At 42.2% G+C, this 288,358-nt stretch overlaps 4 protein-coding genes across 7 annotated transcripts; 3 read left to right on the top strand and 1 right to left on the bottom strand.

Annotated features, from left to right (window-relative positions):
* Positions 1–61,753: 61,753 nt before the first annotated feature.
* Positions 61,754–74,818, top strand: glp2r (glucagon-like peptide 2 receptor). Its single transcript, XM_075457997.1, has 13 exons — positions 61,754–62,269; positions 63,720–63,819; positions 63,901–64,005; positions 64,953–65,074; positions 65,234–65,340; positions 66,638–66,794; positions 67,754–67,913; positions 68,056–68,116; positions 68,509–68,575; positions 68,805–68,893; positions 69,356–69,494; positions 69,588–69,629; positions 71,365–74,818. The coding sequence occupies exons 1-13, from the start codon at positions 62,198–62,200 to the stop codon at positions 71,731–71,733; spliced, it is 1,590 nt and encodes a 529-aa protein (XP_075314112.1). The 5' UTR covers positions 61,754–62,197; the 3' UTR covers positions 71,734–74,818.
* A 23,286-nt stretch (positions 74,819–98,104) lies between these two features.
* Positions 98,105–102,081, top strand: pts (6-pyruvoyltetrahydropterin synthase). Its single transcript, XM_075457077.1, has 6 exons — positions 98,105–98,311; positions 99,529–99,608; positions 99,719–99,741; positions 99,871–99,927; positions 101,456–101,526; positions 101,622–102,081. Exons 1-6 carry the CDS (start codon positions 98,220–98,222, stop codon positions 101,743–101,745), a joined length of 447 nt encoding a protein of 148 aa, XP_075313192.1. The 5' UTR covers positions 98,105–98,219; the 3' UTR covers positions 101,746–102,081.
* Positions 102,082–128,092: 26,011 nt separating this feature from the next.
* Positions 128,093–212,731, top strand: LOC142374012 (myosin heavy chain, skeletal muscle). Of its 3 annotated transcripts, none has more exons than XM_075457502.1 (23): positions 128,093–128,279; positions 158,510–158,737; positions 165,596–165,700; positions 170,355–170,441; positions 170,911–171,050; positions 174,244–174,334; positions 188,243–188,299; positions 192,683–192,769; positions 192,910–193,155; positions 193,266–193,383; positions 194,590–194,717; positions 194,806–195,002; positions 195,243–195,375; positions 195,452–195,668; positions 196,422–196,558; positions 199,130–199,233; positions 204,559–204,751; positions 204,840–205,043; positions 205,125–205,250; positions 205,324–205,494; positions 208,689–208,889; positions 208,957–209,103; positions 211,518–212,731. In XM_075457502.1, the coding sequence occupies exons 1-23, from the start codon at positions 128,196–128,198 to the stop codon at positions 211,668–211,670; spliced, it is 3,354 nt and encodes a 1,117-aa protein (XP_075313617.1). In that variant the 5' UTR covers positions 128,093–128,195; the 3' UTR covers positions 211,671–212,731. The 3 variants fall into 3 exon arrangements, with proteins under 3 accessions (XP_075313617.1, XP_075313616.1, XP_075313618.1); XM_075457501.1 differs by lacking the exon at positions 128,093–128,279 and adding an exon at positions 154,723–155,325; XM_075457503.1 differs by lacking the exons at positions 128,093–128,279; positions 158,510–158,737; positions 165,596–165,700; ... (1 more) ...; positions 170,911–171,050; positions 174,244–174,334 and adding an exon at positions 184,658–184,760.
* Positions 212,732–215,961: 3,230 nt separating this feature from the next.
* Positions 215,962–284,103, bottom strand: gas7b (growth arrest-specific 7b). Of its 2 annotated transcripts, XM_075457505.1 has the most exons (15): positions 283,684–284,103; positions 268,706–268,783; positions 259,025–259,142; positions 250,636–250,713; positions 248,962–249,050; positions 246,051–246,104; positions 240,566–240,655; positions 238,649–238,764; positions 238,341–238,415; positions 232,000–232,078; positions 227,314–227,442; positions 226,700–226,823; positions 220,658–220,737; positions 220,468–220,566; positions 215,962–216,282 (listed from the first exon to the last, which is right to left on the bottom strand). In XM_075457505.1, the coding sequence occupies exons 1-15, from the start codon at positions 283,861–283,863 to the stop codon at positions 216,169–216,171; spliced, it is 1,503 nt and encodes a 500-aa protein (XP_075313620.1). In that variant the 5' UTR covers positions 283,864–284,103; the 3' UTR covers positions 215,962–216,168. The 2 variants fall into 2 exon arrangements, with proteins under 2 accessions (XP_075313620.1, XP_075313621.1); XM_075457506.1 differs by lacking the exon at positions 268,706–268,783.
* Positions 284,104–288,358: the final 4,255 nt, after the last annotated feature.

The raw sequence follows: 288,358 nt of genomic DNA, 5'->3' as shown, positions 1-288,358 counted from the left end.
TGAAATCCGTTCTGATGGTTTTTTAATGGTGAATATCCTGAAGGACCACCAGCATGTCATTCATTTCTTCAGATGGGTCGACGAACTGCTCATGACCATGGATGCATTAACAAGAACTGAATACAAGGTAACAGCCTACAGTGGCGTCACCCAAAAAATATAGATTAGTAATATTCAAGCAAATAAAGAACAAGAACCTGAATTTTCTGCAAATTTGACCATGTTGATTAATGTCCATCTGAACCTAGATGATAGGGGGCAGACACTTCCCATTGGCTCCCACTAGTTGTCACACAGCTTTTGTAGACTTTTGAGACATGGAATTATTTTGATCATTTTGACTGTATTGTTTGTAACGTATGGTATTATATATTTGGAGGTATGTAAAGAGTAGAGTACAGAACAGAGTACAAGCATCAAAGACTGACTGACCTTGATTCATGTACACTACTTTCTAAAAGGAGAAGGTGAATTGGATAGGGTTGTAAGCTTGCAGAGGGCGGAGCACATGTGAGATTTACCAACTGAAAACATAGAAAGGAAACAGTTCAACCAGCTGATCTGGGTTGAAGTTGAGATCAGCTGATGTGATGGTCCAGTGTTACCTATGCTAAAGGAATAGATAAAAGAAGCACTGAAGCTCTTACAATGGTGGCTACTCCGATACTTGGGAAACCCTGCTCTAGATGCTTCAGCTTGAGCCATGGATACATCTCCCTGAACCTAATCACCGCAGAGCGTGCCTCCTGTTACTGATCCAACTTACCACCAGCCAACTGGATGGTGGAGTAGAAGGTAAAACTGCTGCATAGTTTGGTTCTTATAACTTCAGGGTGTCGCACCATTTTTGTTGCATAATGCATTTGCTCATTAGTGTTTCGCCTGACAGCTTTGTTGCTTTTATATTGTTAAGCCCTAAATTACAATACACCCAAAACACAACCTTTTTTTTCTCTTTAAAGCAACAGCCTGTAAAAATCTCTGTTACTCCTCTTTTTGTACCATGGTTTAATTTCTTAAAGGGATAGTTCGCCTCTTTTGACATGAAGCTGTATGACATCCCATATTAGCAACATCATTTATGAACATTGACTTACCCCCCGCTGCGTCCTGTGAGCAGAGTTCCAGCCTCGTTTTGGTGTTGATGAAGGTAGTTGGCTGGGGTCCCGAAAATAAAGCGTTTTGCTTCTCAAAACGATATGCGTTCAAAAGAGTAATACATTTGCATCACAAAATCGTTATCCAGAAAAAGTCAGACCTCACAATCGCTTGGCGCTATTTTTGCCTCCCTTCATATCAATGCGTTCAGCCACCTGCCGATAGCCGCACCTGTCACGGTGTTTACTGCTCGGTCTGCACTTCGGTCTGCACAGTTTACACAGCACGCAGTGATACGAAGGGAGAGAGAAATAGCGCCAAGCGATTGTGAGGTCTGACTTTTTCTGGATAACGATTTTGTGATGCAAACGTATTACTCTTTTGAACGCATATTGTTTTGAGAAGCAAAACGCTTTATTTTCGGGACCCCAGCCAACTAGCCGGACTACCTTCGTCAACGCCAAAACGAGGCTGGAACTCGGCTCACAGGACGCAGCAGCCCCTCTTTCAGTTTTTTGAAAGAGGGGCTGGTTGAGTGGTCTTAGGCTGAACATGATGAAATCTTATTTTGTCTGTGAAAGATCATCTCCAACATGCTTCACCCCTCAGTGTATCTTTGTAATTATAAAATATTTGCCACAATCAGTCTTGTGTCACACATTAGAGGAGGAATTCAGGAGGTTTGACTTCTGCAAGTAAAACTCCATTTTGTTCTTTATATACATATATTTGAGTGAATTCCCCTCAGGAACTTTCGTTTTAAAACCACCAAGTCCCCGTGGACGTGTGGAGAAAGACTTGCTCTGCTTGGAACATAGAGATCAGCAAAGCAGCCTCAGAAAGAGCATTCAAGTTCCCAACACAAAATATGCAAATATGTTTCCTTGTGTACTGTAATGAACACTATGCCTTCACATGACTCAGAACTACTGGGTATTCTTCAAACTGTAAATTCTCCTTCATCTTTCAAAAGAAAGGACTGTCAGAATGATTCATGTGGTACTGTTGGTTACATGATGAGGGACAAAGAAGCATTTAATATCAGATGAGTGTTTTAACACAATCTTCAAGTTTTTTATCATTTTAATCTTAACCTGGATGAATTGAAGGCAATGATGGTGAGCATCGGGAGCAGTAGAGCGGATTTTACGTATTCTCTATACAGTCACATATGCAGTACAACTCCAAATCAAAAAAAGTTGGGACATTATGGAAAATAGAAAAAAAAAGGATTCTTACATATAATAGTTTACCGTACTTTTATTTTTTTGCAGACAGTATGAACCCAAGATATTTCATGTTTTAGGCCAATTTAAGGCGAGTAATAAGGTAAAAAAAAAAGTCATCAGGTGATTGTCATCTCCATGGGATCGCCTGCTCAATAACTGAACTATTTAAAAACAACCCTCTACAGTGCAGAATATTATCAAACCACTGAAAGAGTTTTTAAACTCTTAAAAGAACTCTTAGGGAATCTTGAAGAATCTAGGGATTCTTTAAGACCATACTCTCTTAAAAGGATAGAAGGAGACACAGTTGAAGCTTTTAATGGAGATTTATTCAAGTGCTTTGGTTGGATGTACATGACATGCATTCATTCAAAAGAGAGCCCATCCAATGCTAGACAAACAACTTCTTAATGATTATAGAGGATTGTAAATGAATCACATGGATTTCATATATGATTATGTTTTTTTCCTGATTCGTCTACTATCTGACTTCCTTACTTAATGCTGACCAAACATCTAAATTTTATATATTTTATATTTTCCCTTGTATTGGTGACTTGTTGCCATCCTGCTCAAAATAACCTGTTTTAGTTACCATACACTGGCCTCCTGCCTGTCACAAGTCGACACAGATCTGCATCTAGCTGCTTTCTATGCTTGGTGCAGAGCCACTTACATGCACAAATACAGCTCAATGAACCACATTTCATAATAACAACCATTTAAGCGAATATAAATGGCAAGTTAGCAAGTCTAAGTCAGACACCCGTGGTCCTGCGTCCAGATATAAATAGTTGATATGACCACATGGACATGGGATTACTGTGCAAAAAATTTATCAAACATTTGTGAGTTATATTCACAAATACCATCTGAAACTTTACTGTGCAAACTATACGCCTGATGTTAACCTGTTCCGGAGGCAGCATCAACTTAGCTGGGCATGGAGGCATCTGGGATGGACAATCACACAGTGGAAACCTGTATTGTGGTCAGACCAATCAGTATTCCAGATTCTTTTGGAATAGAAATGGTAGCTGGTTACTATTAGAAATGGACCATCCAGATGTTATCAGCGGCAATTCCAAAAACCAAGCTCAGTGATGGTTTGGAGTTGTAACAGGGATCTTGGCAAAGCTCATTTACAGCTCTGTGAGATTTTAGAGCAGCAGCTAGATAAGATCTTTCCTAAGAACGTCCATGGATTTTTCAACAAGACACAGTAAAGCCCCATTCTGCGAACATTACAAAGGCATCGCTGAGGAGAGGAGGGTTCTGGACTGGCCGGTCCTGATCCGTCTCCAACGGAGGTTGTTGGAGAATTTTTAAATGATAAATGCATAAAAAACAACCAAATATTGTTGCTCACCTTAAGAAGTTGTTCAATGCCATAATGCTTTTTAAGTGTTGCGAGAAGAAGCGGCAATATTACATATTACTTAATAAAATAAAAGCTCCACTATTTCAAATTTTTGGTGGAATTTTTTTGCAGGATTGAAATGTAAAATTACATTTTTTTTAATAGCAAATGAAATGAGTTGATAAGAAAACATGGAATATCTTGGTTTCGTGCTGTCTGCATTCAAATGAAAGTCAAAGTAAATGTAAAAGTAACAGCATTTTTTATTCGCATTTTCCATACTTTCCCACCTTTTTCTGACTAGGGGTGGTGTATTTATTCAGTTTATTCAAGACTGTTCAATATTCTTTGTAATGATTTTTTGTTGTTGTTGTTGTTGTTTGTTTATTTTGTTAAACGGTGTCATACACCGAAAAAGGTGCCCAGCCCGCATGGTCTACAAGACATCTGTGATAATGATAGTGTTTTAAAGTCTTGTTTGAAATAGGGTTTGCAGATTGTAGGAGCTGTACAGAGAATTCAAGGTCTAAAAACCCAGGATTAATTTGTCACTATCGTAACCATGACCATGGGCCCTTAATTGGAATGAGTGAGAATTGAAACTCAGCTGAAAGCAGCTGAAATGAAGTGTGCGTGTTTGATGATAGGTATGGTGGATTTATCATCTGAGAGAAAGTGCGATCCTGAATGCCTCAGCTGCTTAAGCTGTCCCAGAGGTCTGCTGGTTCTTTGGCACTCCAGAGCATCGTAATAATCCACTTACATGTGGAGTCATGAAAACAATCAGTCTTCACTGCTCAAGCTAATTCACTAACAACACAGGAAGGTTGCCAAAGCTCTGAGCGACAGGTTGTTGGGGCCTCCCTGAGTCCAAATACCAAAAAAGATGCAGTGTTGTTCAGCACACATGAAGAAGTCAGTTTTAACTCAATCATCAAAATCCAGTGACACTGTCACTCAGATTTATATTGACTTTTTTTTTTAGCATCAGCACATCATCTTTTTGCAACAAAGCCCACATTTTGTGAGTACACAGCTTTATATTTCCACATTAGTATCAGCTAATAGAACCTTGCCTCTTACAGAAGAAAATCAGCTTCATTAATCCTGAAAAATTTAACTGAGTGCACTCTTGCTTGAGTAATACGTAATTTAACAGATAGCAGGACATAATTTGGATAAGCATGGTCAAGTCAAACCTCTATTGTTTGATAAATGTAGCCAATTATTCCATGCAATGGACTATGCAGACCCACAGATTCCCTAACCCAGACTCAGGAGACAGTCAAAACAAGAAATTCTCATATGTAATAAATGAATAATCAACAATACCACAATTATTAATCTTGTGTTTAGCCCATTTCTTGTCCTAAACCTTTAGCTCCTCTGAAGCTACATCAGTCTGTGTATTTAAGATTTCCATGTCATAGACATTGAGTACCACCTAAAAAATGTGACACATTTACTTATTCTTTTTTAATGAACTGATGTGTCCAGACTTTTGAGTGATCCTGTGAACAGTACAGTAACGTGTTGTGTCTAAATCTAACCATGGCAACAGGCAAAATGGCATCCATGAGAGTGGCAGGGGTGTTGCAAGAGAATCTATTTCAGCCTTAATATGGTAGTTTTCTAACCAAACTAATGTCATTGCTTAAACCCAATCAGAAAGGGACACAACTGTGGACTGAATGCAACTATGGGTGGAAAAAGCTGTTCTCATATGTCCTTAAAGTTGCTTTTTGAATGAATGAACGATTCAAAATGTAATAGCACAGTAATGCTGTGCCATCCATGTGATAATATTCATCTAAGTCGCATTTCCTTCCTTCTGCTTGTAGATGCGCTACCTTACAGGATACCATTATGGTTTGTCCTGACAGGTATGAGTACAGAACACATATAGTCATATCAATGGGAGAAGTTGTTATTTTTACCACAGGCCATACTGTTATAATTCGAGCAGAATCTGGTTTGGCATTCACTTGCTGAAACCTTTCCTGAAAAACACACTGAGTGGCAGCATCTAATGCTGCCACTCAGTGTGTTTTTTATATATATATATATATATATATACACGTGACTCGCTACATTCACAGCAGAGTAACTAATTAATGAATCAATAAAACAGAGAGTGAGCTTAAATAAAGGCATTCATTTTGCAGCACAATGTGAAAACCACATAGATGTTTGAGATGCTTGCTTGTTTTCATATTGACCAGAAACTATTTGTCATAAACACAAGTCCATTGATGTTTGTATGTGCCTGGCAGATAAATGCATTTCTCTCTGTACAGTTTGCAGGGAGGGGGCCCTCAGAATAACAGCTGATTGAAGGCATGGATAGCTTTGATATAAGAGCTCCAGTGTGGATGAGCCTCTCTGAAGTAGCTACATGTGGAGCCTGCTGGGCTCTCTTTCAATTCCAAAGGTAGCTCTTTGTAGGAGGGAGGGTCTCTTTCAATCCAAATGACCTATTTCGGTATCTGTTGTTCCTGGATCTGAATGGGGAGCATGAGAATGATTTGGGAAGGTTTTACTGTGCACTTTAAAGCCAGTTATGGCCCTGTCACACTGTTGCGTATGAGAGAAGCATATGAGTTGCGTATGAAAATTATCACTCATACGCTGGTATACGCTGACATACGCCAGGGGAACGTTAGGCATAGGTTGTATACGTTTCAAGCACGCTGGCATACGTTGGCATACGCTGAGGCAGAAATACATTTTTGAACATGCTCAAAACTTTTGTGCGTATGGTTAATACGCTAAGCATACGCTAGGCATACGCTGAATACGCTAGAGGTACGATATAGGTACGTTACTGATAGGTCGAGAACGCTGGACATAAATTGCCATATGTTGGCATGAAGGTGTACCGTACAGCTAGCGTATTTATAGCCTCCGCCCGTCTGCCGCCTCCATCTCCGCCAGACGGACGGAGATGGAGGCGGCAGGCAACCGATGATTCACGGGAGCGGTCAGGAGGAGGAGTTGGAGATCTTGATCGCTCAGAAGCATGTAACTCATCAGCCGCAGGTGCATCAGGCATTTCAGCAGGTTTGGGTGAGAATGATTCTTGTGTTTTTTTGCCTTTTCCTCGGCCCAGGGCCCGGGCAAACGACGATTGCTTCTTGGGAGGCATGATCGAGATGAATGTCTCGAGAGATGTTGATAGCGCGTCGTCTACTGCAATAATGGAGCAATGTGGAAAGGCTGCTGATATAGGCGCGTTGAAACGTACGCTGGGCATGCGCAGTTCATATGCTACTCATACGCTAGTCATTTTTTATTTTCAAGGACTTTTCGTGCGTATGAAAATTATATTATTAATTTTCATACGCAACTCATACGCTTCTCTCATACGCAAAAGTGTGACAGGGCCTTTACCTGGAATAATGTAATGTATAGTGTGTGTTTTTTTTTGGGGGGGGGGGTAAACTATTACACTGACTACTACTGTGAATTAAATACTGTTGCAGAATAAAATGACTGACAGTAAGTTGGAAGGCAATGGTGTTGCTTGGCTGTGAATGCAGAGAAATACCAAGAAGTCCTGTAAGCTACTGCCACAGCAGATGTCATCCTTAAAGGGGAAGTTCGGTTCTTTTGAACCTGGACCTTATTTCTGGCATAAAATACGTTCATCATCTCACTGATAACAGTTTGGGGGAAGTCGGCGTCCTTCTCATTGTAATTTAGCCATTAATCCGATTCTTTCAGTGCCATGTAACCCCACTGACTGTCCTTCTGAGTCCTGATTCCTTACTTTGTCACAGTGCTTTCATCTGCGATAGTTAGTATTAGTTAGGCACTAAAAGGTCATAGTTTGGGTTAGAATTAATGTACAAGTTTTACATGTTAGAAAATACATGGTTTGACGGTTAAAAAAAAATCAACACAGTTTACACATTTTTTTATTCATGCCTCCCTAGTCATGTCAGGGGAACTTCATTGTGCTTTGTATCGGATATGATGCTGGTGCTTTTCAAATGTACATTTGTGATGTACATCATGTAATTGATGTGACGTATAATATGTACATAAATGTAACTATTCAAGTAGCATGCTGACAAATATTTGCCTGATTGGCCTTCAGTTGGCACTTATGGATCTCACTGAAAGTGCCACAGCAGCAACAATAAAGGTAAATATGGCAGGTTGACACTGATACAAATAATTTGATATATCAACACTTTTGGTAGTGAATTTGTAAAATCTTTATGAAAAAGGCACACACGGTGTCACAGTTAGGCTCAAAATGGTGATTTTAGTGACCTTTGGGAGAATCTTAAAGAAAAAGAGCCCCTCAAATTTGTAATTTCAGCTGGAATTCACTAAGCATTGTATATGTCATGAAGCAACAGAACCAGAGGGAACATCAAACTAACACAGCGGGGTAAAACAACCAGTCATTCATCATTTCAGTCAGAATTCACAGATACAAAGAAACACCCTACTCTGTTGCTCACCAGCTATACTTGCAGTACAGTCACACAAATCTCATGCAGACACTCATCATACTTTTAAATGTTACCACTCAAAGTAAGAACAAGCTAATTTGATAGAGTTAGAAAACAATGCACAATCAGACAGCATCAAACAAAACATCCATGGGGGCCAAACAAAGGGAACGTTGCTGGCTTGCTGCTGTTTAGGCTTGCTGTTAAAAGAAGCTGTAACTTAAGGAGAAAGAAGCTGTGATTCCTTTTTCTCTCTCTTTTTTTTCCCTAAGAATATGTGGCTTCTTATGACTTACTTTGCTCTTAAGGCCTGTCCCACTGTCTCAGAAAAGATGAAAGAACACACTAACACCAGGGTACCCTGTCGAGAATATGTGCAGATGAAAGATCGCTCCATTATCTCAAGCTGTCCTCTCTCTGCATCCATTGCTAACCCACTCACTGGTTAAAAGTGTGAAAATTTGCGGTGCTCTCAGCTGGTTAACTTGCTGCTTATCATCTTAAATTACTTGGACAGCTTGTTGCTTGTGCTCTTTTTTGTGTCTTAATGAAAGGAATTTCAAAGATCTAGAATTGGAGGTGACTGGCAACCTATCCAGGGTGTAGCCTACCCCGCCTCTCACCCAATGACAGCTGGGTTAGGCTCCAGCCCCCCGCAACCCTGAGTTGGATTGAGCGGGTATACAGAAAATGGATGGATGGATGGATGAATAGTCACTTCATTACATAATATTGCAGTGTGCATTTACAATGGGCAAATTTTACAAAAAACTTTTATTGACTCAAAAGAAGCATGACACTGAAACCAGAAAGGGGAAAAGAGGAAAATGTTAAATAAATTAAAAATCAAAGGTTGTGGCGTACTCTGAAGCCACTGTGGGTTCTTTCAGCATATATATACTCCGAGACTGTGGGACGGTACGTCAACACTTTATAAGTAATGCTCTTGTGGAATCTTTCACGTCTCCCAGGGTTGGAGCTGCAGACTTGACCTGTGGTTGGCACTGTCCTCGTTTACTGGGCCCTAAATGTAGGTAAATACAGCTTAAAAAAAACAACACATTACATTATGTCCTTATTTGTTTAAGCTAAATGCAGAAGTAGCCTGTGAAAAACTAAGTACACTCCATAATTCAGTAGCTTTTAGAATATCCTTTAACAGCAACTCAGCAAATCAGGAACATCCCTCGTTGTCCCACATTGGCTGCCACTAAAACCTTCTCAGCAGGATGTTAGAAAGACTTTACAGATTTAGGAACAAGTTTTTTTCTTGGTACGCCATTCTGAATGAAACATTAATCAGGCCCTCAGGAAGCATCCCTTTTCCGTGCCCTGTATCATGTTCTTTTCAGGGGAGTTACGTGTTTGACTTATGAAGGCTAGCCGCAAATTCAACATGGCAGACTCACCAGGTGTTGGCAATCGCTCATCAACCATCCAGATCCACATATAAGGCGCTCCTTCCTGGGCTCTACCGGTTCGTCAGCAAGCTGCATCCCACCACCTCCCCATCTCCACCCGATGTCTCAAGTCCTAGACATCTCCTTCCTTCGTATGACTCCGCCACCAGGTTCGGGTCCCAAAGGGGGGGAAGATATTCAGCATCTATCTCCCTATGCCGGACTTGCAAGCTCACAGCGGTTCAGCTTGCATGTCCTCTGCCAGGGCCCGAGCGCCAAAGAAATATTGACAATAAACCTTGCAATTGTCTCCTATCTCTCCGTGTGAGTCTCTCCAGGTTGAAATTCAGTGTCACTGTTTGTCAAAGTCCATATGAGTAGTTGCTGTCAGACTGTTCTTACACCACAGTGACATGGTGAAAATGCATTCCAGTTTGAATGATTTGTGTAGTCCTTCTGCTGTTTGGGAATAATCACAAATCAATACTTCACACATCTCATTTCAAGCGAAAATGGGTCTGGTGTGATTAAATCTCCAGAAAGCAGAGCACAGTGAATATGAGTACTGCTGTGTACTGTTGCTGCAAGGAAAAATGACAGTTTCCTCCACATGGATCATTACCTTACTTACAGATACCATAGGTTCTGTACACTTTTTCATGAAGATATCATCATACTGGAACATGTAATCACAGTTAATGGATGTTTTAATTTATCCAAGACCATGCTTTTTTGCTTGAATTTAATTTGAACTACTCCTATAAAAAACTTCAAAGATGGGAAGCACAAGACTGATGTGAGTGTAAAAGAGATACCAAAACTATTAATTTCAGGAGAATTAAACAAAGGCTGGCAAATAATGAAGCACATAGAATCTTTGTGGAAAAGAAAGCACACCTTTTACAGTTCACAGGTTTTACGTATTTGGACATAAATAGATGGATCTGGTCCTTACCAAGTCTTAAAATTTCATAAATACAACCTCAGATGAACAACACGATGCATGTGTTAGCCTAGCTAAACCTCTTGGTAAGGCCCATAACCATGAAAACAACAGTTAGAGAGTAAAACGTTTTTTATTTTTTTATTTACAACAGCGTTAGCATTCTGTAGGTGGTTGGCAGAACCTAAATCAGACTACTGGGCAGTAGGACAATAAAAAACACTCGATGACACACTTCATGCAATTAAAACACTGTCAGTAAAACCATGCAAATAAAAGTCCACGTGCCCAGCCTCTGTCTCCCGATACTACTACCACGGCTACGAGATGCTTTGGCTCAGGGTTACAAACAGAACAGCCCCTATTAAGGGGCACTCTGTACTCCCCCCACCGGACACGATCGACCGCCTTCTCCAAGTCCACAAAACACATGTAGACAGGTTGGGCAAACTCCCATGCACCCTCTCGGACCCTGCTGAGGGTGTAGAGCTGGTCCACTGTTCCACGGCCAGGATAAAAACCACACTGCTCCTCCTGAATCCGAGATTCGACTATCTGACGGATTCTCCTCTCCAGTACCCTCATGCGAGGAGTTTTTCCAGCCAACCTCTCTGTTGCCCCCTTCCCCAACAGAGAGGTGACATCACACGTCCCAAGAGCCAGCTTCAGTAACCGAGGCTCAGACCACCAAGGCCTTTGTCTGCTACCCAACTCACAATGCACCCAACATAGCTCCCAGAATCATTGGGACACGCAAACCCCTCCACCACGACAAGGTGACAGCTCACAGGGGCAATAAAACAAGCAATAAACTAGCCCAAATCATCAGCCCTCCACCACCGTGCTTGACAGTTGGTATGAGGTGTTTGTGCTGATATGCTGTTTGATTTTCACCAAACATGGTGCTGTGCATTATCACCAAATGTCAATTTTGGTCTGCTCTGTCCAAAGGACATTGTTCCAGAAGTCTTGTGGTTTCAGATGGAACTTTGCAAACCTAAGCTGTGCAGCCATGTTATTTTTAGAGAGAAGAGGCTTTCTCCTGCAACCCCTCCAAACAAGCCCTTGGATTTTTTGCACAGTCTGACATTGATTGAATGTCCACTCTTGGTAAAATTCAAAACTGTCTTGAATATTTTCCACATGTGAATAATCTCTCTCATTGTAAAACGATGGATTCTTAATAATTTGGAAATGGTCTTATACCCCTTCCCAGATTGATGGGCTGCATCATTGCAGAGATCATTGCTGATATATTTCCTCCTTGGCATTGTGTTAACACACACTTGAATGCTACAGAGCAGCAAACTGACAAATCGTCCACTGTTATAGAAGTGGAAACACTTGTGGATGATTGTTGAATCTTATCTTCCTATGGAAGCAGTATGGGTGGACTTTTTCACACACTTTTCCTGCATTTGGCTTCAATTTAGTGAGATAAATAATTAATTATGTGTAATATATCTTGTGTTGTTGTTCAGCTGAGTTCATGTTTACCTCATTCTCACATATTTCGTGTAGTATGTGGTTTAAATAAAAAAAATCTGGAGACAACTTCTTTTTCCTTTTTCCTTCCTGTTGACAAGGTTGAGTAATTGTTGGCCTACATTATATCAATGTCTCTCACGTGGTCTCCTTCAGGCTGGCTGCATCTCGGCTTACTTTGATATGTAAACCACCTCCTCAGCACCCTGTAGGTGTACAGCTCATTCTCTGTCTGTCTGCCCTCGACACCTGCTCCAGTTTTTGTGCTAATCCTTTGGCGAGACACTCACAAGATCATGAAAATGGATAACATATCCTCGAAGTAATGCATGCATAGTTCACACCACCTGCCCTGAATGTAATTGTGCAGTTGACTGATCAAATCCAGAAAATATTTGATATCTAGGACATTTGGAAGACTGTCTTGACGACAGAGACAGGTTCTGATGCTAAAATGATTCAAAATCAGTATTGTATGTGCCCTAAAATTTGTAATCTATTGAATGATTAATGATGCTGATGAAGTGTGAATGTGAAATTTGGCAGATTGTCCTTACTAATGACTTAGCAATGCAAGTTCTTTTTTTGTCTCTCTACATTTAATATCTTTCCTCCTCTTGTCTCATTTCCATTTCCCATATTCTCTTTTTTCTATTCCTTTCTTCCCTCCTCTCTGGTCTCTTCCTTTCCTCCACGATTTAAAACTACATGAAGTAGTGATGAAATAAATGGTAAGGCATACTCAAAGATGGATGAGATTAAAAGTTTTGGAAGGGATTCTAATGAAGGCTAGCCGCAAATTCAACATGGCAGACTCACCAGCTGTCTCCAATCGCTCATCAACCGTCCAGGTCCAGATATAAGATGCTCCTTCTTGGGTTCTACCTGTTCGCCAGCAGCTGCATCCCACCACCTTCCCATCTCCACCCGGTGTCTCCAGGTCCTCGGCATCTCCTTCCTTCGTACGACTCCGCCACCAGGTTCGGGTCCCGGGGGGATGATATCCAGCATCTATCTCCCTATGCCGGAGTTTCAAGCTCACAGCGGTTCAGCTTGCATGTCCGCAGCCGGGGCCCGAGCGCCAAAGAAATCTTGTTAATAAAACTTTACAATTGTCTCCCTATCTCTCCGTGTGAGTCTCCCCAGGTTGAAATGCCATAAGCTCAATTTTTCTTGCAATTTCTGTAGCTCGGCTGGTTTATAAATAATTACTGTAGTTAGTGGGATTGCTGTTAACATGCTAGTATATCGAAAATATTACAGCGAGAGGCAGTCACAACAGCACTAACGCTAATAAGGACATTTTCGGAAAGCTTCTGAGAATTGAGAAAATTTTAGCACCCAGAAAAGCAGCATTTGTAGACAAAATTGGCTAAATCAGGTAGCTAGATGTCAGATGTGGAGCAAGGTAGCTTATTATTTAGAAGCTAACGCAGTATATGTCGGTGTGAGGCCTAAATCTTTATCAGCCATGGTGTCTGAAAAATGGTTAAAAATATATATATACTGCTCAAAAAAATAAAGGGAACACCTAAACAACACAATGTAACTCCAAGTCAATCACACTTCTGTGAAATCAACGTTCCAGTTAGGAAGCAACACTGATTGTGAATCAGTTTCACCTGCTGTTGTGCAAAGGGAACAGACAACAGGTGGAAATGAGAGGCAATTAGCAAGACCACTCCTATAAAGGAGTGGTTCTGCAGGTGGTGACCACAGACCATTTCTCTGTTCTCATCTTTTCTGGCTGATGTTTTGGCCACTTTTGCATTTTGTCAGTGCTCTCACCCCTCAAGGTAGCATGAGGCGGTGTCTACAACCCACAGAAGCTGCTCAGGTAGTGCAGCTCATCCAGGATGGCACATCAATGCAAGCTGTGGCAAGAAGGTTTGCTGTGTCTCTCAGCACAGTGTCCAGAGGAGGAAATACCAGGAGAGAGGCCAGTACAAGATTCAAGATTCAAGATTCAAGATTTATTGTCATTTGTACAGAGAGACACTGGGTCATACTATACATTGAAATTCTTGGTGATGAGGCATCGCCAACAGCATTAAATAAATTGAGAAGGGTGAATGAAAACAAAGGAAGAAGATAAAGTACAAAAATTGTGCATAAAAAAAAAAAAATATATATATATATATATATATATATATATATATATAGGTGGACTTATACAGGTGGAAATATGTACACAGATAAAGTGGCTGAGTGCCAATGAATTACTGGTTGAGTAGCCTGATGGCCTGGGGGAAGAAACTGTTCTTTAATCTGCTAGTCCGAGCCTGGATGCTCCAGTAGCGTCTACCAGATGGCAGAAGGTTGAACAGTCCATATGAGGGGTGGCTATGGTCCTTAGTGATTTTCCGTGCTTTTCTCAGGCATCTTGTGTGGTAGAAACAGACTCCATGAGGGTGGTATGAGGGTCCGACATCCACAAGTAGGGCTTGTGCTTACAGACCAACACCATGCAGGGCGATTGGCATTTTCCAGAGAACACCGAGAGTGGCAGATTTGCCATTGGTGCCCTGTGCTCTTCACGGAGGAGAGCAGGTTCACACTGAGCACATGTGACAGAGTCTGGAGACGCCGTGGAGGACGTTCTGCTGTAGGGATGGGAATCGAAAACCGGTTTTTGTTGAGAACTGGTTCCCAGTGTTTCAATTCCTTGGAATCGTTTGGCGATTTTGCAAACAATTCCCTTATTGATTCCAGTGGGCGCGAATGACGTCACCACGCAATGTTGCGTGGCGAGTCCAATGCAGCCAACAGTCAACAGTAAACATGGCGCCCAAGCGGTACAAACGCTCGAAAGTTTGATTACACATCCCTAAAATAGACGACAACAGGGCAACTTGTAAAGTGAATATTTCACCAAAGGGAGGAAAAACTACCAACATGCAATAACTATGAATGAATGATTAACGTCGGTGAATCTGAACCCAGCAACGTTAGCAACGTTAGCATGTCCTCGGCTAACACTGCAGGTAACTAACTAACTAACAAACACTGCCTATCATGTTAGCGCCATTTGCCTCATTGTAAAAGCTGCTGTTAGTAACGATTAAGGTTAAATGAATGCCTTCTCAGGCATTACATTTAGATGAAATCATGAGAGACAGAGCCTGACTGGCTCAGAGCCAGAGGCTGGTGGTACTACCCCCAGTTCACCTCTACCTCCAGCTTCTCCTTTCACCAGAGCAGGCAAGAGTTAAATTACCCAGGCCATGATAGACCAATGTGGACCTCACCGTTGTTGGGTTTGTAAGGTCATGACTCGTGTTACTTCTAAACTAAACAAAGTTGATGCTAATCGACCGGTTTGTTGTCCTTTTTCTCCAAATGAGAATCGATAAGGGAACCGACAAAGAACCGAATCGTTAAGCAGAATCGAAAATGGAATTGGAATCGTAAAAATCTTATCAATTCCCATCCCTATTCTGCTGCCTGCAACATCCTCCAGCATGACCGGTTTGGCGGTGGGTCAGTAATGGTGTGGGGAGGCATTTCTTTGGAGGGCCGCACAGCACTCCATGTGCTAGCCAGAGGTACCCTGACTGCCATTAGGTTCTGCGATGAGATCTTCAGGCCCATTGTGAGCCCATATGCTGGTGCAGTGGGCCCTGAGTTTCTTCTGCATGACAATGCTTGGCCTCATGTGGCTGAAGTGTGTCAGCAGTTCCTGCACAATGAAGGCATTGATGCTATGGACCGGCCCGCCTGTTCCCCAGACCAGAATCCAATCCAGCACATCTGGGACATCATGTCTCGTTCCATCCACCAACGCCACGTTGCACCACAGGCTGTCCAGGAGTTGACTGATGTTTTAATCTAGGTCTGGGAAGAAATCCTCAGGAGAACATCCGCCGCCTCATCAGGAGCATGCCCAGGCGTTGTAGGGAGGTCATGCAGGCACGTGGAGGCCACACACACTGCTGAGCCTCATGTTGACTTGTCTTGAGGAATTTCCACTTAAGTTGGATCAGCCTGTAATGTGATTTTCCACTTTTATTTTGAGTATAATTCCAAATGCAGACCTCCATGGAATAATAATTTTGAATTATATTGATAATTTTTATGTTATTTTGTTCGCAATGCATTCCACTATGTAATGAATAACGATTTTCAACTGGAATATTTCATTCATTGAGATCTAGGAAGCGTTATTTTAGTGTTCCCTTTATTTTTTTTTTAATCGGTTAATGGACACCACAATTTAGTTAACAGTCTGTTCACATCATCAGTTATTTTCAAATGTGTGGTATGTGTATGATATTCCCATAATATCATACACCTTTGACACCAATTCTGTGCGCCAAGAAGTAAGAAGTCATATCCTGGATACCACATAGAATAGAAAAAAAAAAAAAACACTTCAATTTTTTTTTCGCTTTGGTGGTGGCAATGTTTGACCACTTCGATAATGGGAAACATAAATATTGTTGGAGTTTTTACATCATTCTTACAGATGGGAGATATTGCAACTTGAGGAAGTGTCACGGCTGGGTGCCTAGCCAACTCCCAAAAAGGACCCAAAAGCAGACGCAGAAGACTGGGAGAATTAGAGTTAAAACAGAATTCATTCACAGGTGCGTAGTGTTGGAAGCCAGAGGGAGGATCCGAGGAAACGTGGAACTCCGAGAGGAGGGAGACGGTGAGTGAGGAGCCAATAAGGTCATTTATCCTGACAAAGGTAGTGATCAGTTCTTACTGGGTCCAGGTGGGAATCCAGAATTGAAGGGGAGGATACTGGCTGTGGTTCTGAGTCGGCGGCAGGCAGGTAGGGGAAACAGGAATCCAACAATGTATGCTAAGTCCTTAGCATGGGAATCCAGATTGAGGAGAATAGACGACGGAAGCGGTACTGAAGAAAAACAAGAAGGCAAGGTAAGTACTACAAAATGACTTTCTCTGGAAAAGTGAGACAATCTGGTGAAGGCTGGTTGCTCCTGCAGCCCCTTAAAGCGATACTCCGGAGTAGATTCAACCTGGGGTCATTTGAACCGTGATATCCAGCCAAGTAGCCCACCCGCAGTTTTTTCGATATTGGCTGAACATCAGCTGAGTTACTGAGTTATCCCGAATAGCTTCGTACAAGCGTTAATGGATCTCCAAAATTACCACACTAAAATCACATGCCATGACACCAAACTTCTACAGTAGTACAAATATGGTCTGTACTCACAAAACGATGCATTTGGAAGTTTGAAAATAGTCCAGGAGTTTATTATTATCAACACAAGCCTGATAGCTTTTCTGCTGCTAAAGCTGCGTCGACGTCACTTCTGGAGCTGGGAGCTTCAAAGTAAGATGAGGGTTGATCTACTACTGTAGACAACAAAGCAAGGCTGCTCAATTTCTCCATTGATAAAATAATTTCACAACTCTACAACATAAAAATTCATAAAAAAAACATGTAGAATATAGCATATACTTTGTTGTCTACAGTAGTAGATTAACCCTCATCTTACTTTGAAGCTCCCAGCTCCCAGAAGTGACGTTGACGCAGCTTTAGCAGCAGAAAAGCTATCAGGCTTGTGTTGATAATAATAAACTCCTGGACTATTTTCAAACTTCCAAATGCATCGTTTTGTGAGTACAGACCATATTTGTACTACTGTAGAAGTTTGGTGTCATGGCATGTGATTTTAGTGGGGTAATTTTGGAGATACTGCCAGGATCCATTAACCCTTGCACGAAGCTATTCGGGATAACTCAGTAACTCAGCTGATGTTCAGCCAATATCGAAAAAAACTGCGGGTGGGCTACTTGGCTGGATATCACGGTTCAAATGACCCCAGGTTGAATCTACTCCGGAGTATCGCTTTAAGACTGTGTCCTGATGAGGACAAACGAGGAACAGGTGTGAAGGCAGGAGCAAACCAGACTCCTCCCTGGACTTCCTGGAAACCTGCTCAGCCCCACCTAAGGCCCAGAAACCACAACAACAACACAGCCAAGCATGACTGTGACAAGATGAGAGATCTTCTTGCCGTGAAATTGACTCATTTTGTGTCAGAGTGAGTACATCTACCCACCTACCACCAGTGTCATTGACAAAATAAGGAAATTATAGATATTAAGAAAAGGAAGGTAGGACCTTGAATCTCATAAAAACTAAATATAAATATTGCTACAGAGCATATGGTTTGAAATTCAGATAGGGTGCAGTAAAGCTTATGAAGCAAAAACATCAATGAATGATGCCATATCAAGTGGAATTTCAGTAGAAATAATTTGGGGACTGTCCATTCAAATCAGTATAACATTTTATAATCTCTTATTCAAAATTTACAGATGACATAAATATATTCCTCATGGCAAGTATCTCAAACACGTCAGGACTTTCTGTGATGAATTTCAAGAGTGGGCATTCAAGCTCATCTTGTCTTATTCATAAACCCACTGACACCAGTGGAAAAACCTGAAGAAATGAGGAACGATGGCAAATGTAGTCGTGGGTAAGTACAAGAAAAAGCTGTATGACAGATGAATGAATGAATGACCCATTTTCCAGTCTCACTTCTCTGAGTCAGTCTTCCCTGATTGTCTCTTTACCTCCAGCACAATGCAGTCTGATTTCATCCCCTCCTCTTCTCTCATTGTGCATGATGACTGAAAGGATAATAAGGAAGAAGACACCTGTAATCAGAATTGGTTTCGGGGACAGGAAAGTAATTTATGATTTATTTTCTCTGCTGTGTTTTGTGTCAGTGGGGAATTCAGGGCTCTTACCTGAGTTTGTCATGTCTCTGAGCTTTTGTCTTGTTTTTAGTTCCTGTTTAGTTTTTTTAAGTTTTGTCATGTCGTTGTTTTAAGCTCAGGTCTAGTCTTTAGTTTTTCCATGTTACCCCGGCATCAGCTTCACTCATGTCACCAATCACTCCCTCAGTATTTAGTTTCCAGGTTTCCCATGCACCATTGCCAGATCCTACCCCGTCACCCATGATAGACCCGGCACATGTTAGTCACCGTTATTCAAGTCAGGTTTGTTCTTTTGAGTTTTTTTCACAGTCATAGTCAAGTTTTGTTTTTCATAGTTTTTAGTTTTGTAATCCGGCCCTTGTGTTGTATTTTTGGAAGTAAACCAAGTTTTGTTTTTTGGAATCTGCATCCGTGTCCTCCCTCCACGCCACGACACCATAACCCAACGTGACACAGTTCAATTTTGGTTGTATGCTGATATCACACAGACAGTTTATAGCAAATGTCTCATTGAGTGTATTCAAGACTTTTATTTTTTATTCATTAATCATCACAAAATGGTACTAAAATGAAACACAATCATGTTCATGCATCTGTGGAATTAGCTAGCAATGTCCTTTTCAGTAAATATGGAGGCATGAATGTTTATTTGTCATGTAAATATCAGGATGTAAGACAAAAAAAACTTAGTTTATAACTACATGAAGACCCCATGGTCAGTTTACATTCAGTGATGAACATTGTTAACTATCTAGTGGACCTGAAGTTAAGTTTTTTTTTTTTTTTTTTTTGTATTTAAATTTTTTTTTCAGACTTGAGGCAAATAAAGGCGTAGAATTAAGTGACATCTAGAGACAGATTGGTTTAGATTTTTAAAGGTACATCTTAACAAATCACAAGACTTGGAACAATGTTAAGAAACATAAATACATCAAGTTCAAGTTTCAGAAATGCGTGTTGTTACTGTGCGAAGGAGTTTTATCTAAATTTATCAAAGAATTAAAAGTACATTACTGTATGTGCATTTTCTAGGAGTTCAAACATTTTAATCTGTCAGTTTTAAAACTGAACTGACAGATATTATTGCTGCTCCTCCTTAGGTTCAACATGATAGATTCCAGACCTTTTTAAAGAAAAGTAAATGTGCAACTAACCTTCACTTAGCCAGTCTTATAATTCTAATATCCCTCTTCAAGAAAAAATGTTCTGTACAGTGATGCAGCTGACGGTGGTCTCAGTGGTATTTCATGCTAATAAAACTGGAATAAACCTTTGTTACACTTGTTGTTCTTTCATAATTCCAGCAGCCACACATAGATCGAATAATTACACCTCCAGGACAGAATGCAAACACATTGAATCTCAGCCCCAGTTTATTGATCAACAGCCAACCTTTAACCATTAGTTGCAGGACTCTATCAGAACAAACACAATGGGATATCTGTATTAGACATTCAGACACATACAATTTGTTTCCAGCCTTTTACTGGAGCTCTTGTATTTACCTCACAGTCCACTGTATGTATGTTTACTGATTCACTCTTGTCTATTTTGAGGAGTGCATAAGATGCCTGCTGTGCTGCTAATTGTAATAACCACAATTAAAGTGGGTGGGAATGGCTTTAATAAACTCACAGTGTGTGTGTGTGTCTGTGACTGATTGCATTGCCTTTGATAACTTCCAGAATCAGTGTGTAATTACTAATTAAGCTGGATAATTAGGACATAATTAAGTGTTGACAATTTAGATTTGAAAAACTGACTGGCAGGGGAAGAAGTTATCTTATTTGTTTTTTAAGTTTGACAGCTCCACAGTGGTGAGTGAGCGAGTGTCATAGTGTCCCAGTTAAACTGCAGTTCTGACTTGCACAGCTGAGGCAACACTGCCCCCTTCAGGTGACTTCTCTGTTAGCAATCTGCAGGCAGGGGAAAACACAAATAAATCATTTAGCTTTGTTGTTTTGGTTTTCTGTGTTTTTTGTATTGTTAACTTATTTCTCTTGCATTCTAAACAGGGAAGAAAGAGAGAGAGACACAGAGAGATACCACTTTTCAGTTTCCTAAAGAAGTTTTCCAACACACAAGAGGCTGCATTATCCATCCATTTGCTGGATGTGCCTCTGTGTACAAGGGTAAGCCTGAGCCTAGAGAATGTACACAGAGTACAGCTGTGATGTTTTGTTTACTCCCTTTATAGTTTTTACAGGTACTCACAATAACAGATCATAAACGAAAGAGAAAGGGAAAAACTGAGAAAAAAGAAAGTGTTTGCACATGCTTCATATCTTAGTGAAAATAGGAAATAAAGCCCCCTTAAAAAGCAAACAAACAGAAAAATGAATTGATATATGGAAGTGTACTTACAATTCTGCTGTTGGTTGCTCAGGAATAAGTGCCCTTTTGCTTTTCTGAAAAACGATCAGTCCTGAAGTAACAATGACTAAAAAAATAAATGATAATCGTGTTTGTGCAGAATAGATTGAGGATTTAAGCCTGTCCTTAGCAGGAATTTTCAGACTGACTGACAGTCAAATCTCATAAATCTGTTTCAAATTCCTCAGGTATATATTATTTAATTTTTTTTTTCTAATGGGTTTATGTGAGATCATTTAATGTCAACCCTATTATCTGGTACATTCCAGAACTGACTTATTTAACAAGTTGTGGCATCGTCTATGTTCCTGGAGGCAAAGCTGCTTTCTCTGGTTTGTTATTTACTATTTTTTACGTTTTTCTCTACTTACCATACTTTCGTCAATATAAATAGTTATATACAGTGGATCCAGTTTATGATAAGTAGACAATTTTGAGCAAAAAATGAACATGGCCACAAAGCCAGTGACCTGAAGTCGAGGTGAATTGGGTCCAGTCCGGAAACCTCCTGCAAGATTCAAAGATTCAAAGTTTGCACAGTAATAACATGTTTCCCTGTCCAATGAAAAGCTTACTTTGCTGTCTGCAAGAATGCCTGTCAAAGGAGTGAAAAAAAGCTACAGTAGAAAAAGCAATATGCAGTAAAAAAAAATAAAAATGCTATATGCAAAATACAAATAACAGAAGAAAAATAATAAATATATATACACTGAATAGTGCAACAATTTAGTAGCTGTTATGTGTTACACAGGCTTACACAGAAATCTGCTTTCATGACAATGATGTTACATTCCACAACTGTAGAGGGAGCCAAAGAGCAAAAATAGAGTTTGGCTCCGAAGAATCTCTGACTCCCATTCAAAAAGCTCTTCATTTTTAAAACCCACTTGTCATTATGATGAATTAGTTAGATTCACTCTGTCTTAAGAATGTATTAATAGTACTTTAGTAGAAAGTTTAATAAAAAAGTTTAATAGTAGAAAGAATCAAATCTTAAAACAAATCCTACAGCACACACAGTCCTACAGCATACACAGTCCTACAGCACACACAATCCTACAGCACACACAGTCCTACAGCACACACAGTCCTACAGCACACACAGTCCTACAGCACATACAATCCTACAGCACACACAGTCCTACAGCACACACAATCCTACAGCACACATAGTCCTACAGCACACACAGTCCTACAGCACACACAGTCCTTCAGCACACACAGTCCTACAGCACACACAGTCCTACAGCACACACAGTCCTTCAGCACACACAGTCCTACAGCACACATAGTCCTACAGCACACACAATCCTACAGCACACACAATCCTACAGCACACATAGTCCTACAGCACACACAGTCCTACAGCACACATAGTCCTACAGCACACATAGTCCTACAGCACACATAGTCCTACAGCACACACAGTCCTACAGCACACATAGTCCTACAGCACACATAGTCCTACAGCACACACAATCCTACAGCACACATAGTCCTACAGCACACACAGTCCTACAGCACACATAGTCCTACAGCACACACAGTCCTACAGCACACATAGTCCTACAGCACACATAGTCCTACAGCACACACAATCCTACAGCACACATAGTCCTACAGCACACACAGTCCTACAGCACACATAGTCCTACAGCACACATAGTCCTACAGCACACACAATCCTACAGCACACATAGTCCTACAGCACACACAGTCCTACAGCACACATAGTCCTACAGCACACATAGTCCTACAGCACACAGTCCTACAGCACACATAGTCCTACAGCACACATAGTCCTACAGCACACATAGTCCTACAGCACACACAATCCTACAGCACACATAGTCCTACAGCACACACAGTCCTACAGCACACATAGTCCTACAGCACACACAGTCCTACAGCACACATAGTCCTACAGCACACATAGTCCTACAGAACACACAATCCTACAGCACACATAGTCCTACAGCATACACAGTCCTACAGCACACATAGTCCTACAGCACACATAGTCCTACAGCACACACAATCCTACAGCACACATAGTCCTACAGCACACACAGTCCTACAGCACACATAGTCCTACAGCACACACAGTCCTACAGCACACATAGTCCTACAGCACACATAGTCCTACAGCACACACAATCCTACAGCACACATAGTCCTACAGCACACACAGTCCTACAGCACACACAGTCCTACAGCACACACAATCCTACAGCACACACAATCCTACAGCACACATAGTCCTACAGCACACACAGTCCTACAGCACACACAGTCCTACAGCACACACAATCCTACAGCACACACAGTCCTACAGCACACACAATCCTACAGCACACATAGTCCTACAGCACACACAGTCCTACAGCACACACAATCCTACAGCACACACAGTCCTACAGCACACACAGTCCTACAGCACACACAATCCTACAGCACACACAGTTCTACAGCACACACAGTCCTACAGCACACATAGTCCTACAGCACACACAGTCCTACAGCACACACAATCCTACAGCACACACAGTCCTACAGCACACACAATCCTACAGCACACACAATCCTACAGCACACACAATCCTACAGCACACATAGTCCTACAGCACACACAGTCCTACAGCACACACAATCCTACAGCACACACACTCCTACAGCACACACAGTCCTACAGCACACACAGTCCTAAAGCACACACAGTCCTACAGCACACACAGTCCTACAGCACACATAGTCCTACAGCACACATAGTCCTACAGCACACACAGTCCTAAAGCACACACAGTCCTACAGCACACACAGTCCTACAGCACACACAGTCCTACAGCACACACAGTCCTACAGCACACACAGTCCTACAGCACACACAGTCCTACAGCACACATAGTCCTACAGCACACATAGTCCTACAGCACACACAATCCTACAGCACACACAGTCCTACAGCACACACAATCCTACAGCACACACAATCCTACAGCACACACAATCCTACAGCACACATAGTCCTACAGCACACACAGTCCTACAGCACACACAATCCTACAGCACACACACTCCTACAGCACACACAGTCCTACAGCACACACAGTCCTAAAGCACACACAGTCCTACAGCACACACAGTCCTACAGCACACATAGTCCTACAGCACACACAGTCCTACAGCACACACAGTCCTACAGCACACACAATCCTACAGCACACACAGTCCTACAGCACACACAGTCCTACAGCACACACAGTCCTACAGCACACACAGTCCTACAGCACACACAGTCCTACAGCACACACAATCCTACAGCACACACAGTTCTACAGCACACACAGTCCTACAGCACACACAGTCCTACAGCACACACAGTCCTACAGCACACACAGTCCTACAGCACACACAATCCTACAGCACACACAGTCCTACAGCACACACAGTCCTACAGCACACACAGTCCTACAGCACACACAGTCCTACAGCACACACAATCCTACAGCACACACAGTTCTACAGCACACACAGTCCTACAGCACACACAGTCCTACAGCACACACAGTCCTACAGCACACACAGTCCTACAGCACACACAATCCTACAGCACACACAGTCCTACAGCACACACAGTCCTACAGCACACACAATCCTACAGCACACACACTCCTACAGCACACACAGTCCTACAGCACACACAGTCCTAAAGCACACACAGTCCTACAGCACACACAGTCCTACAGCACACATAGTCCTACAGCACACACAGTCCTACAGCACACACAGTCCTACAGCACACATAGTCCTACAGCACACATAGTCCTACAGCACATACATACCTGCATTTAAAACTTGAGAGCCCTGAGCTAGCGATCAAAGCAGTTACCACTCCTAAAGGTACACAACCTTGAAACGCTCCAAGACCTACCATTTTCAGTCAGAGTGGGAAGAAGATTATTATTTTTTTTTTTTCTCATTCAAAGCCAGTGTGTTGATTTGCATTGCAACGGTGGCGTTGGCAAAGAAAGTGAATCTGGAGCGGCATTTGAAAAACTACGAGAGAGATTTTCCCGCAAAAACGCCTTTGCGCGCCACAAAAGTTGCGGGATTTGAAAGGGACTTGCAGCACGGCAGTCAGTCTTCACCAAACCGAAATTGTGAAAGAAGCCTTTCTCGAGGCAGCGGATAGCCTTTTTGACGACTTTAAAAATAAAACCGAGATTGTGAAGGCCATTAAAGAAGTGCAACTCTCCTGCAATACTACCACAAGGCGATGTTAGGGAATGGCTGTGGATGTGGAGGAGAAACTGAGGAAGGATGTGAGTGCTTTTCCCTCCAATTTGATGAGTCAACTGATATGGTGGATGTGGCACAATTGTGTGTTTTCATCAGGATGGGTTTTGAAGACATGAGCACCAAGGAAGAGCTGCTCACCATTTTGCCATTAAAATGACACACCAGAGGGGAGGATATTTTCAATGCCTTCATGGGATTTGTTAGCGAGACAAAACTGCCGCTCTTCAAGCTGATCTCCATCACAACTGACGGGGTGCCTGCTATGTTGGGCCGCAGCAGTGGGTTCATTGCACAGTGCAAAGACAGTGAATCTTTCCCGGATTTCCTGAACTATCATTGTATAATTCACCAGCCAGCATTGTGTGGAAAGATTTTAAATATGAAAGAAGTGATGGATATTGCAAGGAAGATTGTGTGCAGAGAAGGCTTTTCCGTGCTCACTTGGAGGAGAATGATGCTGAGCACACAGACCTGATGTTAATAGGTAAATTTTTGGCCACATTTACGGAGCTCCTGCCTGAAATCAAGGACTTCCTGAAGCTTTCAAAACATGTGGATTACCATACAAAGCTAGAGGACCACTAGTGGCTTTTAGATTTATCTTTCCTCACTGATCTCACTGGCGAGCTCAATTAATTAAATTTAGAGCAGCAGGGTAAGGGTTAAGATGTTGTCAACAACATGAGTTCAGTGAGCACGTTTAAAAGCAAGCTACAGCTGATGTCAAGCAGGCTGCAGCGTGGTAACCTGCGCAACTTCCCTCACATGCAAGCAGAACTACAACGTCAAGGTAAAGGTGTGACACAGCTGGACAGTGCACGTTATGAGGAGCATGGTCACAGCATCTTGTCAGAGTTTGAGAGGCGTTTTACTGAATTTGCATCCATTGAGCCAGCTATATGTGTTATCCATTTGGTGCAGGAATTGATGTTGATGACATTGCCACCAAATTCAAATCACTTTTCGACCTGGAAAGCTCCACCCTTGCGGATGAGATTCTGACATTGCAAAATGACATTGAGATCAAAGCCAGATCGACATCCACTCAACCTGGAGAGCATGTAGTGTTCTAGAAACTACTGGTGGTGGAGAAGTATCCCAATCTCAAAAGATGTGCTTTGAACCTGACAGCTCTTTTTGGATCAACTTATTTGTGCGAGTCTGCTTTCTCGCACATGAAAATCATCAAGTCCAAGTACAGATCAAAAATGACTGATGACCACCTTGCAGCCTGCCTACGCCTTGCATCCAGCTCCTACACTCCTGACTACGAAAAGCTAGCCTCCTTCTCCCAGTGCCAGGTTTCCCACTAGGGTAGGAAGTGATTTCCAGCTGCTCTATGTGCCTTTAATTGCCCAAATAATATTTTTTGTTTAATTGAATTGATTTGATTGATTGATTTTCTCAGAGATTTTCTCTACCTGTTTTGTATCTGGTTTATTTTTCTGTTTGGTTCATAATAAGGTTAATTTTGGTTAGTTACTACAGGCTGGAAATGATGTGAGTGTGTTTGCTATGTTGACACTGGACTCGTAGATCTCGGGAGGTTTGTTTACTCCCTGGCTGTGTGGGCTCCTTCCTGTGTGTTGGGCGCACCCGCTTTGCCCTGCGTCCCAGGGGTGGGGTGCATGCGCCTTGCCCTCGGCAGGGTTGTGATGCAGGTGTGGGGGTCCGGGGTGCTACCCTCCTTCCTTACAGACCACAACACAAACTTTCACACATTCATCCATACGCACCACAGTACACCTTACACATACACCACCTGTCATTGTCTGTCTTCTGTCTATGTCTTTATCTGTCCTGTCCTTTTATGTTCCACTGTCGGCGATTCTAGTCCTCTCTAACTAAATCAAGGTTTTTTTAATCAATAAAGCTTGTCAGATTAGATGGTCAAAGAGGGCTGATGAAGGACACACTCACCATCACTTTTACCTATGCACAAGAAAAATTGCATATACAAGAAAAACATCTTGCCAGACCTTGGCACCAACCATTGATATATATGCAGACAGTGGGAAAAAAATGGTTGCTATTAATGCCATAATAGCTATTTGCTAACCATTGCAGAATCTTACTTGAGTTAACATTGAGTTTGTTTTAAACACAGTAGATACTCATGAAATGACAGCTCCCACGCACTGGACAAAACTCACTGTAATAAATACTTACACAACTGTCTTGTGGTTTTGAGACGTTTGAGACGGATGTTTTCTTTTTAAATACCCGTGCATCGCTTTTGCATTGCTGTGGTCTCTTTTTAAGAAATGTCCACAGATGAGACCAAAGTGGAGATGTTAACCAAACACATCAGCACAAACACCTCATACCAATTTGCAAGCACGGTGGTGGAGGGCTGATGATTTGGGCTTGTTTTGTAACCACATGACCTGAAGATCTTGCAGTCATTAGGCTTATTCACATGTAATGTCCAAACCGGGAGGGATTGAACACCTCTGTGCAACTGGTTGCTGGACTTCCTGACCGGAAGACCACAGGCAGTCCGGGTCGGTTGCAACGCATCCTGCACCATCACACTGAACACAGGGGCCCCCCACGGATGCGTGCTCAGCCCTAAACAACTCAACAACTGCACACCAACACACAGCAGCAACCTCTTCATCAAGTTTGTGGATGATACCACTGTGGTGGGGCTCATCAACAACAACGATGAGTCAAACAACAGGGATGAGTTGAACCAACTGGCCACGCGGTGCAGAGACAACAATCTCTCTCTTAATGACGAGAAGACGAAGGAGATTGTTGTCGACTTCTGGAGAGCCCCCACCCATCACTTTCCACTGACCATAAACAGTGGAGAGAGTTAGCAGCAACAAGTTCCTGGGTGTGCACCTCACTGAGGACCTCTCTTGGAGCAGCAACACCGCATCACTGGCCAGGAAAGCTCAGCAGTGCCTCTACTTCCTCTGCAGCCTAAAGCCTCGTTTCCACTATGCAGCACTATGTATGGGTCGGTTCACAATGGTACGGTACGGTACGGGTCGGGTCGGGTCGCTTTGGGGTCAGCTTGCGTTCCCACTGTACAAAGGGGATCCTCAGGGGTGGGCGGAGTGCGTGCCGAAGCGTAAATAGCAAATAACAGCAAATAACAAATAACATCCATAATTTCGAACCACCTCCAAGCTTCTTCAGCTTAATGCGACACTGGCTCGCGGCCCGGTTGAAACCACTCTCTTTTTGGTTTGGCACAGCGCCATCGAGCTCCCGCTGCACAGCCTCCTCACCAACAACGGAGAGCAGAGCCTGAAACCGGTCCTGTGTGCTCGGTACCCCAAGCAGAAGGGTTACAAAAATGGTAACGGGTTCCATGGGACCGGTACGCTTTCGTGGTAATGGAAACACTGAAATAAGCGAACCGTTCTGAACCGACCCGTACCGGACTGCATCCTGCAGGAAGACCCTGCAGAGGATAGTGAGAGCAGCTGAGAGGATCATCGGCACCCCTCTCCCGTCCCTCCAAGACATCTACAACACACACCTGGCCCGCAAAGCACTCAGCATTGCTGGTGACTTCACCTATCCCACCCACTGCTTCTTCAGCCTCCTGCCTTCCGGGAGGAGAATGAGGAGCCTCTGGGCGAGAACCAGCAGACTGAGAGACAGCTTCATCCACCAGGCTGTCAGGATGGTGAACTCTCTCCCAGCACTGCCCCCCCCCTCCTTCTCTGCCCCCTGCCCCCACAAACTCTGGAACCTGCCCCCCCCAAACCAAACCAAATTGCACTGTGCACAGTCTATTACTGTACACTAACTGTACATAGCTCACTGTCTATACTGTTATTCTGTTTACACTGTCATGTGCCATATTTATACAGATTTGGCACTGCATTTTCTTATATCTTATATATTCTTTTAATATATTTTTTTATCTTCTACTTTATATTTTATTTCATGTTTATTGCTGTTTGCACCAGGGATAAGAGGGAAGTGCTATTTCAATTCTCTGCATGTCCTATACATATGGCAGGATTGATAATAAAGTTGACTTGACTTCACTTGATTCATCTTGTTGCCTATCAGCGTCATGTTTGAAAGCATAGATGCGGCATGGGGAGTTGAAGTTGATTTGCCACTGATATTCCTCTGAGCTGGCAAGGGAGGGAGCATCAGAGGGGAAACAGGCTATGGGAAGCAAAAAGCACCATTCTAAACAACAAATCTGTGTTCAACAAAGCTGCTTTTGCAACACTGGCTTGATATGTGTAAGCACACACTGAGGTAGGGCTAACCTGCTTCTGTCTGCCATGTGTAAATTACTAAGGGGAAACAGCGGAAGGTTGACAAGGACATCTTTTTTTTCGCCTACAAGCTGATGTTCGACATTTAAAGCTTGGCTGAATTTAAATCATGCATGAAGACTATGATCACAAACACAGCAAGGGTGAAAAAATATAAACTCCATGTAATATGTTCATGTGATATTCTACGGTTTTGAACGTAAATTCTAAATCATCAATGTAAGTACGGCTGTGAGTACATGTAGTGGAGTAAAAATCATCCATCCATCCATCCATTATCTCTACCGCTGAATCCGTCGATCGGGTCGCGGGCGGGCTGGAGCCTATCCCAGCAGTCAATGGGCGAGAGGCGGGGTACACCCTGGACAGGCCGCCAGTCCATCGCAGGGCCACATAGAGACAAACGAGACAAACAACCATGCACGCTCACACTCACTCCTAAGGACAATTTAGAGATGCCAATCAACCTAACATGCATGATTTTTTTGGACAGTGGGAGGAAGCCGGAGTACCTGGAGAGAACCCACGCATACACGGGGAGAACATGCAAACTCCACACAGAAAGGCCCTAGCTGGGTGTTGAACCTGGAACCTTCTTGCTGTGAGGCGACGGTGCTAACCACCACACCACCGTGCAGCCTGGAGTTAAAAATTAATTGACATTCAATTAAGTGTATGCAAAAAAAAGTGCAGAAAAAAAATATAAGTACTTACATAAAAGGGGTAGAAATTACAATGCTGAAGAGAAAACAAGCCTAAGAGGCTCATTTGAAGTCAAACTGAAACATTGAGGAACATCTGCTCAAAACACGGTTGGAATTCATTCCATAAGTGTGGTAGAAAAATATAATTTTCTATGAACAAAAGTGCCTTTAAAAAGTTTTACGTGATGAAATTTCCCATCTCCTCATCAAAGCCTTGTTAGGTCAATGCCATACAGTAGGTGGCAGTGCGGTCCATGATGGAACTAAGATGGACGTCATCGCTGCAAGTTAAAGATATGCGTGGAGTAAACAAGACGAGGCTGGCTGACCTTTAGCTGATGCCATGGGAGAATCTCTCCAGCTGATGGCGTCTTTGAGGTTTGTTGAGGTTTTGTTTGCAATCAGTAATTTTCCACTTGAGCAGCAAGGTGTGAAAGACATGAACACGTGGAACGAACAGGGAGACCCACCACACTGCACTTAGGCAGATTGATACAGAGGTGATACAGGCTGATGTGCAGCAGCAGCAAGGGGCTGTTTGGGAACGTTAAATGCTGACATCTGACACCATTGTAGGTCTGCACACTGTCTCTGTGAACATGGCTGTTAGGGTGGAACCTTATCTTCAGCCATTATGTAATGGGAAATGGTCTGCCATTGGATTTGTAATCCTTCTGGTAAAAAGAATGCAGAGCTAGGCCCCACCTTCCAACTTCAATGGAAGGATTCATGGGAGCTGACTCGTACTTAGTCACGTCTATTGTCAGGGTCATGTTCTGGGACGAACTGAAGTTATTAAGAGGGATGGAGAGAGGGGGGGAGTTTTCCTGTTTCTAAGTAGTAGACACTTGTGGCCAAATCTGGGCAGGATGGGAGAAACGGCACAAAAAGATCTGGAGCCCCGGGGTCTGGACCCGGGCCGAGAGCAGAGAGAAAAGTGAATATGTTTATGTTGGGGAATTCACTGCAGAGGAATTCTGAAGGGATGCAGGATGAGAGTTGATCTCTATCAACATCATTTTTTTTCACCGGGTGTTGAATATCCATATCCAGCAAAAGTGTCGGAAAGCGAATCAAAGGTGGACATGAAACACAAAAAAAAATAAGATTTTTGGACTGACTGAGCAGTCTCAGGCATATTAGTATAAATCGGTGTTCGCTATAAAAAAAGAACAAATGCAGAACTCTTATTATTTCTTCTCCACTGTGTACACACATACCTTCTGTAAGAAGTGAATGTAACCACTATGATGAGCTGAAGGTTTAAGTTTGGCATTTTGTCGATATTTTTTGGGTCTCATTAAAATTGGAACTGAGCTAACCTGGACAAGAAGTTAAAACTGGAGTGTGATACTTGGAAGATACTGTAAATAGACAAAAACACATATATTTATAGGCCTAATATCTTTTCAAACATGGAATTATATTAACATTGATCATAGAAAGGAAATTTAGCGAATGACACCGTAGCAGCCAGCCTCTAGTGGCTGTCAGTGGTATTGTATTTCAAAGGACCTCTGAATCCTTGCGTTATCTGCGTCTGGCAAAATAAGTGGTATTTAAATCCATGGCCAAGACGTCATCCAACAGCAAACAAGGACATAAGGTCTATGGCTACGTAAGAGAACATAAATATCCAGCGCAGAGGGGAGCAGTGGTTTAAATGTTGTATTCAACAAGTGAAACCAGAGCATCATGTTGATAAAAATGTAAACAAATCCAGCACAGTTCTATCTCAGTTAGACATGTTTTAATGTGTTTAGACTACTTAAAAACCTGCATTTAAATTAAAACTGACACACCATATTTTTTCTTGTTACATTGATACTTTCAACGAGCATCTGAGCTTTACACATTAAGATATACATTACCAATTGACATTAAGTTATTTTAGTGACTTGAGCAAATTAACTACTCTGAGTATGCAGTCTGAGTTAGCTTTCTCAGTATAAAACCCAACAGTTCAACAAGCTGAGTGTGCTCTGACAAGGCAACATAATTACTAATAAGACTTTTCTTCACTGAAGTCTGTCCTATACAACTAATCTCCAAAAGCAGCTGTATTTAGAAGCAATCATAACTGCAACATCGTGGCTTTTTGTATGTAATAACTTAATGAGGAAAAACCAGCATACCTTCTCTCAATATAAACTGATACCACACAGTCTGAGCGAAAATAATGTCTCCTTTGGAGATACATTGGAATGGAATTCTATTTGTCAGGCTAAGAACATTGAAAAATTGCTTTTACAAAACTTAACATCCATTCGGTGTTCCAGCAAAGTGTTCTTGTTCGTCTGGATATTCTGCAGACCTCGCTGCAATACGCTTCCATTGGAAACACTTTCTGTTGAAAAAATAGTACCTATCAAACCTTTTGACAGATAAATAACCGGGACAATGTCTTCTGAATGAACCCAGCTTGGTTACATTTAGCACAAGTCTAACTCCACTCACCTCTGCGGTGTGAGAGTGTTACGGAAGATTATTTTTAAAACTGCTACACACACTTTATTCACTGATTCTGTATTATGTGCATTTCCAGTTTGCAAATAAAACAGTTGAACACAGTTTAAATGTTGCAAAATCTGTCAAGGTTCACAGATTTCTGATTCTTCCTCTACAATAGTTTACCAGACTGGAGACTGGAGAATTGGCACCACCAGCTGTTTAGCTTTATCGGTCTGGCTTGCATTTTGCTTTTCTTTTCTGAAGTGGCGGGAAAAATGCAAAGAATTATCAGCTGAATATGTGGATTTAAAGCTTTTGGTTTTACAGCCAAGGTGTTTTGGTTTTCCCTTTCTCATTACCCTTTTTTTGTCACAGTTTTTCTTGTGAAAAAGCTCAGATAATAGCTCTGAATATCTACTGACAAAGTAAGTGGGAACACAGAAGCTGAAGAGCCAGATATTTGCCTCAGAAGCTGGTGGAGACCAAATCAGAGCTTAAAGGAGACTGAATATTGGATTTAGATGCAACTGTAAGAATGATATTAATAATTATTTAGATATTATACATTTTTATCAGTGTAGGTTCACCATAACAGAGCTATTTAATTAAGTCAAATATAAAACTTTGTTTTATGACAATGAGCTCGCCTTTCAGAGCTTTTGGAGGTAGAAGCAATGTCTGACACTCTTCAGCACTACTTGCCCTAAACAACTACTTGAAAGAAGACCTTTAGTTTATTGCTCTTCCATAAATAATCCTGATGCATTGAAACCTTCTGAAATAGTGAGTTTCCCTTTCCATTCGATCCATCACTGTGAGCTGTAACCTCGCGCAGCCTTATTGTCTAAACCTCTGTCAACCGACCAGAGAAATAAAATAAAACCAATCTCAGTAAACTTGGTCTTACAACAGCATCCAAACCTTGGACGTGTTCCTGTGACAATGTGGTTACTCCCCTCTGATCCCTTTGTTTGACAAAGCCTCTGCTGTTTCTCTTCCCTAAAAGAGACTCCAGGCAGACGCTCCACCGATGCTCCCTCACTCAGCTGACATGCTCTCCAGACTCCAGAGTTCATTGGCCACAGAGATAAAGAAGCCTGGAATGGTTTCAATCAAGGTTGTGAATGCAGCTTTCGGGGCTGTTTGTTCTGTATGCCACAGCTGGGCTGCTCCACGTTACACATAGCACAGACTAAACTCCGTACTCCAGGGATATTATAACTAAACATACTGGTTCAGTATGATCCACAATCCCTCTCCCCTTCAGCAGAGACAGCCTGAAGGCTATTAAGAGCACGGATACTTACCAGTATGTGTCGCACGCGCGGGTCCCAAAATTAAATAAATGTAGATAACACCAGAATGAGATTTCACTGTTGACAAATGGGCAGCCACAGAAATTTGGGGTTCACTGTAATATTTATTCCAGATCAAATATAAAAGACAGTAGACTAAAACGAAATAAGCAATAGGCTGAAAAACCCAATAAAATGCGCCGATCAAAAATAATAAAAAGCCATAGGTTAAAACCATTAAAATATAACAAATAAAAGAGGATAAAAAGCGGCTAAACAAATAAAGTGCAGTAGTCAACGGCCCAAGGAGTCTTCAAATGGGCTTCAAGGTCCAGTGAGACGAGGTGAGGGTGTGGTCAGATCAATTGCCTTCGGATAGTTAATAAAAGTCCAGCATTAAAATATCAATTGCATGCAAAACGTCCACCACACATCATGCAACACAAGCTCCACAAAACAATCTTAAGGTCACAGATGATGCATGCATTAAAGATCCACTTCCATCGTTATTTCATTTACAAATATACATATTACTGTGGTCACCACTATGATTGAATGCATTGTGCATCGTTTCTGTCAAAAATATCGTCCTTGTCTCCTTGTTTCAAGCTGTTTTGTGTGAGCTAGAATTGGCCTGTGTGGCAAACGACTGGCTTTTCCGGGTTTCCTCATGAATATCCGCAACGTGACAATAAGGCACCTCTGATTGGTTTCTAAAAAAAAAAACACGTCACGGGGCACACCCCCTAGACCCCAGCTGAGCTGTGCCACTGCCAGCCCGCAGCACGCTATGTTTGAACTGTGCCCGGAGTTTCTTGCTGCACTGCAATGATTGGCAATCACTGCTGTGAATTTGTGAAAGTTGGCGGATAAAATCATGTCTTCATGTCTTCATGTATTCGCACCGCCTTACTCGCGCGATTATTGCCGCGGGTGTAAATTGAATTTACTCGCCTTATTCGCGCGAGTAAAAAACGAGCGAATAGCTCAAGGGGCTCTCCATTTCATTCTCTCATCAACCATGGCTGATATAAGTACCATCGCGTCCTTGTACCTGCTGTGGCAGTCCGAGATTCGTCTGAAACACACACGCCGTCGTGTCTGGGTTAGGGTTGGGCGATGTCTTCTTAATTGGCAGAAGACGATGTTTACAGTGAAACATCGTGATGGACGATGATATCGGCGGCGGCGGCGAGGGGGGGGGCTACGACTCATGATCTAATAATAATAATAAAATTATGATCAAATAATAATAATAAAACGGTAGTATATAAGCTACATGGTGATGATTCTACACAGAGTTCCCAGGCTTTATAAAGCCCCTTACAGCTATAGCTGTAAGGGGGAAAAAACATCCTTCCATTGCGTTTGAATGCCAGAATGTCACTATCCCATAGATAGCCTACTTATATATAATATATAATAATAATCTACTAACAACGGCAATTTAATGGTAATACATTTAAAACTATATATTTTGTTTTACTAATGCGCTCTTGCGCTTTGGCGCGCTGCGCGTCATAAAAAGCTCCCGTTCCATTCCGTTTGAATTTTAACGGTTAAAAGCATCCGTTTTATTCCGTTAGAGGCTCATTTCATTTCAACAGCTGGCAACCTACCATGACGCAGGTGTTGGTTGGAAAGAAGGGCACCACTTTGCCTATTTGGAATTTCTTTGGTATTGAACCAGATGAGCGTGGGCTGCCAAAAGATTTAAATAAATGTGTCTGTAAGATTTGCGCATCTGTGGTCCGTGCCAAAGATGGACAGACAACAAATCTACGCGATCACCTGCGTGTTCACCATCCTGAAGAATATGCAATGATCAACGTGTCCGTGCGCTCAGGGCTTGCCAAAAAAACGCAACCGACCATATCTGGGATGTTTGCGAAAAGCACTAAATATAAAACTGACAGGAAGGAGCTGACAGGTGTTGTAACTCGCTACCTGGCCAAAGAAATGGTATCGTTTAACACGGTCGAGAAGCCCACTTTCAAGGCACACCTTTAACAGGCAGTACGAGTTGCCAGCCTTTGCACTGCAAAGTTAATGCTTTAGCTGAAGTTGAACGTCATACCACCTTTTCTGTTGACAATGAGCAAGTTTCCCGACGCACTACGAGCAGTTAGCGTGAATAACATGAAATGTTTGACGTGGGAAAAACGAAGACAAGCTGTAACCTAGACATAATACCCTAATAATAATAATAATAATAATAATAATAATAAATTAAATAAGAATAAGCCAATTAGGCATATTTGTAGCATAGGCTATTTTAATTTCCATGCCTGACTCTAATTCATATTAGTTATATATATTCCTTAAAAAAAAAAAAAAAAAAAAAAAAAAAGTGGGCGTGGCATCACGATGGTTACCATTCATCGTGATGGTGGGTCATAAATGACGATCGTCCATCGGCACAACCCTAGTCTGGGTCAGTGACATCATCCGGTGGTGCATTCAGCTCGGAGAATTTCACCGCCTTCTCCAGGAGTTCCGTCTGGATGACGGCCGCTTCCAGCGGTATTTCAGGCTCACCAGGACCCAGTTTGATGACCTGCTCGGGAGGATCGGTGCCGTGATCTCTCGGCAGGACACCAACTACAGGCGCTACAGGTTTATTTTTTTATTTTATTTATTTTATTTAGTCAGGGACCATGTGCAAAGTACATTAATTACAAAGTAAAGAGATGACCTGCACCAGATTGTAGTTTAGAAGCTAATTCCCATCTGCATGTCACAGACACGACTCCATTTCAACTGCGGAGCGCCTGTCCATCAGATTAGCTGTGGCCATGCCATACAAGGCTATGGGCGAGGCTTACGACCGAGTGATGAATCAAAGTTTCGCCTTCTCTCACTCGCTCATTTGTCTGTGTCTCTAAGTGGGTTGACCCTTCAATGACCAGTGCAGCCCAAGTAGATCGAATTACACTTTGGCGCGGCGCATACTCATGACTTGTTGTGACCTACCACATTTTAAAATGAGTGACACAAAAGTGGTTTCCAGCGAAAGTTGGCCTTTAAAATAACACTCCCAAATATATCCTATATAAAAACACAATAAAAAGCATTGATCTACCAGTTCACATATGCTGTCGCTGGATGGGTGAAGGAATCATGGATATGGCAACAGGACCCAAAGAAATAAAATTTTAAACGTGTGGTTTTGGTAATAGTTTACCGTTAACGTTACCCTGATTGTGTTAGCTAATTGTTAGCTCCGGCGCTAAAAACTTGCGAGTTTGTTTACATTCACACTTTAGCTCGCTGCCAGCTGACATCCATGCTTTATCATCCATGAAGTGAAAGGTATGTGCGACTTTTCATGTAAACTAGACTGTTTGTTGTTAACTCAGATCATGCCAGTGGTCTCTTCTTATAGCAGCCAACCATTTATTCCATTTATACCGGTCCTTTGGGATGGAATAAAACTGCATTTCAGGCTTTCTTTGTCGACTGCTAACACAGCCAACAGCACAACACATTCCTGGCATCTTTCAAATAACGTCAATTTTCGGTCTCTCGCTGATTTTCCTCCTACTCCACTTGTTCTGGTAACGTAATAAAACACTCTAACCTTTGACCTGAGTGCTGTGGGCGGACACAAATATGGCAGTGCGAAAATACTGTGGTAATATAATAATGTGGTCTTGATGAATGTCTGACGAATTTGCGTGATGATGTCATGTGCACGCTTCGTATTTTGGCTCAGAATGTTTCCAACATGGCGTCGAGGCAGAAGCTCTCCAAAGTTTGGTTATATTATAAAGTTGTATTTAACCAGCTCAACGACTTTCTGAATGAAAGTGGAAGTCTTGATAACTTTCAATCAGGCTTCAGACGTCATCACAGCACTGAAACAGCTCTGGTCAAAGTGTTAAACGACATTAGGTTGAATACTGATTCTGGTAATGTTTCAGTACTGGTTCTGTTGGACCTCAGCGCTGCGTTTGATACTGTAGATCATAGAATCCTGTTGCACAGGCTGGAAAACTGGGTTGGACTTTCTGGAGCGGTCCTTAACTGGTTCAGGTCCTATTTAGAAGGCCGGAGTTATTTTGTTACTATTGGCAGCTATGAATCTGAGCGAGTGGCCATGACTTGTGGAGTCCCCCAGGGGTCAATTCTTGGACCTCTTCTGTTTAACTTGTATATGCTCCCTTTGGGTCAGATATTGCAGAATTTTAACATCAATTATCACAGTTATGCAGACGATACACAGCTTTATGTGTCTCTGTCACCGGACGACTGCAGCCCAGCAGACGTTCTGTGTCAGTGTCTGGAGGAAGTAAACACCTGGATGAGAGAGAATTTTCTACAATTAAATGAAGACAAAACTGAGATCATTCTGTTTGGTAGCAAAGAGAAGAGGGTCAGCGTTGGTAAATATCTTGAGACTCGGGACCTTATAATCACTGACCAAGTTCGTAACCTCGGAGTGTTGATGGACTCAGATCTGACTTTCAGCAGCCACATCAAAGCTGTCACCAAGGCAGCTTTTTACCACCTCAGAAATATCAACAGAATTAAAGGTTTCCTCTCCCAAAAAGACCAGGAGAAACTCATCCATGCATTCATCTCCAGTAGACTCGATTACTGTAATGCTCTTTTAACTGGACTTCCCAAAAAGAGCATTAAACATCTGCAGCTCATCCAGAACGCTGCTGCTAGAGTTTTAACCCGGACTAAGAGATCTGAACACATCACACCAGTTTTAAAATCTTTACACTGGCTTCCAGTCAGTCATAGAATAGATTTTAAAAGCCTGCTGATGGTTTACAAATCCCAGAATGGTTTAGGCCCAAAATACATCTGTGATATGTTCAGAGAATATAAACCCAGCAGAGCTCTTAGATCCAAGGACTCAGGTCAGCTGGTCCAGTCCAGAGTCCAGACTAAAAATGGAGAAGCAGCATTTAGCTGTTATGCTGCAAACAAGTGGAACAAACTGCCAGTGGAGATTAAACTTTCACCAAATGTAGACATTTTTAAATCCAGGTTAAAAACATTTCTTTTCTCATGTGTCTATGCATGAAATATCTTTTAACTTATCTAGACTGTTGCCTGATTTTAAATTCATTTAAATGATTTTATTTGTTTCTCTTTATATTATTTTATGTATTTTTAATGCTTCTTGCACTCCCTGCTGCAATGCTTTTATTTTATGTAAAGCACTTTGAACTGTTTGTACATGAAATGTGCTATACAAATAAATTTGATTTGATTTGATTTGATATTTCACTAAAAAGGACAATACTAGGGCCAGTTGCAACACGTGCAGAGCTTTGATCAAATCAAAGGGGGGAAGAAGGGGGCGCTCGTGTGCTGTAATGGAGTAGACGTATTTTTCCTTAGCTCCGTGCTGCTACCTCCATTTTCTTAAACTACTGCACCCGAATATTATATTTTTTGCTTCCCTGTCGCTGTCCTGCATCGTAATCGGCTGCACCTTGTTTTTATGCTATGCCTAAGAAAGACGAAGGCAAAAAGATGACATTCTCTGTTCTGGCACCCCAATGGTGGAACGGTCTCCCGACTGATGTAAGGACAGCTGAGTCGCTGCCCATCTTTCGCCGCAGGCTGAAAACCCATCTCTTCAGGAAACACTACCCTGATCCACCCTCTTAGGACATCACCTGCTTCGTCCTAGCTCCTTGCGCACTTATTTGTTTCCTAAATTGTCTTTGTTTTCTAAATTGTCTTCCCATTTGTCTGGGTACCTAACTTACCGCACTTACTCTAGCACTAGTTATGCTCTTAGCTGTTTGGTTTTGGAAAGAAATGCACTTATGATTTCTTGTGACCTGAAGTTCTTTTGCCTACCGATGTGGAACACACTTATTTTAAGTTGCTTTAGATAAAAGCGTCTGCAAAATTACCTTAATGTAATGACATCCCAAGCCCGTCTGCTGCTAATGCCGGTGCTATATTAGTCGCTATCGCTAGCCATGGTATCGAGCTCGTCAAGATTTGCACGCTTGTGGATGACCTGAAGAAGTCAATGGAGGGGCGCCTTGACTCAATCGAAGCATGCCTATCCACTCTTCAAAGAGTGAAGCTGAGCACTGCCTGGATGACATGGATGAGGCTCTCTCGGCCACCGATAGCTGCATCGTGGTGCTGGAGGCCACATGCAGTGATTTATCGATGGCTAATGGGCTCCTCAAAGCTAAAGTGAATAAGGGCCGCTCTCATAAGCTTAACGTCAGGATAGTGGGCATTAAAGAGGGAGAAGAAAATGGTCACCCAACTGAGTTTCTCTCGCGGCTGATACTGGAGCTTCTTGGCCAGGATAACTTCACCAAGCCCATCAAAATCGATCGGGCCCACCGCAGCCTGAGGCCGAAGCCACTCGCTAACAAACGACCGCTGATCATCATTGCAAGAATCCATAACGACAGCGACCTGGTCAGTATCCTCCAACTCAGCCGCCAACAAGCCCTGCTACAGTTTGTGGACAACTCTAAGCTTCGGAATTTTTGGGATGACATTTTCCACTTGTTATATACAGTAAACAGTTGATCCCTGACAGTCTTCTGATAATACTGGGCTGTTCCAACTTCTCTCTCACTTTTCCCTCATCATTACATCATTACAAAGCCCTCATGTTCGTCATGGTCGTAGCAAAACGAGTCATTCTTAGAAAATGGAAATCAGTTTCTCCTCCCTGTTATATAAAATGGTTGAATGATATGGTTTCCTGTATTTATCTGGAAGAAATTTGATATACTCTGTCAGACACTCATCACAAGTTTCTTTAAGTCTGGGGACCCTTTATTGAGTATATTAGAAACGACAGGCATCATCCTCCAGACTAGCTACAGTGGACACCATTACTCTGTCTCATTCTTTTTTGTACTGACCTCATCGTGCTTTGCACAGCCAAGCTACTAATCTCCTTGACTTTACCTGGTCCTGGCTCTTTGGACTCTTTCTCGGACTTTAAAATCCATCTCTGTATCTTTGATTTGTATGCACTGATATGTACAACTGTAACCTTTGCATGTCTATATTCCTGTGGGCTGACAGTTTGTTTTGTTGTATATTTTTTGTGTTTTATATGTGGTTTATACCTGAAAAACTTTATAAATAAAGTATTAAAACAAATGAAAGGGGGGAAATACCTCCAACATGCTGAAACATTTGACCACACAGCATGCAATTACTTTGCACGAATATAAAGTCTTTGACACGCTGCTAAGGCCCAATCCCAATTCTATTTTCCTACCCCTTCGCCTACCCCTCACCCCTACCCCTCGCCCCTTCGAACGTAGGGGCAGGCGGAGGGCTGAAAACATACTCCTTCGAATTGGGACAGCACTTCACACTCACGAACGTAATAAGTCTGCGCCGTCAGTTGTTACGTAACCAAAAGCGACAGCTTTAGCCAGAAGTAAACAAACATGACTGCTGCAGTGGTGTTCGCGCTGTCCTGGGCTATTCGGATATTTTTAGAAATATCTGCGTCGAATCGACGGAGTGCCATCAGGTGAAGGCGTCTTCGACATCTGGGAGCATTGCTGGATCTTGTTACGGTTTGTACAATGAGAAATTAATGCAAATAACACGTGTGAGTGAGCAGCTGGTAGCTTCCAGAGCCGGCGTGTGAATATGATTGTGTGTGTGTGTGTTTGAAAGTGCTTCTAACTGTACATTTGTGATATCGTGTAATATAGAAACAATTTGCTTGTCTCGTTGGATTTGCTGATTTATTGACTGGAGTAATATCCTAACCTGGCTAACCTAGCTGAAAACATAAGCTAACGTTTAGCCTTTGTTACTCGCCTCGTTCCGTTTGGGATAAACATGCACCTCATGCGTTTTTGAAGCGGTTTTCTTTGTACCAGGTTCAGATTTGATGACATAAATAAATGCACTGCATTGTGTGTGCTATCAATGTGTTGGTTTGGGAGGATGAAAGCCTGATCTTTCCATGTTTTTCTTTCCAGCAGACGGGTCATCCTACAAATTATTGCCGATTGGACCACAACATAAAATGATCTGTTAAGATGTTATTGTTTTGTTTGAGAATGTACCCCATTTTTTTTGTTATCCCTTGTATAATAAATATATTCATACTAATATCCGTTCCAGTCGTTAATATGATGTTGATGTGATAATCATGCTCACAAACCTTTTGTCCTTAATTTTATTAGGCTCACATTACAGACTGGTAAGGCAGCTTATTTTCAGAAATAACAGCTTAAAGTGTCTGCTGTAAAGTGTGTGGTGCAAATATGGACAATAAACAGTATGAATATAAACGGGAGGTGCTGCATGGGCTCAGTGATGTTCTGGGGGAACAAGACACGACATGACATTATAGCATGCACTTTCATCCATTGTAAAAAATTAAAAAAAGGTGTTTCAGAATGCGGTAGTGGTGGCTGTGTGTACAATAGGTGCATGGCGCATCAACTCACCGTAAAGTTTGTCTATCATGCGCTCAAACAGAGCTAAAAAGCGCTCCGTTTTCTGCTCGTGGCGCTTCTGCTCCTTCAGGTTCTCCTGTATCAGGTAATCCATTATGGGATTGGACTTCCTACTTCTTTTTGGGGATGGGGATGACTTTAGAAACAGATCTTCGTTTTCGGCGCTAAACCTGATCAGGCTCTTTGTGCTTGAGTCCCTGTGAATCAGTCACGTATATGAATACTTGTGATAATAGGTAGCGAAATGACGCTCATGTCACTCAAAAGGAACTTCTCTATGGTTAACCAACTACATTGCTTGTAAATACTTGTGTTACAATTTAAAAAACGACAACTCTTTCGCAGCACCTTCACATGCATTGACCGATTACTCCATGTAAAATAGCGACTTTTCCCATGTGCGTTTATATCAGAAAATAACTACACATTGCCACCATATTAAACTCACACAATACACCAGTTATCACAACCTAAAACGATTAAAACAGTTAAATTATGGCAAAAAAATAGAAGAACTTACATTTGTGTGGTGCTCTTGCTTCTGCCATTTTTAAAAAGACTCGCGATCTCCCGGTAGTCGCGTTGTACTCTGGGAAATATATCATACCCCTTCAAACGGAGTCTGCCTGGCCGAAGCCCTCCGTTTCAAGGGCTACAACGTAGGGGTAGGGTTAAGGGGAAGGGCTTTGGAAGAGCATTGGGACAACACTACCCCTACACGTGAACGCGCAAAACGGAGGGGAAGGGGTAAGGGGTAGGGCCAAGGGGTGAATTGGGATTGGGCCTAAGTGATGGCGGCAACTCTCGTGCGGGAGCTTGTGGCACAGCGTCTTCCATCTCAAAAGTCCCAGGAAACACAGGGCTGTCAAGTCTCACGCAATAGCCGCATTCGGACAGAGAAGTTCTAAGATCTATGAACTGCCCTTCCCCAGGGGAACTGTTTCATTTTGCATTCGCACATGAGTCGGTACCTTGATAGGGACTAATGCGGCGCAACCGTCTGCGACAGCGACGTGTTACTTTAGCGCCACATTAAACAACAAAACAAAACCCGCGAAAAGTAAGGAGAGAAGAAAAATACCACCAAGAAGCTAATATGGAGAGTGGGGAGGCTATCGTGTTCATGGTCTGCATGATGGTGATATTAACCATGGACGATCACATCGGGCGTCTAACATGGAGGCTGGAAGAGCTCACAGAGAGAGTCAGGACGAAGGATGGAGCGCAGGCTATACTTCTTGGTTTCATGAAGGAAGGAGAGCAGAGCGCCGCAGACAAAGGAGACAACGTGTAAGTTTAACTTATTAAACACACGCTAGTTGTGTTCGTGTCGTATGAGGAAACATTTCAGCCGTTATTCTACGGTTTGCGTTGAGTAGATTAGGAACATGAAGAAGCGGAAATCTGACAAGGGGCGGAGCTACCAACCACCAAACACCTCCGTCAGATGTGTTCCTATAGAACCCTGAAAAGACCCAGCTGAGGAGAAGGAGCTAAAATGGTTACAGGAACAGAGGGTCATGGTCCCTAGTTCCTGTATGTCCGAATGCGGGAAAAAATGGCCCCGTTCCTGGAAAGGTTATAGGAACTGCAAAAGGTTCCAACAGTGGGAATGCGCCTATAGAGCGTGACAGTCACGCTTTTCGGTCTTTTGTCACGCACTCCAGCCACACATTGTATTTCTCACGCTGAAAAAAATTACAAGATAAATTTCTCTGCCGCGCCGCTATCGCTATGGAAACGGCAGAAAACAAGCACGTCTCCCATGAGTCTGAGCAGAGCAGTTATTAATTAACAACAACAACACTAATAATAATATTATTAATGAAAGACCCCAATTTCTGCGACCCGTATTACTTCTAGGTCCTGTTGATTGTAATAATGTTAGCGACATGCTATATGAATAATTTCCATCTGATATTAACATTTAGTTGACGAGTACTGGAAGAGTGAGGCTCAGAGGCAGAATCAGAGGCAGGCTCAGAGGCAGGATCAGAAGCAGGCTCCCGCATACCTGTAGCTACCCCTTTCATCGAGTCAGGAAAAAGTAAAATGACAGAAGCGAAAATAGATAAAATGTTGGTGCATACTTGAAATTAAAGTGTTACTGCAACCAAAACCATTTGTACTATATATAACTGGATGAGAATCGATAAGGGAATCGATAATGGAACCAGAATTGCTAAATTCTTAACAATTCCCATCCCTACATATATATGTATATATTAGGGCTGGGCAAGTTAACTCGTTATTATCGCGTTAACTTGTTAGTTATTTAACGCCGATAAATATTTTATCGCGCATTAACGCAGTTTTCTTTTAAATTATTCTTTTTTTTTAATTCAAAAATTTTTTGGGGCTTATGTGCCTTTGATTGATAGGAAGCAGGGGGCAGAGAGAGGGGGAACGACATGCAGCACAGGGCCGTCCGATACGGGACTCAAACCGGGGCCAGCTGCAGCGAGGACTATAGCCTCTTGTACATGGGGCACCTGCTCAACTCACTACGCCACAGACCACCCCTGTTTTATTATTTATTTTATTATTGTAAAACTCTGTTGCTCACAGGCTTTTATTTTGTAAAAGTCTGTTGCTGTCTGCTGTGGAACCGGAAAAAAGAAAGTAATCGGTGGATCCACCAAACATGGAGAAGGGTACGGAACTTTTACTCGGCCATTTTCATTTCAAAGTTCTTCCAGACGGCGGAGTCGACAGAACCAAAGTCATCTGTAAACACTGCCAAGTTGAATTGTCTTCTCAGCGTAGTAGTTCCAGTCTAAAATATCACTTAAAGGCAAAACACACAACTGATAGCAGCAAGTCATTCAAGGAAACAGACAGTGGAGCGAGGCTTCTACATAAAAACTACAGAAAGATGCTGATGTTAAAAGTGTGTTTGCACAACAAATGTTATGGTACTTTCATTCATATGGCAGCACATTTAAAATAAAACTAAATGCTTAAAGCTATACACTACTTTTGAATTAATTTTTGGATTTTTTGCGTACAAATGCGATAAATCTTTATTAATCGGGGAAATTATGTGATTAATTAGATTAAAATTTTTAATCGTTGCCCAGCCCTAGTATATATACTTCATTCTAGTGCTAGTGAGTGCAGTCTCACTTCAGAATGTGCAACTGCTATATTGGCCCATTCATCCATCCATTTTCTATACCTGGAGCCTATCCCAGCTGTCATTGGGCAAGAGGTGGGGTACACCCTGCACAGATCTCAGTCCGTCACAGAGACAAACGAGACCAAAAACCACACATACTCACTATCACTCCTAGAGTAAAATTAGAAAGGAAGCCAGAGTACCCGGAGAAAGCCCACGCATACATGGGGAGCACATGCAAACTCCACACAGGAAAGCCCCATTTTTTTTATTTTTAAGGTTTACAACTTTGTTGTACCTAAGTACAGTAAGCCCCATTTGACCCACATTTTTAACTTCACTATCAGTTGCATCTGGTTAGGGTCACAGTTAGGCTGAGATATTAAAAAATTCATGGTTAGAGCGAGACATCACATTATGTGAACGGTTCCTTATACTAAATCAAAGAATCAAAGTACAACACTGGAATCTTACAATTTTGCTGCCAGTGTTGTGGCAGGTTTTAATGTTGGGGGCAAACATTGGTATTACTTCTGTGTGAGCGAGCTGGGAATCACTGACCTTCTGATTGCTCATCATCCGAAAAGTAATGCAAAAAAGAAAGAATTAATTCTAACTTATGATTACACTGTATCCTCACCACTGTAAAATGGGCGCTCTGTCACCACATGTTCACCAAACTCTTCATCTAACTCTTGAGAACTCTTGATAAGGCAGTTTTCTACAAAACAAATGACAGTGCTCTTTTAAAGTCTTTTATTCCACCTTGCATTTGGTGCATAGTACATTTTACAAAATAAATACATGACTACCACGTACACAGTGGACAAAGAATTGGAGAAAAAAGGTGCTTCAAAGGGGGCCAAAGATTGGTCGCCCAAGGCCAAGACTGGATGAAGATACCATGGGCCCTAAATGTGACAAAAACTGAAGAACTTTGCACCAAACTACAAATTGATTATCAGTTTTCTTCTAAAAATCAAATGAATAAAAGCAGGTATTTTCCTTCTGAGATGAATAAATGTAGATGAATTTTCACATGGGCTTCAGGTACACAGGCCTAGAAATACGTTTGTATTTTTTGGAAAAAATAGAAAAATAAAATGGCTTCCTTTTGGAAAAAAAAATTCTGTTTTTGATAAAACATTTGCTCACATAAATCCAACATGCCCGGTTGGATGCTTTTACAAAAATGGACGATCTTTCTATTTGTATCACGATTGTCAAACTTCACCTGGCAGATAGAAGGGCATACTGAGGCAAGAACTGAGAGACATAGAAATTGATAGAAACACAAATTCCATTAAATGATCAAATGTTTTTGCCACCCAGACAAGCTGCTAGATGACTTTAGGGCATCTTCTGCAATTCTGCAAAAACTCTGCTGCTTTCAACATGACTTCTGCATCTTTCTTTTTTTTAAAGCAACAACTTCTATAGCTAAATGATCCCCCTGAGCACTGTGTTATCAGGCCCTTTAATAGATAAATATGCACTGTTCTCATAGATCTTAAAGAATATAAGACATTATTACAACACTCATCAGACCACAGTGACCTTGCAGCGGCACTGAATCAGTTACATCTTAACAATTTGTTTGCTCAGAGTGTGTTTGACAGTTTTCTCCTGAGGCAGCGTTGTGTTGCATCCTTACGCCCTGCTAAGAGTGTTGTTATCATCTACTTCGGCTTTAAGAACAAACAAAATAGAGAAACAGAGCTGGAATGAAACGGCAGGCCAACAAAATGTCCCGCACCATCAAGTGTGTGTACACAGAGCTGCCACGAGGAGCAGATAAACGCGTTAAATATTAATTATCTGATCGCTATCTTGTGGCCTGAGCATAACAGAACCGATGCTTCATAGGTGAAAGCACGAGGATGAGACATTCCGTTGAGAAAATGCCAACACACAAAATAACCAAAAAGATGATGCATGATATTTTTTGTTCAGCAACAAAGGAATGGGAAATATTTAAATCCATATTCCGTAAACCTCCTTTGAGCATGCCTTTTTCTTATCAAAGCTAAACCGTTCACCTGCTTCAACATGTTGTGGTTATCTTTAGTCCACATAAACATGTCAGCAACTTTTTATAACCCCTCTTCCAAATATAAACTATCCAGATGAATAAACAAGTTTGATTACAATCACTGTTCTGGCTAATAAATTATTTCTAATGGTTTTTAACAAGTGAGCATCTTAATTTAAACTTTCTCATGAAAAGTATAGTCCATTCTTTTTTAATAAATTCATGTGTGATAATATTCTGGTCGAAAATCCCAGTGGAAAAGTTGTGTGGTTAATGTGACCATGTGAGGTTATTTGCCCTGTGTTTAGACTGTGGTGATGAGTGTGTGTTTGGGAGAATGTAAATGGGTGATAAATCTCTGGAGTTCTGGGCTGACAAGCCTTCTGCCTCCCCGGGTCCTCTCTGTTTTCCTACAACAGAGCTAATCTCTCCCTTCATCTCCAGCAGGGGCCTCCCATAAAATCTTGTGTCACTAATAGGAATTTAGATTTTATGTGACTGTTACATATTTACCAGTAAATGAAATCAACAGATCCATGTGGTGATGGTGGACTGGGTCTCTGCATCTCTGGATAAAGACGGGGGGAGTGGGTGGTGAAGGTGGATGATGTAAAGGGTGAGAAACAGCAATAATTTTGTGCCATGTTAGCCTGAGGAGATTTCGAGCTGCTGAACGAGTATTAGAGGGTTGAGCCGTGTGTCACAGCCCTGTTAACAGCTTCAATGTGTTTTGTCCAACCCCAGAGCCTCACTGCAATTAGAAAATCGCCTTCAGCTATACTTTAGAAGACAGCTGTATGGACACTATACCATCACTGCAAATAAAAAAACAACCCGCTGTATGATACTAAAATTAGACTGCAGTTTACATCAGTGGTGGAAAAGTACCAACTGATCAAAGGCTTGTATTTAGATCCCCTTTCCTCCTACAGTATTCTAGGCATGCTTTATATTTACTTATCCTGTGCCACTAATGAGTCAGACCAGGAAATGTGATGTCATGACTACCAAAGTCAAGGATTTCTCTGTTAGCTTAGCAATTTATCTCCATCAGCTCATTCCATTGAAACTCATTTGCTGTATGTTTGTGTCACATGCTTCCTTATTAGCCCAAATTATAAGCACATGAAGGCAAATGCATTGCTCGGTCTCAAAAAATGAAGTCGTGTTGCTGTGGAGCTCCCATTATGGCACTCACCGACGCAGTGCTTGAACTGGCTGCTTATGTTAAGATTATCACATCAAGTTTTTCTAAAAGAGAACATCAACAACAAATCTCTTCCATTGGGGGAAAACAAAATCTTTTTTGGTACTTAGGGGCATACATTTGGGTGTCTGAAGTCACAAATAACCCCAAAACACAGAAAAAATACAACCCTGGCACTATCTTGGCCCAGTTAAAAGCTGGACTTGTGAAGAAACTATTCCACACTGGACAGAGTGGCGACGAGCTGTCTGACATCTCTGACAAAGCAGTGCCAGAGGCTAATATTCAGTCATAGCTATACCTACAGCCTCACTATAGATGCTGCCTTGGCTTCTGCTGTGTCTGCTGATGCTGGGAACTGAAGGAACAATCGGTCTGACTCATGATGTAATTGTCTATGCCTTTCTTGACTCTCAAAAAGTTGAACTTTTCTTCAACTGTTAACTGCAAGATATGCTGGGAAGATTAAGCAATGGACCAATATTTCAATTCAACACAAGACAGTCCCCCATTCAAAGTGAAAAAGAAGCAACACCTGGAACCTGCCAAGGCTCCAGCCTCTTTGCAACCATGAATTGTATTCAGCAGTTGTAAAAAATGGATGGATGGATAAACTGCACGATATGCTGGCAAGATTAAGCAATAGACACACAATTTAAATCAGCAACACAAGACATCTCAAACTCTGATTTCATCGTGAGTGACCCTCTATCTATGAGGGCAGTTATTTTTTCCTTTATTAGACACCTTTTGAAATACTGTGGAGGTCCCAAAGTTGGTGATTGTAATGGCTTAGTTTTGCCACTGTAACATCAATATGCAGCACAAAGAGACTAATACAAGGATCTGTAAGAATGTTCAAGCAAAATCGCAGCTACAGAGATACATCTGACAATGCTGGATGAGCATCTGTGTGTAAATACAGTCATATTTATGCCAGCTAATCCGATAACGAGCAGGAAGCCATTGGAGCCAACACTGGTGTTAAATGATTGATCCAGGTGAGTGTGTACATCTTGTGCCAGCTGCAGCCTACAAAGCCATTTATATATTTTGTATTTATTTCGGATCAGTTTCTGACCTCCAAAACATAGGAAACACAAGCCACAAGAAAACTATCAGAAAAATCTTACAAAGTTTATAAAGTAACATAACCTTCGTTTTGTTTTCATTAAAATTCAGAAAGTTTTAAATTCAACCACACTTTGATGTCAGATAGAAAAATGGGACATTTATTTATTTATTGTTTTGTCTGGCTAGCTGCAAATACTTATGTAGGAGCCATTATCCCTCAGTTTATTTATTTTGCAATTTCTTAATGCCTGCAATTGTTGTATTTTTGTGAGACTATGCCCCCTACAGGCAAAAGAAGCTTATAAATTGGGAGGCTACCTGGAGGAGGCGTGGCTGACTGGGAGCGCAGACTCTTTGACCTTGGCTTGCTGTGACTCACCTCAATTCAATTCAATTCAATTCAATTCATTTTTATTTATATAGCGCCAAATACAACAAATGTCATCTCAAGGCACTTAGATAGTAAGTCCAATTCAAGCCAATTGGAATTCAATTAATTAATAATAATCATAATTCATAAAATAATCCAATTTGTTCATATAGAGCCAATTCAAAAACAATTTCCTAGCTAAGAAAACCAACAGATTGCACTGAAAACTTTTTGTTTTTCGGTCCAATCTCCCGGCCTGAGCGTGCCTGAGGCGACTGTGGAGAGAAACGACTCCCTTTTAACAGGAAGAAACCTCTGGCAGAACCAGACTCAGGAAGGGTGGCCATCCGCCTCGACCAGTTGGGGTTTGAGAAGACAGAAAGGGGGGGGGAGGGGGGAGGGGGGGAGGGGGCCGCGGCGGCGGCGGCACTGTAACACCATTCAAAGGATATCTGTTGGAACAGGGAAAGACCAGTTAATGACCACAATAATATCACATATACATAAAGAGAGTAAAGTGAGGAAAGGTGTGACAGATGAGGCCCCCCAGCAGTCTAGGCCTATAGCAGCTTAACTATGGGATGTTTCAGGATTACCTGAGCCATCCCTATTCAAGGTAAACACAAGAAACTTGTGCTAACGAAAAAATAAATAATAAAATAAAGGACCAGACTCAGTGAGTAATTCCCTATACTCCCTATATAGATCTGCTCCTCACACCACAACAACCATCTTTTTACAGCCACAAGCTACCTCAGCCTCTCACCAACTGCACACCAGTCACAGCGGGGTGGGGATGCAAACCCTGGTTCAGGTAGGGGGAGAAATAAAAGAGGTAAGATAAGCGGGAATGGGATTCAAACCCTGGTTCGGGTAGGGGGTAATGAAAGTATAGAGGGTGCCAGAGGTGGAGGCAGGACAAGACACACTAGCAGACACACTATCAGATTCAACAGACCTATCTATAAGCTTTATAAAAAAGGAAAGTTTTAAGCCTGGTCTTAAAAGTGGAAAGGGTGTCTGCTTCCCGGACATTTACTGGCAGCTTATTCCACAATAGAGGGGCCTGATAACTGAAGGCTCTGCCTCCCATTCTACTTTTAGAAACTCTGGGAACCTCAAGTAAACCTGCAGTTTGGGAACGAAGTGCTCTGTTAGGAAAATATCTTACAATGAGATCATTAAGATATGATGGAGCTCGGTCATTAAGAGCTTTATATGTAAGGAGAAGAATCTTAAATTCTATTCTGAATTTAACAGGGAGCCAATGAAGAGAAGCTAAAACTGGAGAAATATGATCTCTCCTGTTAGTTCTCATCAGAACTCTGGCTGCAGCATTTTGGATCAACTGGAGGCTTTTCAGAGAATATGTGGGACAGCCCAATAATAAAGAATTACAGTAATCCAATCTTGAAGTAACAAATGCATGAATTAGTTTTTCTGCATCACTCTGAGACAAGATGTTCCTGATTTTAACAATATTACGAAGGTGAAAGAAGGCAGTCCTAGAAACCTGTTTTATATGCGAGTTAAAGGATAAATTCTGGTCAAAAATAACTCCAAGGTTCCTCACTGTAGAACTAGAAGCCAAGGAAATACCATCTAGAGTAATTATATAGCTAGACAATTTCTCCCTGAAACGCTCAGGTCCAAAGATAACGACTTCAGTTTTGTCTGAATTAAGAAGCAGACAGTTCTGAGTCATCCAGGTCTTTATGTCTTTAAGACATGCTTGTAGTCTGACCAACCTATTGGGCTCATCTGGTTTTATAGATAAGTACAGCTGAGTATCATCAGCATAGCAATGGAAATTTATGCCATGCTGTCTAATAATGTTACCTAATGGAAGCATGTATAAAGTGAAAAGAATCGGTCCAAGCACAGAACCCTGGGGAACTCCATGACTTACTCTGGTGTGTGAGGAAGATTCTTCATTTACAAGAACAAACTGAAATCTATCAGATAAATATGACTTAAACCAGCCTAATGCAGTTCCTTTAATCCCAATAACATGTTCAAGTCTGTGTAATAAGATACTGTAATCGACCGTATCAAATGCAGCACTGAGATTCAACAGGACAAGCACAGACACAAGTCCGCTATCAGAGGCTAAGAGGAGATCATTGGTAACTTTCAGCAGTGCAGTTTCTGTGCTATGATGCACTCTGAATCCTGACTGAAACTCTTCAAACAGATTATTTCTGTGTAAGTGATCACAAAGCTGAGCTGCAACTATTTTTTCAAGAACTTTAGACATAAAAGGGAGATTGGATATAGGTCTATAATGAGCCTGCGCTGTTGAACATTGTATTTATTTAATCTCCAGTGTGTCTTTATTTTCTTTTATTTTCAATGGCTAAAGGAGCCTCATTTGATTTGTAATTTTGAACAACTTTAAGAAACTAAAAGCAAAACATCAACTTCAACTATTGTCTGTCTTCCTGGATTTTTGGTCACTCAAACACAAGCGTCAAAAGGTTGTCAGTCACCACCAAAAAAGGGACAAAACAAATGGACTTTTAAAATAGGATAATTTGTCAATTCAACTTACTTACCAAAACTTAAAAAGGCAAAAAAGGGAAAATTAAGTAAAAACAAAAAGAAAAGAAAACAGAAGCCATCAGCTAATATTAAATCCTAAATGATGCCACTTAATGTGTTTCTGTTCTTAGAATCAAACATCTATTTCCTCTGTGCGCCACACTGATGTGCTTCTGATGCTGTTACATGGCTACGGAGCGATGCGGTGCCTGGAGCTGTGTCTGCTATTGACTGAGGCAGGCCGGTGGACAGGATGTTCCTGAGCGTCCCCGGGCTCCGGGGCTCTCTCTCTGTGGCCCTCGGCTTGTTTGTTTTTCCGGCTGAGAGCTGCCACCATTTGCCCCCCCACCCCTCTCTGCCCCAAGCATCGCTTTGCCTCAGCTAGAATGTAAACATGAAGAGGGTACGTCACATGTACTGTTCAGTATGCAAAAAGCAAGTGCAGGTTCATTTTTTCATTTTTCTTTTTGTCCCTTGGCTCTAAAACAACAAAGCTGCCTAATGTATTTACAGCATCTTCACACCGTTCTGCCTCCTTACCAAGAAATGTTTGCACACTTCATGTGAAAAATGGCCAAAGCTGCCTCCTAAACACAGTGGGGCAGGCCTGCAGCCATCACAGACCCAAACAGTTTACACACCGGAAGCACAACATGTTTAAGCTTGCACATAGCACCTGTCTTGTCTGCTAAACACTCTCTAACCCATTTGTAGGAGATCGTAAACATTTGTGGGGCTGTGTTTGCCAAATACGTGTAAGAACGGCATCTCCCCACTTCAGCCAAAGGACTGACCTGTGCTGAGGTGGAGCTGCAGGGAGGAAATACACATAAATGTGCCTGACCTTTTACAACTTTCCCTTGAAATACCCTCCCGGAATTCATGGGTGTTTGTGTGAGACTAAGGCTTGATTTATTTCTGTTAACATGTTCATAACTGTCAGTTTGATTAGTGGGGAAAGAGAATGGGTTATGTAATTACACTGCAACTTTTTGAACATTTTCACTTTTGCTTTTTAAAGGTCAGAATAACCTTTTAAGGTCAAATGTGAACTATTGTTAAAGAAACTGGAGACCACACCTTTTTTAGTTTCAAACTTTTCTTCTGTTTTCACTTGCTCTTTATTTCTGCTTTCAAATGATAATTGATGAATTGTAAGCAGTTTGTTAGGTTTAGGTATTACCAACTACTTGCTTAGGTTTAGGAAAATGTTGCTTGCCTTAAAACATCTTTCAGCTATTGTTAGACATCTGATGTTAACCTTGTTTCTGTTTACCTGCTTTGGCAAGATCCACAGTAAATGTTAGGCAGGTGTTTTTCATAGGTTTACGATGTATGAAGCCATGTTTGAGACTGTTATCAATACACTGAAATTATGAGGTAGGAGCGCTAAGCCATGGCAATGTCTGCTCCTGTATCTTACGTATTATTTTCTTTTGTTTTACACCACCTAACTTATAAATTAAGTCATTAATTAATTCACACTAATCTACAAGTGTAAATTAGCTTGGTTGAGAGTGCCATGACAATTAAGAACTCATCCAAAGCGATACATGAATAACTTGAGTGGGATAGGAAACAATTTAAAGAATGAATTTGTGAATTTGTTAATCAGTTGTTCCCTCATCATGATGGCACTTTGATGGGGCGGTCCGGGGGGTCTTCTGGCATGTTGTCTGCCTGGGCTAGTTCATGCCTTCTCTGGGCTATAGAGCATTTTGGGTTGCACCACCTGTTCCGACATCCCACCATTCCGACATGGCTTTCCATATAAGGAAATGTGCGTCACTCAACAGATAACAGTCCTTTCTTTCTGTCCATGCATTTCACATGTTTTAAGACATGTGTACAGATGTGATACAGTCTTTAAAAGCGTAATTAAAGCCTCTCCCCCTCTCTCTCTCTTACAAAATAAAAGCCTGTGAACAACAGACTTTTACAAAATAAAAGCCTGTGAGCAATAGACTTTTACAATAATAAAATAAATAATAAAACCTGCGTTAATGCGTAATAAAATATTTATCGACATTAAATAATTAACGAGTTAACGCAATAATAATGAGTTAACTGCCCAGCCCTATTAATATTACTATCATGCAGACCATGAACACGATAGCTTCTTGGTGGTGTTTTTTTCTTCTCTCCTTACTTTTCGCGGGTTTTGTTTTGTTTTGTTTTGTTTTGTTGTTGAGTGTGGCCTTCAAGGTTCCGACTCATCTGCGAATGCAAAATGAAACCTGGGGAAGGGCAGTTCAGAGAACAAAATTCGAGGTGCACAGTTATTAGAACTGCGTTCTTAGAACTTCTCTGTCTAAATACGGCTGAAGTCTCCCACAACAATGATCAACCTGGCCCCCACGACCCCAGAGACCACCAGACGCCTGAAGCCACACAGCACACACCCAGAGTAGCGGGACAGCAACCCCCAACGCCCACTATGTGATAAAGCTAATCATCGGAGACTAGACAGAATGAAATTCAGCCAATTGATGTTTATAGTGCAGTGACACTATAGTGTTTCTTATATGCTTGGAGGTGGAGGGAGAGGTGGGGGCGGCGGCACTGTAACACCATTCAAAGGATATCTGTTGGAACAGGGAAACACGAGTTAATGACCACAATAATATCACATATACATAAAGAGAGTAAAGTGAGGAAAGGTGTGACAGATGAGGCCCCCCAGCAGTCTAGGCCTATAGCAGCTTAACTATGGGATGTTTCAGGATTACCTGAGCCATCCCTATTCAAGGTAAACACAAGAAACTTGTGCTAACGAAAAAATAAATAATAAAATAAAGGACCAGACTCAGTGAGTAATTCCCTATACTCCCTATATAGATCTGCTCCTCACACCACAACAACCATCTTTTTACAGCCACAAGCTACCTCAGCCTCTCACCAACTGCACACCAGTCACAGCGGGGTGGGGATGCAAACCCTGGTTCGGGTAGGGGGAGAAATAAAAGAGGTAAGATAAGCGGGAATGGGATTCAAACCCTGGTTCGGGTAGGGGGTAATGAATGTATAGAGGGTGCCAGAGGTGGAGGCAGAACAAGACACACTAGCAGATACACTATCAGATTCAACAGACCTAACTATAAGCTTTATAAAAAAGGAAAGTTTTAAGCCTGGTCTTAAAAGTGGAAAGGGTGTCTGCTTCCCGGACATTTACTGGCAGCTTATTCCACAATAGAGGGGCCTGATAACTGAAGGCTCTGCCTCCCAAAACTGGAGAAAAATTATCTCTCCTGTTAGTTCTCATCAAAACTCTGGCTGCAGCATTTTGGATCAGCTGAAGGCTTTTCAGAGAATATGTGGGACAGCCCAATAATAAAGAATTACAGTAGTCCAATTTTGAAGTAACAAATGCATGAATTAGTTTTTCTGCATCACTCTGAGACAAGATGTTCCTGATTTTAACAATATTACGAAGGTGAAAGAAGGCAGTCCTAGAAACCTGTTTTATATGCGAGTCAAATGATAAGTTCTGGTCAAAAATAACTCCAAGGTTCCTCACTGTATAACTAGAAGCCAAGGAAATACCATCTAGAGTAACTATATAGCTAGACAATTTCTCCCTGAAACGCTCAGGTCCAAAGATAACGACTTCAGTTTTGTCTGAATTTAGAAGCAGACAGTTCTGAGTCATCCAGGTCTTTATGTCATTAAGACATGCATGTAGTCTGACCAACCTATTGGGTTCATCTGGTTTTATAGATAAGTACAGCTGAGTATCATCAGCATAGCAATGGAAATTTATGCCATGCTGTCTAATAATGTTACCTAATGGAAGCATGTATAAAGTAAAAAGAATCGGTCCAAGCACAGAACCCTGGGGAACTCCATGACTTACTCTGGTGTGTGAGGAAGATTCTTCATTTACAAGAACAAACTGAAATCTATCAGATAAATATGACTTAAACCAGCCTAATGCAGTTCCTTTAATCCCAATAACATGTTCAAGTCTGTGTAATAAGATACTGTGATCGACCGTATCAAATGCAGCACTGAGATCCAACAGGACAAGCACAGACACAAGTCCGCTATCAGAGGCTAAGAGGAGATCATTGGTAACTTTCAGCAGTGCAGTTTCTGTGCTATGATGCACTCTGAATCCTGACTGAAACTCTTCAAACAGATTATTTCTGTGTAAATGATCACAAAGCTGAGCTGCAACTATTTTTTCAAGAACTTTAGACATAAAAGGGAGATTGGATATAGGTCTATAATTAGCTAACACTTCTGAATCAAGAGTAGGTTTTTTTAGTAAAGGTTTAATTACAGCAACCTTAAAAGTCTGAGGTACATATCCTGTCAACAAAGACAGATTGATCAAATCCAATATGGAAGTGTCAATTAATGGGAAAACCTCCTTGAACAGTCTGGTTGGGATTGGGTCTAAAACACAAGTTGATGGTTTAGAAGAGACTATTGCTGTTGTTAGTTCAGAGAGATCAACTGGACAGAAGCCGTCTAAATACAAATCAGGTTCTAAAGATACTTCTAAAGCTGCTGTACTTGATGATACATCACTGATAATAGTGGGAAGGACTCCATCAATCTTCTCTCTGATAGAAACAATTTTTTTAATAAAGAAGCTCATGAAATCATCACTGCTGAGAGTTAAAGGAATAACTGGCTCAGCAGAGCTCGGACTCTTAGTCAGACTGGCTACAGTGCTGAAAAGAAACCTGGGATTATTCTTATTCTCTTCTATCAATGATGAATAATAAGCAGTTCTAGCTTTACGAAGGGCTTTCTTATCCATTGTTAAACTATCTTTCCAGACTAACTGAGACTCTTCTAAATTAGAGGAACACCACTGTCTCTCCAGCTTTCTTGCAGTCTGCTTTAAAGCACGCAGCTGTGAATTATACCAAGGAGCCAACCTCTTCTGACCGATTACCTTCCTTTTCAGAGGGGCAACATTGTCCAGTGCTGTACGCATTGAAACTATAGTGCTGTCAACAAGAGAGTCAAGTGCTGCTGGAGTAAAGTTTAGGTAGTCATCCTCTGTCATATCTGCACATGGCAGTGAAGAAAAGGATGATGGAATTAATTCTTTAAATCTGGTTACAGCATCCTGCATCTTGGGTAGTTTGAGTATGAGTAGTAACCTCATGATGCATGCTCAACATTTCGGCGAATCTAGTATGCATCCGGGAACTTCTCGCTTACTCAAACTCGCATACTAACTCAGGAAGTTAGTATGAGTAGTAGGAGTAGTAGGAGAAGTATACGGTTTCGAGCACAGCCTAAGTCAGGGATGTCCAAAGTGGGTCCTTGAGGGCCGCTGTCCTGCAGGTTTTAGATGTTTCCCTGCTTCAGATTAAATGGATTTCCTGAAAAGATTGTTAAATTGTGCACAAGCCTGCTAATGATGCATTGACATCCCTGGACTAAGTCTTTAGAAGGATCCTTGACACTGGAACAGTGTCTGCGAGATTTGATGACGTAGCATCCTTGCATCCTTGAATCGGTACCCATTAAGGATAATAGCTTGCTAACTTGTGACTGTAACTTCTGTGTCTGATAGCTTGTAATATGATCAGCAAAATATTTATTAATATAAAATGCTGTGTCACTTACTAAATGTCAGAAATGAATGATATAGGGCAATAAAAAACACATTGTGATTTTCACTTGGAAAAATTTGGTTTGTTAATGTGTTAGCCAAGCAGTTAGCTTCATTGTAAGTCAAAACAAATTCAGCTCTTCTTGCTCTGTTTTCGTCTCTGACAACAAGAAAAATATCTGCCTCTTTTACACTACAGCCCAAATAGTTTTAATTTGTTAGATAGTTGTGTTGTCTACCATTTGGAGGTAAGCTGGTAGTGTAACTGCTTGCTGTTGCTAAAAGGTTGGTGATAATGATTCGACCAATATTTCATGGCTAGATAAATAAAATAATGAGCTACAACACTCTTCAGTATCTGTAGATCTGATGGATATTAAGACCTAAACTCACGTTACACAAAGGTATTTGTCAAAATGAAAATATTGAATAAAATAGCTTCTCATTTGACCGCTGAAATATCTACTGCAAATGAATGAGGAGGTTTCAAGTATCAGAACAGTCTGGAGGTTTCAAAATGAGCACATTTGAACTCTCAGATTAGCCTTCCGTAGGAGCTTCAGTTTCTTTCTTCTCACTGAGCCCACATTTAATCCACCACGCTAGAACCCTGGGGCTATGAGTGTATCTTAAACTGCTTTACCATCGAAATCTTTTCGAATTATGAAAAAAAAAAGTGATCTATGTGTATTCCCTCTGCCTAGAGCCTTGTTTTCACAGTCTGTTATTTTGACACAGTGAGGATATATGCCATAGCTGTATATTACCATGCTTATAGAGCTGAGAGAAATTCAATTCCACCCTTTGTTTTGTATTAGAGTCACAGATAATGGCACAGCTGGCACACAGTGAGGTCTTCAAACAAAGATAAGTCACACATTTTTCTCTGCAGAGGATTCTGTCACAACCGTGCCAAAGGAACATTTGAAAGGTTTAGTATCATGAAATAAAAACACAATTATTATTCCGCACGATGCATCACAACTGTTTATTCCTTCTATCCGAAGCAGATAAGCGTGTTTCTCACATGCATATTGCTTTTGTCTTCAAGTAATGTTGCCTCTCACTTTTCACTGGCAGTCAAGAGGATTTATATTTGATATTGAGAATATGAGATTATCTAAGTCCCATTTCTATATGTTTATCCCCACAGGAAAATAACGACTGTAAATGTCTGATGATTTAAAGCTGCGTGGATGGGTATTTCTCACTTTAGATTTAAGTAATATATCAGTCTAGCAGTTATAGCAGACAGAGGAACTTTCATTAGATTCAAGGTGAATATATTGCTACCACATACAGTACTGTCACAAAAAGTGACTTTGAACTGTTAACAGTTTGTCTTTAGTTACCTAAAAGTAATAATAGATCCATCAATCCATTTTCCGTACCTGCTCAGGTACAAACCTGATTTTGCAAAGTTCTTCTTAGAATTTTTTGGGGGATGTTTTGGGTTATTTGAACTGTTTTTGATATGAAACCTTGTTTGACTACACAGGCACCAGACTGAAAAGTTGCTTTCTACCATAGCTACAAACCTCAGATGGGTATAATCCCAGAAACTCACAGCAAAGCTCACATGCTTGCACCTTATATTGTATAAATAAGGCATCATATCCGCATGAGAAGGATGAAGGGTGGCAGCGGAACATTTTTTTGGAACTCAATCCAGACTTTTTTTTTTCTTGGTGTATGTTTTGACTAATGTAGGCTACTATTTTCTTACACATTAAAAGTACTTCTTAAAGTAATAGCATCATAGTTAAAATTAAATTAAAATTGATGTCCATTTGGTTTAGTCACCACAGCTAGGCTTATGGAAAGATCAATACTTTGGCTTTACTTACAGCCTTTCACTGCCCCACAGGTTCCCCGTTAAAGGGGAACTCCGGGGCATTTGAAGCGTGTTTCCATTGCTAGAGGTTGTCAAATACTGATAGTAGGACACAGAGAGGTGCGTATCTGCGCTCCCTGTGTGGAGATCGCTCTGTCCGCACAGCATGTCATGCGAGGCTAATACGTGGTGGCTAAGGGGCAAGCGCTAACCCTTCCACGTAAAACAACAACTTGCACACTGCAGAAACGTCACACCACTTTATAAACCATCCGACAATAAAGTCACAAGCCTTACCATCAAAACCATATGCATGGTTCTCACATCACTGGCATGGGGACGTTACAAAACAACTTTATAAACAGCATGTAACACACCGGTTAGTTGTACGCTCGCGCATGTGAAAGCCCAAAAGAGTCGATGGAGAATAATCCCATATACAAAACAATTATATTCTCTAGAAAAACTGCGTTCAAGTATTTAAAACATTACAACAATACATGCCCAGTAATATTCTTGTAATGTTTTAAATACTTGAACACAGTTTTTCTAGAGAATATAATTGTTTTGTATATGGGATTATTCTCCATCGACTCTTTTGGGCTTTCACATGCGCGAGCCTACAACCAGCCGGTGAGTTACATGCTGTTTCTAAAGTTGTTTTGTAACGTCCCCATGCCAGTAATGTGAGAACCATGCATATGGTTTTGATGGTAAGGCTTGTGACTTTATTGTCGGATGGGTTATAAAGTGGTGTGACGTTTCTGCAGTGTGCAAGTTGTTGTTTTACGTGGAAGGGTTAGCGCTTGCCCCTTAGCCACCACGTATTAGCCTCGCATGACATGCTGTGCGGACAGAGCGATCTCCACACAGGGAGCGCAGATACGCACCTCTCTGTGTCCTACTATCAGTATTTGACAACCTCTAGCAATGGAAACGCGCTTCAAATGCCCCGGAGTTCCCCTTTAAGTGTCAGTGTCTTTGTAAGTGCTGTGAATAAGAGAAGCGGAAAAGGTGACACATGCCTTCTCAATTATGTAGAATCTTGTTTAATTATTACATTATGGTTTGTCTAAAACTATGTAATGAGACGGGTTTTGTGCGAGGCATGAGGCTCGTGCTGGCTCTTAAGGCTCTTTGCTCTCCCATTCCCTTTCCTCCGTTTGGCTTCAGTTCTGTTAGTTTACACTTAGATCCCCATTAAAGTCAGAGATGATGCCCAGTTACTGTGTGAGATAGCTAAACAGAAGGGAAAGATTTAGCGCCTTCCCAACATGTTATCTACTGGTGTTTGTTTGCATGTATTATCATTTGAAATGGTCATTTCTACATTAGAAGAGGCCTATTTGCTTTTGTATGATCAGTTTTCCTGGACAACAAAGTTAGTCCAGTTATATAGCCGGCTCTGTCCAGGCCTTATCTTGATTGGTTAGGGGATGACGGGGTGGGAGAGGCGATCTGGCTATGAGGATCTCAGGCGCTCTCAGTTGCGCTCTGTCTATAGGGAATACAGACAGATCCACCTCCTGCACAGCCTGAGAGTTCCTACAGAACAGATATGGACTAATTTGCCTGTAATAACTATCTTAGTCTGTCACTGAGAGGTGTAATAGCTCATTGATAGATTCATACAGTTGCTTGGAGTTCCTTGAAAATTTATTGGGATAAGAAGATTTTAAGGAATAATGAAGAAAACTGGTTAAAGTTGGACATCAGCTTTGACAAACATCACAGTCACAAGAGTTCTAGCGAATCAACCAATCATCCCAAAAAATTCTCTATGGAGTAACCTGGGTGGAGGTTAAGCTCAACCGCCCATGACCTTCCTTCGGTGCAAGTAAGAAGCAGAGCAAGGATAAGTGAGGGGCTCGGGGACTCCAAGGAACAGGTATGAAGCGTCAGACCAGCCAAGAGACCAGAAATCCACCGTTTTCAATGTGAACACACTGCATCATGCCACCCCTGCTGCCAACCTGGCACAAGAAGATCAAACTCCTGCTCCTCCTTAATATCTTCAACTATCAGGTACAGTTTTAAGCTCCATAGCCACTTCCTAACAATTCAGAAAAAAGAAAAAAAAATCTCCTTTACTTGTTTATGCCACATTTATCTGCTTAAAACTTTGAAAAAGACTAGCAGCTGGGCAGAAATAAATAATACAGTATGTGTCATAATTGAATCATAAATTGACATCGAGTTTGAGCCACAGGGGGGCCCACTATTAGCAGACTATTTCAGAACCTTCTGCTCGCCTGAAAATACTGCTTGAGTTCTATTTCTTTACTCTTTTGTATCTGTTAAATTAAAAAAGTGTTAATGACTTAATAAATAAGTGTGTTTAAAGGTTTATCACTTGAAAATAAAAGTCCACAACAATCTCCAGCATGATATGGAAAAATAAAAAATATAGCTCTGCATGAGATGATCTCACTGAACTGAAACGCTCTCCATCAGCCGGCTCACACGGCAAATGTTTTTGTCGCTCAGGTGGCTGGATGCAGAGTTCAGTTTCTGATTTTATGTGAGTGTGAAAAGTGAGTGAGTGTTTGGCCAAGATGGGAGGGCCACTGCCATCAGCTTTGGCACTGAACTAACAGGGGGTCAGTTCACATTGTGCACATCGTGTATAAGTGGAGAGGCGTGTTTGCATTGCTGCTGGTATGACACTAATGCAGGGAGCCCAGCTGAGAAATGGCTTGGATCAAATGCAGATTACATGAAGGCGGAAACGTTCCCTCTGTAACAGAAGAGGCTTCTGATTAGATACTGCCTCCAAGTGGATAGATATGGATACAACAGCATCCTGTACACACTGCATCTACTCCAGACTGCAGATACTGTAAATGAATTACTGCAACATAACGTTCAATAAAACAACTCACTGCATATCATCATTAAATCAGCGTGACATTTATAACATTATCATTTATAGTTCTCAGCTATAAACTTATTTTCATCAGAACAGCAGATGAAACCTCTCAGTTCCGGCTCAGTAAACTGCTCAAAGATGCACAAATTATTATTTCCACTAGAAAAACCACTCAAATGTCGATGTCAATAGGGTTGCTTCTACTGTATCAGCAGACCTCTCAGATCACTGCCACCCATCTCAGAAGGTTTTGCAACATTTTCACATGTCAGTTTGTGTTAACGTCAATGGAGGAGCCATAAAAAATACGACCAAAACGGAGCTAAAAGGAAAGTGAATTCTGGACTTATGTTTTCACATCATTTCTGAAGGGTCTTCATTAGATTTATTTAGCTGAATGTGGGATCTGTGTTGCGCATATGGGAATGAAAATGTTATGAATCCATCTTTGGACAGCAATTCAAATTTAAATTGTAACTCAAATGTAATATTCAACACTGGACCATGTCAGCCTCTTACATATAGATTACTAATATTGAGACATAATGCAGGAATCAAACTAGTCAAGTAATAACTCTTCTCTCACTTTCCTCTGAATCCACATAGAAGGTGACTGGCTCGCTGCTTGAAAGTCTCATTTCCAAACGGACTGAATACTGGGAGAACTGCAACAAAACCCTGACAACGGCTGCTTTTCCAAACAATGGTAAGCTTCTGCCCAGAATTGAATTAATCTTGATTTTTTTTTAAAGGACATAAAATGCTCAGACATGGTCTTTTATTGCAGGAAGTTACTGTAAAGGAACGTTTGACATGTTTGTGTGCTGGCCCCACTCATCTCCTGGGAACGTGTCTGTCCCCTGTCCCTCTTTCCTACCATGGATCGGTGACGGTAATGTTGTGTTTGATCGTTTCTAATTGTACTGATCTATGACATCACCAGTTGAAAATAACTTTATTACATTAAGTACATTTTGTGCTTCCCATAGTTAATTTGTCAGTGTATTTACTGCCAACAGTGCCACAGTGTATCACAACACAGGCCTCTGCACGCACTTGCCTCAGGAACATGTGTTTAGCTGTGGAGATAAATGCTTTAATTCTAGATAATTTATATGCTTATGAATGTTAGCATTGTGTCAGTTTATATTTAGTTTTTCAAGGGGGGTGGAAGGCTGATGATTAGGACTTGTTCTGCAGCCACAGGAGCTGGGCACCTTGCAGTCATTGAGTCCACCATCAACTCCTCTGTAAAATGAAATATTCTCGAGTGAGATGTGAGGCCGTCTGTCCGACAGCTAAAGCTGGGCTGAAAGTGGCTCATCAACAGGACAAAGATCCCAAACACAGCAGCAGATCTACAGCAGAATGTGTGAAAAAGAAAAGAATCGAGGTGTTACAATGGCAAAGAGTTTGGTTCTCTGACAGCAGGAGCAAAATATAAGCAAGCACAGGTTTATTGTGAATTTAGCCATGCTGAAAAAAGATTAGAGCTGACACAAGGCAGAAATCAATTAAGGTGTGCAGTTTACATTTGCTCAGTTGTGCATAACTGGATCCAGTGATATTTGGTAGCTTTTGTTGTAACTTCAATCAACAACTTTAAAGCACTCAGAGTATAAACGCAGATGCAAATAGCAAATATTTGTGGAGGTGACTGAGTGGCTGTTGTAATGAAAAATAATACTATGATGGTGGTTCTGCCAAAAGGCTCTCACACTACAAAAAACAGCCCTCTGAAAAGTGAAAAAAAAAATCACCCTGCCTTTTCAGTCAGCCTCTCTTCCTACTGCAGTGGAGGGGAAGCTGAAGCTGAAGCTGTCTTTCAATTACCTGCAGATGACACCAGGAGGGCACGTCGGGAATGCTTAGAAAACGGGAGCTGGCGACAGATGGAGAACTCCTCCGAGCCCTGGCGGGATGAATCTGAATGTGTGGAGGACCATTACTTTAAAGACGAGGTGAGGAGCAAAGTTTCAGGTGGGTGTTTGAGCTGAGAACTTTTTGCATAAAAGCTTAAATGATTCCACAAAAACCACCAGGCAATGTTTGCTTGTCTGTCAGAAACAAAAGAGGAGATGTTTTACCATCTCCACCAATTTTCTCCCGTGTGTGTCCAGGAAGATGAAATGTTTCGCCTCACAGCCCTCAGGCTCATCTCCATCATTGGCTATTCCCTGTCCCTGTTCTCCCTCACTCTGGCTATGCTCCTCATGGGAATGCTGAGGTCAGTTTTTAACAGAAAAACTAAACTTTCTTATGCTCATGCAAAGTTTACACTTTTAAAACGTGTCTGTTTATTCGACTGAGCTTTGAGCTTTCTGAAGGTCTTTCATAGTTTTTCTTTGGACATTGGCAGCTTTTTCACTCATTTTCAATCCAGTCCTTGTGTCTGAGCATTTTCAGAGGAATATTTCATTTTATTTGTTTAGCTGGAGTCATGTAACAGATAACTTAGCAAAGGAAAAAAAATCCCAATTTGTTCCCATTTCTTTAGTTTCATCTATGGAAAATGCCAAAGATAACACAAGCAAGGTGATTCCTAAAGAGGTATTTACTGAAAACTTGGCGTATCTCAGCATTGTGTGCAGTGTGTCCTTAAAACATTTGAAGAAACTGCTGTCAGGCCTAAAAAAACTATCCACAGCAGATGAACAGTATCTGAAAGTGGTGTCCTTAAGAAAGAGGGGAAAAAAATGCTACTGTTCACTGAAACCTCATCGGTCTCCATGGAAGGGTGGCTGTCAAGAAGCCGTTCTTAAGGAAGGGAAACAGGGAGAAAAGGCTGAGCTGTGCCAAAACACACAAGAAGTGGACTGAAACTCAGTGGCAGCAGGTCTGATGAAGGGATGAATCCTCCCCAGCTCGTCTGAGAGGGTTCAGGCTGAGTTGGAGGAGAAAGGAGCTCAGAGCAGATATTCCCTTTAAAGCTCCTTAGAAATATGCAAACTCCGTTTTTGTATTCTGTTTCGTATTTGTGTTTAAATTTGTGCATAGTTCAATAAATTGTTGCACCAACTTCCCATTTTCCTGTTAAAATAAAAAAAATTAAGGGTGGCTCCAGACTTTTAAATAGTTCTGTAACTTAGACACACATTGTCATTATCTGCTATTTTCTTTTCTTTGGATGTTTTTTTTCCATCAATTTTGATGTTGGTTTTTCACCCTAAACTCTGTGTTTATCCTGGAGGCCAAGCAAATCTGCTGAATGGATTTCCCTCCTGATAAAACATATGAAAGGTCAAAAATGATAAGGTGTTTATTATTCACATCCTGTTTCACTCGTCATGATGTACTGTTGCTTCCATAACCATGACATGATATTTAAAAAGATATTTACTTGACTATGAATCTGATCAGTCATTACTAACGACATTATGAAGCAGAAGGAAGCATTTCCATGTTCTCTGATCGTTTGTCACATCCTCCTGTGTTATGACATGTGCGCTCAGTAATGCTTTTAAAGCTGCACAGGAAGCACAGATCAATGCCTTCCTCAGACTGCTCCTGTATCTGCTTACCAGGAAGCTCCACTGTACTAGAAACTACATCCACATGAATCTGTTCCTGTCGTTCATCCTGAGGGCTGCGGCCGTCATTTCGAAAGAAATCATACTGCACGTCATGTATTCCAACCTACCCAAGGACGACCCTGGATGGAACTCCTACTCCAGCTCCGTGGTACACTCACAACTACCACATTCTTCATGTATAGGCAGATTATTAACCTTTTTTTTTTCTCAGTGGTAGCTAGGGATGGGAATCGAGAACCGGTTCTTGTTGAGAACCGGTTCCCAGTGTTTCAATTCCTTGGAATCGTTTGGCGATTTTGCAAACGATTCCCTTATCGATTCCAGTGGGCGCGAATGACGTCACCACGCAACATTGCGTGGCGAGTCCAGTGCAGCCAGCAGTCAACAGTAAACATGGCGCCCAAGCGGTACAAACGCTCAAAAGTTTGGTTACACATCCCTAAAAAAGACGACAACAGGGCAACTTGCAAAGTGAATATTTCATCTAAGGGAGGAAATACTACCAACATGCAATAACTATGAATGAATGATTAACGTCGGTGAATCTGAACCCAGCAACGTTAGCAACGTTAGCATGTCCTCGGCTAACACTGCAGGTAACTAACAAACAAACACTGCCTATCATGTTAGCGCCATTTGCCTCATTGTAAAAGCTGCTGTTAGTAACGGTTAAGGTTAAATGAATGCCTTCTCAGGCGTTACATTTAGATGAAATCATGAGAGGCAGAGCCTGACTGGCTCAGAGCCAGAGGCTGGTGGTACTACCCCCAGTTCACGTCTACCTCCAGCTTCTCCTTTCACCAGAGCAGGCAAGAGTTAAATTACCCAGGCCAGGATAGACCAATGTGGACCTCACCGTTGTTGGGTTTGTGAGGTCATGACTCGTGTTACTTCTAAACTAAACAAAGTTGATGCTCATCGACCGGTTTGTTGTCCTTTTTCTCCAAATGAGAATCGATAAGGGAACCGATAAAGAACCGAATCGTTAAGCAGAATTGAAAATGGAATTGGAATCGTAAAAATCTTATCAATTCCCATCCCTAGTGATAGCTGTGTCCACTGTGGACTATTTCAAGACTTATGCAGCTGAAATGTATTTTTCAACAGAAAGCGCTGATATGCAAATCCTCCAAAGTGTGCATGGAGTACTTTTCGGCCTGTAACTACTTCTGGCTCTTAGTGGAGGCCATTTTCCTTCACACGCTGCTCTTCACCGCTGTGCTGACCAAGAGGCGCCTGCTGAAGAAGTACATGCTGCTAGGATGGGGTAAGTCATGGACTCAGGACTCTGCAAATCCAGATACACATTTTCAATGCTTAGTGTGTAAACAGGAAAGCTTTTTTTAAATGGATTTAAATTTGAGGACAAATGAATATAAAATTAATCTTTTGTCGTTGCAACTTTTCAGGAACTCCTGTCTTGTTTGTGACACCTTGGATAGTCATAAAGATTCTATATGAAAACACAGGGTAAGTATTTTAACACAAACGCTCAAAGCCAAATGCCTTGCTGTGGAAAATGCACAACAAAAGAAATGAAAAGCAAATGGGCAGAAACAGGAGCCAGTGTTTGTGACCAAACTGTAAGAAACTGGTTGACGGAAATGGGATTTATAAACAGAGAAGCCAAATTAACCATCACCTAAACAGAAGAAAACAAGGTTACAGTGGGCTGAAGAGAAGCTGCCATGGACTGTGGATAACTGGGGGAAAGTAATATTTAAAGATGAATCAAAATCCTCCAAGAGTAGCCATTCCATATTATTTGCCGGGGGGAGTGCATGCTTCATAACGAATTACTGAAATTAAACTGATTAGAATGTTCATAATTGCTTGACTTGTATTTTTTATTCCCCCCTAAGATGCTGGCCAATTGTGAACAGATGGTTCTGGTGGATAATCAGGGGCCCCATTACTTTATCAGTGCTGGTAAGAGGCATTTCTGAAATGCATGGTTACATTAGTTACAGATTCAGCATGTTGCACTGCGGTGCAAGACATGACATATATTTTGGTTTCGTTGTTCCTGTCTTGTGCACGCATGTGACGATGTGGGGAAGCTGCTGCAGTCACAAGCACAGCTGATATGAACTATTATGCAGCAAGAACTCTTTTTGCTGTGCATTTAATCTAAATTTACCTCGGATGTTGGTTACAGGTCATTTTCTTCATATTCATCAAGATTCTGATGCTTCTGCTGTCCAAGCTGAAAGCAGATCAGGTGAAATTCACGGACTACAGATACAGGTATTTAGGACTGTTACTGCCTCCACAACCAAATGGGAGAGTTTGACATTTACCTCCAAAGTTTTGGTCTCCAAACTGCAGAGTTGGTTCCTTATTTAACAGTAAAATGTTAATAACATACCCCTAATTTAACTGTTTAACTGTCCCCATAAGCTCTGACCAGAAATGTTATGGTCATTTATGAACAAAAAAACTAAACTTTCTTATGCTCATGCAAAGTTTTAAAACGTCTCTGTTTATTCGACTGAGCTTTTAAGTTTCAATCATATTTTTTCTTAGCTGTAAAGATGCTGAACTTTTTTTCTTTTTTAAATCTGTGATCTAGGATTCAGTAACCAGATCACCATAGATATCAGGCCACCCTAATTTAACTGTCTCCCCCATAAGCTCTGACCAGAAATGTTAAAAACTCATATAACAGTACAAATATTTAGTTTTTTGGTTTTTTTCCATCTCCATCAGCTTAGCCAGAGCAACACTGGTGCTTATTCCTCTGCTGGGAATCCATGAAGTGGTCTTTACGGTGTTGATCGATGAATGTGTTGAGGGCAGCAGTCGCTATGCTCGGAACTTCATCAACCTCACTCTCAGCTCTTTCCAGGTAACCCGGGAAACACTGATTCTGAATGTAATAAGAAATTTTCTTTGTTCTGAAGTAAGTCACAACTCTAAAATTTGCAATGTGCATTTTCAGGGATTCTTTGTTGCCGTGCTGTACTGTTTTGCAAACGGAGAGGTATGACTTATTTAATTATTTAATTATTTAATTTCCCTCTGGGATAAATAAAGTATTTTTGAATTTGAATTGAATTGAATTGACTTACTCTCAATTTATTGTAACACATAGAAAAGCAGGGAAGGAGTTGGAATGTTGTGTTTGCCACAAGCAGTAGATTAGGCTGCCGGATTGTGGTGTAAAAATGTACAGAAATCTGCTGGAGACAACAGAATTAGGTCATATTAGTTTAATCAGAGAGCAACATTACATTTTGAGTCGTTGGAATATTTCCTGCCCTTAGTCAGAGAGAGTATGCAGTAAATCCTTTTTTTTCCCACAAAAGAAACTCGACCAACATCGGATTAAATCTCCCGTCTCCCAGTTACATTAATACTCAGGACATGGCAGCATCTCTTTTTCCATTTACTTAAAAGCATTTTTATTTTAGTTTTCTCATTTCAATGTATCTTTTTTTGTATCAGGAGTTATCAACTAAATCAGGAAGATGTATTTTGAATTGTTTGTAAGAGAAAAGAAAATATGCTAGAAATGATAAAATAAAGGTTTCCCTTTTTATGAAACTAACAATAAATCCATAAAATGATAAAGACAATTTCAATCCAAAAGCTGCTGTATGCTGAAGTCCTATGTCAAAGTTTCATGGCCCCTTACATCGACATAACAGTCAGCTGTTGGGAGCGTCTCAGTGAATGTGTCTCTTTTGCTCTTTCATTGGGTAAGGGTCTTATGTACCAAAATAACAAAGATCCAGCAGCAACAACAGACCCCCTGCTGGGGCTTATCACATCAGCAGCTTCTGAATAAACAAAATAGCACTTTAAAGCACCGCAAAGACAACTCCCAACTTCCAAACTTACATAGTTTGCCAGTGCAGGAGGAGGCAGCAATATGTTTGCTATACAATATGGAAAACAGGATGACGTGTACACTGAAAAAAACAACTCATAAGATTTATGTAAAAAACCCTTTGTAAGTATTTGTACTCAAATGATTTAACTAATATTTAATGCTGCTAAATCAAGTAACACTCACTTGCCAGTATCAAGTAAATTTTACTTACCATAAAACGTAACAGTTTTGAAGATATTAAGTAACATTTACTTAATTACATCTAAGTTTTAAATTATGTTTATTTAAAAAAAATAAGTAAAGTTTACTTGTTTCTCATAGGCATGAACATCATTTTATTCAAAATTCAAAATTTTAAGTAAATTTTATATATCTGTAGTATTTGCTGTTATGAAGTAACTTAGCAGATTTTAACGATACACTTTCAGAGTAAAGTTAAGTAGTATTTCTAGGTTTATGTACATACAACTATTAAACATTTAAATTGTATGAGGAAACCTAAGTAAAACTTACTCTTCCCCCATAATTCATGTATTACGTTAATAAAATGTTTAATTTTACTTAAGAAGCTCTAGTTCTTACCGAATCTTAAAAATACAAGGTAGAAATGATGACAGTTACTCTAATAGAGCTCACTTCACCAAACAGTCACTTTTTTCAGTGTATAAAGATGTGTAAGGATGTGTAAAAAGAAAAAAAAACGTTTTCTCAAACAACTACACATTTTCAGATTTCCTCAGAACTCTATTTCCCCGTCCATAAGTCCCAATTAAAGTAAAACAGATGTCAATTTTTGTTTTTAAAAATCATTCAGAAAAACTTTAACCATCTCATGTGTGTTATAGATGTAATGGTAAAACTGGGAACTCCTTATCTTGTCCAGGTCCAAGCTGAACTTAAAAAGCGCTGGCAGCTTTTCTTGTTCACCAACCACTTCAAAGTCAGATCCTGTTTTCGAGGAGCTCCCCTCAAACACCTGTGGAAATGTACTCGAGGCCAGCACCCACAGTGCTCACGACAGTGTGACTCCTACGACGAGGGTGGCACCTCAACAACTCACCCCCACTTGCTTCAGGTGGCTGTGCATGGAGGTGGTGGGGCGCTTGGACTGGGAGAAATTAAAGGTCAGGGGCTGAAGGGCTATGACGTACCAGGGCTCGACTTTCTCACCAGGAAGAGTCTTTCCAGTAGCGACGGTGAGATGACGCTCGGGGAGACCATGGAGGAGATTCTTGAGGAGAGCCAGTTCTGATCTCAGATGGTCAAAACTGAATGTATGATTTCAATTCACTCTGCCTACCTTCAGAAAGGCTGTGCATTATTCCAGGGCCAAATGACCAACTTGGTTAAATTAGGCCATTCTTTTGCAGTGCTCCAATGCCTCATGTACTCAGACAGGCCAAGAGGAGTCTGAAGCAGAGTCAATTCCTACCACTCCCACAGCTGCCATGGTTGTTACCCTGCACATATGTGACAGTGTCCTCTGCAGGGAGGGCTTCTTTAGATGCAGAGCCCAGACACAGCAGAGAGGGAGGGACCTGCAAGTTTAACCAAGTTCCCATAGGTGCGTTATTAACTTCTTTTGCAATATTACTGTAACCTTGTGGGCTCTGTTCTTAAATCGAAACTTTCTGTATTAATATACTTGACTGTATATAATGATCTCACATTCCAAAATGTTGACAAAAATTCTAACTAGTTGACATAAAAAAAACCTACACGCTAGTCTCACCCTGTAGCTCATCCATGCACCACCCTCACAGGGTTTTGCTGGCATAACGACTATATAAGGGCTCGTTGACGCACTACTGCAAATTTTGAGCTAAAATCTTACATATAAGACACTCCAAATCTTTTACTGACAGAAGAAAGGGTCATTTGATTCCATATGTTGGGAAGAAAAGTGCTGGATATGGCATTGTTGAATTATGTATGATCACCAGTAACTTGACTTTTTAACCTGCAGCGTGATTCCATTTAATTCAATTCAACAATACTTTATTAATCGCTGCAGGGAAATTATGTCACTGCAGTATTAATTATTGTAATTAAAGATATGCTTTTGCTATAGATAGATAAAATAAATCAGCTGACACACATGTAGAAAGATGAAGTGTAGCGAAGTGCAGAGAACGGTGTGCTAGAAAGATCACCATCAGTTGGTTGGGTGTTGTTTGACAACAACTTTGCTGAGTGAACTCCCTCAGTAGACAACATGGATAGGAACTCATAGCCAACAGTTCAACATGTGAGGTGCAGAGGTGCACCTTCTCATTGAAATGTCCAGGATTACACATCTGTTATTAACATACTCTGTAATCCTCCTCCTTCACTGTTACATCTTTGTCTGCAGTGTCTGCAGTGTTAAAGTTGTTCCTCGTATCTCTTCCTGATCTTCCTGCTGTGTCCTCATCAGGGCTCCAAGCATGTGCATTTTATCTGCAAGTGATCTCACACTTCCAATGATGATCAAGGGTACAAATGGTTGAACGTTCTATCATCTTTTCCTCCATTTTGTTCCTGCTCTGCATCCTAGACGTCTCCTCTAAAACCAATCTTGATTTGAGGTCTTTTTCCAGGCATTTCTTGGGCTTTGGAAAGCTCAGTTAGCTACTCCAACAGGTTAACAACTTTCCTGTTGCCATGGTTATACATCATAGCAGCACAGCAGACAAACCAGCACAAAGAATGTTTCATAAAGACATAGTATGTCCAGCAGGCTGCCTGCCTCTAGGGCTGCACCATTCTGCTGCGTGAGTGCATAAAGTCACCATTGGCAGTAACCTCTTAAGTTCCCATATTTTGAGTTTTATATAGATGCTTGCAACAGCTCAGATAAACACTGCAAGTGGGAGAGATTTGAGTCTATGGAGCGGGGGTCATCAGAAGTCCAGGGCTGTTAGGACCCTGGTGCCCAAACAGGTTAATGCAGCTGAACCTTCATCCCACTGGTGATGGTTCAGTCGATACATCCTGCATGCCACTCTGAACTGGCATCGTTGGTAACATTTCCTGGGAATATAAGACATTTTTGGAGATTTACACATTTTTGCAGTGTTTTTTTACAAATTTGTGTAGATATAAAAAAGAAGAGATAAAATGTTTACTGAAAAAAAAAAGACTAAAAAACATTGATTGTATACAAAAGATTGACTTACTGTACTGTATTCTCTGGGTCTGGAAAGTGAAGCCAGTGCAGATGTAACTTAAACTTTCCTTCTTTCTAATGGCCCACTGGGTGTGCCCTCCTTGTAATCTGTGGTTATCCCATTAAAGAGTCTTATTCGATTTAGGGCACATCTACCTTGACACTACTATTGTGTGCTCACTTAGTGTCCCTTTGCTCACAATGAGGAGTCTCAAAGAGCCAAGATGGTAAGTGTGCAAAAGTTTCAAAACAGTCATTCATAAAAGCGGAGGATGACGTAACAGTGACTATGTCCATCTTTTATGTTGTCTACGCTTAGAAATATACGTTGAATAATTTCCTACTGCGATGTCGTTAACATGTATTTCTTTAAAAATCCGTTCTTATCTGATACAGCAATGCAGCCTCACACTAGAATGTGTGACAGCTACGTTTGCTCACTGTACAAAATGTAGCAGTTTCACGACAAAGGCTACAAAATTACTTCTCTTTCTAGTTACAGAATTGTTATGTTTACTTCTGCCTTTCAAAATCGTAACATATTCAGTAGCTTTTTCTGTTTCCGACTTTGCTGTCAGTCGTAGTTGGTATGGGTAGGAATAAAATACAAATAGGACTAATATAACCATCTCACAATTTCTGGGTCTTTACTGTGACACTATTATGGTTTGAACATGTGGGCAAACATGCCTGTTACATGTTTTGTTGTGAGACTGGGATAGATACAGAGGCTTTGTTCTAAGGTCATAAACAGTTCAGCCAGCGATGAATGTTATGTGATTTCAGTGTAAGGATACAGCGAATGGGATATACTTAGTAGAATTTAATGTTCACCTTTTATATTTTCACTCACACAGTGAACTTTATCCAATACAAATGTAACAGCAGTATTTATAATTTTTTATACAGTCGTGTTTTATTTACCATGTAAAATACAACAAATTACTATGTTAGGCCAGTTACAAATATCCAAATGATACATCATCTGGAAATGTGCATATAAATACAATGTATTTGTTGTCTGAATGTGAATAATAATGAATGCAAAGGACCTATGTGCAGCAGATTTTATAGGCTTTTCTTGTATTTCTATTCTTGTGAAGCTTAAAATGTACTGAATGCACAGTTGTACAGATAAAACCATCAAATGTTTGTACATGTAGACTCACAGCAATGTATGTGCACAAATAAAACAACAGTTACATTTTCATGAAATGCCTTCTCCCTCCTCCCTTTCCAACTACATTTGAAACTATGAATCAGAAAGAAAATATTTCTATGTACACCTATAATTGGATAACTAAACAGGTCACTACAGGGTCTGAAAATTCATGGGATCCTGGTCCTAAAGCTCTCTATGGAGAAACATGCAATATTTAATGTTGGAAAGTCAGGCAAATGATTTACAAAGAGACAACAGATAACAATCAAACAACTTCACAGACTCACAATTTTTTGATCAAAAAGACGCAAAAGACAGCTACAAAGAGATTAAAAATGATTGCACAGATGTAAAAGAACCATGAATACAGAAAAAAACTACAAAGAGATTTACAAACAATTCCAGAGTTGATGACAGACCCAAATCAGATATACAGAGATTCAGAACTAGCACAGGGAGACCCAAAATGTCACGCGAAACATACAAAACCACCATGGAAATATGAAAGATCACAAAGAACCAGTGACACGGAATAACTGCAGACATAAAGTAAACATCAAGACAAAAACAATCCTAAAAGAAAGAAAAAGACAGCAGAGATCCAGAAAATGACCAAAAAAGAATGCCACCATGAGATGACACAATGACATCACAGAATCCCTGTCATGTGACTGAGACCTCAATGTTTATGCTCACCAGGTTGAGAGCGGTGGCGTGCACAAAAATTGAGGTCATAATGCTGTTTCGGCCATTTTTTGTGAGCTGTCGTACGCTTCTGATTGGTATCAGGTTCTGATTTACCTACTTGCTTGGTTCTACTAACTAGACTCTCTTGATCTGATAAGTTGAAATGATCCTGTAATGAAAAGAAGTACAGTTGCCTTTTTTTTTATTTGTTAGGACTACCATGTCCTGAGAATCGTCGTTAGTAGTTAGTTTTGGCCCTGATAACTGTAAACCCCCCTTATTCCACATGTTATGAAAGTCTTTAATATGAATGTGTTTAAATCAGAGTAAATGTACAAGTTAATGTCTCCAGCCACAGGTAAATATGTTAATGTTTGCAAAGCGAAGATTAATGTAATTTCGAATTCCTGGCTTTTAATAATATTACTTTCTGCACAAAATTGAATTCACACCAAATTTCATACAGTGTTCCTCTAACACCAGACAGTACCCAGAATCATTACCATGCCATCAACATCCCAGTGACTTCAGATTGCTCCTGCCAGCTATATTTTCCCATTTTGTTCCAATCACAATAGTTTTGTTGGGGTCTGGGAGTTCTCCCTTTGTTTTCGGCTGCTGTTTTTTCCCTTCTCCAGTAGGTGGCGCCTCTACTCTGGCTGGCAGAGGACTCACAGGTGTATCTCATCAGACCTCATCAGGAGAGAGCTTAAGAGGAGCCTGCTACCAGCACCACTTCGCCAGAGTGTTAACCCATGTGGTATGTGCTCCAGCCCTTTTCCTTGCTTCTCTATAGAAGCCAACTTACGATCGTTTGTTCACTTCTCCAGGTCCTCTTCCGAATTCAAAGGCTTTTTCCAGAAACCTTGCCAGTTCTCGTTTTCCTGCGTGTCTCCAAGTTTGCCTCACCTCCAGAGGTTCCATGCTGGCAGCTGCCTCTTAAGCTCATCTGGATTTCCATCATCATCAGTCGAACCCTGCTCACCCTCTCGCCAGCCAGAAGACATCCACCTGCGCCACCTACACTCCCTGGATCAAACATTCACCTCCAAGCAGCTTCTCAGGATCACCCTATCATCAGTGCTCAACTTCCAGACCTCACTCATCTCTCCCTGGCGGTTACTCACCATCCCCTCAGAAAGCAATAACCTCCGTCTTCACTCAGCTCTTTTCATTCCTGTTTTACTAACTCCTACTCCTCCAAACAGTGGATGACCATACCTGTTCTTCTAGTTCCCGAGCAACAATTCCTGTTCATCATTCACCCTTTAACAACATTTTGAAACGTTCTTTTGTCTCCTGAGTGTGTTCTGCATGTGGGCCTAACTAAGCTTAAAACATGACAGAACACTCTGGCCAAGCAGACCCAGCAGACACACTCAGGAGGGCTCTCTCTGATCACCATCAGCAACTCCAGACCCACAAATCGAACAGACGAACAGCAGCAACAGACCAATAAACAAATCCAACAAATGGCGGATTTCCTCCAGAAGACCCAGGTCAGTTCTTCATCCCCACCTCCAGATAGCGCATCCAGTTCGCCGGCCTCACAGCAGGTATTCCACTCTCGTGATGTCACTTGTCCTAACCCAGAGAAGTTTACTGGGGAGGAAGATAATTGTGGAGGATTCTTACTGCAATGCTCACTTATTTTTAATCTTATTTTTAATAATTCTAGCTACTCGGTTAGATAACAGAATCAGGGAAAGAAGGATGTCTAAATTGGAGAGATTTGCTGTGAGACCCCATTTCTCTCCAGGGTCAACTACTCCACCCTGGTCATCTGGCAGTTTCACCCCTCCTGAACCAGAACCCATGCAGATTGGTTGGGCCCATCTTACCCCAGAGGAACGGCAGAGACGGAGAGAATCAAACCTTTGCATCTATTGTGGTTCATCCAATCATCTCATCGCTTCTTGTCCTACTCGGCCAAAAGAGATGGTCCGCCGGTTGTAATGGGGAAACCTGCGGACCAACCTTCTACCTCCAAGTCCCCACAATTCACTTTACCTGCAACCATCCTTGTTCACTCTCTCAGTTACAGTTTATCTGCTCTCATTGACTCTGGCTGTGAACAGAACCTCATTGATCAAGAATTCGTCCGTCAAGTTCAGATTCCCACTGTCTCTTTCCACTCCACTGCATGTCTCCGCTCTCAATGGAAGGGCGTTACCTCAGGTAACTCATCAAACTAAGCCCTTGGAGTTGGTCATCTCTGGTAACCATAGAGAATTCATTTCGCTCTTCGTGTTTCCCATAAAGCAGACAGCCATTGTTTTGGGGTACAATTGGTTGCAACAACATAATCCTCATTTGAACTGGTCTGAGCTCCGTATAAACTCCTGGTCTACAAACTGTCTCTCTACATGTTTACAGGCGGCCGTTCTTCCAAGCCTGCCCCCGGTGATTCCTGATGATGCAGACCTCATCGACTTGCCCCAGGTTCCAGACGAGTATCATGACCTCAAACAAGCCTTCAGCAAAAGCAAGGCACTATCCTTACCTCCACATCGTCCCTATGATTGCGCCATCGAACTCCTGCCCGGCGCCCCGCTGCCAACCAGTAGATTATACAACATCTCCCGTTCTGAAAGACAAGCCATGGAAACATACATCAACAAGTCCCTCGCCACTGGGATAATCCGACACTCATCCTCACCGTTGGGGGCGGGCTTCTTCTTTGTGGGGAAGAAAGACGGGTCCCATTGCCCATTTATTGATTACCGTGGATTAAACCTCATCACCATCAAGAATAAGTATCCTCTTCCCCTTATTTCATCTGCATTTAAGCCAGTCCAAGAATCCACCCTTTTCTCCAAACTGGATCTCCGTAATGCTTACCACCTTGTCAGAATCCGCCAGGGAGATGAATGGAAGACCGCCTTCAAAACACCCATCGGACATTTCGGATACCTAGTCATGCTCTTTGGACTTTGCAATGCACCAGCAGTTTTCCAAGCACTTGTCAATGACATCCTCAGAGATTTCCTGAACCTCTTTGTTTTTGTTTACCTGGATGATATTCTTATTTATTCCAAAAACCTCACTGATCACCGCCGTCATGTCCGTCTAGTCCTTCAACGGCTTCTAGAAAATTGACTGTTCATCAAAGCAGAGAAGTGCGAATTCCACAAGTCATCAGTCACCTTCCTTGGATTCATTCTCGAGGGTGGGCAGGTTCGATCGGACCCCGACAAGATACAAGCCGTCCTGGACTGGCCCACTCCGGACTCCCGTAAACAACTTCAAAGTTTTCTGGGTTTTGCCAATTTCTATCGTCGTTTCATCCGTAACTACAGCCAAACAGCTGCTCCCCTCACCGCTCTCACCTCTACCAAGACAGTCTTCACCTGGACACAAAGAGCCAACTCAGCCTTTCTCACACTCAAGGAGAAATTTTCCCAAGCACCCATCCTCATCCATCCTAATCCGTTGAAGCAGTTCATCTTGGAGGTGGACTCATCAGATACCGGGGTGGGAGCTGTTCTCTCTCAACATTCAGATTCTGACGAAAGGATTCATCCTTGCGCCTTCTTCTCCCGGAGATTGACTCCCGCTGAAAGAAATTACAATGTTGGTGACCGTGAGCTGCTTGCTATAAAATTGGCTCTTGAAGAGTGGCGTCACTGGCTGGAGGGCACCGAGCAACCTGTGCTGGTCTGGACCGATCACAAGAATCTTTCCTATCTCTCATCAGCTAAACGCTTAAACTCCCGACATTCCCGTTGGTCTTTGTTCTTCTCCACATTCAACTTGAATATCTCCTACCGCCCCGGTTCTAAAAACAACAAACCTGATGCACTGTCCAGACAATACTCATCCGACGAAGTTGACAAGGAACCTGCCCCCATTCTTCCTCCTAGCTGTATCTTTGGCTCCCTCACATGGGAGATTGAGGATCTCGTACATCAAGCTCTACAAGACGAACCTGATCCTGGTACCGGTCCACCTAACAGAACCTTCCTCCCCACCTCAGTCCGTTCCCGTCTCATCCATTGGTTCCATTCATCAAAGTTCTCAGCTCATCCCGATTCTAGCCGCACTATCGCTCTCATTTCAAGACGCTTCTGGTGGCCATCCATTCATAAGGATGTCAAGGAATATGTTTCAGCCTGCTTCGTCTGTGCCCGCAATAAATCATCTCACAAACCCCCTGCTGGATTACTTCAACCTCTCTTCATACCAAAATGACCTTGGTCTCACATTGCTCTCGACTTCGTCACCGGCCTCCCAGTCTCACAAGGTATGCCCACCATTCTCACAGTTGTTGATCGTTTCTCGAAAGCCTGTCACCTTGTCTCCCTCAGAAAACTCCCATCCGCCTTCCAAACAGCTCAGCTCCTGGTAAAACACGTTCTCCGTCTACATGGCATCCCCTTGGAAATTCTCCCTGATCGTGGTCCCCAGTTCATCTCCCAGGTCTGGAAACAGTTTTGTGCTGCTCTTACTGCTAAGGTTTCACTGACATCCGGTTATCACCCTCAATCGAATGGACAAACCGAACGCATGAACCAGGAACTTGAGTCGACCCTCAGATGTCTCACTTCCACAAATCCCACTGACTGGAATAAGTTTTTGCCATGGGTGGAGTATGCCCACAATTCACATGTCTCTGCAGCTACTGGTCTATCACCTTTTGAAGTTTCCCTCGGCCATCAACGACCACTTTTTCCATCCGATGAAAGAGACATTTCTGTTCCCTCGGTCCACCATCACATCTGCCGCTGCAAGCATATTTGGTCCAACACTATCACAGCTCTCCAACGCACTGCTGAACAGAACCGGAGATTTGCAGACAGGAAACGTGCACCTGCACCGCAGTACTCCCCTGGTCAGAGGGTTTGGCTCTCATCACGTGATATCCCTCTAAAGTCCATCTCAAGGAAACTCGCTCCACGTTACATTGGTCCGTACAAGATTGAATCCATAATCAGTCCATCAGCACTCCGTCTCCGCTTACCCTCAAACCTCCGCATTCATCCTACTTTTCATGTTTCCCAGATCAAGCCTGTCCAGACCAGTACATTGTGCCCTCCAGCCGAACCCCCTCCACCCGCCCGGGACTTTGAGGGGCACCCAGTCTACTCGGTCTGAAGGATCGCGGACTCCCGTCGGCGGGGTCGTAGCTGGCAGTACCTCGTCGATTGGGAGGGCTACGGTCCTGAGGACCGCTCCTGGGTGCCCCGTTCTTTTATCTGTGACCCTTCACTGATTACAGATTACCTCTCTTCGCTCCCTTCCACATCTTCTGGGCCGCCAGGCGGCAGCCGTTGAGGGGGGATGATGTTGGGGTCTGGGAGTTCTCCCTTTGTTTTCGGCTGCTGTTTTTTCCCTTCTCCAGTAGGTGGCGCCTCTACTCTGGCTGGCAGAGGACTCACAGGTGTATCTCATCAGACCTCATCAGGAGAGAGCTTAAGAGGAGCCTGCTACCAGCACCACTTCGCCAGAGTGTTAACCCATGTGGTATGTGCTCCAGCCCTTTTCCTTGCTTCTCTATAGAAGCCAACTTACGATCGTTTGTTCCCTTCTCCAGGTCCTCTTCCGAATTCAAAGGCTTTTTCCAGAAACCTTGCCAGTTCTCGTTTTCCTGCGTGTCTCCAAGTTTGCCTCACCTCCAGAGGTTCCATGCTGGCAGCTGCCTCTTAAGCTCATCTGGATTTCCATCATCATCAGTCGAACCCTGCTCACCCTCTCGCCAGCCAGAAGACATCCACCTGCGCCACCTACACTCCCTGGATCAAACATTCACCTCCAAGCAGCTTGTCAGGATCACCCTATCATCAGTGCTCAACTTCCAGACCTCACTCATCTCTCCCTGGCGGTTACTCACCATCCCCTCAGTAAGTAATAACCTCAGTCTTCACTCAAGCTCTTTTCATTCCTGTTTTACTAACTCCTACTCCTCCAAACAGTGGATGACCATACCCGTTCTTCCAGTTCCCGAGCAACAATTCATGTTCATCATTCACCCTTTAAAATATACATTTTGAAACGTTCTTTTGTCTCCTGAGTGTGTTCTGCATGTGGGCCTAACTAAGCTTAAAACATGACAAGTTTGTTGTGCTCTGTATCTATAACTGCTGTGTATGTTATTTGTGTTTGTTTATATATTTCTTACGTATGTGGTTTATTTGTTGCGCAGGGGACGCAATTTACAAAAGGAAGAAAACGAAAGATTTAAGAAGTTCACACTAAGTTATAAGTTCACGCTAAGTTATAAGGTATAAGCCAAGTATTTTTGATTTTTGGAAGATATTTTTTGGTTTTGATAAGACTCATTCCCCCTGGTTTATGTGCAGCCAGCGTTATGTGTATTTTGTTTCTCGTCGTTCTGTTTGGTTTTAACGTGTCAATTTTGTATTTAATGATTATGTGTTTATTTGTATTGTATAATACAGATCGACGGTGGATTGATAATCAGGAGGTGAAGTTGACGAGAGGGAGAGAAATAAATCCATCAGTATAAAGGACCGGTGTTGCTTATTTCCTGGAGGGAGTGATAGTATCCTCACTTATACCTCCCTCACTATGAAACCTGACCTGATGCAATCTACATTTAGCATGCCTACATGATTGCTCAACTCAGTTTATCCAACTATAAAGAAGCAGCACAAACATGTTTGCTGAAAAAGCGCATTTTTAAGCCATTTTCATATCAAACCATTTCTTCTTTATTTCGGTGACATGGAATTAACAGCACTCTTAATTGCTTCCCATTTCTTGGCTTTAGCAGGTCCCGTAGTTCCACTGCTGACACTGCTAAAAATGACAGATTTTCCTTTTTGGATCTCTGAAAGCAGAACTTCAGTGTCAGAGCCCATAAAGTTGTTCTTTTTGCGCCTTGATGCCATTTTCATGACTCAACACTTCCTGGCACAGGAAAGAGGAAGCATTGCCTTATATGGTTTCATTTTGGGCGTGGAGTATGCACATCTACTATCCACGTGCACTTAAATACGCACGGATGGCATTCATCATTTATACAGGTCGTTTACACACTTTTTCCAGAGTTAAGAGCATTTGTTGAATCTGACATGGTGTGTTCGTACGAGACCTTCGTATGAAAAAAGTAAGAGAAATTTAGAATAAAGATACGAAAATGTCCATTGAGGCCCATTGTCTTTGTAATCTTCCTACCATTTTCTAGTTTATCATTTCCTCTGTTCCTTTGAAAATGTCCTAGTTCACTGTTTCCCAGTGCCTCTTTATTTCTTTGTCATTCTTCAGACTTGTAAATTTAATCAGGACTAAACCTTTTTCTATATTTTTCCTCCCCGTTTGCCACGCTGATCCCCTCTGTGACCACTATCTGTTGAATAAAGTTGGCTTTTTGTAAACATATTCTCGTGACAGATCATAAAATTCAGAAAAATACGTAGCATTTTTACAATAAAGGTTCAAAATCATACAATAGCTTTATTGTCCTTGCTTAGTTATCTACTGTGTTAGAACTCTGTCAGGCCAGGAATATACTTGCCCATGCTCTGAGGGCCCTTCCTGTCTGCTCCTGAACTCTGGAATGGGTGGTGGTTGTGGCCCCCTTCCCGCATTATTAACTAAAATTCATGTAAAACCCATGCCATGTATTTTGCACGCACGTACACACACACACACACATACACACACAATCACACACCTGCACACCCACTCATTCACTCACATCCTCACGCTACAGCTGCCGTGTAACCATAGTTTTCATATGCTTGTTGCTGGTGACATTGTTGCTGTTTGTTTGTTTCTTTTGTTTTTTTCACCATTCATCTTTTTGCAGGTGCTCCAGATGGTGCTGCTCGTAGCCGTTGTGTGTGTGTTTTTTTTCCTCCACAGATGCAGCAGCTAGTTTATGGTTCTATCCAGGGTTGGGGAGTAATGGATTACATGTAACGGCGTTACGGTAAAAGGATACAAAATAAAAGTGACTGTAATCCATTACAGTACAAGAAAAAACGATGTACTCAGATTACAGTTACATTCAGTGAGAATGGGGGTTACTTAACAGGATTACAATTTGTGCGAGGTTGCATCTTTGGCCCCTTTTAATTATTTAATTATTAATTGATTTATTGATTTATTATTAATTTATATTATTGCTGCAGCTTGTATGGTTTGGGCTTTTCGTCGGTATCATTTGGCATCTGCGCTGTTACGTAATGACGACAGTAGCGTTCGTGACCTGACCTTGCTTCCCTGCTGGAAGTTCAACATCGCTAGTCGTCACAACGTTAATCTTGCAGTGACAGAAGTACAGAGCGGTATGTAACCCAGAGTGGTAGTCGTTCGTTGGAGCAATGGAGAAAAATGCATTTACTGGGTGGAAATTTAACAAGCATTTTATATTCAATGAAGCGAAGGGCGGCTTGTGCAGTGCCGGTTGTGCCTGCCCAAAGTGCAAGTCTTGTCATCATCAAAAGACTCAACATCAAACTTGAAGAAACACCTTCAGGTAAGACTGTTAATATTCAGCGTGCGTCAGCACTTGCAGGTCGTACATTCTCTGGAAAAAATATCATGGGATGGGGAGGCTTTCTTTTCAAAACATTGGTATTGTCAGGCCCTTAATGGCCTTGTTGAGTCATTTTATAAGAGTCATTTTTATTTGTTTGTCTCTCCAATTTGAATTGGTAGTAGGTGTAGAGAAAGTGTCTGTAAGTCTGTTTCGAGCTAGCCATCGACTGGCTAACAACTAGCAACTATAGTATACTAGTTATACCACTTCAATTACATATATTGTGCTTCGCCTTACTGTATGGGCATTCGTTAAAAATGCATCTCCACTTAGTGGTCTTATTGTGTATTTAGCCTAATCTGGCAAAAGTTGTTGGTAGATGTAGACAAGCTAGCTGGACGAACATCCTGGCCAGTCAAGATCACAGTAGTTCTAGCTGTCTGCTAGTCAAGGGTGTCAAGGGCACACAGATTAGCTTTGGTATCCGCCTTATTTCTTTTCGGACATAATCATATATTAAAGGCGGGGTAGGGGATCTTTTTCTGAAATACTCTTCACACCCCCATTGCAACCAATTAATTAAAAGTTTTGACACAAATATGAAAAGTTTTAGTGGCCTCTAGAACGTACAATCTAGGAAAAACAGTATCCAATCATTGTGAACGGACCGTTCACAATGATTGGATTCTGATGCCGTCTATCAAACTGCAATCTGCTCCTCCCTCCCCCCCCTTCCCCCTGTGCGCGTACCCTGCTCCGTGAACGAATTACGCGTCCAGAAGCTTGGCAGGAAGCTAAACTAGAGCCAGCTTGGCTAGCACCTAGCATTATTAAACGTATAGTTAGCATAAACTAAATACTAAATACGGCAACGATCGATGCTTGCTGTCAGAACAGCGCTCGTGCACCTTCGTGCTCGTGCGCGTTCATGTACTCTAGAGGCGTGCCTTCGGGGGGAAAGTGAAGAAAAGGGTTGGGACTTTTTACCTGTGTATTTTCAAAATGCAGCTTCACTGGACTCAAAATCCAGGATCTCCTACCCTACCTTTAAAATTTGGTCCATGCACGAGAGTCGACTGGTTGTTGCTTAATGCATTCATAAACTTAACCTGAGGTTCTGAAAAGAGAATACTGCATAGCGAATTATGACTCGGAAAAAGCATTCCACTCTAGCACTAGTTCTAGATAATGAATGAGAGCTTGGAATTTATGAATGGCTTCATTGTGCATTCATGTGCATGAAACGCGCGGAGTAGCAGATTTACAAACGCACCATATCAGCACGTTTTACAGATGTCACGACCGTTTCAGAGTTAATCCTCATATGTTCTTGGATAGTCAAATTAAATAATAAAAATTTTATAAGAACAGCTCCGATATTAAAATAATGCTTAGTGAATGTTAAGTGTTCATATGCACTTTTCACGTTGGCTTTTGGTATTTACCCTCATAATTGATAAGAATAGCACATGAATATTCTTAATCTGTCCAGACTAGTGGGGAGATCTTGATATATTTTTTTTCATAGTGAAATTAGGCTGTTGGAATGTATTCTTTCCCATGAGACATTGTATGCAATGTGCTAGTGTTATGGTTTTCATGAACATAAAGTAAATTATTGCTACTTTAAACATATAATTATTAATCATTGTATATTTCTTCTATCTTTTTTCTCTCTCTTTTCAGAGGAAGCATCCAGGCGTTCATCTGAAAGGCACGTTTAGTCCATCTGAAGGAAGATGACCTGGCAGGCAGTTCTACCCCAGCAGCTACTCAACCCCCCTTGAAGCAAGCAAGGATCACGCCAGCGTTGAATGTATCACAGGAAAGTGTAAACAAGCTGGTATTTGATTTCGTGGTTGATGATGTGCAGTGCTTTTCAGTGGTGGAGCAGCCATCATTCCGCAAGCTGGTTCTAGGTCTCAGTGGTGGAAAAAAAACAATGCGTCGAAAGACTTTAATGCAGCGGATTGATGAAGAGTTTGCCAAAATGAAGCAGTCTGTTATGTCTAAACTCATTGATGTGGAGAGTGTCTGCACCACAGCAGACATCTGGTCAGCCCAAACCCGTAGCTACTTTGGAGTTACATGTCATTGGATTGACAAACACACATTAGAGAGGTGTTCTGCTGCTTTGGCCCGCACCCGCCTTAAAGGATAGACACACATACGATGCAGTTGCATCTAAACTGAACGAAATCCATGCAGAACACAAAATTCAGACCAAAGTCAGATCCACTGTCACTGACAATGGCAGCAATTTTGTAAAAGCATTTAGGGAATATGGTGTTAGTGAGGAGGAAGACGATGGTGGTGATGGTGTGACATTTGTAGATGTCAGTACTCTTCTTCAAGAAGAGGAAGATGAGCAGTTTTTTCTTCCACAACACCAGCGCTGTGCAGCTCATACAATAAATTTAATAGCTACTAATGAGGTTCACAAGGCAGGTGGTAATGGGCCATCACGCAAGTTATATAGGAGTGCAACAGCAAAGTGCTCGTCTATCTGGACCAAAGCACATAGATCTTCATTGGCTGCCGAGGCCATTCAGGAGATTGCAAAAATGCAATTCATTGTCCCATCAATAACCCGATGGAGTTCAGAATTCAGGGCCATCTCAAAAGTTGTACAACTTTCAGAAGAACAGCTAAGGGCCATTTGTGATAAGCTTGATACACCAATGTTCCACCCACAAGAGGCTGCATTCCTCAAAGAATACTGTGAAGCTCTGCAGCCTTTAGCGTCAGCGATTGACATTCTCCAGGGTGAGAACAAATGTTTCTTAGGATTTGTTGTCCCCACTTTACTGAGCCTGAAGGCAAAGCAGTCGGAAAAGTTGACACATGTCATTTACACGGCACATATTATCACCACTATCATTAGTATCATTACTATCATTATCATTGGTTACCATGGAGACGGCGCCGCGGATGGCTGCCTCGGTACTTCGCTCTCTCGTGTTTTTTACGTTTTTGTGCATTTGTCGTGTTTTCTGTGCTCCTTCTCTGGTCACTTACTCCAGAGAAGAACTCCTAAACATTGGTATAACCACCAGCAAAGTTTTTTCTTCGGTTCTCATCGATCCGGAAAACTTAACAGAACTACTCATTGGAGGAGCAGCAGCTCTCTGTGGTCTCCGCTGGAGACGCCGGACACATCGGGGGAAGCGAGCCGGCGCACTTGTCAGATTGCGGCAGCGGGGGTTTCGCACTGCGCTCCCGTCTATTCACCTGGCCAACGTCCGCTCTCTGGCGAACAAGGTGGACGAACTGCAGCTCCTCAATACAACCAACACGGACTTCAACAGATCTGCTGCCTTGTGCTTCACCGAAACCTGGCTTGGTGAGCACATCCCGGACACTGCTCTCTACCTGCCTGGATTTCACCTGCACCGAGCGGACCGGATAACGGAGCTTACGGGGAAAACGAGGGGAGGCGGAATCTGCTTTTACATTAACGAAGGTTGGTGTACTGATGTCACGGTCCTAAACAAATCATGCAGTCCTCAACTAGAAACACTCTTCATCAACTGTAAACCGTTCTATTCGCCGCGGGAGTTTTCCTCGTTTGTTCTGGTCGGAGTCTACATCCCTCCTCAGGCCTGTGTTACTGAGGCGTTACAACACCTGGCCCACCAGATTAATAACGTGGAGAAAAAACACCCGGACTCTCTGCTCATTGTTTTGGGGGACTTTAACAGAGCAAACCTCAGCCACGAACTGCCAAAATATAAACAGCATATTAAGTGTCCCACCAGGGACACAAACACTCTGGACCACTGTTACACTGTTTTTAAGAACTCATATAACTCTGTCCCCCGTGCAGCCCTGGGACTCTCTGACCACTGCATGGTTCATCTTATCCCGACCTACAGGCAGAAGCTGAAATCTGCTAAGCCTGTGGTCAAGACGGTGAGGAGATGGACCAACAACGCCAAAGTGGAATTACAAGCCTGCTTTGACTGCACTGATTGGAGTGTTTTTGAGACTGCAGCCTCAGACCTGCATGAACTGACTGATACCGTGACATCTTACATCAGTTTTTGTGAGGACATGTGTGTGCCCACCAAAACCTTCCGCACATACAGCAACAACAAACCCTGGTTCACTGCAAAACTCAGGCAACTTCGTCAGGCCAAGGAGGAGGCCTACAGAAGTGGGGACAGAGTCCTGTACAACCAGGCCAGAAACACGCTGACAATGGAGGTGAAAGCAGCCAAGAGGAGCTACGCTGAAAAGATTAAAAACAGCCTTTCAGCCAACGATCCAGCGTCAGTGTGGAGAGGCCTGCAGACCATCACCAACTACAGGAGACCATCCCCAAACACTGCAGCGAATCATCAACTGGCTGACGAGCTGAATGTGTTCTACTGCAGGTTTGACACATTCACACCTCTCCACCTCCCCCCCCCATTGACATCACCTGCCACTCTGCCACCTCTCCCCTCTGACCCCCCACCAGCACTCACGATCTGTGAAGAGGATGTTCTGTCAGTCTTTCACAGACAAAAGATCAGGAAGGCACCCGGCCCAGACGGTGTGTCACCTTCCTGCCTGAAGGTCTGCGCTGACCAACTGGCCCCCATCTTCACCCGGATCTTCAACAGATCCCTGGAGCTGTGCGAAGTCCCCTCATGCTTCAAACTCTCCACAATAATCCCGGTCCCCAAGAAACCCACCATCACAGGACTGAACGACTACAGGCCTGTTGCCCTCACATCTGTAGTCATGAAGTCCTTCGAGAGACTGGTGTTGGGGTACCTGAAGGACATTACAGACCCCCTGCTGGACCCCCTGCAGTTCGCCTACCGAGCGAACAGGTCAGCGGATGATGCCGTCAACATGGGACTGCACTACATCCTGCAACACCTCGACTCTGCAGGGACGTACGCCAGGATCCTGTTTGTCGACTTCAGTTCGGCGTTCAACACCATCGTCCCAGCCATCCTCCGCAACAAACTCACCCAGCTCACTGTGCCCTCCTCAACCTGTCAGTGGATTACAAACTTCCTGACTGACAGGAAGCAGCAGGTGAGGCTGAGGAGCATCACATCCAGCACCCGGACCATCAGCACAGGTGCCCCCCAGGGGTGTGTACTCTCCCCACTGCTCTTCTCCCTTTACACCAACGACTGCACCTCAAGAGACCCGTCTGTTAAACTCCTGAAGTTTGCAGATGACACAACAGTCATCGGCCTCATCCGGGACGGTGATGAGTCTGCATACAGACGGGAGGTTGAACGGCTGGTCTGCTGGTGTGGTCAGAACAATCTGGAGCTGAACACGCTAAAAACAGTGGAGATGACAGTGGACTTTAGGAGAAGCCCCCCCACTCTGCCACCCATCACCATCACCAACAACGCAGTGTCTGCTGTGGAATCCTTCAGGTTTCTGGGCCCCACAATCTCTCAGGACCTGAAGTGGGAGACCAACACAGTCACTACCATCAAAAAGGCACAGCAGAGGTTGTACTTCCTGCGGCAGCTCAGGAAGCTCAACCTACCTAAGGAGCTGCTGATCCAGTTTTACACCGCCATTGTTCAGTCTGTTCTCTGTTCATCCATCACCGTTTGGTTCGGATCAACCACCAAACAGGAAAAAAACAGACTGCAATGGACAATAAGGTCTGCAGAGAAGATTATTGGTGTCAGCCTGCCCTCCATCCAGGATCTGTACCTGTCCAGAGTCAGGAAACGGGCAGGTTACATCTCTGCAGACCCATCACACCCTGGACACAAACTGTTTAAACTCCTACCTTCTGCAAGGCGCTACAGAACTCTGTACGCCAAAACAACAAGACACAGGAACAGTTTCTTCCCTCAGGCTGTCTCTGTGTTAAACAGCTAAAACCGGACTTCAGTGTTTCATCCCTGCACCATGCACCAATTTGCACTTCTGATTTAATCTTGTTCTATGTCTATTTTTTTGTCTATTTTTTTGTAATTGTTGCACTAAAGAGAGTGAGGTGTAACCGGAGTCAAATTCCTCGTGTGTGTCCACATACCTGGCAATAAAAAGCGATTCTGATTCTGATTCTGATTCTGATTAACGCTGTAGATAAGAGGTTTGGATCAGTGTTAGCCTGTCATGAAGCACAAATGGCAACTACAACCTTGCCAAAGTTCCGTTTATGTTGGCTCAGCCCTGACAAAAGAGATGAAATGAGAAGAATGCTGCTGCAGGAAGCTGTTGCACTAGAACAACAACAACAACAACAACAACAGGGTCCAGTTGAAATGACAAATGATGACACTGCAAGATCTGATGAATTTTTTGTGTTTGGAAATGACACATGTAGTACATCTGACCGTACAGCTTATGATGAAGTCAGAAAGTACTTGGAGGATTCAGATAACAGTATTAAATCACTTCAGGCATTTCCCATCATTAAGCAGCTTTTTATCAAGTACAATACCACATTGCCATCCAGTGCTCCAGTAGAGCGCCTGTTTAGTCTAGGACGTAAAATTTTGACTCCATCTCGAAACCGAATGACCGATATCCACATGGAACAGGCCATGCTGCTCCGTTACAACAAACAGCACTATGCTGATCTTTAGATCTTTATTCTTGACACTAAATAACACTAAATAGTGGCATCCAGAGTTATAATGCTGCTACACTCAGGTGTATTTTTTTTAAATTGCATTTGTTTCATTGCATTGAGTGTTTTAAATGCAAATGTTAAGTGACTTTACTAGTGTCCACAGTTGTATTGCTGGTCTAACACAGTGATTGTGTGATTTTGGAAAACTATGGTTTTTACCATTTTGATTTTGAATGATATGCTATTTTTGTCAACATTCCATTGACTGTTGAATGTTCAATGACTAACTGACTACCCATCCATCGTCCATCTTAATTCTTCTTGAACTGTATGGTGCCATGTTTTTTTTTTTACAATTTTACAAGCAAGGGTGTGCAAAGAAAAATTAAATGTGATGTAAAAGTCTTACTTTGCTTATTTATTACTAGAGCACTTCATTGTCATTGCACATGTATTAATGAAATGCAGTTTGGCATCTTATCAAGTGTAACACGTGCAGATTGTACAGCATGCAGTATTTAGAGATATCCATCCATCCATCCATCATCTTCCGCTGGTCCGGGGATCGGGTCGCGGGGGCAGCAGCTTGAGCAAAGAGACCCAGACGTCCCTGTCCCCGGCCACTTCCTCCAGCTCTTCTGGGGGGACCCCGAGGCGTTCCCAGGCCAGCCGAGAAACATAGTCTCTCCAACGTATCCTGGGTCTTCCCCGGGGCCTCCTCCCAGTGGGACGGGCCCGGAACACCTCACCGGGGAGGCGTCCAGGAGACATTCTCACTAGATGCCCGAGCCACCTCATTTGACTCCTCTCGATGCGGAGGAGCAGCGGTTCTACTCCAAGCCCCTCCCGGATGACCGAGCTTCTCACCCTATCTCTAAGGGAGAGCCCAGACACCCTGCGGAGAAAACTCATTTCGGGCGCTTGTATTCGCGATCTCGTTCTTTCGGTCACTACCCACAGCTCGTGACCATAGGTGAGGAAAGGAACATAGATTGACCGGTAAATCGAGAGCTTCGCCTTCTGGCTCAGGTCCTTCTTCACCACGACGGGCCGGTGCAGAGCCCGCATCACTGCAGACGCCGCACCGATCCGTCTGTCAATCTCCTGCTCCATTCGTCCCCCACTCGTGAACAAGACCCCGAGATACTTGAACTCCTCCACTTGGGGAAGGATCTCATTCCCGACCCGGAGAGAGCATTCCACCCTTTTCCGGCCGAAGACCATGGTCTCGGATTTGGAGGTGCTGATTCTCATCCCAGCCGCTTCACACTCGGCTGCAAACCGCTCCAGTGAGAGCTGAAGGTCACGGCCTGAGGACGCCAACAGAACCAAATCGTCCGCAAAAAGCAGAGACCCGATTCTGAGGTCGCCAAACCTGACCCCCTCAATGCCCTGGCTGCGCCTAGAAATTCTGTCCATAAAAATTATGAACAGAATCGGTGACAGAGGGCAGCCCTGACGGAGTCCAACCCTCACAGGAAACATGTCCGACTTACTGCCGGCAATGCGGACCAAACTCTGACACCGGTCATACAGAGACCGAACAGCCCATATCAAGGAGTCCGGCACTCAATACTCCCGGAGCACCCCCCACAAGAGTCCCCGAGGGACACGGTCGAACGCCTTCTCCAAGTCCACAAAACACATGTAGACCGGTTAGGCGAACTCCCATGCACCCTCCAGGATCCTGCAGAGGGTATAGAGCTGGTCCACTGTTGCACGGCCAGGACGAAAACCACACTGCACCTCCTGAATCCGAGATTCGACTATCTGTCGGATCCTCCTCTCCAGTACCCCCGAAAAGACCTTACCAGGGAGGCTGAGGAGTGTGATCCCCCTATAGTTGGAACACACCCTCCGGTCCCCCTTTTTAAAGAGGGGGACCACCACCCCGATCTGCCAGTCCAGAGGCACTGCCCCCGATGTCCACGCGATGCTGCAGAGGCGTGTCAACCAAGACAGCCCCACAACATCCAGAGCCTTGAGGAACTCAGGACGGACCTCATCCACCCCCGGGGCCTTGCCACCGAGGAGTTTTTTGACCACCTCGGCGACCTCAGCCCCAGAGATGGGAGGTCCCACGTCCGAGCTCCCCAACCCTGCTTCCTCATCGGAAGGTGTGTCGGTAGGATTGAGGAGGCCCTCGAAGTACTCCCCCCACCAACTCACGACGTCCCTAGTTGAGGTCAGCAGAGCCCCGCCCCCACCATACACGGTGTTGACGGTGCACCACTTTCCCCCCCCTGAGCCGCTGGATGGTGGACCAGAATTTCCACGAGGCCGTCCGGAAGTCGTTCTCCATGGCCTCCCCGAACTCCTCCCAAGCCCGAGTTTTTGCCTCAGCAACCACCGAGGCCGCGTTCCGCTTGGCCTGTCGGTACCCATCAGCTGCTTCCAGAGTCCCACTGGCCAAAAAGGCCCGATAGGACTCCTTCTTCAGCTTGACGGCCTCCCTCACCACTGGTGTCCACCAGCGGGTTCGGGGATTGCCGCCACGACAGGCACCGACCACCTTACAGCCACAGCTCCGGTCGGCCGCCTCAACAATGGAGGCACGGAACATGGCCCATTCGGGCTCAATGTCCCCCACCTCCCCCGGGACATGGTTGAAGCTCTGCCGGACGTGGGAGTTGAAACTCCTCCTTACAGGGGATTCCGCCAGCCGTTCCCAACAGACCCTCACAATACGTTTGGGCCTGCCAGGTCTGACCGGCTTCCTCCCCCACCAGCGGAGCCAACTCACCACCAGGTGGTGATCAGTTGACAGCTCCGCCCCTCTCTTCACCCGAGTGTCCAGGACATACGGCCGCAAGTCCGACGATACAACCACAAAGTCGATCATCGAGCTGCGGCCTAGGGTGTCCTGGTGCCAAGTGGACACCCTTATGCCTGAACATGGTGTTCGTTATGGACAGTCCGTGACGAGCACAGAAGTCCAACAACAAAACACCACTCTGATTCAGATCGGGGGGGCCGTTCCTCCCAATCACGCCCCTCCAGGTCTCACTGTCATTGCCCACGTGAGCATTGAAGTCCCCCAGCAGGACGAGGGAGTCTCCCGGAGGAGCACTCTCCAGTGCCTCCTCCAGGGACTCCAAAAAGGGTGGGTACTCTGAACTGCCGTTCGGTGCATAGGCACAAACAACAGTCAGGACCCGTCCCCCCACCCTAAGGCGGAGGGAGGCTACCCTCTCGTCTACCGGGGTGAACCCCAATGTACAGGCGCACAGCCGGGGGGCAATAAGTATGCCCACACCTGCTCTACGCCTCTCACCGCGGGCAACTCCAGAGTGGAAGAGAGTCCAACCCCTCTCGAGGAGGCTGGTTCCGGAGCCCAAGCCATGCGTCGAGGTGAGTCCGACTATATCTAGCCGGAACCGCTCAGCCTCGCGCACCAGCTCAGGCTCCTTCCCCAGCAGAGAGGTGACGTTCCACGTCCCAAGAGCCAGCTTCAGTAGCCGAGGATCAGACCGCCAAGGTCCCCGCCTTCAGCTGCCGCCCAGCTCACACTGCACCCGACCCCCATGGCCCCTCCCACGGGTGGTGAGCCTGTCGGAAGGGGGATCCGTGTCATTTCTTCGGGCTGTGCCCGACCGAGCCCCACGGGCACAGACCCGGCCACCAGGCGCTCGCCGGCGGGCCCCACCCCTGGGCCTGGCTCCAGGGGGAGGCCCCGGTAACCCGCGTCCGGGCAAGGGAACACGGTGTCCAAACATAGTGTTCATCATAGGGGTTTTGTGAGCTGTTCTTTGTCTGGTCCCTCATCTAGGATCTGTTTGCCATGGGTGACCCTACCAGGGGCTTAAAGCCCCAGACAACATAGCTCCCAGACTCATTGGGGCACGCAAACCCCCCCATCACAGTAAGGTGACAGCTCACGGGGAGCTGTCACCTTAGAGATAAAATGCAGTTATTTACAGCTAGGAAGGAAAGATGGTTAATAGATGTGTGCAGAATAGATAAATTACCTAGGGAAATGCATGGATGTGCAGAGAATGTATAATGTAGTTATGGCAGTACAATGAAAAGAAAAATAGCATGGTATAAATAAATGTGATAAATACAGATGGAATCATACAGATAATATACAGATTATCCTATACCATAAATAGGTAAAAGTAATCCAAAAGTAATTAGTTACATTACATTTTAAAAGTAATCCAAAAAGTTACACTACAATTACATTTTAAACAAGGTAACTTGTAACTGTAACGGATTACATTTTTAAAGTAACTTACCCAACACTGGTTCTATCTCCTTTCTTTTACCCTCCCTCTCCCTCTTTCTTTCATTCCCCTTTCATTTAAAATTGAAGTATAATAAATAAAAAGAAATACTAAGAAAAAATATTTACAATGGTGCTGCAAACTATGATGAGAACACTGGCTCTATGGGCTTTGGCTTTGCTGATGCGTGTGGCTGGGAGTACAGAAAAAAAGGAAACGATTGAAATCTGCTGTCAGCAGGTGACATCTCAGTGGACAACATGAGCAGAAACTCACAGCTAACAGTTCAACACCTGGGGTTCAGAGACGCTCTCAGCACTATTTTTCAAAATTACACCATTTGTTGTTAAGCAGTCCCTCCTCCTTTTCTGTTACCCTTCAGTCTGCAGTCTCTGTGGCCTTAAAGACAGGTAGAGGATGATTGGAGTCTGGAATATCTTCCAGCTGCCATGTCTCAGTGGAACACTGCACACCAGATATCCCCTCATCAGAGCTCCAGGCTCATCCAATTTGTTTGCCATAGATCTCTCTTGTGATGATTAAGGGAGCACATGATCTAAGCTTTCGTTCCGTTTTACTTCGGCCTACAAGACATCTCTTTTTCTTCTCATCTGGACTTGGGGTATTTTTCTGTGCATTATTTGGGCTTTGGAAATCTCATTCGGCTGCTCTCACATAAACACTGCCTCATTAGCATGGTTGCCCATCAGTTTTACCAGCAGAAATGACTTCAGTTGCACAACATCCAAACCAGGGTGGAAAATGTTTTTGTTTGTTTCATGGAAAAAAGCTGATCAGAAAATTTCAAGACGATATAGAGAAATACACAATATGATCAGAGCCATTGCCACACCTTGTCGCTGGTCCGGTGCCAATCTAAAACTCGATATAGTTATTATTGACATTTTTAGACTGAGCTAAGTTCATAAATGGTCTCACATCAGATATTCCATTTGTTCCGCCTTTTGGAAAAACTGTCAAATTCCCCACAGAACTTATGTATCTAAGCTCTACAACATCTCAAATAAGTGATTCTTTAGAGAACTGATGCAGGATGTCCTCATCCTGGGAGGCCTGCCTCTGGGCATATAACTTCAACAAATAATTCTGTTTGGTTCACAGTCAAATGCTCAGAATTGAAACAACATCAGAACAGATAAGGTGACCTGTGAACTGCTAGTGTAGCAGAGGTGTTTAGCAACATATCAGTCTTCTATTGTCTGTTTCAATCTGTTTCAATATATATCTAGATCTAAAAACACACATTTAACTCATTAGTACAGAAACAGTACCACCCACAACCTTTATATTTCATGTTTTAGTACCAAAATGATAAGAAAGAAAAGGAAAAAGATGCACAACTAAAAAGGCAAATTCTGACTTTGGCAGAATGGCCTCTGATGACTCTCACATGACTCCCAGGAGGTCTCCAAAACTGATACGTGAACTTAAAAGTGTGAAGAAACCATGAAAAACAAGATTATTAACAACACGCTTCTAGCAAAAAAGTCAGCTTTACAAATGTCCAAGTGTGCACAGCTAAGTTTGTGAGATTCTGAATTTTAAAGTCAATATTGGTAAGAACGCCTTTATTCTTCAACAAAGTCTGAGCCTTCTTAGACAAACATCCTTGTCATTTTCAGTCCAGTTCTTGAGTCATTTGGCAAACCTCAGTCTTCTCTCTTTTTCAATTAAATTAAATTCAATTAATTTTTATTTATATAGCGCCAAATACAACAAATGTCATCTCAAGGCACTTAAATAATAAAGTCCAATTCAACCCAATTGGAATTCAATTCATTGTAATCATAATTATTTATAAAATAATCCAATTCATTCATATAACATATAATTCAAAAACAATTTCCTAGCAAAGGAAACCAACAGATTGCACCGAAACTTGTCTTCAGTCCAATCTCCCGTCCTGAGCGTGCCTGAGGCGACTGTGGAGAGAAACGACTCCCTTTTAACAGGAAGAAACCTCTGGCAGAACCAGACTCAGGAAGGGTGGCCATCCCCCTCGACCAGCTGGGGTTTGAGAAGACAGAAAGGGGGGGGAAAAACCACTGTAACACCATTGAAAGGATATCTGTTGGAACAGGGAAACACGAGTTAATGACCACAATAATGTCACATATACATAATATCATTTCAGACATTAAACGGGGGGAAAAAGAGAGTAAAGTGAGGAAAGGTGTGACAGATGAGGCCCCCCAGCAGTCTAGGCCTATAGCAGCTTAACTATGGGATGTTTCAGGATCACCTGAGCCATCCCTAACTATAAGCTTTATCAAAAAGGAAAGTTTTAAGCCTGGTCTTAAAAGTGGAAAGGGTGTCTGCTTCCCGGACATTTACTGGCAGCTTATTCCACAAGAGAGGGAATAAGCTGCAAGTAAACCTGCAGTTTTGTTTCTTGACAGCCTCCCCTCCATGGAGAACATTTCCGATGAGGCTTTAATGAGCAGTGGATGGATCAGCTGAAGGTCCGGATGTCTCTCAGGTCCTGTGTCAGGTCTTTACTGGAGTTTTTTTTTTTGCATTTCAGGTCCTGTGTCAGGTCTTTACTGGAGTTTTTTTTTGCATTTCCTAATAACATCACTTTCAGATCTGTTTATCTGCTGCTGTAAATAGTGTTTTTCAAGGCTTGCCACTTCTTTGTTCACACAGGCGTGAGGCAGGGTTCACTCTGGACAGGTCACAGGTCCATCATGGGGCCAACACAGAGACAAACGAAGGGAAGAGCCACACATACTCACACTGGCCCCTTCGGTCAGTTTAGAATCACAAATGATCCTGACACGTATGTTTTTGGACTGTGGGAGAAAGCTGGAGTGCCAGAAGAGAAGTCACGAATACACGGGGAGAACACGCAAAACCCCACACAGGAAGGGCCCTGCCGAGATTCAAACCAGGACCCCTGTTGTTGTAAGGCTAGAGTAGAAGTATACTGTGAAAGTGAGATGGGGGGGGGGGATACTAGTGTGCAGAACTAATACCTCACAAATTCTAAAATTGTTACAGAACAGAAAATAATTAAATTGATAATTAATGAATAAAAAAATGCAGCAGTATTTTAAGAATGGGATATATAAAAGCATCATATCCAAATCAGTTCACCATAATGATAGCTTCCCAAATATCTTCTGCAAGTTACTTCGGCATTCATACTTTGAGCTCATGTGACTCAGCCAAACTTTGATTACCATCTGCTCTTAAACGCTCAATTTAAGCAGAGAACAACCACAAGGTCATTTGTTAAGAAATTTGATCAAGAGAGGACTTTACAACACAATAATACAGCGTACATGCTTTGCTGTGACTAAACCATGTTCAACCTTAGGGCTTCTACCTCCGCGTGTGGGACATGTGACCTGTATTTACGCCCTGAAATTAGCCAATGACGGGCAGGGTGAGTCACAAGGGGCGGGGCTTTTGACAGCAGCCTGTTGGTTTTAACTCGTCTCGCTTTGGCATCAGCGTTTTATTCTTCATCCCCATCCTGTGTCTGTGCTCGTTCCGATCATGGCCGAATCCTCCACGAGCAATAACGCGGCGGAACGCATCGGATACATCACCCGAGTCCAGAGCTTCAGCGCCTGTCACAGACTCCACAGGTACCCGCCGTCCTCCCGCTGCTGTTGGCCGAGCGAAGCGACTTCCAAGGGCGGCTGTGTCTGCAGTGGACGCCGAATGAAACGAACAGTCACCCAGCCGCGGGGGGTTCCAATAGAACAGTTCGCTGCTGTCGTTTTTATAATAAACGAGTGAAAGTGAGGGGAAATTGGTTGTGTATTACACTGAAGCTCGCGCTGAACTGAAGAACGATGAACGTCGAACAGGAAACAAAGTGCATACCAGGGGCGATTTTAGGATCTGGTCTTTAGGGGGGCCCAGCCCCCAGTGCTCACAGAGGCACATTATTTCTCACTAATTGAGGCGAACTAGTACATTTGTAAATTTTGGAGCCGTATTAGTTTTGCTTTGAGTAGTGTTTTCCCCTACAACATTCAATTTTGACCTCTTCATTTCAAAAGACTGTGGCTTGACAGGGATAACAGAGAGCCTGAGACAAATATTGAAGATAACATTTATTTTGGGAGTAAAGGGTTAAAACAAAAACAAATGCTAGAAAATAAATAAAATGGTCGCTAAAATAATGCATCCTTGAGCAAAAAAAGAAAAGTTTTTGCATAATACAATATTTTAAAAATGTCCTGAGCCAGGGGGTGCCGAGCTATCTCACGGTGGTGCCATGGCACCACTAAAAATACCCTAGCCTCGCCCCTGGTGCATACAGTTCTGAGCAATCAGAGCGAAGTGTGAGAAATCCCCTGTGTTCCTGCCTACCTAACGGTTCACAGCGTAGCTAACTCAGAGTTGAGGCTTTGGTATCATTTTCATGGGATTAGTAGTTTGTCAAAAGCATTTACCAGCCGCGAAGCTAACGCTGCCTTCACGTGCATCCGTTCCTATCATAAAAATAATGACTTGTGAAAAAGGCGTTACAGAAGAAAGAAAGAACCAGTAATTAAGACGATAGTATTTCTAATTTTCCTCACTGTAGTGCGAAGTATCTTGTAGTCTCACTTCTTACCATGTTACTTTTTGGATAATCTTAATTGCATGTTTATAATGTCCTAATCTGTGTATACTGCTGCAAATCCAAAATGTAATTATTGTTTTAAAAGCTAAAAATGGTTGAGTATGAGTTGTACACGTAGGCAGCAATGTCAATAAGCCCCTGATTCATTTCCTTGTTTGATATATAAAATCACTGGTCCATAACTTATTCCATGTGTCCATGTGGTTTTGCTTGCTTCTGTTGTTTCAGCATTCACCTGAGTGACGAGGAGAATAAAAAAGTCTTTGGGAAGTGCAACAATCCCAACGGTCATGGGCACAACTACAAAGGTTTGTTGTGCGTCTTCACCTGTTTTACATCTAATATTTCTGAACAAACTCTGTGGAGCTGCTGTTTTTCTGCTCTCCTATTCAGTCAGTGCTTTTGTTTCACTCCACAGTGGAGGTAACGGTGCGCGGGAAGGTGAGTATCAAACAGACATTCAAATGAAGAATTCTGGTCCAACTTAACTAGGAAGGGAAGCTGAGTCCCAGACGACCTGGCCCATATCAGGCACTCTTTAACCCTTGGATCCTGTGTATACGTTGGCAGATCGATCGTCTTACCGGCATGGTCATGAACCTAACCGACCTCAAGAAGTATATTGAGGTAAAACTATCTTAAACTCGTTATCTTTTTGTTAGCTGAAGCATGGGGAACCAACATTCTGAATGTCAACTCTCCTTCAAAAAGATATCATTTGACATTTGGTCAAATGGTCTTTTGGTTTTGTAATGGCTGTTGTGGAGGCTGAGAGGAAATTGAGTATTCACGCTGTCATGTTTCATGTTGCATATCCTATTTGATCAATCGATGTGTCGATTTGAAGGCAAGGCAAGTTTATTTGTATAGCACAATTCAACTACAGGGCGATTCAAAGTGCTTTACAGATACATTAAAACAGTAGAAATAAAAAGCATGATTTAAATTTAAAAAAAGAAAGAAAGAAATAAGAACAATAGATAAAATCAGTTGTTAAAATGTGATTAAGTTTTTAGCTTTATTCAAATGCAGCTGAAAATAGGTGTGTCTTCAACCTGGACTTAAATACACAGAGTGTTTCAGCTGATCTGAGGCTGATTTGAATATACTTTGTCAGTGCTGTGTTCTGAAGTTTGACATTTTCTGTTTTTTTATGGGTTGTTGTTGTTTTCAAAGGGTGAAATTCCCTCAGCAGTCCACTTCTTCCACATCCAAGCTGCAACTTCAACTCCTTGATGCTGAGCTTGTCTTAGTGATGTAGTTCTTGTTTTTGTTCCAGTTGTTTTGCACGAAACTGGAAGAGGCATAGACAAACATTAAAATGAATCCATTCCTCATTTTGGATTTTATTTTAGTAAAAATGACTTGTTTAGTTTTTATACTATGTTAACGAGCTAGTCTTTTACTTTGAATGGGCTTAACCGGCTAAGCACGTGTACTCTGAAACAGGTTCAGCATATCCTGGATATGTTTAGATTATCTGGCTAATAGTTATGGTGATAAGAGCTGAAGACCGATATTTAAAAAAATAAAAAATGACAGATATTCAGTTTACTATTTTTTCAAATATATTTGAGAGGTTTTGCTTGGTTTTATTGACTAAGGTCTGATTCCATATGTGTGAAGCTTGCTTCGTGGTTGTAACTCAGTTGTGACATCTGAGGAGGCGGCAGATCTGATTGGATCTGTGAATTACACATTTGCAGATAGAAAGTACCACAAGAGATGGGATTGTCTTATATCTGAGTCTCCTGAGTTGGCAGTCTCTTCAGATGCCTACATAAATGAGCTCAAGCACAGAAAAAGAAAGTATTTTCATCATATGCCCACTTTAAACAGTGAAAGAAGGCAAAAACACACAAATACTGCAGAGTTGGTTAATGATTACTTTCAAGTTACTCTCTATCACCAACCACCTTTACAACACATAAAGACATAAATGCCATTCTTGGTATGAAATATGAGCAAGTGCAGCTTAATGGGGGAAACTGCTGCGTTACAAAAGTGGTTTGAAAAGTTGCTTTTTGAAAACGTTTTCGGCAGAAATAAAACAATTTTAGACTTTTGTGCAGCATTTTCTCCACGTCTCGGCTTGAGTGTTTTTTTTTTCTTCCAAATCTTAACTGATTAAAACACAAACTTATCCTCCCAACAGAAGGTCATCATGACTCCACTGGACCACAGAAATCTGGATAAGGACGTTCCTTACTTTGCTAGCGTTGCCAGGTGTGTAGTGTCTCAAAGTCATTTTGACAGCACTTTTCTGACCAACTCCACATGTGTATTCAGATCGTCTTATTCTTTCTCTTTTGCTGTTAAAGCACAACGGAAAACGTGGCTGTTTACATTTGGGACAACATGGCGAAGATACTTCCCCCTAACCTGCTCTACGAGATCAAGATTTACGAGACCGATAACAACATTGTTGTATATCGAGGAGAGTAAACGTCCAAGTGCCGACTTTGCTCGAGTAGCCCCGAAAGTGCCGTCAATCTTTGTTTATGTAGCTCCTCTGTCTGGCTTCAGGTGCCCACAGACCCTGATTACTCCAACAGATAAAACCTGTTGAAGACTCAGAGATGACATTGTTACTTTTACATTCCCATGATTTTTGTAGCAAGTCCAGAAGTTTGGTATTCTTACAGAATGTTTACTTTTGTTAAGGCAGATGAGATTATTTAGAACAGTGACGTCCTTTTTGAGTTGTGAACTCATTAAAACAATGCATGAAGTCTCAGTATTGTTTCATGAAAATAAACAATTTCAACATAACTATGAAAACAGCTGTTCTTTTCTTTTTTTTACCATCATCTTCCTTCGACTGTCTGCAGTTACTTATTCCCTGCTTCCGAAGGGTGCAGACGTGTCTCTGCTTCCTCCTGCTGCTTATCGCTTTATTTGCTTTTAAATCATTTTACTTCTTTCCACAAGACTTGGATATAATTTTATTCTTTTTCTTTTAAGTGAACCAAGACTTTTTAAAAATCATTTTTATTCTTTTTACAACTTATCTGACGAGCCAGTGACTACAAACCTTTCAACAAGCCCTGTGAAAGCTGTCGGATATATCAACAAGAAATTTGGGCGCTACAAGTAAGGATTTTTGCCTTAGAAACTGAAATGGGACTTCATGAAACGCTCCCAATGGAATCCAGTGGTAAGAAGTCCACATTTACTTCCAAAGGAAAGGGTGAAAAAACTGCTACCTCCAACTTAAAGCTAAATGATACAGTGTCTTTTCCAAGACTCTGTAAAGACACGTATGATGGACTTGGTGCTAAGCCGAAGAATCGTCAAACTGTTGGTATCAACAGAGAATATGTAACATCACCCGGAATAAAGTTAACAAACAGATTTTTACCACTGTCAGAGCCAAATGTGACTGAGTTGTAGCGTTACCGGGTATTTATATACCTATTAAATATAAGGATTTATGAGATGTTCTTACAGTCTCAAATAAACCTTACCTCGAATTCAGGGCACCACCTACCTAGGTTTTGACTTAATTTAAGTCACAGTCAGGTAGGAAAACTGTTCGAAATCTTACGATCCTGGTGTTAAATTAATTAATAATCAATTAATAATCAATTAATATTCAGTCTCATATCTCGCTACTTTCGTGAAGTTCTCGTTTGGTTGGACAGACATTACGTAAAGAAAGCATACGACACAATCTGTGATTATAACATATATATAGATATATGAACTGTTTATTACAATGATATGATCTTAGACATGAACCTTTAAACAAACAGGAGATGCATGGAATATGGGTGATTATATAAAACACTTAGTGAATATAAAATAAAATATGGGGAATGGGGAGATACTGGATGTATTCAAATAGTTTGGGTTGGCTGACTATTTGACGCTAAATACTGACATTTCGGATTAATTTATCATTCTGTGAAAGCCTCGAGACATCCATCAAACCCACTTTAAGGTGAAAACGGGTCGGTCTTACTGTGCTGAAGTTCTGTTTAGTCGGAACACGGCAGCGGCCACGTGGGGTCCGAGGGGACTTCTCTTCCGTTCTCTGGGCCTTCCTGGCTGTCGTGGCTGACTTTTTAGCTTCTCAGTTGCTTCTTTCCACCGGGAAACGGGGACGATGGTGTTGAGGGCTTTGCTGTTAGATGATCGAATCTTCTGATGTCAGTGGGTCCGTTGCTTCTCTGATGAAGTGAACTTAAGTTCACAGAAGATTAATAAAAGGTTGCTTGGAGTTGGCTTTCTTGGTAGGAAAAGGTGATGATGGCGTGAAACAGCGGAGGTTAGGACGTGCGACGTAGAAGGACGTGGATGGCGAGGGACGAACAAAAACACGTAAAACGTGCATCTTCAGAGTATTTCAATCTGTTTCTTTGTTCGGGTCTTTCTTTCTCGTCTCCGGGGTCTCACTGGGTTCTGGAGGGTCTCCTCCGGTCGTCCGCTGCATCGTTATCCACACGTCCTTCCGTTCTCTCCTGAGATTATGGGAAAACTCCCAAACTCTAGAGAGCTCTTCTCTTCTGCTTAAACCATCTCCAAAACTCTCTGAGCAGCTGTTCTCTGCTCAAATCTCCTTCTGAAACTCTGGGTTGGAACCCTTCTGGAACAAGAGGCAAGAAGCAAGAGAGCAGACGCCTGAAGCGAGCCAGCAAACGAGAGAACTAGAGAGAGCGTGTTTTCCGCGGGTTCCGGGTTTTGACTCTCGGAGGCGGGGCTTACACTACTTTTTCAGCCAATGACATGCTTGAACTGTGTGCATGTCTGTGTAAGGTGATCTGTGCTATATGGGGATTTCTGGATTTAGACAAAGAAAACTCTTATTTCTCCATTACTCCCATCTCATAGAACATTTGTCTCGGTGATTCTGAAAACACCACATCTTGTTAAGATATGCAGATTAAAGATATAACATAGACTTGTAATATAAAGACATCAAAATAACACACATGATAAAGACAATTATGACTTTCAAAATTCAGATGAATATCTATGAAATCGTGACATATGAATAGTGAATCACACAATGCTAATTTTCTGTGTTAACAATGGGGACACCAAACAAATACCAAATAGATACCGAAGGGACATCGTTAGAAGTTACTAGTTGCCTATATTGTCCATTTTACTGAGTCCTCTGGGATTTAAATGTTCAACTAATCAACACTGCAGACCACTAGGGGGCAATGTGGTTCCATCAGGCAGGTTGGGCATTTTCCAACAAGTTTGTTTCTTTGTCAATATTTAAGCCAGAATCGTACAAATTGTCTCTATATGCGTCTTGTGATCAAGCTGGAAACCTGAAAGAAATTGTACACGGTTATCAAACACATTTAATATAGTTTTAAGATTCGACTAAAAGTGAGTCTTATGAAGTCTTCTCAGTTTGTATGTAGCCATCTGGTCGGTTTGCTGGTGAAAAGGGGTGTTAAAGTGTCAACTTTCGAGTTATGGTCTAGATAAGATAGTAAGTGTCCCACTTTTCCAAGAGTGAGTTCTTTGTTCGTTAGAGTCTATCCCAATTTTTATTGCAAGCGTCTGTTGCGAGTTCGACTCCCCAAAAGCTCTTAAGAGAGTAGAAGTTGAACGTAAATTAGGCAGTTTCTGTCTCTTTTTCCTTTGTGGAAAGAAAATGAAGATCTGGTTTATATCCACATACGTAAACATCCCCCACAGGAATGTTGGTTTTGTCAAAGTTTGAAAAACTCTTAATCCACACGGCACTGTGACTGCTACAGAGTGTAACAGACAGAGAGACGGTACCAAGGCCGGATTAACTATATGGGCCTGCGGCACAGTGCCCAGGGGCACCAACCATTCACAGCCAGTGGGGGGGCACCGCACGACAAACTTTAAAAAGTTTTTTCATGAATGTTTGTACACTTAAAATGATTACACTTGACATAAATATTCATATAAAATTCATTATTAAAACTAATGTGATAAGAACAGCAACGATATATCATAATTCTGAGCAATAGTGGCCTAATGTGAACATTAACCCTAGTGATGTGGCGTTTGAAGCGAGGCCTCGGAGCATGTGTCGAGCAAAAAGGGGCGAGCCAGATGAAGCGTTGGTTCGAGGCTTGTATCGTTTCCATAAAAATCACGTGACTGATGACAAACGAGGCCTCGGATTCAGTGTACACGTCACTGATTCATTTTGAGCGTCACTATCGCATAAAAAGGGTTTGAACCTTGCGGCACTTCGAGGGTTTTGAGTTGGCGTTTGGTATTGGTGAGAGGTAGAGTGTGCGTTGGTTGTATCAGAGTTAGTGGTTAAGTTCAGTTATTATATCAGTCATATCGTCTATTATTATTATTGTACTGCATTAGAATATATTGTAATTAGGTTAGAATAGTTATATAGGATATGAACCCGTGATAGGCGAAATCCGTGAAGTAGTAACCTTTATTTTTTTTTACAAATAACTACTGTACTGTAAAATAATAATTTTAATCAATACGAACTGAAGGCTTCAAATTGCGGAGATCAGCACCGCGACCCGAGTCATTGGATTAGAACGGGAGAAAATGAAAAATGATTATGAAAAAAAAATACAAAATAGGCTACAGTAGGACAAATAGTGACTCGCGTGTATTTCACTGCTCTTCTGACTGAGCCGCTGCATCCTGACTCAGCGTTTTTTTTCTTCTAAAGCCCGCGGTGCAGTGTGTGTGTTTTTTCGAGAGAAGAACATAGTTATCGGTAGTTGTTGTCGCTCTTTTTTCTTCTGGGCATATTAAACCGCAACGTTATTGACACACATTTTTTAAAATAAAAACCAATAACTTATATTTGTCTTGTTGCCCATACTGCTCTGTTACAGTTTATTCCTGACTCCCGGTCCCATAAGCACTTTCATACTCCCAGTTCCATAAGCACTGTAGTCAGTGTACATCATTGATATATTTCAATTGAGTGATCAACACCATAGCACTCAATAATACTTCCATATATGCAGTTTTCACACATTTATTTTCATTGAGACACAGTGACAACAATTGTTTATTTTATATTGCAGGATGCTCTAACTCAGGGTTAATTTAGTCTGTCATATATTCCTTTTGCACAGCAGGTGTCACTAGAGAGACCGTTTCAATGAGGCTTCGGGTAATGAACCTTTTGGCGAACCTTTGGGCTGGAAAGCCTCATTGGTTCACAAAGCCTCATTTTGCCATCACTAATTAACCCCCCTCCCTCACCCTGTCAGTTGAGCCAGTCCACCTATGGTGAAATGCATCATGTTTTTTAAAAAACGCGGTAAAAATTAAAATAAATGGATAGACATCAATTGAGTGGTTGTGCGAAGAGAAAAATAAAAAAATAAAAAGACTCCAGGCGTTTAGCGGCAATTAAAAATGTTCCAGTGTTAGATCGTTTCTTTATAAAAACATCGACAACTGCTGACAACCAGCTGGCTATTGCTAACGGTCCCACCATCTACCACAACCGGGCGGCTAAATATGCAGCATCAGCACGGCGGTAAGAAAACCAGGTTTCTTACAAATGATCTCTTCCAATGCCAGCTGCTGAACAAACAGTCAGTGTCTAGAGATTGGCTAATATATTCCCCTTCAACCGGCATGGTGTATTGTTTTGCGTGTAAATGCCTGGCAGCAAAATGCTTTCACCGAGGGGACAGTGACTGGAAACATCCGGACAGTCACAGCCCACGAGAAGAGCGCAAGCCACCGCGAGTGTCTGCTCTCACTTCTCAGGAGGTCACGGAATGCGGGTACGGTTGATGTTGTTCTCAGACAACAAAAAGAGGATGCGGCGAAGTATTGCAGAGAGGTGTTGCAACGCATTGTGGCCATGATTAACAGGGTGCTTGTGTCAGCCAAAAGCCTTTTTCAGTAACCTTTTGGACTTCCGTAAATGCCCAGGACACAGAAGAATCACAGGAATAGGTTTAAAATATATAACAATTTTATTAGGTAGATAAAAGTATAAATTGTCCTCTAAAATAGCCTAAGCTAATAAGAAAGTGAAATAAAAGAAATTAAATTAAAACAGTCCAGTTTGTGACGCGAGTGGCCTTCCGTAGGCGCGCCAGTCGTGGAGGAGTGGGGAAGCCCGGCTAGTGACGTCGCCGCTCTGACGGCCGATGGCTGAGGGAATCCCTGATGACGTCAGTGGCTCGTCCAGGAAGCGGCCCAACCTCGGACAACAGAAGCAAGCGTCAGCGCGGAGCCAGTATAAAGCGCAACCACGATAACAGAGGCAACAGTAAAGGAGGTGTCTTACGTCCCTTTAAGTGGTTGTTAGCGAGCGTTGTGTGGAAGACAGGTCGGTGTCGGGTCCTCCAGGTCTGGTCAAGGCTCCAGTTGGAAGTCAGCCGTGTCAGCCGCGTTGTACCACTCTGGTGCAGGCCACGGTCCTTCGGGCTTGCTCGTTCCGGTTCGTTTCGTTTTGTTTCGTTTTGTCTCGTCCGGTCTCGTCCGGTCTCGTCCTGCTCTCCAGGTCCACCAGTATCGGCTCGCCTCCTGCGTCCGATCCCCGCTGCCCTTTTTTTGTAAGTCTGCAAACATCCTTTTTATACCAAACCCTCTCAATGTTCAAGCAACAGGATAGGTGGAGTCCTAATTGTCTGTGTAGCAGATCAGGTGTTGGCAATTGAGTCATTAGTGAGCCGCAGAGGAGACGGTATGTGGGTGGCAGTCAATTTAGAACATACGGTGCACTCATAACACAGCAAACAGTAACACAGCAACCAGTATATAAAAACACAGCAAACAGTGAATAAACCAGCAAACAAAATACCCCACCTCCAGCAGGCTGACAATTCCCCCCCCGCCTTGAGTATAGTCGACCCGACTATCACGGACAGAATCGTACTGGTTTGTTACCTTGGGTCGAGCGTGAAGAACGCCGAAGGGGCAACTGGTCCCCATTACCTTGAGGAGCAGGTGGGACTGGGGGGGTAGGCGACCCAGGCACACTGCTCACTGGCGGACCTTGCTCAGGACCATCCGTCTGGGTGGAGGGTCGTCCTGCGCCAGTTCTTGGGGGCCCTGACAGTGCATTCCTTCGAGCATAGAAGGTCAGGGGCCAGTAGGCCCTCCCTGGGCCTGGTAGGCCATGGTCCACATCCCGGTCCTGGTCTGGGGGCGATGGTTCAGCTGACTGGGTAGGTTCCTGAGGGAAGGTTACAGGGCATAATCGCAGATTATTGCGGTGGGCAGTTCTCGTGGGGCCCTCTCTTCCCTCTGGCCGGATGACATACACTGGTCTGTCTGGGTGAATCCTCTCTACCACTGAGAATGGTGTAGGGAGCCAGCGGGTTGCCAGTTTGCCCTGTGCCCTTCGGCAGAAGTGTCTAAGCAAAACACGCTCACCTGGGAGGAGATCAGTTGCTCTGGCCCGTCTATCATACCTCTTATTGTCTCTTCCTTGCTGTTGCTGGGTATGCCTCTCAGCCACCTGGTAGGCTCTCTGCAAGACCTGGTGCTGGTGACGAACCCAGCCATTGCCAATGTGGGCCTCTCCCTGCAGGGTCACTCCGTGGATCCAATCTACGGGCAAGCGGGCATGGCGACCGAAAACCAGGAAGTGAGGGGTCAAGCCCGTTGTTCTGTGAGCTGTATTGTTGTAGACCTGGAGCAAGGCGGGCAACTTGGCCCGCCACTGTGCCTTTTCCTCTTCAAGAAGGGTCCCCAGCAAGCCCAAGAGCGTTTGGTTGAAGCGTTCGCAGGCCCCATTGCCTTGGGGGTGGTAGGGCGTCGTCCGAATCCGCCGGCATCCATACAGCTTGCATAATTCTGTGAACAAAGCAGACTCAAAGGCACCGCCACGATCGGAGAGAATCTGTTCAGGGCAGCCAAAAACTTGAAACAGATGGGACCACACGGCCCATGCAGTTGTGGTGGCTGACTGGTCCTTAGTAGGGACTGCTAGGGCATACTTTGAAAACAGGTCAGTCATGACTAGAATGTAGGAAGGGCCATCTTCTGGTTGTCCTAGCGACAAGTAGTCTATGCCTACAATCTGAAAAGGATATGTTGTCTTAATAGGCACCAGAGGTGCCTTTACCTCAGGTCCTGGCTTGTTGGTGATGCATTGGGGGCAGGCTCGACCCCAGTCCACTCCGTCTTTGGCCATACCTGGCCAGAAGTAGCGTTGGCGTAGGAGAGCTGTGGTCTTGTCCGGGTTGGCGTGGCCTGCCTGACGATGGTATTCTTCCCACAGGGTTTGGGCCTCCTGTCGTGGCACCAGGATCTGCTGGCTGGGTTCGCCAGTTTCTTGAGGGACTCTTCTCCGGACCAACACGCCATTCCTGTCCTCCAGCTTGGACCACTCTCGTAACCAGCTTTGTAGGGCTGTGCTGAGGTCACCTCGCTCCGCACCTGTGGGGGGTGCCCCCCTTTCAATGAAGTCTGCCAATCGGCCTAGGTCTGGATCTTGCCGTTGCGTCCAATCGTCCTCTTCTGTCCGAGCTCCACCATCAGCTTCAATGATTCCCACGGCAGCTGTCTGTTCCCCTGGCAACCGGGACAGGATATCAGCATTCTGGTTGACCCTTCCAGGCCGGTACTTGAGGGTGTAGTTGTAGTTGGCCAACTGGGAGACCCACCGCTGCTCTACAGCACCAAGCCGGGCCGAGTGCAAGTGGACAAGAGGATTGTTATCCGTAAACGCCTCAACAGTAGCACCCCAGAGGTAGTCCTTAAATTTTTCCGTGACGGCCCACTTCAAGGCTAGGAGCTCCAGCTTAAAGGAGCTGTAGTTCTGGTCGTTCTTTTCGGTGGGGTGTAGGCTGCGGCTTGCATATGCGATCACTCGCTCTTGGCCATCTTGGGTCTGGGACAGGACAGCCCCGAGCCCCTCCAGGCTAGCGTCGGTGTACAGACGGAAGGGGAGCTGGAAATCTGCATATGCCAGCACAGGCGCATGCACCAGAGAGCTCTTGAGCTGTTGGAAGGCTCGTTCGCAGTCTGCATTCCACACCACTGGGGTGTTCTTGCTGGCGTTCTTACCTCCCTGCAGGAGGCGGTGTAAGGGGGACGCAATCTTCGCGAAACCCTGAACAAACCGGCGGTAGTAGCTAGCGAATCCTAGGAAGGACCGCAGCTGATGGATAGTCTTCGGCACCTCCCACTGCTCCACCACCGCGGTCTTGGCTGGATCCGTTGCCACCCCTTCCTGGCTCACCACGTGACCAAGGTAAGTCACCTGCTTCTGGAAGAAACTGCACTTCTTTGGCGGCAGCTTCAGACCCATCTCCTGTAGTCGTTGGAACACACGTTCCAGGTCGTTCAGGTGGCTCTCGAAGTCGGGGGAGTAGACCACAACATCGTCCAAATAAATAAGTAGCGACTCATGAAGCATTCCACCCAGGCATCGTTGCATAAGCCGTTGGAATGTGGCTGGGGCGTTGCAAAGTCCAAACGGCATTTGATCAAACTCATACAACCCTATCGGTGTTGTGAAGGCAGTCTTCTCTCGGTCTGGTGGGGCAACCTCGACTTGCCAATATCCACAGGCTAGATCCAAGGTCGAGTACCAGGCAGCCTTCCGCAAGCAGGTCAGTGATTCTTCTATGCGGGGTAGAGGATACGCATCTTTATGGGTTGCCGAGTTCAGTTTCCTGTAATCCTCGCAGAAACGCCAGGAGCCATCCTTCTTCTTCACAAGGACAATGGGTGCTGCCCATGGGCTAGCGCTCTCCCGTATCACCCCACTCTCCAGCATGCCCTTCAACAAGCTGCGAAGCTCTGGGTACAGGCTGGGCGGTACTGGCCGGTACCGTTCTCGGCTAGGTGGTGCGGTCCCCGTCGGGATTTGGTGCTGGATGACTCTGGTGCGCCCAAAGTCCTCTTCGTGCCTGGCAAAAACTTCAGCCCATTTGTCCATCAAAGCAGCTGCCCGCTGCCGTTGGTCTGCGGATAGCTCCTCTCCTAGGGCAGGGAGAGGAAGGGTAGAGTTAGGTTGGGTGCAGTCAACACTGTTAACAGCAACTTCAACGGTACCGGTCCCTCCATCATGCAAGCGAAGCACTTGGTGAGCCTGGATGTCCTCTGCTGTCACCTCCTGGAGCCCCGCAACGATGGTCCTGGGGGCAATATCAAGAGGGTAAGGATGAGGGTTGCATAAACGTACCAGTACATAGCCACCCCTAGTAGTCACTACAGCCCTGCCCACTCTCCATTCAACCTCAGGCTGGGGCAGCGGCTCCACCAGCAGGGTGCGACCAGAGGATGGAGCACTTTCACTCGTCCGCCCCCACACCAACATTTCGGACTCGGGTGGGATGGTTACAGTGTCTGCTTTTGGAAGTCGCACATGACCTTGAAATTGGGGAGTGGGCTCCATACGGGTCTGTCGGCAAACAGCAAAGGCCTTCCCCCACTCTCGCTCAGCCCGTGGTGGCAGCTGGGACCGGAAGGCGGTCTCACCAGGATGGATGCTGTGCATCAGTTCTTTCCAGCAGTCAGTAATGACATTCATACCCAGGATAGCCCGTTCTGCTCCAAAACATTCATCCTTGACAATAAACACCCCTTTGTTAGGCAGTTGCACCCCACCCACTTTAAAGTCTAACAAAACATACCCAATGTAGGGAATTTTGAGTCCATTTGCAGCTTTCAACGTCAACCAGCGAGACCCCTCCCCAGATTCTAGGCCCACAGTTCCCAAATGTTGATGAAAGAGACTCTGGCTCAGTGTTACTTGCGAGCCAGTGTCTAAAAGGCAAGGTATGGTTTGGCCGTTGACTTCCACCTCTACACCCGGACAGTCGCCGATCAAAGCAGGCCGTAGGGAAGAATCAGAGGAGTCTTTCACCACCCCCACCGGCCAGCCCTCTGCGGTGGGGGGTTGTGAAAACCCCTTGCTGGTCGCCGTCGCATGGGGCAGTTCCTCTGTACGTGGCCTGCCTCTCCACAATCCAGGCAGATGGGTCGGCCCTGTGAGTCCCACTGAAATCGGTTTGCAGGGCTGGGGTTTGCTGGAGCAGGGGGGTTTGAAGGAGAAGTTAGTGATGGTGCTCTGGAACTGTCCCTTGGTTGGCTCGTTGGGGTCAGTCGTCCCTGCAACTGTTCTACTAGCTGTGTGCCAAGGGCTTGCAATTGCTCCGACAACTCTTTCTTCAGCTCTTGGCGCAGCTCCTCTTTCCACTCGTCCATCTCTCTGCGAGGCTGGCCAGCTGTCTCCCCCACCTCTCTCCGGGAATGGCCAGCTGTCTCCTCCATCTCTCTCTGGGGCCTGGCATGAGTCTCCTCAGTCCCCCTCCGGCCCCGGCCAGTAGTCTCTTCCGTCTCTCTCCTGGGCCAACCAGCTGCCTCGTCCTCCCTGTGTGCAGTGCGGGTGGGTCTTGCCCTCACGGCGCTGGCTATGTCCTCCTCTGAGTCATCATTGTGTCCCAATTCCTCTTCCAGAGCGCGCGCTTCTGTCGTCAGGTCTTGGAACCTCTGTCGTGGCTGTCGACGTAGGTGGCGTTGCAATTCAGTTCTGACAGGGCCCGTCTTCAACCCCAGGACAAACTGGTCTAAGAGTGCCTCGTCGTCTTCTCCAGCTTCTGTAGCCACTTCATCGAATTCACGCCATTTGGCATGGCACTCTCGCAACCGGAGGATGAAGTCTCCCACCTTCTCGTTCTGGCCTTGACGACACTTGAAGAAAGCAGAGCGTGCTTGGGCAGTGTTGATGGTTTCCCCATATAGGTCTTTTAAGGCGTGCAATATTTTATTTCCGGTGTTGCGTCTTGTTTCATCTAAGAGGGCCACTTCGCGTCGGGCGTCTCCTTCTAGGGCACTGAAGACAAAGTCTGCTTGCTGATCACCTGAGAGAGGTTGTGCGCGCAGCATAGCCTGCACCTGGGTCCGCAGTTCCCCAAATCGCCGCCGCTCCCCGTTGAACTTTGGCAGCCATGGGGGACTATAAAACCAAGGTATAAACAAGGGTGAGGCTGGGGCATTAGATACATTAGGCCTACTTTTATCACCAACAGCATTTTGACTAGCATGGGTTTCTTCTGTGTCACTGGGCATCCTGCCGACAACGCCAGTTAAATGTCAGCCAAAAGCCTTTTTCAGTAACCTTTTGGACTTCCGTAAATGCCCAGGACGCAGAAGAATCACAGGAGTAGGTTTAAAATATATAACAATTTTATTAGGTAGATAAAAGTATAAATTGTCCTCTAAAATAGCCTAAGCTAATAAGATAGTGAAATAAAAGAAATTAAATTAAAACAGTCCAGTTTGACGCGAGTGGCCTTCCGTAGGCGCGCCAGTCGTGGAGGAGTAGGGAAGCCCGGCTGGTGACGTCGCCGCTCTGACAGCTGATGGCTGAGGGAATCCCTGATGACGTCAGTGGCTCGTCCAGGAAGCGGCCCAACCTCGGACAACAGAAGCAAGCGTCAGCGCGGAGCCAGCATACAGCGCAACCACGATAACAGAGGCAACAGTAAAGGAGGTGTCTTACGTCCCTTTAAGTGGTTGTTAGCGAGCGTTGTATGGAAGACAGGTCGGCGTCGGGTCCTCCAGCTCTGGTCAAGGCTCCAGTTGGAAGTCAGCCGCGTTGTACCACTCTGGTGCAGGCCACGGTCCTTCGGGCTCGCTCGTTCCGGTTCGTCTGGTCCGGTCTCGTCCGGTCTCGTCCTGCTCTCCAGGTCCACCAGTGTCGGCTCACCTCCTGCGTCCAATCCCCGCTGCCCTTTTTTTGTAAGTCTGCAAACATCCTTTTTATACCAAACCCTCTCAATGTTCAAGCAACAGGATAGGTGGAGTCCTAATTGTCTGTGTAGCAGATCAGGTGTTGGCAATTGAGTCATTAGTGAGCCGCAGAGGAGACGGTATGTGGGTGGCAGTCAATTTAGAACATACGGTGCACTCATAACACAGCAAACAGTAACACAGCAACCAGTATATAAGAACACAGCAAACAGTGAATAAACCAGCAAACAAAATACCCCACCTCCAGCAGGCTGACACTTGCGCAAGTCTTGAAAGTCTTAATAAGTATGGAATTTTGAAGCACTGTTTTCCAGACCTTGAAAAGTCTTGAATTTTGTGTGAAAGTCTTAATAAGTATGGAAAATAAATGTATGGTAGAATTTTACAGTGTGCTCAAAGGCATTGTGAAATGAGAAATAGGAAGGTAGGCTATAAAACTATAATTTTACTAACTGGTCACGTACTGTATTAGCCTAATGGGATGAGATGTGAGTGAAGAGACTGAATTCTACATACATTCATCCATCCATTTCTTTTTTTTATAGATAGTTTTTGTTACACTTGTTTGATGTGAAATTCATGTACTTGTGATTTTCATATTTTGAAACGTTTTCATCAGTAAAAGCATGATTTACTGTGAATAATGCATTTGTTCATTGAATACAAGCCTATAAAAATTAACATTTCCAATAAACACAGTTGGTACAATCTCAACCAATGAAGTAGGCAGTAGGCACACAAGTTACAAGTACATAAAGTTAAGGTCTTGGGGAAAAAAAGTCTCAGTTTTAAAAAAGTCTGGAAAAAGTCTGGAATTTTGATTTGGAAAAAGAGCAAGCACCCTGATTAAGTTTTTAAGTGTGCGTGGTTTGGCATTCCGGGGAGACAACTTATGGTGCTCTGGGACGGCTGTGGCAATGACGTCCCCCTGGATAATAGGAGTGTTGTTAGTGCTGCATAGGTGGATGCTCTTTGAATTGATACACATTTTGAATCTGTACATTTTAATATATGGATGCTGTTTGGATTGATAGTGAATTGAATTGATTGGTTTTAAATGGAGATATTTGAATAATCCTACATACTGTATATAGATGGATGCTGCTTTAATTGTTACTGATTTTGAATGAATACGTTTGAAAATGTAGCCTAGGGGCACTTGAGGTTTAGTGCCCAGGGGCACCACATTGACTTAATACGGCCCTGGACGGTACAAAACAGCAGATGGACAGAGAAACTGTGCCGAGTGTCAAGGTCAAAGATACTCTTGTGCTTGGAGATGGAGCCATATCTAATATAAACATAAACAGAATGGTTACATGCAGCTATCCAAGTGCCACTGTCTCTGACATCACAAGATTACTACCAGAGGTACTGGCAAAACACCAAGGGGTGAAACAACTGATTGTGCACGTTGGTGCAGTTGACATCAGAGAGAATCAGTCTGAAATCTTAAAAAAAGACTTTGAGAAACTGTTTGAGAGTCTTGATAAAGTGACAATACCAACATTCATAAGTGGACCTCTCCCAAACATCGACAGGAGGATCAACAAATTCAGCCGGCTGCTTCAGTTGAACACATGGCTGTCCAAAGTCTGTGAGTCCAGAGGACCTCATTTCATTGAGAACTTTAATCTTTTTTGGCAAAGAGATGATCTCTTTCAAAGAGAAGGCCCACACCTGAACAGAGGTGGAGTGAGACGACTGACGGATAATCTTCTCCACGCTCTGAGGCATGAGAAGGGGCCAGGACCAGGACCAGGACCAGGACCGGGTCCTGTGCTGCCGCCGAGAGAGAAGACGAGCCAGAGAAGAGCTCCTGCCTCGCCACCCAAGGACCCAGAAAAGGATTCAGCCACAGCAGCCACAGCAGCACCTCCAGCATCCCGAACACAGGATTCAGCAGCTCCACCATCGCCTTCACCACGGGCCTCACCACAGGCCTGGGACCCACCTGCTGCATCTACACCCTCCAGAGATGTTTCACCATCGTTCTCTTCTCCACCGTCACCCAGGAGATTTCCTGATCACCTTGAAAGCTTGGTGAAATCGGGGATTAAAATGGTTCCTCTCACGCCAAACATGGCAAGATCAAGAATTCTATCCTCAAAGAAGCATCGAGCCCCTCTCCCTCCCCAGCCTACTCCATCGACCAAAGCCCCCCCAGCTTGGCCCCCACCACCGGTGCCCACAGCTGTCATTTCCAACAGCGTCAATGCTGTTGTCTAGGACGCTAAGGGCCTCTGTGTTGGTAAACACCATCTCAACCAGAGGTCCAAGGATGGAGTGAAGAGAGGGACAATCAGACTGTCCAATCAGAGAAATCTTATCCATATCCCTTGCAAGAACACAGCATCCAGTTCAACTATAACTAATCTCAAACACGCAGTACTCAATGTCAGATCTTTAAGTAACAAATCATTCTTAATTAATAGTTTTATTTCCTCTCACAATCTTGATTTTATGTTTTGTAACTGAGAAGTGGCTCGACAAAAACACAGCAAATGCAGTCCTGATTGAGTCTAGTCCACCTCACTTCAATTTTGTGTCTGAAACACGAGAAAACCAGAGGGGTGGGGGTGTTTGTGCCATGTTCAGGGACAATATACCCACCCACAAGTTGTCATTTGGGTTTTTTTCATCATTTGAGTATGTGTCATTCAAAATGGAGATAAAACAATCTTCCATACTTTATATCACCATTTATAAACCACCACAGAATTGTTTTATTGATGATTTTACTGAACTACTTTCAATTGTGTGCACTGCTTTTGACTATTTAGTCATAACAGGGGACTTGAATGTGCATGTGGACGTAGCGCATAACAAGGAAGCTAAAGAGCTCACTGCTGTCCTTGAAATTTTTGGTCTAACTCAGCATGTGACTGAGCCCACCCACAACAGAGGGCACACTCTAGATGTGCTCATTTCAAGGGGTGTTGTTATTTCAAACGTGAATGTTGTCGATGTTGCTTTATCTGATCATTTCTGTGTTTTCTTCGACCTATCTACTTTACCCAAACCAGCAGCTGTGTAACGCCATGTCACGAGTTTAGGTCATGTTTTGGTTTATAGTTCATGTCTTAGTTTAGTTTTTTTTCTCATGTTTTAGGTTCAGGTCTTGTTTAGTTTTCATGTCACGCCACCCTCTCCTTCCCTGCAATCAGCCTCACGTCCCTCACCTGTGTTTTCCCCTTCAGCTGCACTCAATCCCTAATCACCCTCCACAGTATTTAGTTTCCAGGTTTCTTTTCAGTTCTTGTGAGATCCTTCCCCGTCACCATCCACGCCACGCCACGCCACGCCACGCCACGCCACGCCACGCCACGCCACGCCACAGATAAGTCACAGATAAGTTTCCATGCTTTTGTTTTGTTTCGTCATAGATATTTCCACAGTTTAGGTTTTTTGTATCCGGCTCAGCCGCGCTTTCCTTTTGATACTTTGTTTTTGTTAAATAAATCTATTTTTACTTTTGGAAAATCCGCATCCGTGTCCTCCCTTAAAAACCCACACCTGACAAGCTGGGTCTGCAGTTGTTCGGGGAAGACTCATAAATGACAGAACAGGGACACAGTTTATGGAAATGATTAGGAAAAGTTCTTTTTTTTTTTTTTTTTTAAACCTGGACCTTATTTCTGGCATAAAATAGGTTAATCTACTTCCCGATAGCAGCGTGCGTCGATGACGTCATCCCAGTAGACACGTGTGTAGTAAGCCCCCGATAGCCTCGGTGCAATCTGTTGGTTTCCTTAGCTAGGAAATTGTTTTTGAATTGGCTCTATATGAACGAATTGGATTATTTTTTGAATAATTATGATTACAATTAATTGAATTCCAATTGGCTTGAATTGGACTTTATTATTTAAGTGCCTTGAGATGCCATTTGTTGTATTTGGCGCTATATAAATAAAAATGAATTGAATTGAATTAATACAACAACACGGCAGCTCTGAACTAACAGTGCAATAGTACGCAGTCATTCATTCATTGGTCTTAAGGTATTGGTGAAATAAAGACAGATAATGCCTTATTTAGAGGCTGTATTGTCTCTGCCCTGTTCTCTCCCGTTATATGGATATACGCCGATCTCCAGTGAACTAAATATCTTCCGAAGGACGCCGACTTTCACCAAACTGTTATCGGTGAGTAGATGAACGTATTTTAGGCCAGAAATAAGATCCAGGTTTATAAAAAAAAAAAAACAGACTTCCCCTTTAAGGCCTAAGTAGTTTCAAAGAAGAACGCTGTGGGGAATCTGTCAGAGTTGAATAAGAACTTCACACATCAAATGTCTCCATTTAAACTCAAATGATGCTGTCATTTAATGCCGCTCGTCAAAACATCACATTTGGATATATCCGAGTGTTGCATTGGCTCCATATGTTGATGAAGTGTGTGTGTATTCCGTTTTACCCTGATTGTTATATCAGGGTAAAAAAGTCTATTAATAAATAAAACATATTCTTTTAAAAAAAGGCTAAATTATTGTTTTTAATTTATTCTGCATTTAAAGGTAAGTTTCAAATTTTCTAACTTTTCTTTAGAAGCTGTTCTCAGTTTTCATTTCAGTTTTCAACTTTTTCAGCTGATCATGTGAGCACTGCCTTTTGAGATCAGATAAGCTGTAAATCATTTCTAAATTGTGGATGGAAAGAACAAAAAATAATCGTATTAATAATCAAATCTGACTTGTAGCCAGTATAATTAATGGAGTTCTGTTAAAAGTATGTCCTTTTAACGGTTCCCAATGATTTTATTGCTCAATTAATTTGATGCAGACGTGTAGAGGGAAAATGGTTTTCCAAGGTACTCCTGAGCCCATGTGCTAATATTGATCATGGTAGTATGATGGTTTTCTTTGGCCTTTTCACTTTGAGATTTGCCCAGACTCCCTGAATATTTCACAATATCATAAATAAATAATATCATAAAATAAATAAATATAAATAATAATATAAATAATATCATAAAATAAAATAAAATTTATTTATTTTATTTATTAAATTTATTATATAACAATTCAAAGTGCTTTACATAAAATAAAAGCATTGCAGCAGGCAGTGGAAGAAGGATTAAAATACATAAAAGAATATAAAGAGAAACAAATAAAAAAAAAAAAAATAATTTAAATGAATTTAAAAACAAGCAACAGTCTAGATAAGTTAAAAGATAGCGTGCAGATTTCATGCATAGACACATGAGAACAGAAATGTTTTTAACCTGGATTTAAAAATGTCTACAAAAGTTCTTTGCAAACTTGCATTTAGAAACATTCTTTTGAGAGTTTTTGATGATTCTGTGACAGTTTGGCACATATTAGTGAGCCATCATCCATCCTTGCATGGAAAGACCAAAATTTTGGTGGATGCTTCTTTTGTACCCAATCCTGACACCCATTATAGCTGTCCCCAACTAATTTACTGATTTTAATCTTCTAAATTTCTGCTTTTGTCAACTTTTATGTCTTCTCTTTTTTGTTGTTTGCCACTCTCCCAACACTTTTTGATTGTGTTGCTGACATTAAATTTTAAATGTCCTCTTCTTATCTCTGTTGGACCTTGTTAGTTTATCTGGGTTTTTTGTTTTTGTTTTTTTGCATGCATCATCTGCTGTCTGAAGATCTGCAGAACAGCTGATTAGAACCTCAGTTGTTGGAGCCATTTAACCACTAGAGGGCGACATATCACTTCTGTCAAAGTACGTCAACCAGCAGCAGGATTTTTCCATCCTGTCTGACAAAAATTCAGAAATGGGTAGACTTTTCCTTTAACTATTATCATTTTTTTTCAACATATTTCCCAGCTGTTTCCACACATAAATTCTATCCAGGAGAAGCAGATCCAAATAATATGTGAAGTCAGTTGTCATGGCTACATGACGTAAAGCTGCTGTTGCTCTCCTGTAGCAGCAGGCAGGTACTCCGTCTTCCTGACACAGCTAAACATAAGTAGTCTGATTCATTACACAGAGTTTCCTGTGGCACACATGCACCTCTGTGTAAGTACATGTAATGCACATCGGAGTACAGATGGTCATTTTTCAGCATAACAATAATATAACATGTTATTTATAAAACATAAACAACCTTATTGTTAACCCTTGTGCGGTCTTAACATTTTGTTTACTCCTACGGGTCAAAAATGACCCGCCCTCAAAGCCCCAAAATAAAGCAGCTTAATTGAATTTTAAATCCAAAATCTATTTTGTATGATGAAACCACCTGTTTTTTATCTATTCAACTCAATTCAATACATTTTTTATCATGTATTTTTTGTTACACAATACAAAAAGACAATCAACAGTTTTCAGGATTACACTTTTTTTTTTTTTTTACCACAAACCAACTGTCAGTTGGACCAACAGTTTTCTTGTTTTCTCAGTTTTCTTTTACATAATAAAGGTTTATTATTGCTATTATATAAATGTGAAGTAATTACTTCTGAATTAATTATATTGAAAGGGAAAAAAAACAGTGAACTTTTCTCTGGTGTTTGAATGTTTTTTTTCATTCACGGGTCAAAAATGACCCATAAGACAATCTTTGTACCCTAGTGGTGTACAGCCCACATGGAAACATAAACAAAAATAAAGTATGACTTTTTCTAATGATGGGGTCCCTTTAGGAAAAGTCATAATATTTCAAGTTGGAAAAAGATAGTTTAAGGTATTTTTCTACAGCTAAACATGGTGGTGGGTCACTTTTGACCCACAAGACAACAGGAGGGTTAATATGCTGATGATGATGATATGTTCCTTCTGTAAAGGTCACCTCGTGCCAGTGTTACTAAGGGACTCTTGGTAACATTGGCATTTTTGCTGTAATAATGTACTATTCTTATTGAAATGTAGCTGCATATACAGGTACATTTAGGTCCATGTGCCTAAAAACATTCACAGGTATTCATACAAAGTGCATTACGGAGAAATTGCACACTTCTAACACTACTTTGTCAAGTTATTACATTTATGACTCATAAGTGGGAAAATAAAGAAAAGACATATTTATATAGAAAAGACGTATTTTCTAATTCATATTTGACAGGTGCTCTAAACCTGCAACCTGCATGGATTCCAAATACTGTGCCTCTGTACTCCGATTCTGTCAAACCTGCCTCATTAGCAGCCTGGCATGGGTACGCCAGGTGGAAATGTGCTGAACAGGAAGTGGGCCACACATACGCTGCCGGAGCGAAGCACCAACTGTCAGTTTCACCTGCTTCCTAGGCTTTTCATTTACACCACCAAAAGTCCACTGTTAAGCCATGAAGTTGATGTTTGGATTCATTTGATATATAATCAATATGAATTTATATAATTAACCACACCACTACTGATTGCCGCATATCATGGTTCTGTTGTAAAAGAATAAATTAATTTATGATTGTCTTTTATTTTGCAGCTCTCGCTTTATCGCGTCTTTGAATCAGATTGTAACGTCACAACAGGGCTTTTATCTTAGGGACAGAGAGAAGTGCTTCCTCAGGTTTCTAACAGCACAAGGGAGGCCGTCATAGGCCATCAAACCCTCCCAGATTGGGTTTCAGGAAGCAGGCACCCTACCTTTACTGTTAGATTTAAACTTTACATTATATATTATATATTGTACAATGTGACTTTGTGTTTTAATCTGCCATAGTAAGTATTTTTCTGTGCCTATACTTTTCTGCGGTTATCTGGCTCCAGAGCTACAAGTCACTCCCTAAGATTCTACCCGATGGATCTGCAACGAGTTCTGGCTATGAGGACTAAGAATAAGCCAAACACTATTTCTTTTATGGGGAGGAATAGGGATAGAGGTGGTGGAGGACGACAGATACATGATTGTTCACCTGGACAACAGACTGAGCTAGAAATACAACACTGAGACTGTCCACAAGAAGGGACAGAGCAGACTCTTCGTCATGAGGAAGTTTGCGTCCTTCAGATGTTGCATATCTTTCATAAGTCTGCAGTCTGCTTTGCAGCCATCTGCAGAGTCAGAAACTCAAAGAAACTGAACAAACTACTGAATAAAGTTGGCTCCGTGCTGGGGACTGCCTTGGAGCCCCTGGAGCTGATCATGTAAAGCTGAACCCTGTAAAAGCTGCTCAACACAATGCTTCACAGCCCCTTTATAACAAAGTGATCGAACATTGAAGTGTGTTCAGTCAGAGGCTTCTTCGGGAGGAGGTTATGCCTGCCCACAGTAGTATCTCTGTTTTTTTTTGTTTTTTTTTTTCACAGTGACCAATGTCTCATTTTGGGATCATTGAAGTATTATTCAAATAAATCTAGTTATGATACTGCCATCTGAGTTTTTTTTATGTGTATTGCTGAAAGCGGCTTGTGCTTTTAATCACAATTGTCTTCCAGACTGTTTATTTAGTTTTTTTTTTTTACAAAATCCAGCCTGTTAATTTGAAGCTAGAAGTCACATTTGTTGTGCCATGTTATCTGTATTCTATTTCCGTGTGATCCCTTTAATGTCTGGGTGAATTTAGACCACAACGTGTGGGAGATGTCACGGGATAGTTGATAACAAGCCGCAACTTCGTTTTGAACAAGAGTTGTAATCTTTATGTCAGGATTCATCTGCCAGCGCAGGCCTTTAATTAATCAAATTCCTTGAACGTGTCATGCACAGGCAGACGACCTGCCAAGAACAAGCCAGAGCAAGACAGCGAGAGTAGAGGCATCACCTCCCAACTGTGATTCCAGATCAGACGCATTCTCTTTCATCTGCTCATCTCTTTAACAGATTCCAATACTGATTAGCTGATCCCAGATCTGCGAGAAACACAGCTCACAGAAAGCTTTATGAGAGCAGCTGGTTGATACACAACAAATCAAACCTTAATAACACTGTGATAGAAAGCAGCTGGATGACTACTATTAACAGATAAAAGCCGCTCATTATCTCGGTGCCTCATGGAAAAGTGTTTTTCACTAAACTTTTATGATCTTGAATGAAGTTTGCTTTTATCTTCTGACAGGAGCAGCTCTGCGCTTCTCTGTTTTGCCTTTTTTTAGCCCAAAGCAAGACAGATGGTTTCAGATTACAAATGTTACTGAAAATACAGGTGTACATTCTTACAAAATGTTTACCGAATCTTTTGGTTCTGGTGTTGGACTCAAAATGGTTCTGTCTGTAGCCATCTGGCCGAACACCTTACCAACCTGACCTCATGACAGAACAACTGATCACTCGAACTATTACCTTTTGAAGCCTGTGTTTGATTCATCAGCCTACGTGCTACGTGCTAACGGGCTACATCTCTGTACGTGTTCTTGCATGATGACTACTATTTTCCATGTCTCTATTATCCATTTGGCCACAAACGCGTATAGGCTGGACAGAGGTGATGATGGAAGATGCTGACTGGTAGTTAGTGCAAGAGATCGCTAATTGTCCCTTTCCATCCTCAGTTCACTTTTTACTTTCTTCCAACTTGTGATTCCTTTTTTCTCCTCTGTTCTCTAACCCACAAACGTTTTCTAAATGACTAAAACCTCTTAATTCTTCTTTTCTTCTTGATTTTACGATCAATGATTCCCAATGCCTTTCATGTCACATGAACGCTGCCCCCTAAATAAAATTTTACAACACTTTACTACAATTTGGACAAGTAGACAAACATACCCGCTCCAATTTTCCTGCGAAGACTCGCTTTAACTCACAGTTGGTACGGCTACATGCACATTTTAGTTGTGCGACAGTTTGACCCAGCCATTTAATTGGACAACAGCTCTTGTCTGAGTATACATGCACAGGAGAGGAGTTGATTTATGGACCGAAGTGTGTGTGACAATGCAACACTGTGGACAGTATGAGAAAAAGTTTGAGACTTTTTGCTGCTTCTAACTTTCTCTGTGGAAGATCATCGCACTGAAGCTGTGGTCACAGCTCGCTTTATGTTACTTGAATGGTGACTTTGTCAGATGATGCTGCAGTTGTAAATCTTCAAGTGACCATGAGTTGACACATGTCTTAGTGGGCATATTTTTGGTCGCAGTTTCTGATCCATTTAGCTTTCTGACAAAAAAAAACAACAGAAAAATATGTGAATTCAATTCAATTCAATTCATTTTTATTTATATAGCGCCAAATACAACAAATGTCATCTCAAGGCACTTAGATAATAAAGTCCAATTCAAGCCAATTGGAATTAAATTCATTGTAATCATAATTATTCATAAAATAATCCAATTCGGTCATATAGAGCCAATTCAAAAACAATTTCCTAGCTAAGGAAACCAACAGATTGCACTGAAACTTTTTTTTTTTTCGGTCCAATCTCCCGTCCTGAGCGTGCCTGAGGCGACTGTGGAGAGAAACGACTCCCTTTTAACAGGAAGAAACCTCTGGCAGAACCAGTTATTTTTGATTTATGCCTTGAAGCGCTGTCTGCGCTATGTTAATCCCACGCCACAACGCAAGAGGGACAATCACGAACAAGCTAGGATTGTGGGTGTTACGGTTACGGAGGTCATTCAACAACAATGGCGACTGGACGAATGCGCACTTTGATTGAGATGCAGCTGGTCGATCTAAAAATAGAAGAAATATTGCTACTACTGGAACTGGCAGAGAGGGAAAGAATCGTCACGGTTAGCACGGTTAGCGTCACCATTAGCCGGTTAGCAAACCGGAAATACGCATAGTGTAGAGCGGATGTAGAGTTGACCAATCAGAGGCCTCCTTTCTCTCCTCCCTGCGGCGATGTCTGCGGCACTGTCTGCGGTGAGTTACAATTTTGAGGAGGTGCACCAGAGTGTCTGCGTAGTGTCTGCGTGGGGGGGAGCATGTCTGCGTTAACTGCGACACACACGCAGACGACCTTGTTTCCAAGTATAAATCAGGCTTGAGGCGACTGTGGAGAGAAATGAATAAGCAGTTTTATTGGGACTTCATCTTCATAAGCATACAATTTATTGTTTTTACTTCTAGAGCTTTGATTTCGTACCATTTCGGCCTAACTAACATGTCTTCATAAATTTTCAAAGTCAGATTTCGGTGTGGACAATAATTCATTTTTTTCTGGTGCCAAGTAAACATGCTCAATCCCACTAACAGTTTGTGGTTTTCTCTTACAAATGGCATGCTGCCAAAGATAAGGCCGATAGGAATGTAAAAGGGTGCAAGTCAGCAATTCCTCTCAAATCTGGAGAGCTCTCACAGAATGACAGAATAATGTGATAGATATTAGCTAAATTATTAGTTCTTGTGAAGCAAGTTTAAATCTTAGTTTAATGACTTATAATCTTTTGATAGATGGTGAGTGGCTGTCAGAGAGGATGAAGATCCTAAAGTTACATGCAATCTTATGAAAGTGGTTCACAGAGGTTGAGGTTGTTATGGTGAATGTGTTATACTGCGGACTAAGAATGAACTAAGGAAAACTTTCTGTAACGGAAAAGTTATTCATACAAAAAGTTTTCCCTCAATTACATAGTGAAAAAAAAGTACAACAAAAACACATTTATCATAATGTAAGCTGGCAATGCTCGTTGTTTCCGAGATGTACAAGCCTGTGTCGGCTTGCACATCAAGAAAACAAAGCAACATTCATCATCATTCAATTTGAGTAGTTTTTTTGGATTCCTGACTAATGTAACTTGAAAATTCCCCAGCATTCTCCACCATCTACCAGGGGAGATACCTGCCTCAGTGGCTGTTAAACTGTACAATATATTCACTACCATTTTATGAACGTTGACTTTTTTTGTTGTTGTCTTTTGCCGGCCCGTGAAATTAGTGGGATAAAAGCCAGAACTTGCAAGTTGAAGACCCAAAGTACTGAGCTATAAAATAGGCAAATTACTTTTTCAAGCTGCAGAGTTACAAAAGGTGATAATTTGATCATTCCTGAGGGTCGTAAAAATGAATGATGCACCTATCCTTTTTTCCATAAGTCAGTCAGCCAGTCTGGCTTATCTAACAAAGCTCTAGACCCTAGAAGAAACTCAAGTAAGAATATTTTAGGCAATATTACTTGGATTATTACAAGTCATCTGATCATAGATCACAGTTTGATGACAAGGATGATTCACAACAGCAAAGCTGTCAACTGACAGAAAATGAAGGCAATGTTCAGACATTGCAATCATTTCATTTGATCCCAAAAATACAAAACCTAAATCCCCACTGAAACTGAGTCATGGCCCGCAGTACACTGTATATTCAGGTGAAGAATAAATTGACTTTGACATACAGTACATTTTTCAAGAGCAAGAGGTCAAATTCTTGGGCATTCACACATGCTGACATCCGCTCAACTTGGCGCTCTGCAAAACACGAGTCAGAAACAGACTGTCATCTGATCCCATCAGACAATAAGCCTGTAAAACCCCAAAGTTTCCACTGCTAGCCCAATTAAAAACTTCAATAACCTGTTGCTTTGCTACCCACAAGACGAAACAAGATAAATTACCCTCTGCTGTCATTTTTCCCCTATGTTGCAAGATAAACATACCATTTTGTGCATGATTTCCTCCTGACTCCAGCCAGTGAATGCCACAGTTCTTCAAAAGCAGCTGAGTGACTGACGCTGACATATCCAGGCAGTCAAGCAGGGAAATTAGGCCCCATGGGAGGGGTTTGAAGCACCTCATTATTTGATTTAGCTTTTTTAAGACGAGCTACTTCCACATGAATAATGACAGTTTGCAAAGTTTAAGAAAATATTGGTTGCACAACTTTCCTTTTGGATTGTTATGTCATGATGTATGTGATAAACGAGACTTAGAACTCTTTCCCTTCTCTAAGATCTCAACGGTAAGACGAATGCAATAAACATTTGGAGGGAAATGTTTTGTCTGTGCGTGTGTGCGTTGTGTTTCATGCTATTTAGCAGAGGTTAGCATGCTAACACAGCTAAAGACGTCAGATTCACTGAAACACATCCACCAGAGGGGCTCATAATTTGTGCCACAATGAAAGGGGAAAGGGCTGTTGACAGCTTTAAAAAAAAAAAAAACATGATGCAAAAGGAATATTTTAGCTTCCTCCTTTAGTTGGCTATAACTTAGCAAGCTACTGTACTTGGCTAAGGCACTTCAAATCAGCATTTTTTACCCTGACATACGATTCCTCAAAGTTGATCTTTTATTTTGTTGGGGGTGGAAATACTGAGAAGTGTTTTTTAAGTATGCAAACAATTTATGGAAGTCAGCGTGAATATTCATTAGGTTTGCCTACATCAAGAAATGGGTCATCAAATATAATTTATCAATATATTGTCCTTAATACAGTTCAGAGACAACACATTTTCAAACAGAGCAATTTGGATCAATTTGGCGCAGTCTGATCCATTTGATTCTCTCTTAAACATAGCTATTCATTTTCTATTGTAGATGGAAACAATACCTTCAGTAATTATGGTTCTGGTTAGCTTCTTTCAATAGAGGTCTTTAAATAAAGGCCAGGGAATCACAGTTATGGTTGTTACTTTGTAGGACAGTAAAGAATGCGACTAATCGATAGGGTTTGGCTTCATTCTTTCCTTTGAAATACAAGTCTGACATACATTTGCTGGTGATTTGTTTGCCTTTTTCAGGGGGGAAATAATGCTGTATAATCCTGTCTTTACCTTGTATGTTGTTATTCTTGCTTGCATTAAAATCCAATATATTTTAAATGGAACCAACAGCGTCAGTTTCCTGACAGAAAGGGCTCTCTAACAGGAAGATGAAGTGAAAATACTAAATTTGCAGTTACAATAATATTGATATTTTTAAATTAACCTTCCCTTTTTTACAGTGGGTGGTTAAATAGTTTTGCTGTTGACCCCATTCACAATATTACATCAATAAGGCTCTGTTTTTGAAGATTTTTTTTATGTTGGCCATCATTGACATATTGTGGTTGCAGATTTGCCCCTTTCAGCATGTTATTTTAATGCACAATAATATACTTCAAAATGAGGCCTTTGTGTGTTGCACATTGTGTTGTTCTAGTGTTGTTCAGCTGTCAGAAAGTGGTTTAGCTTTAAGCAGGGAGGAGGGAGGAGAAGTCATATTTATCTGGGATTTTTTTTTTTTGTCTTGTCACCTCCCTCCATCCCTCCCTCCCTCACACCCTCCCACTATCTCTTCTTTTCTCAGGGTCAGGTAGCAGGCACAACACACTCTCTAACACACACACTCCCAAGGCTCCAAGCAGCCTCAAGAGAACACCCACAATTGCACATGCTTCACTTCCTCCCCAGTGCTCGTTTGGGTGAAGACAGCATGGGAGGCTGTGAGCTGTGAGGATGGACAAGAGAGTGTGTGTGATCCAGACTGACTTCCACCAGTACAGACCCACCACTGCTCTGCACAACAGACCCCTGGCACATGTAAGAAACCTGATATTCTCCCTGTGTCACTATATTTTGTCTTCTTCTTCTTCTTCACTTATTTTCTGTTTTCACATTTCATTTTTTTGTCAGCAGTTTTTTCTAACTCCGCTTTCAAGCATGTTGCAGGGCTCCTCCTCTCTGCAGGCCCACACCTTTAGACCAGGGGAGTTCCTCATTCAGCAGGGGGCATCAGTGTACAGGGGCTTTTGTCTCTTCAGTGTGTGTGTGTGTGTGTGTGTGTGTGTGTGTGTGTTTACACTTTCCATGTTTCTAGATGACAATAATTGTAATAGTCCCAGCTGGTAGAAAATGTGTTTTAAGTGAGTGATAATGTCAGACACTAGTTTCTCACACACACGTAGTGCTGAGGAATGCAAACATAGACAAGCATCAGAAACCCTGAAGACACTACAAAAGTGAATTTGGTCTCACAGGAAAATAGTTACAAAACAAAAATCTTTGTATTCAAGCAGACGAACATGAATTATGTTTTTCCTTGCAACCTTTGAGATTTATATGTTTCTGGGGGAGGATGTGTTTGTGTCTCAGAACATGTTTTCTGTCTCATACAAGGGGGCTACATACGTAGCCTGAAAGCTCACAGTAGCTCACACAGCAATATAACATACCAAAACATACCAAACTGACAGAAAAATACTTACATTTCCCTCATTTGCAATTTGACCAAGGATTGCTGGTATTGATTCCTCTTTTAGGCTCAGTAGTGTCACAAGTCATGTGTTAAACTGGTCCATGTTGGTAACACACCACATACAGGATGGCTGACGTCACATATCAGCCCAAATGAAATTTACAAACTGAATCATTAACAGGTGTATGTGGGTTTGAATTTTTATTTCTTATTTTTACTTTTTGCATTCATTTTAGGTTAATGTCCGTTCTGTTAACATATTCTGATTTTGGCTTCACTTCTGCTGAGCTGCCATGTTGTGTATCCTCACATCTTTATATACGGACAGTTGGGAATGCGGTTGTTGGAGACAGCTTAAGGAAGTTTCCAGTGTAAAGACTTATCTGGCCTCACAACCGAAAAGTGAAAACAATTTTGAGTACACACTAATTTGACGAAGATCGGCACAGACACAAAAGCAATTTTTGAAAATTTTCTTACAATATATAATTATGTTATTTTTTACATATATTCAAATTCCTCGGGATTTTTTGGACATTGGAAAGGATGCAGCAGTGACTTATGGTACAAAACAAACCATTGTGGGTCAGAACTAGTTTGTTTTGTTGAATTGCTGCTGACATTTTATTTATGTTGTTCACATGTGGCCAGTATTGGGCATCCAGATGTGGATAATCACTCCATGTGTGTCATATGACAGAGGTCAGAACTGGGTTTGCTAACTGACAGGGAGCAAAAGCCATATGGAGGGCTTTTTGATAACAGACTGATAAGAGTAGTTGTAAGCTTGTTGCAAATTGGAAATGTTAGCCAGAACTAAGTGTACATTAGCGTGTCGCTCTTTGTTGTTTAGAGTTGGAAGGATATTGCAGCTGATATCTGGAAAACTCTTTGTGGTTAGCCTCGTTAAACTAGGGTTTTGCGGGATGGTCAGTTTTTAGGTGATGCCTGCTTATTAAACCACAATTTACTGTTGTTTTCACATTTAGAATAGAATAGACTTTGTTGTCATTGCACACCAGGGTACAACAAAATTGTGGGTATATACAGTATACAGTAACAAGCTAAAACACATGGATTTAGAGGTTTTTTTAGAGTTGCCTGATGGAGGCGTTGTACTACTTTTGTCATACTTTCATGAGGGATCAGTGTCAATAATCGAGTAATGTAACATCCCATCACTGATACGTGACTGTGTGACATTGGCCGTGGCTCTCACAGTAGATAAATGTGGGTTTGACTTCATGTTGCCATCTCCCTTTGTATTTTCTCACCCGCACACACCTGCAGCATGCACATGTACAGCTGGGTCTGCCAAGAAAGACATGAAAAGCAGTGTGTTTTCCATCTTTGGTGTTGGTCCATGTGGGTCATCGGGGTCTGGGAGAATACTGTGTGTTTTTCATCCTGAATGGTGCTAATTTGAATGGAATCCCACTGATCTACAGATAATTCTATGTTTTGGTTTACTTAATGTTACTACAGCTAATGCCTAAATCTGTCCGTGGTGCAGTCCAACTATCTCAGATATTTCAGCCAACCCTAACAGGACATTATTAACTGGAAGTGAAGGCAGCACAAACCCTGTGCTTTATAACATTCATTTATAATGTCAACAGCTATCTCTCCAGTGTAATTATATGACAACAATCATGTCACTGATATGATTTATAAGCTGGTATGAATGTACCTGACCTGGAGTCAGTCGACCACATAAGTGCAAGTGAACTGTGAGGTGCTTCGATGATCAAAGGCTGGCTGTGCCTTCCTCCATGACCTGGATCCAGAGTTCAGCCAGAGGCCAGGCTTCACCCTGCAGTCCATTCATCTGGGAGCAGTTTGCACACAAAAGTTTTTTGCTATAGAAACCCTCCTCCTTGGATGCAGAGCACAACAGTTAACATTAAAGTAGCAGGGAGAATGTGACACTGTGACTCATGTGAGGCACCTCAAAAAGCAGGTCAGATCAAATCCAGCTGAACAGCAGCCGGGTCGGCCCCTTCAGACAATAACAGCCCAACCTCCGTCATGTCAGGCACGGAAAGCAAGAGCAAGTGTTTTAACAAGTCCTCTGAAAGAAAAAAAAGATTGTGTGTTCATACCCTTAAATACCACTCATAAAGTATCACACTTTTAATAACCAACAACATTTTCATTGGGAGGGAGGGTTCAAGACACATGCTCGAAACCAACAAATGACAACTATCACTCATTTAACTACAGTCAACTATCAGACAGGACAACAGGTTTTTTCCCTAGTATTTACAGACAATGACTATCCTCCTTGTTAATGTGGACCACAATGTTTTAGATTTGGTGTTTTTGTCTAAACGAAAGAAAAAAGTTTGGACGTTACTGAAAGCGTTTACTGTACATTTCCCTTTTAAATTGGGAGAATAGTAACTTTTAGAGTTCAACCATAGATAAAACTTAGTTTGTTTGCCACATACAGAGATAAGTATGTGAGTGAATGTTATCAAACTGGCATAGAAGGAAAATATAGTTACCAGATACCAGAATATTGGACTTTAAAGAGGTTGGTATTACTCCAGTGACTATGAGATTGGCTGCCATTTTACCCTAATGGAAATGGAATCAGTTTGACTAACTTCAAAATTGTAAAGTTTTTCTGCATTTATGATTAAATAAGTTGCTCATGAGACCATGGCTATGTTTTCTAGATGGATACTTTATTCATTCCTAGGGGGAAATTCACAAATTGTTGAAGGATATTCTGGAAGCAACGACATCTTATTTTGGGCAAAGCCATCAAAGCCATTCATGTTTTACCGGATATGATTGGTGAGCCTATACCTGCAGTTTTTGACTATGTTCAGACTGCCTTAAAGGTGGGGTATGAGATCTTGGAAAAACGGTTCCTGCAAGCTATATTTTTGAAAATACACAACCTTGCCTCTCCCTAAAGCCCACCCCTCGAAACCACGCCTTCAAAACACATGAACGAGTCACGAGTCTGTGAACGCGCAGGTGGGAGGGGTGAGAGGGGCTGACGATTGATTGGCGTGTCAGAATCCAATAAAAGTAACTCTCATCATTACTTCTATTGGTCAGACATTTCATCTTGCTACACCCTCTACAATGGACTAAAATATTAATTTTTTTCCCCAAACATTCTATTTTAGTGGGTGCAATGGGATCGTGAGGAGGTTTTCAGACGATATGTAAAAAAAAGCTCCAGAAAAAGAACCCCTACCCCACCTTTAATGCTCAATTCTGATTTACTGCTCAGATCCGATTTTTTTGTTGGCCTGTTTACATTGCTCTTTTTTGTGTTGCCAATATCAGATTTCACTGAACCAACCCGCATGCGCAAAAAACAACAAAGATGTCATGAAGCTCACAAGCAAAAAAACCAAGACATCACCAGATACAGGAATCATCCCCCATAACGCCTTCCACTGCCTAACGTCGGTGCTCTCATCCATCATGTCTGAAGAAGACAGACGCAGACATGCGGTGACTTCCACCTGCGCAGAATTGTGACATCGAGAATGACGTAGAAGTCGCATGAATTCCGATTTGACCACACAGATTGAGGTCGCATTGCAAATAATCCGACCTGTGTCCGATTTATGACCACATACTGAAGTGGCTTGTACTGTTCATACTGTCATGAAAAAAAAATCTGATCTGAGCAACATACGAGCAGAAAATCAGATTTAGACCACATTTGACATGCAGTCTGAACGTAGCCTTTATGTTTCTCTGATCATTGGAACTCCTTCTCCTTGTGTTTATGGTTCTTATAGGACTGTAATATCTGTTCAAGGGTAGTTTCAATCCAGTCCATCCATCCATCCATCCATTTTCTCTACCTGCTGAATCCGTCGGTCGGGTTGCGGGGGGGCTGGAGCCTATCCCAGCGGTCAATGGGGGAGAGGCGGGGTACACCCTGGACAGGCCGCCAGTCCACCAATCCAGTCCAATCCAATCCAATTTATTTGTAAAGCACATTTAAGAACGACACAGTCGACCAAACTACTGTAGCCTACAAGATAAAACTGGCTCAAAATTCAAGTTTCAAATGTCAACATGGCTGTCGAGTGGCAATACCATCTTAATCAACATGTCATTTATCCAAAGGCTTTTTTTCTGGTCGCTGAGAGTAAATTGACCATCATTTGTATTCTGAGTCCAGCAGGCCCATCCTCTAACCCATACTGGAAAATCTGTCACTCGTTGTGCTCCAGCTAGTGAGATGATTTCTTTCTCCACAGCAGCTCTGCCTCGGTCAAAAATGTTTGATCAAAACTATATGTTCCTGGTCCGAAGCCATGGGGTGGATTCCCACTCAAATGTTTTCATTCCTTTTTTTCTGTAGTAATTTGGCTTAGTTCATGTTTGAGCACTAACAAAACTGGGATCATGTGCATTAGTAGCAGTTGAGCAAACGTGCTGAGATGGTGAACAGCTGTTCAAATAAATGAAAGCATTAGAGATCATTGGGTTTATATCCTGGTTACCTTTACTCAGTATAAGAATATCAGGAAATGCAAAAAGACGCTTTTACATTATACTTTTCGGATAGATGTGCAAAAGTCTAGAAAGAAATTGTTTCGCAGAGCTATGAATCAGATGGACAGTTTGTACGTTTGTTTTACTGGGACAAGAACTGCAGAAACACCTCTGAGCTTCAAGTCAAAACATGACAGCTCTGCTCAAGTGTGACGTGCATTCATTACGCCTGTACTGACAAAGAGGGGATTTAAAGTGTGTATTGTCAGAAACAGTGCTGGCCTAAAAGGTTGAGCCCCGTGATCATGCTAAAGGTGAACTATTGATGTGTCACATTTATCTTCCTCTCTTTGTTTTTTGGCATCCACATGCAGATTGATGTTGAGTGCAAGGGTAAATCATGCACTGACAGGTTAATGTATTGTGTGTTCAAATTGGCTACAGGCAAAGGAAGTTCAAGTGTGTCAGGTGGCTAATCCTCATGACACACACGTCCTAAGTCTTATTTGGACAACAGGGCAATTACCGGCGCACACTTTAGAAAGATGATACCACATTTCCCTGTCTAATTTTCACACCGACCAACAGCACGGTGTCAGGTTTGGGAGATAAGGCTGTCGGGGCTCAGAAAGTGCAGCTAATGACAGAGACCGGCGCTCGAGCTGCAACAGGTTTTTCTGTGTGGATATTGTGTGCTTTTCCGTCTGCAAGAAAGCTTTCCCTTTTAAACTGTTTTTCAGATCTCCCTGTGGAGAATAAGCTCTATTTTTCCAGAACCACTTTTTGTTTTCTGGCTTTGAAAGTAATGCCAAAGCTTCTTGTTGGCTCTTATTAGGAGCGGAGGGAAAATAAAAGAAACAGTAGCATGAAATGTAAATTCTCATTGGTAAAATACATTCGTTGCTTTTGAAATGCTATAGTTGTCTGCTGCTGAAAAATGTATTCAGCCTGAGTGTTAATGATCTCCAATAAGACCTTAATGGCTTAGTGAGGAATGTTGAGCCCTGTTTTTGACATCTAAAAGACGGATGTCTTTTTGTCTGGCCGGAACACCACAGGAACTCTCACCCAACCTGCTCCAGAAGAGGTCATGTCAGAGTTTGGAATTTTATTCTTTTGTAAAAAGAACCACCCTTTTATAGATTCTCTTCTTTATGAGAGTAATACATTCTTAGCTGAGAGAAACCTAAAGCAACAGGCTGAAAGACACTAAAACAACATGGTAAGCCATAGACAGACTTGTAATTTAGACATTCTGTCAAAGTCCAGAAGAACTGTTGGTGTTGGCTTAATTGCCAATCGGCACCTGGCTACTCTCAGTGATAACATTATTTTAATATAATCTTCTTTCTGTGTTAATCCAAAGACTTAAATGGAAATGCGTCATGTGCAACTTTCATGGTTGACATGGTGATTTGGATCTTGGTCGATTCCAGTTTTCTCTCTAAGAACCAGAACAGACACCACTCAACTTTTTTTTAGTTTGAATTGAAAATGCAACTGTACGCTAGGAATAAAACAGCTATCATACAGTATATACCACTCATTTTCCCAAATCTCCCACAGCTAGTGCTTTGTTATCATTTTGCCAATATATTTTTTCAAGCGTTAAAGATGACTATTTACAGGATACGACCACACAGCTGAGCATGCATGTACATTCAGATAGGTTGAGGACATGTGGATGGGACTAACAGACCGGGACGTTATTGGCTTTACTGAGAAGCAGAGGCAAGTAAGTTGACATAATTGTACACATTGCTGAAATTTCTGAAACTTTATCTGAACAAACTACGAAACATTTTAGGTCTCCTCAGTGCACTGCTGAACTTATGTAAATAAGGTGCCTGTTAAGGTGCCACAAATGGAGAACTCTATAGAGATTATTGAGCAGTTTTAGTAGCTTCTCCTGGCATTATTTTTCAAACAACCTACAATATTTGTGGGTTTATGCAGCAATAACTTCTAATGCAACTGTGTCACTGTGAGCATGAAAATATTTGGCCAATTCTGGTCACCTCCAGTAATCTTTTCCTCCTTAATTCTGAGAATTGTGCCACTGTTATTTAGCCAACAGCAACAGTTAATGTATTTATGAGAGCAGCTTTAATTACTGTGAATCTTGGATAGTTTTAAAGTTAAACTAGTCACAGTTCAGTTTCACAAACTGTATTGCAGATTTCACAACTGTCACTTCTCTCGACAGTTAGCCCTCAGGTGTGATACAGATAGTATGCACCTTTAAAGTCAATTAACTAAAAACTGGTTTTAGGCTTGGTTCTGTCATTCCATACGTTTAAATCTTTACTACCTGCTGTTTTTATGACTTTAGATTTAATGTCTTTGACACTTGTCACGTCAGTTTTTGTAACATTGTAGACTTTATTCTGGCAAGCTTGTTGCCTTGTTGACTACGGACCTTTCTTGCTCCTGGACTTCTGTTGAAAAGGATGATATAATCCTTGTTTTACTTTGACAACAATAACTAAGTAAATGCTGTGATCAAGAAAGAACAAGCACTGTCTACTGTTTTGATAGGATAACAGGGGGAATTGAGCTCCAGTGTAAAGCATGGCATGCAGCTTATGTTAAAGTGTGTATGGAACATTACAGCATCTACATCGGTCTGTCAGGAGATGACAGAGGTCTGCACAGACTCTGGTTCGGTGAGGTCTGGTTGACTACCGAACTACTGCTGATAAGAAGAAGAAGTCAGATTACAAATAAAAGTGCCGCCAACATACCAGCAACGTCTCCTCCATCTGGATGCTGGTTGAACTTTACCTTTGACCTCAGGCCTCCGTACCATGTAGTGATCAGGTCTGAGTAAAAGTATGTTTGTTTAACTGGCTTGATGTGCCAGAGTGAAAAAGAGTTTTAAACTGCTGTAAGCACATGTATTCTTTTATTATTGTGTGATTACTAATAAGCTGAAACTGATATCTTTTATACAGTTTGAATGCTTACATCTTGCTATTTAGTTTACAAAACCTGAACAACTAGTACCTAGAACCTAAGCCTCTCCAGTTAGTTTTTGATGATTTTTTTAATTAATTATTTTTCTAAACTGACATAAATGCCCTAACCTAACAAATAAGGTATTAATGCTTTAACATGATCAATTAGTGTTCAGTACCAAAGCCTAAATAACTAATATCTAAGCTTAAATAGTTACAATTAGTCTCCAGTGCCTAAACCTGAACCGTTTTTTTAATGCCGAAACCAAAACAATTTGTTTTTAATGCCTAAGCCTGATACCCAATTTTGAATCCTTAAACCTTACCATTTAGTTTTTAATGCCTAAACATGACTGTCATGTATTTTGTTTCTATCATGTAATTTTTGAGTTTCAATAAATGCTGCAAGACTTGTCTTGCAATATTCGGTTATTTTCGTTTTCACCTGCACAAAAAAAGGGGACACTCTGTCCTGGGACAGTAATTGATACATTAGGTTTAGACTGTGTTGGCACATCTAGCTACGAAACAGGCTCACAGTCGTATCGTATCAGGATTTGATAGATACCTAAACAGAGCTTCAGGGAGATAAAACACCTGACCTCATATTAGACTAAACAGTAAACCAACTGTATGCATACTGGAATCTATCATCACAGTCATTGGCATCCTTTGGCTAGCATTAAGTCAAATTCTCAGCTTCCTCTCAATGATGGGAAGTTTTCTTTTCCTAAGCATAATACATGAGAATGGTAGAGGTAACGCTTTTAAATCATTTTAATTTGACTCTCTACATGTGAACTTAGACAGTTTACCATGATCTGGTCTTTTGAGAGAAATTACCAACACAATGCCCCCACCAGCAGGACATATAGAGTTATCAGCAATATTCTTTATATGAATATTAGTGTGCATAACTCTTACTTACTTTTTTATTTCCTACTTTCCTTTATCTGCATCAGCACAGGAAGCACATTTTATTTTGCTGAAGTTACGGAAGGCCAGTAGGATGCCAGTCAGGTGAGAGGTGAAAGAATGTGGGCACACATGTTTGTGTGTGTGTTTGTATGTTCATGCATATACTTTGAAGCCTTTGAAATGGCAAAGTGAGCATATATGGATGGAGGAGAGAGAGAGATGGGGTGGCAGCTCAAACCCGGGAGAGACTCAGTAAATGAGCCAGGCGGCCAAGCTGAAACATCAGGCCCTCTGAATGTGTGTGTGAATGGGAGCATGTGTGTGAGTGCTGATGCAGGTCAGTTCTCTGTCACTGCTGCGAGCTCACACAGAGGAGGCAGGGATGAGGGAGAGAGAGGAGCTGAAGAGAGCCATCGAGCAGAGTGACCGGCTCCTGTCCAGGGTCCGCGAGCTCGAGGAGCAGAACACTCATCTTAATGAGGAAAAGAATGAGGTGGTCACTAAATACCGAGCTGTAAGTCTGCTGCATCTTCCTTTTTGCCTCTCTTTTTTCTCCCTTCTAAGAAGACTGTTTTAAAAGGAACTTGATACTTTAGCAACTCATATTGTTTGTGATTAGGTCGGAGTTTCTGCTCGATAAGGGCTTTTAAAGGTGGTCATTAAAGCAATCCTGGGTGGATGAAATTAAGTGGATAATTATACCCCAGCAGAGAGAGAGAGACACGGTCTCCATGGCAGGAGCTGTGTTTGAGCTTGTTGTAATGCTGTGGGTTTTTACTGCTGTATTGACCATTTTCCATCATTTTATTGAGAGAGCAAATGGGGACTGTGTTTTTTTTATTCACCATGCTGTGAGGCACCATGCTGTCTCCTGGCCTGAGGCTCACTGGATTACTCTTTTACTCCAAGGGGACTGTATGAGGGGCATATTCCTTTCTGGTTGAAAAAAAGGTTTCTAAAAGTTTCTTAACGTGACTTTGAAAACAGAAATAAAATATTATTGTTGCAGAAAACTGTAACAGACATATAGTTCTTGGGATTTGCGGAGCTGGTTTCCAGTGGAATTTCTAAAAAAGCTAAGACTGAGAAAGTCATGAACCAGCCACTGAGTGTAGTGTAGCATCTATTGCAGATTACTATATGAAGCAGCGAGATTCTTGCAAGATCATTATCAGCAGAGGATAAATCCTCAGACTCCAATCTGGGAAGTCCTCCTGAAAAAACAAATTGGAAAAGGGTCGGCACCTTCAAAAAATGCTGTCTATCAAAGTTACTATAAATGTCAACTTGTGATATGAACCAAGCAGAACCACACGGAACCAGTCAATAAATAGGAGAAATTTGGTCACACCTTAAATCTACCAGTATAGGATGCTGACTGATATCTTTTGTAATTTGGGCACAAACATTTTGCTAAGAACAAAGAAGGATTCTCATGACATATAGTAAGATCAAGACTCTCTTTCAAGAATCCAGCTGTTTCACAAGGTCACCACCCTATAGCTATGGGTGGATCTTAGGTGTTATGACAGTCAACAATGGTATTTCTCTTCAGTGCGTTGTTCATTTGTGACAGTAGTAGACACCTCCCTCATTAAATCATGTGCTTCTAAAAGGGCCTGCCTTTAGATTTTTTACAAATGTACACAAGCAATAATCTTTATGAATGCTAAGATTGCACTATATGTCTGCCATACATATTATACAGTAGTTAGCAAAAGTATCAAATGACTGAAATTATGCAATTAACTGATAATGAAAAATACCCTTCCTCTTTCAAAAAAGACAATTTGTGCCCATCTTTCTGAAGATTAACTCAGTGTTGAGTAGCTTTATAGAAGTTTTCGAGGGATTTGAAGTACACTTCAGGAGCTCCTTTCTTTGGAGTTGCACCTTGTCAATAGCATCATCGTAGAATCTATCACAAAGTCAAAGATAGAAGAATACTCATGAGACTTAGAGATGGTTTTGTTGATAAAATCAGAGGTTGACACCTTAAGTTTCAAACCTTTTACCTCACAGTCTTCATAGCAAATTGAGGTTGACTCAGTCTGAAACTTAAGTTACTTTATGTCAACTTCATGACTAAAGGTCCCTAATATTCCCCTGCAAGATAGCAAATGGAGTGTTTATTTACTACTTAACCATTTGTGCTTACCCTCTCATGCAAGAGATTTTCATCAAGCCAAAGCAGGAAAAAATGAAATTGTGTAAATTTAAATTTAATATTTTCGTTTTATTCCTCAAAGTAGTCTTCATGATAGCTTTGGTGTGAGATTATTCAATATCTTAACCAGCTTGGATGTTATATATCATTTTATAGCTTTGATATCATTGGTACTGCTGTTCACAATAAAAAACATAGACTGCATATAAAAGATGGATGTAACCACCGGGTCTGAAATCCGTGCAAATGCGCCTTTAAAGGGGAACTCCGGGGCATTTGAAGCGCGTTTCCATTGCTAGAGGTTGTCAAATACTGATAGTAGGACACAGAGAGGTGCAAATCTGCGCTCCCTGTGTGGAGATCGCGCTGTTCGCACAGCGTGTCATGCGAGGCTAATACGTGGTGGCTAAGGGGCAAGTGCTAACCCTTCCACGTAAAACAACAACTTGCACACAGCAGAAACGTCACACCACTTTATAAACCATCCGACAATAAAGTCACAAGCCTTACCATCAAAACCATATGCATGGTTCTCACATTACTGGCATGGGGACGTTACAAAACAACTTTATAAACAGCATGTAACTCACCAGCTGGTTGTACGCTCGCGCATGTGAAAGCCCAAAAGAGTCGATGGACGATAATCCCATACAAAACAATTATCTTCTCTAGAAAAACTGCGTTCAAGTATTTAAAACATTACAACAATATTACTGGGCATGTATTGTTGTAATGTTTTAAATACTTGAACGCAGTTTTTCTAGAGAAAATAATTGTTTTGTATATGGGATTATCGTCCATCGACTCTTTTGGGCTTTCACATGCGCGAGCCTACAACCAGCCGGTGAGTTACATGCTGTTTATAAAGTTGTTTTGTAATGTCCCCATGCCAGTAATGTGAGAACCATGCATATGGTTTTGATGGTAAGGCTTGTGACTTTATTGTCGGATGGTTTATAAAGTGGTGTGACGTTTCTGCTGTGTGCAAGTTGTTGTTGGGTTAGCACTTGCCCCTTAGCCACCACGTATTAGCCTCGCATGACACGCTGTGCGAACAGCGCGATCTCCACACAGGGAGCGCAGATTTGCACCTCTCTGTGTCCTACTATCAGTATTTGACAACCTCTAGCAATGGAAACGCGCATCAAATGCCCCGGAGTTCCCCTTTAAGTGCAATTTCAGCAAACAAGGACGCTCTTGTGGATGTCCATAAGACACAACATCTGCTTTTATTTGCCACTACAATGTTCTCAACAGGGCATTACCAGAACTTCATTGACATTCATAACAAATCATCATTTGGTCTAGAGTGTGACGTTCTAAAAGAGACATAGATCATGCTTTCAGAGAATGTTCCCTTTTGGTCAAGCGGCTAACGTTCTACTTGATTTTGAATGCCTAAAAAAAATGAGGTCCCTGTAATTAAAAAAGAATTCATACAAAGCAGAGAATGGCAGATGCTCCAAAGGGATACAGTATTCCTCTGGACAACTAAAAACAAAAAATGACCTGGAAAAGCATTTATGTGCTTCCATATATTGTGTCTACAGTAATGATAGCATTATTTTAGTGAAGAATGTGTGAGAAAGTGAATCTCTCCAGGATGCAGAGGATTTAGTGTGAGAGTGTGGAACGGCTGTGCTGTTGCCAGTGTTTGTGGAAAAAGCTCCTGGCTCACAGGATTTGGTCATTACGAGAGCTGAGTTGCTCAGCAGACTCCTTAGAAGACCTTGATTTAACACACCATAAACCGTCGTCACTTCAGTCTTGGCCTGTCTGGATGTGACAAATTGTGACATTGCTCATCTTTGTGTCTACCCTAGAATAGCCACTTCTTTCTGTGATTGACAGAAGACCCCTTTTCCTTACTTAAAACATAACAATACACATTTAATGAACTAGGCTAAAGTGGGTTTAAGATAACACCTACTGTTTTTCCTTAATAAACCACATGCTTCAAGATACTTGTTTTATAGTACTTTGTTTCAGTAGAAGCATATTGTTCCATCTTTATGTCCTCTCTGCGTTTTATTATCCTTAGCAGAAACCCCTTTTTTTATGGGTATCACCAGGTGTGTGCTGGCTCCCACAATGTTTTTTCTTCACTGCTTAGATTAGCCAACCATAAATAATGACATTAATCTGTGAAGGAGACAGATCAGCCTGGATAATTCATATCCTACTGATTTGACTGCAGTGAGAAATGTGACCCCTTGTCAGAGCTATTTAGTGCTGCTATGGCCCGTTAGGAAGCCTTCCAGTTTTCCAGGGGAAATTTGTCCTATTCTTCACTACCCTGGACGTCTGCTGAGGCTGGAGGGACACCTCACACATCCTTTCATCCAGAGTGCGAGAATAAATTCCTGCTTGTTAATCAACCTTGATGGTCTTCTGCCCTGTTAGGTCAACACTGTCATGACAGGCTGACATTCTTTTGGTCTTCTTTTTGTAAGTCCATAAAAAGTAATTTATTTCTACCAAGCCTGTAAAAGAATACATTTTTTCCTCTTCGCATTCTGGCCGAACGCAATGAGTGGCTGACCTTTTTACATGCCTGTGATGGATTAGATCCTGTGAGTTAACCAAAGCTGTTAGATGTGAAAGCACATTTTGGCCCCAGGGGCTTTAGGCACATTGGAGCCACTTGCCTTTTCATACCATTTACATATCACAGGGACTTCCTCCATAAGTGTAGTGAACGGCTTCTCAAGGTAGATTTTGGAGTTTAGCTTGCTCCTTAATTCCCTGCCATATTGTACGAAAGTTCTGAAATGTGCTGAAATATTGATCTTACAAAATATTTCACAAATAAAAGCAAGACTACTTGTAACATTGACTTGGAGAGACAATGCTCAGAGGCTAAGGATTTGGATTTTCATCTTTTTATGCTAGCATGGTAAGTTGTGCTAGGTCCTAGTTAGCGTCTTACTCCAGCTATGTTCAGACTGCATGTCAAATGTGGCCCAAATTTTTTTGCTCATATGTGACTCAGATCAGATTTTTTTTCCTGATGGTGTGAAAGCACAAGTCCCATGGAATCCAGTTTTTTTCAATTCAGATTTGTGCCACCTGGCTCTGTATTTGATTTATGGTCATAAATCAAATACAGATCAGATTTTTTAAATGCGACCTGCGAGTCTGTACAGTCAAATCAGAATTCATGCAATACGCAAGAAGCTTGTCACAATTCATGCGGAAGTCACCACACACGTCTGTCTCTTCTAAACATTATGGACGCATTATGACATCTTTGTTGTTTTTTCTGTCTTTAAAATATCCAATTGCTATAAGTTTTAAAGTTTCAAAGATTTTTCGGCCTCGAAGTGGCACACCAGTAATACCATTCATCTTCTTGGGACTATTTCCCGAGAAAGTTAAAGAAAAATAAATGTGACCTCTTCAAATATTATCAGTATATTTCAGACTGAATTAAAGTGACAGATTTGCCATGTCTATAAGCAAAAAAGGGCTACTGAAAGAAAAATCTGAAAACCACTGGAAAAACATGGCAATGGCACCAACTCACATTCACAAGTGCAGTGCAGAGACACTAATGAATACAGAGATACAGCAAATAAGGAGATTTTCATTTGCTTCCTCTTTTCAAATCACCTTTGGTGCAAATGGATATAAACAGAGTGAAGTCCACTGTTTACCCCTCAATTACTGTAAATGAGAAATAAACGTGTGTTCTCTCAGAGCTGTCCAGATGCCCCAACTCCACATGTGGAAAAACTTTTAGTCTGGACTCTAAAGTCTCTGCAGCCTGAGGCAAACTGTGGGACAAAAGAACTGGCAGGGAGAGATGAATGAGGGTGTAGCAGAGAGAGGAGAAGAGAGGTAAAGGAATGGAAGACTGATTGGATGTTCAAGGGCGAAGAGAATGAAACTAATGAATGCAAGGACAAACTGCTCAAAAAAGATGAATTTGGAGTTGAGTCTTGGGTGAAAATTAAGGCCAAGAAAAGATGGTGGAGACTGCACGAGTAATAGAAAGGTACTAACGGCTGTGTGAGGTTCGATCGTCGTGTCTTCTCCTGTAGCTACTCAGAGATTACCATGCTATTGAAAGCTGCCCTGTTCAGATGCAGCTTTTCATTTCTGGCTTCAGTGATTTTGGCCTTGGTAGCTGCATAAATCGAGGAACAGTTGGCTCAAACAAGCCTTTGACTTTTAAGCCCAGTCTCAACAGAAATGATGAAATAGGAACCCTAACCCACTTTGTAGTAATTTCACAGTCCAGGCTTAGAAATTGTGAGATGACCAATGAGTTGTAAAATGTGTAGTCCAGAACAATGGGCCTCATGCAACAACCATTCGTACGAACAGATTTGTTCTTAAATCGTGCTTACTAGTGATTTAAGAGAATTTTAAGTTTTCCTTCAGGTACGAAAAGAATTTACGAGTGATCCAGACCTGTCGTAGAGTTTCGTAAAATAAGTTTACGAAAATAAGTTTAGTTTTAAGTTTTAGTTTAGTTTTAAATCAATAAGTGAACAGTTTTTGTCTATGTTTGTCGCTCCTTTTTGTGTAATAAACTATGTAAATATCATTAATTTGCTTTTGGAGTGTGTTTTGAAAATGACCACGGACTCATGACAGCTGTTACACGCGCCCACAGGATTTATAGTGAAATAGTAACAACACAGCCCTTATGGATGGATCCTGAGTGCCATCATCTTTTATTTCTATTTTAAAATCTGAAATAAGCCCACATCCACATCCTCCTGTAGATTTGACCCTTAAATCATCATTCAGTATCAGTTTAATATCATTCAAACATCACAAGCTTTGAGAAATAACAGGCAGAGAGAGAGGGGGAGAGGCTTTAATTACGCTTTTAAAGACTGTATCACATGTCTTAAACATGTAAAATGCATGAACAGAAAGAAGGGACTCACCTGTTGAGTAACGCACATTCCCTTATATGGAAAGCCATGTCGGAATGATGGGACGTTCACATGGTGGGATGTCAGAATGGCGGGATGTAAGAATGGCGGGATGTAAGAATGGCGGGATGTAAGAATGGGTGGTGCAACAGCAGTGTTGATAGAAAATTGCTTTTCCCTCACAGTATGTCCTGGTTCTGAGCCTGACACATGATAATATGAAAACCTGACACAGATGAGAATTATCTGTATTCTTGAACAGGATTCACTGGCAACTTGCAAGATATGAGAACGTTGGTGTTAGATATGAGTGTTGTGTGAAGATGCAGCCTGGGAGAGCCCAGTGTCTGAAGCTTATGAAAGTAGGAGAAACAGACCTCTCTGTGCTGGCTCTCTGTTCAAGAACCCAGACCACACTGGCAGCATAAAACAGTATGAATTCTTAGAAATCCTGTGTTTTTGGTTACTGTCTCTGTGGCATTGGGAGAGAGTAACTCACTGTCCACTGTTGGTCAGTTTTATTTCAGTTATTCTAGCTCTATGTAATTTTAAAGGGTCATACATGGTTGCATTTCCACAATCTATGGTTTAGAATGACCTCTGTATAATGAATGTGCTGCAATGTGTCTTGAGGGCACATGCTATTACGATGTGATATTTACATTGTGGCTATTGGTTACATTTCCTGATAACATGAATAGATACCACGTACAACCAAATCTGCACATTATGAGAATTTTCATCTATTCTGTAATGTACTCATTTTAAAGGCATGCTGAGACTCTATGCAGTGCTAATACACTATATTGACAACAGTATTGGTATCTCCACTGCTCTAGAGTCCAGTGGCGGCGTGCTTTACACCCCTGCATCCGACGCTTTGCATTGCACTTGGAGATGTATGGCTTGGATGCAGCTGCTCGGCCATGGAAACTCATTCCATAAAAAACAGAGCAGTCGGGCTTTGCAGCCTCTTAGGGGAATTTTATTTAGGGATGCACCGATACCACTTTTTTTCAAACCGATACGATACCGATACTTGGATCTGAGTACTTGCCGATACCGAGTACCGATGCCGATACTTCTACCACAAAAAAATGTAATGAATTGGAAGACAGGTTTTGGTCTCACTAGCCCAGTGGTTCCCAAACTTTTTGTGCCCAAGGCACACCAAAGGACAAGTAAAAATCTCAAGGCACACCTATTGTGCAAAATAGCCCTTATAACGTGTTATCACTCATATCATGTAAAATATCTGTAAATGTGCATTATTATTTACTAATGCCAAATACAGTGTGACAAGACAACTATTACTTATGAAATATTTATTAACGAAATATTTAAAAAATTCATTTGAAACTTTATCAAATTAGGCTTCATCAAAGCAGCAACAGTCATTTAAACCAGACAAGTCACAAAATTAAAAATGAGGCAAAGGAAACTCAGCAGAAATTCAGCACAGAGAACTGTCAATGCAAGGAAGCTGCACTGTCCATGGTCCTAAACTACAATTTATCAATGCAACATTTCAGCAATCAGTGAAACATGTGCTATTGTAAATATTTTGCTTACTTACAAATTAGTGAGTCGGGGCGCGCAGGTTTCTTTAATCCTCGGTGGTACTGAGCAGAGGGCCACTCGCAAGTCCTGTTCAACAGAGAGCCGTGACCTCCTGTTGTTCTTCGTGTGAACCAGAGCAGAGAACGCCAACTCACACAGGCAGGTAGTGGGGAAAAGAAGAAGGTGCTCAATCGCGTGGTGGGAGATGCTTAGGTAGTCCGATGCAGAAGAATTAGCTAACTAGCAGTTAAGTTACCATTAGCTAACTTCTCCCGACAGGACGCACTCGGGCTGAGGATTGCTGACACCCCCGGTCCAACTGAAGCCATACGGTGCGTTCACACCAGACGCGGTCGCGCGACGTGATTACATACAAAGTCAATGCAAAGACGCGAATAGATGCGGATTCGAGCCGGCGGCGCGGTGAGGCGAATGCCGCCGCGCGAGTGAAAAGATGCGAATCCGCGCGAGTTCAAAAAATCCAACTTTGGCGAAATATTCGCGTCAGACAGCCTATCAGCGTTGAGATTCTGGATGACAGTGACGTGGAGGCGCTGTGTGTGACATGCAGATGGGACTGCAGATGGAAATTAGCTTCTAAGCTCCAATCTGGTGCAGGTCATCTCTTTATTTTGTAATTAATGTACTTTGCACATGGTCCCTGACTAAATAAAATAAATAAAATAAAAAAAATAAAGTCTGGATGACGGCCGGTTCCAGGCTCACCAGGACCCAGTTTGACCTGCTCGGGAGGATCGGTGCCGTGATCTCTCGGCAGGACACCAACTACAGGCGCTCCGCAGCTGAAATGGAGCTACGGTGCCGTGATCACCTGAAATCGCGGCACCGATTATTCAATTCAATTCAATTCAATTCATTTTTATTTATATAGCGCCAAATACAACAAATGTCATCTCAAGGCACTTAGATAGTAAGTCCAATTCAAGCCAATTGGAATTCAATTAATTAATAATAATCATAATTCATAAAATAATCCAATTCGTTCATATAGAGCCAATTCAAAAACAATTTGCTAGCTAAGAAAACCAACAGATTGCACCAGACTCAGGAAGGGTGGCCATCCGCCTCGACCAGCTGGGGTTTGAGAAGACAGAAAGGGGGGGGGGGGGAGGGGGCCGCGGCGGCGGCGGCGGCGGCGGCACTGTAACACCATTCAAAGGATATCTGTTGGAACAGGGAAACACGAGTTAATGACCACAATAATGTCACATATACATAAAGAGAGTAAAGTGAGGAAAGGTGTGACAGATGAGGCCCCCCAGCAGTCTAGGCCTATAGCAGCTTAACTATGGGATGTTTCAGGATTACCTGAGCCATCCCTATTCAAGGTAAACACAAGAAACTTGTGCTAACGAAAAAATAAATAATAAAATAAAGGACCAGACTCAGTGAGTAATTCCCTATACTCCCTATATAGATCTGCTCCTCACACCACAACAACCATCTTTTTACAGCCACAAGCTACCTCAGCCTCTCACCAACTGCACACCAGTCACAGCGGGGTGGGGATGCAAACCCTGGTTCGGGTAGGGGGAGAAATAAAAGAGGTAAGATAAGCGGGAATGGGATTCAAACCCTGGTTCGGGTAGGGGGTAATGAATGTATAGAGGGTGCCAGAGGTGGAGGCAGAACAAGACACACTAGCAGATACACTATCAGATTCAACAGACCTAACTATAAGCTTTATAAAAAAGGAAAGTTTTAAGCCTGGTCTTAAAAGTGGAAAGGGTGTCTGTTTCCCGGACATTTACTGGCAGCTTATTCCACAATAGAGGGGCCTGATAACTGAAGGCTCTGCCTCCCATTCTACTTTTAGAAACTCTGGGAACCTCAAGTAAACCTGCAGTTTGGGAACGAAGTGCTCTGTTAGGAAAATATCTTACAATGAGATCTTTAAGATATGATGGAGCTCGGTCATTAAGAGCTTTATATGTAAGGAGAAGAATCTTAAATTCTTTTCTGAATTTAACAGGGAGCCAATGAAGAGAAGCTAAAACTGGAGAAATATGATCTCTCCTGTTAGTTCTCATCAAAATTCTGGCTGCAGCATTTTGGATCAACTGGAGGCTTTTCAGAGAATATGTGGGACAGCCCAATAATAAAGAATTACAGTAGTCCAATCTTGAAGTAACAAATGCATGAATTAGTTTTTCTGCATCACTCTGAGACAAGATGTTCCTGATTTTAACAATATTACGAAGGTGAAAGAAGGCAGTCCTAGAAACCTGTTTTATATGCGAGTCAAATGATAAGTTCTGGTCAAAAATAACTCCAAGGTTCCTCACTGTATAACTAGAAGCCAAGGAAATACCATCTAGAGTAACTATATAGCTAGACAATTTCTCCCTGAAACGCTCAGGTCCAAAGATAACGACTTCAGTTTTGTCTGAATTTAGAAGCAGACAGTTCTGAGTCATCCAGGTCTTTATGTCTTTAAGACATGCTTGTAGTCTGACCAACCTATTGGGTTCATCTGGTTTTATAGATACAAGAACAAACTGAAATCTATCAGATAAATATGACTTCAACCAGCCTAATGCAGTTCCTTTAATCCCAATAACATGTTCAAGTCTGTGTAATAAGATACTGTGATCGACCGTATCAAATGCAGCACTGAGATCCAACAGGACAAGCACAGACACAAGTCCGCTATCAGAGGCTAAGAGGAGATCATTGGTAACTTTCAGCAGTGCAGTTTCTGTGCTATGATGCACTCTGAATCCTGACTGAAACTCTTCAAACAGATTATTTCTGTGTAAGTGATCACAAAGCTGAGCTGCAACTATTTTTTCAAGAACTTTAGACATAAAAGGGAGATTGGATATAGGTCTATAATGAGCCAACACTTCTGAATCAAGAGTAGGTTTTTTAAGTAAAGGTTTAATTACAGCAACCTTAAAAGTCTGAGGTACATATCCTGTCAACAAAGACAGATTGATCAAATCCAATATGGAAGTGTCAATTAATGGGAAAACCTCCTTGAACAGTCTGGTTGGGATTGGGTCTAAAACACAAGTTGATGGTTTAGAAGAGACTATTGCTGTTGTTAGTTCAGAGAGATCAACTGGGCAGAAGCCGTCTAAATACAAATCAGGTTCTAAAGATACTTCTAAAGCTGCTGTACTTGATGATACATCACTGATAATAGTGGGAAGGACTCCATCAATCTTCTCTCTGATAGAAACAATTTTATTAATAAAGAAGCTCATGAAATCATCACTGCTGAGAGTTAAAGGAATAACTGGCTCAGCAGAGCTCGGACTCTTAGTCAGACTGGCTACAGTGCTGAAAAGAAACCTGGGATTATTCTTATTCTCTTCTATCAATGATGAATAATAAGCAGTTCTAGCTTTACGAAGGGCTTTCTTATACATTGTTAAACTATCTTTCCAGACTAACTGAGACTCTTCTAAATTAGAGGAACGCCACTGTCTCTCCAGCTTTCTTGCAGTCTGCTTTAAAGCACGCAGCTGTGAATTATACCAAGGAGCCAACCTCTTCTGACTGATTACCTTCCTTTTCAGAGGGGCAACATTGTCCAGTGCTGTACGCATTGAAACTATAGTGCTGTCAACAAGAGAGTCAAGTGTTGCTGGAGTAAAGTTTAGGTAGTCGTCCTCTGTCATATCTGCACATGGCAGTGAAGAAAAGGATGATGGAATTAATTCTTTAAATCTGGTTACAGCATCCTCTGATAAACACCTTCTATACGTAAATTTCTTCTCAGAAACTGTATAGTCAAGTAATGTAAACTCAAAGGTTATCAGAAAATGGTCAGATAAGACAGGGTTATGAGGGAACACTGTTAACTGTTCACTCTCAATGCCATAAGTCAGCACAAGATCAAGGGTGTGATTAAGGCAGTGAGTCGGTCTGTGTACACTCTGAGAAAATCCAATAGAGTCCAATATAGAATTAAAGTTCATATTCAGGCTGTCATTTTCAACATCTACATGAATATTAAAGTCACCCACTACAATGACTTTATCTGTACTCAGCACTAACTGGGATAAAAACTCTGAGAATTCAGACAGAAACTCAGAATAAGGGCCAGGTGGACGATACACAACAACAAACACAAGAGGTTTCTGGGATTTCCACTTTGCGTGGGAAAAACTGAGAATCAGAGATTCAAAAGAGCTCAAACTAATCTTGGGTCTGGGACTGATGAGTAACCCTGATCTGAAAATAGCTGCCACTCCTCCTCCTCTGCCTGTGGTTCGAGGAACGTGAACATTTAAACAGTCAGAGGGAGTTGCTTCATTAATGCTAACATGATCCTCCTGCTGCAGCCAGGTTTCTGTAAGACAAAATATATCAATATGATGATCACAAATCAACTCATTCACTAACAGAGACTTCGAAAGGAGAGATCTGATATTCAGCAAACCACATTTAATAGTTTGATGTTTTTGTTCAGTTAAAGGGGCACTAGGTAGCATTTTCACCTAAAATTATAGCCTTCAGGAGTTTAACAAAGGTTAAACAAGTCAATAGTAAGCGAATGAAGCCTGTCTCGCTCCCAACAGGGGTCTGTATGCTGAAAATCCCATATGTAACTTCGGCAGGAGCGACCCGCTTCTGAAGTGTCGTGATGCGCGAGAAGAGTCGTTTGTGTTTACGGCACTTAGCTAGGTACTGTATGCTAGCTGTAGTTGTAGCTATGTGTTCGCTTGCGTTGAAGAGCCAACACCAAGCGTTTCATATTCTGCCTTTCACAGACTGAATATGAAACGTTCGATGTTGGCACTTCCCATCTTTGTGAAATTTCTCCAAGCGGGATCTTGTTCATCTACCATAGTGATCTGCGTTTTAGATCGCAAAGAGACAGGTGATGACGGTGCTCTAATTCCCCCCTGAGTTCGAGACGTAGCCTAGCTTCAGAAATACACGGACTGACCTGATTAGAATAAGAATAGCGTTTTGATCCGAACAAGAATTGTTATCTACAAATGAAAATTGATTAATTTGTGATTGTAATCGGAATAGTGTAGAGCTAGTCTGTGTTTATTGCGGCGTGTGTTGGTAGTGCCTGCGCGTATCTGTCTAAGATGTAACTTTTGTAAGTGTCTGCTAATACAAAGGAATCACTCCACGAATACACCATGATGAGGGAAGAATCCCATTAAAGATCAGCAACAGTCCATCCATACATCCATTATCTGCCGCTTGTCCGGGGATCGGGTCGCGGGGATAGCAGCCTGAGCAGAGAAACCCAGACGTACCGGTCCCCGGCCACTTCCTCCAGCAACAGGATTATAGCATATTATCTTGAGTTCTCTCTTCAGAAAATCTCTGATTATAGTATCTTACGTGGGCAGTCTACACTTGTGAATCAGATGACCTAACTGCACTGACTAAATAACACAACGGCAGCATTCGCCACGATGGTTAGTTAGTGGGTGTGTACAGGTGGGCATTTTTACGACAGTGTAGAATTTCAGTTTGACCAATAGAGATCGCTATACTGCCGCTAAACTACCTTGTATCCCTTTAAAGTTTTTGTTTTAATAATTTCTTTTTGCACAAGAGGATTTGCTCCTTTTGTGTTAATTGATTGGGTGGGTAGCAGCAGGTGGGAAGCTGCAGAGAAGTGTGTAAGACTACAACTCTGCATCCTGGTCTGAACCCTGGGTTGTCATGTTTTAGGGTGGCAAATAAATTCATCCATATTTCTAGAAATGAGAGCTGCTCCTTCCAAAGTGGGATGGATGCCGTCTCTCCTCATCAGACCAGGTTTTCTCCAGAAAGATTGCCAATTATCTATGTAGCCCACGTTGTTTGCTGGACACCATCTAGACAACCAGCGATTGTAGGACGACATGCGGCTAAACATGTCATCACTGGTCAGATTTGGCAGGGGTCCAGAGAAAACTACGGAGTCCGACATTGTTTTGGCAAAATTACACACCGATGCAACATTAATTTTAGTGACCTCCGATTGGCGTAACCGGGTGTCATTAACGCCGACGTGAATAACTATTTTACCATATTTACCTTTATCCTTAGCCAGCAGTTTTAAATAGGATTCTATGTCGCCCGCTCTGGCCCCTGGAATGCATTTGACTATGGCCGCTGGTGTCTCTAATGCCACGTTTCTGACTATAGAGCTGCCAATTACCAGGGTTTTGTCCTCAGCGGGTGTGTCGCTGAGTGGGGAAAATCTGTTTGAAGCGTGGACAGGTCGATGGTGAACAACGGGCTTGACTTTAGAGCTATGCCTCTTCCTGACAGTCACCCAGCCACGTTGTAATCCTGGCTGCTCAGGTTCTGCTAGGGGGAGGCTAATTGAGCTAGCTACGCTAGGTGGCTCCACACTGGCAAAAGGGACCTGGCTCGCTATCGGTTGATTTTCAACAGTGCAGAGCCTAGCTTCCAATTCAGATAACCTCGCCTCCAAAACTACAAAAAGACTACATTTGTTACATGTACCATTATCGCTAAAGGAGGCAGAGGAGTAACTAAACATCTGACACACGGAGCAGGTGAAAGCAGGAGGAGGAAGAGAACCGGTAGCCATGCTACGCTAGAGAACCAGACACACTGTTAAAGGGATACAAGGTAGTTTAGCGGCAGTATAGCGATCTCTATTGGTCAAACTGAAATTCTACACTGTCGTAAAAATGCCCACCTGTACACACCCACTAACTAAACATCGTGGCGAATGCTGCCGTTGTGTTATTTAGTCAGTGCAGTTAGGTCATCTGATTCACAAGTGTAGACTGCCCACGTAAGATACTATAATCAGAGATTTTCTGTAGAGAGAACTCAAGATAATATGCTATAATCCTGTTGCTGGAGGAAGTGGCCGGGGACAGCTCGTCTGGGTTTCTCTGCTCAGGCTGCTGTCCCCGCGACCCGATCCCCGGACAAGCGGCAGATAATGGATGTATGGATGGACTGTTGCTGATCTTGAATGGGATTCTTCCCTCATCATGGTGTATTCATGGAGTGATTCCTTTGTATTAGCAGACACTTACAAAAGTTACATCTTAGACAGAGATGCGCGCAGGCACTACCAACACACGCCGCAATAAACGCAGACTAGCTCTACACTATTCCGATTACAATCACAAATTAATCAATTTTCATTTGTACATAACAATTCTTGTTCGGATCAAAACGCTATTCTTATTCTAATCAGGTCAGTCCGTGTATTTCTGAAGCTAGGCTACGTCTCGAACTCAGGAGGAATTAGAGCACCGTCATCACCTGTCTCTTTGCGATCTAAAACGCAGATCACTATGGTAGATGAACAAGATCACGCTTGGAGAAATTTCACAAAGATGGGAAGTGCCAACATCGAACGTTTCATATTCAGTCTGTGAAAGGCAGAATATGAAACGCTTGGTGTTGGCTCTTCAACGCAAGCGAACACATAGCTACAACTACAGCTAGCATACAGTACCTAGCTAAGTGCCGTAAACACAAACGACTCTTCTCGCGCATCACGACACTTCAGAAGTGGGTCGCTCCTGCCGAAGTTACATATGGGATTTTCAGCATACAGACCCCTGTTGGGAGCGAGACAGGCTTCATTCGCTTACTATTGACTTGTTTAACCTTTGTTAAACTCCTGAAGGCTATAATTTTAGGTGAAAATGCTACCTAGTGCCCCTTTAAAAAGTGAGAATAAAGATCTGTAGGAATGTGTTAGAACAGAACGGTAAGCTATAGAGTTTAACTATGCAAAATTGTTAAAGTTATAGATCGAAATAAAGTGATTATCAGTACTCCAAGCGGAGCAAGAAATTCCACAGTGCACAAGCAAGGTAACAGGAAGTGATGCAACACGTCTTACCGCAAAGCGTCACAGCGTCATCAAGATTATTAATCTTTATTAAATCACTCGTACGCACGACTTAAGAACAAATCTGTTCGGATGAACGGTTGTTGCGTGAGGCCCATTGTGTGACATACCGAGAACCTTGTTGCTAGTTTGAAGTGCGTTACTGTAGTAGTTCATCAAAAATTAATTTCATACATACTCTGATGTGACATAAGCAGTGATCTAATTTAAAACATTTGTTACAGCTACCAAAGTAAAAAAAAATTATACTTCCACTTGATTTATTGAAATTGCAGCTGAATAATAAGATGTTTGTATTTCATTATCGGAAATTTACGCAAGCGTTGTGTTAGGTGTCCTTTACATAGTACTTGGTATGTACTGATGTTTCAGAAGTACTAGAAAGTTTAAATGTCAAACTTGTTCCAGTTATTTTATTTTTTGTGAATACATTTAACCATGGAGATTACTGAGGCTATCTGTAGATTTTAGGGCTGAAGCTCCGATGTTGTCCCATGGATTATTAATCATTCTCTTATCTTACGCCCATGACTGATGTTGACTCTAGATAAGGAAATGTTAAGTCTACTTTTTGTGAGTCTCTGTGACTTGTTCTCAAAAACCAGACACACTTGAGTTGAAGCACAATAAGTCTTCTTGTTCTTGCTTAGAAGAATGCCGTGGCATTGTGGGGGACTATGTGGGCGTCTGCGCATAAGGCATTTATGTCAATTATAACTGAGGGAAGAAAATGCATTCTTACTCTGAAATACTGCCCTTGTTTTCTTGTCTCTTCTGTCCTGTGGCTTTGATGGTACAACCAAGGGCTGAGTTTCTGTGGGGGTACAGCACAATGTTTCTGGCTTTTCCTTTGACCTGACATCCTATACCCACCTCCTCCCTTGTGGGATACCTTAGGAACCCCCCCACTGCAAACTGGGGAGAGCCACCTGTTTCTGAAGGAGGAGACTGTGGGGTAAGAAGACGGGAGAGGAGGTTGTTTTTGTGAAACACTTTCAGGACGGACTGAGCAGTGGCTGCTTTCAGTAGGTTACTGGTGGTTGGACTGAGGTACAGAGGGACTCTTGGATTTCAGCAGTGTACCAGCGCACCATAAAATGAAACACAGATGAAAGGTTGGTTGAGAACAAGAGAAGAAAAATGAAAGAAGGACAAAAGTGCTGACAGATGGAGACAAAGAAAAGTGAGCGGAGAAGTGTGCCACAAGAGAGTGGATCTGAGAGTACAGACCGGAGCACCTTCAGACAGTGAATTACTTCCATTCCTCCCACTCAAACCCACCTGGATATTTAAGAGCAGCTGCATGCCATACATAGTAGAAGAAAAAGAAGAGCCTCAGCCTTTCTGCAGTTGCACGGTGTCGGGCAAGTTGCTACATTGTGAAACAGATAAAGCCTGCAAAGTAAGACAGTGTATTGGCTGGTAGGAAGTATCACTAAGATGATGTCTGTGAGGCAACGTCGGCATTGCCACTCCCTCTCTGATGACTCTGAGGAAGCCAATGGGAACCAAACTAATCTTGGACCACAACCAGAACCAGAGGAATTGGACTGGGATGGCTACAGCACCACACTGGAGCAAAGATTAGCAGCCGTGGGTAACACAGACATTATAAATGATGAATTGTGGGACATCCACATATTTGTTTTTTCAAGTAAATGTACTGTCAGAGTTAAAGGCAAAGAACTTTGTTTCATAACGTTTAGTACTCTCTAACCCATAATAATGTAGAACATTCTGTAACTAACTAGATGTAATTCAGCCATAATATGAGAAAATGCCATGTGCCAAATGTGAATGCTTGTCATGTGCAAAATTTGAAATCTGACGACCAAGGATCCTTATTTACTACACAAGTACATTGTGACATCGATGCACAGTTTTAAGGATGGCAGGATGTAAATGAAAAAAAGTAAAACAGAGCTGCTATAAGGTTTACTTATTTCAACTTAAATTGAAATTTTAATATGTTAAGCCCAAAGAAAAAAATAGCTGGACTAATCCTGTTTTAATCATGATCAGAAAAACTACACCACAGAAATAGCTGGGAAGTCAAAACAGAAATCAACACAGTTAGCTAGCTAAAGTGTTGCATAAATGGTTAGAAGTAAAAAAATAAAAAAATAAAAAAATAAAAAAGGTTAACTAGTTAACACTGGATAAAAGTTTTCTAATCATTATCATTATTTTCTTGAACATAAAATGTAAAATTCTATTCAACTGAATACAAGTCATTGTAAGCATAAAGTAATTGACGTCTCATTAAAAATAACTAATGGCACTTTTAGTTAATGCTAGTTAGCTTACTAGCATCCCAGCAAGGAAAGGAGGTCTCCACTACTTCCATAAGACATAACATCCACTATTATATGCCACTACAAAGTTCTTAGCAGGCTGTTACAGGGACTTTGTCCGTGTCTGTCATAAGTTGTCTTTTGGTCTTGATGCAAATTTGGATCTTCCATTTGGTACCATTTGTGGGATGTTCTCTTCGTTCAACAAAATCCTTTTAGGAGAAAGATAGACACGATAATTTTATAGCGCCACCATAATGGTCCACCATGATTTCTTACTTTTTCATACACACACTCACATGCCAATGAAAGCATCAAAGGCAACATGGAATACACTGTCTTTTCAAAGGAAACCGAGGACACTGAGGATCAAACAAGTAACGTTTCCATTAGTAGATGACATACTGGGAAATTCATTAGACTGTGTGTGTAAACATGTTTTTCAGTACATGTTTATTAGAATACTAATGACATTTCATTGGGTAGCAAAACCTGAAACACACATGTACATGTGTGCATATCCTGCAAACACCTTAACGATATCTGTCATTGGTTCCCACTACAAAGTTCTCAGCAGGATGCTAGCGGAACTTTATTGATGTCTTTTGCAAATTGTCTCTTCTGAAAAAGATGTAAATCCCATCTTCAGGAGATGTTCCCTTTTGGTCCTCTAGATAACGTTCTCTTCCCTCAACAGCCATGTAGATGGACGTCAGAATTTTTCTGAGAGGTTCATTAGATGTTGATTGTGAGTTCATATGTACACATATAAAATCATTCACTGTGACAATGTTGTTTTCAGTAGATGTGTATCGAAACATTAATGACAAAACAAGTTTCCACATGAGATAGAAAAATAAATATGTGTGTACAGCTTGGTTATGTGTTTGATGAGGTTCTGATTCTCGGTTGCGCGTGGATCCTCATGGGGCTGTCTTTAACATTCTGATTTAGAATGTCTTGCATTCATTTAGTGTCACACATGTGACACATATTGCGGACGTTCCAAAGCGATCTTTAACTGACATACTAAGGACCTTTTTTTTGTTTGCTGAGATTAGCTGAAAATATGACATACAGTACTAAAATGTGAAACAGTACCAGATAAATGGTTAATAGTCATACTTGGGTGAAAAAAAACAAATGGTTATGATAAAATGGTAAACATCTAGAATAAATGTAATACAGAAGGTAATGACTGAATTAGTGTTATCAGTGCTGATTTTTTTTTAAATAACTAGCATGAACTATGTATAAATGATCTAAATAGTGGGATTTCAATATTGATTTAAATAGTTTGATAAAAATAATGAATACATGGTTGAAACTTGAAGGTTCTGCCTCCAATTGATTGTGTCACAAATGCAAACTTTACCAAACACACAGCAATTAAATTGTATGAAGAAGTTTGATCTTTTTATTTAAAAAAAAATTGAAAAATTTAGTCAGAAATCTAGTGAAAGTAACATATTTCGAACATGACAGATGCAGTTCTGATATAAAAATACTGGGTATTACTCAATCATTTTGAACGTATACCCTGAGAAGTGTTTTAACCATGATGATACATTATGGTTGAACTCACGTGACTGAACATATGTGCAAACGTGAGCAACTGTGCGCACATGTTCTTTGTTTGTTGAATGGGTTTGTACTCTATTCATACCTGCTAACAGCTATTCATAAGTGACTAGGTGAAAGTCTTATGGGAGCAAAAAGCCTAGCCCAAGAAAGAATATAAGGTAAAGAGATTTCAAAAAGGTGTGGAAAGTTCTCAAACTAAGTGCTTATATGGAAATGAATGCAGATGGAAATGTGGCTGCCTGATCATTTCACAAATGCCCAGATATTTGGGTATGCTATCGCGTCATTCCAAATGCCTTGCCCATGACGACTGGTCCATGAGAAAGTAACAGTAACCAGAGGCTCTTACAATCGGGTCCTTTCCCTCCTGTCATGGATGGCAGTTGAACTTGCTTATCTGGTCAGTGCTGCACGTCATTGTTTTGCCTCTTAATTCTGCAATATGAAAGCAAGTGCAAACTAACAATAAGAAGGTTCCTTCTGACTTAAAGGGGAATAAGTTTAATCTTGTCCCATGACCTGCGGTAAGAGCTTCTTTGTTCGAACGAACCGTCTTGATTTTTGCTTCAGCTTCTTTTATTCAGCTGATTCTTTTAAATGAGCCTTTTATCCCTTTTCCTGGCTTGTTGTGGCATACCTTTGACCTCATCCTTCTTTTTTTAAACCCCAACTAACTAATAGACTCTTCAAAGCTACAGTATATTTATTATAAATAAGGCTGATGTACATACATTTCAAATTTTCAGGTTGGTATACAAGGGTCCATGGACTTAAGAGAGAATAAAGTTAAGCATAAAGTTTCTTAAGAAAGTGAAAAAGGCAGCAAAAAAAAAAGCCTCATAAAATGAATAATTTTGCTCAGTGCATATCAAACTCCTATTGTGTTTATTAATCTCTAGGAACAGGAAAGCACCCAGGCGTCCGAGCAGCGCTGCGTTCAACTGGAGAAGGCCCATCGTGAGCTGGAGCGTCAGCTGTCAGGCCTGTCGGATCGGCTGGAGGAGGAGGAGGTCTGCTCAGTGCAGCTGTCCCTCCACAGGAACAGGCTGGAGGCAGAGTGCAGCAGCCTCAGACGAGACCTGGATGATATGGAGAGCGCCCTGACTGTGGCTGAGCAGGATAAACAGGTACAACACAGGATGTTTTTCTTTACAATAGTGAGAACTTTTATGTTAAGGCAGACAGGCCAATTGTTACGACTGAAATGGCTGTGAGTCTTCAAATATACTTAGATAAAATATGTATGTATATATAGGCTGCTCTTGAAATTCATTTATGTTTGACATAATTCATAAAGGAACAGGGCAGAAGCATTGTTAGAATCTTGAAACATTTGGTGCCCAGAAATCTTCAAGTTTCACTCAATAGTTGTGCAACATTTAAGTAATAAAATGACTATAAGATGTGAGACACTGTGCTGTCTGAAGGTTGCTGCGTGCAGAAGTATTCATGTGCTGGATTTTTTGCTGCCAGTACTGTCCAGTTTTCAAACTGCTCTCATAGCTTGTTCTTCCATTGTGTGGCAGGGGCTAATTTTGCATTACAGAAAATCGACTTATCTCTGACTTTCTTATATTCTTCTCTTCTTTACCTATCGAGCTCTTTTGGTGCCTCCTCATCTCTTCTGCTCTTTTCTGCTGCTACCCTCTCCCCTATTTTGATCATCAAAGGAATACAATAAGTATCTACCAACCAACTTCTAAATAATTCTCTGATGGTTAAATGTAATGATTACACATCAACTCAGTGTGTACATCCACATAACCAAATACTTTTATTTTTACATAAATTATTATTGTACTACTTAGTGCCACAGAGGCCAAATAGCCATCAGTGACAATCGTAACACTGCAACACTACTGGGTGCCACAACAGGACAACCTTAAATGCAACAGATTCAGTCGGCATTTTATGGCTACAGTATCTGTCTGTCACTTTTCACTGCATACCACTCTTCTGTTATTCAGCTGCTGTCATTGTCCTTACACGTTATGTCCTCCATTCCGAAAATATTTCCTTTTCTGCAATGCTGAATCTGGCAGTTTGTGCAAAGAGACCAGCCATAACATTACGACAACAACCTGCCTAATATTAAGTAGTTTCCTTTCCTGCTGCTGCAATAGCTCTTAACAGTCAGGGCATTGACAGAAAACATCTGGGTTTTCCTACGGTACTAGGATGTGTTAAGAGATCAGTTCTTTGGGTCCTGTGGATTGTGGGACAGGGTCTTTGAGCATTTGGCTTGCATCTATCTACACTCTAATAATAGATTTTTCTTTCATCCAAAAGAAAAAAAAGTAGTGAGTAGACACTTTTTTTCTGAAGTAAACTGTACATAATTAGGTACAGGTGCAGCAGCAACATACAACTTATACAGTTACAGTGTGCTGTATCACTGGATGTAAGCATTGAGGTATATTTCATATTTTTGTTTGGTCATACTAATCGTAAAAAAACGTCAAGAATCATTGTTTCGGAAAGGCAGGATAAAAAAAAAAGAACTACAGGATAACACAAAGTGAGAGGTGAAACAGAGCTGCTGCCGAGGGCTAAGATTATTCTGAGCAACTATAATAATGGAATGAATAAAAAGATCATGTTTTTTGCTTTCCCCAATATACTCGCGCTGTCAGCATCGGATCGGGTTGTAAAAACTGCGTTAGCTGTGTGAGTCTGATTCAAACCATACATGTTATCGGGCTTTGTTTATGACAAAAACTTGGAGAATTACACAGGCTGTTTACCTCAGCATGCATCTAGACTCACCTGCCAAGTATTTGATTAAAAGTAACTCCCTTCCCAAACAGTTCCCAAACTTTCTTTTTGGATCCCGGGCTTTCAAAAAACATCTGGGGCTTCAGTTCCGGATGCCCAGGGCTAAAGATGCCAGTGGGACAGGAATATGCTTGAAATCTTTATTATGTAACTTAGTGTCACTCCATTCCAAAGCAGATCTTTGTGCTTCCATACCAGAGCAAAGCTAAAGAACCAGCAACAGTACTGATACAACCAAGACAAGCCCACAGTTCAGATAGTTCCACATATTTCCACATACAAAAATGTGATATGTGTTGGCACCGGACTGGCTTGGCTTGTCAGATCTGCCAGGCTTTTTTAATCTGAGTCTAGGTCAACACATATACTCATAGAACTGGAGTTACATGTGATATTTGAAAGCAGTTTCAAGCAGTTGAGGCAGTCAGTATTGACTTGTCACAGTTTTGTTGGAATGTCTGACCTTGTGGGTGGTACAGAAAATTTGTTTATATAGTTTTTGTAATAAATAACAGAGCAGTTAATACCATAGACCAGGGGTCGGTAAAGGCTCTAGCATGGTTGCCGCGTCTGCTAGCGCGAGCGGTGTTGATGACGTCACAATTTCGTGCCCGCCATGTATAGTAGCGCAAGCAGCGCAAGTCGATGCGCCAGTAGTTGCAATTTTCTCCGTCACAGAGGTGGCGCTGCTACGTGAAGGTTACCTCTACTCTACAACCACGAAAGTGGAGAAGAAAACAATGCCGCTGTCAAGACCAAGAATAGGCAAGGCAAGGCAATTTTATTTATAGAGCACAATTCATACACAGGGCAATTCAAAGTGCTTTACAGCTACATAAAATCACAAGAAGGCAATAAAACAATTAAAAAGGAATAAAAAAAATAAAAGAAAGAAATTAAAAAAGAAAGAAATTTAAAACCCATTAAAATAATCATTAAGTAATTAAAAAGTGAAGAGTGCAGATAAAATACTTTCAGGTGTCATATGCACAGCTAAATAGAACTGTTTTCAGACTGGATTTAAACATTGTCAGAGTTGAGGCCTGTCTCACATCTTCTGGAAGGCTGTTCCAGATTTTAGGAGCATAAAACTGAAACGCAGCCTCACCTTGTTTAGTCCTGACTCTGGGCACCAGCAGAAGACCCCTCACTGAGGTTCTCAGAGCCCGAGTTGGTTCATATGGCTCTAACATGTCAGAGATGTACTTTGGCGCTTGACCATGAAGAGACTTGTACACAAGCAGAGCTGTTTTAAAGTCTATTCTCTGAGCGACAGGAAGCCAGTGCAGAGACCTGAGCACTGGACTAATATGGTCGTATTTCCTGGTTCTAGTCAGGACTCGAGCAGCAGCGTTCTGGATGTACTGCAGCTGTCTTATAGCCTGTTTAGAGAACCCAGTGAGCAGGCCGTTACAGTAGTAACGCAAACGCATGGATCAGTCTCTCTAAGTCTGGTTTAGACACTATTCCTTTGATTCTGGCAATGTTTTTTAGATGGTAAAAAGCTGCTGATGTTACAGATTTAATGTGGCTGTTAAAGTTCAGGTCTGAGTCCAATATTACCCCGATATTTCTAACTTGATAGTTAGGTTTTAGAGAGAGAGTCTCAAGGTGACTGATAACAGTTTACTTTGTTTCTGTGGGCCACAGACAATGATTTCAGTTTTGTCTGAGTTTAGCTGGAGGAAATTGTTTTGCATCCACACACTGATCTGTTCGATGCAGCGACACAATGTATCTACAGGCCCGTGTTCTCCTGCCGTCAGTGACACGTAGATCTGAGTGTCATCTGCATAGTTGTGGTAGGACACATTATAGCTGCGTATTAGCTGGCCTAGTGGAAGCATGTACAGATTGAACAATACGGGTCCCAGGATTGACCCCTGGGGAACCCCACAGGTCATAGCCATTTGGTCTGAGACACAGTTACCAATTTCAACAAAATATTTCCTGTCCTCCAGATAGGACTTGAACCAGTTTAAAGCACGACCAGAGATTCCCACCCAGTCTTCTAACCTCTGTAATAAGATCGCATGGTCAACTGTGTCAAAGGCAGCACTCAGGTCCAGCAGAACTAAGACTGTGACTCTACTTGCATCTGTGTTCAGGCGGATGTCATTTGTCACCTTGATCAGAGCTGTCTCAGTGCTGTGGTGGGGCCTAAAGCCTGATTGGAAAGTATCAAAAGCATTGTTAGACAGGAGAAAGTCACTAAGCTGTTAGTATACAACTTTTTCTAGGACTTTGCCTAAGAATGGCAGGTTTGATATGGGCCGGTAGTTGTTCAGCACTGTGGCATCAAGATTGCGCTTCTTTAGAATAGGCTTAATGACAGCAGTTTTTAAGGCCTTTGGAAATGTTCCAGTCTGGAGTGAGATGTTGACTAGATGAGCAAGTTGTGGTAACAAACTGCTCAGCACAGACTTTAGGAATCTAGTGGGCAACTCATCAAGGCAGCACGTTGATGAACTCAGACTGCAGATGGTCTCTTCGACTGTTTTGTCAGTAACAGGTGTGAAATGTGTCAGCTCTAGGTGTCTAGCTGGCTGCAGAGTAGTTATTTGTGTTGTGGAAATTATTGCATTTTTAATGCCTTGAACTTTGTCATTAAAGAATATTGCAAACTCTTTACATTTGGTACTGCTGCAGTATTCGGATCATTTAAATTTTTTAATTCAGTTAATAGAGGTGAAGGTTTGAAGCCCCCGGCATCAACAGAGTCTCTGCCCTCTTCATTGCCTTCACGTATCTGTCCCGTAGCTGCTTCCACACATTCTTACAGAACTATCTCTCTTTCCCCAAAGTTCTGCCAATCTCTGTGCACCAGTTTTGGGAGTTTACGTGCTCCCTGTGCTGTTTCCCTGCAGTTTCGTACAGCTGCCTGTACAAACGCACCTCCTGACTGAGCCGGTCTCACATCGGTCCATCCGGTTCGTTGTTCTCGGCGCCGCCAAGTAACAAAAATCGAGTGGTGCACGACAACGCGCTGCGCCGTCTTTTCAAGGCATGCGCCATGCCTGAAACGTCATTTTGACGTCACGGTCCGCCACCGCCGTGACAGACGCGGCAACCATGCTAGCGCCTTAACTCGCGGCTCCGGAGCTTCATGCGGCTCTTTCATTCTTACCGGCCGCTCGCACCAAAAGCATCTTGAGCGGCCGCGGCAGCCAGCTGCCATTCATTTTCAATGTAGGCTGGCGTCGATGAGCGGTCAGAGTGACCGGCGTTGTGAGTGAGCGTTGGACGCGTCGAAAGTTGAGAGAGGCTCAACTTTAAGCCGGAGTTACAGTTGACGTGTCTGTCACGGCGGTGGCGGACCGTGACGTCAAAATGACGTTTCAGGCCTGGCGCTTCCCTTGAAAAGACGGCACAGCGCGGTGTCGTGCACCACTCCATTTTTGTAACTTGGCGGCGCCCACAACGACAGACCGGATGGACCGTTGTGAGACCAGGCTCAGTCAGGAGGTGCGTTTGTACAGGCAGCTGTACGAAACTGCAATGAAACAGCACAGGGAGCACGTAAACTACCAAAACTGGTGCACAGAGATGGGCAGAACTTTGGGGAAAGAGGGAGAGTTCTGTAAGAATGTGTGGAAGAAGCTACGGGACAGATACGTGAAGGCAAAGAAGAGGGCAGAGACTCAAAAATATCTGTAGAAAATAGAACATTCACTGATGCCTGGGCTGTTTCATTTGCATTCACTGACGAGAGTGGCTTAACAGTAGGCTATGCCTAATTTGTGGTGAGAAAGAGACCTTCAACTCAGCGTGTTTTTTTGTATTTTTTTTTTTAAGAGTTAAAAATGTGTTCATTACATAAATGTATTAGATGTCAAAAAGAATTTGTGGCTCCCCGTGTTTTCTTTTCCGTGGAAACCGGGTCCAAATGGAGTGTTAAAGGTTTGATTCGATCAGTACTCGATGCCCTTTCTAATTATATAGGACAAATGGGACACTATCTGTTGCAATAATAAGCTTTTCCTCTAGTTTCTTGGTAAGTTCTTTTAACCACGTGTTCTGTTTCACAAGAAGCAACTTGCTCATATCATAACGAGTCATAAGCCTGTTTAAGTAGCTGCTCACCAGCTAGTGGTACTCTGAGTTTAGAAGTATAAAGTTAACAAGCTGTCACACATGGAGATTTTACCTTTGATTTCCCCCCTTGGTTAATCTCATCATAAACATATGTGCAAATTGAACATAAGGAATTAATGTACAGACAGTGTGTCGTAAATTTCAGATCACAGTAAAAATGTTCTGCTGCTGATTCCCTCTTGATTTCTTGGAGTTTTTCCATACACACTCCTCTGCGCAGACAGTGACAAGCAGAGGCTGCTCCGGCAGCTCCATTACAGCCCCCTCAACAAACCCTTTATCTGTCTCTCTGAGGTGTATTAAGGGATTAAGATGCTATCTTTTGTTCAGGAATGTCACAAGAATGTACTGCACATGCAAAATTGTATGTGAACGTGGTCCAAGAGTTCTCAGTGGAGCAGAGAGGTGTTGACTTAGTCTTTGAAAATTTACTCAGATCATTTTATTCAAGGATAGGATATTGAGAACATGATCCAATGTTTTTTTTTTAAGATTTTCCTGCTTAACTGGTCCCCCACATGGTGAAAATAAAGTACGAGAGAGGTGTCACGTGACTCCAACTAAGAGGGTGCGACAAGACCAGACTTGTTTCATATTGGAGCTGACACAAGGTTTTCAAAAATAAAATGTCTGTGTCTGATGTTAGTGGTATGCTCTCAACATAACCCTATCTGGGCATAATTTGTTTGATCCAAAGGAGCAAAGGATTTAACTCATCTGTCAGTCCTGAAACTCACTATAAACACATGTGCCCCGATCAAAAGGACATATCTACATCTGCCATCACACTTTTCTCATTAGGTCCTTGTGTCTTCAGTTGGAGGCAGGATTTCACATGTAGAGGGAAAGCTTTGATGTGCATTAGAAAAAGGCAAAATAATGACATCTGTTTCTAAGAGAAGGCAGAATGGATTAACGGTGCTGCTGCAGAGTCAGAGTTGTTAGATTGGAACCACAGAGAGGACTTCTTTCAGTAGAGTGAGATTTGAACAAAGGAATGTTGCTTTGTGTGTTTTTTTTTTTTGGGGGGCATATTATCTGATACGATATGAAGTCCCTGATGTGATGCAATCTTAAAACTGTCTGTTAATGTATGACTTCTCCTTCTGTTGCAGTTGTCAGACAGTGAGGTGAGGAGGCTGTCGGAGCAACTTCTTCAAAGGGACGAAGCACTGCAGAAGCTCCAGAGGGAGAAAGAACATCTGATGGAGCTCAGCCAGGTCGGCATGCAGTTATTGTTTGTGAGATCAAATCATGGAAATCGTTGTTTCACTGTTCTCCTTTCCAAAAGGCCAAACTTTATCATATACACTTGACCTCCCATTCAGGGGGCGCCACCTTGTACTCATTAGACAAAAAGGGGAAAAAAAGCAGAAGAAGAACAATGTGATTGTTGTTGTTAGGAAACACTATGCAAGAAAAATAGCTGTTATGCCCAACACTGAAATTCTTGCTCTGTGAATAGAACTGTGTTCTCAGTGGCATCGTCTTGTTTTGTGCTCACCTGTGCAAAAATCATGAATATGTCTAGGTACATAATGATGACTAGGTACGGTATAAAGTATTGTAGCACCAGCAATGTAAAACATGGTGAAACTGTTAATTCAATTTAATTCCGTTCATATGTGAAGCAATTCAATTCAATTCATTTTTATTTATATAGCACCAAATACAACAAATGTCATCTCAAGGCACTTAGATAGTAAGTCCAATTCAAGCCAATTGGAATTCAATTAATTAATAATAATCATAATTCATAAAATAATCCAATTCGTTCATATAGAGCCAATTCAAAAACAATTTCCTAGCTAAGAAAACCAACAGATTGCACTGAAAACTTTTTGTTTTTCGGTCCAATCTCCCGTCCTGAGCGTGCCTGAGGCGACTGTGGAGAGAAACGACTCCCTTTTAACAGGAAGAAACCTCTGACAGAACCAGACTCAGGAAGGGTGGCCATCCGCCTCGACCAGCTGGGGTTTGAGAAGACAGAAAGGGGGGGGGGGGAGGGCCGCAGCGGCGGCGGCACTGTGACACCATTCAAAGGATATCTGTTGGAACAGGGAAACACGAGTTAATGACCACAATAATATCACATATACATAAAGAGAGTAAAGTGAGGAAAGGTGTGACAGATGAGGCCCCCCAGCAGTCTAGGCCTATAGCAGCTTAACTATGGGATGTTTCAGGATTACCTGAGCCATCCCTATTCAAGGTAAACACAAGAAACTTGTGCTAACGAAAAAATAAATAATAAAATAAAGGACCAGACTCAGTGAGTAATTCCCTATACTCCCTATATAGATCTGCTCCTCACACCACAACAACCATCTTTTTACAGCCACAAGCTACCTCAGCCTCTCACCAACTGCACACCAGTCACAGCGGGGTGGGGATGCAAACCCTGGTTCGGGTAGGGGGAGAAATAAAAGAGGTAAGAGAAGCGGGAATGGGATTCAAACCCTGGTTCGGGTAGGGGGTAATGAAAGTATAGAGGGTGCCAGAGGTGGAGGCAGAACAAGACACACTAGCAGATACACTATCAGATTCAACAGACCTAACTATAAGCTTTATAAAAAAGGAAAGTTTTAAGCCTGGTCTTAAAAGTGGAAAGGGTGTCTGTTTCCCGGACATTTACTGGCAGCTTATTCCACAATAGAGGGGCCTGATAACTGAAGGCTCTGCCTCCCATTCTACTTTTAGAAACTCTGGGAACCTCAAGTAAACCTGCAGTTTGGGAACGAAGTGCTCTGTTAGGAAAATATCTTACAATGAGATCTTTAAGATATGATGGAGCTCGGTCATTAAGAGCTTTATATGTAAGGAGAAGAATCTTAAATTCTATTCTGAATTTAACAGGGAGCCAATGAAGAGAAGCTAAAACTGGAGAAATATGATCTCTCCTGTTAGTTCTCATCAAAACTCTGGCTGCAGCATTTTGGATCAACTGAAGGCTTTTCAGAGAATATGTGGGACAGCCCAATAATAAAGAATTACAGTAGTCCAATCTTGAAGTAACAAATGCATGAATTAGTTTTTCTGCATCACTCTGAGACAAGATGTTCCTGATTTTAACAATATTACGAAGGTGAAAGAAGGCAGTCCTAGAAACCTGTTTTATATGTGAGTCAAATGATAAGTTCTGGTCAAAAATAACTCCAAGGTTCCTCACTGTAGAACTAGAAGCCAAGGAAATACCATCTAGAGTAACTATATAGCTAGACAATTTCTCCCTGAAACGCTCAGGTCCAAAGATAACGACTTCAGTTTTGTCTGAATTTAGAAGCAGACAGTTCTGAGTCATCCAGGTCTTTATGTCTTTAAGACATGCTTGTAGTCTGACCAACCTATTGGGTTCATCTGGTTTTATAGATAAGTACAGCTGAGTATCATCAGCATAGCAATGGAAATTTATGCCATGCTGTCTAATAATATTACCTAATGGAAGCATGTATAAAGTGAAAAGAATCGGTCCAAGCACAGAACCCTGGGGAACTCCATGACTTACTCTGGTGTGTGAGGAAGATTCTTCATTTACAAGAACAAACTGAAATCTATCAGATAAATATGACTTAAACCAGCCTAATGCAGTTCCGTTAATCCCAATAACATGTTCAAGTCTGTGTAATAAGATACTGTGATCGACCGTATCAAATGCAGCACTGAGATCCAACAGGACAAGCACAGACACAAGTCCGCTATCAGAGGCTAAGAGGAGATCATTGGTAACTTTCAGCAGTGCAGTTTCTGTGCTATGATGCACTCTGAATCCTGACTGAAACTCTTCAAACAGATTATTTCTGTGTAAGTGATCACAAAGCTGAGCTGCAACTATTTTTTCAAGAACTTTAGACATAAAAGGGAGATTGGATATAGGTCTATAATGAGTCAACACTTCTGAATCAAGAGTAGGTTTTTTAAGTAAAGGTTTAATTACAGCAACCTTAAAAGTCTGAGGTACATATCCTGTCAACAAAGACAGATTGATCAAATCCAATATGGAAGTGTCAATTAATGGGATAACCTCCTTGAACAGTCTGGTTGGGATTGGGTCTAAAACACAAGTTGATGGTTTAGAAGAGACTATTGCTGTTGTTAGTTCAGAGAGATCAACTGGGCAGAAGCTGTCTAAATATAAATCAGGTTCTAAAGATACTTCTAAAGCTGCTGTACTTGATGATACATCACTGATAATAGTGGGAAAGACTCCATCAATCTTCTCTCTGATAGAAACAATTTTATTAATAAAGAAGCTCATGAAATCATCACTGCTGAGAGTTAAAGGAATAACTGGCTCAGCAGAGCTCGGACTCTTAGTCAGACTGGCTACAGTGCTGAAAAGAAACCTGGGATTATTCTTATTCTCTTCTATCAATGATGAATAATAAGCAGTTCTAGCTTTACGAAGGGCTTTCTTATACATTGTTAAACTATCTTTCCAGACTAACTGAGACTCTTCTAAATTAGAGGAACGCCACTGTCTCTCCAGCTTTCTTGCAGTCTGCTTTAAAGCACGCAGCTGTGAATTATACCAAGGAGCCACTGATTCACATCAAAATACATCTCAAATCATTTTAAAGAGAAAGCAAACAGGTTTAAATCAAGTCAAATTAGATACGGTGCAATCCAACCCAGCGTGTCAAATTTACTCCAATTCATTGCAATCCAATTAAACGCAATTCAATTCATTACAACTCTGTGTAATGCCAAACAATTATTATGTAATGCTAAAAAACGGCTATGGAAAAAGAAACCCCCAAAAAAGGAAACCAATGGATCACATTGAGTCTTATGATCTTGACAGAATCTTGACGCAGCAGGGTCTAAGATATCCTGACTTGTCAGTCTCCAAAAGCTTTAGATTCTACAATTCCTGTAACGCATCCAGTAGCATTGTTTTGTTAGCAACGTCTCATGCCAACTTCTTTTAAAATCCACTCCTTTGATTTGTAAGAGAGGCAAGGAATTAGTGTTGTGAAAATCCATCTGAAGCAGTACAATGGCCCCAAACACACAATTCAACTGGTTGTCGGATGGATAAAGCAGGCAAACAATAAGCTTTTTTATTGGTCTTATAAAAGTTATCCTACCCCCCAAACCCCCCATGTGTTATCATGTGTGCTGCCAGCACCTTGACAAGGTGCAACTTGCTAATATTTAACGAATAGTGTGCATGCTTTCCCTGCAGAGTTCCTTGACAAAAGAACAACTCTACTTCCAGTGAAGATTGTTTTATGTGGTTCAAGCTCTGAAATAAAAATAAATGTGAGCCCCAAGCGTAAACCATACCCACAGCAATGGCTTTATTTGTGATTGTCTTCTGGTGCCTCGTCCCATTCTCAGAGCTTATACAGATTCCCCGGTGGCTGCTTGACTGAGAAAGAAACACAAGTTAAAGAAAATAGAACCATATGGCCAGCAGACCTGCCAAAAGTGGCACTCATGATGAATGTGCTGCCTTCCAGACACGCAGTACTCTCTCGTTTCTGAAAGAACAGATGCTTAGTAAACTAAAGAAATCGTAACCTCTGACAACCTCAACACCCTCGACAACAGCTATAAGAGGCCCTGTTCGTTAATTCCTCCCAGGTGCGTTTACCAGCAGTAGCAGCCAGCTTTATTGTGTAATCATTTTTATGTTTCTAACATTGGATTCTGGATTTTTCTGTGAGAAGAAAGAGAATGTACTGTTTCAACTAGTTTGTTTCTCCGCTGGCTTTGGTTGCGGTTGATGAAAAGACGGAGAAAAAAAGACTTCTGACATTTGTTTTTACAAACTTTCCAAAGACAGTTTTGAAGGCTGATGGATGTAAAGCCATGTGGTGGATTTAGGGATATGTGCATCCCAGGCTCAGACATCTTGTTTCATCCAAACAGCAGGCCATCGAGGACCTGCAGATTGAAGAGGAGAAGGTGAACCTGCTCACCAAAGAGAAAACCAAGCTTCAGATACAGGCTGAAGATGTGAGTGTATATTCTCCAAATTACAGCACAATGGTTTATGACAAAATCTTACATGTCAGCTGGATGATTGAATAATGACTTCTGTGTGCAGGTTAGATTTATAAGATAGTCCTACTGTATGCCAGTGTTCAGTTCTCAGCTTGCTGTGTTTCAAGAATATCTATAAAAGATGGATGTTGCCACTATGACATCACCGGCTTGTTTGAAGACTTACCGGTTTTTAAAACTGATGTGAGGGGTGGATCTGACTGAGAATTGCAGAAACGACACACATCCCCATTGTATTGTGTCTTGCACACAAACTTTTTTTAACATTTAAGCACATTAAATCCAATTAACTTTAAATGGGGCTCTTGACTTACTAAAGAAACATAAGCAGCATAAAAAAGACGAGGAACTAAAGGCTGGTAGCATTCACTCACAACAAAAAAGGACTGCGGATAAGGTTTTGTCCCCTGCTTGTGCTCAGTTGGAGTTCCACCTGGAGCAACTTCAGCGTGGAGAGCTGGAGAAGAAAGGGAGGAAAATGGAGGGTGAAAGCAGATCTGCTCAGGAGAATCTTGGAGAGATAGAGAAGATGAGGAGTGGTCTGGAAGACCTCATTAAAAGGTAAGTCAGACTCTCACTCTCTCCTCATGTCAAATATTTTTCAGGTTTGCCTGTAAAATCCCAGTGGTGTTGGATTCTGGTGTTCATTTATCCCAATGGCAGCGTTGCTGTGTGGCAGTCAGTCCAACTCTTTCACCCTGACACATGATGAATGACACCTATTGCACCGAGTTGCTTATCGTTTACAATTTCGTGGACTCCAGAAAATGAATCCTTCAGACTTTGATGATTTTCTGACGTTGTGGCTGATTAGATGGATAGATCGATGGATACTTTATTAATCCCGAGGGAAATTTAAGGATCCAGTAGCTGAAACAGTCAGTGCAACAGACAGACACAGAATACACAAATCACTGATTACAAATCAGAATGCAAAATAAAACACTAGTGCAACACAACGCACAACCACACTCAACACAGCTTACAAAAACCACAGATAAGTAGAGCAGGTCATTCATCAAAGAGAACGTCAGGGGTTCGAGCGCCGCCTCTTCCAGTCCCCTCGATGTATCATGATGTGTGAGTGTATGTGAGAGAAATGGTAGAAGTGGTTAATAGGACAATAAAAGTGCTTCACAGATCCCAACATGTCTCTGTCTGCCCTCAGTAATATGACAGCAAATGGAATCACCTTGCAGCAACTACCAACTGAAGACAAGAGGCATCTGTCAGAAAAAAAAACACCCATAATACTGTCTGTTAAAAAGTCAAGACCTGTTCTCGTTGGCATTGATAGCTGTGTGACCCCCCTCCAACATTCATAAAAAGAGTGAGTCACCTAATTGCGAAGGGACTGTGGTTTACAGTCTTTTTTGGGATATGAAACCTGTCAGTTTGGCTCAGCTTCCACTTCACTGAAGCTTTATTAGCACCGTGTTGTACAAAAGCACAGTTTTGCATGTTTACATTGGGATAGTTTATTCTAATCCTCCTGGCAGATTGTCAGATTAAAGCATTTTTCCACAAAAACAGATGTCAGGATTCACTTTGCGCTTTGACAGGGTATTGACTGTCAGAACTTTGTCCTTCAGCCATTTATATTACATGCTGAAAAATGTGAACCATCTCCCAGTCACAGGTTTTTACTCTCTGGAGCTGATTAATCTGAGGAAATAGTGTGTATTTGGCTGCAATCCTCACTCCCTCAGTTGACTGATCTACCTCTCCCTTTTCTGAAAACCCCTCACATGGCATCATTCTGCCTCTACCATGCTTCACTGTGAAATAGCAGAATTAGCAGTGAATCCCAGGCTATACTCAGAGTTCAGCTGGTAATTTATTTTTTTCCCTGAAACGGACCAGAATCTTTCTCTTGTGCTCTTAGAAAGTATTACATTCCTTTAACTTAATCCCCGTTTCCACTATGCAGTCCGGTACGGGTCGGTTCAGAACGGTTCGCTTATTTCAGTGTTTCCGCTACCACGAAAGCATACCGGTCCCATGGAACCCGTTACCATGTTTGTAACCCTTCTGCTTGGGGTACCTAGCACACAGGACCGGTTCCAGGCTCTGCTCTCCGTTGTTGTTGGCGCTGTGCGAAACGAAAAAGTTTTCCAGCCGATTGCCGCAAAAATGGCCGAGAGTGGTTTCAACCGGACCGCGAGCCAGTGTGGCATTAAGCTGAAGAAGCTTGGAGGTGCTTCCAAATTATGGATGCTAGTTACGCTTCGGCACGCACTCCGCCCACCCCTGAGGGTCCCCTTTGTACAGTGGGAACGCAAAGCTGACCCCAAAGCGACCCGACCTGTACCGTACCGATACAAAGTCACCCGAACTGCACTGACCCGAACTGCACTGACAGTGGAAACGAGGCTTTGGGGGGGGCTTAATGCCTAGCCACTCTACTATAAAAGACTAAATGTTAAAGTGTTCCAGAGATCTTCATCCTTCCAGCAGGGTCAAAATGAGCACTTTTGGCGCTTTTTCACCAGCTTGCTTCGGCTCGGCGCGCTATTGCGTTTTTCCACTTGCACGCCGTACCGGCAACCGGCACGATTTTTCGCACCACCTCAGCTCTGGTTCCAAGCGGGCCGAAGCGTTGCTAAAACGTGACGTCAGCTGACTGCCTTCCACTGATTGGGCGATGAGTATCCTCACTGGAAGCATCATAACGCGGATAATAAAAGCTAGCGTTAGCAACCGTTAGCTTACCTCCAAACGTCGTCTTTTTTAAGCTTGTAACAAAACTCTCTGGTACTTTTCAATACTGTTTTGTCTGGTGGCCAGGAGTCTTCTCTGGCTCTCTTCTCTTGCCTTCTGTGCGACAAAAAGCCACAGGGTGAGCAGCAACACGCGCAGCCGTGTTACGACGACCCGGCCCACATCGAGGAGGCACGAAGTGTAATGGAAACACAACCAAACCGAGCCGTGGCGAGCCGTGTAGAGGTAGTGGAAAAGCGCCATTTCTGACCAAGCACTTTTGCACCACAGATAGGAACTCAACAATGCCATGAGAACCAGGCAGATGGTTGGTTAATGAGGTTCATCCCATTAACATCAGTGTTGTATGTGTGTATGAATGGGTGAACCGAATCATAAAGCACTGAGATAAACCTAGTTCCTCATCGCATATAGGCTGAACATATCTTTCATTAATGTGTGGTTTGTTGAATTTTTTTTTTAAAGAACTAAACTTTAGAACAACTTTTGCTTGGCTAAGCCACGTTTTACCAGTGTTTACAAGCTTTTTTTTTTCTTTCCTTTTCTTTTTTTGGAATCGCTGGTTCCAATGCAGCGTTTGTGTGTTTAGCCATTCATTGTACCCTGATGTCATCTGGACCACTGTATCACTGTACACTCACATCACAGAAGGGTCCCCATATCATGCTGTTTGGACAAAAACAGGGTTGTGCTTCCTCCAATGGTTATAAGAACTATGAGTACCTTTTTACATAAGCCCAGTTTCACCAAAAAACATGATCTGTGTCTTCAAAATATAATAGTGACAATTCATTGTTAGAGATTGTCAGATTGCATTGATCATCTTATTGTGGATCTACTCGTTCAGTTACTGAGTTTGGCCCCACAGTAAACTCTAGGAAGACTGCTGGTGGTTCCACATAAGTTTTTAGTAAATATGTTTCTAGTTGAAGTAGCTTTTGAAGTGCATGATTACATTTATCTGTTTGATCCAACCAGATGTTTTTATGGTGGTTGAATTGATCTAGGTTTTATACTCTCTTTGTTTTTGAAGGAAGGACTTGGAAATCAGCAGTACCAGCACCAAGCTGGAAGCAGAGGAGGCCCTCAACACCGGACTGCAGAGGAAGAGCAGGGAGCTGCAGGTTAGGGCCTGTTTTTACAGTTGCTTTGTACCTGAGAAGGCCATCAAATGTCCAAAATACAAAAGATAAGCCTTTTTTTTATATCAGACAGTATAGACTGGGTTCTTTTCTTTACCTCTCCTGTGTGAAACTTTGTGATGTGCTCATCAGCTGGTCAGGGCTGTGGGTGCCTGAGTTCAAAGTCTTACCTGGCAGAGTTCATCTGAAGGAGATGGGCAACAAAGAACTGAGACAATACTTCACTTATCCCACGAGTTTGGTTCCTAAACCTTTAAATATTTGAAGATGAATTGCACAGTAATTTAGGTAAAGTTTTGGGGCATCAAATTTAGGTCAGTTCACCAACCAATAAGTTGAAGCTGAAAATCAAAAATCAAAGTAGAACTTTTCCCGTGTGTGCGGCTTAATGCAGGTATAAGCAAAGGTCTGTCACTGTCCCTGTCGTTATTTGTCATCCACAGTTTCTTTTTCAGTTTGAGGAGTCCTTTGCTTCTTTTGGTGGTATTTATCTGTTGTGTGTGTGCCTTCCATCTACAGCTTCTGATTTCAAAGATGTGGTGATGTCCAGTATGAGTACCTGATGGAATCTTTCTCAGAGGGAAGTTGGCTTTCAGGATGAATTATTGCAAATATTTACAAAAAAGCACTTCTCGTTACATTCTGATGCATTCGTCCTGCAGAGGAGAAACAAATCAGCAATAACTATAATATTAGGTTGGAATGGCAGACTGTTGTATTGAACAGCACATGGCTGGATATTGAGTTTATTGCAAAGATAAACATGGAGCTGAGCTGTAGCTCATAGCACAGTGGAGGGATGCATTCCTGCCTGTCAACAGAGCTGCTGTGTTCTGCTCTGTGATTGGAGCAGTCACTTCACGGACTGTCAGGGGATGTTTAAATTTCACCTCTTACATCCACGCTGATAACCGTCTTTCGCATCCCTCTGATAGTGTGATCATGCGCAGTTGGAAGTACTAATGAGCAACAGTTCGCTCTATTTCTAATATTCTTCAGATGTAGGGTTCAGCTCTTATTTCTTTCCTCTCTCCACTGATCAGGAGAATTGTTACTGAATTTTCATTCTGGTTTGCAGTTTATTGTCATAAGGAATAATCATTGGCCCCAGATGGCAAACAGATTGGCTTAGATTCTTCCCATTAAACTCCAAATGAGCAACCTCCACACAGCTGACCATTGTTATTTCCTTGCCAAAGCCAACTCTGCCACGACTCTAATGCTACGACCTACTTTAAGTACTCACATGACTTTTTTTCATCTGCTCCACTGTTCAAATTCTGATTTTGTACCTGTGACATGCATACCAGTGAGGGTGAGAGTTATCAATCATGCAATAACCTAAGTGTAACAGTCTTCCCTTCTGAACAAACACAAGAAGTGATGTTCTTTGTCAGGAAAAAAACAGTCTGAGATTTATGCTAATTTTTTGTACTCAGACAACAATTGCTCCTAAAATGTCTGGTTTTTCATTAAAGGTCCACATTCAGCCTTTTTATTGGCAACGAGTCTTTTAATGAGTTGATTTGTGGGCACTATACCTTGATCTCACAATTGCTAACATATTTTGACTTACTTAGTTGCCTAGGCAACACAGCGTAAAACTGATGTTCATCACCATCCTCAGCTGTCCCTGACATTCGGTCGTGCCTGTTAATAGATAGTTAGCATTCTCACTCACTAAAGCTATAGCTCAATAGAGATAGTGAACAGTTATACTTGCTCAGCTTTAGCATGTTAACTTCATGAATTATAGCAGGGGTGGCAAACCAGTCAGAGACTAAGAGCCGCATTTTTTACTGTGTTACCACAAAGAGCCACATTATTTTGAAAAATTACCGAATTCTCTCCGTTCCATCCGTCTGTTCTTGACTCTCTCGTCTCGGTCACGTGACGCATCAACGCTGATATTAAACCCACGAACTGAGCAAAAATGAGTCAAAAACAGACGTGTTTGGAAAGCTTTTTCCCAGTGAGGAGACAGAAGAAGAGGCTGTGGCCACTAAGAAAAAGAAAGCTGCATTTTGAAGACATGTTTAAGCGTTACCATAGAGACCAGAGAGCGTAAGGAGACAGAAAAGATGTTATGTCAGGAGGACGCTGCTAATAGTTACATACAAGTGCACAGTGGATTCAAGTTTATTATTATATTTACTAAATACCACAGTATCTGTGTTGGTCGTATCATTTTATTTTGTAGTATTTATCCGCCACACCTGAAAGGCCGGGCCGTGAAAATATTGTCTGACATAAAAGCGGTCCATGGAGCAAAAAAGGTTGGAGACCGAAGCGAACACGCACATTAAAAAAAACACGAACACAAATTTTGATATGAACATAAGAGCCACGTGAAACCAGACAAAGAGCCACATGCGGCTCAGGAGCCGCGGGTTGGCCACCCCTGAATTATAGCATGTTAGAATGACAGCCAGCACGTTTTTTATAGCCAGTATGGATCCACGGTTGGTTTTGTGCTGGGACTGGAGGACTATCTTGGGAGGAATGGCGTCCTGTTATCTGTACCGACCTGTTGCTGGTCAAAGTTAGCAAATCATCAAATCAAATAAAATTTATTTATATAGCACATTTCATGTACAAACAATTCAAAGTGCTTTACATAAAATAAAAGCATTGCAGCAGGGAGTGGAAGAAGTATTAAAAATACATAAAAGAATATAAAGAGAAACAAATAAAATAATTCAAATGAATTTAAAAACAAGCAACAGTCTAGATAAGTTCAAAGATATCGTACAGATTTCATGCATAGACACATGAGAACAGAAATGTCTTTAACCTGGATTTAAAAATGTCTCCATTTGGTGAAAGTTTAATCTCCACTGGCAGTTTGTTCCACTTGTTTGCAGCATAACAGCTAAATGCTGCTTCTCCATGTTTAGTCTGGACTCTGGACTGGACCAGCTGACCTGAGTCCTTGGATCTAAGAGCTCTGCTGGCTTTATATTCTCTGAACATATCACAGATGTATTTTGGGCCTAAACCGTTCTGGGATTTGTAAACCATCAGCAGGCTTTTAAAATCTATTCTGTGACTGACTGGAAGCCAGTGTAAAGATTTTAAAGCTGCTGTGATGTGTTCAGATCTCTCAGTCCGGGTTAAAACTCCAGCAGCAGCGTTCTGGATGAGCTGCAGATGTTTAATGCTGCGTGTACACCAAGAGCGACCTACGCTACCTGGTAGCGGAGGTAGCTGGAGAAGCTTCGCTTGAGAATTTGCTTTGGTAGCTTTGGTAGCTTTGGTAGCTCGTGACGTCACATTTAGAATGTTCCATTTTTAGGTGCTGTTTACACATACCCGGGTATTTTGATAAACGAAGACCTTTCCCTTCGTTTGTGCCTTTCGTTTATACACAAATGGAGTTTTTTCCTCCGAAAACGAGGCATAAAAAAAACTCCGGCAAAAGTGGAGATTTTTTAAAAACTCCGTTTAGCGTTAAACTGGTTGAAAGAGACAAAAACGGAGTTTTGGGCAATTGAGAATGAGGAGTGGTCGTCATAGTACAGAGCCCCGCCCCTATCCGCCATGTTGGCAGGATGCTAGCGTGAAAACGCCATTCTCTCCGTTCGTTTATAGTGTACGCGTGTGTTTTTAAATCAATAAGTTTAAACAGTCCGGAATTGCAAGAACATGCCTGGAAATCACTGCTGTGTGAAGAACTGTACAGTACCTCACATAATACGTTTGGGAAACATAGGAACAACGAAATACATTTTTTCGAAGTTCTTCCTGTCAGCGGTTCTCTATTAGGCTTCTGATTGGCTTGTGTGGAATTCTCATTGTTCTAACACTGCCACCGTCAGGCTTGGCGTAATTTAACAGCTCTTGATAGCGTTTTTATGCTGATCAATGTAGACGTGTTTTTTTTTAAAAACGGGGCTGTGTGCACCTAGTTATTTTTGCAAACGAAGATTAGAAAATATGCGTTTATCAAAATACCCGGGTATGTGTAAACAGCACCTTAAAGGCCCCGCGGCTGTGCAGCACCCCCGCGAAAAAAAACATGAGGAAAGAGAGGGCAGGGACATGAATAAACGTGTTGTTATTTACAATTTGTTATACAAGATATACATTACGTTACAAATTATGTAAAACTACATTAGGTACACCTGAGAAGAGCAGGAATAGCAGAGGCAACTTTGAAAAACTTGGGTGTTTGTTTGTCATATGGAGTCCTAATCAGTTGGTACTATAAGTTCACAGACATCTTGACCTGTTGCCTTTAAACATGTCACACTTGTCACATAGCTTTTCAGGTGCTGGTAAAAATGGCAACCACGTGCAACTTTAGCGTTTTCAATGTCTGCTCATCTTCACGGTGAAAACTTAAAGCGGCAAAATCAGTGATTTTTCATGCAGTGGTCAATTTTTAGATTTTGGGCCAGTCTACTCCTTCAATATGTGTTATATCAAAACATAAATTAAAATGTTTATTTCATCACATTTTGTTTAGTAGTACGTTTCGCCCAAATTTACCAAAATGAATTCCCCTATTCATTCCTATGATTATTATTAATTAATTGAATTCCAATTGGCTTGAATTGGACTAACTATCTAAGTGCCTTGAGATGACATTTGTTGTATTTGGCGCTATATAAATAAAAATGAATTGAATTGAATTATTCAAATCTTTAAATGCCGTTTTCTCAAAATCAGTTTTTTGGTATTTTTCAATATCTCAGCCTATGGAGCACCTACTAACACCAAACTTTCTAGTTATACACTTAGCAGTATTCTGAAGATATTTACAGAAGGATTTGTTGATAAATCATTCCTGGCCTGATTTATGTGACATTATAATAAAAAATGTGGCGAAAATTGATGTTTTTTAGGCTATGGGCAGTATATTTTGATTTCCTAGGAAATGAAAGCAGATATCTTGAAATCCCTCTGTAATTTTCTTTTCATTTTGTGTGTAAACAAAATGAAAAAAGAATTTTGCACTTGGTTTTATCATACGTTCAGATCCATCTTCCGGAAATATATGCAAATGTGCGCATATTTAATGAGATAATGCAAAATTTCCATAATTAAACATACAAATTTCTAAAACTTGTAACTTTTTTTTCATACTTGTATAAGTAATCAACTGAGGAAGTTTCATGTTGATATCTATTATTTTAGAATATTACCCTATTCACCTGTAGTGTCTCGCCTTAAAGGGAAATGCACACTTTAATTCATCAGTTGAAATAGTCCAGGTGGTGTGATTTTATTTCATCCTGGAGCCTAAAACTTGATTGATGCGTATTCATTCAACACAGAGCATTAACTCTCAGCAGTATATAACTGCTGCTGTCACATCCGATGGTGAAGGCGAGGAAGGAGGACCCAGGTGCAGACACCAAGCGAGAGCCAGGAGATAAAAAGAAAATGGAACTATTTATTTAAAGGTGCAGCAAAGCCGGATACAATTCCCAAAAGAACACTAGAAAAAAACGAAATCCAGGAACTGACAAAAAACTAGGAACCGGAAAGAACTGGGGGAACCACAGGCACGCAGCAACTGCAAACTGTGTGGACAATCTGAGGAAAACAGAGGCTCGGACAAAGAGTGAAGGAAACCGGGAGTTTAAATACAGAGGAGGGTGATTGGTGAATGAGTGCAGCTGAGGATAAGTGAACCCAGGTGAAGGGAGGGGAGCTGACGACCAGGCAGGAGGGAACTGAGGAAAAAGTTGAGGAAATGGCAAAACTGAGACCAGACATAGAAAACACAAAACACACAGATCGTGACAGATGCAGCTGTGGGCGGTCACTGCTGGCTGGAGGACACGAAGGGCAGACACGGCCCCGAGGTCTGTTGTCACGAATGGGCTGTGAAATTTGTGCAAATTTGTACAATGCGAAATATGCTGAATCCCATATCGACAAGTGTTCAAATTCAAGAATTAAAAATGATCCAGTTTGACTTTTTGGGAGTACTTTAACACTAAGCTTTATTTCCTCTCTTCCTTTCCGAGGTGCTATAACATGGCGTGGTGCACTGGTGCACTGTACATTTTCCCCCTGTGGCAGCACTGGCCTCCACAAACTCAACACAGTTTCAAATGATGTTTTGTCACTTCTTGAACAGAGACTTGTGGCTTAATGGAAACAACAAGCCTTCATTTCCTCCACTTTAGCTATTTTTGTCACTAGCCTCACACTGAACGATGGGTCAAAATTTGTGTACACAGGGTGTCATGTTTCCATCCCTGCTGATTAATGGAGCTGAATGATAAACAGGACTCCACTTTCATTTTTACCAGGGACTGAATACCATTTGTAACCTTTCCCACCAAAGACAAAAGCCAGATGTTGATGGGTGTTAGTGATTGTTGCATCCCTTGTGAAAGGACTTTAAGTTTCTGTTGTAAGTCGTTAGTGAGTCAGCTAAGCAAGCAAACGGTTTATACCAGAGCAAGAAGACATCTAAGATGTATTGGTTTTGAAAAGAAGGAGATAAGTCTAAGCTCACTAAGTATAACCTACCGTAGAACCACAGTTATGAACTCACTGACTAGAACTGCTGTGGCCTTTACAGTGGCGCAAACAGTGCCACCTCACTGCAGCTCAAATAGCAATAAAGCTGAGGAAAAAGTAGAGGTCACCCTGATTATTTACTGCTGAGTAAAGTGGAAACCCACCACAGCGATGACGGCTTGCTGTACCAGCAGAGATGCTGCCATTTAAATCACCATCTATTGGCCTGAAAGGCTCTGAACCGCCTTTTTTTTTTTGAACATCTAATCATTCCTTCATTAGGATTAGAGCAGCTTCATTTGTTTGGATTATACTACTTGTTGTTTGCTGTGGCCCTTTTCCTGAGCCATCCAGATAGAATCAAGCAAGTCTGAGAGCTTTTATCTCTGTTCCTGGTGCATGTTGCTGATAACGTGTTTTGTCTGAGTTCCGAGGCTGTTCAGAGAGATGGGGGGGTGCTGGGAGATGGTGCTTTCTGGGCTCAGGTGGTGCTTCCTTGCTCCTGAAGGCTTCCTCTTGAGGTTTGTCAGGGCAGGAACAAAGAGCGCCTTTGTGTCCGGTCGCAGGAGTGAAAGGCGATCCGAGTGTCTTTGATGGCGGACATTTTTTCACATATACTGTAGCTCACAATAAGACTATTATGTGTGTGTGTATGTGTGTGTATACTCCTCCTACTGATAAAGATGCAGGTGGATGGGCCGGCCAGCTGTCTGTCGCCCACTGACGTCTGGCTGCTGACGTAAAGGTTGCACGTATGCGTCAGGGACTCAAAGAGGCAGCTTTGTCTGCCATGAATGGTGAAACCGCCTCTCCCCCTCTGGTGCGCCATAATTCAAAGCAGTTGGCTTAAAGGGCAGCACAGGCCAGCAATCCTGATTCCTTACAGCAGACTCATGCTCTTTAGTGGTTTTATTAGATGGTCATAAAGCAGTTACCCCGAGTCACAGCGTTGGAAGGGGTGATCACAATCTGAGGAGATAAAGCTCATCCTGGCCCTGCGGCAGGTGTTTGGGTGGAGGTCTTCAGGTTGTGCCACACATAGACAAAGTTCATATCCAACCATGCTCTTCATGTTTTGTACCCTTGAGTCTAGCCATGCAGTCTTAGTCTTAGGTTTTAAGACGAATACTATAAAATGAAGGTGAATGTAATTTGCTTTCTTCCCAGAAACGGCATCGCTGTTACCCTGTGTAATCTGTATGATCAGCAGATTCTCTGATGAAGTGCTAATTTATGGATACATGACATACAGAAGATTCAATGGCCCAATGACATGTAGGGTCATTAAAAGTTCAGCCATTTGTTTTAAGCTTGAGGACAAAGTAGACATTTTGTTAGCAAGAAATCAAATTCTCTGACTTCAAACGTCCTGAGGCAGGAAGCCAACATGTCTGTTTCGCAGCTTTTGTTCTGATCTGTACACTCTAAACATGGACTCTGCCAAAACTGTAAGCAGTTTCTGTTGCTCCCAGGAAGCATCCCTTAAAAAAACGTAACAAATATGTCAATCACGGTTTGATAAGGAAAGACAAACCAAGAAATGCCAGTTTGTGGTTTGATGGAAAGTTATGTGGTATAACTGTTTCTGTTGTGTTCTCATGCTGTGAAACAGCAATGCATCAGCAAAACAATGCGCTATCTCATAACGGTGGGAAAAAGGATTATGATATAAGAGCAATAACATTTGCAAAGGTTTTTTGGTAGCCAATCAGCTGATAAAACGTGGTTCTCCAGATCATTCAGTTCAGTTTATTAATACAGTGGCAATTTCAAATAATGAGGACAGAGTAACAAATGTCTAATTAGATACCACCCAATTCAACCAAAAGATCATCCAGTTCAGTCCAAAACAGCCCTTTTCAATCACTCCTATTCTATTTAGTGATACATGTTACATGTTACTCTTTGCTAGTTTTCTATAACTAAAAAAAAAAGTACTTTGGAAAATTCCACAACCAAATGTTAAATGTACACTTTTTTTTACAAAACCTACATAGGAAGTAGGACTATTAGCTGAGAACCATTGGGTGTACTCATAGCTGCCACTTAATTAGTTTGACTTTGAAGACATCTTAAAAACCTGAGGGTTCCCAGGACGGTTCTGAAACCCTCCAGTACATTCTGCACTAGTTATTTCATTTGAAAAAGCCAACATCCAATATTTTACGGTTAGTGAAAAAAGGGGTTTACTCAGAACCTTTGGAACAAGTAGCCAGGATAAAGTTGTGTTTTTTTTAAAGGGTGTCATACTGCAGTTCAGCACAGCCTCGTCCGCGTCCAAGTAATTCCAAGCAGCTCACGAGAAGATTTCACTTGTGCTGCGAACAGAATCCTCTTCAATGGATTGATTTCCCTCCAAGCTGACAATAGTGTTATTAAGGGTGTCAATAAAAGAGCACTGAGCTCATCAATTGTCCCACAACTTTGGGAAAGCGCATACATCAAAAATACATCAAACATACATCAAACATGTGGTTTATGTCATTCTCAGAAAACTATGAAAAATGTCCCCTCAGAGAACAACAGGAGTGTGCGGACAAATGAGAACCCCCCCCCCTTTTGGAGCCTCATTGCTCAACTTTACAGTTAAAACATCATTCAAATATTAGACGTAGAACTGGAAGCTGGACTTTTGCTGACAGAATTTGTATTTTGGCATTTCTTATGGGGTCTGAATGTGGTGATGTCACACTCAAAACTTTCACCTTGTAAAATGTTCTGAATCTTTTAATTTAAACTACTTTCATGGTCACACTGTCTCCTGATTTCATGATTTTCAAAAAAAAAAAAATCCCCCCAGAGCACAGAGTGCGCACGCCCACCCTAAATCCAGTTCATTCCCATATTTGAGTTCTGAATTTTGAGGCCGGGGAACTTTTTAACCTGTCATGAAAACTACAAAACAGAAAGTAAACTGATAACTCCCACGTCTGTGTGTTCAGCACAAGATTCTGCTCCTCACAGTCCAAGATCTGTTTGAGGTTCTTTAAGAAGTGATCTGTCATAAGTATCTCAGCCGGCAGCAGCTGGCACAACTTCAAAATCTCTTAAGAAAATGTGTCATCACGTTGTATTTGTCTTCATAGAAAAGAGTTCAATAGAACTGTCTTCAATAGAGAGCAGCACATATCTATTGTTGCTATTAACGGTGTATTTCCTGTTTTTTTGTGTGTGCGTTTAGTTTTTGAAAACATGCCAAGATTGTGCTTGAATATGTATGTGATTCAACCGTATTTGTCCCACGGGTCCAAACAGAGAAGTGTGTGTGCACATGTGTGTGGACGGCATGGTGGACCGGCATCAGCAGGGGGTCTGAAATCCCGTCTCTGGTGCAGGGGTAGGGCTTCAAATTTTTGAGCTTGGGGGATCTCACAGGATATAACAACCCACGCTGCCGAACCTCCCCTCTGACACGAGCAAGGAGACATCAGCTTCGAGGCCACATCTGATTGCAATTTATGGACAATTATTATGGTTTCAGAGTAAAGCGGAAAAAAGAAAATCTTAAGCACATGTAATTATGGAGATCAAACCCTGCAACCATTCTAAGCAGCGCTGGCTTAATTCTGTTATTTCCTCCACGTTACTCCAAGAGTAGCTCTAAGTTGGGATGACGGTGTGGGAGCCTGATACGGTGTGCATCAGGGCCACAATGTTTACTCTGAGGCTGGTTCCAGGCTGCGGACAGCAGGAATTTAACGAGAAACAGACATGTGAGAGGAACTGTCAGAGAGACAGAGAGAGAGGCTTTGCATGCATAAGGGGGTGTGGACAGCAACATGCCGGAGGGGATCAACAGTGGAGCTGTGTGTTTGATCGTGTGTGTGTGTGTGTGTGTGTGTTAGGGACAGTCAGTCAGTCATTCAGTCAGTCGGGCTGCTGCTGCCTCACCATGGCTGTTCTCTCTGCAGAGGTGCTCCGCTGGCATGTGAGTTGTATTTCTGTCTGTCTGTCTGTTTGAGAGGAAGTAGGATTACCAATATCTCAATTTATCATTAGGTGTAAAGCATTTTTTTTTAAAAATGGGGTTTATTTTGGCACAGTGTAAGGAAGGTGTGTGACAGTTTGTTTTGGGGGAGCTTTGTCTGGCTTTCACCACATCAGTGAGGTGGAGGGGTTGTTGCTGCGAGCGGCCCTGGGCTACGCGCCATGTCAGACACAACTTCCTGACACTGAGCCGCAGATAAAAACTGAAGATAGCGCAGAACATGACACGACTCGGTAAGTTGCAGCCGGGATGGGAAGCGAGCGATAAATTTTTATCGGCAGTACAAAATGCGGCTTTGGCAGGACATTAGTGGGACAGAAATGTTCTGCGGGTGGTGATTTATTGATGCTCGAGCGCTCTGATTGATGAGGATCCAGTACATAGTCTCACTTCAGGCAGTTAGTCAGAGGAAGATTGTCAGCAGTAGTGAAACAAAGAGGAAATTAAAGTCCATAATTTGTGTAGAAATGTGACTTAAGTGTGTGAAAGTAAAATGATCCCAGTTATTCTAATGAACTGTACAATATATGACAGTGTCAAATAACCATTTCCGATGCATGCATTTGAAAGGAGTATTATGGTATTATTGTTTCTTTACGCCTCTGACTGATGACACCAGAATGGGAACTAAAAGCAATGAGTTAAAAAATTTTTTTTAAATAAAATGTCAACCTTTTTTCTTATTTTCATTTATTTTCTTTACTTGCTAAAAGTTTATATAAACATTCAGCAACTGTCAAGAAGCTGCGTTGAAACGTTCTATAATGTCATTTGAAGCAAAAATAGGGCATTTCGATGTATAAACTTTAAATGTGTACTCAGTGCACACAGCATAAGAGTAACTGTTGCATTGATTAGATGACTGATGCTTGAATGTCCCCCTTAAGCAGTTTTTAATCAACTAAAAACTGATCCGTCTTCCTGAAAATTGTATATTTTGAAGTTTTTACAATGAAAAAAAACTCTTCCTCGTTTAGTGAATGTGGATCTTTGAATATGCTCATGCAGTTCTGCAGTCTCCTTAACTTTGCAAAACGAGCTCTGCTGCTCTCTTACTGTAAAGACCAAACCGTAATAAAGTAAAGATCTTTGAACGCAAGAATCTTGTGCTTTTCACAGCAGCACCCGCTTGTACTCACTTTATTTTCAGCAGAGCGGAGTAATCTGTGCCAAGCGTAGAAACTCAGTCAGCACATTTACATGACACTAGAAAAAAACCGAATAATTGTGTCCGACCAAAATCATACGAAACCAAGCTTCTTAAACCACACCTTAATTATGTGGTTCAAATCACTCATGCATGTATACGCTCAACTAGACTTAAATGAGCCTAGGTGTTCTGCACATGTTCCAAAGTTCCATATTTTTGGAAAAGAAGTTTTCCCTAAAAAGCTTCTCTCTCTCTCTCTCTCTCTCTCTCTCTCTCTCTCTCTCTCTCTCTCTCTCTCTCTCTCTCTCTCTCTCTCTCTCTCAGACATTCGGATTGAAACTCAGCCCATTAAGACTTTGTGTCAACCCATGGTTGCTTAAAGCATTTCCAGACTGTCGCTCTGCTCTAATAAAGTCCTGATGTTATAACCACAACATCTTCCGACAAAATTACCATTCAAGTAACTTAAAGACGGCGTCTGTGCAGTTAATTTAGCTGCACCCTACGAGTACGATGTTCTCCCACAGAGAAAGTTAGAAGCAGCAGGATGTCTTGTTTTCTCACACAATCAATAACTTGATTCCACTCTTGTGCGTGTAAACTGTCACAAGGATGATGGCCGACTCGAGCTGTAATGATAGCTCAAGCCAGCTGTCCATGAAACTGTGCTGAGTGAGACAGTGAGAGCGAAGCCGCAGCTGCTCCAACTCCTCCTTATCAATCTCCTTGATAAATGGTTGGGACAGCATCAATCTTCATGATTAGTTAAGTGGCTAAACCCAGCAGTACTTTGGTCAGAATTGCTTTGTTTACGTCGTGCACAGAATGAAGACTGCAGACCTGTGTCTTCTTAGGTATTTTGATGGGAGACTGCAATGTCTCCACAAGGTTTACAGAATCTGATTTCATGCCATCACAGTCATAAACAGAACGTCTCAGATCTGCCATCTTCAAAGCAAGAGACACCATGCACTGTCTCCACCTAGCTTGTGCTACGATCTTCTGTAGCATGCTAACTTTTTCATGTCTCACAGCGCATGCAAATGAACTGCACAGCCCCACCCAGCAAGTAGCCAGGATCCGTTCCACCAGTGTTCTACGTGGAACACCCAAGGCTGCCTGTCATTAACTGTCTGTGTTTTAAATTCCTTAAAATGACAACAAAATGTTTTGATACAGAATGTGTGCCAATTAAATCAAATTATTTTGGTCTTATACTTCCATTCACATAAATGAATGAGTGCATGCATTTTCTGTTTTGTTCTATAGTTCTCTTCATTTTGAGCCATTAACCCTGTCTGTATGATATCAAGGCACTTAGATAATAAAGTAATAATAAAATAATCAAGCCAATTGGAATTCAATTAATTGTAATCATAATTATTCATAAAATAATCCAATTTGTTCATATAGAGCCAATTCAAAAACAATTTCCTACCTAAGGAAACCAACAGATTGCACTGAAACTTTGTTTTCGGTCCAATCTCCTTCTTATTAACATAAGAAGTATAATTGAACAGTTGCATGCAAAATGAGGTAGAACTGGACTCAAAACAGCTGCTGCAGAAAAGAGATAAGACGCTCTCTGACCTGACAACAGCACCACCCTGAAAACACAGACAACAGAATATCAACCCCTGCTCACTCCTGGGGTGATGGATACTGCCATGTTATCACAGCGTCTCTGATACACACATCGGTGCTGTCACCGACTGCACCGATGGCTAATAAGAGCAGGGCTGAGTGGTAAAACAAGGACGCGTGACATCATTGTTTTTCTTTTATTTTGTTTTCTTGTTGTCCAGATTGCGATTTTACGATTTTTGTGAGTCCGTTTAGAACAATTTGAGTCTGACTTCCAAGCAAGGGTCCAAAAAAGCCAAGAAAAATTCAGGAAACACAACACAAATTCCTTGAATGTCATGAAAATGGCACCGATGTTTTTTGGTCTGTGTGACCGGACACAGCGCACCCAGACTTGGGTCAGACTGCAGATAATGACCGTCGCTGCAGGACATTCTTTCTCTAAATTGCTACCTGAGGAAATAGCCTGAGGCGAGCTGACTCCCCAGAGAAAGCAGAGTGTGTGTGTGAGACGGCTCGAACCACACATAAGTGCTGCCCTGAAATAGCAAACGGCCTGCGGAGGTGTCGCCACATTTGTTCACAGTCGTAATGAAACAGTTGCTGTGAAAGCAGAGCATAATGTTCATGTTGGTTTTTACAGTTTAGTGCACTGTTCATGTAAATCCATTTCCATCTCTGTCCGTAGGCCCGAATTGAGGAGCTGGAGGAGGAGCTGGAAGCAGAGCGGGCCATGAGAGCAAAGGTACAGTTTCCCTATCCAAATATACGAGAGTGTGCAACATCTTCTTTCACCCCGTATGCAACAAAGAGCAGCTGAGCTTCATATCTGTCAGGCTGCAGGGCAGATATGCTGAGTAGCTCTGGGATCGTTCCCTGCTTTGGTGTTGACAACAGTTTGTGGACTGGGGAGAAACTTAGAGAGAAGAAATGAAAAGAAAAACAGGGTTGCGGATGTGTTGGCAGCCGGTGGGGCGTGTGTGCCGGTACTGTGCCTCTGGTCATCCCAAACTATCTGCACCTGTGATAATAAACCGGGGCGGGTGCTTCTGATTAACATACAGGGCAACCCCAGGAGTGCACAGGGAGCTCCAACATTAGCTTTCCTCTTTCTCGTTCCTTATTTTTCCTGATCTCTCCCTCTGTCCGTTACACACACGCATATCAGTGCACCCTCACTGCAAAAAATAGGGGTCTTCAAACAAGATAAAGAAACACTAAAACTAAGGGAAAAGGTACTCAAAACAAGTGAAAAAATCTGTCCATGCAGCAAGATGATTATTATTAATTAATTGAATTCCAATTGGCTTGAATTGGACTTACTATCTAAGTGCCTTGAGATGACATTTGTTGTATTTGGCGCTATATAAATAAAAATGAATTGAATTGAATTGAAGATAATTTGACTTGGCAAGATTTCTTAAATTAAGATTGTAGGAGTCTTGTTTCTAGATTTAACAAAGGCAGTTTTGTGAACAAACATTTGTCATATGCTTAAAATCCAAGGAATAAAGTGTGTTTTCAGATATTTTCTGTGTGACTCTTGAATCAATGTTGAGTTTGTTATTGAATCTTAAACCAAGATTTATATTGATGAGACTTTGGAGGAGAAACGTAACACATCTTATTTTATGTGTTGATTGTCTCATTTTATGATTCCCTGCCTGTTTGAGACAAAAAAGTAAAGTTTTGCTTGATATAAGATTATACTGTTGAGTTGAAGAGTTAAAATAAGAAATTAATTCTTAAAACAAAAAAAAATATCTAGCACTTCTAAATGTAAGGTTTTTTTTCTTGGTAAGAACCAAATAATTTGTAGTGCTCTGTCTTTTTGTTGTCCCCTTGCCCTGTCCCCAGAGGCGGCTTTTTTTCCCAGTCTGTTTCACCACAACAAAGTGTCCAAGATGTCCTCTTATAGAAGCTTTTTTTTTTGCAAAACAGAATGTCTGGTTCATATAAAGCTAATCTACCTAGATGGGCACTTTCAAGTACTTGTTGGTTCAAACAAGACTCTCTTAAAGCTTGTTTGTACTTAAGCCTCCCCTCTTAAGACATCACAGCATTTGCCATGTTACAGTCGGTAAAGGCAGAAATGCACAGCTACATATTTCACCTTGAGTGTTGAATAGAGTGACAGCAGGCCTGAGGGCGTGTTTTGCACCCTTCTCTCCATTCTGGGTGGCATTCTTAATGATGCTAACTGGGACCCCTCCAGCCTGCAGTGCCGCAGAGCGGTGTGTGGGGCAGGCCGAGACTCGCAGGTCTTTATCTTCTCCACAGCCTCCGTCTTCAGAGCAGCTCAAACACAGCATACCTCCGCTGCAGACAGGCCTGCCATTGTTAGGCTCAGCTCCTCAGGTCACACTCAGAGAGATAGCATCAGAAGATAGACGGTGACAGACAGCACTGTTTTCCATTGGATCCTCTCCCAACGGGAATACCAGCCAGACGCACACGCATCTTTTCTATGTGTGCATCAGTGTGGGGAACTCATTGAGGAGCACACGCACGTAACGGCACTCAACCAGCTTGTAATCTTTACAACTAATACATCCAGCACCAGTGACGATTTTACGGCTGTCCAATCATTTGAACTGGGTTTGCTCAACTCGTTTGCACAGTACTGTATTGTATTTAGTTCAACTTTTGTTTTATTGTAGTTTTTTTTGAAATTATAAGGAACTGGGTTTTAATCTTTAACAGATTAGATCCTGGGTGTTGAGGGGGGGTGAATAATCGAAAAGCACTTGTGCAAACACACCTTGGCATGTATGCACAGAGACAAACTCGACCTCCTTCACGGTCTTGTGCAAAAGAAGATGAATCTTCAGGACTCTCGGGGAGCGCTCACTTTCTGTTAGTGTGTGACTGGGAGTCGGTGGTGTCGCGCGGCAGTGAGGAGGAGAGCGATGAGTGAGCCGAGTGTTGGGCATTAACCCTGCGCTCAGAAGCAGGCTGTGGACACAGAGGGCGGAGCTCCACGGGGCAGGTGGGACGGAGCTTTTTTGGAGATTCAGCCGGAGGTGTTGTTGGGGGGGGGGGGGGGGCTGAATGAGGAGGCCCCCGGTGCGAGTCGTCTGTTTTCCCTGGTTCCGCCTGAGGTGTGCAGACGGCCGTGGCTCATTGCTGCCATCGAGGAGGCCTAAGACTCCACTTTTTGCAGACTAGTCTCAACATCTCCAGCTTTCTTTAAACCAGCTGTAAGACACCGTAAAAATAACAAGTGCTTTTTACGACAGCGCTGTAAACTCTCTCCATGTGTGCTTTGTAACACCGAGAGGCTGTTTTCAGCTGCTTCTTTTCGTTTTTCATTTTTTTCTTCACAGTATTTGCAAAGATTTAGTATTTCTGTTTATGTAAGTTTGTAATGTGCTGTAATGTTTGATGTAGTATTGTTTAAAAGCAGCGATTCTTACGTTCACTTTTACTTTCATTTCATTGTATACCATATGAACAATACAGAGGTACATTCACAAATGCCACGTCAAACTCTACTGTGCAAAAAAGAAGCCACATGCTGATCTTGTCCAGAGGGGCGTCAACTTCTCTGGGCTCAGAGGCATCTGGGATGGATCAGTGTTCCAGATAATATTATGGACAAAATGGACCATCTCAACTGTTATCAGGAACAAGTCCAAAAAGCCAGGCCCTGTGATGGAATGGGGTCGTGTCACAGCTCATTCAGGCTTCTGTGAAGGCAGCATTAATGCAGAGAATTACAGAGATCCAAGACGGCATCTTTTCAAGGAACGTCTATGCATTTCTCAAAAAAGAATTAGTGAGCCATACTGTTGCACACCTGAAGATGGGCTTACAGAAAGGACGGGACAGACCTATATGATATCTCATTTACTGTGGACTCCTGTACCAGTCATTGGTAACCACAGTAGCTGTGACACATATGGGAAGCTTTACCTGCTAAATAAACACATTTTTCAGTTGCTGCTGGAGAACAAAAGAGAGCAAAAATGAATGCTGGTCTTCCTTTTTATTGGGTGACCAGAGACACACCAGATTAAATAAATGTGTTGTGCCATGTCTGGGGCTGTTCAGCCTGTCAGTCATGACATGTTGATTCTGTCACGTTGGGTTCACAGCTTGCTACACTGCCCCCGTGTGGCCAAAATTAAACTTTTAACGCCTTCACCATCCTGATATCTCAACATTACCTCGTACAGGAGTTGGTTTGCTAAATCTTCTGTGTAGTGATCTGTGGATCAAAGTCCAGCATCGTATCAAAAAGCTGATCGAAAAGCAACGTGGCTTCTCCCTGTGGGATGTCCACTAATTAGAAGAGTATGGGCAAACATGCCGGGGAAACAGGAGCTCGAAGATAATATTTGGACTGTGTGACAGCAGCTTACCCCCTGCATTGATCTGACTGGATACCAGTCTACTAACCTTTGACCTCAGGAAAAAGCATTTCCTTTTGTGGGCTGTCAATCATGCTGGTTCCCTGCAGGTTAAATATCCTGTCCTGTCCGGCGGGACTCTTTTAGGGTCAAACTTGATGAAGGCCTACTACGGTCTTATCAAATCAAATCAAATTTATTTGTAGCACATTTCATGTACAAACAATTCAAAGTGCTTTACATAAAATAAAAGCATTGGAGTTTTTGGGAGCAGGGAGTGGAAGAAGCATTAAAATACATAAAAGAATATAAAGAGAAACAAATAAAATAATTTAAATGAATTTAAAAACAAGCAACAGTCTGGATAAGTTCAAAGATATCGTGCAGATTTCATGCATAGACACATGAGAACACAAATGTTTTTAACCTGGATTTAAAAAAGTCTCCATTTGGTGAAAGTTTAATCTCCACTGGCAGTTTGTTCCACTTGTTTGCAGCAGAACAGCTAAATGCTGCTTCTCCATGTTTAGTCTGGACTCTGGACTGGACCAGCTGGCCTGAGTCCTTGGATCTAAGAGCTCTGCTGGCTTTATATTCTCTGAACATATCACAGATGTATTTTGGCCCTAAACCGTTCTGGGATTTGTAAACCATCAGCAGGGTTTTTAAAATCTATTCTGTGACACTGATTTGGAGCAGATCGTCCACTCATTAAGTATTAGGTTGTGCATTTATAGTCTTGCCATGCCACCGTTTAACTGTGGTGTGTTCGTCAGGTGGAAAAGCAGAGAGCAGATCTCACCAGAGAACTGGATGATCTCACAGACCGGCTCGAGGAAGCAGGAGGGGTCACAGCTTCACAGGTACGGAACCGTTGGAGGGCTTTCCTGAAAATACCTTTTCAACTCACAACTAGATAGGCTTCCAGTACGTCATGTGGAAAAATCCTGAATTGCAATGAGCGTTGCCCACTTTTACAAGACAGCCTCTGTGTGATGAACAGATGGAGGTGAACAAGAAGCGAGAGGCCGAGCTCCAGCGTCTGAGACGGGACCTGGAGGAGTCCTCCGTCCAGTCCGAGGCGCTGGCTGCGTCTTTGAGGAAGCGGCACGGCGACGTCGTGGCGGATCTGAGCGAGCAGTATGAGGCTCTGCAGCGGACCAGAGCCAAACTGGAGAAAGAGAAGCAGAACCTGAGGATGGAGGTGGATGACCTGGCTGCGTCACTGGACAGTCTGCAGAAAGCCAAGGTAAGAAAGATTTTTTTAAGAAGCCAGATATGTTATAGGCTTAAGTTGCTTAAGTTACTACCTTGTGAGAGTGTGCTTATACTTGTGTGTGTGGATGTGTTGTGCTGCAGATGTCATCAGAAAGCCAGATGAAGAAACTGGAGGAGCAGCTGATTGAGGCCAACAGGAGAGGAGATGAGCTGCAGAGGACGCTGACTGAGCTCAGCGTGGCCAAGAACAGACTCACAGGTTCGCTCACGTGTCCTTCGTATCTTTTTTTCTCTAAAGGCAGTTCATTTCTTACTGTGATGATGTCTTTCTCGACTGGAAAACTGTCTGCTTTAAAGGCCAAAAGACTCGCTTCTAAATCTGAGAAGTTAGAAGCGGTTCAAGTCTCTAAAACCTGACATCCAGGTTAGGTGTCTCGTGTTGTTTTTTTAAGATAAATTTGATAATAACCCAATTTCAAAAGCATATTTTGATGATGTGATGGGATCTTAAAGAGAACGATGTCCACAAACCTCAACGAACTGAAGCAACAGTGTGTTGAACAGTGGACCCAAATTCCTCCACAACAGTTTAAGTGACTGATAGCATCAAGTTAGAACTGCTAAAGCAGGTTCTACATACAACTTAATCATGGGGCGTTATTAGTATTGGTTTTCAGTTAAGTCCTGCTATAAAAAAGATTGGTACTGAGAGGGGGTGTACTCTCTTTTTCAAATGAGGCTTTTAAAAGTCTCGAGTTTATCCCTTACTGTTATGTTGCGATGGTTTGCGATGTAAGGACACAATGACTATGAAAACAAAACATGACTAAGACAAAACAAAGAACATGACTTGGAAAAAACAAAAGGCGTGGCGTGGCGGGTGAAGGGTGAATGTGCAAGGCGCAAGGATATCACAATGACCGAGAGAAAACAGGGAACCTAAGTACTGTGGGGACTGATGAGTGAACGAGTGCAGGTGACGTGAGTGAAACTAATGACCTGAACATGGTGACTGAGGAAAGAGAAACTGTGGGGAAAACAATGGCAAAAGAAAAACTAAACATGAGCTAGAAAACTAAAGACTAAACACCAAGGCATGAGAAACTAAAACATGATAAAACACAAAGCTAAGAACTAAAAACATGGCGCCAAACCCCATGTTCATGACACTTCCTGCAGCCTATTCATGTATGTTCCATAATGAAACTTTATCACATCTTTTCACCACAGATTTCTGTCAAAGCATTTTTTTTTCGAGCTGAGACACTATATACATCCATTCTTTACAGAAACAATGGAAGATGCTAAAATGAGTCTTACCACTTATCTATGTACATGTCCTAATCCACATCTGTTCTGGTGACCTTTTCTAACTCAGTGATCGTATTGTATGTTTGCTTCGGTACCGCTGAATGCCACAGTGCTACAGTATTAATCAGTGCTCCTGTGTACCCCGTCATGTCAGCTGATAACGCAGACGTGAGTCGACAGATGGAGGAGGCAGAGAGCAGATCCAGCCAGCTCACCCGCTCCAAGACTCTGCTCCAATCCCAAGCGGAGGAGCTGAAGAAACAGCTGGATGAGGAGGTCAAGGTTGGTGTTTCAAATATGAAACGGAAAGCCATCCGGACGCTTTTTTCTCACTTTTTTCACTTTTGTGTGTCTGTGGTGTCGGCTCCAGTCTAAGCAAGCTATCAGCAGCAGTCTGAGCTCGGTGCGGCAGGAGTGCGAGGTGCTGAGGGAGCAGCTGGAGGAGGAGCAGGAGAGCAAGCAGGAGATGCAGCGCCTTGTTTCCAAGCTCAACAGCGAGGTGACGCACTGGAGGGCCAAACACGAGTCCGAAGCCATCCAACATGCAGACGAGCTGGAGGAGACCAAGTACGGAGCGCTGATACTGCAAGGCTGTGTGTCTCATTTGACATGATGCAATGCATAAAAAAGATTATGGGAAGTATGACATCCTTTTGATGTGTGTGTGTGTGTGTGTGTGTGTGTGTGTGTGCGTGTGTGTGTGTGTGCGTGTGTGTGTGTGTGTGTGTGTGTGTGTGTGTGTGTGTGTGTGTGTGTGTGTGTGTGTGCGTGCGTGCGTGCGTGCGTGTGTGTGTGTGTGTGTCACAGGAAAAAGCTGGCAGCCAGGCTTCAGGAGGCAGAGGAGTCTGTGGAGGCCACCCAGGCCAAATGCTCCTCACTGGAAAAAACCAAGCAGAGGCTGCACGGAGAGGTGGAGGAGCTCTGCATGGACCTGGAGAAGGTAGGGAGGGAGAAAGCTTGGAAAATGCCCAGCCGTAAAGGTTGTTACTGCAGTCACAGCATGTCACTTGCTTCAGGCCAGCAGCTGTGGTCAGGCCCTGGATAAGAAGCAGCGGGTTTTGGAGAAGCAGCTCGGAGACTGGAAGCAGAAGTGTGAGGAGCTGGTGGCCGAGGTGGAGGGCTGCCAGAAGGAGAGTAGGCAACATGGCGGTGAGCTATTCAAGCTCAAGACAGCTCACGAGGAGTCACTGGAGCAACTGGAGGCTCTGCGCAGGGAGAACAAGGCCTACCAGGGTATGGCTGTGCTCATGGGGAGGGATGCTACAGCTTTTATACTTGAATCATTTGTACTTTTTATTTAGTATTTCATTGTCAAATGTTATACCAATAAACCCCGGGCCCAGACTCTACAGCTGTAGTAAAGGCTTCTATTATAGGTTAGTTGGGATAGTTAGCAGTTAGCAAGATCAGAGGAAAAGAAAGCAGTTTATCTATTTTCTCTCCATTTTGATTCAGTAGTAGCTATTGTGGAGGTTGTCAAAAAGAAAATGTTTTGCTGCCTTTGGCTTTTCTTTTTCTGTGCAGTGAAAAAGATCAAGACTCAAAAAACACACCTGAACAATCAGACTCACACTACACGTGATTGCATGAATTTTAACCCCCAGCGACCAGCTCTCTTCGCAGTCCCTTAAAGGGACAGTAACCCTCAGCCCACTATCATACAAGTAAAAAGTAATATTGTGCACCAACATCCCAAAAGGGTGAATTATATTATCAGTCATTAGGTTCCACTACACTATTCTGTTATTTATGTGGCATAAAATGATAGCTTAGATAACGTCATTTTATGGCGCTCTGCTTAGCCTACAAATAGCAGCAACTGGCACATATCAAGCTCACTCCCTCATGACCTGACAAATTTTCACTTTTTTTTAAGAGTTTGCATGACACTTATTAATTTTTAAAAAGAATTGGCATATGTGAAACTTTCATAATAGCACATTAGCTAATAGTGACCATGCTAGCGGGATATTCTTTGTCCCACAGAGGAAATAGCCGACCTTACAGACCAACTGTCAGACGGAGGTAAAAGTGTCCATGAACTCCAGAAAGCAAAAAAGAAGATTGAGATGGAGAGAGAAGAGCTACAGGCCTCACTGGAGGAATCTGAGGCAGCTTTGGAGGTACACAGCTTCACTTCAACGATGAACACTGTGCATTCCATTCTGCTTTATGGGTGCCAGTGGCGTTTCTACATTAAGGGCACATGGGGCACTGCCCCACCCACATCTAGACGGCGCTGAGGTGCAGGGACGAATAAATGTGAATCACAACCATTGTATTTCTGTTTTGGAGTGACGTGTGTGTTCGTTTCTGTGTGTTTGCTCCGTGAGACGCTGCTCTCCGATAGTCCCTCCCCTTCTGGTGAGTTTAAGACTGTTGCCATGGAAACAACATGTGAATGTGATGATACATCCCATAATTAACATTGGGAGATGGGGCACTTCTATTTGCGCCCCTTGAATTCTGCCCAGCAACACCAGAACCAGAACCGTACCTGTACCCTAATCACGTGACCAAGAACAAAAAAACACACAGCTCATAATCAGATAGAGAGATAGACTGTGACATTACTGCTAGCCATTACTCGTTTGGAAGTGTTTTAAAATGAATAATGTAGACTACTTGTTGAGGGTGCAATTTAGTAAATTGTCCATGGGGGAGAAATTAGAAATTAAACGTTTGGGGGCACACAGACCAGACAACTTGGTCCTGCTTCAGCCTGGTGATAAAACAACTCGAACTTTCAAGACGGAGTGGTTCAACAGAAAGACGTGGCTAACTGCTAGCGCCTCAAAACATGCACTATTCTGCCCCACCAGAAATTTCAAGCTAGAAACGCCACTGATGGGTGCAGTATATCATATAGGGCTGGGCAACGATTAAAATTTTTAATCTAATTAATCACATGATTTCCCTGATTAATCGTGATTAATCGCATTTGTACTCAGAATCCAAAAATGATTTCAAAAGTAGTGTATAGCTTTTAGCATTTAGTAGATCCTCCAGAAAAACGCGGGCTAAAATCCTGGATTTTGCGATTGAATATGCAGGTTTTTTAATGATTTTATGCCGTGAAATTACGAGAAGTTGCGGAACTTGCGAATTATGCAAAAAGTTGTGAATTATGCAAAGTTGCAAAATATGCTGCTACTGAATGAAAAAGAGTCATTTTAAAGAGCTCCTATGATAAACAAGCATAGCCTACTGGAACCAAGTTACTTCACAGAAGGTTTTTTTATTTTAACAACTTGAGCAGTTTCACAATACATACACACGCGCGTGCACACACACACACTTCTCGGTCTCATTCTGTTTCATTTATTCTTTATTTGGCCAATTTCAAGCTTGTACGCTACTCACCTCGTTTCTGGTAGCCCTCGCAATGGTTTTGGAGGTTGATGCCTCGGTGAACGTCAGCTGTCTGGCTTTGGCTTTCCTTTCCGCAGCTGCAGAAAGCATTTTCAAATGTTTCGCGCTGGTAAAGTGGTACGTCACTGACGATTTTCTTTTATGCTCCAACACACAGTTGCACGGGGTGCAGAATAGTTTCCCCCCGCTTTTGGGCAAGACATCGGGGTACTGGTTTGCCCGGTCTTTGGCAGTAATGTGCGTCGGTAGGTGAGATCGATTAGCTTTTTTCATTTTGTCTCTCGTTAATTTTCGACATTTTTTTTCTCTTCCCAACTTTATGCAGAAAAGTGCGGAGATTGTGAAATCAAGCGAGTCCTGCATATTTTGCGTGGAAAATGTGATTATTGCGGTGAATATGCGGCTTTTTTGAAAAATATTGACCCCCGCATAAATCAGCGGTATTTTGCTGATTTTGCAATGAAATCAGCGATCGCAAAATCGCGTTTTTCTGGAGGGCCTAATTTAGTTTTATTTTAAATGTACTACTATATGAATGAAAGTGCCAACATTTGTTGTGCAAACACACTTTTAACATCAGCATCTTTCTGTAGTTTTTATGTAGAAGCCTCGCTCCACTGTCTGTTTCCTTGAATGACTTGCTGCTATCAGTTGTGTGTTTTGCCTTTAAGTGATATTTTAGACTGGAACTACTACGCTGAGAAGACAATTCAACTTGGCAGTGTTTACAGATGACTTTGGTTCTGTCGACTCCGCCGTCTGGAAGAACTTTAAAATGAAAATGGCCGAGTAAAAGTTCCGTACCCTTCTCCATGTTTGGTGGATCCGCCGATTACTTTCTTTTCCGGTTCCGCAGCAGACAGCAACACTTTTATAAAATAAAAGCCTGTAAGCAACAGACTTTTACAAAATAAAAGCCTGTGAGCAGCAGACTTTTACAATAATAAAATAAATAATAAAACAAGGGTGGTCGGTGGCGTAGTGGGTTGAGCAGGCGCCCCATGTACAGAGGCTATAGTCCTCGCTGCAGCTGGTTCGAGTCCTGCATCGGACGGCCCTGTGCTGTATGTTGTTCCCCCTCTCTCTGTCCCTGCTTCCTGTCTCTCTGAACTTTCCTATCCATTAAAGGCACAAAAGCCCCAAAAAATAATAAAAAATAAATAAAAATGGCGTAAATGCGAGATAAAATATTTATCGGCCTTAAATAATCAGCGAGTTAACGCGATAATAACGAGTTAACTCGCCCAGCCCTACTATTTACTAACACCCACATTTTCCTTGTCTTTTTCTTTTAATATCTTCTTTTCTTGTGTTTTTTCCAGGCTGAGGAGACCAAGCTGCTGAGGCTGCAGCTGGAGTTGTCTCAGGCTAAAGGTGACCTGGAGCGCAGACTTCAAGAGAAGGAGGAAGAGATTGAAGCTGCAAGGTAACTCGGCTTCCACTCTTCTTTCATATATCTCTTAATTTAGCTTATCTTCAGGACAATCTACCATCCTATAGTCCTATAGTAGATTTAGATCTTGTAGTAGATAGTAGATCTTGTGGACACACAGTTATACCCGACGCTGGAATATATAACTGGTGTCAAGGTTAAAAAACTTGAAAAGAGATCAAGCTTTGCCTCTGACACAACATGATGAAAAAAGAGTGCAGTGCTCCTGTCTGAGTGGCAGATGGGTCCTTGTTTCAAGTGGAGGAGTTTAAGTATCTAGGGATATTGTTCACTAGTGATGACAAGTGTGAGCGAGAGATGAAGAAAGGGATTGGGCTGAGCCGAAAGGCAAAGCTTTCAATTTACCAGTCCATCTTCGTTCCAACGTCGTTCGACATCTTAACTTACTACTCGGATACTTTGAGCTTCTCCCACTTTTCCAAACTTCTTTGGTTAGCCAAAAGGGAAAAAGACTATTTCAGCTGCTTACGTATTTGCAGAAGTGGGTATAGTCTAGTCATAAGAGGGGGTCCACGCGCACCCCCTGTAATTGTTGTTGAAACCCATTTTTTTAGACTCCTTAATATGTCTAGTTAACAAAAAAAGATGATAGCATTGCTGCAAATTGTCCCATGACTGTTTTTCAGAGCTGTTTTTAGAACCTGTGCAATAGCGAGAATTACAATTAAGAAATTTAACAATTCATATAACTTTTCAACCAGACATGATATAAAGACAAATGAGACCACTTTTTCATATAAATACAACATGGGGAATTGATTAGAAGTGTTAATTTGTTGATAGAAACACATTTTGACAACTTTAAGGCTTAATTTATCTAAAAAAAACACATTTTCTACAAATCCGAACAGGAAACTGTGCATAAATGTTGCAAAGTTGAATGCAAATGTAACTATTTTGATCACTAAACACATTGCCATTGAACCTAGTCTACCAATGAAACATACCTAAGCCTTTTTAATGACATGATTCATGGTCACTGCAAATGCTAATTAGTTCAATTATGTTGGAGCCATACCATGGAACCATACAGCATACAATCAGATCTTGAAATCATACACATTCAAACCATTTTGACATCTTTGGTTAATTTATTGATATAAACACATTTTGACATCTTACAGGCCTAAATTATCCAAAAAAACAAAAAAGAAATTCCACAAAATCCATGTGATTGTCAATGCAAGTATTTGTGACTGAATCTATTCCTTGACTTCAGACTGAGGCTGGCTTAACACATTTCCATTTCCACTAATTATCAAGGTATTCTAACATATCTACATAATCTACTGCATCCTCATCTTCACTGTCACTAGACCAGCCTGTTTCCAGTAGATCAGTCATCGAGGGAGGCAAAACTGGCCCAAGTGACCATACTGGTTGCAATAGCCCATCCTCTGTTTTCTGCCATCCTTGTTGATCATCATAGGGCTTTGGCTTTTCGATAATGGCATCATATGCCCTCTTATAGCATGCCACCCTATGATTAGCCCGTTGTATGTGTGGGATTAAAGAATCCTGGCAGGGTGGAATGCGTGACAGGTCAACCTTTGATTTGACTGTCAGTTTCTCATCATCACCCACCATTTGTTGGAGCATCTTAACTCTCACTGCATTCACTGTTTCTCTGGCGTGCCCATACATGACACATTTAAAATGCTCAAGTTCCTGCAGGACTTTGACTGGAAAAGTCCAGTCTTCCCCAAGTTGCCTAAATGGGTACCAGATAAAATCATATGCGTATTAGTTTATCACCACAAACAAGATTGGACAAAATAACAACATACTGTACAGTGATGAACTGTTCTACCCACCTGAAAGCAGCCTGGAACTTTGGGTTTTTTTGCAGCTTTTTAAGGGGAGCCACCTTGCCTTTGCCTTTAAATGCACTCGTACAATCCTCCCCAGAAAACACATAGTATCCCAGAAGAGTACTGCAGTAGTCCCTACCAAGGTCTGTGGCAAGTTCAGTTATGTTCACAAGCTTTCGCTGCTTCCCTGTGCCAATGTCTAAGAAGATGGTCAGGCTAATTGAATGAGAGTGGTGCAGAAGGATAAAAAAGATGTCAGAGTCGGGTGTCCTTACAACTGCTGATGTAAAGCCCTGAGCTGCTGCATGGTGAAGGTAGAGCACTACCCTTGTATCTGTTTCTTCCTGGTTTGACCTCAAGGAGTGAATCTCCTTCATCTGGATCTAAAATCATGAGGAAAATGTATATCAATATAAATGGCTTTGTAAATATCAATAACACTATACTCTATCTATTGTATTTAGGAGATGGTATTGTTTGTTCACTTACTTGCTCATTCTCACTGTTCATCAAATGGTAGGCTTTCCCCTCAACACAAATGATTGCTGTCTCACATTTCTCTAAACTGGGTGATGCCTCCTTGCTACCCCATACTTTCAGAAGCAGTCTGCATAGTTGAAGTTTATTTTCCTCATTGGCCAAGAAAAGCTTAAAATCAATGGGTTTTCTGGTAGCTGGTCCATCCAATATGAACTTCTCAGATAAACCCCGCCTTGCCCTCTCCTGTGCCTTGATGGAATCTGGTTCGTAGCAATCAGTTGAAAAAATGAAGTTCTTCTTGAAGCACATGATATCAAGAATTTGCAGACAGATTTGGCCAAATGTATGGGGAATGTTTGTGAGAGCATGCAGTAGTGCCATGCCATCCTGGATGTACATTGCATCTTTAGGATAGGCCACATCTTGATCACAATCCTCTAAGAGAAAATTAAACATAGCTGCTTTGTTTGTCTTTGCAAAAAACCCATCACATGTTACAACCTTTTTTGACACATTGATCAAGTTTGTAGGATTTACTGCTTGTTCTCCACAGTGCAAATAAAAAACAACTACATTTGAACTGCAATTTGGGTTCCTTGTTACTTGTTATTGCCCGGCCCTTCTGTTTGACTTGGTAGATTTCGGCATGCCATCAACTTCAAAAGTAGATCTTGGTTAAAAAAAGGTTGGGCACCCCTGTTCTAGACTGTAACTGCCAAAAAAGACCTACAGTATTAATGCAACTCAACAACCACAGGCTGACACTCAACACTGAACTGTGGAGATTTTGTGGAGTGTTGGCATTATTATTTGCTTGGACATTGTGGAAACATCTATTGTGAACATTTTCATTATTGTTTCAAGCTTTTAAGCTTTCACTTGACCCTCCAGTTTGACATTACAGCACAAGTGTAGTAATGTCCATTGTCTTACTGGAGAGGTTAACTAGGTTGTGTGTGCGCGTGTGTGTGTTTGTGCGTGTGTGGACGTGTGTGTGTGTGTGTGTGTTAGTTGTCTGTCAAAATGTTTTGAATGTGTATGATTTCAAGATCTGATTGTATGCTGTATGGTTCCATGGTGTGGCTCCAACACAATTTAACTAATTAGCATTTGCAGTGACCATGAATGATGTCATTAAAAAGGCTTAGGTATGTTTCATTGGTAGACTAGGTTCAATGGCAATGTGTTTAGTGATCACCTGAAGTCAATGAATGATTTCAGTTACAAATAGTTGCATTTGCATTCAACTTTGCAACATTTATGCACAGTTTCCTGTTCGGATTTGTAGAAAATGTGTTTTTTTTAGATAAATTAAGCCTTAAAGTTGTCAAAATGCGTTTCTATCAATAAATTAACACTTCTAATCAATTCCCCATGTTGTATTTATATGAAAAAGTGGTCTCATTTGTCTTTATATCATGTCTGGTTGAAAAGTTATATGAATTGTTAAATTTCTTAATTGTAATTCTCGCTATTGCACAGGTTCTAAAAACAGCTCTGAAAAACAGTCATGGGACAATTTGCAGCAATGCTATCATCTTTTTTTGTTAACTAGACATATTAAGGAGTCTAAAAAAATGGGTTTCAACAACAATTACAGGGGGTGCGCGTGGACCCCCTCTTAAGACTAGACTAGTAGAGCAGCCAAAAATTGTACTCAAGTAAAAGTACGGTTACTTCAGAATAATATGACTCAAGTAAAAGTAAAAAGTAGTCATCCAAATAATTACTTGGGTAAAAAAGTTCTTGCTGAAAAAACCACTGAGTAACTACTGAGTACTGAGTAACTGTTGAGTAACGTCTGATTTATTTGTTAACACAAGCATTCAATCAGACAGACAAAAATACTAAATAATCATCTTTAGGCAAATTAGAGTTCATCCAATTGATAAAATAAATTAAAATAAATCAATTAATTACAAAATAGCTTACATTAAAATAATCCAGGTAAATTCCAGAACTTCAACAAAAAATAAGAGACTTAGGAAATGTTTAAAACATATGTAACCCATATGTAACCTAAAAAACAAACATTGACCTATCCATTGGGGAAAAAACGAATTTAGGAAACTTACTGCTACATGTTTCCTCAAGTTAGATGTTGAGTTTCTGCTGAAATGTGCGTTTGTTTTGGTTGACACAGAAGACACATAATGTAGCTGCTGTTTCTCACTCTTTGTAAGGTAAACATGCTTTCAGTATGAGGCCTCGTCTGCGTCTTCATTTCCCACCGTTGGTTCTGACATTTTTCATCTGTTTCTTTCTTTGTTTGCTACAACTGCTAATGCTAAAGCTAACCCGTCCCGCCGCTGAGATCGAGTATGGTCACGTGACGAGACTGCACGGCTACGTATGATTGGTGGAACACAGTCAGGTGGTAGAGCCTTTGGAGGAAGTCTCTCTCTGTCAGAATAAAACATTAAAATGAGGCGTACGCGGGGGGATAAAAATAATGAGGCGTAGAATACCAAAGAGGTAAGAAGAAAAGTAACCAGCTCATTGTAGCCTAATGTAGCGGAGTAAGAGGACAGTTTCTTCTGCACAAATCTACTCAAGTAAAAGTAAAAAGTATAGAGATTTAAAACTACTCCAAGAAGAACATTTTTTTCAAAAACATATTCAAGTAAATGTAACGGAGTAAATGTAACTCGTTACTACCCACCTCTGGGTATTTGTGATCTTGTTCTTTCAGTCACTGACTAAAATTCATGGCCAACATTTGCCTTAAGGCTCCTCTCCCTCTTCACAAATAGGACGTGGTACATCTAATTTTAAATCTGTAACAGATTTATAAGTCTTGCTAAAAATAAGAGTGTAAAAAATGCTAAGATGTGGTTGTCTAATACTTTTTAACTGTAATTGCTTTTCATGCTATCCTTCAACAAACTCACTGTTCATAATCTTTAGAGGTAAGACTGGAACTGTTTCTTCTTTTTGACCCCACATTACTGTCAGTAGTGAGAGGTACTCTCAGACCAACTGTGTTATTACCCTCTCCCTCTCTCAGAAAAAGCCACCAGAGGGCGTTAGAGTCCGTGCAGGCCAGTCTGGATGTGGAGGTAAAAGGGAAAGCAGAGGGACTGAAACTGAAGAAGAAGCTGGAGGCCGACGTCAACGAGCTGGAGTTGCAGGTGGACCTCCTCACCAAGAGCAACGCAGAGCTCGGCAAGAACAGCAAGAAAATGCAGCAGCAGATTAAGGTCTGCTCGGAGCGCCCGGACAGTATGTGGCTCCCTACAGCAGTGCTTTGCAGCATTGCTCATGGAGTGAGTGTCCTATTCTGTCCAGGAGCTGCAGGCTCAGCTGGAGGAGGAGGTGAGGAGCCACGAGGAGCACAGGGAGGAGCAGGCAGCTCTGGAACGTCGCTGCGTTCTGTTGGTCAGTGAGGGCGAGGGGACCCGCACAACCCTGGAGAGTGCAGAGAGGGTCCGAAAGGCCCTGGAGTTGGAGCTGCAGGAGGCCAGCGAGAAGTACAGCGACCTTAACAACCAGGTGACACGCGGGGCTCTTGCTTCCTTTTCAAAGATTTCTAATCTAACCAGCAGACTTTGATCTTTGTTCCTGTGTGTTCAGTTCCAGTCGGCTCTGAGCGGGAGGAGGAAGCTGGAGGTGGACCTCCAGACTCTGCAGCAGGAACACGAGGAGCTGCAGGCAGAGCTGAGAGCCACCACAGACAAGGCCAAGAAGGCCAGCTGTGAGGTAAAACACACACCACACGAATGGCACTGCCACACCATGTTAAAACATGTTCACACCCGCTCCGTTCTGTCAGCTGGCACGAGTCGGTGAAGAGCTGCGCCTGGAGCAGGAGCACACTCTCCACCTGGAGAGAGTGAAGAAAGGTCTGGAAGGCCAGATCAAAGATATGAGCAGTCGGCTGGAGGAGGCTGAGCAGATGGCTCTAAAAGGAGGAAAGAAGATCATCCAGAAGCTGGAGGGGAAGGTAAAAAGGCAGAAAGTCATTCTTTTTTATCTTTTTGATCATGTAGGCAGAAGAAGATGAATAAAAAAGTGGATATTCTGTGATTTATAAACCCCAAGATGTAACACCTAAGTTTCCCACAAAGAATAAATCAAGTCAGCTACAATACTACGAAAAATACGAATAAAGTATTTTTCTATTCTATTCTCTCACTCATAGCTTATAGTGTGTGGCTGTGTGTTTCCCTGCAGAGATACTCACTTCTGCTGGTATTTCCCTGGTTTCTTATCATATCATCTCATGTGGAACCTTTGGGTTTAAGGCAAGTTTATTTATATAGCACAATTCCACAACAAGGTGATTCAAAGTGCTTTACAGAGACATTAAAACAGAAGAAATAAAAAGCACGATTTAAATTTTAAACAAAAAAGGAAGAAATAAGAACAATAGATGAAATCAGTAGTTAAAATATGATTAAGTTTTGAAACTCAAGCTTCAGATTTGGAGCTTTATTCAAACGCAGCTGAAAATAGGTGTGTCTTCAGCCTGGACCTAAATACACTGAGTGTTTCAGCTGATCTGAGGCTTTCTGGGAGTTTGTTCCAGACATGTGGAGCATAGAAGCTGAACGCAGCTCCTCCATGTCTGGTTCTGACTCTGGGAACTGATAAAAGGCCGGATTCAGATGACCTGAGGGGTCTGGAAGGTTCATACTAGGTCAGGAGGTCCAAGACCATTCAGAGCTTTATAGACCAGCATCAGAACTTTAAAGTCTATCCTCTGATGGACAGGCAGCCAGTGTAAAGACCTCAGAGCTGGACTGATGTGGTCCACTTCTTTGGTCTCAGTGAAGACTCGAGCAGCAGAGTTCTGAATAAGCTGCAGTTGTCTAACGGACTTTTTAGGTAGACCTGTAAAGATGCTGTTACAGTAATCAAGCCTACTAAAGATGAATGCACGGACTAGTTTTTCCAGGTCCTAATGAGAAATCAGATCTTTTAATCTTGATATAATCTTAAGGTGATAGTAGGCTGACTTTGTAATTGCCTTCATGTGTTTTTCCAAATTTAGGTCTGAGTCCATCACTACACCCAGATTTCTGGCCTGGTTGGTAGTTTTTAGATTTACCTCAGTTTTGTTTTTGTTTAGCTGGAGAAACTTTTGGCACATCCAGTCATTAATCTCCTCAATGCATTTACCAAGAGCCTGTACAGGGCCTCGGTCTCCTGGTGACATTGTAATATATATCTGCGTGTCATCTGCATAGCTATGGTAGTTTATTTTGTTGTTTTTTATAATCTGTGCCAGTGGGAGCATGTAGATGTTAAACAGAAGAGGTCCCAGGATGGAACCTTGGGGAACTCCACACTTCTTGTCTGCTCAGATGTAAAGTTACCTGTTGAAACAAAGTACTTGCTGTTCTCTAAGTATGTTTTGAACCAGTTTAGTACAGTTCCGGAAAGACCCGCCCAGTTCTCCAGTCGTTGGAGTAATATATTGTGGTCAACTGTATCAAATGCAGCACTGAGATCTAGTAAAACTAAGACTGACATTTTCCCACCGTCTGTATTCGGACATATGTCATTAAACACTTTGGTCAGAGCAGTCTCAGTGCTGTGGTGCTGTCTAAAACCTGACTGGAAGGTGTCATAGCAGTTATTTTGTGTTAAAAAGTAATTAAGTTGTTGAAAAACCGCTTTTTCAATGATCTTACTTAAAAATGGGAGATTTGAGATAGGCCTGTAGTTGTTCATTCGTGTCTTGACAAGATTGTCCTTTTTCAGCAGAGGTTTGATTACAGCTATTTTTAGTGGCTCTGGAAACACACCTGACATTAAAGACAAGTTCACGATCAGTAACAGGTCTGACTCCAAAATCTTTGAGACCCTGTTGGCAGGATGTCTAAGCAGCAAGAGGAGGAGTTCAGCTGACGTAAGATGTCCTCCAGGTCTTTGCAGTTAATGGGTTGGCATGGTGTCTAAACCGGTTTTTGGTGGACACGGTACGTATGCTGAACCTGCTGCTGATGTACCAACTGCTTGTCTAATATTTGGGATTTTGTCTGTGAAGAATTTGGCAAAGTGAGGGGACTCCAGCCAACGACAGCGGTTCAAACTGCTGTCTCCTCCTTGACTGTTCCCTGTGTGGACTCTGCATAGACGATGTGAAGTCGACTATCATGAAACGTTGTCTTTATGCCATGTGGAGAGGATCCCACTTGAACTGAAGCTGTGTCTTGTATGCAGGAATCCTGCAAAGATATCATACACCTCATTTCCACATACACATGTTTTAAGTGTGTAGTTCTGTCTCATATACGAACTATGCCCCCTAGTGTTCAAGGAAAAAAGATGCATTTGTTTTTGGATGGTTGAAAACCTCACAGCAGCGTGGGAAAGGCTAATTTTGGCTATTACCTGTCCAATTTTCTGGAATATGCTCATGGGATTACCAGAAAACAACAAAGCTAATAATATAAGGGTAGAGGCAAGTTGATAGAAGATGGTCGGCCTGGTAGTCATTTTTCATCTATGGCATACAGCACCATTTCCCTCAAAAAAATCCACTCGAAAACTGAAAGACATTTTTGGAATTTGGAAATTGTTAGATCGATTCTTTCAACAGCAGCTCAAGCACAAGCCAGAGGAAGTTAAATAAAGTGTTTATTGGTAGTCACACGTCAAGCATATCAGCGCTGGGCTCAGTAGAACAGAGCTCCCGCAGGAAATCCGTCAGACTGAGCCTCGATTTCCGGGTATCATTTGCATTTATAGCCTCATAGGTTGGACTCACACTCGACTGAGTATGATTGGAAATGAGTAGGTTCATATTCTCTGGATCAGCCAAAACAATGTGTGTGTGTGAATCTGCCCTTGCTTTCCCAGGCTTTCCCAATTGTTTCGTCTTCCCATTCCTGGATCACTTTAGGTCATCATGGAAAAGTACAGAGACTATTTCATTTATAATGTCTAAGAACAAAGCCAATTTTAACAATTCCCCCTTTTGATATGATTCTATCATTTCAACTAATTCAGTCAAATAACTGAGGTAGGAATGTAATCTTCTGTATTGTGTCACACCTGTTTAGCAGCAGCAAGTTTTTAGCAGTCCCCCCAAACTGCAAGACGCCACTTACCTTTGAGGTGCAAATTGTTACTGTCAATTAAAGGTTGAGCGTGAAGCCCATGACACACTCAGTTACTTTCTGCGTGCAGGTGAAGGAGCTGGAGCTGGAGCTGGACTCGGAGCAGAAGCGGCACGCTGAGACGGTGAAGACGCTGCGGAAGAACGAGCGTCGCCTGAAGGAGCTGCTGTTCCAGTCGGAGGAGGACCAAAAGAACCAGCAGCGGATGCAGGAGCTGGTGGAGAGGCTGCAGAACAAGATGAAGGCCTACAAGAGACAAGTGGAGGAGGCGGTACGTCACGTCCTCTCACTCAGGACCAGCTTCATGTCTGTTCACTGATCACTCATTGTTTCTGCAGGAGGAACAAGCCAACATGAACCTGGCAAAGTACAGGAAGACCGTCCATGAGCTGGATGATGCTGAGGAGCGGGCTGACATCGCAGAGTCGGCGCTCACAAAGATCAGGACCAAAAACAGAGGCAGCTTCGGCAAAGGATACTCATCTGTAAGTTTCCCCTTCTACAATCATTAACTTCCTCCTACTGATCTAATTTCTTTCAGCAATGGGGAGGTGCTGCGTCTCCCTTTTTTTTTTTTTTTTTAGATTTTGGACTTCCTGTCTGCATCAGAAAAAGGGACGTGTGTTGTTCAGTAGCGTCGACCACCTATGATTCACTTGAGAAACTTTATTTATGTAGCACAGGGAAAAAGGCAGATAGATAGAGCTTTACTGATCCCTCGGGAGGTTCCCTCTGGGAAATGAAGGCTCCAGCAGCAGAGCAGCACCATATAAACACCATATAAACACACTATATAGAAGAGACTGTAGAACTGAACAGTAAATATACATGAGCAAGCATACTATGGTATTGTTGTAGTATTTGCTATGTAACAGTATACATGGCATTTTGAGCAATCTAACAGTCGCTGTTATTGCACGCAACAAATTCAAGTTATTTATAGGGTAAAGAAGCCATCTCAACTCCATCCATCCATCCATCATCTTCTGCTTCCCCGGGGGTCGGGTCGCGGGGGCAGCAGCTTGAGCAGAGAGACCCAGACGTCCCTGTCCCCGGCCACTTCCTCCAGCTCTTCTGGGGGGACCCCGAGGCGTTCCCAGGCCAGCCGAGAAACATAGTCTCTCCAACGTGTCCTGGGCCTTCCCCGGGGCCTCCTCCCAGTGGGACGGGCCCGGAACACCTCACCAGGGAGGCGTCCAGGAGGCATCCTAACCAGATGCCCGAGCCACCTCATCTGACTCCTCTCGATGCGGATGAGCAGCGGTTCTACTCCGAGCCCCTCCCGGATGACCGAGCTTCTCACCCTATCTCTAAGGGAGAGTCCAGACACCCTGCGGAGGAAACTCATTTCGGCCGCTTGTATTCGCGATCTCGTTCTTTCGGTCACTACCCACAGCTCGTGACCATAGGTGAGGGTAGGAACATAGACTGACCGGTAAATCGAGAGCTTCGCCTTCTGGCTCAGCTCCTTCTTCACCACGACGGGCCGGTGCAGAGCCCGCATCACTGCAGACGCCGCACCGATCCGCCTGTCAATCTCCTGCTCCATTCGTCCCTCACTCGTGAACAAGACCCCGAGATACTTGAACTCCTCCACTTGGGGAAGGATCTCATTCCCGACCCGGAGAGGGCATCTCAAGTCACTTTACACAAACCCAATCCTAACAATTCCTGACGAGCGAGAACAAACACATTAAGTACTTACATTAAGTACATTAAAGGTAGGGTAGGAGATCCTGGATTTTGAGTCCAGCGAAGCTGCATTTTGAAAATACACAGGTCAAAAGTCCCAACCCCTTTCTTCAGACTTCCCCCCTGAAGCCACGCCTCTAGAGTACATGAACGCGCAATGCTTGTTCACGAGCACAAAGGTGCACGAGCGCTGTTCTGACAGCAAGCATCGATCGTTGCCGTATTTAGTATTTAGTATATGCTAACTATACGTTTTAATAATGCTAGGTGCTAGCCAAGCTGGCTCTAGTTTAGCTTCCTGCCAAGCTTCTGGACGCGTAATTCGTTCACGGAGCAGGGTACGCGCACAGGGGGAAGGAGGGGGAGGGAGGAGCAGATTGCAGTTTGATAGACGCATCAGAATCCAATCATCGTTAACGGTCCGTTCAGTATGATTGGATAGTGTTTTTCCTAGATTGTACGTTCTAGAGGCCACTAAAACTTTTCATTTTTGTGTCAAAACTTTTAATTAATTGGTTGCAATGGGGGTGTGAAGAGTATTTCAAGCAATATGTAAAAAAATGCTCCAGAAAAAGAACCCCTACCCCACTTTTAAGTAAGTTTTGTCATATCAAATCATCAAAAATCCCCTTAATGCCTATTGTCGCATATATGCTACAAACCGTTTGACTCAATCAACCAGCTGATATAGCATCTTTATCCCCCCAATGCCGGTTATATGGTTAGTCCATATTCACTACGACCGCAAAGTGACAGACTTATTTCCTGTTGCAGATTTATATAAGTAAATATGTATTAAAAAAAAGGGTGAATAAAAAAACATTGTTTTTTCACTGTTATATTACTGTGTTGTTGTTATCTTATTATTGACCATTATGCCTGGTGTTGCAAATAAGCAACATACCAAAATACATACCAAACATAACAAATTGGCTCCAAATTGACCAGGATGCCTGTTGTCGCAAATTTGCAACATACCAAAATTTCTATTTATTTTTTGTGTAAAAGTGAAATTAATAATCTCAGCATTATTTACCATCTACTTAAAGGTCAAAACACACACAAAACATTTTTCTATATACAGCTATATAAATTCAGGCGTTAAATGATGAAATTTAGATAGAACCAGAATTACTGTCCCTGTCTGTAAATAATGACTGTGTGTGTGTGTGTGTGTGTGTGTGTGTGTGTGTGTGTGCCCCACCAGGGCTACAGCACTCCGTACCCAGGCCTGGTCAGGTCGCCCAGCTCTGTGGGCTCGGAGGGCAGAGGAGAGAAGATCCTCAACGACGACAACGAGTCGGTCAGCTCCCTCATCCCGGCTTATCTCAACTCCCTCCAGAAGCTCATGATTGATTAAGATGGCGGCCTTGGCAGCTGCAGCAGCTCGCTGCCTTCAGAAGAAGTAAAGTGTGCTAGAGTCTGACGTTTGAAACATCCCAAAGCCTCAGCGAGTAGTATCACAATGCATTCAGGTCTTTTAATGTGCATCACCTGTTTATGTATATTGTATATTCCCACTGTGCTATCTCCTTTCTGTGTGAAAGCTCCAATAACACATTCTTGCTATACTCCACTCACTTTTTTATGCATTCATACTGTCGTATTGGTATGTGCAGTTAGACTGAATATGGGAAAATGTCTTTGAAAATCACACCTAACGAGCACTGTTACACTGATGAACTAATAACTGGCGTATAAAAGTCAGAAGATTCTTGAAAATGGCCAAAACCTTGCAGATTTTTTACATACTCGCTTCATAGACATGCATATAATGCCAAGTTCAGCCCACAGGCTGTTTGTGTGTCATGAGATGATCGCCGTTTCAGATTAATTGATTGTTCAGTCGTTCATTTTTGGCCAGATCTCCCTTGCCCAGATTTGATAATGTGCAATTGAATAAGGACTTTTAACCTCCACCTTTGCAGTACAACATCACTCAAAGTCAGAACGGTTGAAACCTCTCTGCTGAAACAACACCGATGGGCAGCAAATCTTTCACATAAATCTAGCTTTCTTGTTGGTGATGGCATATTTACGAGCTTCTGGCAACGCTGCGGCTGACTGTTCTGAACAGTTGGTGGTCAGATGATGTTAAACGCCCAACTCTGCCTCTCATATGTGGGGTGCTTCTGCCTCCACCGCCTCACTTGGGTGGCAAGCTGGCAGGTGAGTCTGCAGATTTTCTGGAAAGTCAACTTTGTGCAAAGTGAACGCACGGCTTTATCTTTGCTCGTTACATTAAGTCAAGCTGATGCTGGAGCGCCCACAGCAGTAATGGCTGTAGCTGTTTGTAAAAACAACACTCGTACATTTCAGTTGAAACTAACTCTCCTTTTTACTGTTGTTTCCCCTGTCTGTGTGATGGAAGGCAGCTCTGCTCCTGCATCTTAAAGGAATCCTTTCTTAGCTCTTTGTGGGGGGGGGGGGGGGGGGGCTTGGGGATTAGAGTATCAGTGCTTGTGGTAAAAATTACTCTATTGTGCAGTAGCCCAAACAGTCAGCTTGCACGGTAACGTGACACTCAGTTTAGTATTAGTGTGACTTGCTGTTTTGTTCACTTAGTCACAAACACATTCACACAGTAGATTTTAGCTCATGTTTAACATGTTGATGCTTTCAGGAAATCAAAAAACAATCAAGCGCCCCAGCTACAGATATGGCATGAAAACTTTGTGCAAAAGATAAACTGCCAATTCCAAGAAACACCAACAGGATTTATGGCGTAATATTCGACACACCTGTGAATGCTGTCATGCTGCTCTGCCACACTGAGTGTGAAATACTGATGAAAAAGAAACCTCCCACATGGCACGAACACACTGTTTGGTTATACAGCTGGCACATTGGCAGCTGAGTGTAAGTGCAAACCCAATTTCACAAACTTGCTCACAGATTTTTTTTAAAAACCGCTGGCACATTTTATCCAACCCATCTTTCCTCGCTCTGACTCCATCTGAGAGCTGCCCTGGGCTGATGCTACGGTGAAGGGCTGCGTTTTCTCAAGCTAGCAATATATAGAAAACAAACTATTGATACCTTATTAACTAATAGCTTATAAATGGCTTATAAGTATCACTGAGGTACCATCAGCATGTTATTTTCTTCAGTGTCTACAGCTTCATCATAAGAGTCTGAATGTGTAACAAGGGCTGGTTCAGTCGTTCTTTGTCATAATGTGAAAATGTTTTTTTCTTCTTTTTTTTTTTTTTAGAAAATAAAGGCCTTTCTTTCCAATTCCTTTGCATTTTCTCTTCTTCTCTCCACACTGCAGAGAACAAACAAGCAATACTTTACACAAGATACACATTTTCATTTTATTAAAGCAAAATGTCAACCTTTAGTTGTTAACGTACAAAAAAACATCACAATAGTCCTCTTTTAGTGGTAAAGTAATTCTAAGCTGTAATACTGGACAGGGCGTGATGGTAAAAGAGCATTTTATACAGCGTTTGTCTTTTGCAGGCAGCAGCTCGGACACCTAACCCAGCTGAAGCATTCCACTGATACTTCCTGTAATGTAGCATCTTGTGAGAGATGTTCCGATCTTATATAAAATATTTGTATATTTCAAATACTAACAGTACCAAATGTCTAATCATCTTTTTGGAAGATTCTACTATTAACTGTACTTTACAGTACATTCTTTGCTGCCTCCTTTCGTAGTAAACCATCTCGTATTTACATCAGGACCCCTGAACACAACCAAAACAGGTTCACCTCCATTAGTCATAAAAAGCTCTTTTTATGTGGACAGCGACTTACAGTATATTCATTTTAAATCATTGGGTATAAAGTGCAACTAGCTGAATTTTTGTGAATTCTTGTTGGGACTTATATCACACAGCTGGGCATTAATCGGAGAATTTGTGTGATTTATGTGAAGGCGTTTCCCCAGATCCTTCATTTCTTTTTACACCTAAGCAGCCGACCGTTTGCCAAACTCCGACCAAAGCTACCGTGGCGGTGAACAAAATTCCCATAGGATTTGTTTAAAACGCCATCTTTGACTTAGCCAGAAAAGTCAGTGCGCACACATAACTAACTCCACAGCTCTCGACAGCAACCAGCGTAATTTCCAAAGACATGGGGCACAATCTTAGAATCACCTCAGGGCCTGAATAGCTTCTGTAGAAGAGCTAATGGTTAGCTGCTCTTTACTGCTCTCAGTAGACAGTCATTTATATCCTTGTATTGTGTTGTCAGTCTGCGGTTAACAGACAATGTTGTTTCCTGATTTGTGTACAAACCAAGATGAACAACAATTGGAAATGATGTTTGGAACACCTGGCCCCTTTAAAATCACGTGACCATTGTATTCATACTCATGAAACCTTTACCAGCTTTTTACTTTAAAACAAACTGAACATATAAAAAAAAGTCAAGAGAGTTGGACTTTTAGCATTAGCTCGTTTGCTAACTGCCCTCGATTAAGTATTTTGCTGATAATCGTCCTGTTGGCAGTTTATGGGTTATTCTGTTGAATCCTTAGTAAAGCCTCAGCTTGGTGTTTGCTCTGTAATTCCATCTGATATACGGGTTATTCTCTTTACAATGTAACCAAATGTATATTTAAACAAATTTTGTGACGTTATAAGACTCTTGACCCGTGCACTCTGTACATTACACAGCTTCTCATTTCAGAACCAATGTCTGCTAAATGTGAAATGTTGTGATCTGTCAAGCTAGCCAGTTCAGTACGTATTTTATCCAAATTACTGGCACAAAATGGGGTCTGTCTTTGAAACTGACCACTGAATTAAAAATATTCCAATGTACTTGAGACAAATTCCGGAGGGAAAAAAGTGTGTGAGTGTGGAGTTGAACACATTTATCAGAGTTTACAGGGAATATCTGCAGGAAGGAATGGACTTCCGCTTGATTTTCACATGATTACACACTTATGTGAAGACGAAATGTTAAAGAACCTCTGTTTTCAAAAGTAATTTCTTCTTTCCAGTGGTATACTTTTCACTACGGAAGAGTATTAGGGCCAGGCATAACAAAAAATAATAATATTTTGCCTGTAGAGATTAAAGTCGACATGTTGAGAATAAAGTCGGAATGTCGAAAATAAAGTCGAATTTTCAAGAAAAAAGTCAACTCCTCTGGTCCATTATCTAATTACTTTATTTTCGCCATTTCGACTTTAATCTCGACAGGCAAAATCTAAATATTTTTTCTTATGCCTGGCCCTAATACTCTTCCGTATTTCACTGTGGTTATTATATGCTGCGCTTTTATCCTTTGTGATGAACGTCTCCTGCTACAATAGAAAACCATAACAACGGTAGCTAAAGGGGGCGGGGCTTAGCAAACAGTCAACACCTGCACATAGATAGAAAGATAAGGTACTTTATCCTTAGCTACACGATAATAAAGCAACACTCTTCGGTCTAACTGCATATTGCTTAGCAGCATCTGTTAAATCACTGTGGGCCTTAAGCATTAACATTACACTGCTGCATGACATAAAGCTATTCAACATTTACACATGTTCAGCGTTGGTGCTACTTCATCACTCACCTCCCCTGAGTATCCTTTCATAAAGAATTCACACACAGTTCCCATTTTTCTCTACCAAGCATCAGTTTATCAACAAAACTATACCAGTCATCTTCATCGCTCAGAGTTCTCACAAACCCCCCCCCCCCCCCCCCAAAATACTGACATCATCCTCAGCAGGCGGCGGTCAGGAGCCAGCGAGCTCTTCCTCGGTCTGTTAGGACCTGCGCGTGGATCAGTGAGTGTGGGGGTTAATGATCCCAACACAGACCTGATCTCCCCAGTCATGTCCTCAGGCACGGTGCCCCCGGGGTCACCGTGTCCGGGTGCGAGCTCATCTGTCCGCTCCGACGTCAGATCTCTACGTCTACAGGCCTGATCTCCCCGGTCTTATTGTCCCGCACCCACAGCTCTCTGTCTCTGATGGGGTCCACACACTGCAGCAGCTGGTCCACCGGCTCCATGGTCTGGAAGAAGATTTAGCAGCCGTCAGTTCAACACAGAGTCTCCCTTTGACTATCTGACTCCTGTTTACAATGCTCAGGGCTTTTGGAAAGTGGCTCTTTGGCGCCCTCTGCTGGCGGCTACAGTTGGGTCTATGTAATTTACACTCTTTCTAAATCAAGCACTCATTTTTCTGGTATGAACCACAGTGCCACTTTGCTTAACAGCGCTGTGGTAAATGAAATGACAAAATATCAGTGCTGTGATTTTCAGTTTCATCACTTGGTGGCGGTGTTATCTCACTGCCAAAAGGCCCGACAGTGAATCTGTTCGGCTTCTTCCAAGAAAGGATTCTGTACACCACCAAAGTAGAGTACATCCACCTACAAAGTGGTTTTGACGTGTAGATGGATGACTTCTGTGTTTATCAGTAAGAGATAAAGCACTTCGGTACAAAGTTGTATGGAAGTTGCTATATAATTGATTGACTTGACTGATAAATAGGTTCATGAGTAAATACTGAAAACCACAGATATCTAAATTATATTAGGGACAGACAGTGTCTTCAGCTTTTGTTACAGTACATCCCGGGTATGTACCAAGTCCATTTTCTCCTGATTTCTTTATCTCATGAATATAATCAACATAAATACCCATCCATCCATTTTCTATAGCCCCTTAATCCCACTCAGGGGGGGCTGGAGCCTATCCCGGCTGTCATTGTGCGAGAGGCGGGGTGCACCCTGGACAGGTCGTCCAGGGCCACACAGAGACAAACGAGACACACAACCATGCACGCTCACACTCACTCCTAAGGACAATTTTAGAGACACCAATTAATCTAACATGCATGTTTTGGGACAGTGGGGGGAAGCCGGAGTACCCGGAGAGAACCCACGCATACACAGGTATGCGTGGGTTCTCTCCACACAGAAAGGCCCCAGCTTGGATTCGAACCTGGAACACTCTACAAAATATAATAATGTGAAAATATAAAACTAATTTCCTTAGAGACGGTACGTTGAAAGGATCCAACAGAATCTGCATTTAGTTTTATGTCTCCCATTGAAATGAACAGATCTTGGACCTGCTGCTGGGTGGGTCATAAAAAGAAAACAACGTGACACAAATCTTCAGTTGGCTGTCTGTTGTCAGTACAGCGATGCAGCACCAGGGCAGCAGGTTTCGTGCAGAACAACATTCATTCATCACTTCACAAATAAAGATGACCTGGGGTCCGTTTCACGTAGCAGGTTCAACCAACTCTGAGTCTATTCCTGATCTCTGAGTTGATCCACTCTGAGATAGAAAACCCTGAGTTTTCGGTTCCAGAAACGCTGATTTGAGTGAGGTTAATCAACTCTGAGTAGGTTCACCTTGAGTTTAGCGCGTGCACCACAACTTTAAAAAGCCAGCATCAATGGAGCCCCGATTCGACGAGTCACCTTGGCAACGGGGAAGAGGAGGGGCTACGTTTTTCACCAACCTCGAATTGGAAATCTTAATGCGCTCATACGGCGAGTTTCAATACGTTTTTAGAAATAAGTGCAACACTGTTGCAGCAGCAAAAGTGTAAGTTTAAATGTAGTCCTTTGCAATCACAATAATATTACAGGGAAACTGCTTGAATGGTAGCCCATTCATTTATTTCATTTAGGTGCAATCTCGCAGGGGAGAAGCGCACTTGGCAGCAGTTTAAGATGAAATATAAAAACATTGTTCAAACAGGTGAGACCTCTGCATGGAGGTACCTCATTCTGATCATGTTTTACACTGTAAAGTAAATATTAAGTGGCTATTTGACTGTGCAGTTATTTTATTCCCAACATAATGCTGTTTTCACACACATAAACTATGTCTTCTCATCTATATCATCCATCCATCCATCCATTATCTATACACCGCTGAATCCGTCAGTCGGGTCGCGGGGGGGCTGGAGCCTATCCCAGCGGTCAATGGGGAAGAGGCGGGGTACACCCTGGACAGGCCGCCAGTCCATCACAGGGCCACATAGAGACAAACGAGACAAATAACCATACACACTCACAGTCACTCCGAAGGACAATTTAGAGTGATCATCTATATCATGTTCTGTTAAATAATTAAGCCTATTTAAACTAACACAGACTTCTACTGAGCCAACAGAAAGAAGGCAGATGCCCGTAAAACCGGTGCTGCCCAGCACCACCACCTCTAACGGAAAGGCAGTGGCTGAGGGAATCCCCGGAGGGAATCCACCCCCAAGACACGAGTGCCTTTATAAAATATAATAGGCCTATAGATATCTTTTTTAAGCCTATTCATACAAATATTTATTTGTCTTTTATGTCTTTTTTTTCTTTTGTCCCAACACATTCTGATGGTGCCGCTCAAAAAGATAATTGTCTGTAAATGCAAAAATCTGTGCGCGGTCTGATAACCATCTCCGACGAATATTTATTTCTCTGCGCAATAATGCTGCACCTTCATCCACGGGATCGTTGTCAAAAGGACATGTTCGTGAAAAAAGTCGCCTCCTACTGTGCCTAATGGACTTCTGGAAGTAGAAGAACTCGCTCTGCTGACTGAATGAATGAGGAAATCAAATGGCGTGTGTGGCTGAAAGAGGGCGGAGACAGAAAGAAACTCGAGGTTTCTTGAATAAAACCTGGTCCCGACCAGGTTAGGTTCAGAGAGTCTGTTACTACGGTAACTGACCGAGAGGTTAAGTTACCTCTCTTTGTGAAACAGGCTAGAGTTACCCCTCTTTCTCGGGGTTAACCAACTTAGAGTTTTCACTAAACCTGCTACGTGAAACGGACCTCTGGTGCAGCTTGGGACAAACAATTTATTTCCAAAGACGCTGCTGGTCCTCCTCTTTGCTCCTTCCCAATGTTGTCATGCCATTAACCTACAGTAGCTCAAAAGGGACAAAACAAACATTGTGTGGCTACTGTAGTTTGAGGGGATATACAGTTGGATGCCATTCGTGACGCCAGGTGTCCCAACACCCGACACACTGCACCTTTAAAGCAGCCGTACCATTGAGCTGAAAGAGCACCTTTCTCTCTCATTAAATGATGATTTACACTAAGATTTGGATAATATTCTCAGAAGATTGAATACTTCTTGAGGTCCCTGATAATCCAACTCCTGGTTCAGAAAGGGATTTCAAACTCATCTACTCTGTTTTTACCAGCAAACCGAGGCAGACAGTTCAAATACTGAAATACAGTCTATTAAGAAATCACAGACTATCAGTTATTCAGTTACAGTGATTCAGTACAAAATCTGAGAGGCGGGCCTCCTCAGGGGGGCTCCAACCCCTTTTCAGGACGCTCAGGAGGATAGATCAAATATTTTTGGGGAATCAGATGCTGTGAAAAAGTCAGAAACTGTTACTCCCCTTAAAACAGACCATTTGTGTATTAAGCTTAGTTTCAATATGTCAAGCAGGCTACTGTATAGGAATGGGGGAATTCAGGAAATCGAAGCAAAAAGGTTGGAGAGTGCAGCATTTTTCTTTAACTTCATCTGTGGGGAGGCTCACACTATAACACCTACTGTTTAAACACGAAGAAAAGTCCTATTTTCAGCTGCTTCCATCCACATTTCACGCAACCTTTTGGCACGCTTACATGACTTCTTATTGCAACATGACATGTTGTCAGAAAACTGTGACTCCAAAGGGACGATCATACTTTACCCCGCTGACATGCCAGCGCTTTAACAGATTGATAAAGCCACTAATGTTATGTATCATGTGCGAAAAGGGATAGAGAGTAACAAAGAGATCCTGATCTGTCATTAAGCATGTCGTAAGTTGCACTCAGGCCATTTTAACTTACATTTTGAGCCACAGCTAAAGAAGTCCTAAGAGTTGTCTTGTCACAGTGTTGCTTTGTGATATAAAAAAATAAAAAAATAAAAAAGTTTCGGTGCAATCTGTTGGTTTCCTTAGCTAGGAAATTGTTTTTGAATTGGCTCTATATGAACGAATTGGATTATTTTATGAATAATTATGATTACAATTAATTGAATTCCAATTGGCTTGAATTGAACTATACTATTTAAGTGCCTTGATATGACATTTGTTGTATTTGGCGCTATAGAAATAAAAATGAATTGAATTGAATATCTGACCAGAGGCAACACTGCTCAGCAGGAGGCCGCTCCAGCTGTGCGAGGCGTTGGCCGATCCCCTGATAGTGAGTTGAAGTTGCACTTACACTTTGGTTGAACATGTCCGTCTCATGCCGAAGGGTTGTGTACTGGCACAGATGCTGTCTGATCATCTCCACCCGCTCCACCTCCAGCCTCTCCAGCTCCTGTGGAGGACAGCAGTGAGTCGTGCGTGCTGGAAATCTGAACCGGACACGCCTCTCACTCATGCACACAGCAGCACACGCGTGTTCTCACCAGGCTGGTGGTCACCATCTCCTCAAACCACTTGGACTGGGACTGATTATAAAGGTCGACGCAGCGCATCAGATCGTCTCCTGTCACAATAAAACAAAAACACGGTGCTCAGAGGCTTCCCCTTCACTGACAGGACTGTAACACACAATGACTCCAGCAGGTGGCGCAGCAACACACATGTTCACATGCTCAACACGACCAAACTCAGTGGCTACCCCAAGCGGCGCAGATGATCATCGTGTCATTTCACTGTGACAGCATGAGCAATGACGGAAAGAATGGGAATCCTTTCTTACATTAAGTTGTCGCTTGCATCCTGCTGACGGAGATTAGAAGAGAGAGGAAACGATGCTGATCGTTCCGTTCTTCTGGCTTCAGTTTCTGCTGATACAACTGCCGTGTTAGTTTAAAGTCATTCTTCTTTTGAATGCGTGGCTCCGACATGCCTGAGGACAGCGTTGAGGGAGCTCAAAAGAATCCAGAACAAACATTGCGCCTGTGTGTTATGTTGCTGGTCCTTTGAATGTCCCAAAGAAGTTAAACCCCACTTTCCATCAAATAGTAATATTCTACAGTCACGTGTGAAAGACGACTTAGATGACTTCTGAGGCTATGCAACAAAAAATTAAATAAATAAAAAACATTTGGTCCTTACCAGGTCTTAGAATTAGGTCATTCTGTATTTAACAAAAAGTGACCCAAAAAGCGGAGGCAGTGCTGAAATGCTGCGTTTGGTTTTTTACCCAACATGCTGCCGTGCATTATGACCAAACATCTCCACTTTACCTCAGAAGTCTTTTGGCTTGTTCAGATGTGGCTTTACAAACCTGAGCTGTGCTGCCATGTTCTTTTCAGAGAGAAGAGGCTTTTCCAAACACGCCACACTTTTTCAGTCTTCTTCTAACTGTGCTGTCATGAACTTTAACATTGAACATGCTGACTGAGGCCTGTAGAGTCTGAGATGTAGCTCTTTGGGGTTTTTTTGTAGTTTCTCTGAGCATTGCACGGTCTGACCTTGGGGGGGGGAGGTGAGATTGTACAATCTTGGAGATTGTAAAGATTGTAAACTGTCTAGAACACGCTAAAACTTCTACTTTCATGGAGGTTCTGATGCTTGATGATAATCAATTAATTAAAAACATGTTATGAGCACTTGCCTGCTATTTCTTTTTTTAACTCCTATGGAAGCAGCAAAGGTGGGCTTAGTTTTCCTCACACATCTTAGTTTTTGTTTGTGTGATGTTGTATTCACCTCATTTTTAAATCTGCTGAGGACAAGATGATTTTTTTATTATGTCCTGATACATGAAACCTTTGAGCTGAAACAGGGTGTTTTTTCACTGCAAACATCTCGAACCTTAATTTACACACAGTTACTAAAAACTCTGACGTGCATGTTTGGTAGTTTTTGGTAACTAAAAGTTCCTAGCCGGGCAGGGTGAACTAGAAGAAATGACATGAACTGAAGGTTAATTCCATGTTCCTGCACATCAAAGTGTGCGTGTTTGCTTCGGCAGCACAGTGTGCGGTAAACAGGGCCAACTCGCAGGTCAGCTCAGAATGTGCTTCTATAAATAGACGGAAAAAAAAAAAAAACTCAAGAGGAGCTGCTGCCTTTGCTCTTAATATGTCTAGAAACTTGATCAAAATCAAAAGTGATACTAATGAGTATCATAAAAGGGTGATCGCAATCTTCAATGGACACGGACTGTAAAGAAAACCTGGTGAAAGGAGACATAATGGCTGCGTATAATCCACCAGGACACGCCGGGATAATGAGACTTTGTTATGAGCAAACAGATGCCGTGTTTTAGTTGCTTTGGCATCAGTCTCCTCCCTGCAGTCATCAGTGGCGGCCGTACACCACGAGCATCGTCAACAACTGCTGCTGGTTTTTCTTTTGTCCCCCCCCCCCCCCGGTTGCATAAGCAGCAGGGAGCAGGGGCAGCTTTGTTTGTTTGTGTGTGTGTGTGTGTGTGTGTGTGTGTGTGTGTGTGTGTGTGTGTGGATAGAGCATTCGTACTGGTGTGTGACAGCATGCGGTCGTGCCTGGTTGACTCATGACATCACGCTTTGGCTGAGAGTTTACATCTGTTTATTCTTAGCCAGTCCCTTCCCCTCAGGTCGCACACCTATCAACAACAACACGCTGCTGCTGGTGCTACTTTTCCTCCGCCTCTTGAACGTGTTTTCACTGTTTTTGGAAGCTCGTTGTTCGATATCTATCAAATCTGCTGCAAGTTTCTTTCAATTCGCGAGGAGCGGAGACGGTGTGCAGTCGCTCTCTGGAGCAGCAAGTTTGCATTATTCTGCAGCTGAAAGTAGTGCCCAACAAGGCTTCATTTCTTTGAGTTTCAGGATTAAAAAAAATAAAAAATCACAGATCCAAGTTCCCAACAAAAAACAGAAGTACAACTGAAGCAATAAGTCAGAAAATGTCTTGCGTATGTTCAGTCACATGTCTTCGGAAACAGTTCAGTGTGTCAGTGTTGGAGCTTTTGGTTCCACAAAGCAAACAGACTCACTAACCTCACTGTAAACAAGTGGAAAGTATGTGTAAAAAGTCATCAAATTCAAAAATCTTTGGAAGAGACTCAACAAACAACACACCTTTGCTGCAATAAAGACATTTTAAAAAGAATGAGAAGAAGAAGACACCACTGTTGTCAATGCAAATAAAGTTAGGGGATAAAAAAAAAACATTGTGGCGAAGGGACCCAAGGCAACATTATCAGATGAAGCGAGGAAGAAGTGATACAGAGTACGGGCAAGAAGAAAGGGGACTCAGAGAGCACAGGATGACACAAGACTTGGAATCATCGTTGTTATTGGTAAGTAACAACCAGTAAACTCTTGTTCTACGTTCTGTCCCGTTTGTAAAGTGTCAGAATGGTGAAAAGAATAGAACTGTAATCATTTCTCCTTCTGCTTGGCATATGATATAAATGAAAGAGAATGATTCCTGTAAAAATGCTGATGAAACACGCTCACAACTTATTTTAGTGCCCTGCATCATGACTAACAGCGCATTCGTCCATGTTATTTATCAGAGAAAGTTACGACCTTATCGTTAAAATCTACGCCTCAAACACGAAGCCTCAGTTAGTCCCGTTTTGGATAGAATTGCAAATAAGTTGGTCTTGTTTTAAAATATTTTGGTCAAATTCTTGAAAGTTTGCAATTTTTCAGAATATTTTCTGCTGTCTTGGACATTATGAAACTGTTTTATATGCAATGTGCGTTACGTTGCACACATGCACGCACACACTTACACACACACACACGCACTTATACACACACGCACTTACACACACGCACGCACTTACACACACACTTACACACAAACGCATGCACTTACAAACACGCACACACACACACACACAGACACACACACACAGACACACACGCACGCACTTACACACACACACACGCACGCACTCACACACACACACACGCACTTACACACACATGCACACGCGCACACGCATGCACTTACAAACACACTTACAGACACACACACACATACACCAGAAAAAGTTCTGTTAGGTGCTGTAACGCTACGTTACTCTGTCTTTGGACATTTTTGGTGGCTACTTGAAGCGTCTTTGTCAACACGGTGAAAAACTTCCCATTATTGGATGCGCCAGACCAAGCTGGACTGTGCATCCATTTTCAGCCCACCAGGATTCTCCATCTCTAACTCTATACCCGGGAAAAACTTTCTTTTTTTCAACACTCTGAGCGGGAAGTGACCAATTAACAATTAAATGGTGCGATTTCTTTTTCAATTAACAGGGATAAAGACTGGCACAAGTTGCAGAGCGCTGCTCCGAATGAATTTAACGAAACACTTTAATATGTCTTCATCTGGACGGAGTTGCTGATAAAGAAATGATATGAGGCAGTTGAGAGAAAACACTAAACTTCTCTTTTATCTTATGGGAAAATGTTCCCTAACGGAGTTAGAAAAGAATCGCTTAAAATAACCAGTTTGGTGTTTCTGTGGGCTACCAAAGCATTCATCAGTAATGACCTTTAGATGGGATGAATATACCTGTGCTGAGCTGCATGGTGACTCAGGACTTTTGGTTTGAAGCATCAGTGTCACTTCAGATGAGCTGCACACACCCGCCGGTTCTGAGAACTCACTTTGAGGATTATTGGAACCAAACAGAATTGGAACTCTTCAACTTACTTAACAGATCTTCCGTTTAGATCTATAATACTCAAGATAATTGAAATTAATTTATGGGATGGATATTTTCAGCAGTCAGATTATCAATGTGCATGTGCAGTGTGTGTGTGTGAGTGTATCCCCCCCCCCCCCCCCGAGGGCAGCGGAGTCGGTTCACACCCACGCTTCTCAGTCTGGTGTGAAAGCAGACGGGTGGAGCAGAAAGCTTTTCTATTTCTTTCCCCAACTGCCATCGCTACGTTAAAATAAATAAATAAGTGAAAAATCCCAGTCTGGCTTGCAGCACTGATAAAGCTCATGACTCATATGAAAAAGACAAACACGGCTTCTTGGTTCACAGGCAAGTGATCGCTCCAAACTGCGGGCTCCAAAAACACTGGAGGAGAATGTTAACCATTTACAGGGATCTAAGCCTGAACATATCAAAACCCACAGTGCAGGTGACGTGTGTGAAGTTTAGTTGTGTTACTTTATCAAACCACAGTATGCTTGATTCCACTTGAAGACCAAAGTTTTCAGAGAAGTTTCTGTACCAGAGACCTTCGGTACACACAGTAAACAGAAATGTGTCCACAGCAGCTGAAGATATGAAATCTTGTCCACCATTAACTAAAAGGAGGGTCCTTTCTTAAAGTTCTGAACTTTACTAAAAAGATCCATTTGCACTGTTCCGCCCTGATCTAGAATCCAGCTTTTATCAAATTCTGCTGTCAGCAGAGTTTGTCCATCTTGCTCAGATGTCCTCTGACAGGAGGAAGAACTCCAGACACACAGGATCACCACAGAGTACCGTCATGTTCCAAACAGCACTTTCACTGCACATCTAATGGACTCTTTCAGGTTAACAGCATGTTTAGATTCAGTGGATTGGCTGAACATTCCGGTCGACTCCGCACACATCGTGACAAAAAATATATATTTTATTGAACCAATGAGATTATGTTTCTCCTTGCCCAACAACTATCTCAGATTCATGGACTCTAAACAGCACTAACAGCAAGATGTAATAAACCTACGATTTTGGGTGGCTCAACAGCGTGGTATGTAGTATCTTTTTTTCTTTGCGATGTAAAATTTCTGTCTATAACGGACCACAATGGTAATGCTTTGCACCATCTCCTCCCCATCATTAGGGAGGAGAATAAGGAAGAAGTGGGTATCTGGAGGTGTGAGATGGACAGCCGTGTCGGCTCACCACATTGACGTTAAGTTTCCAAGGAACGGGTTGGGACTGGAGGTCACGGAAAAGAGGCCCACACCTGGCCTCCATATGCATTTGGACATCACGTCAGTTTAGCAGGCAGACGGTGGACAGCCAGTCCTCAGAGGTTGGTTTAACTGCCCGTCTCGCTACAGTAACCATTGCAGCCCACTAAGTCGCAAATAAAGACCTGCTGTGGCCAACGGGGGGGAATGTCAGTTATGTCCGTTATTTTTATTGAGTATTTATTGAACATCTAATACCCACACATTGAATCATTAAAAAAGAAAAAGGTGAATATCTCAGTTGTGGCTGTTTTTTTTTCTTCACTGCTGACATGACTGCCTACAGACATCTTATTTTTCTTGTTTCGTTTGTAAAACTTTGTGGCCAGTTTTGTTTCCATTGCTGCTGGTTAAATGTTCTTTCTTTCTGCTTGAGAAAACTGTAGAGGCTTGAAAACTTCAAAATAAAGATCACGCACCCTCTCTGGCAGCAACACAAATAGCAGTCAGCTCAGATTAATCAGCGTCAGCGGAGGTCTGAGGCCCACAGAGCTTGCATTATAGTGCCCTCTCCGCACTGAAACAGCAAACACCTGATTGAAACCATGACCCCAGAGTGACCCTGCCCTTTGACCTCTGACCTGCTTGTGTGGATTTCCTGCGAGCCTTTTTGATGTCCTCTTCTATCTTGTTGCTGAGTTTGATCTCCAGCTGCTGAGTCTTTAACTCCAGCTCTTTCTGTCTGTCAGCCAGAGCTTTCCGGGCCTGCCGCAGATAAGACAGAGGTCAGAGACAAAGCCTGCAAACTTTTTCTTTTAGCAATGAAACAAACATCATTCCAATTAAAGTGATAAACATTCACAGTTGTGAACATCATGATGTTACAGCCCGTTTCCATCCATCACAGTGATAATTCAGTATGTGACAAACTCAGTAACACCCACTGTTGAGTATCTCAGTTTCTGTCCTGCTTTAAAGACTCGACTGCCCGTCAGGCGAGTTTATCTGAGAGAAACGGTTTGGTTCCCTCTCAGGACGAAAACTGCTCTGATGATAGATGATGTGAGACAGATCTGTAGCTGCCTTCAGGCTGCGGCCAATTGCTTTTTATCGAATGAAAAAAATACTAGACAAGAAACAGCCGTCTGGTTATGGAAGAGATGTGGAATTTCAATCCGCAGAGAGATGGTTCCTAAAATCCTACTGTGGCCATTTGCACTGTGAGAGCTGGGCTCCACTGCAGGGTTTGTTCTACCTTCTCCACAGCTGCGTAGCGACCAACAAGCTGCTTCCGCAGGTCGGCGATGTGGTGGTCGAACCTCTTCATGTCCTTCTTAAAGTTCTCCCGGAAAGTCAGCAAAGGCTTCTCCACTTCACTCTGGAGCTGAACAAGATATAACACAAACAATACAAACATGAGATTTTCCTCTTAAAGTCTGAGTTAAACAATTTCAGAGACTTGGAATGAAACATTTGCTTAAACATGTTGAAGTGAATCATAGAGTCGGACTGTTTTTCATCAACCCTTTGCTCAGTATTATTAGAGCAGAAAGCATTGAAGCTGGCAAGCTTCGCTAGGCAACTTTTTTTTTTTTACAAAAATTGGCTTTGTATGAAGTGGACTAATTTAGAATTGAATACATTTGATTTGATGGGATTTTGACTATTATGAAGAATTAGATTATAAATGGATTAGGAGGACATTTGTTGTGATGTGGTGTTATATGAATAAAACTGAACTGAATTGAATTGAACTGCTACTGCTGCAGTGCATTGTGGGTTAATTGCACAATTCCCACACTCTGGTACTTTTTCACAGTGGGTCGGGTGACGTTCACAACAACTTTTTTTTGGATAAATTTAGGTCAATATTCCAGAGCCAGCAGCCTGACATTTTAAATGCTTCATAAAGGTCAATCACGTTAATCACCCTCTGCTGATCCATACAATCCAAAAACCTTAACTAGCTCCATTCCCCCTCAGGTTTCTTCTAAATGATGTCATCATCCTCTCACAACGAGCTAGTTAAGATGAGAAATAGCTTGACTTGAAAGAGTAAACAGCCAGAATCCTACATTATTAACGCTTTTTTCCTGCTTTTCATCAGGTTTAAAATAACAGCACAACTCCCATCTCCAAGAATATGACAAGATCATTTTGGTTTGGAATATAAGCAGCAGGCGCATCACTGGTTATATCATCCTATTAAGCAATGTGGTGTTCTGTCCCAGCTGTCAGTGATGAATGAGATCTGCAGCTCCTTCCTGCAGTCGCACTGAAACCCATCATTCAAAGTTCATTTCCACTCAAATGCTTCCTTTCTCCTCCAAGAACCTGGAAGAATGCCGCACATCTGTGCATCTCTGGAGCATAACATCACCGACTCCATTTCCTCCACCAGTCCAGCTGCAATGCTGCTCTCCAGCTTCATCTTTAAGTCATTGAATGTGAAAAACAAATTAGGAGCAATATCCCCCTTAAAGTGTTTTTTTTCCACAGATTATGGCAGTAATGCTGTATGAAACTATCCTTGTTTTTCAAGATTTAAAGGCTGTTTGTTTGAGTCAAAAATCATGAGACTGCCGTGACCTTTTACTCTTTTGGGGAAATCATGCCTGAAAAGAAAAAAAGAAAAGTAACCATATTCAGAGAGTAAAAGCCTGTAAGGCCAAAAGTACACATTGAGCGGGGTTAAAATAACAAAAACCTTCAAACAATCCCACCATGGGACAGCACATTTAGGACCCGAGTTAATGTTCCAGCTTGTTCTGGGTTCGTTATCCACTTTGAGAGCTAATTTAAAGGATTCAATTGTTTCAGTGATGAGAGACAACACGGTTCGAGGTTGGGACAAAATCAAAGAATCACAGCAGCAATCTCATCTGCAGTTTCAGCTGTCTGGTATTTTCCCATAAAACTGAATGATTTAAGTTGAAGTTGTTTTTTTGGAACAAATGGCTTAACTTGTTTTAAGAACCAGAGATACGTCTGACAGCTGGATTCTGCTGGATCTGTTCAACGTCACTCCAGACAAAGCTTGTGAATCCAGATGATGCACATGCATTTTAGAGTGCATGCATTCCAACTCAACTCCCCTCAATATATGAACCCAGTCAGATTTTAAGGAAACCAGCTGCCCGGAGCAGATGAGCTGAGCAGGGGGTCAGACACAGTACAGAGAAGCGGAATCATGTCAGGTTTCAATATCAGACCCCTGACTGTACATCACCTCAGTCCAATAACATAACTGCGAACACTAGAGCATACGTTTACAGGCCAGGAGACATTCATCATAAATGATGAGAGGTTCACTGTGCAGTACTACTGACGGCCACAATGAGGTCCATTTAAAAAACCTTAACCTCTATGAAACAAACACTGATTAAATAAACAATTCCCACAAATCTATTCTGGTCTCGCTAACTACATTCTTATGCCATGATCAATGTGCTGATGGTCCAATTAAAACAATTACACAACTGAATGATAATAGAGACACATAAGAAGCTGTTGGACCACAGGAACACAGCACTGGGCAAAAGTCTTGATCCACCCCTCATTTCTTTAGATTTTGCTTCCAAGCAGCCAGACTTTCTTCTAATCTTTTAAAGTGGTCTTGAACAACAGTTCTCCATGGATTCTGAAGGTCATTTCAGAGGAGTTAGTTTTTTTTTTCTTTGTTAGGCCACACTGACCTATGAATCATTCAAGCATTCAAAATTCAGCGTTGTGTCTATACATAACAGATAACTTAGTAAAGAACCACGTTTTCCTAATCATATATGAAGAAATAGGGGATGGAAGACATCTGCACAGTATTGTATAACTAAAGGGGGAAGCCTTCTTTATTGTGTCCACACCACAGTAACTGTGAGCAACTGGGGTTCACATGACTGCTTTTAAAGCTCCTCAATGGAGCTTTAAAAGGATGAGAGGAACCATCTGTGACCTAACTGCATAGTGCAGACTGCCTTTACCAAAAAACACAACAACAAAAAACCCCACTCTTATACATCAGCACAAAGTCACTCATATAAACAACAACTCTTAACGTTAGCCTCTAAACGCCTGAGCAAAGCAAACAGGGGTGAAGCGCTGGGTTTATTGTGCCAATGTGCAACAAAGGAATATAACACGGAACGGGATTTTTTTGCTTGTCTACAACTCAGCAGCTGGCCCTGACATCACCTCAGCCTCCCTGTACACAGCGACAGTGAAACCAGAGAAAAAGCCAATGATGGCATGTTGTCCTTCAAGGAGCTTCCAAGTTTATATAATCCTCTGAGAACTCTATACTTTTGTCCATTCAGCTGTCAAGTTCCACCGTCCATCTCCACCTTCTTGTCCTGATGTGGTCACTTCTGGGTCCAATAGTGATGAAGGAATGCTGAACTTAAGGCAGCTCACAAATCAGAGGATGATGTGACAGTATTTATGTCCCATTCTTTCCTATACACAATGTGTCTGTTCTTAATAAAAGCAGAGTCTGTGACCCAGTAATTATGAACCATAAATGGGATATGATGTCGCATGTATTCTTTCACTGATTGATGGACAAACACACAGATCCCCCAAAAAGTTGGAACACCGTGTAAGATGTAAATGGAAAAAACAGAATGCAATGATTTGCAAACCTCAAACCAAACTTTTAATCAGTATAGAAAACATCAAAAGTGTTTTCTATTCTGAAAAATTGAGACTTTTGTTACTATTTCATGAAAAATATTAGTTCATTTAAGACTTTGACAGCAGCAACACATCTCAAAAAAGTTCAGACGGGAGCAACAAAAGGCTGGAAAATTAAGAGATGCTAAAAAAAAAACATAGGCATAAAAAGAGCACCTTAGAGAGGCAGAGTCTTCCAGAAAAAAAAAAGTGCCTACAAATTGTGAAGCAATTTCAGAATAATGCCTCACAATGTAAATTTGGGTAGAATATAAATCTAAGATAATATTATCAAAAAATGAATCCGGAAACATGTTGGTGCGCAAGGGACACAACCGAAACTCAGTGAAACAGACATTTATTCTGTCATGGAGATCACTACATGGAATACTCAGAACACTTAGAAACCGTTGTCTGTGAACACAGTTCACGTGTCATCCATAAATGTAAATCAAAGCTCCATCATGCAGAAAAGAAGCCATATGTGAACATGATCCAAAAATGCTTTCTGGTCTAAAGCTCATTTTAAATGGACACAGGCAAAGTGGAAAACTTTTCTGTGGTCAGGCAGATCCAAATTTTGAATTGTTTTTGGAAATCATAGACTCATCTGTTTCTAGTTCAAAAGCTTGCATCTCTGACGGTATGGGGATGCATTAGTGCCTGGAACTGGCAACGTGTACATCTGGAAAGGTTCCGTCGGTACTGAAAGGTACATACATGTGCTCCTGTCCAGACAACATCTTTCCCAGGGATGGCCTTGCATATTTCAGCAATACAATCCTAATCCACATACCGCATATTGTGACAGCATGGTTTTGTGGTCGAAAAGTTTGGGTGGTAAACTGGCCTGCCTGACAGTCCAGACCTTTCAGCATTCAAAAATGCTTGGCACACAAATCCATTGAGTTCCAAAACATTTACAGGCTGCTGTTAAAAGAAGAGGGGATGCTGCGCAGTGGTAAACGTGGCCCTGTCCCAACATTTTTGAGATATGTTTCTGCCATCAATTTCAAGATGAGCTGATATAGTTTATGAAATAGTAAAATGTGTCACTTCTAACATTTAATATGTTTATCTGTGTTTTATTGTGAATGAAATAATAATTTAGGAGATTTGCAAACAGTTGTATTTTGTTTCTATTCACCATTTACACATTCTCCAAACTTTTTGGAACTGCTAGCTGGCTACAGCAAACACTGAGTATGTGGCAAAAAATCCAGCCGTCAAACTTTTGAGAATCTAATTAGCGATAACCAGCAGTGAGATGAATTACCTTTGAAGAGAACTTTAGGTGAACCTCAGCTTCATCCGCCAGGCTCCTCTTAAGCTGGGCCCAAGCCTCCCCCAAAGTCCTGAGAACAGATAAGAATGAGGGAGGGGGAGAAAGTGTGTCGTTAATATCACACACTAAATGGGACCACACACACTATCTGCCGAAGGATATACAAGGAAGTGTGTGTGATAAAGGGGAGTAAGACACAAAATGGTGAAAGTGAAGAGAGCAGGGAGACACGCCCACAGTCATTGCTTCACAGATGGGCCTCATGAGCAGCCAGTGCAAAAGTTCACACACACACACACACACACACACACACACACAACCGGTAAAGAAGGCTGAGCTGAGGTCCACAGCCAGTTCAGCACATGATTAGGATGTATGGGACGTGAGATACGGCTCTTCTCTCAGCTACGACAGCATCTTTTCAACACAGCAGGAGCCACTAACCCAGAGACAAGTGTTTTTGTTTTAAGGATGCACATCACTTCTCTTTTTATTGAGATACACATTCGATTTGACTGAGAGAAAAAGACGAGAGGCAGGAGGCCTTGGTTTAGTCAAACTAAGGGCCGTAAAACAATCCCCCAGCAGGCAGGCGGTCAGAGGTACGAGGCTTCAGGGTCCAGGGCGGACCGTCTTTATGGGCAAGCGGGTCGCTTCAAAGTCTGCCTCTGAATGGAAGCCATGTGTGGAATTCCCTCACATTGACATCCCAAACATTCCGAACACTGTCCGAGGAAAAGTCTGGCACCTGCAAAGCTACGCCATCAGACGGAGTCTAAATCATTCTGAGCTGCTAGAATCACAATCACAGATTATTTCACAGCTTTTTGAACACAATGAATGCTACCGAGTGAAAATCTCAAGTGTGACTGATGAATGAAACTAAAGCATCTGTCTAGTCCAATCAGGTTATGTTCTGTGAACATAACTCCTTTAAGCGTAGTGCATGAGGAATAACTTCACATATCAAAATGAACTAAGTCACCCATTTAAAAATGTGTAGTGTGAGAAAATGTAAGAATATATCAGCTCGAGATAAAGGATTCAACCAAAGATCGGTTAAACTATACAGTATTTTGTAGATAAACAGACGAATTCTTGTATCTGAAAACATACAAAACATCTAAATATCATATAATACACCATGTTATCATAAGTGTGTGACACATATGTTGTTTGAGAAATGGTGGATGTGGATTTTTCTATTTCTTTATTGCTTTTGCCAATGCTTATTTAAATTTCTCTATCATTTCTCTCTGTTTTGCACCAGTGAAAAGCTCCTGATCTTAAAACTGCAACCACAAGCTCACAACTCAGTGAGTGCTCAGTGAACCTACCCACTAGACTGTGCCCACCAAGTCCTTCATTCAGGATGTGTCTTAAATACCTGTACACAAGAATGGCAAGAATTTAGAAGCGCCGACTCCACGCGTCTCCAGGCAAAGTTTGACAGCAGCACCAAAGGAAGATGTTACACGGCTGGGGTGGAGTCAGGGGTGGGGGGCTTCAGCAGGCTGAGTTATGTGCACACTGAAAGCTCCTGCTAAAGTCTAGCTGCATTTATAGGCTGGTTTCACACATGAACACTGGAGATGTTCAGGAAAATGTGCAGATGGTTTGATCCAGTCTTTTTCTGCCGATGCTGTTCACACAAGCACATCACAGGAAGGCTCTCTGCTGAAGATGGGCTCTCCCAGGTCAAAATGTGAGTGGAGGGGACGGGTGTCTAAACCATGCAGAAGGCAGCGCGTGACGCAGAACTGACGCTGTTAAAATTGCTGAGAATAGCAGAGGCTCCTTATTGTGTTGGTATGAGTACGGCGCGTTCCTGTACGCATCCACTGGCAGCATGAGCACACACTCTGCAGTGAGACCGACGAGTGAAGAAAATATCTTCTCTGCTCCAAAGAACACACACCGCAAAAGTGGTGCTGGTTCTGAGACTGAATACAAACGCATTAAAAGTTTTCCAAGTTGAAATAAAGCTGTAACATCGTTTGCTCAATGGTTATCGAGTTGGAAGCAACTGCAGCCAGATGGAGTTTTTTTTCACTCCCAAGTTCCTCCTTTTTGGCATTTCATTAGTGCCTTTGAGGTATAGATGTTGTGAAGATATTCCTCAACATTTATAGTGCAGTTGAGGTATTGAAAAACTAATTTGGACTTTTTATGATTAATTTAACAATCTTCAACATCCGCATATCGATGCATCTACGATTTGATCATTAATCCACCGATTCGGTCTAGTAAGTAAGGATGCAGAGTCAGGACCAGGAGCTGTCGACCACATTTTTATGCTACAGATTGGGGCAATGGCAAAAGCAACATACAAACTGTTAAAGCAAAAGCTAAATAAAAATGACATAATATACAAATATATGTACAGTATATATATATATATATATATATATATATATATATATATATATATATATATATATATATATATATATATATGTGTGTGTATATATATACTGTACATATATTTGTATATTATGTCATTTTTATTTAGCTTTTGTATATATATGTGTATGTGTATGATCATTATAAACTACTTGATAATATGATAGAAAAATGAATAATAAAAAAATACATACAATACATTTATTTTTCCATTTTTCTTTATAAGTCCACATTTTCTTATTCTTCTGTTAATTCCTCTTTATATTTCCATTCATTCTATTATCATTTTACGGCTCTTTTCTTTTTGTGTTTGTGTGTGTGTGTGTGTGTGTGTGTGTGTGTGTGTGTGTCACTCCTATCATTCCATATTTGTTTTCCAAAAATCCAAATAGGATTACTTAATGTTATGTAATGTAAGACTGAAAAAAAGGAAAGCGGTCGCATTTTTGAACACCTGGAGACATTACGTGTTCACTATCCTTGTGGAAAAATGACATAAATGATCAACGGAGTATCAAAACAGCATTTTATTTCAGGTAGCTGGCTAACTGCTGCAGCTACACAGTCAATTATCCTAAACAAAAAACTGTCATCTACGATCACCACAGGTGGACAGCAAGGTGCAAGATTTATGTTACGAATTTCGTGGTACTGTATATATTAAGCACCGACAATAATTGTAATGTTAATTAGAATACACTTATGATCATACATGTCAAGAATCTGAAAAAGCTGTCAACTGAAGTAAGGCCACACTAAAAGCTCGTGTTCACTTAATAACCCATGATCGATGAAAAAGCACTTATGCAAAGGCTGCGCCACATCAAATGTTACTCAGTCAATAAATGACATCTGGGATGTGTCTGCAGTATTACATTTCCCACTGACAGGCAATCGCTTGCCAACAACACTGTGGATTTCAGAGAAAATGAATCTTTTGGCCATGTACAGTGTTTCTTTCATTCCACAGATCTCACACAGAGCAGGGTTAGTAGCGTTAATTAAAAAAAAAAAAAAGTTGTCACATGCCTCATGGCTACTTTTCTATCAAACAAATGGTAAATTCAGGAATAAATAGACGGCTGGTTCTGGGCTGAGGTTGGTCAGATGGTAGGAACTGACCAACAAAACAGTGATTGTCCTGTCTGACAACAGAGCCAGCCTGAGGGAGAGGATAATGAAAGTACTGTGCTGCACTTTTGTGGGTGTGGGCAGGCTGAGCCGGCTGGCATAATCTGGATTCTATATGGGGCAATTCCAGCCCACTCTCTGTCACCATGTTATGTGATATGAAGAGGACTAATCTTATATTTATGTACGGTAAACACTGCAGGGGAGGGTAAGCCTTGCTAAACCTTGTTGACATACTCATTTGAAGTTTCCCAAACTTTTTATTACCTAATAACATGTTGAGGATGTTAAATAAAGCCAATAAGTCCTGGGAGGTATCAAGTGAGCCTGCTCACTTATATCCTACTGAAGTCGGAGACCAGTTTTCCATGTAGAGAAGATCTTAAGATTAGCAAGCTAGCTTCCCGTTTCCCAACAATGGCTAGCATGAGCCATTATAAGCAATTGTTCTTACCAAGAAAAAACACCACCATGTATTTCATCCCTAAAGCTTCCTTTTGTTGAATAAATGAGTTCAAATACTCAGTGAACCACAGACGACTACAATTGTTCTGCTCGCCTAGTTTTAACATCAAATCAATTTATAAATATTTAAACCAAAACAGATGACACCACACACGCTAGTTATTACACAATGTTTAGCTGTAAAAAATGTGACATTATGTGTACTTCATGATGTATTATTTGTAACTAACGGGTCTAATGATTGACCACGGTGGCTATTTAACCACCATTGTTACACACTGTAACTTGGATCTAATATGAGCGGAATGCCAATTAATCTGGCAAGAGTTAAATTGAGTGGTTTTCATTTCACATTTCTTGGAAAAAAAAAAAAAGAGGAAAGGAATAACAATGACATTTGAATAAATGACCTGATGGCCATCTAACTCCTTACAGCAGGAATCCCATGTATTCTGAAACTTGCACACGGATGACAACGCTCCCATCTGTAGGGCAAGAGAGTTCACTAAATGTGAAAGTCTTCCTTAAATTTGAATCTCACAAAGAATTTAGTTAATTGTGTTTAAAGTACACCAGAGAAGCTATGGCCTCCCGCTGTAGTTCATTTGTAATAATACATTTATCAGATAAAACTACCTTTAGACCACAGTCTCAAATATGGTTCTCACAATTGAATAATTTGCAGCTCTGACACTTTGTCCCGTTGCTATGCAGCATCAATGTTTCCTTGTGGAATTTCTTCATAAGAAGAGTTAAATAACAATGCAGTGGACAGTGTTCGCAGCTTCTTGTCTTCAATAGGTTGTGTCCTTCTCAATATTCGGTTACTTTCTACGCTCCTGTCTCCCCTTGGTGGGTCAGACAAAGAGCCGCCCTCAGCATGATAGCCCCTCTGCTGTCAGACAGGAGAAAAGAGGCCTGGCAGAAAACTCTCTCACTCCCTGCAGGGTTTCCCAGACCCTCTCCCACACACAAACAAACCAGCGCTACCCTCCAACTCCCAACACGGTCGCTCTGCCCAGTTGTGTGTTCGTCCTCTCCTCTGCACTCTCTTAATAACCAGCATATGTTGCCGGACGGAAAAGATCAAAGCACCCGGAGGTTTAAAGGAACGCTGCGCTGTTTCACAACATTACTGACGGGGCCTGCAGACCCAGACTCCCAACGGGATGTCTCAACCGGTTGTCTACTTGACTGGCTTACTGCGGCTTACTGTGGAGCTGTCTGTCTGAATAGCTAATTGCTCGACTAAGTTAACCTTCGTGCAAATTCACGCCAAACAAAACCACTCGCAGCAGACATGAAAGAATGTGTAACTTCTAAAATCCTTTATGTGCAAACAATGGAAGGTTTAATTCATTAGCAATAAAACACATACTGTTTTAGATATACGTACTGCATGTTGTGAGCATCAACACTAAAAAAAAAATGTGGTATTTTCATCCGTAACAACGTGCACATCATCCTACTCCTGATTACTTTGTACTTTGTGTTGCTACCGCACTACATTTATGTCGTCACTCATCAGTACCCTGGATGGGATTTTTACCAGGTCTTCATGTAAGCTCACATGAACAACTCTTGACATATTTTAACACATATATTACAATGTGTGAAAAAATACATCAGTGATACCTTCGAGTAATTGTTTTCAGTATTTTGGCTCACTCTTCTCTACAACATTGCTTCATTTCCTTGAGGTCTTACTAGATAGATAGATAGATAGATAGATAGATAGATAGATAGATAGATAGATAGATAGATAGATAGATAGATAGATACTTTATTGATCCTGAAGGAAATTCAAGCATCCAGTAGTAGACATAATAAAGCAATAAAAATGTTTAGAAAATAATAAACACTTTAAAAACAATCTAAGAATTTAAAAAAACTGTTTAAAAATATCAAAAATATAAAGAGACCAGTGAAGTAAGACGAAAGTGAAATATTGAAAGTGAAATTCAGAAGTGCCATCACTGAGAGCTGTTGTACAGCCTGATGGCCAGAGGAACAAAAGAGGTTTTGAGTCTGTTGGTGGAGCAGGATTGAGACAGCAGTCTGCCACTGAACACACTCCTCTGCCTGATGTGTTGTGTCTCCGTGTTGTGGTGGGCGTTGTCCAGTATGGACAGCAGATTATTATTGCAAAGATGTTTAGATGATGGAACCTAAAAACATTATTTACAGCCTCCATACTTGAAAGTCTGGCAGTCTGCTTTTCAAGTGTGAGTGTGTGTTCTTAAAAAAAAAAATTGATTCATGCAGCCCCGTGTATGAGAGGCTCCTCTGAGATGGGTGCTGATGTCGGGGTGTGGGCATCCACGGTCACTCACCCTTCCTCCTGGCCTGCCAAAGGGATCTGGGAAAGCTTGGAGAGATTCTTGGCATATTCTTCTTCTATCTTTATCCTGAGAGGGAAGTAGAGAGTTTGATTACCACACAGCTTTTATGCAACTCGGTTTCAATGCTCATTTCCTCTGTTGTGCAACACTGTGAAGTGCATGAAAGAGAAAAAAAAAAGAAGAAAAAAAAGGGGAAATGGATTGTTTTAATGACAGCTGTGCGGTTTCCATGGCAACCCAAGAAGAAGTAAGAAAAGAAAAAAACAAAAGAGGGAGATGGCAGATTAAAAAGCAGATACCTTTCTCGAATGAACTCGGCCATCTCTTTCTGCATCTGTTTACCCCTCAACTGTTTCTGTAGCAAAACTTCAAACCCAGTGATGCAGCCGTTGCCCTGAGGATCCTTCTTGTCAGCCTATGAGATAACACAGCGAGCACACAGGAAAAGCATTCATACAACAAACAGATGAGGACAGAACAGCACTGAAATGAAACAGCATGCTACCTCAGGAACAGAGAGGTAACATCATACAGTTCACAGAAGCATTAACAGTCATAACAGGCATAATGTTACGATACAACACCATCATCCGACCACTGCAGCGAAGATTCTGGTTGCAAATGAGGTCACCAGCACAACGTGGCAGAACCCAGCTCTATAAAAATGTGCCTCCACTTTTGTACAGTAGCAGGAAGTGTAGATCTCACCATCTTTATATACAATCTGGATTTGAAACACATTTTGACGACTGTACCCCACAACTGCATGTTTAACTCATATAAAGTTCATAAACCTGCGTCGAAGTTAAAGGATTCCTGAAAAATGGCTGCTCACATCCTGCCACTCCTGGACTCTACGGTCCACTCTCCCTCTCACTCTCTGTGCTGTGTTGTCACCACCGTGACTGTAGTGTGTTGCTGCTCACACCGCACCTGGTAGAGATTACACTGCAGGGGTGAGAGATGTCCAAACAGAGCAGCAGAGGCCAGCTGGCTCGCCGCGCTCCAGCCGCTTACATGCACTGTATTATCCTGCTGTGCTGTGTGCTGGATCTTATCAAAGCCAATGCTGAGACTCATTTTTGCAGCGCAGCCAGGATGAGATGAACACGAACTGTTCTTACAGACTCGCAGGGATGTGCATTTAGTGATTTAAAAAGAAGTTCCTCACCTACAGCTTTCTCACTGCTGCCTTTTTTACATGCTGCATCCTAAAATCATTTTTTCCTTGCTTTTTGTTCTGAGATGTGGGTGGGGCTCATTAGAATATTAATAGATCCCTACAAACTGGATGAGGAAGAAGTTGGAGAGTCATACTCAATGCAGATCATGAGATGTATTCCATGGCAAAATCTCCAAATCATACAATTTTTAGGAGCACAGACAGGTTGTTCGAGAATCAGGAATTGCTGGAGTGGGACTTTAAATAATGAAGATAATCGAGTGCAGCTGTTTTCTGTGCTTGTCACCTGTGTCTCTCTTTGCTATTTATCATTTTTGACGCATCCGGCTTTAGCTTACTTTTAACCATTCAACAATATGGGTTAATATGATAATCTGAAGCTAGATCCAAAACTATAACTATCAGCCTTTGAACATACTTCATAAACAGATTTATCTATTTCACTCATCCCAGCAGAATGTAAGGTTGTAATGTCATGTAATGTTATCAGAGGGGAATGTATAAATGATGTTATATGCCTCCTGTGCATATATTCTATACTTTCAGATATATGCAAAATATGTAAACATGTGAGCACTAATGCGCTCTGTGTGGCGGTTTAAAACAAGGTACGGGGCTTTCGGTGCTGCAGTCCAAACAATTACCAGCCTGGTCTCCATTCACCGGAGTAGCAGATCTTAAGCGATAATTTGGAAAGCCATAAAAAAAAGAGATGTTTCCTGACTGCGCAGTGTTGCCCGAGGGTGCCAGTAAAGGTGATATTGCTTGTGTTTGTAATTTAGCAGAAGAAAGAGAAAAAACACAACAACTGCGGTGGACATATCTGGGATGTTATATCATACCACAGTTGGTAAATCACATTGTTTTAATCTTTGCCAGGTCAGACATTATTCAAAACTTGTTTCCCTTCCGTATCGATAGGCATATGAGAATCATTGGTTTTAGTTTTGTCTATCTCATGAAGAAGCAACTGACAGTATAAAATATGAGGCTGAAAAAGCCCATTTTCCCAGCCTTTGTGGGGTAAACTTACCCAGAAGTAGTCGCAGTAGCTCCATTCGTCTGGTTTTAGCAGCTGTTGCTCGGGCATGCAGGCCAGTGAGGGGAAAGTCACACAGTTAATCTGCAGGACAAAGAAAAAGCACCATTGTTTCATCAGGCAGGTTATAGGATCTGATGCCACCTTAGAAAGCAGTATCAGAACTCCATGTGCTGACAGACACATGGACACATATCTGTGTTGGTATTCAGTATAGTCTGTACCCCGTTGCTTTGGCAACACGGTCTCATCTCCGCAGCTCAACATGAACACACCAAACTAAAGTAAACATTTCCAATCGAGCCAAAATCGTTAATTCCCTTTCCTCTGTGTTTCTACTGTCCTTGGGGACATTATTGTCAATACAGGGATTTAGTTGTTTTGAGCTTTTCGTTGGGGTTTCACATTTAGCCCTCCAGCACAACACTCTCTACATTTGCCCAAAGCAATCAGACAAATGGATTCCCAAATATTGCCTTTAATTATCCCGGTGCAGTTAATTGTCAGCAGAAGTGATCATGAACGTGCTGGCTGAGAGCCTCCATGCTGTTAGGCACTCACGGATTTCACTCAAGAGGACAGTGCATATAATGTGTGACACTCTAGTATCATGTATTTTCATGATCTTTCTTTAAGCTTTTACACTGGCAACCAAGAACGACGATGACAAACTCTAAATTCTCCATTTAGAGAGGTATGTTCACTTCAGATGAGACTCTGGGAACCCACAACTGTGTTGATAAGTCATTACCTCCACATTTAGCAAAACAAATTCTTCTCTTCAGCTGCCAATTGAGACACTCTTCCCCCACATCTAATGCCCTATCTCACAATTTTCCAAGACCAAGATCCAGATCCTCACTGAAATTTAATTTGATCTAATGTTCAGGAAATACAGTTGGGTCATTTTCGCATGGTCTCCCTAACAACGAACATAACTTTCCCTGGTGAAGAAAAACAAGAAGAAGTCTTCACATTTAAGAGATACATAAAGATGTGAAGTTTAATTCCAAGGTAAACAAAAGCAGCTTTATCTTCAGTCAGTTTCAATCCAATTATCCTCCAGAGGTAAACAGACTGTAGGCAATACGCACAGTTTCTATCAGAATCTTCAATGGCAACACTGTCTAATGCTAAAGCTTGTCCTTTCAGGGAAAATTGATGAACACAGTTCTGCTGATGACTTTTCCAGAACCAATATTCATACTGAAATAGCAGGAAGAAGAATCAAAGGCCACTATTTTAAGCCTATGTGGGCTTATGAAGCTTCTAATTTGTTTGAGGGAAAGGCTTTCTGTTTAATCACGGCAAAGGTCCAGAGGCTGGCAGCTAATATGGTTTAAACCTAACCCCTGCTTCGTCTGGTAAAGATCAGGGCTTCTTGTTTTTCGTTTATGGCCACACACACACACACACACACGGTGTGGGAAGCTCAAAAAGGACATGGAGATGCACATACATAGGCTCATGTGACTGTCATTCAACAGACTTCTAAAACAGACTCCTCCCACTTCCACAAATGTCCCTCAGATTGGTGGCTTGAAAGCTAGAAACTACATTTAAGGTAACACAGCTTTCAGAACTTTCTTTCTTGATCTTTGTGACTATAGTGACAGCTTTCAGAAAACTTTCTTTTTGGAGGGTGGCAAAGACCTGTTATGCCCCTGTTTGTCTCTGATTTGTTTCCAAATAACGCATAAGCCATGCATAAACTCTTGATATTGGTGGCAGAAACACAAAAGCACATATTACATATGCATTTTCATGTCTGCACCGATGCGCCTTCGTTGCACATCGTGCTATGTTTGAAAGACAGAGGCGGAACTGAGCGCCAAAGTCGGCAAGGGAGGCAGTAACAGAAATAATCCTGCCTCATGTGGGCTTACACACATCAAGCTGACACTAAACGCTCTAACCCAGGGTGCTGTCATCACTCAGCTGATTCTGCTACACACAAAAAGGTGCTACAACACCATGGCTAATGAGCTAATTTCCTTACAAGAATGTGCTACAACACTGTAGGTAACTGGCAACATTATTCAAATCAATGTGCTACAACACTATAGCTAACTAGCAACTTTATTCAAATCAATGTGCTACAACACTATAGCTAACAAGCAACTTTAATCAAATCAATGTGCTACAACACTATAGCTAACTAGCAACGTTATTTAAATCAATGTGCTACAACACTATTGAGAATGAGGAGTTGTCGTCATAGTACAGAGCCCCGCCCCTATCCGCCATGTTGGCAGAATGCTAGCGAGAAAACGCCGTTCTCTCTGTTCGTTTACATTGTACGCGTGTGTTTTTAAATCAGTAAGTGTAAACAGTACGGAATTGCAAGAACATGTCTGGAAATCAATGCTGTGTGAAGAACTGTTCCAGTACCTCACACAATACGTTTGGGAAACATAGGAACAACGAAATACGTTATTTTAGGTTTCCTAAATGGATGCAGCATCAGGGAGAGCAGGTGTCTGACCTACTGCAGGGAGCTCGTAAGGATCAATATTTTGGATGCTGGACAGTTTCTCCAAATACCGCTGCTTTGCGCTTGTAATAAGCTTGTCCCTGTAAGGTCCCTTTTCTTTCGCCTTATCTCTCTGCATTGCTTTGCTTTCTTTCTTTCTTTTGTATTAGTCTCTGCCCTGCCGAAATGACAAATGCGGGAAGATATCCGTTAAGTTAATGGCGTTGTCCCTGGCAACCAATAGATTCTTCTGCCAACATGGCCGACCGGCCGACCGGAGTCACGTGACTCCTCATTCTCAATAGCTAACTAGCAACTTTATTTAAATCAATGTGCTACAACACTATAGCTAACTAGCAACGTTATTCAAATCAATGTGCTACAACACTATAGCTAACTAGCAACGTTATTCAAATCAATGTGCTACAACACTATAGCTAACTAGCAACTTTATTTAAATCAATGTGCTACAACACTATAGCTAACTAGCAACGTTATTTAAATCAATGTGCTACAACACTATAGCTAACTAGCAACGTTATTTAAATCAATGTGCTACAACACTATAGCTAACTAGCAACGTTATTTAAATCAATGTGCTACAACACTATAGCTAACTAGCAACTTTATTTAAATTAATGTGCTACAACACTATAGCTAACTAGCAACGTTATTTAAATCAATGTGCTACAACACTATAGCTAACTAGCAACGTTATTTAAATCAATGTGCTACAACACTATAGCTAACTAGCAACGTTATTTAAATCAATGTGCTACAACACTATAGCTAACTAGCAACGTTATTCAAATCAATGTGCTACAACACTTCAGCCAATATTGGAGGTTACATTGCATGAATGGGTCTATATTAATTTCTTATGGACTTTTCCATAGGGAGTTTTTAAAGGAAGAATCAGTAAAAAGTCCTTCCAATCAGCTCTGTTATCAATATGAGCTTAAAAACAGCAGTCTGGTCATAATGTCAGTTAGCAAAACTCATCTGTGCTGCCTCAGCAATGGTGCTACTGGAGCACATGCATCCCCATTATTGAATAAGGAATATAAGTAAGTTTTGCTATCTCACTTTTTGTCTTTTTAAAATAAAATGTATTACTGACGAGTTTCTACGCAACTTCATCAAACAAGTGCATGTACAACTAGAAGGCAGAAAGCAGTGCTCCACCCCGTTTGTTTGTCTGTGCCAATTTCCTAAGCAGAGGTGACAAGCAGTTAACTTAAACACTTGCACAAAAAGATAGATGGAAATTGTTTAAAACTCCAAGGAGATTACAGCCCTTTGCCAAGAGCAGAAGAGGATTGTGGATTCAGGCCAGTAAAAAGAGCAGACTGTCGCCTTTAGGACTCACGGGATATCAAAGTCTCCGCAGAGCTCATAATGCAAAACTCTGATCCCACATCATAAGACTTATCTCTTAAAACTACACACAGAACATAAATATATGCGTTCAAGGATTTGCATGCACACAGGTTTTCCTTTGTAAAAACACTCATTTTCAGTGATGTGTATCAGGCCTGTAACTACTCACTCAGATATCTGACAGCGAGTTTAGAGGCTGGAACCGATTACATTGTTGGCTCAGACCATGACGTGTACATCTATAAATCCATTATCATGGTATGCCTGACATTTTGCTGTACTTTGTATCATGTATATAAAAGAGTCTTGGATGAAATGGGCTGAGAAATTACAAGAGTAAAAAAACTGTACCTGAAAAGAGGTTTCAGGTGCCTTGTAAAGCAGGTGTCGTTTCAGGTAAATGTGGCATGTTGTAATGTATAACTTCTCGTGAACATAATTACAAATTGAATGACAAATTCAGTGAAGCTAACATTGCTACCGTGCCGCATATTTTTCCTTTATCAAGATTCCAACGTATTCAGACCACCCTTTAGTTGATCCGGTGCAACCCATGGAAGCAGATAAGGTAAGAGTCATGTAGTTCAGCTTAAGTTCAATCACTGACTAAAAATACAACTTTGGAAAAGTAAGCTAGAGTATGCTAACTCCTCCTATTGGTCCATGGAGTCCAGACAGTCTTTTTAACTTTGTCGTCTACAGCCTGCGATTATTTCAGATCATTTTAGTTTTTCATATAATTTCAAATCCGAAACAACCACTCTTCAAATGATCATTTCTTGTACTGATCCATCCAATTATGTTCTGTTTTTGATGCATTATTAATACAATATAAAACATGAATTGTGCAAGAACACACAAGGTTTATATTTAAGTCCATTAAACAAAGTTTTACAAAGAATAAAAAATACCTTCTTTTACTAAACTACTAACAAATTGAAGTGCCATAATTATTACTGCAAAGTGCATATATCCCATGTAAGAATGGAACAGGATGTCAACCATGACTTAGCTGACACTAGCTGGCAAATAGTATCAGTAACAGTTGGTATCATGTGCTGCTGTCTTTCTCTCTTTCTCTAATGTTTCCTGTCATAACCATCTGCTCATCAAAAACATCACCCTGGTTGCTATGGAAGCTGAGGGCCCCCTTCGAAAGTTTTTTTTTAATGTAAAGTGAGAGAAAATTCAATCCTGAGCCAACAAAAGTCCGAATATTATCTATGACCTCCAAGCAGCGACACTTCTGCTGTTTACCATGCATGAGCCCAAACAGGATGCAGTGACCTGATGACTGGGGAGAGATCGTCTGGATGCTGAACAGGATGATGTCACTGTTTATCAGTACACTAGCAACTAAAAACAAGCACCAAATACTGCTCTTAGAGAGAACAGAGAGAACAGACAGGAGATAGAGAGAAAGTAACACTGATGAGGACATGAAACACCTTTACAACGGCAATATGCTCAGTATGATGTCCACAGTGTATTTCTCTGTTATCCTCGCCAAACGTGGGGGATACAACTCCAAATAAGTCTGAAGTTTGGTATCCTTCAGGGCCACTGCAGTGAGATCCAGGACGAGTTCATGCTTCGTGAAGAGTTTCCATTAGTTGCCATACTCACCGTGACCGTGGTCTCCTTGTTCTGTTTCCTGGTAGGCGACGTTGATCCTGGGCTCTGTAGAGAGAAGAAGGACGCCCCGTCAAAACCACTGTCCTCTGCGTCAGACATGACTGCTCAGCATACACACACTTTCACTCAAACACGCACACCAGCACTGTTGTTTTCCTAGCGAGCGCTGTTAGCGTCTGACTGGTGCACTCTCTGCTCCTGCTGTTGCTGCTGGTTTGCTTCTCTGTGTGTATGTGTGTGTGTGTGTGTGTGTGTGTTGCTGTGAAGAGTAGGGAGGATAGTTCTGCAGAGCAAAGCAAAGCATGATTTGCTTTTTCTCTTTGTGTGTGACTGTGGATATATGTGTGTGTGTATCTCAACATTTGAGCTTAGTTTTCAAATAAAGCAGTGGGATATGAGTATATGGTGGAGAGAAAGAAGAATAAATGTGCTGTGTGCAACGCCTGATTTCCACTCAATAAAATAAAGGACATTGGATAAGAAACGTGTGTATATTTTTTGCAATGACTGGGTGCGTCCATGAAGGTGTAGAAAAGAAGGCTGAGGTAAGAGAAAGCGAGTAAGGGGTGGGTGGATCCTGTATAACTTCACCCTGACTGCCTGGCTAATTATGATCAGGGGAGCAGATACTGTAGGAGGGATTAATCAGCTTTAACTGCCATCAGCCTCTCTATTAATAACGAGAGGGGAAAAGAGGCAGGCGGTTTGTTCAGGTGAAATGTGGAAAAACAAAATTGTGTGCCAATATTATAGTAATTGAACTTTTATGACTGCAAACAGACGCAATAACCTGGGAGTTGCTGAGTTTTCTGCTGGCTTTGGATGTTTCCTGAATTGTTATAATGCTCTTGAAGAGTTAGGGGGACTGAATAGTGGGCTTTTATCATGCATTAACCAATGTTTTCATATTTCCAAATTACTTTAGGTACTTAAAGTGATGATCAGTTGAAACTGCAGATTAACTCGCTTTTATCAGACATTTCAGTTGCTCCTCTGGTGTTGTGATTGTTTGTACAAATGTGAAACAGTTTGTAGCCAAAGCGATAAAATACAGATTCATGCACCACTTTGTAAAATTAGTTTCTGGTCATATATGCTGAAACTGTCACAATGCCCTAAGAGTAACATGACAGACAATCTGTAAAAAAAACAAAAAAAACAGTGCATGTTGGACTCCGCCAGGGCTGCCCCATGTCACTGATCCTTTTTGAGATTTTCATGGACAGTATCTCAGGGCGTAGTAGTGGAGAGGAGGGCTGGTTTGGGAACCAGCATTTCTGCTTTTTGCGGATGATGTTGTTCTGTTGGCTTCTTCAAGCCAAGACCTTCAGCGCAAACTGGAGCGGTTCGCAGCTGAGTGTGAAGCAGTCGGGATTAAAGTCAGCTCTTCCAAATCCGGGGTCACGGTTCTCAAACGGAAAAGGGTGGAATGTTCTCTCCAAGTTGGGGCTGTTGAACCATAGGGCGAAGCTTTGAATCTACTGGTCCATCTTTGTTTCAACCCTCACCTATGGTCACAAAATTTGGGGAGTGACCGAAAGAACGAGACATAAGCGGATACAAGCAGCTGAAATCGGTCTTCGGAGGGTGGCCGGGCTCATAGGGTGAAGAGCTCTGCCATCCAAAGGGAACTCAGAGTACAGCTGCTGCTCCTCCGCATCGAAAGGAATCAGCTGAGGTGGTTTGGACATCTGGTTAGGATGCCTCCTGGTCGCCTTCCTTTGGAGGTTTTCTGGGTACGTCCTACTGGGAGGAGGCCCCAGGGGAGACCCAGTACTCGTAGGAAGGATTATTTGTCCCTTCTGGCCTGGGAACACATCAGGATCCCCCAGAGAGTGTCGCTGGTGAGAGGGATGTCTGTCTTCTCTCCCGAACCTGTTGCCTCCGGGACCCGATCTCGGATAAGCGGATGAAAATTGATGGATGGATGGATGGATGAAGTTAATCTGGTTCTTAATGTGGTTTACAAGAATCTACTGAACCTGTGTGAAAACAACTATGTTACTGACCAAATGCATGGTCGCCTTCTCTGAAGGGAAGGGTCGTGGAGACAGAGCTGAAGCACAGCAGAGAGGGACAGTGAGCGTCCTGTAAGATGTATTTATTTTAATAAGTTAGCTTGAGTTTTACACTGTAACCCTAAAAATTCATAATAATCTGAAAATCAGATAGTTTCAGAACGTAACTAAAGCCTCTTTACGGCCATGATGTTAAACTTGACTGTCATCACTGAAGCACTTGTTAGTTTTGTTTTTGCACATGTCGCACATTTACAAAAAATGTATCATGTAACAGACAGTGGAAAAAGCTGCAGGCAGCACCTCTGACTCTAACTTCCTGTTCTGCTGTGCCCTCAGTTGCCATCCTACATGAAAAAAACTGAGTCACGTTTTCATGTGTGTGCTCTCTAAGTAATAATGAGGACTCAACACAGCAGTCATTTACATGTTGTGGGAACATACAGCAAACTAAATAAACCAAGCTGGTTGGAGGGTCTTTACAGTGTAAAGCTTTGCAGGATTGGGAATAAGTACCAAGCTTTAAGCAAGACACCAACACCATCAGGGCTGCAAAGTCAAAATGGGAGCTTTGGACACTCAGAACTATTCATTTAACTTCAATTAAGCGCTTAATCCACTAATTTAGTACTACATAGACAAAAATTTACATGACTTAGAAAAAGCAAAAATAAATCCCCAGTAAGTTCTTAGTATTGGTCATATTTCCTATTTTGTTATCGAAAGCCTGCACACATTTTTTGATGCATCCTTTTTGTTACCATCCAAAAGATTGTACATAAGAGCGTGGCTACATGTGTGTCGAGGGTCCTACAGGTCATGGGTTAAAAATGTGTACACATGTTGTCAAATACTAGAAAAGAACAAATACCAGACAGCTTTACCTGGGGCTCTGTACTGCTCTTCCTAACCAAAGTGTTGTGTGAATACTCCACATGATGCAAGGGACTACCACCTGAGTGAAATCCATTCACTGCAGACAGAAATGAGAGAGACAAGGACAGAGAAAGGAGAAAACAAATTGAATTAGCTTTTTCTGTTTTCACAGATGAGTGGTGAATTTGTTGAATTGAATTGTTTCAAAGAGTTGAAGCAACCTGTGCTGAACTGTAGTTTAACTGTTGTTGTTGATAATGTCTTGAATAGTGTGAGAACAGCTTGCCAGATTAGTCTAGTTATACATACATCCTGTATTAAGTTAGCATGGGAAGTCGCTTAAGTTTTAACTTCATGCCCTAATGATGAAGTAACATTAAACCCCAGGAATGTTTTACTCTTTTAGGACACAAAAAGTAGTCAGAAAGTGTTTACAGCTAACCTGAAATGTGCAACGCCTCACTAGCAAGCTAACTCTGTTAGCCGATACACTAACATTAGAACCACACATTAGTTATTTTAAGTAGCAAGGTAGAAATTTTAGGCATATTGTACTGATTGTGGCAAAATAAAAATAAAAACTTTTGGAACAAAAGTTAGCTAATGGTTTTACTCTTTAGTCTGAATTGTCATACAGTACCAAGTAAAGTTGAGTTTTGCTAGTTGGCTGAATTTGCCTCATAACCACAGACTGAATAAAATCAGTGGATGGAGCCACATTTTGAAGCCTTGAGTTCAACATTTTGGCTGTCACCATCTTGGTGGGCTGTAGCCCAGGAGTAAGAGCAGAAGTCTACCAATCGGAAGGTTGGTGGTTTGACCTTTCCCTGGCTGCCTGGGCCACATGTAAAAGTGTCCTTGGGCAAGACACTGAACCCCACGTTGCCTACCGAAGCGTCCATCGAGGTATGAATGTGTGTGAATGCATAGAAGAAAGCACTGTATTGCCTATATGGACTCTGACGTCCGCTGTATGGGTGAATGTGTCATGTAGTGTTAAAGTGCTTTGACTGGTCAGAAAGACTAGAAAGGTGCTATACAAGTACAGTCCATTTACCATCTTGCTCCTTTGAAAGCAGATGTTATGAGAGAGGTGGCTGAGAACTGTGGAAACTACTCACTGCGTAAGGTTGTCAATCACAACTAAATAATAATAATTTAAACAATAAAATACGAAATGAGTATCATGTTGTATCAAAGAAGACTTAAAAGTTGGGACTGAAACCACAAAGTCACAAGGAAAATGTTTACTGAGGCTCTATAAAAAAACCTAAGTAGTCCTTTTTCATAGACTTCCCTACAGCCGGTCTCCTTTCTTTGCGTTCTTTTATCTTTTGCCGGGAGTCACTTCCGTCTGGGCACCAACAGAATACAAGTTGTTCATAACGAGTGAACTAAATGAGTGACGTCTGCTTCCAGAGAGTGGAAACATCTAAGAAACCTTACTGGTTCTCTCTGTTTGTCTGCCTTTAGGACCAGGGCCAAAACAGAGACAGAGGAGGCTTTAGTTCTGCAGTTAAGGCTACAGATAAAGTTAGTCACAGGAAGTGTCTGTGTGTGGTAAGTATGAGCGGGTGCTTTGTGTCACAGTGGAATTTAAGAAGAATTCCCAGCCCCAGGGTACTAACACTCAAGGAAGTTGAGAAGAAAGAGACTGAAAGGCAGAGATACAAATGAAGTACCTGCTGGCAGAGAGTTCTTGTGTCTGAAGGAGTTCTTGGGTGTCCCTGGTGCACTGGACGGTCTCTCCCATGTTGTCTCTGATGGGATGTCAGGAAGAAATAGAAAAACTGTGAGATTGGGAAATAGTTGGAACTATTTGTGGGCAGAAATAAGAAGAAGTGATTCCATCCGCTGACGCAAACTTGGCATTTGTCGCCGTCTTTGCACTCCAGATTCCTTTTTTAACATTTAAAAATCTTTTTGTTCCTTTTCTTTTATTGAGTAGTAAATAACAATGCAGGAGCTGTGGAAGTACATTCTAGGTTAAACTCTGATAGTAGTTTAATAATAGAGAGACAAAGGCTTAACAACTCTTGTTTCTGGAAGTTGGTTTCAACTTGTGGTGTTAAATGTCTGCAGAGATTTACATGGGAACATGTTACATACTGTATGTTAGACAACAGCTGCTTAAAATATGATAAAAATGACTGAGATTTACATGTTAATGAATGAGATTGGAATCTATTTAAGGTGAGCAGGTATTAAAGGTGAGAAAAAAACAACCCTACCTGTGACTGTCTTGTCACAAATATGCCTGCTGCAATACATTAGCATCCAGCTAACCGTGTAATGCAGTTGTGTATCTGAAAACTATACTTATTACTGTTCTAACTTCATTCAAAAGCATCTTCACTAGATTCCAGAATTTGCATTACTCGGTGCAACTTAGTGCTGTCGCATATTATTTAACTGCACATAGATGTCTGCAGAGGGATGTACGAAAGCCCTTGCAGATATGGGTAGATGACAAAATTCATGTTGTGTAGACCTTTGCCAACATGCATGTGCGCAAACATTGTGCTCGGCTCCTGAAAAATGTGTTTTGTTGACCCTACTCTCATAGGCACAGTGCCAATGTGAAAAAAAATATAATTCACAATTCTTGAAATGATCATAGTTCCAACAATACCAGCATAAGCCTGCAAACTATAGCTTGGATGGTCTTATAAATTCACTCATTGCTTAACAGTGTCTACTTTAAAAGATGCAAAAAGCATGACGGGCAAAGATCCTTATAAATAAGAGCTTGCTTTAATTTATTCCCCTTTGCCCATTTACACCACAGTGTTGGGCTCAATCAGCCCTTTGCTCTGAGTGCAGAAAGAAAAGACACTGACATGTAAGGAGCTCTTATTAAATTTGAGTCATTTTGGCTGCTTTTTCTCTGTTTAGTGCTGCTTTCGCAAAGGAAGCAACTGAGCCAAGCCCATCAGCTCAAATGACACGCACGGAAGGGATAACTGGCAGCAGGCTTATGGAATAAGGCTGTGCCTTCAGGTTTGATGAACAACAACCGGCCAGAGGCTGTACTCACAGGCCTTCTATATATCAATTACTCTCTATTTGCTTGTCATAAACAAATCGATACTCCTTGAAATACAGGATATTAGTGCTGAAAAATATCTTCTTAGCAGCGGGGAAATTGCTGGTTATTGTGACACCTAAGCCTTCTAAGAGGGACACCATTTAAAAAGACACTTTATCACAGCTATTTTTAAAGTAACACGCACATATTCACAATCCAGTGAAGCAGCTTTTTCTATTCGTTACAAGGCAATGTAAGTGAAATCTGACATATTTCTTGCAATGTTTAACCCCTAAGTGGAAGAGCTCATCGTTTCTAAGCAACTGGATCTCCAAATGTAAATCTATGATCATTTTTCTTCAAGCTGGGTCTTTTTTGTTTGTTTGTTTTCTTTTGTTTTAACACAAGTGGAAGATTAGTGTTGGCATTTGCCAGATTTCTACCTCCAGATGAAGTGATCGTACAGCAGCAGCAGCAGTAGCAGGAGTAATCCTCATTAGGCGCCTTGTGACGGAGGAGCAGAAGTCTGAAAGGCTGTCAGTCAACCTAAATTGCCTTCACAGTCTTGATAGAGGATACAAACCCACGCTGGCTTGGTTTACTCACGTTCACTAATTTGTGGAATGGCTCATCTGCCCCTTTCCAGCTTTGTGGATCTTAATGATGTGAATTCAGGATATCAATGGCATGAAGCATGCAATGATTTGATCTGCGTGAATATAGGCTCTTTTATAACAAAACGTGCTGATTTCTCTTCAGAACCCTTAAATTTCTTCTTTTTGCAAACATAACATGTTCAGATTCACCCGACTGCGTGTCAGACATCAGCAGACAGTGGCTGTAGCAGGTGTGCGCATGAGGGAAAATAGACACGAGCCGGTCTGAAAACCGAAATAACCCTGCATCCGCTTATTGTCCATGGCACCAGCTATGATTCCGGATTCAGAGAAGGAGAAATGGCCTAGTTAGCTTTGACAGAGTTATGTTTTATTCATAGCCATATGACACAGGTCCCTGTTGCATAAGTTACCTCCTGTCGCTGGTTTAGTCAAAGCAGTCCAGTCTCTGCAGCAGAGACGTTATCTTGTTGATTAGAGATGGAACAATGAAAATTAGTGACATTACACTGGCAGCTGGAGCTTGAAGCCGATCGTGACATAAAATTGTGAACCCGAACAGTTTGAGATTGCTGTGCTGATGCCACGCTCCCAATGGATAAAACTATATATTTGCTCTAATCCACTGCATTTCACAGGAAAGTATCAAACTTTTGACAAAATAAATTTTGTGGTAAATTTACTAAAGATTTACAAAACATAGGGTGTTTACGACATATTGTGCATTGATACAGAAACAAATGTGTGAATTTGCTGCATGTCTTTCATCAGTGTGTTTCATTACTTTCTGACAAGGCAAACACGGCGATGAGCTCTCTCTGGGCTCAGAGATCATTTTCTGAACTTCTGAATCAATCAACTGAGGGAAAAATCCAGCAAATCATTGTAAATAAAAGCAAGATGGGGCATGTTGAGCTCCGACTCCAACTGAAGTAAATACTGAATACTTCTGGCGCCGACAAGTTAAGGTTCAAAACAAAGACTGACGGCTGCAGAGAACGTTCACTGTCTGCTGACCCATGCGACCCAACAGTCAAAGAACCCAACAGCAACAAAATAAAAATGAATCCTTATTAAGGCTGGGCAACAATTCAAATTTTTTATCTAATTAATCACATGATTTCCCTGATTAATCGTGATTAATCGCATTTGTACCCAAAATCCCAAAAGTAGTGTATAGCTTTTAGCATTTAGTTTTATTTTAAATGTGCTGCCATATGAATGAAAGTGCCATAACATTTGTTGTGCAAACACACTTTTAACATCAGCATCTTTCTGTAGTTTTTATGTAGAAGCCTCGCTCCACTGTCTGTTTCCTTGAATGACTTGCTGCTATCAGTTGTGTGTTTTGCCTTTAAGTGATATTTTAGACTGGAACTACTACGCTGAGAAGACAATTCAACTTGGCAGTGTTTACAGATGACTTTGGTTCTGTCGACTCCGCCGTCTGGAAGAACTTTAAAATGAAAATGTCCGAGTAAAAGTTCCGTACCCTTCTCCATGTTTGGTGGATCCGCCGATTACTTTCTTTTTTCCGGTTCCACAGCAGACAGCAACAGACTTTTACAAAATAAAAGCCTGTGAGCAACAGACTTTTACAATAATAAAATAAATAATCAAACAGGGGTGGTTTGTGGCGTAGTGTACAAGAGGCTATAGTCCTCGCTGCAGCTGGCCTCGAGTCCCGCATCGGACGGCCCTGTACTGCGTGTCGTTCCCCCTCTCTCTGCCCCCTGCTTCCTGTTTCTCTGAACTTTCCTATCCATTAAAAGCACAAAAGCCCCTCAAATTTGTATTTTATTTTTTTTAAATTTTTATTTTAAAAAAAATATATAGATAAATAAAACCTGCGTTAATGCGCGATAAAATACTTATGGGCGTTAAAAAATTAACGAGTTAACGCGATAATAACGAGTTAACTCGCCCAGCCCTAATCCTTATACAATTAAGTTACACAATTATAGCTCAGCAGCCTGGAACAAAATATCAGAAAACCGATCACATAAACAGATCCCTCTTATTCAACATATCGTATAACCATAAAGCAGGACCAAAAGGACCAAAAAGGACCAAAACACGACCAAACTCCTTCCACAATAAAATACATCCTTCTATTGAGTTTAACAGTGAGAGGATAAACAAAAGTTTATCCCATCTGTCTGCCCATACCTAAGTTTATTAAAAGGCACAATTGTGTCCATTCGGTTGTCAGGGATGATTCTATTTGCAGCTAAACATCTAATTATCTACATATAACCGCATATATCTGCGTTCACACCATCATGTTTGCAGTTTAGTTGCTATGTGTCGTTTCATCTTCCGCCACGATCAACTTGGGCCGCTGCTTTGACGACACACCTTCCGCCACACACGTTTCTGAAGTTTCAGTGACAACGCTGTTTTCATGCCAAAACAACAGTGGTTTTCTATTTATAACGGTTAACCGAGGCAGATTTTATGAAGCCATGCAAATATATGGCATAGATGATCGAAATCAAATAAACAATTTAACTGAAGATAGGCTATTTTAAAAAACATTTGTTCCATTTAAAAATACCTGCAAACTGAGGGGACTTTCTGTGGTAAACCCACAGTGTGTGCCCTGGGACTGTGGAGTATCTGGCTTTGTGTGTTTGTACGGCAGCCCACTGAGGAGGCTGGGACGAGGGGAAGAGTCTCAGAAGGCGGCTGGTAAAAAAAAAAAAAAAACACTGCACCCTGCAACACAGGAAGAGAAGCCTAGAAAAGAAAAACCTGAAAACCCTGAGACAAGGACACACAGCCCTCACCCACGCTGCTCTGTTACTATGGCGATGCCAAAACACAAGCACACACACGCACACACACACACACACACACACACACACACACACAGGCCACTAATCTAACTGAACTTTAGAGAAGTCTGTTAAAAATAGCAGCAACACTTTAAATATCAATTGTTTCCAGAGAAAGGTTATCAGATTAGCTCATTTGGAAACAAATGCTGGGGTGGTGGTTCTGAAAGAAACCCGGCTTGTAGCATATTTAGTGTGTGTGTGTGTGTGTGTGTGTGTGTGTGTGTTAAGGCTCTGGGCTTTGGTCTAGCCATCATGCGTCCCGCAGGTTTTTCCATGATGTTTCACAACACCATAGCAACAATACTGATTTCTTTATGAGACAGCATACAGATGCTGCTGATGTGTGCAAAACTGTATGAAATTTTAATCATTTTCTCTGGGATTCTTTTGTTCCGGCACGCCGCTCTTGTCACTTTTTTCTTTGTCTTTCCAAGCACAGCGTCAAGAAGACAAGACACAAAATGTTGAGCTCCCACTGGAATAACAAGACGTTTCTCTATTAAAGCATCTTACGACAACACATTCAGCTCTGTTAGAGGAACCTCAGAAGTTTGTTGCGTTCTATCCTCAAAGAGAGGGAGGAGCGACTCCCCTGGTCTCGTGCCTGGGTGGAGCCCTCAGCTAAGTTTAGATCCCCTCCTCTCATCCCTCGTGGCCACAACTTGACCGCCGCAACAAAGATCACAGACAAACATGATGCGAACGGCCCTGATGTGGAGCCGTTTACACTCTGGACTGACTGCTAGGCCACAATTCCAGTTATATGAGAGAGACAGGTGCAGAGTCACTGGGCTACATGTCAGAACTGTTCCCATGAGCAGAATCTGCTCTTTAAAGAAAGAACAGGTTCAACTGTTTCTGTCCTCAGAACCAGCAGTGACTCAGAAGTGATATAAAAACTGTCCTCAGAAGGCAGAATGAAACCAAATCTCCAGGATCTTACGTTTAGAGATGACCCTATGAGTTTGTTCAGTCTCAGGGGTGTTTCTTGGTGAAAGTTCCACTTTCCAACCGAGACCTTTAAGACAGGCTTATGAGTAGGGACGCACAGACGCATCAGCCTAACGTTATCAGACGACATCCAGCATGTTGACTGCAGTCCACATACAGCACAGTCTCATGGCAACGGCCGATATTCATCTGGCATAAACCTGGTTGTGTCACACTGACTTCTCCCTGAAAGGATCTTTTATTAGTTTTTTTTCCCATGTATTTTTTACTGAGCAGCACATTTCATTGTTTCTCTGGAATTAAAGACAAAATAAAAGACACAAACAATCGGTACTGGCTATCGGCCGTCAGCCAAATCATCATTCTTAGCGTTGGTGGCCCCAGAATTCTAACAATTGATGCTGATTCATCACAACACCTTCTGGATAAAGTTCTGATTCAGAAATAAAGTTAAAAAAACACACGGTAAACACCAGCAGAAGTAGGGCCCCTACTTTAAGGAAAAATCTGTGTAGTTGCACGATGACCTGCGATTCCAGCCTCACCATTCGGTTCATTTACGATTCACCTGATGAAGAACTGATGCATCGAAAGATGAATCTGATAATCTGTCTCTTGCATCCTCAAATTACTCTCGAACCAAACAGTTCCCCTTTCATTATCAAAAAACAAGCAGCAAGTTACTTGTCTTCAATCCAAAAAGCTGACCTTGCATACATACTGTATGTTACATATGAGTCAGTTTCCACAGAAGTCCGTGATTCACATGGAATCACAGTTCCTTTTGCTATGCTTATCAGTCAGGTTTTGATTCACTACTGAAACGGATCCGAAACGGATTTTTGAAAAGCCCTAAAAAAAAAGAAGAAATGTGAATCAGATACGTTTTTACTGAATAAACTCAGCTGCGTGGTGTCGCCAAAGGGCGGCGGTAAAGTTTCCTTGTGGCTTTCTTTCAAAAGAAGTCGCTGACCGAGCTGGAATCAAACCTCGATGGCTTAACTGGGAAGATGCCGGTCAGTCGGGTTGTTGTTTGCCCGTTAAGACCGAAAACAGCTGGTGAGTCACCTCATTCTAACCTTTGCCGGGTCAGTCACGACCGGCAAAGTTGGTACAGAAGCTGGGTCAAGGTGAAAGAAGCTAACATGTTCTCTTACGTTAGTTATATCTCCAACGTACCAGATTTTATGCACCGCACACGTCCGATCAGCTCTGTCCAGCTTTCACTTTCCATTTTCTCCTGCCCAACATATCGCAGATATTTTAGCATGACTGTGATAGTGACATAATGTTTAACACTTCTCCTTCTGAAACTTCTGTTTCTTCTTCCACTTCCAGGGTCTTCCAATTGAATGTTGCACAACAACACAAGTGCAACTGTGTTGATCTGTGACCGATCATAAAATGTGTGTGTTGGTCAATTAAAAAAAATCTGCAGCAATTTCACAGAAATGCTCAGAAATCTCACTTAGTTTAGTGTTAGAATTACTGTGGGTAAGTTTCAATGTTATCGGAAACTAAAGGAAAATGATTATTTTCTTTTGCCATTTCTTTAAATGATCGGCGTACATTCGGACGGTTAAAGCAGGAAGAGTTATGCCCAGGGATAAGGAGTATAGGGAAATAAACAGTGTCAATTCTTTGAAACACCCTTAAGTGAGTCCCTCAGCAAAGTCGATATCAAACTTAAGAAGAAAACTTAAGGAGTTTTCTACAACTGGCCCGAGGTCTTTTAAGAACACCAACGTGTTCCTTGCTCGGGGCCTTTTATCACTGTTTGAGTGACCGGTGAGACCCGCATTCACTTTAATTCCTCCCTTTATTACATCATCAAGTCGAAAGCACACAAAAGTTGCCGCATCAAGATATTAGCACCATCCGTCAGGTTTTACAATTCGGTCACTCAGGAATAGTAAAAGCATGTGAAGCTGCAATGTCTGCAGAACAGAGGAGATTAAACTGTCTTCTTTCCAGTGTGTGTGTGTGTGTGTGTGTGTGTGTGTGTGTGTATATGTGTGTGTGTGAGAGCGTTCAGGGAGGCACTGAGTGGTGATAGTGTTGACAGAAACAAGGCACTATCAGCAGCGCCAGTCCTTCTGAGCCCTGCATGCCGTACACAGCGGACATTTAACTCCATTACATAAAATCAAGCTCTGCTGCCTATCTGAAGAATATTGATAGCTGCAGCCAGAGGAAAAGGCAGGACGTCTTTGTGTTTGTCCTGAAGGCCAAACAGATTTGTCGGGTTTCTCTCCATGTAAAGTGGTGAGCTGGTTAGATACGCAAATGAAACTCCATTGAATTTTCAGTTGATTTCAGCCTCTGCAGTGCTGGGCGGTGGGCACAGTGGACGCCCACTGCTGACCTGCTGGTGGAGGCTGCTACCTTAGGGGGGTGCTGTTGTGGGTGCGGTGAGACTAGCCTGGAGAAATGTTTAGGTCGGTGAAAAGTGTCAAACCAACATCTATGTGAATTCCAGGATGGAAGTTTTCGCAACGGTAACCAGACTAGGGGTGCTGTTCATTTTACTAGGTCTAAAACAGCATTTATCAGGTCGTCTTTGAGTCTTTTCTGAGTGACTTTGGTGTTTTAACAGGCACGCCAACTCAAGTCTGTTTAAATTTGAAAATCTTACCATTGTTTGTGGTGTTGACGTAGTATCGCCTTCCTTGTGGTGACATGTAGCATTTCCATTGGGGAGGAAGGGGGTCTCTGAGGTCCTCGACAGGAAGATGACTCAGAGACGCTGTCCTCTGTTGAAGGAGAAAAGCAACACATGTGAATAATCATGACCCATCAGCAGCATGTTAGCACCCAGATAAAGATTTATTTCCCCCGTATGTCCTTCACAACTCAAGCCATTGCTGAGGATAAACACATAAATGCATCAACATCACTGAATGAGTGGGCTGCACCTCTGAGGCAGGACAAATGTGCACAACTCTGCCTTCAGTTACAACAGATTCTCATTTCCTGAAGAATTTCACAACCACCAGCCAATGACATCATGACGGAGCGGGCTGACCCGCCGCTGCCACAAAAAGAACAACAATCAGGCACGGCCGTGCACGCCGAACTGAGACCCAGAGCTCCAGAGTCAGCATATGTGCACACAACAAACAGCTGAGGAACACGAGAGAGTGTGTAGGCAAACTGCACACATCTGCTCCTGATTAGCAGGAAAACAATGGGCTGGGACTGGGTAACACATTGTGGAGATGCCGTTTGGAGACCTGGGAGCACCAGATGAAATTCCACCACCAACCCACAACTTTGCCACGATGAGGTTAGTTTTAGGAAGTGCAAGGACACTTAATGCAGGCACTCCACCGGGGACAGAAAGGGGCTTTAATTAAAGGGATAATCCGGAGTAAAATGCACTTTAGATCAATTTACGGGATGTTGGGAGTACATTACATGACGTTGAGTTGACATCAAAATCATGTAATTCGGATGTTTTGAGAATTTCGATTTGACCGTTTTTAGCCAAAAGTCGTTAGCCTGGAAGTGATGAGGGCATATCATGTCACCGCTACAAAACGCTATTTTTATACCTCTTCTACAGCTCCAAACAACATAACACTTACGTAGTAGTGAGTAGAGGGTCCCTAAAGCCAAACCGAAGTGTCCCGAGGTCTTCATGTGGTCGGATATAGAGTCCAGAATGAAAATAATCAAGCCAGTACCTTTCCGGAAATGTTGCTGCTGCAGCTGCCGCTAAAGACCGTGGTGAAGATGGTTTGATATTGGATATTCGACAGATATTCACAATAAGGAAATAAGGTGTCTTTTTTTTCAAACCAATATCAAACCAACTTCACCACGGTCTGTAGCGGCAGCTGCAGCAACAACATTTCTGGAAAGGTACTGGCTTGATGGACCCTCTACTCACTACCACGTAAGTGTTATGTTGTTTGGAGCTGTAGAAGAGGTATAAAAATAGCGTTTTGTAGCGGTGACATGATATGCCCTCATCACTTCCTGGCTAACGATTTTTGGCTAAAAACGGTCAAATCGAAATTCTCAAAACACATCCGAATTACATGATTTTGATGTCAACTCAACGTATGTACTCCCAACATCCCGTAAATTAATCTAAAGTGCATTTTACTCCGGATTATCCCTTTAAATACAGTAAGAGACAGACAAAACTGGCCTTTCTCTCAACAATATCAATAAATTAACTGGAAGACCCCCAAATATCGAAGGAGAAGGAGTCTTTTTGAGCTTTCCAAACCCAAAGAATAAGAGTTTGTGTGTAAGAAATGGATTCAACAGTGCATGAGGTGCACGCAGCTGCATAGCTTTCGAGTTGCAGATGTGACAGATTCTTACTGTGAGGCCGCAGGAACACCGCTACGTGTGCTTTCCAGCGTTTACTCACTGTGTAGAACACTGCGTTGTTTCTGATTCTGCAATTCTTCTGTGCAAATCTACTGAGGAGGATGCAAACTTTTCAGAGTATGAACAACACTCCAGGCTTTCTCTTTTTACCACTTTTAACAACCAGAGGGAGCACCGGCACAAAATGGTTACCTTGTTGGTCCCACTGAGATATAAGGTCTCCTCTCCCAGGGAGTCCTGGTCACAAACAGCAGCATGAGAGAAAAAACACGATAAACAATGCCACATAAAAGTTTCACTAAACCCGACACACCCACCCAGTTAAAAAAAAACAAGTGAAACAGCAACATGTTTCCTTCCCTCTGCCCTTAAAAGACCACAATAAGTTATTTAAGGGCCAAACTATTTTTGGTCCAGATTACTTACTTAGACTGCAAGGTAAATCAACCACCATTATTGGTGCAAACATGCTGAAGCACGGAGTTTAACTAGTGCATCAACATAGCAGAAGGGCTTAAAGCGTCACACATTCCTGAGGCAGCGCGATGTCCGATAAAGGCTAAACTCAGAAAATGTTCTTTGTTGTTGCCAACCAACCAGCGGGTTGTGGGTCAGTTCAGGTTTTGGAATACGAGAGAACGATAATAGGAAACGGAATGGAACGAGTAAAGATGCTATCAGTGAAACTAACAGTCATTCGAAGGTCACTCTGGAGACGTGTTTGAATGCTATTCGTTATCATTAGATGCTGCCACACCTGCCGGGAGAACAGAGAAGTTCAGCTCCCAGCACACTTTTCTGTACAATTACTTCATCGTCTGTTTTCAGTGGGAACCAAAAAGAGAAGTGGATTGAGCTGTCCCTTGAGATAATTCTTGCATCATCTCAGAAAATGAAGTCACTGCATGTAACTGATGCGGTCGCTGACAGGAAGTAAGGGATGAAACCCAGACCCTGCTGGTCCCACAGGACCGGCCAGTGTGAACACATGTTTGAGCTATGACTGCATGTCATAACACGGCGGCCAACAACATCTCTTTGATGCTCTTGACGGTCGACGTAACATTTGTCCTTGGTGTGTTTTGGAAAAGCGTAACTAGGGCGGAACGTGGCTCAGTGGTTAGAGTCGGTCGTCCAATAACCGGAAGGTTGGCAGGTTCAATTCCCACTCTCGCCACTCAAAAAAGATTGGTGGAACTGACAGCTGGAGGGGTGTCAGTCCACCTCCTTGTCACAGCTGAGGTGCCCTTGAGCAAGGCACCATACCCCCATGCTCCGTGGGCACTGAATGGCTGCCCACTGCTCCAGGTTGGCATCTGTCTTTGAGTGTGTGATCCTGTGCATGTGTGTCAACAGGTGCCAACCTGGATTGGTTAAAAGCGGAGGACAAATTTTGTGTGTATGCATGACCAATAAATCAGATCTTGATCTTAAAGAGCACAGAGATACCCCTCAGTGAGTGGTGGCCATGAATGTAGCAATGGATAAACAACACGCTATGAAAGAAAAACAGAGCCAACTTTTCACGGAGGCATGAAGTCAATACAACCACCCCAACTCAGATACAGATACAGTAGAGCTGAGTACTGCCGTACACGGCGGTGACCTCTCAGGCAGGATGCCCTTCACTTGCTCCTCATATGTTCTATCTAAGTCAAACGCAACTCCATCCATCCATTTACTATATCCGCTGAATCCGTCGGTCGGGTCGCGGGGGGGCTGGAGCCTATTCCAGCAGTCATTCAGCAGTTTCAGTGCAATCTGTTGGTTTCCTTAGCTAGGAAATTGTTTTTGAATTGGCTCTATATGAACGAATTGGATTATTTTATGAATAATTATGATTACAATTAATTGAATTCCAATTGGCTTGAATTGGACTTTATTATCTAAGTGCCTTGAGATGACATTTGTTGTATTTGGCGCTATATAAATAAAAATGAATTGAATTGAATCGGGCGAGAGGCAGGGTACACCCTGAACAGGTCCATCACAGGGCCACACAGAGACAAACGAGACACACAACCACACACGCTCACACTCACTCCTAAGGAGGATTTTAGAGACACCACTTAACCTAACATGCATGTTTTTGGACAGTTTGGGGAGGAAGCCGAAGTACCCGGAGCGAATCCCCGCATACACGGGGAGAACATACAAACTCAGCCGGGAGTTGAACCCTCTCGCTGTGAGGCGACGGTGCTAACCACCACACCACTGTGCAGCGCGCACCTATTACTCTATTTGTGGAACAAACAATATAAGGCTGGACTTAATGGCAGTACAGACCAGACTAAGCCTCTCACAATTTCACTGTATTATCGTTTAGGCTTTGCTACAGATTGAACCAGTTGCCTTTGAGGGCCAGGTGATAGACACGTAATGTGAAAGTGTTTGTCTCGTCAATCCTTGGAGAAACTAATCCTGGATCTATCACTATCACGGCCAGATGTGCAGGACAGCACCGGTTTCTTTTTCGACCCCCTATGCTACCTGTAAGACATCAATGAAACTACTGTTTATAAAGCCCACTTCTAGACTTCTGACTACTTTTCGTGGACTAGAAGTAGGTAAGAATGGTCACTACATTTTAAAACTATTAAGGGGGATCTTTCAGAAACAAAATAAGGGCACTCCTTACTGACTGGAAGCCAGACTGTGACTCTGATGCTACCCATAACCTCTCGTTCCTACGCTTTATTAAATTTCTCTTTATTGGATTTGGGGTTGGTTACACTCCAGCAACCACAGCTAAACTGATAATGCTCACCAGACACACTGGTTCGTCTTCATCTTTAACACTTCCAATAACATTAAAACTGAAAAAAAAGGTCCACTCCACAGAAAGTTGGGTAAAAATCTAACCAAAGTAAAAATAGACCCTTTGACAGAATGCCAAAATGAAAAGCTCCATCTGTTCGCTGAATGAGCTGCTTCTTCAGAGTTACACAATGTAGCGACCAGTGGATTAGCTTTAAGGCTAGCCTGAACATGTCTTTACTACACTTTACCAAATTTCTCTTCGGAAGACAAAGCCTCACTATCTACTTTACCTTGCTTCCAATTGTCTTAGAACAAATGACGCGGCCATATAGATTCAACTAGACTGCAGCATGTGAAAAAATAGCTCCACTGAAACCAACGACAACAGAACACAAAAGCTTCAAAACTGACAACAGGATTCGCTGAGGGATATTTTCAATGTTTGAATGTAAACACAGCCTTATGGATGTGTGCCATCTAGGAGGAGGCATCGCTTTAAAATAGGGCTGGGCAAGTTAACTCGTTATTATTGCGTTAACGCATTGATTATTTAACGCTGCTAATCATTTTAGCGTGCATTAATGCATGTTGTGTTTTTTTTTTAAATTTTTGAGGGGCTTTTGTGCCTTTAATGGATAGGAAAGTTCAGAGAGACAGGAAGCAGGGGGCAGAGAGAGGGGGAACGACACGCAGCACAGGGCCGTCCGATGCGGGACTCGAACTGGGGCCAGCTGTAGTGAGGATGATAGCCTCTTGTACCTGGGACACCTGCTCAACCCACTATGCCACAAACCACCCCTGTTTTATAGGCTTTTATTTTGTAAAAGTCTGTTGCTGTCTGCTGCGGAACCGGAAAAGAAGGTAATCGGCGGATCCACCAAACATGGAGAAGGGTACGGAACTTTTACTCGGCCATTTTCATTTTAAAGTTCTTCCAGACGGCGGAGTCGACAGAACCAAAGTCATCTGTAAACACTGCCAAGTTGAATTGTCTTCTCAGCGTAGTAGTTCCAGTCTAAAATATCACTTAAAGGCAAAACACACAACTGATAGCAGCAAGTCATTCAAGGAAACAGACAGTGGAGCGAGGCTTCTACATAAAAACTACAGAAAGATGCTGATGTTAAAAGTGTGTTTGCACAACAAATGTTATGGCACTTTCATTCATATGGCAGCACATTTAAAATAAAACTAAATGCTAAAAGCTATACACTACTTTTGAATAAATTTTTGGATTTTGCGTACAAATGCGATTAATCATGATTAATCAGGGAAATCATGTGATTAATTAGATAAAGAATTTTGCCCAGCCCTTCTTTAAAAGCTAGAGTAAAGGAGCAGTCAACAAATCGTATGACAAACTGTCGCATGACTGCATGGAGGGAGGATGAACTGTAAACCTGCAGACACACAGCACGAGGCTGTTCATGGACAACACAACGTAAATAAGGAATGTTTCTTTTCTTTCTTTTCGTCTCCAGCCAAACAATACATGACAAATCAAGGTCATTCTGTTTGAAAAATATTTCAAAAACAAATGCTGAAAAGAAACAGGTTTGCATCACCAACAGTGGTCTGAAACATTCTGAGACACACACAGATGCAGCTCTCAGTCCAGGTCGAGCTACATGCTATTAGCAGAGCCCGTGTGAGTCTTCAGGAAAAGACTGACGAGATTTTCTCTGCATCTCTGTTCGGTCACATGTTTGTTATCAGGGAAATTATACCACGGTATTGTTTTTCTCTGAGCTGTAGCAGACATGGCACTTGGAGGCAGGCAAAGACACATGGGAGTGGGTAGCATGAGCTCATAAAAAAAAAAACGTGGACGACATGCAAGAAAATCTTGGATATGAAGACTGTTTAGGGTAGTTTGTACATTATAAAAAATTTCTCTACTGTCTACTGTGTAAGTGTCTGCCTCTTAAACCATCAAAGAGTCGAAAACCTCCTCAGTGACAGAAGTTTGGGACACGTCTGATGCGTCCTGACACGCACCAAAAACAATCTGACATGAGTGAGAGGATGGGAGCACCTTGCGGTGGGTTCTAAGAGCCAGCTTGTCCCGCCATATGCAACCTTAAATAATGCACCATTCCAGATGGTTCACTTTCTAAACCACAGATCGCCTTTGGCTGCACATTCACAGCCCGCCAGAATCGCCGCTGGCAGAGAACACGAGGGCTCGTCCCAGCCTGCGACGACCGAGGGGCGACCACAACAATCACTGAGCGGCACACACCGCCTGTGTTCCAGTTTGATGAACTTCTAACGTTAGTCATTACTGCTGCTATCTGAGGATGGTGAAGATAACACTGAGTGTGAGAGGAATATCGTTTCAGCAGCAGATTGTAATCTGGTTTAATTAAAGTGACTCATCAGACTTTAAACATGACTAATATATTGTTATTTTATTCTGTCTAAAGTGCTCCACGTGTTTAACGCCTGAATTTTCAAAAACGGCTTCCACTGATTTTGGACATTTTCACTTTCGTTTTGTTCCTTTTTCCAGCAGATTTTGGCTGTGTTCGAAACCGCCTACTTCTCCTACTACTCCCACTACTCCTACTAACTTTTTTTAAGTTCCCGGATGCATACTAGATTCGCCGAAATGTTGGGTATGCATCATGAGGTTACTACTCATACTCAAACTACCCAGGATGCAACGTAACGTGACGTCGCCGATCGTCATTTCCTGTCAAAACGGCAGTTTCAAGCTAGCTACAACGAGGGTAGGTTCACTTCCTGTTTTCAAAACAAAAGCACCAATTGTATCGTAATGGCTTCCCCTATGATAAAAGGCAACGGGTATTTTATTTTGTGAAAATAGTGCACTGTGTGTAAACGCTCTGCATACTGTCTGATCGAATGAGTATGTCGTTTTCAAGTATGTAGTATGTAGTAGGCGGTTTCGATTGTTACTGGTCATGGTAAAAATAACACCACTTGAGTTCCTGGTTCTCCTCAACTTACAAAAGGAAACAGCTCTGCACCACCTGCCCAGCATCAAAAGGCCGTCGGTCAAAGTTAGCAGCTAGTTAGCGAACACAGTGAGGGATTAACAGCAGGTCAAGAGTCTGATTTTTTTTCCCTCAGGAGATGACAGAACGAAACACAACTAAGGAGCATGGAAGCTGAACTAAAAAGCGCAGCCAAAAATGCTGCATGCTTTCTAATGAGCATACACAAAGGCTGCGGCTACACGAAAACGTTTTTCACTGTAAACGATACTTTTTCTTATCGTTTCGCTGTCGCGGCCACACGGAGCCGGCGTTCCCACTACCCCAAAACGATAGTTTTTGAAAACGGGTTCCAGAGTGGGAAAGTTTGAAAACGGCCTCGTTTCGTTTCCATTGTTACAGCTAAAACGTTTTTGCGTCAGTCACACGTTGACGCTGTGAGCCAATTTTAACACTTCTCTATTGTCTCACAGCGTGGCGTGACACAGTGGCGTGTGTACTGCATCGTTTCATCGTTTTCGTCTGGACCTGAGTCTTTACAGCAGCGCGTTTCCGTGTGGTCGCAAGAATTTTCGTACCCGTTTTAAAAAAAAACCTTGTTTCGTTTTCGTGTAGCCGTAGCCAAAGTCAGACTGTGGATCTGCTGTCAGGTGCGGAGCCGGCAACGCCTTTAAAAAAGCAGTTCCACTCCTGCCCACTAGGGGCTGGCTCCAAACGCCATCTGCCACCGGCCTCAGAGACACATCATCACATTTTAATCCCATCAGGTTTCAAGCTTTGCTCTCCAGCTCCACCTTCTTGTACAAATGTGGTTTCTTCTGGCTCCAAAAAGACCGACTAAGCACGGCTGAAGGCTTCACAAATGCAGTTCACAAACCAAACGTGTGATGGATGCAAGGTGGCTGCATCCATCTTTTATTCACGGTTCATGACTGCAGCCAAACAGGTGTAAACACACTCCAAGCAAGATCCACCAAAGAGCTGTAAATATGTCGAACCAGAGCTTCAAAAACCAGCGCGTGGCATCTCGGTGGGTACGTCCGTCCTTCAGATAGAGCCGGTGGTTGTGAGGATCTGAAGTGATGATATTAGAATATTAAGATTGACTGTTGGTGAATAGTGGAAATCAAACATCGTGACTCCAGCTGTTTTTGTGTTCAACTGTGGAGCCTTAATCCCAAAATCTTCTAACATTTGCAAAAATCTTAACTTTAGATCATATTTCAAACTTAAAAACTAGCCTTGTAAAGTCAGCAGCTGCAGAGGGTCTGTAATATTTCAAATGTTTATGATGCCCAGAGAGAAGCCCAAAATGCATCCCCGATCTTCCTGGGATTATAAACAGCTCCCAGCATTTTCTTTCTTCAAATTACAGACGTTTCCCACACATCCCCAAAACACAGGCAGCGTTTCTTATTATGGAAAACCAAATACCTCCTGCTCTTTCTGTTTCAGTGACACTGGCTCCCTGCCTGGAAAACCAAGAATAATTTGTTCAATTCCCCAGGAAAATGCTTTTGAATAAACAGCCACCCTCACATTGAGGTCAGCGAGAGAGTAACAGCAAAGTCGGTGGCTGGCCCTTCACCTGGACTTCAACAGTCAGCTGAGACGTTCAGGAAGAATTCTGCTTGTTCCCACTGTGTAGTCATTAAAAGGAGTTCAAACTCAGGCCAGGACCTGAGTCTGAGTGAAAAGGAGCTACATTTCAACCAATTTACTTCAGCATTTAACATTTATGACAGGTAAAGATACAGAGATACAGTTACTTTGAGCAACTGACTTAATATGATGGGGCGAAAAGGGAAAATAGATAAATAACCAAATCTAAATATGACTTTTAAGAGGTCAGGAAGTTCATGTAGAAACCTGATTAATGTGGATTAACCTGGAACATACAGAAAAACCTTCTAAAGTCCATCCCTCCACTTCTGTGGAGCTGTGCAGATTTTGAGCAGTTCCCAACATTAAGCAACAGTCTGCGTGACAAATGCGTCCGTCACTTTTCAGCAGCTTTACAACACAGACGCTGATTGTCCTGAAAAGGTGAATCATCACACGCGCCTGTCGCTGTCAGAGATCATGTGTTTTCTTTTTTAATGCTGGTCTCCCACTCAGTGGCTGTGCGGGGGAGCCAGAGTTTGGACAGGACTAACGGGGAGTGACTCATTGCCTCCTGACTGGTGACAGTGTCAGTGTGTTGTACACTGCGGGGATAGGTGAACAGAAGAAGGAGTGTTTTGTGCGCTGACCTTAGTGGAAACATCTGGATTTGGGAAGAGGATCCTTTCTTGTGTCAAGGTCTGTCGGTGCAGCTGTCCACTCTCCAGCTGGAAATATCCAAAAAGGTTCGTGTGAGGTGACACAGAAGATGCGGTCCTCTGCTGCAGAACCAGGGGCCATGTATCACATTTTACACATGCGTTTAGTGACTTACTGTACTGGGCAAAAAGCAAAGTGAAGCTGAGCTCAGGACTAATGCGGTTCATGTTTTTATTTAGCAAGTAACTTCATCTACTAAGTAAAGATGCAATGGGCACCCTGTAATGATGATAGTGTTTATATCAATACTGCAAATAATTAGATCCTATTGACAAGGTCGACTAAAGAGTGGAAGGTATTAAACCTCCGTTCCGTCACACATTTGCATGCTCATATGGAGCCTGATAACGTCGACATTTTCAGAGCTTCGGTGCATGTGTGAAAACTGCTGTTTCTTCTTGGAATCCCGGACCGATCCCCTGATGTTGGATCTAAAGCTCCAACTGTTGCAGGACTCCTAACTTTTTCTGAAGACCTCTTTATTTGGGGGGGGGGTTCTTTATCCCTCTAAAGTTCATTTTGGTTCAGACCAATCAGATGCCTCCCAGACTGTAATGTGTAATGAATGTCCTCTTTGCATTGTGAGCAGTGAAGAAAAAAGATGGGCGTGTATCTCACCTGACTTTCACAGAGTCCACCACCTTGTGAGCGATCCGAAAGCACTTTTAGTTTAACTTTAGTGTAATCGCAAACTTTTCCTAACCCTGACCCAACCTCTAGTGTGCTGGTGTCTAAGCTCAGAAGAGCTCTGCACAACGACATCTAATCCAGGAATGACACAACATGAGAGTTCATCAGACACCTCAACACTGCACAATGATATGTAATGTTGTCAGATTGAACCGAACCCTAACCCTTACAACTCTGAGCTCACTGGTGCATCTTTCATTCCAAGGATTGAGAGGTGGACGGGAGAACGAGCGTTTTGAGAAGCTCAGTTTTGTACAACTTGGGTTGGACTTACGTGTTGACATGTGCTTTAAAAGGTCTGTATTGGTCAAAATTGTAGGTATTACACTTGATGCATTTCGAAGAACGTACCAGAGATAAATACAAAAGTGCAAACCTAATCACTTTGAGGTGGAACAAAATTGTTCTCGTCTTGTTTGCTACTCTTCGAGATCTGCATGTCATTTCATCCTGTAAACTGTAAACTGACATGCAGATCTCACAGAGAAAGTAAACATATTCCAGCTGTATACATACTGGAGCGGAGCTGTAAACAGCCACAACTGAGCACACAGACACAAAGCCTTTCCCATGTGGAGATGTAGACAGAGAGCGGGGGCCGTCTCTGGTCTTTCAGCTGTAATCGTAGCTGTGCACACTGCGGAGCTTCTTCCTCTACCTCAACCTGTCAGACAAGTTCGCTAAAAGACGGGTGACAGAGAAAGGAAGTGTCTGTTTCCTATTATTTACTCGTAAAAAGCCTCCACCTTCCCTTTCTGGGGAACACTGTTATGTGCTGGGTTCATAGAAGTTCACACGCCCGGACCCAGAACTGGACCTCATGACAAATCAACACTGTCAGCCAGGAATTAGGGGTGGACATATCGAAACATACTGTATCTGCATGGGCAACTACTCTGTAATCCACCAGCACTTTCCCCTGCTCTGTCCACTGCTCATCCAGTTTCACCTCCAAGATGAGCAGTGCCAAGGTGTCCTGATGGTGCCACAACCGATCACAAGCAGCTAATGGGAGGCAGTTACTCCTGGTTTCCTGAAGGTCTGAAGGTTGCTGGGTCCATTTCACATCTGGTTTTAAACAGGTAAAAAAACTCATTACAGTGAGACTGGATTCTTTCGCAGGAAGAAAGAGCAGATTTTCTAGGAAATTAAAAGTTAACTTTATGGTTATATATAAATATGGAACAATCTGAGCTGTAGCTACTCTTGGTTGCGTTGGCGTTGTTGTTGGTCCTTTAGCGTTGCTCTGCCATGAAAAACGCAAAAGGCAAAGTTGGCAAAGATCCTCTTTGTGATTAAGATGAAATACTGTTCAGGGGGGTTACTGTCTGTGCTTTTCACTGCTGCTTCTTTACTATTTATAGTAAAAATTTATTGCTATGATATACATTTTTGGCTTTTAGAGTCAGTGTGTACTGTATGGTTCCTTATAGTTAAGATATTCCAGGTCATCTTGTCAATTAAAAAAATAACGTGGTCCTTCTGATAATGTCTTCTTCTGGAATTTCAAATAAATCTTCACAAATGAAAAATCTTTTTCTTCGCACACACCCTCTCTTGCCATTGATATGGTACAAAACCTTATGCCTCTTTGCGACAATTGCAGCCACATCAAGCACAATTTTTGATACGTCTTTTTAGTTGAATGTAAATTATGCAGTAATCAACAATGAATTGCAAGTGCAAAGCTTGATAAATCACTTGGTGAGATCTCAAACAGGAACTGGTTTTGGGCCAGGTGAAAAGCCTTAGTAAATCTGGCCCTCGATGGGTCACAAAAGGGATGTTTATTATGGTCATTGAGTCTATCTCTTTTGTTTCATTCCCAATAAAAAAAAATGTGATAATTACAGTAATACCAATAACATTTTAGTCGAATAGTGTTAGTTCCCTCAAGCGACTCATGCAAAACAAAGATATGCTCAACCAATACTTTGCATACAAATTCTTGAGACCAAAACGCATCTCATAGCTGCTGTTATCCTCAGGCCTCGGAGGAGACTGTAACACTGACCTCCTGACCCCATTCAGAGCAGAGAAATCACTCACATGCATGTTTGGCTGTGAGACCAGAGCTACAGGGCAAAATGTGTTAGTCTATGGCTGGAAGGACTGGAAGAGGAGGAGTGAGAGAATGCAGCGGTCCTTGAGGGGAGTCCGGAGTCAGACGGGCAGAGTAACAGAGATGGACGGGGGCTGTCGACTGCATCTTTATTTGGGAGACATTGTTTTGGTTTGGGCAGATGTGGCGGCCTGAAACGAAGCCACATTCCCAGATGTAGAGACACTTCAGACACTCAGAGAGGAGGAGGGATGCACATGCGTGTTGAAGCATGCACTCAGCCACACATAGATGCTGCACATATGCTCACACATACTGTAATCATTGTCTGTTTCACTACAGCTAACAAAGCCTACTCTGTTACATCCAGCCCCCTCCAAGTTTCTGTAAACTTCACGAGCCTTGTTGGTCACCGAGTCTCCTTCACGCTTTTGCCATACAAGTGACGTAAACTACACGGTCGTAGGACACACCGAACAGCCTCCAGGGTGCAGATCTCATCGGCATAAGCCCCCCGCTTACGTTCTCAGGATCAGATATGGCGACATGTCAGTCCACTGCTCAGCTTTCCGCTCCAGCACTGAACTCACTCGGCTCGTCACAGGAACTAATGCTGTTATTAGCAAGACAATGCAAGACAGACTTTTTCGAAGCAGTGTTCAACTCTGCAGGTGAAGAGGAATTCTGCAGCTCCAGACACTCGGTTGTATCCATGTGAGTCAGTTCAGCTTTAAACTGAATGCGGGATCTCCGCCTCTTCAAACAAGCTGGATTACACAGCGGCAGTCTCTTTCTTACACATGCCCGACAGAAGTTAAGACTGTATATGTATCATATTTGGATGAATCAACTGGTAGGCTTATGTGGTTATGACTGATTTGGGATTTTCCACTTGACATGGATTTCCCCCTAAAAAAACCCATGTGAACGCATTCCTCTCACAGCATCAAGCTTGTGGAAGGTTATGAATCAGATTTAAATGTATGCAAATCACAGATTTGTTTGATTTGTTTGTCTCTGATAACAACATAAAAACGAATCACGGGCGGATTCGATCATGTTTGTTCAGGATGGGTAGGTCATTTCAGATCAATTCAGTTCATTTCAGTTTATTCATATAGTGCCACAAAAACCACCACTTCAGAGAGAAGGTGAACAAGTTCAATGAATCTAATACCTCACAAACAAATAATTCAAGACAATTAATTCAAATGAATTAAACTCCAATTCAGTCCAATCATATGAAATCAAATCAAGCCCACTTAAATCCAGTTTAATGTGAGTGAATTAATTCCAATTCTCTGCTTAAGCTGCTGCCCCCGCGACCCGACCCCCGGAGAAGCGGAAGATGATGGATGGATGGATGGAATTCCAATTCAGTACCATTACTTATATTCATACTACATCCCATTTAAAACAGCCAAATTTAATCACTTGAAAAAATACTGGGCCACAGTTGAGAGGAAAACAGGAGACTCCAGCAGAACCAGACTGGTTATCTGTCTTCACCACACAAACTCAGTCCCCCTCTCTTTTTATGTTAAGCACGTGATTTCTAATGAACCTATTCAGAATAGTCAGATATACGCTTGACACCCACACTGTTTAAGTTCTCATGAATTAGCGGCTTTGATAATTAGCCGAAGGTCAAAACACAAAGCTGGTGCACATGGATGACAGGACGGAATCATCAAAAGGAAATAGAAGAGTAAAAATAGTTTGTTTTCTCAAGACTTGCACCCATCTACGCTGGAGTCATTCACAGGGTTTTGGCTGAACTCTCAATGATTATAGTGAGTAAAAAAACTGAGAAAAGAGGTCCAAGCTAAAAATAAACTGTAATTACACTTTAAAGAGCTAATGTTTTTCAGACTACAACCGAAAATAGCTACGTTGTAGAACTCTCGGTCCACAGAAATTACGACTTACGAATAGTTCCCTAAAATTTGTCTCGTTTTCCTCATAGTTGCTAAGTCCAAAACCTTTTTGATGAACAAGTATTCCTCCTCTGCCTTTGCCATGTGATGAGTTATTATTTCTACTCCGCCAACATGTGAAAACCACAACATTTTCACTGTCAAAACAAACAGCAGGTTGTGGTTATCTGGGTGCTTTCGGTGGGTGCATCACAGACATTCAGCTGATATTTCACAGTTTCACGCTGAATGCGTTCCATGAGGAGAAATGACTGTATTTCAGCATGACATCAGAACGCGGAGGGGTGGTGTTAGTTTTCCAGCGCGCAGGGGGAAACACCTGGTAGTGAGCTGGGGGCTGTGCAGCAGCAGCAGCAGCAGCAGCAGCCTGACCCCCGGCATTCCTCTGCAGGGATCATACCAGGCGAAACCACCGTCCAAACCTCTGCTGGAAGGCCCCAACGCACCGGTTTCATAACAGAGACAGCTGACTCTCCACCCGGAGAAGCATTAGAGTGATGAAGCGGCTCTCCGTCATTTACAACTCGTTGCAAATTGCTTACAGTAGTTCTGGCTACCTGAACACAAAACGACGGGAGAAACAATAATGCTGTCATAGAAGGGGAAAGTGTGACTCAAAAATCTTCAGAAAACAACATTACGTCATGTTTAAACTGACTTCAAATTTCTGGCCTCTTCAGGAAGGAAAAAAAACCTGAACTGTAACCAGCACTCAACATATTTCATCCATATGAAGGCATTGGGGGATGGAGTGTCTCCGTCCTGGTGGCCCCCTGCCAGTCCCAGCTGCAAAGCCTCTGTCACATGTTAACTGCCCAAGATGATACTGAAACACTTCTTGGGGAGTCTTGATTTGTTATGTAAAAGTCAGCTGTATCCCCAGAGAAACAAGAGCATGTAACTGGCCTCCACGCGGTTGTTAAAGGCTACAACCCAGTGTGTGTCAATAAGTCAATGAATGAGACTCGTTTTCCTGGGGAGGGGCCCCCAGCAGGGACCGCTGCTGTGACCCCTCTCACTGTCTCCTAACAGAAACACCTCCCTCACAATCAGCCAGGTTTCCATTCACTGTCAAAGCTAATCTGAAGCCATCCTATGAAAAGTTGAAAAGTGAACCAGACACGTTTCTATTATCTGATTTGAAGCTCTTAATGACCGAGCTCCATCATATCTTAAAGATCTCATTGTAAGATATTTTCCTAACAGAGCACTTCGTTCCCAAACTGCAGGTTTACTTGAGGTTCCCAGAGTTTCTAAAAGTAGAATGGGAGGCAGAGCCTTCAGTTATCAGGCCCCTCTATTGTGGAATAAGCTGCCAGTAAATGTCCGGGAAGCAGACACCCTTTCCACTTTTAAGACCAGGCTTAAAACTTTCCTTTTTGATAAAGCTTATAGTTAGGGATGGCTCAGGTGATCCTGAAACATCCCATAATTAAGCTGCTATAGGCCCAGACTGCTGGGGGGCCTCATCTGTCACACCTTTCCTCACTTTACTCTCTTTTTCCCCCGTTTAATTTCTCAAATGATATTATGTACATGTGACATTATTGTGGTCATTAACTCGTGTGTCCCTGTTCTAACAGATATCCTTTGAATGGTGTTACAGTGCCGCCGCGGCCCCCTCCCCCGTCCCCCCCTTTCTGTCTTCTCAAACCCCAGCTGGTCGAGGCGGATGGCCACCCTTCCTGAGTCTAGTTCTGCCAAATTGTTTTTTAATTGGCTCTATATGAATGAATTGGATTATTTTGTAAATAATTATGATTACAATGAATTGAATACCAATTGGCTTGAATTGGACTTTATTATTTAAGTGCCTTGAGATGACATTTGTTGTATTTAGCACTATATAAATAAAAATGAATTGAATTGAATTTGAAACAAATAAACCAGTCAGTGGGTCGACATGGTGAGATTAATTCGATTATAGCTATAGTTGGGTTATGCTCCTTATTTGAGCAAGGGCAATTATCCAAGTATATATGGCGGTGAATGAATCGGATCAGAGGCAGAAAGCATGTCAAACCCCGGTGTGATAGGTGGCGCTGTACCCATTTCAACTATTGCTAATAGAGCCACTTCCTGTTGACCTCTTCACCACCAACAACAACAACAAACTCAGGCATTGGAGAAAGATGGCGAACGAAGAGCAAGATGAAGCTACGTCCCTCTACATTTGGTCTGTGATGAGCTGCTTGTTGCACAAACGCGACGCACAACGGCGCATTCTCCATCGACACCAAGAGTAACATCGTCTCTTCCGACTTCCGGTTCCTGACCCCGGGAAAAAAATCTCGAGCATGCGCAGAACGCAAAGTCTAATTCACCACGTGCTTCACCGTCTACAAGCACGTTTAGTGTGACTATCAACCGAGTATTTCTTGACAGATTTAGGTGTAAACATGAACTTAATAACTCAGTCTTATTGTAAATAATCCGACCCTTTCAGTGCCATGTAATCCCACTGACTGACACCAGGTAGCATACACATGACGCTGCTTGTGGTTTTAATTCAGTGAAAGAAGTAGTTTTCCTAGCCGGAAACAAATATTTACGACTTTAAAAAAGCTCTTCTTTTCTTCAGGAATTCTCCGGGAATATCTGGAATAATAGATTTTATCTGGGAAGACGCCGACGAGTTTATCGTTTGCAGACTCAAGACAGGAAACAGCTGGTGAGTCACGTCATTGTCACAAGTCGGATGTGATTCGCAAAGGCTTTTTTCATCGCGTCTACTTCAAAACAGGCTAAATCTAGCTCAAATATTTCTGCACATTAGTGGAAGTTTTCTTTGTTTTTTATCATTTTCATGATTTAGATCTTTTATTGACTGACTATCTACAACATCAGTTCATATGGAAGCCAAGGCAGAAACTAGTAGTAGCTACATCTTTATAAATTAGCCTGCCATCTATTATTTTTCCTTTTTTTGATGACTTCATTAATCGTTTGGTGCATTTAGTATCTGGAATTAAATAAAGAAATAGCGATTATATTTTCAAAAGTGCAACTTAAACACAATTTTATTACAATTTACTGCTGTTTTATTCATTAAATTCCAGCCTTTTGTTGCTTTATTCCCAGCGGGAATGGACTTCCACATAAAAGACAAGCATTTATCTGCATCAGCTGAAGCAGTCTTTATGCAATGCTTGGCTTTAGCCGCACAGCACAGAGAAAAAGGATCTAATAACTGTATGCAGCCATGGGGCTTTATGAAACCTGTCTCTGTTGTCTCAAAGAAAAGCAGCAACCAGATGGCAGTCAGAGAATGTTGAACTTCACCAGTTCTCCACTCTTGGTGCTTCGACCAGGGATATCAGCACAATAATATAAATCTGCATTTATTCACTGACCTGTCAAGGCACCTTCCAAGGCTTGGAACTGAGATGCTGTTTGTTTGAAAATGAATTCTAATTGAATAAATTCCTCTTTGGTCCTCGTCCGAGGAGTTTCATGCCCGAGAGAATTCATAAAAGACTGTTTATGAGGAGTGAAGATATTGTGCTGAGAAAAGAAACAAATTAATAAGGTAAAAAGGACCCCGAATTATATAAATCAGGAGGCTGGAACACAGTAATAAAACATTACTCTGTGGAATGATAGAGTAACAAGAACACAGGGCCGGGCTCAGTCACAAAGAGCTTCATTAAATAGTGATGACAGCTCCCAACACCACAGGGAGGCTGACAAATTACTTTCAAGCTAGCCCGTTGACTGAATGATTGAATTAATGTCATTTGCTGATAAAAGCTCTATCTTCTGTTTTGGACAATATTCTCCATTGAACTGCACGGAGTGACACCCCAGAGTCACGAGGCCCAGAAAACAAGTCTTCATTACAGCTTTAAGTCACAGCTCCTTTCATTTCCTCCCCGGTAAATGAACGGTGAGCAGTAATGAGCCAAACTCTGCAGTGACTCACTGTCACTGTGACTCAGAACGCTTTGGACCTGTTGTTACAGTAACCATAGAAACCCAATGTTCCCCTGGAGTGCTTCTGACATTGCTGATCGTGCGAGATCCCATTTTTATACCTGCACCTGGGCTTATCAGCGGAAGGAAGGAAGCCTCGATCGCACTCTATTTAGTTTAAGAGAGACGTCGAGAAGTTGTTTCTGTGTATGGCACATCATTGTAATTAGACCTGTGATCAATAGTGGCTATTGACTGGCAAAATGAGGTCTATGGACAGTTGCAAACGTTTACCGTCCCCTTTCCAAATCTTAAAGCAAGAAGAACATTAATTATGCTTTCATGTCGGTCTGTTAAAATTGAAACCGCAGTCAGAGAAGTAGTTAGCTTAGCTTAGCCTAACAACTGGAAGCAGGAGAAAAAGCAGCTAGGCTCTCCAGCAAGCAGGCAGACCATTTCTTTCACACACACACAACCGGAAATGATTTGTGAAAATAATTCACAAATCAGTTTTATGGTCAGAGTAGTGCAGCAAGTGGTTTCCTTCTTCTAATATGTATGCTAATCTTGCAATCGTTGCTGACCATGTCCAATGGAATCCAGCTAAAGTCTGCTACATTTCACCACACATCGTCACGCCTAAGCATATTGATAATGTCTTTATATCTGGTTTGTCTCAGTGTTGGCCCTGTGATGGACAGGCGACCTGTCCGAGGTGTACCCCGTCTCTTGTCCCGTGTTAACTGGGATAGGCTCCGGCCTCCTGTGACCCTGAATAGGATGAGGTGGGTACGGATAATTAACGAATGACCTTTTGCTTCTCTTTTGCGCCCCGTGCTCACACACAGTTTAATTGTGTATATCAACCTGGACAAAATTCCCAATAAAGCTCCTTGAATCCACTTTTTTCTGCTGTCACACGACAAAACAAACCTGACAGAAAAGAAGCCCAGTAAGACAACGCGATAAGCTGCAGTCGTGTCTGAAGTACTGCCATGCTGCTGCTCTGCTCTCACCATTCTCCTGATTTCAGAACAGAAGTTAATACTTTTGCTTTCATACTGTAACTACATTGAGCTTGTATCACTTCAATACTTTAGTCAAAGTCTTCCACCATTGTGTAAATCTTTTCAGGGCGGTCTGCTGGCTCTCGAATATTGTCATTGACTGTATGTGTTGTATGGTGAGAGCGTGGCAGTGTGTGTGTGTGTGTGTGTGTGTGTGTGTGTGTCTGTTAGAAGTTAACACGAGTCAACACACTCACGATATGTTGCTTAAAAATATGTCAAAATGCAATATAAGTGCAATATTGTAATACTGTGAAATACTTCAGGTTAACTCCGCAAGCCTTAACTTCGCAAAGGAAGGCTATTGCTGTGTTTCTTTCTCAAACAAGGTCATTTTAAAGAGGTTTATGGTTGGAACCTACTTAGAAAAGATAAAAAATATGAAGGACAAAGGAGTTTGAACTTGTTTTGACTGAAGGAATTCATTTTATAGCAAAAATACCAATTTCGCATTAACTCCGCAAAGGAAGGCTATTGCTGTGTTTCTTTCTCAAACCGGTTATCATCAGAATCTCTTACCCGCCCATGCCGAGCACACAATGACAAAGAAGACTTTGAGAAGAATTTGAGGGACTGATTGCTCTTAAGTTAGCATTAGCTAGCATCAGGAGTGTACCAAACAAACAGAGCCCTATAAACCCTCCCGCTCTCTCAGGTCAGCTGATCAGCTGCTGCTGAGTCTACCAAAAACCAAGCGCAAGCTCAGAGGTGACCGTGCCTTTGCTGTGGCGGCTCCTAACCTGTGGAACAATCTGCCTCTCCACGTCAGACAGGCTTCCTCTCTGTCCAGGGCCGTGGGAAGTAGTTTTTAACAAGGGGTGCGGTTTAAAAAAACTCAAACTGTGGGTCCGGCGCTATCAGTTTAGCCTGCTAATTCTGCAGTAAAACTCAGCCATGCTGCGTATAAACTTTGGTTAGGACATGCCAGTAGGATTATTTCTGCACACTTTTATGGTTTGTATAGGTGTTTTTTGTATGCAATACACTTCAAAATGACATAAAAATCGCACATTGTGCCTTTAATTATTAAGAAACTCTACTGAACAATATACCATTGTGTACACCAAAAAATGACAATTATTTTACGTGTTTTAAGGTGTTTATTGATTCATGTTGGGCTTGAGATTATGAATGCAAAGCAATACCATCAATGCATAACGTCACCACGTTCAGAACTGAACATTTTAACAGTAGCCTAGGCCTATTTGTATCATTAAGAAACTGTAGGCCCTTCTGAACTTTATTTTTGTTTAACCTTTTTTTTTACTCTTTTATTATGTTTATCGATGCATTTGTAATGGATGCAAACTAGCAGAGAACAGTCGAGTCTAAGCATCGGCTACATAAGTAAACCGCGCTGTCTCGCATTACGGAGTAGCTACAGATCTCAATAGCAACTTTGCAACGGTAGACCGGAGCAGTGGCTCAGTTGGTAAGAGACGTGCTTCCGTTGCTTGAGTCGGAACGTTTGTGTTTTGAGACGCGTGTTCGAATCCCGATCGGAGGAGACTGTACAATAGGTTTTCATGAAATATATTTTTGTTAGCTCCCCATCATCTCGCAATGCACATTCAGCAGGGGGTGCAGCCGCACCCACTGCACCCCTAGTTCCCACGGCTATGTCTCTGTCTGTTTTTAAATCTCATCTTAAAACGTATCTCTTCTCCCTGGCTTTTGACACGATGTGAGATGTTGAAATGTGAAATTGCTATTTTTAGTACTATTATTGTTTCAAATTATATTGCTGTTTTGTGCCTTTTAATTTATTCTTGTATTTTATTCTTTTGAATTTCTTTGTTTTTTATTTTTATTTTATTTCTTTTTGTACAGCACTTTGGTCAACTGATGTTGTTGTAAAGTGCTTTATAAATAAAATTGGATTGGTTTGGATTGGAAAACAAGGCAATGTATTATTGCTATGAGCTGAACGTTAGGCTTTTAAGAACACACCTTGAATATTTCTTATTTTGACTGTAAAAATAGCATGATGTGTTGGTCTGTGAGAAAGTTTAAATGGCTCGTTATGGTCAGAACAACGGAGCTGCTTATGGTAAAAAGCCACAATGTCGAAGATAGCAGCTCCACTGTCAACTGTGCCAGCCACACAAACGCTTCCCTCCGTGTTTCAGGCACATGAGTCCGACTTTCTGATCCCTAACCTTTCCGAAAGTGAAGCGGCAGAGCAACCTCATGAAGTGATGATGATAAAGAAGGAAAAATCAAATGTTCCAGACTGAGGAAATACAGAAGTGCTTTCTTGTGACTTCTGGTTTCACCATCAGTCATTAAGCCATCATCCAGCTTCCAGGGTACTTCTCATCAACTTGTAGTCACACTGTAGGAAACACTAGTTCCAACAAGTGTAATTCAGCCTACGGGAAGTGGGAGGGGAATCTCATCACTCCTAACATGTTATTGCTCAAAGTTTGAATCAATTATTATTTTTTACAGAAAACGAAATAGATTTCTCTGTTATCTGTGAACCATCATCTGTCACTGACAGTCGGGGAACAGGGAAAACCGCCACGCCCCATCAAGGCGAATCAGTGAGCAGCCGAAGGTCTTTACCCACTTCGACACTCTGTTGTTTTCCGCTTATTTTTTCACCCATTATTCTTCGACTGTTCAACTCAAGAGCAGAGAACAGCACACAGCAAAATGGAAAGTTAGATCTGAGGTTAGATCTGAACCCACAACACCACAAATATCCAGCTACAGACACGTAGGTGTGTGAGCTTACACTGAGCTGTGGACAATCTGAGCGAGAAGTCACACCAAAGATCAGATAAGCGTGCTGTGGCTGCTTAAAACAGCTTAGCCTATCAAATGTTGCACCAGGCTTTCACAAAAGGAGCCCATGCTTCCAGCTGAGGGGCAGCGTAAAAAACAGATTGCTTCAAGATGTACATTAACTCTGTTTGGTTTACACTCTTCATCAGGGCGGCAACTCGTCTGCTTCGTTTTTACTGCGCATGAAAAGTTCAAACTTGTCTTTGGACTGGCCGAAAACACACGGAGATGCTGCTCTGCCTCCGCTGTCATAATATTAAATGCACAACTCCCTCACTCCTTTGTGTAGGAGCTTAAGTGTCCCGGGATCTTGTTCCTCAGAAAGCATAAGATGGACGGGCTTACAAGCGCTTCATCTGCAGTTAGGTGTTGTTATGGATCATTGGGGGGAAGAGATCTGGGTCAGTCTGCGTTCCAACCCTCAGCTATGGTCATGAGATTTGGGTCGGGACTGAAAGACCGCAGATACGAGTGGAAATTAGTTTCCTCTGATCAGTGGCTGGACTCTTGGTCTTAAAGAGATAAAAGAAGGAGCTCAGAGATCCAGGTGACCTCCAAGTAGAGCCTCTGCCTTTAAGGCTTCTGATTCAGATGCCTGCTGAAATAACTTCCTTTTCCTGGCACATGCGTCTGGGAAAGACTCAGAATTAAGCAGAGAGGGAGATTGCCTTGGGATCCCTCAGAAGGAACTGGAAAGCGTTGTTGGGGAGAGGGACATCTGGAATACCCTGTGGTCTCTGCAACCCAAACTCCGGTAAGTGGATGGATGAGCCCAGGCAATTTGTTCCAGCTTTGAGCTTTACAAACTTCAGAGAAGCAGGAAGCTATCTGGAACCAGCCAAAAGTGGTCTTTATACTTAGAGTTTGGGCTCTTATACACCGAACAGAGGTCAAGAACCTGCAGCAGCGATAGGGCTCCCTGCGGGATTGCCTCGCGTCGCCAACATCTGGGCAAAAAAAAACAGCACTCCAACACACCACATCCAACTGCCAGCTATGATACAGCATCTACGCCTGTGCAAGAGGACGTGACTTTTCAGCACGACACTTGGTAATCATCTATTTACTGTATCCAACAAGGGGTTCCCTTGACAATAGCCACAGCTAATCGGAATGATCTCTTGAACTGACAGACCTGACGCCGTTTCAACACGAGGAAGAAGTGGAGAAGCTGCGTTACACACCGAAAAGACGAGAGAGACAGACTTTTCACACAATGATCAATAGAATCCCGCGGGCTGATCGCCGGCTTGGCGTAGAGGGGCCTTTGGGCAAAGAAAGAACGACCACAAGACACGCAAAAAAAAAAAGCCTGGAAGACAGCGAGCCAGAAAGAGATAGAAAACAATTCCAGGCAAATGCTAATGAGAATCAACAACAAAGCTTTCATTTTCAACTCAGGGAGAGAGGACAGGGAGCCTTTTTGCTTTGTGTAGACCCATTGTGTTATAATCCTTCCAAGCACAGGAGGATTGTACACGCTGGCGAAAGGAAAAAAAACACCTTCTGACTGCTAAAACAAATCTGGACTGATTGGAAGGACATGAAGCAGACTGGGCCAATCAGTGTGATGCCGAGCTGCTTCAGGCAGGCCTGAGGTCAGAGGTCCAGGCGTGTTGTCCTGAACACCTGAGCGGGTCAGATGCTCCATGTCTCTGCCCCCTGGAAAACCCTGCAGCCCCGCCCAGCACCTCCATTCCCACACTGACCTAAGAGGAAATGTTGTGCTGCCTACATCAGCACACGCCCGGAATGAGGCTGCACCGCTCTGCTATCACTGTGTCACTAATCATGTTCCTCCGTGTGCTCAGCCTTCTCCCAGCCGAGGGGCAGATGCGCTGGGTGCCATAGCTGAGCCTGCCCACCCCCTCTGATTAGAACCAACTGTCGGAGCACTGGGTGGTGTCAGCACTGGGTGGTGTCAGCAGCCTCTCCACTATCATCATCACAGAGATGAACGCGCTTTAAGTGAGAGTGGGAGAGCTGGTGTGACCTGTGTTGCCAAACTGAGTTATGGGATGAGGGTGGGAGGAGAGGGGTGAGGCAGGGCGGGGATAGCGGGGGTTTTGACCACGAGGAGCATTCACGCGCACAGAGAGGAGACCTGGGCGCTTCTCTGGAATGTGAATGGAATGAGGAAGTTTGCAGCCGCCCAGCCAGCAGACTGTTAGGAATGTTCGAGTTAATGTGATAAGCACAGCACGGGAAAACTATTTATTAGAGCATCACTCAATGCCGTCTTTCTCTTAAAAGTGTGTGTATCTGGACCCTTGTTATAGCGCGCGCGTGTGTGTGTGTGAGAGAGAGAGAGAGAGACAGAGAGAGCAAGGCAGACAAGGAGTAGAAATAAATGTCTTAAATGGTGTTTTCATTAGAACAAAATCAAATGAAATTCACTTAAGTTCATTTACGCCCAGCTGATTCTTTAAAAGTCCAAATGAATTTCTTACCTCCAGGACTTGTACGTAGCTTGAGGGAAACCATCCCTTGGCTCCATCCTTCTCCCCCTCCCACCAGCCTCCGGGCAGAGCCTGGACCACCTTAATAATATCCCCGGCCTCGAAGCTCAGTCCCTGCTGATGCTGCTCCCCGCTGAACGGGTACAAACTTTTGCAGTACGATCCAGACATCGCCGGGGCACAAGTTCCCTTCCCACTCTCAAGAGTTGTCGCTGCCGGTGATGGACACTCTCCCGCGCGCTCCACAGAAGAAAAAGAAAAAAAGTTTCTGGTGTTTGGTATGAAAGTGTGCTGCCTGGAGCCGCTGAAGAAATGCCTGAAAGTGGAGAGCTGGTGAGCAGGTTCCTCTCCTCCTCCAACTGTCACTACGCCCCCAACTCACCGCTCTGCTCCTCCTGCCTGCCCGCGCGCTCCGCCAGGTTCCTTCAGGCGGCTGTGAAGCTGAACGAGGAAGAAAGCGGCAAAACGGAAGTTGTGTCCGCATGCCTTCAAAGTAAAAGCGCTAAAACCTTTACGTTATAGAACTAAACAAAAGGGCGATTAATATTCAAATATACTTGTCCTTTTTTTACTATAAAGTCCCCCTCTGCCAGGTGTCTGGTTTTTACGGAAGAGTATTAGGAAGAAAGAATAAAGTCCACATGACATTTCGACATGTCGACTTTATTCTCGACAGGCAAAATAAAAATATTTTTTCTTATGCCTGGCCCTAATACTCTTCCGTGGGTTTTTAATTATTTTTTATCATATTTTCTATGTGTTACGATATATATATAATGAGCAAAGCCATCCATTAAAGAAAACTATTTTCAGTCTCAGGAAAGTCGGGTCAGACAAACAGTATATCCTGTTTAAAAGATTGGAGGAACTTATCCTTTAAGAGCTGCAGGGTATGGCTATACAGCAAGTTTGCATATGCTGTGGGGAATCTATGAAATGTAAAGCTGGCACAAGCTACGAGGAGAAGTTAACTGGAGGCTAGCAGACACTCCCCAGGGCTGAGCGAGCCAGTGCTGGCATCAAGACACCGGGACAGGGCTAAGAGGGGCCCTGGCAAGGAGCCCGCCACTACCTGGCAAACTGGGGACATCCCCACAGCAGTCGCCAGACTGTTTTTCGTGACCAGTGACTGACTTTCAGGGTCAGTCCCCTTTTTGTCAACACATTTTCTTGTTTCTACTGTCAAACTGCAGTAACTAAACCTTACGGCAGCCATATAGACAGTAGCAGAGCATTATAATAGTGTACCGAAGGCTGGGGGACCCAATTATATATACCCTGTGTGAAAATATACCAGTGGGGCCCTTATTAAGATTATTTGGTTATGGTGATATTACTCATGGGAGCAAGGATTATTTGGGATGTCATGGCCAACCAATTAATTCGACAGCAACATGTGATCAGTGAATCCGGGGCTCTTGGGGTCCTTGTTGTTCTGTAGTTCCTTGACAACTGCCAGCTTTGCCTGGCTGTATACACATTCTAGCTGTACTTGGGAAAAAAAGGATTGATTTGAACTATACTATTTGCTTTATTTCCAAATAAGTCTAATTTAATTATTTTTGAAAGAAATTCACAGTTGATGTAGTCTTGTATCATGTCGATGAAGGTTCAGTCATCCAGGTAAATGTAATCCTAAAGCCTTTAGTAAGGGCAACTGGACTTTTTCCTGGATGTTGAAGACATTTCACCTCACATCCCAAAGGCTACTTCAATTCTGAAGTAGATGGTGGGAAGTATCAGTTTATAAGCAGAGAGTGTTGTTACAGTCACAATGAGTCACTGAGCCCCCTGACCAATGTGCATGTCATTAGAGTCATTATCACCTCTGGATTGTCTGCCTGTCTGAAAGGGCGAGTTTTGGTCACAAATGATTGTGAAACTGCCTGGGGAGGAGAGACTATGCTGCATTGTGCTGGGAAGGTGATACCTGAGACCACCTCCTCTGTTCGAAGATGGTTTTTCCAGTTTAACATAGATGCCTTCCTTCACTCCTCTCTCAAACTATCTGTCTTCTCTTTCCAGAATGTGGACATTACTGTCCTCAGAGGAGTTTCCATTTTCCTTGAGATGTAGGTGCACTGCTGTTTTGTCCCGAGGAGCTGGCTCTCCTATGTTGTGCCATGAGCTTGTGGAGCTGTTGTTTGGTCTCTCCTATATGGAGGTCCGCACACTCTTCACTGCACTGCATACACAACACCACTCAGTTTGTGTTTGGGTGTTGTGTCCTTTGGGTGAACCAATCTCTGTCCGAGGGTGGTCTTGGGTTTGAAGTACAATGGAATGTCATGTTTAGAGAAGATCGTTCTAAGTTTCTTTGAGACTCCTGCCACATGTGGAATTACTGTATGTTTGGGGCTGTTCTTCTTAGCTTCTCTATCAGTGTGGTTTGGCCCATTTGTCTTTGCTGAATTGACAAAGGCCCAGTTTGGATATCCACATGTTTGAAGAGCTTTCTTGGAGTGCTGGTGTTCCTTTTGTTTTCCCTCATCCCCTCCACCCGGTGGTGTAGCATTCTAATGTTCTAGTGGATGATGTGAGAGGAAAAGCAGGTACTGGTCTGTATGTGTGGGTTTCCTGTAAACCTCAGTGTTACTCTGCACAGCACAGTACAGAAAGGGCAGCTTGTGGTTTTTGCATACTCTCTTGTGAACTTGACGTTGCTGTCCACCAATTTGATGTGCTCCATGAAAGCCTCCACTTCTTAAGTTCTGATCTTGAGACCTATCCTGTATTATCAATATTAGACCAATGTGACAGCCATTATTTAAAGCTGATTTTAGAGCGCACGGATCACTGAGTTGTTCTCACAAACACCTTTCTTTTGTTTGCCTAGTTTGGGTTCTATTTTACTTTGAAAGCTGTAAAAGGAAATGTTCAATTTCGTTATAGTCCACTTGACTTTTTAAGTAGCCCTCCCACTGCTTTACTTTAAAGATGTTCAAATTAATTTACTGGTGACTTCTTGTATGACTTCTTATTTTTTCATGGGATAATGTCACTCAATTTTCTCTTTGCTGTCTAGTAATCCTAATGAACTACAGTTGTTACCTGCTTTTGACACGTGCATTGTTTCACAGAATGTGGGAAGTCCTTTCTAACAAGAGCCCAATGATGGTGATGATTGTGGTGATGATTGAGATAGCGCTGGAGGCGGGTTTGGATTAACAAAGCACAGGAGAACACTGAATAAAATTCAGTTATCAAAGCTGGGATTTATTTGACTTTCATTTGAATTTAGAAGGCAGAGGTCAGAGTCAAAGATCGTCTCAAAATACAAACATTTTCCGCCTGGAGTTGCTCATTTATACTGTTGGTAGTTTGACACATCAGATAACGAGACTTTGTGAACTTTTTCATTTCATGAACAATCAGTCGAACACTGTTCTACAAATTCTGCTTACACAATAAACCCAACCCACCCACCAACTTTTGGGGTTTTATATCATGAAAACCACAAAGTAAAATGATCAGCTTTCACTGAACAATGAGTCCACTTCCTGTAACACGCTTTGAAACATCTTTAATCAGACCCTGTCTGTCTGTATGTCTTTCTAACAGCTTAGCAACTTTAAAATCCAAACATAGAACCGTCTGAATTGTGCCAAAGTTTTGACCGATTATCTTAAAAAAATTCAAACAGAAATACAAGACTCTCTGCTACAGACTGCTGGTTACTGAGCAGAGGTGCGGGTTCAGTACACAGAGTGCATTCATGTGATGAAATGGAACAGACTGATGGTGGTGCATGACATTAATATCTCCTGTGAACGCTGTGTGGGTTCGACTTGTCAACCATGACCAAACTAAAGTCCTCAGATGCCCCAGGGGTTGAAATTTGTTAATGGGGCCCAACAGACTCCCCATGACACCTGTCAGGTTCATTATTTTACTAGACTTCCAAATACCAGGCAGCAACGGTGCTATTATGAAAGGAGATATCTGTCACTGTTGAATTATAAAGATTTCTTCAAACTGTGATTTGAAAGTGATTTGTGAAAAGAAAAAAAAATCTTTTTGGACTAAAAGAATAATCTAAGAAACTTGTGAAAGTCTAATGATGTGGACAGAAATAGGATCCATTTAACCTGACAATGTGGGACTCCTGGGGTCTCTTTGCCTGTAAGTAATGCAGCTTTGATGTCACAACATTCTAATGGTTTCATCCCCTCATTATAGTCACCTTTGGCTGCCCGATGCTTTCATTTTGTCTTCTGTACAGACAAATAACACAATAACTTTGGCTCTTGAGTGTTCTTGAATGTTCACTGGATTGTATAGTATTGAATTAAACTGTTTAAAGAATATCTGGAATAAATCTGAGCGAGAATTTGTCAATAAGAACATTATTATTAGTTTAGCACAGCGCAATGATGCGGGCACGGCATGCTGCGTCGGGTTGACTGGCCATAAATGAGGGAAACAAGAACTCCTGCTTTCTGACAGAAAATCCTTAAAAAGAACAGCAGGGCACTGTGATTTCAAGTGTCAGTCTAACTGGGTCATGTAGTACAATTATCTCAAGCACAAGAATAATCAATGTGTGAAGGGATAAGAGGGAAGAAGAACACTGACATCGGACAGATTTCCAGGTATCAGAAGTGTTTGGAGGGTTCAGCTGCTGCTGCTGCTAACGCAAAACTGGACATCAGGTGCAGTGGATTAT

The sequence above is a fragment of the Odontesthes bonariensis genome, chromosome 23 (genome assembly GCF_027942865.1).
Source record: "Odontesthes bonariensis isolate fOdoBon6 chromosome 23, fOdoBon6.hap1, whole genome shotgun sequence".
Lineage (NCBI taxonomy): Eukaryota > Metazoa > Chordata > Actinopteri > Atheriniformes > Atherinopsidae > Odontesthes > Odontesthes bonariensis.
The sequence above is the reverse complement of the archived record's forward strand: the minus strand, read 5'-3'. Positions and strand labels throughout refer to the sequence as shown.

Coding starts and splice junctions, on each gene's coding strand:
- glp2r (XM_075457997.1), top strand. CDS start 62,198: ATGCCACCCCTGCTGCCAACCTGGCACAAGAAGATCAAACTCCTGCTC. Junction 67,914..68,055: donor GTACATGCTGCTAGGATGGG/GTAAGTCATGGA, acceptor GCAACTTTTCAG/GAACTCCTGTCTTGTTTGTG. Junction 69,495..69,587: donor TCACTCTCAGCTCTTTCCAG/GTAACCCGGGAA, acceptor GTGCATTTTCAG/GGATTCTTTGTTGCCGTGCT.
- pts (XM_075457077.1), top strand. CDS start 98,220: ATGGCCGAATCCTCCACGAGCAATAACGCGGCGGAACGCATCGGATAC. Junction 98,312..99,528: donor GCCTGTCACAGACTCCACAG/GTACCCGCCGTC, acceptor CTGTTGTTTCAG/CATTCACCTGAGTGACGAGG. Junction 99,928..101,455: donor ACCTCAAGAAGTATATTGAG/GTAAAACTATCT, acceptor TCCTCCCAACAG/AAGGTCATCATGACTCCACT.
- LOC142374012 (XM_075457501.1), top strand. CDS start 155,173: ATGATGTCTGTGAGGCAACGTCGGCATTGCCACTCCCTCTCTGATGAC. Junction 195,669..196,421: donor GGAGAACAAGGCCTACCAGG/GTATGGCTGTGC, acceptor TTTGTCCCACAG/AGGAAATAGCCGACCTTACA. Junction 205,251..205,323: donor CCAAGAAGGCCAGCTGTGAG/GTAAAACACACA, acceptor CCGTTCTGTCAG/CTGGCACGAGTCGGTGAAGA.
- gas7b (XM_075457505.1), bottom strand. CDS start 283,863: ATGTCTGGATCGTACTGCAAAAGTTTGTACCCGTTCAGCGGGGAGCAG. Junction 259,143..268,705: donor ATCCAGATGTTTCCACTAAG/GTCAGCGCACAA, acceptor CTCCTTCAACAG/AGGACAGCGTCTCTGAGTCA. Junction 238,416..238,648: donor GCCGAGTTCATTCGAGAAAG/GTATCTGCTTTT, acceptor CTTCCCTCTCAG/GATAAAGATAGAAGAAGAAT.